The sequence below is a fragment of the Salvia splendens genome, chromosome 15 (assembly GCF_004379255.2).
Source record: "Salvia splendens isolate huo1 chromosome 15, SspV2, whole genome shotgun sequence".
Lineage (NCBI taxonomy): Eukaryota > Viridiplantae > Streptophyta > Magnoliopsida > Lamiales > Lamiaceae > Salvia > Salvia splendens.
In genome coordinates, this window is record NC_056046.1 from 1,971,543 (window position 1) to 2,241,643 (window position 270,101).

The following is a 270,101-nucleotide window of genomic DNA, read 5'->3' on the forward strand; positions in this document are numbered from 1 at the left end:
ACGGAAATACTAGGAAACTCACGAGACAACGTAGGCAATTCCGAACTTTTCAGCACACGAAGCCTCTTCACCGCTGAGATGAACATGCTATGAATAACAAAACATTCAAGAATATATCCAAGTAAGCATTTGAATCCTACTAGAAAAAACATACTACCAAATAGATATTTGGAATGTAACCACAAACATTCATTTTGAAATGCAATCTATGTTCCAAGAGTCAAATGTATTACTACCAAACTGTTTTAGGCAATAACTTCAAAGTTGAGAGCACACTTGTCTAATTTCAAACGCATTAAAGAACTCAAACCAAAGCACAACTAATTCAAACTACATTAAAAGCCAAATGGAAAACATTACTCCTCTTATATAGCAAGTCTGCATTCCTTCATGCTATATAAAAATATAAAATCAAGCCGAATATAAGAGGAACAAACACAATAACATTATTCATGGATGCAAAGATGCTTACTGCCAAGGAACATCCCCAACAAGCATCCTGTCGCCTTCATGATCCTCATACAAGAGGGTATATTCCCCGCTCCCATCCAATAACCCTCCGATCATCTCTCCTCCTTCGCCCTCATCCGTGATCCCACCACCGCAAGATTTCTTCTGCGCTGTAAATACATAAAACAACACAAGAATCAGACACTATCCATTCGAGCTTTGCCTGAGGCAACACAGACAAGTTTGGCAAAATTTGATTTGAGGGATACCTGCAAGAAGGCCTCTGAAGAGCTCATCAACTGCATATGACAGCTTCTCATAGCTGTGGTATGCCTTGAGGTCAATTTTCCTCCCAATGGGGATTCCATCCATGTTGATCTTCACAAAAGGAGTTCTTGAACCGTTTTCGACCGAATTCGAAACCTTGCTCGGAGCAACATCTGGTGAGTCTGAAGCTGGCTTTGAGGCAATATTTTTTCTGAATGATCGAATTGGAGGCCACCCCACCACTGAAGCAGGAGCAGTTCTATTTTTTGCATCATTAGTAAAAGGATAGAGTTAATACAAGATTCTTAAATAACTGAATTAAAAGATCATGAGATATAATTGCCAAGAATCTTGAGAATTGGCAAGGGTTTGAGCCTTTCACAGAAAGGGAAATCACAATAAATGAAGGTAAAACAAAAATTGCCAAATGCAAGGACCACAAAATAAACATGAACAAATAAATGCAGGGACAGATAAAAGAGAAAGGTAGAGAATATACTCTTTCACAAAAGGCAAAAAAAAACAGTAGAAATAGGCAAAAGGGAAAGGGGCACCTTTTCTGAGCAGTTTTGTGCACAGCTGTATTTGCTGCTGAAAATGCCTTCTTTTCTGCTGCAGTCTGCTCTGCTGCTGCCCTATTGCTACAGGACTGAGGGGATTCCTTGCTGACAGCAACCTGTCCCTGACCATGTTGAAGATGGAGATATGAAGGATGGAGGTGGTGCTGCTGCCATGGAGATGGAGGCTTCAAGACTGTATTTTGAGGACAAGGGCTTGCTGGAAAGTAGCCTAGAGAGAGGAGTCTATCCCTCTCCCTCTCTCCACAAGTGGCGGTGCTACTTTCTTTGATGGTCCATTCTCCCCCCGGTGGACCAAGCCTCAGCTCAAGCTTTCTCTCCACTGAGATTCCATGGCTTCTTTCATCTCCCCTTTTTGTTGCCCATTTCGGAATCAAATCCAGCAACTGAGGACACCCTTCATCTTCCCTTGAATAATCCCCCATCAAGAAAGAGATGTGTATGGCTATGTGAGAAGCTATGCAAACAAGAACACGATAAAGATCGAAGCTTTAAAGGGAATGGAGAGAAGGGAGTCTCCAAAGGTTAAACTTATGAGAGCCCACAAGCTATCTTCTTCGAAGAGAGGAGAATTGTGGTTGCGGACAAGAAGTAACCTTTTTGAAGAAAAGATTAATGATGGAAAAGAAATGAAGCGGAAAGAGATGTAATATAGAATTATGCAGCACACTTTTGAGCGTGCTCAGTGTTGGGTCGTGATACCGCCGATCTCACACACGCACGAACGAGGAAATAAAGCACGCAAACGATATAACGTGGTTCGGTGATAATCCACCTACGTCCACGGAGAAGATGACCGGAATCTTATTGATGGAACTCTCAATACAAGAACTTCACACTCACAATCTATCACTCTAAGCAAACGCTAGCTAGTGCAAGAATTCTCTTCTAATTGTGTGTGTAATCTGTGTTCTGCGTCTCTCACTACTGAGCTCTATCGAGCTATTTATACAAGATGCAATCAAGAAATAAAATCCAACTAACTCTATTTCCCAAAGTTAGTTATAACCGCTGCTCGGCTAAAACCGAACTGCCATTCTTGGTTAGCAACCGAACTGCATTTCTCGGCTATCAACCGAACTGCCATTTTTGGTTAGCAACCGAACTGCATTTCTCGGCTATCAACCGAACTGCCTTTCTCGGTTATCTTAAAAGCCGAGCTTTATTTCTTGATCTCTTCTCGGAGCTGCCGAGGCTCCACCACTCGATCACAACCGGACTCAAAGCCGAGCTTCATTTCCGAGCTCAGAAGCCGAGCTCCAGTAGTTTGCATGGACACACTTTCACAAATCTCCACCTTGTCCTTGCAAAACTCCATCAATATCTGGATTCCCTTCTCAATCCTTGTTACAAGCTTCAACACTCCACAATCTCAACCAACTTCAAACAATGTTTGAATTTCGAAGTTGGCAGAGATTTTGTCAACATGTCTGATGCATTTTCTTCGGTAGGAACTTTCACCACATTGATCTTTCCACTTTGAATCTCATCTCTGATGAAGTGTCTCCTCACATCTATATGCTTCGACCTCTCATGGAACATTTGATGTTTTGCTAAACATATAGCCGAGTTGCTGTCACAGTTAATCTTCACTGCTCCCAGCTTCATTCCTAAATCTTCCAAGATTCCTTGCAACCATTTTCCTTCCTTTGCAGCCTCAGTCAGAGAAATATACTCAGCTTCGGTTGTGGACAGTGCAACCACAGACTGCAAATTTGATTTCCAGCTGATTGCTGTGCCATATAGTGTGAAGATGTAACCACTCTGAGACTTTCTGTTGTCTAAGTTAGCCGCATAATCCGAGTCACAGAATCCTTCTAGGACTTCCCTCTCCTCAGACCAAACTCCACCACCAAACTTCAAGCCAACCATGACAGACCCTTTCAGATATTTCAGAATCCACTTTAGTGCTGCCCAGTGATCCCTACCTGGATCAGCCATATATCTGCTTGCAACGCTTATGGCATGAGCCACATCCGGCCTTGTACATATCATCAAGTACATCACACTTCCCACTATATTTGCATAGGGTATCCTGCTCATCTCTTCTCTATCTTCAGCTGTCTTTGGCATCTGTTCTTTACTGAGTTTGAAGCAGCTAGCCAATGGAGTGGATACTGACTTTTCACTCCTTACCTGGTATTTTTCTACCACCTTTCTGATATAATCAGCCTGAACCAATTTCAGTTCTTTCTTCTTTCTGTTCCTGACAATATCCATACCCAAGATTCTCTTGGCTTCCCCAAGATCTTTCATATCAAATCTCTGCTTCAACTCCTCCTTGACAGACAGCAGCTCACTTTTGCTTGATCCTGCCAGCAGAATATCATCCACATACAGCAGTAGATAGGCCAGTATTAGATTTCCACTTCTCTTGACATACACGCAGCTATCAAAACTGGATCTCTCAAATGCCATCAATTCCATCTGCTCATGAAACTTCTTGTTCCACTGCCGGCTGCTTTGCTTGAGCCCATATAGGCTTTTCTTTAACAAGCAAACTTTCTTTTCTTCTCCCGGCTTCTCAAAACCCTTAGGCTGCATCATATAGATCGTTTCCTCTAGATCTCCATGCAAAAATGCTGTCTTCACATCAAGTTGATGCAGCTCCCAGTTGAAATGAGCAGTCATGGCCAATAAGATCCGAATGGAAGTGTGCTTCACCACTGGAGAGAACACCTCTGTGTAGTCAATACCCTCTACTTGTGTGAATCCTCTAGCAACCAGCCTTGCCTTAAACCGTATGCTTTCAACTTCCCCCACCTCTACTTTCTTCTTAAACAGCCATTTGCAACTGATCAGCTTCTGAGTCCCTGGATCAGTCACCAAAATCCAAGTCCCATTTTTCAGCAAGGACTCTATTTCTTCTTCCATGGCCTTGATCCATTTCTGACTTTCCTTGCAACTCATGGCTTCTTCATAGGTTGAGGGTTCTGAAAACATGAGTACTTCTGCTACACATAGAGCAAAGAAGCTCATGTCATAATCTGAGAATCTGCTAGGTAGGCCTGCATTTCTTCTTGGATTTCTTCTGGCCCTTTGAGCTGCAGCAGCCTGCTGCACTGGTGACTCCTGCTCACCTGTGTTCTGAGTATGTTGAGAGCTAGTTGCTCCACCTTCTTCTTGATTTCCTGTGATCACAACATCCTCATCAGTGTCTGTTCCAGCAGATTCTCCACCAAACTCAAGGTTTTGCATTTCAGAGCTACTGCCACCACCAGAGGGCTTCCCATCATCTTTAAATGGCATCTCCTCTTCATTGAATGTCACATCTCTGCTCACAATGATATTTCTGCCTTCTCTATCCAAATTCCACAATCTGTATCCTTTTACCCCATCTTGGTATCCCAACAACACACATTTCTTTGCCCTTGGCTCCAATTTACTCTGCTTAATGTGTGCATAAGCAGCACACCCAAACACCTTCAAGGCTGAGTAATCACCTAGGCTTCCATACCATCTTTGATCTGGGGTCTCATTGGATATAGCAGATGATGGACACTTATTGATCAGATTAGCTGCAGTAGAGACAGCCTCTGCCCAGAATCTCTTTGGCATTCCAGAGTAGAATAGCATGCACCTCACCCTTTCTAGCAATGTCCTATTCATTCTTTCTGCCAGCCCGTTCTGTTGAGGATTTCTTGGCACGGTCCTATGCCTTCTTATCCCTTTCACCTTACAGAAACTATCAAACTCCGCAGACAGAAACTCCATGCCATTATCAGTCCTTAGATATTTAAGCACTGAGCCCTTTTCATTCTCATATCTAGCATGCCATTCTCTAAATTTTTCAAAAGCTTGGGACTTCTCTCTTAGAATGTAAATCCACACTTTTCTTGAGTAATCATCTATGATGGAGATGAAATACTTACCTCCACCTATGGATTCAGTTTGGGATGGCCCCCACAAGTCACTGTGGGCATACACAAATGGGGCTGATGAAGTGTGTTTCCCACCAGAAAATGGCAGCTTCTTTGCCTTTCCTAGAATGCAAGATTCACATTTCTTTAGGCTGTCTGATGCACTTAACTTCATCACTCCTTGTTTAGCCAGCTCTCTTATGCCTTTCTCACCCACATGTCCAAGCCTGGCATGCCATAGATGCAGGTCTTCTGTCTGGGCAAGATTCACAGCATCAACCACGGTTTCACCCAGCAAATAGTATAGGCTGTTCTTTCTCTGGGCCTCCATCACAATTCTGGTGCCTTTTGTTACTGTGAGGATCCCATCACCAGAGTTGAATCTGCACCCTTTTGACTCTAGCATTCCAAGAGATATTAAATTTCTCTTGATTTGAGGAATGAATCTGACTTCTGTGAGAGTCTTCATACTCCCATCCTTCATCCTCAATCTGATGTTCCCAATGCCCTTGACATTGCACACTTGATCATTTCCTAGCATCACTGATCCTTCCCAAGCTGATAATTCTTGGAACCAAGATTTGTGTGAGCAAATGTGGAAGGAGCACCCTGAATCCATGATCCAGCATTCTTCAATCTTGGCCCCTGAGTGGATATTCAAAGCTTCATTATCTTCAACATCCTGAGCCAGATCAGCAGTCTCTATGTTCCCAGCCTTTTCTTGCTCTTGTTTCCTCTTCCAAGCAAAACAATGCTTCTTTAAATGGCCCGGTTTCTTACAGTAGTGACAGCTTCTCTTCTCCTTCCATACTCCACCTTCTTCCTTCTTCTGGAACTTCTTCTTGGAACCCCTTTTATTCTGATTATTTTTCACATGCAGACTCTCAGCTACTGGATCAGTTTGTTTGTTATTAGCCTTCTGCGATTCCTTCATCTTCAATGCAGAATGAATCTCTTCATAGGTGACCTTGGTTTCTCTTCCAAGAAGCACTGCATCCTTGAAGTGCTCATAACTTTTAGGCAGGGAATTGAGCAACATCAATGCCTTATCCTCATCTTTAATGACCTCATCGATATTCTCAAGATCATCTATGCATTTCCCAAACTCCTCGAGCTGTTCAGAAATGCTCTTCCCATCTGAAAACTTGAAAGCAAGAAGCCTTTGCTTCAAATGTAACCGGTTCGCCAGAGACTTGGTCATGTACAATGACTCAAGTTTCCCCCATACTCCTGCAGCCGTCTCCTCCTTGGAAACTTCCCTTAGCACCCTGTCCGTGAGGTTCAAGATCAGGGTGCTATAAGCCTTATACTGCATATCTTGAAGCCTTTGCTTCTCCTTTTCATCAGCATCAGGTTTGCCTTCTTTAGCGTCACCTTCATTCTTCAAGATATCCCATAGGCCTTGCTGCATCAAGATGGCCTTCATCTTCAGCCTCCACAGCCCAAAATCGTTTCTCCCGGTGAACTTTTCCACCTCGAACTTGGCTGTAGACATTTCTCAAAACGAGCGGTGGGCAATCGCCAAGATCAGCTTATACAACGGAACCTCTAGACACGAACTCACCCAGAAACCAATCAATCGGCAAATCGTGGAAGTCTTCCCACAGACGGCGCCACTTGTTGGGTCGTGATACCGCCGATCTCACACACGCACGAACGAGGAAATAAAGCACGCAAACGATATAACGTGGTTCGGTGATAATCCACCTACGTCCACGGAGAAGATGACCGGAATCTTATTGATGGAACTCTCAATACAAGAACTTCACACTCACAATCTATCACTCTAAGCAAACGCTAGCTAGTGCAAGAATTCTCTTCTAATTGTGTGTGTAATCTGTGTTCTGCGTCTCTCACTACTGAGCTCTATCGAGCTATTTATACAAGATGCAATCAAGAAATAAAATCCAACTAACTCTATTTCCCAAAGTTAGTTATAACCGCTGCTCGGCTAAAACCGAACTGCCATTCTTGGTTAGCAACCGAACTGCATTTCTCGGCTATCAACCGAACTGCCATTTTTGGTTAGCAACCGAACTGCATTTCTCGGCTATCAACCGAACTGCCTTTCTCGGTTATCTTAAAAGCCGAGCTTTATTTCTTGATCTCTTCTCGGAGCTGCCGAGGCTCCACCACTCGATCACAACCGGACTCAAAGCCGAGCTTCATTTCCGAGCTCAGAAGCCGAGCTCCAGTAGTTTGCATGGACACACTTTCACACTCAGTTTCAGCAATAGTGGGCTTTTTTTTCAATCATCACATCACCAATATTTTCTCTCTCTTGAAATCTTTTTACAATAATAAAAGGAGAGAGATATCGTACAAAGCAGAGAGATTCCCTCCTCTTAAAGCAGTCTCCAAAACTGGAAACGGAATTACCACAAAATACACGCAACCAACTAGGTCACACACACTACAACAATGTCTCTGATGCATTTAGCAAGCGAAAGCGTGCTGATTTTCACCTCTTTCTTCAATACTATAATGACAAAATTCCTTTACTTTACTTAATCAAGACTGCAACTTTATTATAAAACCATTCAAGATTAATGGATTGGATGCATAATTGTGGTAAATTAAACAAAGCCCTCTTAATTTTGTGGTAAAAAGTTGAGATCTTTAACATAAACAGATAGCCCTCGTGATTTCTTGGAACTCACTTCTCAAGAGAGAGAGAGAGAGAAGGGGATTTGCATGATCAATATTTGCAGGCAGAGCAATAAAAACATGCAGATCCTATGATCTTGTCTGCTAGCTACTCCGTCCACAGCCCACTAGAGCTATGATACGATGTGGCCACGGGCTACGGTATGGGCTAAAATAGTCAACCACTGAATTACAGCATCTTTTTTATCCAACGCTTGTTAAGTGAAGATGATACTTCATCATTGATTTTTTTTTACTGTACTATTGTTTGAGGGGAAACTACTAAGTTGAATTGTTGATTTTATCTTTTAGATATATATATAGTACTATTTCGCACAATTTAAGTGTGATTTTGTTTAACAATCTTGCTATTTAATAATGAATAAAATATATTGGTAATGTATTTATGCAAATAAGAATTGCAGCAAGTTTATAATATTTTGTATTTTCTTATTAGTTTGTCAGCTTTGTCATATTTGTAGCCTCTCTGTAACTGAAAATTGCCATTAAGCTCAAAAATTGAAACATAGTAAAAAATTGTTAGTAGTAAAGAAATGCAAAAGCAGCTCAAATATGACTATCCGTGCTAATAAAATATTCAAAGACTAATTTCATAATTCACTCTTGCATAAATTTCCGCTTAACTATATTATGAATCCGTATCATTCATAATTTCGTTTTTTAAAGAGGATCAACAATGGTTCCTCACCTATCTCTCTATATCATTTATAGTTAGTTCCATAAATTATGCATATTTAATGGCATTCTATGTTTTATTCTCCGTATCATGCATTATGAGTGCATGTATCATACTCCATATCATATAGTATTTGTGTTATACTCCATATCATATAGTATTTGTGTTTAACCAAATTTATGATTGATAGCAATGCATTGGTAATATCAAAAACTATTTTTAGTCCAATATAGGTAGGCTTGTTTGATTATTGTTCCCCTAAAGTCAAGCTTACTTGCACCCTATTTATACTGTCCACCACATTATAAAAACAACAAAACATTGCCCAAATTTTACTATCTCCCAAGATTCAAGTTCCATAGTTTCTAAACTTTCTACTAGTTGTAATAAGGAAGAAAGTCAAGAAACTATTAATTTGCACGTGTGGGTTGTTTAAAATTTCAAATAACTAATTTGTTGACCGAAAATTATGTGTTAGTACTACTGTCTACTAAACCATCTATGCCAAATTCAATAACGTGTCACATGTAGATTGAAAATAAGTGTTTCGAAAATACATCAAATTGTTGAGTATATTCTTACTTGATCTAACTTATAATATCGCTAATTTGAATGAGTTCTATAATAATGACAATTCGATATCTCAAGTTACAATGTATGATGAGTATAGTCGTAAAGATGATTATTAAGAATTCTGACAAAATCCTAGATGATTAATAAGAGTAATTTCAGTTTGAATCTTTAATCAACAAAATATTTGGTTCAATAGTAATGTAGTAAATTTAAAATAATTATAGGATAATATAGTCACTGAAATAAGTCTTAAAAATCTAATTTGAAAAAATAAAAACATTGAAATAGACAAAATGTAATTTTGAAGACTAGAGCACGTACAACTAGGGCTGGAGAAAAATACCGAAATACCGGCCTTATCGTACCGAAAAAATATCGAAAATACCGAATTTTTGGTATACCGTGACTTTCGGTACGGTATGATACCTTACCGAAAAATTTTGGTAAGGTAACGGTATGAATTTTCAAATACCGCGGTATACCGCTGCATACCGAAATTCGGTAATACCGTAAATTAAGGTATATACCCTAAACTAAGGTATATACCACAAAAATATAAACACAATTATATATAAAATATATTTTTTATATTTTTAAATTATAAAATCTATTGTGAAATATAAATATAATTATGAATAAATTATATTTAATTTTTTTTTAAAATTATAAAATATAAATAATATTCTAAAAACTCTAATTTTATATTTTAATTGATGTTGAAAGTCAAGTATACCGAACTTCGGTATGGTATACCGAAAATGAGGTACGGTATCGGTATGGAAATTCGTCATACCGAAAATAAGGTATACCGAAGTTCGGTATACCGAAAACTTTGGTAAGGTAAAGGTATGATTTTTTCGCATACCATATTTACGGTATGGTATACGGTATGGTGGTTTCGGTAAGGTATACCGTACCTACCCACCCCTACGTACAACCAAGTGTAAAATGACATGTACAATGGTGCATGTTGCAACCGCCGTGTTCATATGGGATAAAATTGTAGCCGTTCTCAATATATTTCAAACATATTTTCTTTCAAATTCTACGTTAATTTTCTTCTATTTTTTGGGGGAAAAAAAATTCAAAATTCAACCGACACATTTAGCTTAAAGCCAATTCAAGTCGATTGTAGTATATTTAAGTGGTTTCGTCTACCACCCAACAGTATATTGTAAGCGAAGGGTGTCCATTACTATAATTTAGAGTAGCCATAGGGAGGACCCGGTTGGTGGATAAGTCACTTTTGTTTGTCCACAAGTCCACAACCATATTTATTTGGACACTTTTTATTTTTTAATTGCTTGTATATTTTAATTCAATGTGAATAAATGTTATCGGAAATAAAACAAATTGGAAAATGAATTTAAAAAAAATCAAATTTGGACCCAAATATTCGTTGTAATTATAGATATGGGAAAATTATATAACAAACATTTTATAAAAACAATATAAAAACACTGACACCGTCTACTCGGTGGCGTCATCAGAATCTGCCGCTTGTTCTCCATCTTCCACGCTGCCGTCGTCTCCGCACCATGTTCTCAAAACAATAATATAGAGAGTGAAAAATGGATAGAGTGTGAAATTGGGGGTGAAAATGAAGTGCGATTGAGTATTTATTAAAAACAAATGAAAAAAAAATTATTCGAAGTGTCCACCGCTGTGGTCGTCCTCACCAACCGCGTCCAGGTCGACTAGTCGTCCGCCTCTTGTCAGCGGCCGCCGTGTCCCCCTATTGTGGTTACTCTTACTCCCTCTCCCGCCAACAATAGAGTCATTTTTCTATTTTATGAAGTTTCAAGTTAATTAAGTCATTTTTATTTTTAGCAAAAAATAATTCTTTTTTTTTATTATTATCTTTTCATCTCTCTTACTTTACTCTATTTTACTTTTTCTACTGTCCATTTAACACAATATTCATAAACTTCGTGCCGATAAGAAATGCTTCTATTAACCAAGAACGGATGGAAGAGAGTATAAAACAATAAAAATATGTACTGTATAAACTTCATGAATACTCAAACTTTCGTAAATGTGTGGTAGCAGTAAAAGACAAAAATTAATAAGTATAATTGATAATTAGAGTGTAATTAGTAGTAGAAAGTTAATTACTTGTACAAACAACGTAGACGGATGGCGTAAGCATTGGCACATGTTAGTCTAGCTGCTGGGTTTGGACTAACGAGGTCGGCTGCCAGTTTGGATACTCAGAGACGCCACCCTATCCTCTCTGGTGGTCCCCCCTCTCTCCGATCTCCACGTGTCTTACACTTTTAATTCAAGGCCACGTGGAATCACACACGCCGCCGCTATTATTACGAACTGTTCAGGTGCGTTTCTTATGCTACTCGCGGCAGCTGCGTGTGAGGGGCTACGTTGAAAATGGACTCTAGTATTTTTCATATTTTACTCTATACTCTCTCCGTCCACGAAAAATATAGCACATTTGTCATTTTTTTATTATCCACAAAATATATGACACATTCAAAAAGGGAAAGTTTCAACAACTTCTTTCTTACTTTTTTTCTATTCTCTGTTACTAATAATATGAACCCCGCATTCCACTAACACTACTTCTCTCTTACTATTTTCGCTTCTCTCTTAGTTTATCAATTTTATATTAAAACTCGTGTCATTCACAAAGTTCCATATTTTTCATAGAAGGAGGGAGTATGATAATTGTAAATAAAAGAAGTATCATAAATATTTTGGTATGGCTTACAAGATACTCCCTCCGTCCACCATTAGAAGTCCAATTTCTTAGCGCCACGGGTTTTAAGAAATGTTAAGAAATTAAAAGTGAGTGGAGTAGGAGTCTCATTTGTATATGTTTTAAATGAAATGTGAGTGGAATGAGTTACTTGAAAGTGAGATCCTATTACCATTTATGAAAAAGTGAACCGGGACTCCTATTCACGGACAGAGGGAGTATCATATATTCATAATTAAATTATTTGATTTGTACAAATAACTTAGAGCATTTGTAACCGACCGAGTAATCGATCGATCGACATCTATTGCATGAGAAACGACGTGCTGCCCAACATGATTAGCGGTCAGATCAGCAGTCAATCCGCATCTATTGCGACATAAACATTGCGACATAAACTTCTTTCATTCTCTCTCAACTATAAATTTTCTCACTCTACTAATAGAATAAATTCCAATAACAACTCCCCGAACACTTGCGAGTCTTCATTCCCTAGAGGCTAAAATAGTTTTCTTAATTCTACTTTTTAGAATTATGCTTTTTAATTAAGATTTTAATCATGGAGAATGGAGTCATATGTTCTTCAAACTGATAATTTCCATTTAAGGTAACATTTAATGTTTAACTCTACAGTAAAAAATGAAAATAAAAAGGTTCACAAAAAATTAAGAATACGCGAGGCTCACTCGCGGCGACAGTTGGTATCTCCGCGTCACATCACGATTGCATTAAGTTCCAAAATTGGTAATAAAAATGTCTGAAGAGATCTCAGCCGTTGGAGATAATCGGACGGTGGGTGGTGAAGGAGGGGCGAGTGGGGGGCAGCTCGTGATTTGGGCGTCAAATCAAAAGCGCAATTTGTGAGGTGGCGAGAGTCGTTGGGCAATGAGTGCGACTTTTACTGTTTTCCGGATTGGAATTCATACACGCCGCACTTAGAAAAGAAATTAAGTCGCTATCTTATCTCACATTCTTAGCTGGGAAAATTAGTTTTTATAGTAATTTATTTATGCTTTTTACACATTTTTCGGCAATTTATTATGCCCTCACATTTTTTCCAGTAATTATTTTTGGGATAGTATCACATAGTGATTAGTTTTACTAATTTATAAATCTTCGTCTCGGCTTCTAGACAATTTTAAAATAATTTATTCTCGAATTACGGAACAAATTTTTATAGTGTGGTTAATCGATCATGCCCCACGTAGTCTTCTTTTAAATGATTACTAATTGTTTCTCTTTTTTGTAAAACTAATCCCTTTATCTTTTTGTTTCCCAATCACATTATAAATTTCAATTGCCCCGTCGAGTTTGATAAAGACTAAGAAAAAGGGTCTTTATATTCGGAGATATACATATGTCAAACATGTTAAAGGAGTAGTTGTTAGTTGTTACCTTTAACATTGGTGGGCATGTTTTTTTTTTTTTTACAATTTTAAAATTTATTTTGCTTAATATTTTATCAAGATGTCTAGCTTAAGAGCATCTCCAATAAGCACGGACGTCAAATAGCCATCAAATAGCCTTCACACTGCCACACATCATCAGCACTACAATTCTCCTGCCACATCAGCTTGCCACATCAACTGGACATCAAATAGCCCTCACATAGCCTTCACACTACCTATCCACATCACTAATAACAATTATATAATTTAATTTACACTTGTATCAACATACGGAATTTAATTTACGAGACAAATACAGAAAATTAGAATAATAATATTAAAATTTATAAAGTACATTACTTTTAAAAAAAATACAATAATATAAAAAAGTACAAAAATTAAAAAAGTACATTAATTTAAAAAAGTAAAACAAAATCACTCATCGCCGCCGTCCTCGTCTCCGTCGTCGCCCAGCGCTTCTTCACTCATCTACAATTCTCAACGCGCGTATATATAGTGTTTTCGAAAAATAAAATAAAAAAATTTAAATCGACGCCGGTTTGGCGCCGATCCGGGACGCACAATGGCGCCCGTGAGGATCGGCGTCGGAACCGGCGTCAGCGCGGGAATCGGCATGGCGACGCCGATTTTGACGCCGATTTCGCCCACGCCGGTTCCAATGGTTCGGCGTCAAACCGGCGTGGGCGAAAAATCGGCGTCGCGGTGGTGACGCCGGTTATTGGAGATGCTCTTAGTGGTGAATTTAAGGTACCAACAAACTTTGTTTAACTAAAGTTACTAGGTTCAAATAAATAGATCATATAATTAATTAAATATTTAGTCCACACTTTCGTGCGACTACACATTATTTGGCTAAATTATCAGTTGATGATTAACAATTAAATGATTAATTTTCCTTAGTTTCTGTTAAGAGAAAACGATGAAGTTTCCCATAAAAAGATAAAGGTGTTGATAAGATCAAAGGTTGATGTTTTCTCAAATGATATGATGATTCTTAAATGTTACTAATATAATATAGAACCAAGTATAATAGCATGGTGCATTGCATCTAAAAAGGTTCCCGGCGATGAGAGTAAATATAAAATAATCAAAAAGTAAAAAGTGTTTTCTCAACTTATTTTATTTTACGGTTATGATTTAGGGGTTTATGAAGTGGGATTAGATTTGGTTGTGATAATGACTACACATCTTTTAATATTTAAATAGATATATTGACATAGTCTCTTTTCATGCGTACATGACTCATCACAATCGGTTTTATTCGTTATAAAGAATTGATTTAACTTTAATAATCTCTCTAATTTGCTAACACTATAATCATAATATGCCACATAATAAAGGGGGTTAAACTTAACCCCGCCAACCTAATGATTCTTCAATTTTCCCATGTAGAGTAGTTACTACTATTAATGTAGATGGTTTATTTTTATAGATATTACTAAAATGACAAAAATAGTCAATTTTTTAATGTACAATATGGAATAACATAAAATAGCCTATTTTTGAGGGAGTATGAAATAACATGGTATTAAAATGAATAGATGAATGGATAGTATGGGGTCCAATTCCATTTGAAAAACGTGGAGGATTTAATCTAGACATGTTGGGGAATTGTATGGCTACTAAATTTCTATTTTAAAAATTATAGAAAAGAATTAATGCTTCACATAAATAAAGCAAGTTTTCTCATGATCTCAACCACCCACAAGAAGGCATTTTTTTTAATGAAATACTGTTTATTAAATTATGTATCAAAAAGTTAGCTCCCCATATTCCCCTCAATTATGACTTAAAGTTAGGTTTATGGACTTTCTTGCAAAAGAAAAAGTGGTTCTAATTTATAGGATTTAATTTTGTTGCAAGTCAAGTAGTTTATGCAGCTAGTGCCCCCACTTATTCTATGTTTTACTTAAATAACAAGTAATTCGAATTAATCAAATATTTGCAAGCGACTTATGTAATTGCAATTAGACATAATACTAATAAATTTAAATATAATTAGTCTAGTAAAGTTTCATATTTCTTTTGTTTATAAGAGTGAGGTTATGAAAATGTGTACAAACACTGAAATGGATTAGACTTAAATTGGGCCTTAGATTAAGAAATCATAGATAACAGACAAAGTCAATGAATTAAATTGGGCTACATCAGCCCATGGAAAACGTCTAATGTCCATATAATACTAAACTTAGCCCAACTTCGATTTAATTTATAAATGCGACGATTTAACGTTTTATTAATTCAATATCTTATGGGGTATTCGGTTTGCAAGATTGTATCACAGATTAAATATGTAGTGCGTTTGGTTCATTATATTCAATCCCACAATTCAATCATAGATGGATAACCATGAGATAATTAGTCATAGCTATAACTTACCAAGCAAACATGAATCACAATAGTTAATAAATGACTATCTTCTAGCAAGCGATTGATTGTCATCTTGTTAATTATAACAAAATCAAGCACGATCAAATACACGACATTTACATCATTAGACGTTTATATTTACTTGTCCTTTCAAAACAAATATTCTGAGTAAGAACCTTGATTTTTGATGTGTAAGGTTGAGCATAGGATCCAATGATTATCGACTATTTCAGAAATCGAATCATATTATTGATCAGTTAATTTTTCTTGAAAATCTAAAGAGCTCACAATCCCAATATTTTGCATGCCTCCAAATGTATTAATTTCACGAATGGGGAATATAGTATTAATTTAGGAATCTTGCTTTGTAGTTTGTAGCCTGTCAATGGGGAATTAAACATTTAATTAGTGACTGCCAAAATTTGTAGTATAATAAATGTATCAGTCCGTGCGAATAAGAGGAGACTAGTTGTCATTACTATGAATTAATAAGAAATTAAGACTAATAATGTCTCATTTCCCTACCATTATTTAAAAGATCATATAAGTATAAATACTTACAAACCCATTTCTGATAAAAAAAATAAAAATAAAAATACATGAGCTTTTGAATTTTTTGGTGATACTTTTCTAATGGTATATAGGTGATGTGTAATTCCAAATTTCAATCTAACAAAATATACTACTACTATAGAGTTTTGCAAAAATGACTTTCGAGTTATTTAGACTACTTTCAGTGACTAAAACATAACGTGGTGAATAAAATTGCAAAGCCACCATCCAAAAAATTCTAACGATATATCTAGAATTTTTATCGAACTCGGGAGTTATTGGCCAACAAAAGTTAAAATACGCTAAATTTTAAAAGAAAATAAAATTCATTATCTTTTTGACCAAAATAACAATATTATTAAAAAACAAAAAAAACACATACAACAATCTATGTATTTACAAGCGATTAAGCTTATTTTCATTAGTATACAAAAATTGCAAACTCTCAAATATAACTATTGCATTAATAATTTTTTAAAACTTTACAATATAAAACAAAAATTACTAAAATACCCTATTTTTCAAAATTTTGAAAAAAATTTAGTATTTTAGTTTTCCGATAGAAATATTCATTTATGTAAATATTTTTCTTTCTTACTTTATCATTTATGGGCACCACCATTATTTTTCTTTTTTTCTTTTATTTTATTAATTATACATCAAAACTGATAATATCTTTAAATAATCTAATTTCTATGGGACGGATAAAATATCTTCAAATGCACTACAGGATATTAATTAAATACCCCATCAGCTTCATTACACTGTTTTGTTGTGATATAATTCTTGGAAGTATTGAAATTAGTTTTTGTAATATAAGTATATTTATTTGAAGTAGGAAGTGTAGCAGTTATTATTTGGGCCCACGCCCTATCGTTATTGGTTGTGCCCAGTGCACGTGCAGGCCCACCACGCAGATATTGTCCAAATTTACTCTACGGTGAAAAATAAGACATCATTTGTTACAATTGTATACATACGTAATCAAATGCTTCCTATTCCTATCATATTACTATTACTATTATTCTACACTTCTCTTCTTTTTTTATTGATAAATATAATTTTTTTATTGACCAAGTAATAAGTATTTTAATGATAAATATATTTTTTTGATTGACCAACTCTTATTACTCTATTTCAATTCATCAAACAATTTAGTAATTTTCAAATTTTAATTTTACAACTAGTAAACATGATCTTATTAACAAGTTTTACCAAAAATATAGAAAGATCCATTAAAATTCATGAAATTCAATCTTTATATAGACTATATTTTGTAAGAATAATACTCTTGATTTACATTTTTTTTCAATTACTCCCTCCGTCCCAATTAAGTTGAGTCGTATTCCTCTTTGGAATGTCCCAACTAAATTGAGTCATTTCCCTTTTTAATAAAAAAATAAAACATTCAATCAATCTTACTTTATTCCACTATCTACTTTACTCACTCTTTATCTTTCGTACTTTATTCCTCTCTTTTACTTTTGAACACAATTTCTTAATCTCCGTGCTCAAATGATTTGTCTCAACTTAGCTGGGACGGAGAGAGTATTATTCTTTAAACTGTATTATAGGTATCAAGAAAAACATGATTAATTGAATTAATTTGAGAACTACGCAATTAATTAATGAATAAGTCATATTTGAAATTTTATGTCATCCTTTAACCAAGGTAACATTGAAAATTCTATGATAAAGGTTTGTAAAAATCATGTGTATATCACAGTAAAGTCAACGCCGTGAGGAATATTTATAACGATAAAAGCGCGGCAATTATGTGGGGCCCATCCACAACTGTCCAATGTCAAGTGTGTTATTTTCCCTTCCAATGCCAGCCAAAATACCAACTAATTTAAATTATTCAGTTAAAACTAATAAATATAACTATTCATGTTAGCATATTCCCCACAAATAAAATATTTTCACAAAATAATGATTTTTATCCGGAATTTCCCACTTTTTTTTTTTGTATATCTACGCAAAAGGGCAACTATATATTCCATACTTCACATGGTCCAGTTGTCTACATCTTTTTTTTCTTGGACTAACAATGACAATTATCCAAAGTAAACGAAATATATCATTATACTACATTATTAGTTTATTAGAATGTAAATGCAGAATTTAATTATTTTGACTCATGTCTTTGAGTACTTTTGGTGATTGTTAGCACTAATTTGAGATAAATACAAGAATATGTTATATCTTCATATCTCCTTCTAAAAAGAAGATTTTTTTTGTACTAGAATTATTTTAAGTTTTAAATTAGTAGAAAATAAAAAAACAGGTCACATTGAAATAAACTAATCATTATAGTATTCAGGTCCAGTTAATAAATAGTTCATTAAAGTATGAATGCAAGCATAGATCATGCTTAATTAAACAGTGATTTAATTTAATTTAATTCTACACAGCTAAGTAAATCCACCTGGAATAATCATCATCAAATCAAAGTCCAATGATAATATATTAAATTTATTTGACAGATTAATCAAAAAGTGAAATTATCTTTCCATTAAAACAAACAATCTCAAGGTTACTTGTTCACTACAAAAAATATTAAAGAAAGTAGTTCAGCAAAGACTAATATAATATCCTCTCTCACTCGTGGCAGTCACTTTCTCTCTTTTTACACTTTCTTGCTGTTGCAGTTATCAGTCAGTAATCACTTTGCCCCTTATTTTCAGCCCAAAAAACAAACAAAAACCCAAAACAGGGGAAATTGCTAAGCTCACACCTCCTGTCTCCTTCCTCTTTCTCTCACTCCCTCTATCAAATCATCATTCTCCATTCATAATCTTATCGCTGGATGCCATTTTGTTGTAGCTGTCATTTGTAGCTGACAAAATTCAGCCAAGATTCGATTTTGGTGCCCAATTCCACTCAAAAGATCCCATCTTTTTTGTTGGGCATTCATTAAGATTTGGATATCTGCCGCAGAAGCAAATGGGTCGTCACAAAGCTTCAATCTTGATTGTTTTTCTTCATCTACTACTCCTCAAAATTAAAGCTTTTGCTGCAGCAGAGAATTATCCATCCCCTTTAAATTGCACAGACACAACTCGCTTATGCACATCGTTTCTAGCCTTCAAGCCCACGCCGCAGCAGACGCTGCCAGTGATTCTGAGCATGTTTGATGTGTTGCAAGAAGATGTAACCGTGGAAGGAAATGGGAGGGACTACGTTTTCATCAAAAAGAACTGTTCTTGCGCTTTGGGGCTGCGTAAGTACTTGAGCAACACAACTTTTACGGTGAGAAAGAATAACGGCTCTGTTTATGGTCTAGTGAGGGAATCCTATGATGGGTTGGCCTATTTTCCCTCGAATATCACTAGGGCGGCGAGGACAGGCTCTGTGGTGTCGCTGAGGCTGATGTGTGGCTGCTCGAGTGGGCTGTGGAATTATCTGATGAGCTATGTGATGCAAGAGGGGGATAGTGTGGAGTCTCTGGCTAGCAGATTTGGAGTTAGTATGGATAGTATTGAGAGTGTTAATGAGATTGCTAATCCTGATAATGTCACTGTTGGAGCTCTCTATTACATACCCCTGAATTCTGGTATGTTTTTGGAGTTTCTTGCTGTTTTAGTGAAATCATTGGTGTTTTGTGTTTTGGTGGATTCTTGTTTTGAGTGGCACTTGGTGTTATTGATGTTTGTTTATGTATTGTTCTCAGCAGACAACAGTTAGGTTTGTAAAGTTTCTGAACTTAGTATGTTAAAAGAAGAAAGATTATGTTTTTTGTCGAGATTGAAGTGAGATTTATGTTGCTTTTGTGTGATTGATGATGAAGTCGAGTGTAGGCTTGTCAATTGGAGCAAAAAAGGTTTGGTGGTGTGGTTTGGTATGCTATCTAGGTAGATTAAATTAGGTTAAATTTCTAGTTCAATACGAAGGTCATGAAGTTACACGATGTCGTCTGAAAGGAGCAATGATTTGCTTTCTGATTCTAATTTTAGAGTTGGATTGAGGTATGATTCTTGACTTTGATTTGGGCCACTGAGATTTGGGTGGTGCTATCAAATTAAGACTTGAAATGCTGTTGCTAGCTGGTTCGTAGGAGCTAATAGAGTGATTGATGGTCTATATCGTACTGTGCAAATCTCGAACTATGCACTTGAGAAGGTCCTCCTCGAATGACTGTGATAGTGATACCAATTTTTATGATCTGGTAGTCCGCTGTCAGCTATATGGACAATTATGAGGGAGTGAGCACTAACTCGAATAACAAGTTTCGTGGAACTGACTTTCCATTCTGACTTTGATTACAACCACATTTCAGTTCCTGGTGAACCTTATCCTGTAAAGAATGACACTACCGCGGCTCCTGCTCCAGCTCCATCTGTTGATGACATTGTAGGTATGTAACTTTCCTCTGCAGATGTGCTCAACATTTTTGATAGCTTCAGTAACGTACGTGATTTGCAATCTCGTCGATTTAAATTATCTAAAAGACTGAACGCATATCTCATAAATGTATAGTCTAATGTTCATGGCAGGAGATCAGGTGAACAAAAAGAGTCACATACCTTATTGGTGGATCATTGGAAGTCTGGCTGTTGGTTTGGCTCTTATTATCGTGGTGGTGCTTCTTTTCGTCTGCTTGAGATCATCGGGCTGTTGCAGGGGAACCCAAGGAAGCCAAGCAAAAGACTCGGATGGGAAGAGCTCTCACAAATTTCAGATTCTGCGAAACACAAGTTTCTGCTGTGCTTCAGGAAGGCCGGTATGTGGCAAATCCGGAGACTTCCAGCGGCCTAATGGGGAATCTAGCAATCGGCATATGAACATCCCCACAGGTATAAACATCAGACCTTCCGAATTTAAGTCACGTTTCGGGATGCAACTGTGTCAATATGAATTGTATGACTAATTGCTGACTACTATTTCACTTGAATTAGCATAACTCCTTAACTAATCCTCATGAGCAAACTGTTGCTACGCTTCTTTAATAGTTTCGACTTGTAATAATCGAATTCTCAGCTAGGAAGTGATGTTTATGGCATAAATGAAACCCAACTATCAGATAATGAAGCTTTGTGTATGTGGTGCTTGCTTTCTCCAGTTATAGGAACCGATGTATTTGAGGTGGAGAAGCCGTTAGTTTTCACGTACGAAGATATTCTGTCTGCAACAGACGGCTTTTCTGAATCTAATCTCCTGGGACATGGAACATACGGCTCCGTGTATTATGGCCTACTAAAGCAGGACCAGGTCTGCTACGCTTTCGAGTTTGCTAATGATGATATCGAACATCTGATAAATTTCATGAACAGAGTAAACATGCTTGAAATTTCAGGAAGTTGCTGTTAAAAAGATGACTGCTACGAAGACGAAAGAATTCATGGCAGAGATGAAAGTTCTATGCAAAGTTCATCATACAAATTTGGTAATTCTGATCACTGTTCTCTGTCCTGCCTTTCCAAGATAAACGTAATGTTCTTCGAAAAAGGTAGTTGACTGTTTATTTTTTCTATTTCCAAAGGTAGAATTAATCGGTTACACAGCTAGCGGTGAAGATCTCTTTCTCATATACGAATATGCTCAAAAGGGTTCACTTAAAAGTCACCTGCACGACCCTCAAAACAAAGGTGAGCTTCTTTAAAAATGTGTGTATCGTATATTGTTGATCCCTTTTTCGCGATCGTAAGGGAGATCACTGTAAAAATGCACTTTGGTTCTCTCATTTGATGTTAAAATGTTTATTCGTGATTTTCGATAGGCCATACATCACTATCGTGGATAATGAGACTGCAAATAGCACTCGATGCTGCTAGAGGCCTGGAGTACATACACGAGCACACTAAACCTCACTATGTGCATCGTGATATCAAAACAAGCAATATTTTACTCGATGGGAGCTTTAGAGCAAAGGTTCTTCACCTATTCTGCATCAAGCGTATGCTTGCTGATAGCCAGCGCGTTCTGTTATTTCAGCTGATTGATTTTACTCGTTGTAGATATCAGATTTCGGATTGGCCAAGCTCGTTGCAACAGCAAATGATGGGGAAGAGTCCGTCACCAGAGTTGTCGGAACATATGGCTATCTAGCTCCCGAGTAAGTAGCAATGCCACATAAGTATTCGCGTTTCCCTCTATTTCTAGACGATGATTTCACTCTCTGGCTCGTATAGGTACATGAGGGATGGCCTCGCAACGACTAAAAGCGATGTTTATGCGTTCGGTGTGGTGCTCTTCGAGATGGTGTCCGGAAAGGAGGCCATGACAAGGAGTGCTGAGAGGCGCTCGTTAGTATCCATTGTAAGTCGCTTTGTCCACACAAAAAAATTGTCATATTTGCTCAAGTTTCTCTGATTTCGCGCGCTGAAATCTCAGATGGTGGCAGCGATGAGGAACTCGCCCGACTCCATGACCATGGCAAGCCTGAAGGATCATGTCGATCCTAACTTCATGGATCTGTATCCGCACGACTGTCTTTTCAAGGTAGGTTTACGTTGCGTGCTAGGTTTCTGACGTGATTATGAACATGTTTTGAGCAACTTGTGTTAATTACTGTCCAGTTGGCGATTTTGGCGAAGCAATGCGTTGAAGAGGACCCCATTTTGAGGCCGGACATGAAGCAGGTGGTGATATCGCTTTCGCAGATACTGTTGTCCTCGGTCGAGTGGGAAGCGACTCTTGCCGGCAACAGCCAGGTGTTCAGTGGTCTGGTTCAAGGAAGATAGAAAGTGTATCAACAACTGCAAAAACTGCCAGTTTTGGTGTCTGTCTAAAGATGATCAATTCATCTGTGTTTACTGTGGAGTTTTGTGTGTATAGAAGCATAGATTTATTTTTAGTGTGTGTTGAGGTTACTTCTATTATTTTTTTCGTCACTTGCTATATAGTGGAGTACTAGTAAGTACTAACTTATTTTTTGGATAGATCTGTGAGAGTTTGAAGCTATGTATGCACTCAAGGCTTCCTTCATTCTTGAAGAAAACTCTTATTGCTGGTACATTTGTATTACAATAGTAGGAATTTACAAAACATAAAATAAAATACTACTCCATGATAGGGACTCAATTCCTACCTCAGTTGGGGTATATAGACTAAATGAGCCCTCCCTTCTAACATGCTAGTTTTTCGTGCTGAGTTCCCCTGTTTGGTATGGATTGATTGATTGAATGAATACAAGAGCTACTTGTAGAGTGAGGCTAATATCCTACGTGGTGGGGTGAATGGTTTTCGAGAGTGAAGAACTGCAAGATTATCAACCAGTAATATGTCCCCTTTCTGCCACGTAACATAAATGCTTTCTTCTTCCATGATTTTCAGACAGTCATGGATTACATTTTCCGGCAAAGGGCTTCCGTCGCCAAAGCTCACCCCCATCTTCTCGGAATCGTTGCGGTCGCCCCCCTCCGCGGTGTAAGCAGCCGCCATGGAGTTGAACCATGTCTTGCGCGGCCTTGTTTCGTCCCATTTGATGCCCGGGGCGGGCCCCATTATCATCTTCACGCCTTTCTCCGTCCATTCCAGCTTCGTGTTTAACTTTGCTGCCCTGTTAGAAATGGTATGGGATTTTCTGTTACATTTTACGTGTTCGAGATTATAGTACTAAGTTGTTTTGTGAGCAGGGGCAGAACAAATGTTGAACTCTTTCTTCTTTTGTGCTTAAAAAATAATGGAATTCCAAATTAATAAAGGAGAATAGATTCATTCTAATTGAGGGAGTGACGCATAATGATTGTGCGTCGTTCTTAATGATACGCACAACCCTTATGCGTCGTTCTTTAACGACGCACAATGATTATGCGTCGCTTAACGACGCATAATGGTTATGCGTCATTAAAGAACGACGCATAATGGTTATGCGTCGTTAAGGCGGCTTTTAACGCCCTCCAGGCAGACGCAGCTCACAGAACGACCTTTCACACACTTTCATTTCCTCTCTCGGCGATTTCCGGCGTTTTCAGGCGATTTCCGGCGATTTCTCCATAAGATCCGGTAATTTGTTAATCAATTTAGCTACATTCATCATTATTCATGTTTATTGTGCTTTCATTTGTTAGTTTTACCCAATTTATACAAATTAGGGCTTGTATGAAAAATGTCCCTAATTGTCGTTGTTTTAAATGTTTTTTATGCAGAAATCATGCAAGTATTTGTGAGTTTGTATTGGGGTGGTAGAGTAGTTCAACTACCACATATGAGTATTGGTTATGAACCACCTCGTCCGAGGAGCTCCATCATATTAAATTCAGGTGTTTCCTATTTTGAATTGGTAGCAATGATCTGTGATGCGATGAGAATAGATATGAACCAACACACAATTGAATTATTATGGAGACAATGTATAGTCTTTGCTTCCGGTATGGGTTATACATGTTCTGTGATTTGCAATGATGACAGTGTGATGTTTATGTTCAACAATGCTCAAAATTCAAGTGGGTGTATTGAATTATTTGTTGAGTATTCACCGGTGAGGAGTGCAGAAATCCCACCAGTTGTTGATTATGGTATTGAATCATTTGCGAGGTTTGAACAAATGAGTTTTGACTGTGGTATTGGATCATCTGCGAGGGTGGACCAAATGAGCTTGGATCATAGTATGAATGAGCAGAGAGATGTTGTAGATGTTGTAGATGTTGTTGATGTTGGTGTTGGATTGAATGATGAGGTAGATGTTGCAGATGATCTTGATGAACCAAGGCCACTATCTGAGACAGAGCCAGACCCCGATCTCAGTGATGGTGATGGTGATGGTGCTGATGATGACGGTGGTAGTTCTGATGATGAGATAGTACCATGTAAACCTGTTATGCAAGGTGAACAACCACTTCCGGAATACAATCCTAGTGGGTTTAGTCACGGCCAGTGAAAACACTCCCGTCTGCTCTCAAACCCCACAGGCTTTGCACATCCTGTAAGGTTACAATAACCTCACCAACTGGAAGGTGGAAACAGTGTGTCTCAGGCCTCCAGCGCTCGATCAAGGCAATTATTAGCTCATTGTCCATCCTCATCGGCCTTCCACATTGAACAACGCCTCTGAACCCCCATACATCAAGCCAATACATCACATTTTCATGTATTGGCAATGCCCAAACCTTACTCTCCGTCCTACGAACTCTCAACACATTTGTTGTGCCATTCGCCAACAAATAGGCTGAAATGTGTTCGTTCTGATGAAACAATAGTGATGGATCCTCAGGTCCATAACATAATTGTTGTTCGGAACTTGCAGATGCCATCTACTTCAAAACATTCACCCAAGATTCAATTTTTTTCATAACACCTCAACAATCTAACTAAATTGCAACTTAGGTGTGCAATATATGCATATGAAATACCCAAATTACATAAAATCGCCCACCAAAAGGGGCACAATTACAAAACTTAATCAATTGCTTCAATTGCTCCTACCCATTCAATGATATGCATATTAAATACCCAAATTACGGAAAATCGACCAACAAATCCAACAATTTCATCATAAACCCTAATTTTGCTAAATTAAATCCATATGAAATACACAAATTACGGATATTCGACCAAAAATTCCATCAATTTCATCATAACCCATAATTTCATCATAATCCCTAATTATATGCAACAAAACAACAAAAATATACCAAAAATCCATCAATTTAATCAAAAACCCTACTTTTACTAAATTACGGAAAATCTGCCCAAATTAAACATTAAAGGATGCATTTAGCCAAATTGAAGAATAATTACCGTAATATGGTTGCAAAATGGTGGAAAATCACCGGATTTTGCTCGGATACGTCGGAAATCGCCCGATTTAGTCGCTTGGTTCTGCCTTCTGCCTTTCGTTTCTGGCTGGTTCTGCCTTCTGCCCGATTTAAAACTCAACGAACGACGCATAACAAATATGCGTCGCTAATTAACGACGCATAAGAGTTATGCGTCGATAATGAAAGACGCACAATGGTTATGCGTCACTAACTAACGACGCATAAGCATTTTGCATCGATAAAGAAAGACGCATAAGAGTTATGCGTCTTTAACAAAAAGACGCACAATGGTTATGCGTCACTAATTAACGACGCATAAGAGTTATGCGTCATTAGCTAACGACGCATAACCATTATGCATCTTTCTGTTAGTGACGCATAACCATTATGCGTCACTCCCTGAGGTGGAATACAAGTAATGCTCTTCATTAGAATGGAATTCAACTAATGACCTTTACCAAAAAAGAATTGATCCAACAAATGTTCTTCTCTATCAGGTTGTGCGACTATTTTATGATAAGCTAGGAGTAAGATAGAAAATGAAAAGAAAAATTTTAATCATAATTTTTGGATAACTTCCGGTCAATCTTATAATTTTTTAAAAAAATAACTAATTAAATTATAAATTTTATACATTTCTCAATTGTCTCATTTTATTGAAGAAAATTGTACATTTTAGTTGACTTTAATTAATATTTATTGTAGATAAATAGATTCTATATAAAATTAATTAATATCTTACTAACTCCTAGTCTACTTAATTGTTGAATTAATTAATCTCTGACTAACTCCTAATCTACTTATTGTAGTTGATTGTGGCTTTACTTAAGCTCCGATTGAAAATTTTCATTTCTATATATATTGAATACTATGATTTATTTATCCGCATACAATTATATAATGTATTTTTGGATTATTTGTATGTAAATGCACTATTTTCGATCCTTTCTTATTTTTCTACCATTTTTAAAGAAATTAATACATAAAAGCTTGACAATTTTTAATGGATAAATAAATAAGATTTGCTTTTAACAAGAATCTAACTGAGATTGAAATATTAAAGATTAGCTTTGAAGCTTAGTTATATGCTATTTGCGCATTAAAACAAACATCGTTTAACATTTAGTATGTATTTATATATTAAAAGCACATGTCCAAAAACTCAGAATATTGAAAGTTTGTGAATTTATGTACAACTAATTTTTATTATTCATATTATGACAGTGCTAATTTAAGTTGAGCAAAAATATAGTATGTATGAAAGCTGAAATTGGAAAATGAAGCAATTGGAAATGATGCTAATCTTAGGGTGTAATATACCTTTGTTGAGCCACAATCTTATCTTCAGTGTGAAACATAGATTTCCAGCCACGGCCAAGGGCAGATGAATTATCGTCTTCTTCATCCGCGAATATTGTATATATCAATCCCAATTTCTCTAATTTTTCGACGAAATCTGGGTATTTTTCTTTCATTTTTTCGTACACAATATGGCTTAGAAGTATTGGAGTTTCTCCCCCGAAAGCCGCTTCTTCTTCGCAGAAGAAAAACAATTTTCGAGGATACGACGACACCTGGAAAATAACCACGTACACACCCTTCATCAGTATATATTGTAGAAAAAATAAATAAAGAAATGAATGATGCAGTTCCAACAGACGACATAAATTGAAAAAGTCAAAGTCTTGGAATGGCTTGAACTGCATCAGCTAAGACTTTGACTTTTTCAGTTTCTTATGAAACTGAATCAATTATAGCAAAGAGGACATATGATCACATGGGACATTTCATGATGGAAATGGATTTTCCGGTGAGGTGGGGCGTCGTTCGCCGTGTAAACCCGTCTGACTACTTTAGTCCTAGTGGAGGGGCCGCCGACATATGGCAGCTCCTCATAGCCGAAGGCTTCAACGACGTCGTTGAAGTCGGCAGCTGTGGCTGTAGCATCGAAGCCACGAAATAGAATGGCGCATTGTCTCTGCAGAAGAGACTCCAGCAGACTCTTCTGCTCCTTGACAGCTGCCGGCAAAGTACATGTCCGCATTGCCGGAGATAATACGGCCGGAAAAGTTATTCCGCCGTATTTTCTCTGAAATGGGGTTTCTACTGTAGTGAATTTTGCGGCCATGTTTTTCTTTTCCTTGAGTTTTGCCCCACTGTATTCACAAGCTCAACCAATTTTTCGACACCTTTAAATTTGGTAGCCAAAATAGAAATCCTATGATTTAGGATTTTATATTTTTTTTTCATGTGGTTTAAAAAGTCACACGACCAGCAGCCAAATAATCATGATGATGTGCCAAAAAGTTGGCCATATGAAATTTACTAGTACATGTTTTTGTCAATATTCATTTATTAAGTTAGATTTAAACATGTGTCTTGTATAAGAAAATGCTGATAGAAAATAGGTTGAAAAAATGTAATAGAAAACAGGTTAGAAAAAATTAATGAAATGTGAATCCTACTTTTATATATTAATTTTATAATAAAACATGAGTGATAATAAGTTAGTGGAATATGAGATCCACTACTAAAAATGATAAAAGTGAAAGTATGACAAATTTTTAAGAACGGACGAAAATAGAAATAAGTGACAAATTTTCAAGGACGAATGGAGTATTAGGCTTAAAAATTAAGAGCATCCGCATCGGTGCTATTAGCTAAGAGTAGGAGCTCTTGCCGACGGCACGGCCATGCTCTTAGCTAAGAGCACCGTCGTGCCAAAGAGCAGCATGGTGGGCTCTGATTCGCCAACGGAATTTTCGTTGGAATTTTCTTCTTTTTTTAAAAAAATAAAAAATAATCCCAAAAGTTAAATACAAATATTTTTGGATTCCCAAAAATATAGTTGTTTTATTACCATATTTGCTTTTATTTTATTTTATTTAATTTTTTAATCCCAAAATCATCTGTAAATACACACATTCATCATCCATTTTTTACATCAAATTATCTCTCACTCATACCTTTCTCATATTTTTTCATACAACTCACCTACATCTTCCTCTCTCACTCAAACACTCTAAATTCAAAAATGGATCTTAATCAAATACATTTGGGCGAAATTCGGCCACGAGTAGTGAGTTTTTTAATTTTATGAATTTAATTATGTAATTTTTAATTTTTTGGATTTTAATTATGTAATTTTTAATTTTTTAGTAATTTGTAATAGTATTTCGGGTATTTTTAATGCATTTTAATATTATGGAAATGTTTTTAGTAATTGAAGTATTTAAATTGAATAATAGAATGGTGTGACCCTTGAACATGCTCTTGCGGAAGAGCATGAATGTGGGAGTTGTGCTCTTGCGGAAGAGCAGAAAGTAAAAAATGAAAAAAAGTGGATCCGTGCCCACATCCATGCTCTTTGGCAAGAGCATGAATGTGGATGCTCTAATACGATGCCAGCCCCACCAGTTTTAATAAATGTAAAGAAAAATGGGTTGAATAAGTTAGTGGAAGATAAGTCTACTTATATACTCCCTCCGTCCCCTAATAGGAGTCGCTCTTTGACCGGGCACGAGTTTTAAGAAATGTAGAGAAAAGTTGGTTGAAAAAGTTAGTGGAATGTGAGACCCACATTTTTATATGAGTTTTATAATAAAATGTGAGTGGAGTGAGTTAGTGGAATGTGGGGCCTACTACCATTTATGGTAAAAATGAAGAGTGACTCTTAATGGGGGACGACCCAAAATAGAAATTAGCGACTCTTATTCGGGGACGGAGGGAGTACTATAATATTATACTAAAATGTGAGTGAAATAAGTTTGTGGAATATGAGGCTACAACCATTTATGATAAAAGTGAAATACGATTCTTAATGGGAGACAGACGGAAATGATAAAATAAGACTCTTATTGAGAGATAGAAGGAGTAAATTTTAGTGGACGGACCAAAATGATAAAAGTCAACTATTTTTTTTAGAAGGCGGAAGTTTGTTACCAATTGATTGAAGATGCATGAGCTAGTTGCATAGTGCAGCTAAAATCCTACGTGGAGGGGTGAATGGTTTCCTCGAGTGAAGAACTACAAGATTATCAATCATCAAAAGGTCCCCTTTCTTCCATGGAATATCAATGCTTTCCTCTTCCATGATTTTCATACAATCATGCATTATACTTTCCGGCAAAGGGTTTCCGTCGCCAAAACTCACTCCCGTCTTCTTGGGATCGTTCCGGTCGCCCCCCTCCGCCATTTAAGCAGCTACAATGGAGTTGAACCATATCTTGCGATGCGGCCTTGTTTCATCCCGTTTGATTCCCGGGATGGGCCCCACTGTCATTTTCACTCCTTTCTCCGTCCATTTCAGAATTACCTTTAGCTTTGCTGCCCCTTATGAAATTGTACGACATTTTCTGTTACATTTTACGTACTACTCTTTCCGTTTCCAAATAGTATGAGCATTTTATTTGAAATGAATGGGTCTTACCTAATTAGAGAGAAGAGTTTTTAAAATTAGAAAGTTCATACTTTTCAGGGACAGAGTAGAGTGGGCAGTATCTATTGGTTATTTCATTAGTGTGTCCCGATTTAGAGGTTAATAGTAGGTTATTAACTTATGAGTACGAAATAATTGAGCCCAATTGGCTTATTGATGGGCCGAATAACTGTAGGCCCAATTAGTTTCAGGTCCAACCACTTCCTATAAAAGGCACAATTTTACAATAATGATTATTCATTCTATAAGATTATCTGTTTGATAAGAAAGAAAGGCGGAACATGAGAAGATATGTAAAACAAGATAAGAAATAATGGCTTAATGTCAAAATATGCAGAGATAAGAATTTTTCGTTGTTGTTTGATAGAAAAGAAATCATCTAAATTTTGTTGTAGTATTAAGTAACATTGGCTTAACTTGACAAATTGGCATAAACATGGTTAAAGTTATAATTTTGGCAAGATTGAGGCGGACCCTTGTCTTTTGTAGGACTTTGAGTTAAGCTTAAATATGATATCAAACAATTAGAAATGTCCACATATAATTGTCTATCTTGATATTACTATGTTATCAAAGTACAGATTTAGCTAGGACAAACCTTTGTTGAGTGGTTCGAAACATAGATTTCCAGCCACGACCGACGGCAGATGAATTATCGTCCTCTCCCTCTAAAAATCTTGTGTATATCAATCCCAATTCCTCAACTTTTTCAACAAAATCCAGGAATTTCTCTTTCATCCTCTCATATACAATATGGCTTAGAAGTATTGCCGTTTCTCCCCCGGAAGCCGCTTCTTCTTCGCAGAAGAAAAACAATTTCCGAGGGTACAACGGCAGCTGCAACAGCCACGTACACTTTTCTTCAATACGAAAAAGTAGTCTTAACAGTAGTCGACACAAGTTTCACCGAGAAATTTACCATAAACAGATATATACGGAGTAATAATTTTGGTTAACAAACCACATTGAAAAAACATGACTATTTTTTATAGACGAAATTGGAATTAATATAGTGGAAAAAGAAAAACAAGTTAATTAGAGTAAGGATATAGTACGATCACATGTGCTATTTCATGATGGAAGTGGATTTTCCGGTGAGACGGGGAGTCGTTGGCCGTGATAAAGTGTCCGACTACTTTAGTCCGGGGAGTGGGGCCGCCGACATACGGCAGCTCCTCGTAGCCGAAGGCTTCAACGACGTCGTTGAAGTCAGCGGCTGTAGAATCGAAGCCACGCAATAGAATGGCGCCGTGTCTCTGCAGGAGAGACTCGAGCAAACTCTTCTCCTTCTTGACGGCTGCCGGCATTCCCGGAGATAATACCGCCGGAAAAGTTTCTCCGGTGAATTTTCTCTGAAATGGGGTTTTCACTCTAGTGAATAAGTATTTTGCAGCCATCTGTTTTATTTCCTTTGAGTTTTGGCTCACTTATTTCAAAAATATATATATATATAGCTCGATGCCTCCATCAATTTTTGTGGCTCATTTATTTTTGAATTCTTATATTCCAGCCGGCAACTTAATAAATTATACTCCTAATAATGTGCTAAAATCGATCAGGTTAGACTTGAAAAAATGAATCTACTATCACTATGTACTGTTTTTTGTTGATATTGAACGAGTTAGATTAGTGTCTAAGCCAAAATAATATAATACGAGTTGTTGCCAGAACCCGCGGATCAAGATGGTGCATAGGTCGGCTGAACCAACCCAATATTTTAAAATGTTTTTTTATGCGGAGTAAATTTTAGGATTTTCTTTATTTTAGCAACAACCACCATAAAAAAAATTCGACCATCTAAACGCCTCGTACCATCGATGCATTTGATGTATTAGCAAGAATCGATTGTATTATTGTAACTCCCTAAAACTTATTTTCTGTTATATTTTACTTATTGATTATTGGTTACTGTATTTATTATTGATGGGCCGAATAAATGAAGCCCAATTTGGCTTAGAGCGTCCACAACGGTGGACGGACGGCGTCCGTCCGTCCGTGCCGCTGGCAAGGACGAGCTCCGCCGCCACTGCGCTCTTGCTGCTGGCACGGACGTGCTCGCACGTCCGTGCCAGCGGCAAGAGCACGAGGCGTCGACGTGGCATGCTCTGATTGACGCGTTGATTTATCATTTTTTTATTATTATTTTTTAAAAATCGAAAAAATCTGAAAATTTCAAAATTAATAAAAAAAATATTTTCCCACTTCCTAATAAAATATATCCATTTTTTCCACACTTTTAATTTATTTTTTTCATTATTTTTACCCCAAAATTCATACTTTCATCTATAAATAGTCTCATTTCAAACACAAAAAAATGACACTATACAAAACAACTCTCTCAATCTCAAATTTTAGGATTTTAATTATGTAATTTTTAATTTTTAGGAGTCTAATTATGTAATTTTTAATTTGTAGTATTTTAATTATGTAATTTTTAATTTTTAGGATTTTAATTATGTCGTTTTTATTTTATTTGTCATTTGTAATATTATTTAGGTTTTTTTAATGAATTTTAATATTATGGAAATGTTTTTGTTTAATTGAATTTTGCTCGTCCTTGCGGAAGAGCACAACTGTAGGTGTTGTGCTCTTGCCAGAGAACAGACAGAAAAAGTTGGTCCGGGCCCACAACCTTGCTCGCTGGCAAGAGCACGATTGTGGATGCTCTTATTGATGGACCGAATATATATAAATAATAATAAAAAAAAGACATGCATCATTATTTGCGTTTAATTCAGTAAATGGTGCGTAAGCAAAGCCCATCGAAGAAGAAAGAGTGTTTTGGGCCGAATGCCCCCGCCATCTTCAACCGCCGATAACGCCTATTTTCGGTAGATTTCTCTAGTGATTTCTTCAATCTGCATCTTCCAACTACAGAGAGGTTTCTAACTGCGGTATGTGTGAATGTAAAATGTGATTATGATGGATTTAATTATAATGTTAGCATTCCAATTGTTATTTCTTCTATCTGTCACAAATTAGACGGTTTTGTTTTTCTAGAATTGTGCTGATGAATTGGTCATAAATCTCATTTTGCTGGCTGATTCACTTTGTGCTTGATGGCAAAAACAAATGAACTGAAGATGAATTAGCAGGAGACGAATATTGTTCCTTTTAATTTCTTCTGTGTATCTGTTTTACGTGATGCAGTTGATTGTGAATCAGAGCTTGTCTTATCACTCTGTTGTTCTTCAGATTTACAATTCAGATTTAAAATAGCTTCATCTGCCACTCACAAGTACTTTAGTTAAGCCTTAAACTCGTCCCATCCCATTTGTTCTGGTGTATCTGTTTCTAGTTGTTTAGTTTCAATGAAAGGTTGTCTCTGTTTACTCATTGGTTTGAGTGAGCTGATATGCTTTGAATAATAAATTTATTAGATCCATCCAGCTATTTTAAGTTTTAGAGTCTGATATTGAAGGGGGGTTGATTTCATCAGCATTTTTGTTTGATGAAAGCTGGAGATATCTGCCTCGATTATTCTACTATTGTAAAAAGAAAAAGTTGTCATTCCTGGTTAAAGAATCTTGTTTTAGTGGAAAAGGCTGGCTGAATTAATTGGCATAAATGAGTAAGTGCATATTGCCAAGCTATATATGAAGTAGTCGTGTTTTAATGGTTGGCGACACAAGATATGACTTTCCGATTCTTATATAATACGCCTAGCCTTGTGCGTTCCAAATTGAAATAAGGAATTTAGGGTTTTTCGCCGCCACTGCTGCCATTCCATTTACATAGCAGCAGAAGAGGTAAACTCCCCCCCCCCTATGTTTTTCTTTCCATTACAATTAGTTTGTTTGATATTCGTATCGAAATAACTGGTCATCTATTTTATGGTTTCTTCTTTTGGATAGAAGCTTGGAATCGGAGATTTTATTCACTTCTTTTGGATAGATCTATGCAATATTAATGTGTATCAAATTTTCATGTTTTGGTTATCCGTTTAGTGCCTTTCAAATAATCTCCTATCTATGTATTCATGATGGATATTGTCTTGTTTAGATCTTGCTAGCATGATGTTGAGTCAAGGATTGTCTGTGTCTTGAACTTAATTTATGGTTTGGGAAGTTTATTTGACTGTAACGAAAGAAGCAGAACCAGGCTCATTGAATCAGACACTTGCTTGGATGTTAGACTTGCCAAATTAAAAGATTGATTTGCGTCGAGTGTGTTGGTTTGTGCGTGCTTGTTAAAATGTATGAAGTCTATTTATAGATGAAGTTTATAGGTAGTAATAATTATTTAAATGTTTGGGTTCAAAATACGCTCTGCATTTTTTTTTGCCAAAATCTTTCAAAGAAGAGAATCGATCTTTATTGATAGTATTAAGGAAGACGGTTACAATAAACATAGTATCAAACGACGTAAGATAGATGGGAGGTTAGTAATTAACCTCCGAAGATGAAAAAAGCAAAGGTGATCGATGATGCAGCACACATGTAGACTTGAGATTATTCGACTTTAAAGTCGAAGTTGTAACAACTGACTCCCTCGTATATACCATCAGTCAGATCATAATATGTAATTTCACCGGTGGTGGAGCTTTGATCTTCTTGACTGTAACTGTAAGGGACATTGCAAGTGCCCCTTGTCCCAACATAATGAACTTTAACCGTACTGTTTGCCGGCACAGGAACCGAGCCCTGAGCCGTAACACTAGTTGTAGTGGTTGTGGTGGTGTCCCACTCAAACGACCCGCTTATCTCAAAAGAAACTTCAATCTTATCCTCGGCTATGAAGGGCACCTCTGTTTCGATGCTGGCGGTCACCCCTGCTTTCAGCGAAAACCCGCGGCTAAAAGTATAAGATTTCTGGTCTTGATATGTGATCTGCACACTCATGGTATCCACTTGATCCTTGGTGTTGGTGAGGGTAGTAGTGCCAGCCAAAAAAGGAGTCTCGCCATATATCCTCGCGTCCTCCATCCGATAAATCACGTCGTAGATCTTCCTGTACATCACCAGCTCCTGCACTTGGAATTTTGCTGATGTCTGGATAGAGTCGGCCAGGGCAGCTAGACAGTCGCTCACATTTGCGTCTGTTTTAGGTATGCAGAAGCTGTTGTTCACTTTGCTTTGAAGGGCTATGGTGTTTTCGTCGATTTTAATCGGCCAGAACATGGTGGTATCCGCACTCTTCGGATCGTCATTAAAATCTCCGTAAACCCAATCACCATCATAAGAAGCCACAAACCAGAACTTGCCAAAATAATCAGAATTTAGCCGCACGTGTCCGTCGGGCATCAGTGTCACGGTGTGGCCCGATAATTTGTCGGTTGCATCGTTCGATCCCAACTGTAGGCGCGCACCAAATAGTTGGATGGCTTTGAGGTACATCCCGTTGTCTCCTTTCAGGGCTATATGCTTAGGCATCTTAACCAACGCATCCCAATCCGTCATCCCAAAATTCCCGAAGCCATAGTCTTTGCTGAGGCACAGATTGTTGGGAGCGTAGGTGGACTGCACGGACAAGCCGGACTGGACGTGAGTGAACTTCACATGACCCGATGTCACGCTCGGCTCAAAGAGTGTGCAAAACGGGTCTGTCGTGTCCTCTACTGGCTGGTTTGATACCGCGACGAGGTTGTAATTGTCTTTGGATCTTTGCCAGTATTTGTTGTTGTAAGTAAATCGGAGGTGAACGTAGTTGTTGTTCACTGTTACTTTCTCGACTGCGATCTTCACGAGAGGGCTGAACACGCTGTCGCCTCCGTAACCAAGGTAACCGTTGTCCTGGCAGCATGCATATGGGTTTGAAACACCTTCTGGGATGAGGAGCACTATGGAGGGGGGGATTGTCATGTTTCTCCAACTTCACTACAATTTTAATGAGATTAGCATCGATAATGTACAATCAAATTAACTTCAATGAAACCATATATACAAACAATATGGACTATTTGAGAGTTGACTTACCAAAGTAGAAATGCCAAAGCTTAATTTGTGTGTAGGTGTGTGTTTGTAGAAATGTATGCATTGCACTCCATTTATAGATAAAAGTTTAGGATGAGGCCTACAACCATTTATTAGACTGATACTCTTTTTCCTTCATGGTGTTTTTTCACCATGGAGGTTTTAATGAGATCGTGATCATTCTGTGGTCTCCAAGGTTTGGGTTTTGTTTCATTTGGCTTTTTTTTTTAAATTGTGTAAATAATATACTCCTAATTAGTAAAGCTGATTGGCGACTCAAAACTCTATACCTTCTCTCTCAAACTCTGCATACATGGAGTAAAGCTCGATTGCTTAAATATAGATATTAAATGATCCATTTCTGCTTCGTGTTGAAAAAGAAAGAAGAATGAAGAAAATAGGTAAATGGAAGAAAAGAAACTAATCATAGAGAAGAAACGCACTTCAAACAAATTAACTAACAACTTCACTAAACGCTGAAAGTTGAGTTAGCGATACACTAACATCTCTTTAATACTATATTTAGCGTGTGTGCACTCAACAATTTGTCAATAAACAAGTAACTAAAAATAAAATAGAATTAACCTTTCAATTTCTATTAATATTAATACAATAATATGTAAATAAATTGGATGGTTCAAATTTAAAATATAAAATAATTCTTGATTGTAAAATTTACTTATAATTTAATCGAAATAGATCTATGATCCATTTTAATTTATAAATTACTACACATATATTAACAATCATAAAATATTTTGATACTATATTAAATCATTCAGCAGGATTCATCAAATATCATTCTTAATTAATTTAAAATTTGTATGCTGATAATAATTAGTTGGTTTTAAGTTTATGTTTGATAAATAATTAATATTTTTTATTTTAGTATATGCATGTACTCCCTCCGTCTACGAAAAATATGACACATTGTGAATGACATGTGTTTTAATGTAGAATTGATAAAGTAAGAGAAAAGGAAAAAAAAGTATGAGAGAAGTAGTGTTAGAGGGATGTGGGGTTCATATTATTGGTTGAGAGAAGGGAAAAAAGTAGGAGAGAAGTAGTGTTAGTGAAATGTGGGGTCCATATAATTAGTAAGAGAGAAGGGAAAAAATTAAGAGAGAAGTTGAAAACTTTCCTTTTTTTGAGCATCCACAGTGGTTATAGCCCAGCCATAGCCTAGCCACAAACTCCTCCTGCCACATCATCAATACTAAAAATCATCCTGCCACATCAGAAATAGCCCAGCCATAGCCTAGTCATATCATAAATAGCCCAGCCACATCAATAGCCACATCACTAATAACATAATATACGGAATTTAATTTACGAGACATATAATGGAAACATTAATAATACTATTTTAATTTTAAAAAAAATACAATAAATTAAAAAAAGTACAAAAATTGTAAAAAAGTACATTAATAAAAAAATTACATTAAAAAAAAAGTACATTACTTAAAAAAAATTCACTCGCCGGCTCCCTCGCCTCCGTCGTCGCCGTCGCCACTGTCACCGCCGCCTCCGTCGCCACCGCCACCGCCGCCTCCGCTGCCGCCTCCACGCAGATCGTCATTCATGCTCTCGAGCAATGTGAAGAGAAATCTCTTCTCCTGGGAGTCCGTCGCCGCACGCCATTCGGCTAACGTCTTCACCATCATCTGGCGCGTTTGTTGACGCGCGAAGTACTTGAGATCCTCTGTAGACTGGCGGTCAAAGGGGGATGCCGACTGGACCTCCTGGGAACCCCCGGCGACCCCCCTCGCCTTTCGTTGCGCCCGCTTTTGCCCAGCGGGGCGAGGTCGGCGGCCGAACGAACAAGGGTTGGGGAGCACCTGTTCTGTCTCGGGGAGGTCGTGGGAACCACCGCTGCTGCCGCTGAAATCCCCGGTAAAGTTCAATCGTTGCTTCTTCGGCCAGCCAGCGTCGACACCTACTCGGAATTTCTCGGAGTCGTTCAGCACAAGATAGCAGTTCCAGTAGGTGAAGTCCTTATACAACCCGGGCTGGGGGAAGGCTTTCTCCGCTATCCTCCTGCAGTCGTCCTCCGTTTGGCCACTACTCTGCATGCGGAGGGCGTTGGCGTACAAACCCGAAAATCGGGAGACGGCAGCCCTGATTCGGTTCCACGCCTTCCGGCAATCCTCCCCGTTGTGTGGCCTCCCCTCCGGGCAAAATCGCTGGTAGGCTGCTGCTACCTTGCCCCACACGTTGACGATCCTCTGGTTATTAGAAACAAGAGGATCGTCGCAAACACTCACCCACGCCTTTGACAGCGCAACGTTCTCCTCGTCCGTCCACCTTCTCCGTACCGTGGGGTCATACCCACCCGGCTGCGACGACTCCCCGACCTTCTTTCCCTTGCCCTTCTTCTTTGGGGCGCCACTACCCTGCACTGCTCCCCCGTTTGAACGGGAGTTTCCGGAACTCCGAGACTATCAAACCTCAAATCCGACAACGAAAAATCTCTGTGAATACTTTTTCTAATAATGTCATTTTCATCAATAATGATAATTTTTGGTTGGTTGAGGGGACTACCTCAAGATAAGAATGTTGATAAGAATTGGTGGGCTCCTTTGTTCATTCCTCCCAACTCAAACATTATCACTATGATTATCGTTATTAGAATAGTTTTAATTGCCTCAGTTTAATTCTCAAAAAGCAACGATCATCCGGCCCGGCGTGTGAGGCCACCGTGCTGTCGTTGTCCACGTCAGCAGTCACACAGCTGCCAAAGAATGCCTTAATTTCCAAGTAGCTCCAAAGATTGGCTAGGGTTTTGAAATGGGATGGAAATTGGGGAGACGCAGCGGTAGAGAGATTAAGAGTTAATACATTTGGAGCGAATTGATTGCTAGAGAAGATGGGAGGTCGTGGGTATATGCTTAAATCTCGCACATACCGTTTTGGGGAGTTTTTAAGTATATAAATTTACTAATTCAACCCCATAATGCACAAAATCCACCAAATAATGAACCAACAGGATTATATCTATGCTTCTAATCCGGATCATCCATCCATCTAATCTAACGCTCCAAATGGAGAAGGAACTTAAATCTAAGGGGATAAAAGGAGATTAACACTACCCTATATATATATATATATATATATAGAGAGAGAGATATATATATGTCTCCACTACAGTTTCGATTTTAGATAGAGACAACAACGTCTCCAATAATTCAGGCCAATTAACTAGAAAATGGTACTCCATATTGCTAGATTTTGTTTTGGTAGTAAGTACCTTTTAAAAGATTAATTTAGTAAAATAAATCTTTAAATCATTGATTAGTTATTATTTTCCGGCAACACCTGAAACTAGGCTTTCCTGGCAGTCGGGTGGTCGGCCGCCCCTCGCGCCACCCAGATTTGCCACTCTTATTATTGGTCTCACAGTGGGACAAATTAATTATTCTAATATATTAATTATCACAAAAATAGAAATTGTGATAATATAAAACATTTTGATTAATCTTTATTTCAAAAATTTAATTTACAAATAATATATATCACAAAGATATTTTACTTTAATTCTCTGTGAATACTTTTTCTAATAATGTCATTTTCATCAATAATGATAATTTTTGGTTGGTTGAGGGGACTACCTCAAGATAAGAATGTTGATAAGAATTGGTTGGCTCCTTTGTTCATTCCTCCCAACTCAAACATTATCACTATTATTATCGTTATTAGAATAGTTTTAATTGGCTGAGTTTAATTCTCAAAAAGCAACGATCATCCGGCCGGCCCGGCGTGTGAGGCCGCCACCGTGCTGTCGTTGTCCACGTCAGCAGTCACACAGCTGCCAAAGAATGCCTTAATTTCCAAGTAGCTCCAAAGATTGGCTTCTCACCAATCTTTGTATAAATTGAACACTATTAGTATTAACACAATACCAATCAAATAATCGCCGCCACATTGGATTCCATTGCAAAAAGTTACATTTTGTCTTGGTTCGCCGTAAGTAATTTATGCGTACAACTTTTTGTTGTTTTTATCGAAAAGCACGTGTTTTTAATAAAGCCAACCAAGATGCAATTATATTATTGTTATTATTATTATTTTTTCTGCAAATAAATTTAATAAAACAACATATTTATGAGAGGTACGTTTTCATTGTTTTAGCATTAACCTTTAACCAGCTGGCAAACAATGCCTTAATTACAAATTTCCAAGTAGCTCCAAATTTAATCGCCCAAACATTTTGACAATTATTGGCTTCTCACCAATCTTTGTATCCAAAGCAGCGAGCCTGGTGAAGTCAGATTCATTAGTATATGCATGTATTATAAATGAAGAACCATTAGGAATAAAAAATTACATTATATTAACTTTAATGTATGTAGCTCTTGTTTTTAACCTGATTTGCTTGGCTAGTTTGAAATAATAAAGTTTATGATTAGTGTCATAAATTTATAATCCAATCAAATTCCACTTCGATTAGTCCATAATTTGAGTAAAGTAACTTTGGCTCCTTTGTTCATTCCTCCCAACTCAAACATTATCACTATTATTATCGTTATTAGAATAGCTTTAATTGGCTCAGTTTAATTGTCAAAAAGCAACGATCGTCCGGCCCGGCGTACCCTGCATCCCGGGCTGCATCCCCGGCTGCCACTCTGGCATCATCTGCATCCCGACTGCCCACCCCGGCATCATCTGCATCCCGGGTTGCATCCCCGGTACCCCTGCCCGCCCTGCATCCCCTGCCCGCCCGGCATCGCCTGCCCGCCCTGCATCCCGGCATACTACCCCCGGCTGCCATCCCGGGCTTCATCTGCTGCCAAGGGTACATGTTGTAGTACCCGGCCATCGGACCCCATCCACCTCCCACGGGTACCGTGGGAGTTTGAGACCCGCTCGTTACTGGAGTAGACTCGTTGTTGTTCTCCATTTTGAAAATTTTTAAATAAAAGTGCTGCCCGATCGCCCGCCTACAACGGCGGCCAGCCGATCGGCGAGCGCTAAAAAATCGGCGTGCGCTCGCTGTTACGATCCCCCTATATCTTAGGATTCCCCAAATATTTAGTTATCTTTTTATTCATTTGAATGAAGAAATAATATTCCCACATTACTTGTGCAATACTCCTTATCAAACCTTGAAGACTGCCGACGGAGGAAGTTCTCCGCGCCAGCCACGAATTGAGCCGCCGACCCCAACGTTCGGGGCGCCGGATTGGTGTGTTGCGAGTGTAATCGCAGGATTTCTTTGTTAAGAGAACGTTGGGGTCGGCGGCTCAATTCGTGGCTGGCGCGGAGAACTTCCTCCGTCGGCAGTCTTCAAGGTTTGATAAGGAGTATTGCACAAGTAATGTGGGAATATTATTTCTTCATTCAAATGAATAAAAAGATAACTAAATATTTGGGGAATCCTAAGATATAGGGGGATCGTAACAACTCCCCCACGGTTAAAATCCACCTTGTCCTCAAGGTGGGAACCACGGACCCACGAGCAAAGTCGACGATAACACAAGCATTGAAACGTCACCTCCTGGATCGAATGCGACTTGGAACAAGATCACCATCATTTCTACGCCGTCTCTCTCCTCTCTCGCCTTCGTCTTCACAAAATCATCCTTGATGGCTGGGACTTGGAGGAGGCTCCGGATCATGCACCGGCTCCTGACGCCGGCATCATTCCTACGCCCCCCAAACTGCTTGTCCTCCATGAATCGCTGCACAAGGACTCTTACCAGCTGGAACTCCGCAGCAGTGAGGTTGTAGGAACGCCTCTCATCACCATCTACTCTATCATCTTCATAATCATCATCAGAGTCCAAACACTTATGCTGTGAACAATTATCAACACATGATGAAGATGAATCAGTCACTCCCACCACATCCCAAAGCAAGTCCGAATCATCACTCATCTTCACAGAATGGCATTCCATCTTTGTGAACTCATCATCATCAAAAGTAGCCTTATCATGATTATTATCATCTACTAGAGATGATTTTGAATCATCAGCCTCTTCAAGAAAACTACCCATCCAGTTCGAGGAATCATTTTTTTCCTGATGAGCATCTGATTCTTGATCCAGGCTTGAAGAATGGCAGCCGGGAATCAATTCGATTTCATAGCAAAATTCTTCATCCACCATCTTTTCTTCAAACCCCATGATTTCAGGGCGCCAAGGTTGTGTGCTCAGGCGTGGGCTGCGCTGCTGCCGGAAGTGATCGGTTTGTCGCCTGGGTGTATCCCAACGACTAGGCAGACACTGTGGTGGCTGATCATAATCCGAGTATCCTTGCGATGCACGGTGAGGCGGTGGTTCCCAACAAGAGGGCTGCCATGACCGTGGTGGGTCGTAGGGCTGGAAGCTCGGTATTGGTCGGTTACCGGGAGGATCCCAACCGGAGGGGCGGTTGATGGGGGGGTCCCACGATGTAGGCTGTCGGTACCCCCGAAAACCCCTATCAAACTCCGTTGTGACGCGAGCTGCTGGTCTATCCCAGCTCGTGCGAGGCCACGAAGCAGTGTGCGCGCGATATGGAATCGTGCCAGAGCCAGGCTGTGCGAGCCCTACCTCTCGCCTGTTTAAATCACGACCCGTGCCCCTACGCCGGCGGACATCCCCACAACGGACACGCCTACCGTGATTGAAAACTGGGGGGCAGTCCTCGTCGGTCGGCCAGACGTCTCCCTGGGAACGATACCCATCGACGTCCCCGTCGTCCGAAAAATAGGGTTGATCCGGTTTGGGAAGGCGTGTGGCCTTCAACCTATCAACCCTTCTATCCCTCGCATCCAATTTAAATTCCAATTGATCAAATCTTGCCATAATTTTGTCCAGCGCTGACAAAGTAGGTACGAGCGCCCCCGATCCATTGCGCAGCGCGCTGCTTGACTCCGGGTCGTCTCGTCGTATCCGCTGCCATCCGTCACCGAGGTAGCCACTCGCCGTGAAGCGTCGGGGCTGATCGGCCATGGTTGAGCTCTGGATGAAAGCACTAGTTGTTAAGAGCACAATTCTCTTAACAAAGAAATCCTGCGATTACACTCGCAACACACCAATCCGGCGCCCCGAACGTTGGGGTCGGCGGCTCAATTCGTGGCTGGCGCGGAGAACTTCCTCCGTCGGCAGTCTTCAAGGTTTGATAAGGAGTATTGCACAAGTAATGTGGGAATATTATTTCTTCATTCAAATGAATAAAAAGATAACTAAATATTTGGGGAATCCTAAGATATAGGGGGATCGTAACAACTAGTTGATACGAGTATTAGGATTAGTATTAATTAGTTTAGATATATTAGGATTTGCATATCTTTTCTTATATTTGTTTCTTGTTCCCTAAGCTAGTATTCTAGTATTATAAATAGGGCTAGGTTGTTATCGTTTTATTCATTCAATCAATATATGAAATTATCATTCTTTTGGCTCAATTGAGTAGCAAACAAGAAACATCTCCTAAGGTTGCCGACGAGGCTGATCTCGCGCTCAACCGCCCCTTTTTGCCGTCCAAGTCACGACCCAACGTTGGGCGCTCGACAACGACGACATCTCGTTTCTTGATTTTGTGTGGAAATCGACGTTAAGGATTTAGGTCCTTACCAACTGGTGCTTTCATCCAGAGCTCATCCTCCGTCTTCGTTCATCCTTAACCCAAATCTCAGCAATCAAAAAAAAGAAGAAGATATATTCTTCACCAAAAAAAAGGTACCACCGATCACCTCCCACTGCCGAGCTTCACCGCCGCCGTTATGCGGACTCACCAACAATATCAGCCCCCGCACCAGATACACCCTATTATTGCAAAACTCGATCGCCTATTGGACATGATGGAATATCGTCTGGACGCAGCAGAGCGGCGCATTGACAACCGCCGTCCGCCCACTCAGCCTGAGCCAAAACCACCCTACGTCTTACGCCGCTTGGATCCACCTGATCGTCGCCCACGGACGGGATACTCGCCCATCGGGTACCGCGATTGCGCGCAGGATGCGCGCCCTCGACGCCGCGGTGGCTATGCCGAGAGGGGCCACCTATTTGATCATGGGGATCAACGAATCCAATTAGGGTTCGATCGCCACCCGATTCACGCAATGCGGCCACACCGCCCGACGTGCTGGGACCCACCAACGCAGCAGCAGGACCACAGTTACCCATCCTTAGATCACCGGCCCCGACGCGCGGAGACGTGCTGGGGCCGGCCTCACCATCGGGAGGAGGTGCGAGCACCGCGAGGCCATTCTGCCTGCCACCAGCCCCACTACTTGAGCCTTCCACCGCGGGACATGTACGGTCAGCCCGCGCGGGTGACCAATCAGACCTCGTACCAGCCTTTGCGCTCGCCTACCTGTTGGGACCAGTCTGGATTGCACAAGCAGCAGGGATACCCGACAGACGACGGCGAAGATGAGCTTGGTGATTTTGAGGACTCTGTATTAGAGACAGCAACAAAGGAGACCAAGGATAGTGATGCCGACAATTCGGATACAGAATCTGTATTAAATGTTGTCATTCGATTGCCTAGTGAGAATCATGGATCTAGGGAAGGTAGAGATGGCAGACCCGAAGACCAACGAGTTTCATCGTTAGACGATGCAGATGAGGACGCTTCCATTGAGGAAGGGCCAAAGGTCATCGCCTCATTCCCGGTTGTTCAATTGCAATCAAAATCTATTGTTGAGAATTGTTGGGGAAAGAAAGAAGATGGTGCTTACACAGGTTCCCGCATAATTGTTGGTGTCTATGTGGATGTCAGTGTCAGTGATGTTACAAGCATGAAGCCTCGATTACCATCGCTCGACGCCGATGCAAGGTTAATTCCTCTACGAAATAACACGCCGTGTTTGAGCATTCATGAATGTGTGGCAGAACTTTCCATTGTAGCGTTGAATTTGGACGACCACATTAGTCTACATTTATTGATTTTTTATGGAGGTGATAAAGGGAGACATTCAGCGGTTCGATACACTTTTGATCCAGGAGGAGACGCCTCGCCAAGCTTTTGCTTTCAACTCTTGTCCTTGGTTCGTGGTTCCCACCTTGAGGACAAGGTGGATTTTAACCGTGGGGGAGTTGATACGAGTATTAGGATTAGTATTAATTAGTTTAGATATATTAGGATTTGCATATCTTTTCTTATATTTGTTTCTTGTTCCCTAAGCTAGTATTCTAGTATTATAAATAGGGCTAGGTTGTTATCGTTTTATTCATTCAATCAATATATGAAATTATCATTCTTTTGGCTCAATTGAGTAGCAAACAAGAAACATCTCCTAAGGTTGCCGACGAGGCTGATCTCGCGCTCAACCGCCCCTTTTTGCCGTCCAAGTCACGACCCAACGTTGGGCGCTCGACAACGACGACATCTCGTTTCTTGATTTTGTGTGGAAATCGACGTTAAGGATTTAGGTCCTTAACACTCGCCTACAGAATAATAAATTGAATAGAGTGTCATATGCATATGAATATGAAATGGTTTGTTTTTAAATTATGTTATATATTGTTTCTGATTATATGTATTGTATAAAAATATGCTTGATGTTTGTATCATGTGAGATTAAAGGTGGAAATTTATATATACTGAGTTGTGGCTCATATAAACCACTAAATTTTTCAGGAATAAGATAGCAGTAAAGTTTTGACTGACGTGGGTCATAGGAACTCCACGTGTTATCAGGTTCGGCGGCTGACGCATATTGGCAACATTCTCCTCCTCATCATTTTGCATGTAGATAAATGTATAGTATATAGAGTGGTGAGAGGGTTCCACTACTTTACAGGATATTTTGAAATATGTATCGGATAAGTGTTTGCTTGAACTTATATAATATGAGTGTTTAATGAATTAGACATGTGTATTGATTGCTTTTATGTTAAGGGATTTATTTATTAAAAGAGTATACGTCAGAGGGGTTGAGGTGTGACAAGCCGGACTGGACGTGAGTGAACTTCACATGACCCGATGTCACGCTTGGCTCAAAGAGTGTGCAAAACGGGTCTGTCGTGTCCTCTACTGGCTGGTTTGATACCGCGACGAGGTTGTAATATTCTTTGGATCTTAGCCAGTATTTGTTGTTGTAAGTAAATCGGAGGTGAACGTAGTTTTTGTTCACTGTTGCTTTCTCGACTGCGATCTTCACGAGAGGGCTGAACACGCTGTCGCCTCCGTAACCAAGGTAACCGTTGTCCTGGCAGCATGCATATGGGTGGTTTGAAGTACCACTTGGGACGAGGAGCACTATGGAGTGGGGGGTTGTCATGTTTCTCCAACTTCACTACAATTTTAATGAGATTAATGTACAATCAAACTAACTTCAATGAAAGCATATATGCAAACAATATGGACTATTTGAGAGTTGACTTACCGAAGTAGAAATGCCAAAGCTTAATTTGTGTGTGTTTGTAGAAATGTATGCAGTCCATTTATAGATAAAAGTTTAGGATGTGACGTTTCTACTATTTAGCGGTTTGGTTTAAACCTGTGTTTTAAGACATAATATTTGGTTGGATGGTTTTCCCATCATTAGAATTTAGATGCGTGCTCTCCTTGGATTACTTTCTCCCTAATTTTCATCTAATATTTTCTATCACAACCAATAAGTTTGTTAGTGACATAGTAATTACTTACTTGTACTACTAATACTAGTGGTCTGTGTTGTGAATCCTCCCAATACTATTCTGAAATATATGTAGATTAACTAGAAGAAAAAATCATACTCCCAGTCTCAGTACTACTATCAAATATCAATGTACAAAATTGCTTGTTTTGTTTATTTGTATTCCTTCACTAAATTCTTATAGCCAAAAAAAGAGAGAAATAAACTATAAACCCTACAATTTCAGAAAATGGCAAAGAAGAACCAAAAATCACAGATACTTGTTGCTTGTAATGTAGTCACCAACAGTCAAGAACACATGTTCCCCCAACACCACAGTCACCGGAGGCAGATCTTCGATGCAACCGACCCTCGTCTTGCCCATCCCATGTTGGAATTCCGCTATGGTGATCCCTCATCAACAAGTAGGCCAGCAATCCCTGCACCTGCTTGGTGTTCCCATCGAACAATGCAGCGACACCGTCCAAGTTCAACACGAGCGCTGGCCTTGCTAGTGTGATCGCGAAGGACAGGTTCGATATCCCATGGTAGCTCTCTTCAGCATGGGGAGGAAGCAAAGAATGTGGCAGCAATGACGACCCGAGCGCCCCTCTGATGTAAGCATCCTGCGAATCAAGGATTTCCCGACAAGTTGTTTCGTCCTCGTCCAATGACCTGAAGAACACCTCCACCATGTCAGTGGGTTCTAGTGCACCTTTCTTCCGCAGCTTCTGGACCCGGTTCACAATCTCACGAGCAACTCCGGCTTCATACAGAGACTCGTCACTGCGCAAGTCCAACACCACCAAGACATCGCCATCTCCTTTAGCATCCACTTCCTCAGCCTTTGCATTAAACTCTCTAGTTATCTTGACATCACTGAGCTTTATAACATGTGTGTTGATAGTGAACTCTCCTGTTTCTTCAAACTTCAAGATATCGTCTGTTGACATCGCCTTCACTGCCTTCGCAACCTCCCCCATCGATTTCCCAAGCCTTCTCCCCAGCACCCCAAAATCAGGCTCTGCACGCAGCGTGGCGTACTTGAGTGTGTCGTTACATGGCACCAAAGACTTCACGTTGAGCTCCTCGAGCACGTGTGAATGGAGCCATGGATTTACATGCTGTGAGAAGGACATAGTAAAGAGTCGAAAGGGCAACTCTGCAATCTTCTTCCCCAGTCCGACCTTTCAGCCTCTTCCGATTAAATCGAACATACGTATTTGTTAAGTCGTTAAGAAACTCCACGAGACGAGGAACCATAGTGTAGAGCCTATAACCATCCATTTCTTCACGTACGAAATGTACTAAGCTCCGTGTAGCCGAATTGATCCACTGGTCCAGCACAATCGAGGAGTTCTGAAGGACGGAATGATTGAGTGGTGCAAACGGCGCAAGCCCCTCGACTTCAAGGCGTTTAGCATTCCGCACAAGGAACCTATAAGCATTATACCATGGTAGGAACACATCTTTGACCACACCATACACCCCTTCCTTCTTAAAACGCAGCGGCTCAGCACGAACAACTGGAGAGTTTATCATGTAGAGCGCAACGCATCAGCTCCATACTCATCGATCACTTCAGATGGCGGAGGATAGTTTTTCAGCCTCTTACTCATCTTCTTCCCATCCTCAGCCAGCACAAGCCCATTACAAATGAGGTTTTTGAAAGCAGGCTTTCCGAAAAGTGCAGTCGAGAGAACCATGAGAGTGTAGAACCATCCACGAGTTTGATCTAGACCCTCGGCCACAAAATCTCCAGGAAAATTGTTCTCAAACAGTTCCACATTCTCAAATGGATAGTGCATATGAGCGTAAGGCATGGATCCGCTCTCAAACCAACAATCGAATACATCCTCCACTCGTTTAAGAACACCACCACCCCGCTCCGAAGGGATAGTAATATGATCAATCTTATGACGATGCAAGTCAGTGACCTTCTCACCAGAAAGTTTTTCCAGTTTCTCAATGGAATCCACCACAACAATCTCGTCACCGGCTTCATTGCTCCACACAGGAAGAGGAGTGCCCCAAAACCTACTCCAGCTGACTGCCCAGTCCCTAGCGTTCTCAAGCCAGTTGTGGAAACGTTTCTCCTTCACAAACTTTGGCACCCATTCAGTCTTTTCGGTATTCTCCAGCAACAGCTGCTTAATCTTTTCCACGGCCAAGAACCAGCTTGGCACGGCTCTGTAGATGTGAGGAGAGTCTGATTTAGGGTTTAGGGTTTAGCTATGTGTATACCTTCCACTTTTCACTAGTCTCCCCTTCTCTTTTACAGCCTGAATGATGTCTTTATCTGTGTCTTTATCTTCCTTCTTCACTTTCTGGAACAATTCTACTTTTGTTCCAGAGAATTAATGGAATTCCATTTTAATGAAGGAAATTAGATTTATTCCGATTGGGGGAGTGACGCACAAGGGTTATGCGTCGTTATTATTGAACGACGCACAACCCTTATGCGTCGTTGGGTAACGACGCACAAGGATTATGCGTCGTTAAAAGACGCATACGGGTTATGCGTCTTACCCTAATGACGCATAACCCTTATGCGTCACACTGGTAAGCATTCTCGCCTGTCACCTTGGTGACCAGGGTTCGATCCCCGGCAACGGCGTATTTTTTTAAGTGATTAGTATTTGATAAAAATGAGTTATTCTAAACATTTGTTTTTGGCAAATAGATATTACTCTTATAAAAGAATTAATTAAAGAAGTTAAGAATAAATGCCCAATCTAATTGGTCCCCCAAAACGAATACATGTACATTGACAAATTAATTTATACTTCTATTATCTATGACCACTGTTTATTTTATTTTATATATTAAGTTTATTTTTGAATATCTTAAAAATTACTATTGTTTATGTCGTTAATGGTATAATAACATAAAAATCAAAACTTTATTCACTTATAGATTACGCTTATATAAAATACATGGCATAATATTATATAATATTAATTAAATAATCCAAGTCTTTATGTTATAAGAAAATAAAATAATGCTTATTATAAAATAATTTCCAAAAGTTCTTGCTGCAATATTGATTAATGAATGTTCTACCCACTATTATAATAAAATAAAATAATGCTTATTATAATAGCGGTGACTATACTCTAATAAACAATAGTAAAAATGAGTCATTGCCAGGGATCGAACCTGGGTCACCCGGATGACAGGCGGGAATGCTTACCAGTGTGACGCATAAGGGTTATGCGTCATTAGGGTAAGACGCGTAACCCTTATGCGTCTTTTAACGACGCATAATCCTTGTGCGTCGTTACCCAACGACGCATAAGGGTTGTGCGTCGTTCAATAATAACGACGCATAACCCTTGTGCGTCACTCCCCCAATCGGAATAAATTTAATCTCCTTCATTAAAATGGAATTTCATTAATTCTCTAGAACAAAAGTAGAATTGTCTCGAAAGTGACAATTCTGGCCACGAAACTCAACAATTCTATCTGTGAAACATCCATCATCATCTACAGCCACAACCAGTTCTTTCCCCTTCTCCTTGCTGAATATGCCATTGTCAAGACAGACAAGGTAATCATCTTCCCCAAACGCAGGAGCGCAGTGAACAATACCAGTACCGCTCACATAACTATCTGCCATGACTTTAAACGCAAAACCAGAGTGGTCCTTGAAGTAATCGAACAAAGGGACGCACTTCTTCCCCACGAGAGAAGCACCACTAAACTTATCCAAGATTTCATACGTATCGACATTCTTAGTTGCCACACTCTTCTTAGCCTTTTCGATAGGAAGTTCTGATAATCTAGATTCAGCAACCACAAAGACTTTCCCGAAAGATTACTAGGCAGCGTCCACGGCGTCGTTGTCCACGCAACGAAGGAAGCACCATCAGCATCATTAACCACAGGAAAAGCCACCATTATTTCTGGATCAGAAACCTCCTTATAGTTTAAATTAGCTTCAAAATTAGATAAAGGAGTTTTACAACCTATACTATATGGTGTGACCTGCATAAAACAACATTTATCCAAAATCAGCAACAATTACACATCAATTTTGAATTTGAATACCAATAGAAACAGAGAAGTACCTTGAATCCTTTGTAAACAAGTCCTTTCTGATGCAACTGCGCAAATCCCCACCACACACTCTACATGTATTTCAAATCCATGGTTTTATAATCATTCTTAAAATCGATCCACCTTCCCATTCTCACCAAAGTCTTCTCCCATTCGACGACGTATCTCTGCACAATGCCGCGGTACTCTTCATTGTAAATCGCGATTCCCTTCTCAATCACATCTTTTTTGCTCTTAATCCCCAATTTCTGATCGATTTCATGCTCGACGGGCAGCCCGTGGCAATCCCAGCCGAATCTTCGGGTGACGTGATGCCCCGTCATCGACTGATAGCGCGTGACGATGTCCTTGATCGTTCCGGCGAGAATGTGGCCGTAGCGGGGGAGGCCGGTGGCGAAAGGCGGGCCGTCGTAGAAGATGTATTCCTTGCAATTTTTGGTGCGGTCAAGCTGGGTTTAAAAGGCGCTGATTTCTTCCCACCATGAGAGGATCTTCTCTTCCTGAGAGGGGAATGAGAAGTCCTTTCCCTCGCAGACGTCCTCCATTGATACTCGATCGCCGTCTAGGGCTTTGGATTGGGGATTTAGTCACTCATAAAAATCAGTATTTAAAAAAAATGAAATTACAAATAAACTCACAAATATAAATTCTTATACTAAAAAAAAGAAAAAAGAAATGGACTCAAATTCGGCTCCTTGTACAATAATTCCACTAGGACAAAGACTCTATACTCATAAAAATCAGTATTTTGTACGGTCATAAACTGCAGCAAACGCAAAACTACTTAATTTGTGTATTTTCTATAATTAAAAATCACGAAATAGGAAAGCGAATCAATCGCAGAGAATATTGAGGTATATTTTATAAACTACTGCAATAATTTTATATAATTAATTCCTATATCTCTGGAATTCATAATAATAAAAACTTTGGATGTTTTAAAAGAACGAAAAGTGGGAGGGAGTCTAAACAAAATCAAATAAAATAAATAAACTGTTGGGTGTAAATGAATTAATGAGGAAAAAATTTAAATCAATCAAATTCCAAGGCATTTCTTTTAATTATTTCAAAATTTCAAGTAATGAATTATAATCATGGAAATTGTGGTTATAAAGGTTGAAATAAAAGAACAATATTTTTTTATCGTATGAAAGATGCAATGAACGATTTCTTATAATTATTTCATCAAATTCCAAAGCCAAAAATAATATTATTGGGAAATTACACATGCATGTAAAATATTTGGAAACATTATTTTATCTAAATATTTTATTCAAATACTTGAAATTCATCAAATATTTAAACAAAAATATTTCATCCAATGGACGCAACTGAAGTTGCCTATCCGATTCCAAAAGGCCCGGCCCATTAACATATTTTTCGGAAAGGTCCTCACCAATAAATGATCTTGAGCGCAGTGGGAAAACTTTTAAAAGAAAGGAAAAGGCCCACAAAAAAGCCCAACAAGTAAAAAAATTAAAATAGAGCTAAATAGATTGTGTTTCCTATTCATAAGGTTATGATGATTAGTTTCTTAATTATTCAACTTTAATCTCGTATGTTATGAGATTGTGTTTGTATTGGCTGATTAACTAGATTGTTCATAGTAGTGATCAAATCTATAATGTAAAGAGCGAAAATATATAAGAAGAGAGTGCACAATTCAATCACAATAAAACAGTAAATCAAGCTCCCTATTCTTACACACGTGCTCCTAAGTCTCGGCTTCAATCATCTGGCTCAGCTTCTCGTTCTCTTCCTTTAGCCTGTCAATGTCATCCTCTCTGATGAGCTCAGGCAACCACTCTGCTTGCTCTTGCTTTCGTCACCAGATCCCCGCACTAAATGTTAATGATCAACATTATGTAATCGGACTTGAATCCATGTGTTGCTCTGCAGCCAGAACCTCTCGTAGTAATCGGACTTTATCACGACGTGGCCGTCCTCCATCGGAAAAACCTCGTACCCGGAAGCCACTTCGTCCCGGTCGGAGGAATTGAAGCGGAAGTATCTTGTTAAGAACCTAAATTCCTAACGAACCGATAAAACGGAAAATAACCTGATAAAGAGAATCCGGCACCCGTGAGGGTCGGCGGGGATAAGGATCTGGGCGGCTGTGCGCGGGTTCCAACCCGTCGGGCAACGGCTACAGATCAGATATACGTTTCCTGCTGTGCGCGGAGAGATTCCGTCGAGCAGCAGTTAGCGTAAGGAATTAGGGATTCAAAGAATCACACATGGACTTGGCCAAAATAATATATTCATTGAATGATTAAAATGATAACAAGCTCTCCTATTTATAATACTAGAATACTACTACCCTAACAACTTATTAAATAAGAAAACAAAGATATGGTGAAAAAAAAGATAACTAAATAATTGGGATTTCCTAAGATATGGGATTCGTAACATATCTGTAGTATATGGGGAGGCCGGTGAGGAAGGTGAGTGTGTAGAGCTTTGAGGAAGCAACCATTGTAGACCGCCTGCGGCATACATAAGACTCTCCTTTATTCATGTTGATCGCGATCACGATGTTCACTTGCCATGTTTCTTCGACCTCTTTTGCCCCAAACATAACAATGGAATACAATTATTTCAAATAATGTAGATTAGTAGATTACATAACATAACTATAAGACTTGAAAATAAAGGGTGGGGAAAGAAGATTACCTGAAGGATTGTAGTAAGTAGTAGTATCTTTCTTCGACTCTAGCTCGATGAGTTTTCTTCAAAAGAATCACCTCTATTTATAGATAAAGTTTATGGCACTGCAACCAAATGAATTCGTTCCCATGCATTGTGTTTTTACTATAAAATCATGTATTCCAAAGACTATTTAATTATTTTCTATGAATTATTGGGAGCCCCTTGTCAATCCACCTCACGACGCCTAATCAACCTTAAAAAGACAAATGAAAAGAATAAGTTCCCACTAATTTAAAGGATGATATTTTATGGAGTCACGAGATCCAAGTTTATTACTCCACATTACTACTACTTTTAATTACAAAACAGGTTTTCATTTTTCTATTATCTTGTAAAGCATCATCATTTTTTAATAGATTTACTTTTTTATACATTTTTATTTTTAACGTATTTATGATATCAAATGCCTTTAATTTTTTCATGTAAAGTGTTTTTAATATTATTCTAATGTTATTTTGTTTTTATCATTTCTAATTTATTTTGTTAAGCATTTTAATTCTTTTTATCTTTTGTATTTCTAATGTATATATTAAACAACTGAAACGTTGTTTAAATAAGTCAAAAGATGATTTCTCATTATGCAATATTATAAATTTATGAATTTCTAGCCTTTAATTTTTTCATGTAAAGTGTTTTTAATATTATTCTAATGTTATTTTGTTTTTATCATTTCTAATTTATTTTGTTAAGCATTTTAATTCTTTTTATCTTTTGTATTTCTAATGTATATATTAAACAACTGAAACGTTGTTTAAATAAGTCAAAAGATGATTTCTCATTATGCAATATTATAAATTTATGAATTTCTATTTTCGACTATGGAAATTATTCAAATAAAAACACTGGAACGTAATTCGTTTTCATATACAATAGGGTTTTTTTTAACAAAATAATAAAAGATTTATTAAATTTTATAATTTCATATTAATATAATTATTTATCACACCCTGAAAAGCTTCCCCCCACTTATTACAGCCAAATAAATTCATTTCGTCCATGCATTGTGTTTGTTCTAAAGTTTACGTGGTTTTTTCTCTTAAAGAATGTTTAATTATTTTCAGCGAACTTACTACAGCCAAATAAATTCGTTTCCATGCATTGTGATTGTTCTAAAGTTTACGTGAATATTTAATTATTTTCATTGAATTATTAGAAGCATCTATTCAATCAACCTCACGACACCTAAGCAACCTTAAAAAGATAAGTTCCCACTACCAAAGTATGAAAACATGGAATCTTCTGAGGATATGTGCATTTAAAATAATATAAAAATTAATATTTCTTTTATTCTATAAAAATAAAAATATTTTTAATTTTGAAATGTCCTACAAAAATATCCCCTTCTATTTTTAGTAACTTCTTTCTCTCTAATAAAGCGGGCCTCATTATTATTCGCTACTAATAATACTATAATTACTTTTTCTTTCCATCACTCTCTTACCTTACCAATTGTACATTAATTCCGGTGTCATCCTAAATGTCCATATTTTTGTGGGACGAATGAAGTAATATATAAGGTAGTGATAAAATGCAAACTCTAAATAACCGTTAGAAAAATGTCAACAGATGACAACAGATGCGCAATGTTTGTAGAATTGTCATAACTTTTTCTACAGAACACCGATTGAGACATTGAAGATACCCAAGGGAAACCCTTTCAAAGATTAAGAGAATGATTTGCATTAAGGAATGATTGGACTTCAAAATTTCAGCAAAATTGGCTCGAACTAAGGTTGTTGCAATTCCTGTAGGGTCCAGACTTCAATTTTGCTATTTTATGCCTTTTTCTAAGTCTTTCCTTGTAATATAGAAATATATGTAATTATGAATATAATATATATAATTGACATTCAAAACGAGGCAAATACATTTATTAAAAATATGCAAACCGTGTTTACTAGCTAGTCATTTTTTATTGAGCTAAGAACCGAACATTGAATTTTCTCTTTGTTTTATATTCATGTAGGTGGGTGTCAGGTCAATGTTTTGATTGTGCCATGGGACTAAGACTAACTATAGTTACTTAGAAAAGCAGTAGTGCAATTTTAAACGAGAAAAGAAAAGAGTAAAACTAGATAATACTAATTTAAGCGCATTACTATGAATATGATAATAAAGTTAATTTCGCCAAAGTCTAAAGTGAGGAATCAATAGTCTAGAAAATAAATATTCCCTCCATTCTGTAAAAATAAGCTAATTAGAGATGATGCTGTACAAATTAGTAAAGTAAGAGAGAATAAAAAAATACTCCATTAACATAATATAATGGATAATAGAACTTATAAATAATAAAGTAAAAGAGAAAAAGAATTTATTGTAATAAATGGATATAGATTATTTTGTAGGGAACGTAAAAAAAAGAAATTGTCTATTTATATAAAATGGAGGGAGTAATAAATTATAAGCCCAGCTTGCCCAAGATTATTGTTGTGATGCCATGTGTGTGGTTTGCACACAAGAAATATATTTCCTATGTTTATAAAATAATAAGCATTGTGAAGCCCAACTTCATGTTTTATGTTATCCATTTTGTGGCTTGCCATAATCTCCTATCTCTGTATTCATGTGTGATGTTGTCTTGTTTAGATCTTGCTATCTTGTTGTCGTGTCGAGGATTGTCTGTGTTGAACTTAATTTATGGTTTTGTAAGTTTATTTGACTGTAACGAAGCCAACTTAGTCGAATTCATGTCTGATTTATCTTGTATAGTTCGTGCAATCGTGCTTGCACAAAAAGGCCAACTTAGTTCACAATTTATGCACAATATACGCCGTCTAATGTGTTTTTTCAGTTGAAATCTGTCACTGTATTATTATTGCCTCAGTCCTTGCATCAGATTCGGTAAGTATTTAAGCCATGTTAGATTGTTGAGATTCTGACCTTGAAATTTAACCTTTTAGGCCGTTACTTGAAAAATGAAACAAGCAAAACTGGAAGAAGGAAGTGGGGTCGATCACTTTGCTCGCATCCCAGAGGAACTACTGATAGAAATCCATGGGTTCCATCCTAAAACCAATTGGTTATAAGAGGAGTGGCCCATGTGATTTATATACTAGTTTCAGTTTGTGTTAAGGGTGTTTCCCTTAACAAGCACCGGCGGCAAGTTTCGCTCGGCGGTGGAGATAAATTTCCGGCGGCCAACAGGCTCGGCGGACGATGGCGGAGTTTCTGTGCGCGGGAGTCGTTCCCGTCGGGCAGATAACTCGGCGGCTGATAGAATACTCCGGCGTCCAATTAGGATCGGCGGAGGGAATCCAAAATTAGGATTGGAAAACACACGTTATCTTTGGTGGAGAAAATATTTCATTAATTGATTAAATGAATAAAAAAGATAACAGTCTATCCTATTTATAATGCTACTGATTTAATGAACAAGAAAACAAAGATATAGAAAAAGATATGCTAAATCCCTATAATATCTAAACTAAATAATAATAATAGGGGTTCGTATCAACTCCCCCACGGTTAAAATCCACCTTTCCTCAAGGTGGGAACCACGAAGTAAAAAGGAGAGTTGAAAGCAGAAGCTTCGGCGAGGCAACTCCTCCTGGATCAAACACACACCGAACAGATGAACGTTTCCCTTTTTCACTTCCATAAAAAATTAACAAAGGAGACCCAACTTTGTCGGAAAAATTCCTTGCCAAATCGAAAAGCTTGTCCACGCCTTCCAGAATGCCCAAGCATGGCATGTCATTACTCGGAGGGATCAACCTTGCATCTTTGTCGAACGATGTTGATCGATGATTCATACTTGGAATATCACCGACATTCAAATACACATTGACACAAGCAATTACGGGCAAATCGGTATAAACACCATCTCCTTTCTTGCCCCAACAATTTCCAACAACATTTTTGGATGACACTTGAACAACATTGAGTGAGGCGATTATCTTCTCCATTTCACCAATAGAACCATCCTCCTCTTTATCTTCTAGCAATGTCTCCTCCTTTTCACCAATCTTCTCATCATATACACCAACGAGCACTTGCGGTGGCTCATTGTCGTTCTTGACAATCCCTTTGTTCTTGAGGAACTCTCCAGGGGACTCGTTGTTTGGAACATCAGGAGGAGTGCCATCATTGTGAACATCGGTAATGTCATTGGGAACCTCATCACCGAATACTATCGTGGGGGTATTATCAGTTTTCTCTTCGGCTAAATTCTCATCTTGAATGTTCTCCTCAAACGACCCGTTCAAACTGGCGAGCAAAGCGGCTTGCTCTAACCTATAAATACGTAATTTCTCGTTGTAATCGTCTAAGGCCGCTTGTTGGACAGGAGTGAGTGATCGAACCATGAGATTGGGAGTATTGGGTAGACCACACTGCTTCCCCGAATCAATAAACTTGCTGGACTGTTGTGGCTGATGCGTGACGCCGGACCGTGGCGGGGCAACGGCAGTCAACGGAGCTGTGCCGTGACCCAGAAATCGGTCGGACTGCGGTGACCGGTATGTAGGCTGCTCGGCGCGGCCATTATGAAGATGTTGGTGTCGCCTTGGATACTTCTCAATCTTCTCGAAGCGACGATCTGTGGCGTCTCTCCAAGCATCGAATTTGTCCAATCTGTCCAAAACGCGATCTAGTTTACTGGGAACGGGTTCCTGCATGTACTTGGGTGGCGGCTGATCATACACCGAGACCTCGTTGAAGGGGCGTTGCCTTGGTGTCTCTCGATAGACAAGTGGGTCCCAACAGGTAGGTCGGCGCTTGGGCGGTGATGGCGAGTACATATCTAGCTCGTAGGATGAAGAATGCTGATATGCAGTTGTCCGACGGGTCCATGGTGGGTCCCAGCAAGTGGGCTGTCTCCGACGGGTCCAGGATGGGTCCCAGCAAGTGGGCTGTCGGGTGTGGCAGGGGTGAAACGGCTGCACAGGTTGAGGGAAATTGTATTTACGATGGCAATAGCCGGCGTAGTCGTATGACATGTCGACGGACTGAATCGTGGTTGTGGTAGAAATGGTGGTGATGATCGTCTGACTTCGACGCGGCACGCGGGAATCCTTCCCGTCGGGCGTTGCAGAAGTAGAGTTGTCCGGCGGCTAGAGCTCGGCGGACAGGCGGGACTCGGCAACCAAAGCAGTTGCTGTGCGCGGAATGTTTTCCGTCTGGCAGCGGTGTAGCTTCGGTTCGAGATGGTGGGAGGGTGAGATCACGATGAAAGCACCAGTTGTTAAGGGTGTTTCCCTTAACAAGCACCGGCGGCGAGTTTCGCTCGGCGGTGGAGATAAATTTCCGGTGGCCAACAGGCTCGGCGGACGATGGCGGAGTTTCTGTGCGCGGGAGTCGTTCCCGTCGGGCAGATAACTCGGCGGCTGATAGAATACTCCGGCGTCCAATTAGGATCGGCGGAGGGAATCCAAAATTAGGATTGGAAAACACACGTTATCTTTGGTGGAGAAAATATTTCATTAATTGATTGAATGAATAAAAAAGATAATAGTCTATCCTATTTATAATGCTACTGACTTAATGAACAAGAAAACAAAGATATAGAAAAAGATATGCTAAATCCCTATAATATCTAAACTAAATAATAATAATAGGGGTTCGTATCAGTTTGGGACAGTTATATGTTTTTTTAGTTTCAATTGCCAATTGCCAACACCTGGGACAGTTATATGTTATTTTTTTAGTTTCAATTGCCAACACCCTCCCTCAGACCCTTGGAGGGGTTGGACTTTTTTTTTCTGATCGATTGGATAATTGGCCCAATTTTTTTTCGATCGGTTGGACCACTGGCCCAAATTTTAAGCCCAAATATACTGTTGGGTTATTTTTTAGTTTCAATTGACAACACCCTCCTTAAAACCCTTGGAGGGGTTGGACTTTTTTTCTGATCGGGTTGGACTTTTTTTTCTGATCGATTGGACAATTGGCCCAAATTTTTTTCGATCGGTTGGACCACTGGCCCAAATTTTAAGCCCAAATATATTGTTGGGTCAGTCATTTTTGGGTTTTTTTCTGATCGATTGGATAATTGGCCCAAATTTTTTTCGATCGGGTGGACCACTGGCCCAAATTTTAAGCCCAAATATACTGTTGCGTCTGTCATTTTTGGGTTTTAGCCCAGATATACTGCTGGGTCAGTTAAATTTGACCCACAGTCGGCGACCCGCTCTGATACCATGATATAAATCAATGAGTTCCATTCTAAAACCAATTGGTTATAAGAGGAGAGGCCCATGAGACTTATATAGTGAATTAAGCTCTTTGTGTACACCGATGTGAGATATTATTATATTCATTTTATGTTTAAATTTCATTTTATGTTTCAATTGCCAACAACTCGTTGATATTAAGCCGGTTTGAAGACCTAAAGCATCTGTGTGGATACTCCCTTGTCTCGAAGCGTTTTGCTTCGGCTATTTATGATTTGAAATCGGTTCATTCGACTCTTCCTAGTACTACACACTCTATTGAATCAACTGATGAAATCTGTGAACTTGTCCCTAAGCTGGCAGGCTGTCATCACCGATTAAGGAGTTGGGCTTCTTCTCATCGATCTTTATTGATAGTATTAAGGAAGACGGTTACAATAAACATAGTATCAAACGAACAGCACGTAAGATACATGGGAGGTTAGTAATTAACCTCCGAAGATGAAAAAAGCAAAGGTGATCGATGATGCAGCACACATGTAGACTTGAGATTATTCGACTTTAAAGTCGAAGTTGTAACAACTGACTCCCTCGTATATACCATCAGTCAGATCATAATATGTAATTTCACCGGTGGTGGAGCTTTGATCTTCTTGACTGTAACTGTAAGGGACATTGCAAGTGCCCCTTGTCCCAACATAATGAACTTTAACCGTACTGTTTGCCGGCACAGGAACCGAGCCCTGAGCCGTAACAGTAGTTGTAGTGGTTGTGGTGGTGTCCCACTGAAACGACCCGCTTATCTCAAAAGAAACTTGAATCTTATCCTCGGCTACGAAGGGCACCCCTGTTTTGATGGTGGCGGACACCCCAGCTTTCAGCGAAAACCCGCGGCTAAAAGTATAAGATTTCTGGTCTTGATATGTGATCTGCACACTCATGGTATCCACTTGATCCTTGGTGTTGGTGAGGGTAGTAGTGCCAGCCAAAAAAGGAGTCTCGCCATATATCCTCGCGTCCTCCATCCGATAAATCACGTTGTAGATCTTCCTGTTCATCACCAGCTCCTGCACTTGCATTCTCGACGATGTCTGGATGTAGTCAGCCCGTGCAGCTAGACAGTCGCTCACATTTGCGTCTGAGTAACGTATGCAAAAGTCGTTGTTGGCCGTGCTTCGAAGCGCTATGGTGTTGTCGTCGATTTTAATCGGCTGGAAGATAGTGGTAGAAACAAATTTCGGATCATCATTAAAATCGCCGTACACCCAACCGGAATCAGAAGCAGCCATAAACCAGAACTTGCCAAAATAATCCGAATGTAGCCGCACGTGTCCGTCGGGCATCAGTGTCACAGTGTGGGCCGATAATTTATCGGTTTCATCGTTCGATCCGAACTGTACGCGCGCGCCATATCTTTCGATAGCTTTGAGGTACATCCCGTTGTCTCCTTTCAGGGCTATATGCTTAGGCATCTTAACCAACGCATCCCAATCCGTCATCCCAAAACTCCCGTAGCCATAGTCTTTGCTGAGGCCCAGATTGTTGGGAGCGTAGCTGGACTGCACGGACAAGCCGGACTGGACGTGGGTGAACTTCACATGACCCGATGTCACGCTCGGCTCAAAGAGTGTGCAAAACGGGTCTGTCGTGTCCTCTACTGGCTGGTTTGATACCGCGACGAGGTTGTAATTGTCTTTGGATCTTTGCCAGTATTTGTTGTTGTAAGTAAATCGGAGGTGAACGTAGTTGTTGTTCACTGTTGCTTTCTCGACTGCGATCTTCACGAGAGGGTTGAACACGCTATCGCCTCCGTAACCAAGGTAACCGTTGTCCTGGCAGCATGCATATGGGTTTGAAGTACCACTTGGGACGAGGAGCACTATGGAGTGGGGGGTTGTCATGTTTCTCCAACTTCACTACAATTTTAGTGAGATTAGCATCGATAATGTACAATCAAATTAACTTCAATGAAACCATATATACAAACAATATGGACTATTTGAGAGTTGACTTACCAAAGTAGAAATGCCAAAGCTTAATTTGTGTGTGTTTGTAGAAATGTATGCAGTCCATTTATAGATAAAAGTTTAGGATGTGACGTTTCTACTATTTAGCGGTTTGGTTTAAACCTGTGTTTTAAGACTTAATTTTTGGTTGGATGGTTTTCCATTAATGTTTGGTGTAAACCTGTGTTTTAAGACATAATATTTGGTTGGATGGTTTTCCATTAATGTTTGGTGTAAACCTGTGTTTTAAGACATAATATTTGGTTGGATGGTTTTCCCATCATTAGAATTTAGATGCGTGCTCTCCTTGGATTACTTTCTCCCTAATTTTCATATAATATTTTCTATCACAACCAATAAGTTTGTTAGTGACAGTGTAATTACTTACTTGTACTAATACTAGTGTGAATCCTCCCAGTACTATTCTGAAATATATGTAGATTAACTAGAAGAAAAAATCATACTCCCAGTCCCAGTACTACTATCAAATATCAATGTACAAAATTGCTTGTTTTGTTTATTTGTATTCCCTCACTAAATTCTTATAGCCAAAAAAAGAGATAAATAAACTACAATTTCAGAAAATGACAAAGAAGAACCAAAAATCACACATACTTCTTGCTTGTAATGTAGTCACCAACAGTCAAGAACACATGTTCCCCCAACACCACACCACAGTCACCGGAGGCAGATCTTCGATGCAACCGACCCTCGTCTTGCCCTTCCCATGTTGGAGCTATGGCGATCCCTCATCAACAAGTAGGCCAGCAATCCCTGCACCCGCTTGGTGTTCCCATCGAACAATGCAGCGACACCGTCCAAGTTCAACACGAGCGCTGGCCTTGCTAGTGTGATCGCGAAGGACAGGTTCAATATCCCATGGTAGCTCTCTTCAGCATGGGGAGGAAGCAAAGAATGTGGCAGCAATGACGACCCGAGCGCCCCTCTGATGTAAGCATCCTGCGAATCAAGGATTTCCCGACAAGTTGTTTCGTCCTCGTCCAATGACCTGAAGAAAACCTCCACCAGGTCAGTGGGTTCTAGTGCACCTTTCTTCCGCAGCTTCTGGACCCGGTTCACAATCTCACGAGCAACTCCGGCTTCATACAGAGACTCGTCACTGCGCAAGTCCAACACCACCAAGACATCGCCATCTCCTTTAGCATCCACTTCCTCAGCCTTTGCATTAAACTCTCTAGTTATCTTGACATCACTGAGCTTTAAAACATGTGTGTTGATAGTGAACTCTCCTGTTTCTTCAAACTTCAAGATATCGTCTGTTGACATCGCCTTCACTGCCTTCGCAACCTCCCCCATCGATTTCCCAAGCCTTCTCCCCAGCACCCCAAAATCAGGCTCTGCACGCAGCGTGGCGTACTTGAGTGTGTCGTTACATGGCACCAAAGATTTCACGTTGAGCTCCTCGAGCACGTGTGAATGGAGCCATGGATTTACATGCTGTGAGAAGGACATAGTAAAGAGTCGAAAGGGCAACTCTGCAATCTTCTTCCCCAGTCCGACCTTTCAGCCTCTTCCGATTAAATCGAACATACGTATTTGTTAAGTCGTTAAGAAACTCCACGAGACGAGGAACCACAGTGTAGAGCCTATAACCATCCATTTCTTCACGTACGAAATGTACTAAGCTCCGTGTAGCCGAATTGATCCACTGGTCCAGCACAATCGAGGAGTTCTGAAGGACGGAATGATTGAGTGGTGCAAACGGCGCAAGCCCCTCGACTTCAAGGCGTTTAGCATTCCGCACAAGGAACCTATAAGCATTATACCATGGTAGGAACACATCTTTGACCACACCATACACCCCTTCCTTCTTAAAACGCAGCGGCTCAGCACGAACAACTGGAGAGTTTATCATGTAGAGCGCAACGCATCAGCTCCATACTCATCGATCACTTCAGATGGCGGAGGATAGTTTTTCAGCCTCTTACTCATCTTCTTCCCATCCTCAGCCAGCACAAGCCCATTACAAATGAGGTTTTTGAAAGCAGGCTTTCCGAAAAGTGCAGTCGAGAGAACCATGAGAGTGTAGAAACCATCCACGAGTTTGATCTAGACCCTCGGCCACAAAATCTCCAGGAAAATTGTTCTCAAACAGTTCCACATTCTCAAATGGATAGTGCATATGAGCGTAAGGCATGGATCCGCTCTCAAACCAACAATCGAATACATCCTCCACTCGTTTAAGAACACCACCACCCCGCTCCGAAGGGATAGTAATATGATCAATCTTATGACGATGCAAGTCAGTGACCTTCTCACCAGAAAGTTTTTCCAGTTTCTCAATGGAATCCACCACAACAATCTCGTCACCGGCTTCATTGCTCCACACAGGAAGAGGAGTGCCCCAAAACCTACTCCGGCTGACTGCCCAGTCCCTAGCGTTCTCAAGCCAGTTGTGGAAACGTTTCTCCTTCACAAACTTTGGCACCCATTCAGTCTTTTCGGTATTCTCCAGCAAACAGCTGCTTAATCTTTTCCACGGCCAAGAACCAGCTTGGCACGGCTCTGTAGATGTGAGGAGAGTCTGATTTAGGGTTTAGGGTTTAGCTATGTGTATACCTTCCACTTTTCACTAGTCTCCCCTTCTCTTTTACAGCCTGAATGATGTCTTTATCCGTGTCTTTATCTTCCTCCTTCACTTTCTTCACTTTCTGGCCACGAAACTCAACAATTCTTTCTGTGAAACATCCATCATCATCTACAGCCACAACCAGTTCTTTCCCCTTCTCCTTGCTGAATATGCCATTGTCAAGACAGACAAGGTAATCATCTTCCCCAAACGCAGGAGCGCAGTGAACAATACCAGTACCGCTCACATAACTATCTGCCATGACTTTAAACGCAAAACCAGAGTGGTCCTTGAAGTAATCGAACAAAGGGACGCACTTCTTCCCCACGAGAGAAGCACCACTAAACTTATCCAAGATTTCATACGTATCGACATTCTTAGTTGCCACACTCTTCTTAGCCTTTTCGATAGGAAGTTCTGATAATCTAGATTCAGCAACCACAAAGACTTTCCCGAAAGATTACTAGGCAGCGTCCACGGCGTCGTTGTCCACACAACGAAGGAAGCACCATCAGCATCATCAACCACAGGAAAAGCCACCATTATTTCTGGATCAGAAACCTCCTTATAGTTTAAATTAGCTTCAAAATTAGATAAAGGAGTTTTACAACCAATACTATATGGTGTGACCTGCATAAAACAACATTTATCCAAAATCAGCAACAATTACACATCAATTTTGAATTTGAATACCAATAGAAACAGAGAAGTACCTTGAATCCTTTGTAAACAAGTCCTTTCTGATACAACTGCGCAAATCCCCACCACACACTCTACATGTATTTCAAATCCATGGTCATTCTTAAAATCGATCCACCTTCCCATTCTCACCACAGTCTTCTCCCATTCGGCGACGTATCTCTGCAAAATGCCGCGGTACTCTTCATTGTAATTCGCGATTCCCTTCTCAATCACATCTTTTTTGCTCTTAATCCCCAATTTCTGATCGATTTCATGCTCGACGGGCAGCCCGTGGCAATCCCAGCCGAATCTTCGGGTGACGTGATGCCCCGTCATCGACTGATAGCGCGTGACGATGTCCTTGATCGTTCCGGCGAGAATGTGGCCGTAGCGGGGGAGGCCGGTGGCGAAAGGCGGGCCGTCGTAGAAGATGTATTCCTTGCAATTTTTGGTGCGGTCAAGCTGGGTTTAAAAGGCGCTGATTTCTTCCCACCATGAGAGGATCTTCTCTTCCTGAGAGGGGAATGAGAAGTCCTTTCCCTCGCAGACATCCTCCATTGATACTCGATCGCCGTCTAGGGCTTTGGATTGGGGATTTAGTCACTCATAAAAATCAGTATTTTAAAAAAAATGAAATTACAAATAAACTCACAAATATAAATTCTTATACTTAAAAAAAAGAAAAAGGAAATAGGCTCGAACTCGGCTCTTTGTACAATAATTTCTAAGGTCCTTGCCACTGGGACAAAGAGTCTATACTCATGAAAATCAGTATTTTGTACGGTCATAAACTGCAGCAAACGCAAAACTACTTAATTTGTGTATTTTCTATAATTAAAAATCACGAAATACGAAAGCGAATCAATCGCAGAGAATATTGAGGTATATTTTATAAACTACTGCAATAATTTTATATAATTAATTCCTATATCTCTGGAATGCATAACAATAAAAACTTTGGATGTTTTAAAAGAACGAAAAGTGGGAGGGAGTCTAAACAAAATCAAATAAAATAAATAAACTGTTGGGTGTAAATGAATTAATGAGGAAAAAATTTAAATCAATCAAATTCAAAGGCATTTCTTTTAATTATTTCAAAATTTCAAGTAATGAATTATAATCATGGAAATTGTGGTTATAAAGGTTGAAATAAAAGAACAATATTTTTTTATCGTATGAAAGATGCAATGAACGATTTCTTATAATTATTTCATCAAATTCCAAAGCCAAAAATAATATTATTGGGAAATTACACATGCATGTAAAATATTTGGAAACATTATTTTATATAAATATTTTATCCAAATACTTGAAATTCATCAAATATTTAAACAAAAATATTTCATCCAATGGACGCAACCGAAGTTGCCTATCCGATTCCAAAAGGCCCGGCCCATTAACATATTTTTCGGAAAGGTCCTCACCAATAAATGATCTTGAGCGCAGTGGGAAAACTTTTAAAGAAAGGAAAAGGCCCACAAAAAAAGCCCAACAAGTAAAAAAATTAAAATAGAGCTAAATAGATTGTGTTTCCTATTCATAAGGTTATGATGATTAGTTTCTTAATTATTCAACTTTAATCTCGTATGTTATGAGATTGTGTTTGTATTGGCTGATTAACTAGATTGTTCATAGTAGTGATCAAATCTATAATGTAAAGAGCGAAAATATATAAGAAGAGAGTGCACAATTCAATCACAATAAAACAGTAAATCAAGCTCCCTATTCTTACACACGTGCTCCTAAGTCTCGGCTTCAATCATCTGGCTCAGCTTCTCGTTCTCTTCCTTTAGCCTGTCAATGTCATCCTCTCTGATGAGCTCAGGCAACCACTCTGCTTGCTCTTGCTTTCGTCACCAGATCCCCGCACTAAATGTTAATGATCAACATTATGTAATCGGACTTGAATCCATGTGTTGCTCTGCAGCCAGAACCTCTCGTAGTAATCGGACTTTATCACGACGTGGCCGTCCTCCATCGGAAAAACCTCGTACCCGGAAGCCACTTCGTCCCGGTCGGAGGAATTGAAGCGGAAGTATCTTGTTAAGAACCTAAATTCCTAACGAACCGATAAAACGGAAAATAACCTGATAAAGAGAATCCGGCACCCGTGAGGGTCGGCGGGGATAAGGATCTGGGCGGCTGTGCGCGGGTTCCAACCCGTCGGGCAACGGCTACAGATCAGATATACGTTTCCTGCTGTGCGCGGAGAGATTCCGTCGAGCAGCAGTTAGCGTAAGGAATTAGGGATTCAAAGAATCACACATGGACTTGGCCAAAATAATATTGTATTCATTGAATGATTAAAATGATAACAAGCTCTCCTATTTATAATACTAGAATACTACTACCCTAACAACTTATTAAATAAGAAAACAAAGATATGGTGAAAAAAAAGATAACTAAATAATTGGGATTTCCTAAGATATGGGATTCGTAACATATCTGTAGTATATGGGGAGGCCGGTGAGGAAGGTGAGTGTGTAGAGCTTTGAGGAAGCAACCATTGTAGACCGCCTGCGGCATACATAAGACTCTCCTTTATTCATGTTGATCGCGATCACGATGTTCACTTGCCATGTTTCTTCGACCTCTTTTGCCCCAAACATAACAATGGAATACAATTATTTCAAATAATGTAGATTAGTAGATTACATAACATAACTATAAGACTTGAAAATAAAGGGTGGGGAAAGAAGATTACCTGAAGGATTGTAGTAAGTAGTAGTATCTTTCTTCGACTCTAGCTCGATGAGTTTTCTTCAAAAGAATCACCTCTATTTATAGATAAAGTTTATGGCACTGCAACCAAATGAATTCGTTCCCATGCATTGTGTTTTTACTATAAAATCATGTATTCCAAAGACTATTTAATTATTTTCTATGAATTATTGGGAGCCCCTTGTCAATCCACCTCACGACGCCTAATCAACCTTAAAAAGACAAATGAAAAGAATAAGTTCCCACTAATTTAAAGGATGATATTTTATGGAGTCACGAGATCCAAGTTTATTACTCCACATTACTACTACTTTTAATTACAAAACAGGTTTTCATTTTTCTATTATCTTGTAAAGCATCATCATTTTTTAATAGATTTACTTTTTTATACATTTTTATTTTTAACGTATTTATGATATCAAATGCCTTTAATTTTTTCATGTAAAGTGTTTTTAATATTATTCTAATGTTATTTTGTTTTTATCATTTCTAATTTATTTTGTTAAGCATTTTAATTCTTTTTATCTTTTGTATTTCTAATGTATATATTAAACAACTGAAACGTTGTTTAAATAAGTCAAAAGATGATTTCTCATTATGCAATATTATAAATTTATGAATTTCTAGCCTTTAATTTTTTCATGTAAAGTGTTTTTAATATTATTCTAATGTTATTTTGTTTTTATCATTTCTAATTTATTTTGTTAAGCATTTTAATTCTTTTTATCTTTTGTATTTCTAATGTATATATTAAACAACTGAAACGTTGTTTAAATAAGTCAAAAGATGATTTCTCATTATGCAATATTATAAATTTATGAATTTCTATTTTCGACTATGGAAATTATTCAAATAAAAACACTGGAACGTAATTCGTTTTCATATACAATAGGGTTTTTTTTAACAAAATAATAAAAGATTTATTAAATTTTATAATTTCATATTAATATAATTATTTATCACACCCTGAAAAGCTTCCCCCCACTTATTACAGCCAAATAAATTCATTTCGTCCATGCATTGTGTTTGTTCTAAAGTTTACGTGGTTTTTTCTCTTAAAGAATGTTTAATTATTTTCAGCGAACTTACTACAGCCAAATAAATTCGTTTCCATGCATTGTGATTGTTCTAAAGTTTACGTGAATATTTAATTATTTTCATTGAATTATTAGAAGCATCTATTCAATCAACCTCACGACACCTAAGCAACCTTAAAAAGATAAGTTCCCACTACCAAAGTATGAAAACATGGAATCTTCTGAGGATATGTGCATTTAAAATAATATAAAAATTAATATTTCTTTTATTCTATAAAAATAAAAATATTTTTAATTTTGAAATGTCCTACAAAAATATCCCCTTCTATTTTTAGTAACTTCTTTCTCTCTAATAAAGCGGGCCTCATTATTATTCGCTACTAATAATACTATAATTACTTTTTCTTTCCATCACTCTCTTACCTTACCAATTGTACATTAATTCCGGTGTCATCCTAAATGTCCATATTTTTGTGGGACGAATGAAGTAATATATAAGGTAGTGATAAAATGCAAACTCTAAATAACCGTTAGAAAAATGTCAACAGATGACAACAGATGCGCAATGTTTGTAGAATTGTCATAACTTTTTCTACAGAACACCGATTGAGACATTGAAGATACCCAAGGGAAACCCTTTCAAAGATTAAGAGAATGATTTGCATTAAGGAATGATTGGACTTCAAAATTTCAGCAAAATTGGCTCGAACTAAGGTTGTTGCAATTCCTGTAGGGTCCAGACTTCAATTTTGCTATTTTATGCCTTTTTCTAAGTCTTTCCTTGTAATATAGAAATATATGTAATTATGAATATAATATATATAATTGACATTCAAAACGAGGCAAATACATTTATTAAAAATATGCAAACCGTGTTTACTAGCTAGTCATTTTTTATTGAGCTAAGAACCGAACATTGAATTTTCTCTTTGTTTTATATTCATGTAGGTGGGTGTCAGGTCAATGTTTTGATTGTGCCATGGGACTAAGACTAACTATAGTTACTTAGAAAAGCAGTAGTGCAATTTTAAACGAGAAAAGAAAAGAGTAAAACTAGATAATACTAATTTAAGCGCATTACTATGAATATGATAATAAAGTTAATTTCGCCAAAGTCTAAAGTGAGGAATCAATAGTCTAGAAAATAAATATTCCCTCCATTCTGTAAAAATAAGCTAATTAGAGATGATGCTGTACAAATTAGTAAAGTAAGAGAGAATAAAAAAATACTCCATTAACATAATATAATGGATAATAGAACTTATAAATAATAAAGTAAAAGAGAAAAAGAATTTATTGTAATAAATGGATATAGATTATTTTGTAGGGAACGTAAAAAAAAGAAATTGTCTATTTATATAAAATGGAGGGAGTAATAAATTATAAGCCCAGCTTGCCCAAGATTATTGTTGTGATGCCATGTGTGTGGTTTGCACACAAGAAATATATTTCCTATGTTTATAAAATAATAAGCATTGTGAAGCCCAACTTCATGTTTTATGTTATCCATTTTGTGGCTTGCCATAATCTCCTATCTCTGTATTCATGTGTGATGTTGTCTTGTTTAGATCTTGCTATCTTGTTGTCGTGTCGAGGATTGTCTGTGTTGAACTTAATTTATGGTTTTGTAAGTTTATTTGACTGTAACGAAGCCAACTTAGTCGAATTCATGTCTGATTTATCTTGTATAGTTCGTGCAATCGTGCTTGCACAAAAAGGCCAACTTAGTTCACAATTTATGCACAATATACGCCGTCTAATGTGTTTTTTCAGTTGAAATCTGTCACTGTATTATTATTGCCTCAGTCCTTGCATCAGATTCGGTAAGTATTTAAGCCATGTTAGATTGTTGAGATTCTGACCTTGAAATTTAACCTTTTAGGCCGTTACTTGAAAAATGAAACAAGCAAAACTGGAAGAAGGAAGTGGGGTCGATCACTTTGCTCGCATCCCAGAGGAACTACTGATAGAAATCCATGGGTTCCATCCTAAAACCAATTGGTTATAAGAGGAGTGGCCCATGTGATTTATATACTAGTTTCAGTTTGTGTTAAGGGTGTTTCCCTTAACAAGCACCGGCGGCAAGTTTCGCTCGGCGGTGGAGATAAATTTCCGGCGGCCAACAGGCTCGGCGGACGATGGCGGAGTTTCTGTGCGCGGGAGTCGTTCCCGTCGGGCAGATAACTCGGCGGCTGATAGAATACTCCGGCGTCCAATTAGGATCGGCGGAGGGAATCCAAAATTAGGATTGGAAAACACACGTTATCTTTGGTGGAGAAAATATTTCATTAATTGATTAAATGAATAAAAAAGATAACAGTCTATCCTATTTATAATGCTACTGATTTAATGAACAAGAAAACAAAGATATAGAAAAAGATATGCTAAATCCCTATAATATCTAAACTAAATAATAATAATAGGGGTTCGTATCAACTCCCCCACGGTTAAAATCCACCTTGTCCTCAAGGTGGGAACCACGAAGTAAAAAGGAGAGTTGAAAGCAGAAGCTTCGGCGAGGCAACTCCTCCTGGATCAAACACACACCGAACAGATGAACGTTTCCCTTTTTCACTTCCATAAAAAATTAACAAAGGAGACCCAACTTTGTCGGAAAAATTCCTTGCCAAATCGAAAAGCTTGTCCACGCCTTCCAGAATGCCCAAGCATGGCATGTCATTACTCGGAGGGATCAACCTTGCATCTTTGTCGAACGATGTTGATCGATGATTCATACTTGGAATATCACCGACATTCAAATACACATTGACACAAGCAATTACGGGCAAATCGGTATAAACACCATCTCCTTTCTTGCCCCAACAATTTCCAACAACATTTTTGGATGACACTTGAACAACATTGAGTGAGGCGATTATCTTCTCCATTTCACCAATAGAACCATCCTCCTCTTTATCTTCTAGCAATGTCTCCTCCTTTTCACCAATCTTCTCATCATATACACCAACGAGCACTTGCGGTGGCTCATTGTCGTTCTTGACAATCCCTTTGTTCTTGAGGAACTCTCCAGGGGACTCGTTGTTTGGAACATCAGGAGGAGTGCCATCATTGTGAACATCGGTAATGTCATTGGGAACCTCATCACCGAATACTATCGTGGGGGTATTATCAGTTTTCTCTTCGGCTAAATTCTCATCTTGAATGTTCTCCTCAAACGACCCGTTCAAACTGGCGAGCAAAGCGGCTTGCTCTAACCTATAAATACGTAATTTCTCGTTGTAATCGTCTAAGGCCGCTTGTTGGACAGGAGTGAGTGATCGAACCATGAGATTGGGAGTATTGGGTAGACCACACTGCTTCCCCGAATCAATAAACTTGCTGGACTGTTGTGGCTGATGCGTGACGCCGGACCGTGGCGGGGCAACGGCAGTCAACGGAGCTGTGCCGTGACCCAGAAATCGGTCGGACTGCGGTGACCGGTATGTAGGCTGCTCGGCGCGGCCATTATGAAGATGTTGGTGTCGCCTCGGATACTCCTCAAGCTTCTCGAAGAGGTGATCTGTGTCGTCTCTCCAAGCCTCGAATTTGTCCAATCTGTCCAAAACGCGATCTAGTTTACTGGAAACGGGTTCCTGCATGTACTTGGGTGGCGGCTGATCATACACCGAGACCTCGTTGAAGGGGCGTTGCCTTGGTGTCTCTCGATAGACAAGTGGGTCCCAACAGGTAGGTCGGCGCTTGGGCGGTGATGGCGAGTACATATCTAGCTCGTAGGATGAAGAATGCTGATATGCAGTTGTCCGACGGGTCCATGGTGGGTCCCAGCAAGTGGGCTGTCTCCGACGGGTCCAGGATGGGTCCCAGCAAGTGGGCTGTCGGGTGTGGCAGGGGTGAAACGGCTGCACAGGTTGAGGGAAATTGTATTTACGATGGCAATAGCCGGCGTAGTCGTATGACATGTCGACGGACTGAATCGTGGTTGTGGTAGAAATGGTGGTGATGATCGTCTGACTTCGACGCGGCACGCGGGAATCCTTCCCGTCGGGCGTTGCAGAAGTAGAGTTGTCCGGCGGCTAGAGCTCGGCGGACATGCGAGACTCGACAACCAAAGCAGTTGCTGTGCGCGGAATGTTTTCCGTCGGGCAGCGGTGTAGCTTCGGTTCGAGATGGTGGGAGGGTGAGATCTCCCAATGAAAGCACCAGTTGTTAAGGGTGTTTCCCTTAACAAGCATCGGCGGCGGAGATAAATTTTCGGCGGCCAACAGGCTCGGCGGACGATGGTAGAGTTTCTGTGCGCGGGAGTCGCTCCCGTCGGGCAGATAACTTGGCGGCTAATAGAATACTCCGGCGTTCAATTAGGATCGGCGGAGGAAATCCAAAATTAGGATTGGAAAACACACGATATCTTTGGTGGGAAAATATTTCATTAATTGATTGAATGAATAAAAAAGATAACAGTCTATCCTATTTATAATGCTACTGACTTAATGAACAAGAAAACAAAGATATAGAAAAAGATATGCTAAATCCCTATAATATCTAAACTAAATAATAATAATAGGGGTTCGTATCAGTTTGGGACAGTTATATGTTTTTTTAGTTTCAATTGCCAATTGCCAACACCTGGGACAGTTATATGTTATTTTTTTAGTTTCAATTGCCAACACCCTCCCTCAGACCCTTGGAGGGGTTGGACTTTTTTTTTCTGATCGATTGGATAATTGGCCCAATTTTTTTTCGATCGGTTGGACCACTGGCCCAAATTTTAAGCCCAAATATACTGTTGGGTTATTTTTTAGTTTCAATTGACAACACCCTCCTTAAAACCCTTGGAGGGGTTGGACTTTTTTTCTGATCGGGTTGGACTTTTTTTTCTGATCGATTGGACAATTGGCCCAAATTTTTTTCGATCGGTTGGACCACTGGCCCAAATTTTAAGCCCAAATATATTGTTGGGTCAGTCATTTTTGGGTTTTTTTCTGATCGATTGGATAATTGGCCCAAATTTTTTTCGATCGGGTGGACCACTGGCCCAAATTTTAAGCCCAAATATACTGTTGCGTCTGTCATTTTTGGGTTTTAGCCCAGATATACTGCTGGGTCAGTTAAATTTGACCCACAGTCGGCGACCCGCTCTGATACCATGATATAAATCAATGAGTTCCATTCTAAAACCAATTGGTTATAAGAGGAGAGGCCCATGAGACTTATATAGTGAATTAAGCTCTTTGTGTACACCGATGTGAGATATTATTATATTCATTTTATGTTTAAATTTCATTTTATGTTTCAATTGCCAACAACTCGTTGATATTAAGCCGGTTTGAAGACCTAAAGCATCTGTGTGGATACTCCCTTGTCTCGAAGCGTTTTGCTTCGGCTATTTATGATTTGAAATCGGTTCATTCGACTCTTCCTAGTACTACACACTCTATTGAATCAACTGATGAAATCTGTGAACTTGTCCCTAAGCTGGCAGGCTGTCATCACCGATTAAGGAGTTGGGCTTCTTCTCATCGATCTTTATTGATAGTATTAAGGAAGACGGTTACAATAAACATAGTATCAAACGAACAGCACGTAAGATACATGGGAGGTTAGTAATTAACCTCCGAAGATGAAAAAAGCAAAGGTGATCGATGATGCAGCACACATGTAGACTTGAGATTATTCGACTTTAAAGTCGAAGTTGTAACAACTGACTCCCTCGTATATACCATCAGTCAGATCATAATATGTAATTTCACCGGTGGTGGAGCTTTGATCTTCTTGACTGTAACTGTAAGGGACATTGCAAGTGCCCCTTGTCCCAACATAATGAACTTTAACCGTACTGTTTGCCGGCACAGGAACCGAGCCCTGAGCCGTAACAGTAGTTGTAGTGGTTGTGGTGGTGTCCCACTGAAACGACCCGCTTATCTCAAAAGAAACTTGAATCTTATCCTCGGCTACGAAGGGCACCCCTGTTTTGATGGTGGCGGACACCCCAGCTTTCAGCGAAAACCCGCGGCTAAAAGTATAAGATTTCTGGTCTTGATATGTGATCTGCACACTCATGGTATCCACTTGATCCTTGGTGTTGGTGAGGGTAGTAGTGCCAGCCAAAAAAGGAGTCTCGCCATATATCCTCGCGTCCTCCATCCGATAAATCACGTTGTAGATCTTCCTGTTCATCACCAGCTCCTGCACTTGCATTCTCGACGATGTCTGGATGTAGTCAGCCCGTGCAGCTAGACAGTCGCTCACATTTGCGTCTGAGTAACGTATGCAAAAGTCGTTGTTGGCCGTGCTTCGAAGCGCTATGGTGTTGTCGTCGATTTTAATCGGCTGGAAGATAGTGGTAGAAACAAATTTCGGATCATCATTAAAATCGCCGTACACCCAACCGGAATCAGAAGCAGCCATAAACCAGAACTTGCCAAAATAATCCGAATGTAGCCGCACGTGTCCGTCGGGCATCAGTGTCACAGTGTGGGCCGATAATTTATCGGTTTCATCGTTCGATCCGAACTGTACGCGCGCGCCATATCTTTCGATAGCTTTGAGGTACATCCCGTTGTCTCCTTTCAGGGCTATATGCTTAGGCATCTTAACCAACGCATCCCAATCCGTCATCCCAAAACTCCCGTAGCCATAGTCTTTGCTGAGGCCCAGATTGTTGGGAGCGTAGCTGGACTGCACGGACAAGCCGGACTGGACGTGGGTGAACTTCACATGACCCGATGTCACGCTCGGCTCAAAGAGTGTGCAAAACGGGTCTGTCGTGTCCTCTACTGGCTGGTTTGATACCGCGACGAGGTTGTAATTGTCTTTGGATCTTTGCCAGTATTTGTTGTTGTAAGTAAATCGGAGGTGAACGTAGTTGTTGTTCACTGTTGCTTTCTCGACTGCGATCTTCACGAGAGGGTTGAACACGCTATCGCCTCCGTAACCAAGGTAACCGTTGTCCTGGCAGCATGCATATGGGTTTGAAGTACCACTTGGGACGAGGAGCACTATGGAGTGGGGGGTTGTCATGTTTCTCCAACTTCACTACAATTTTAGTGAGATTAGCATCGATAATGTACAATCAAATTAACTTCAATGAAACCATATATACAAACAATATGGACTATTTGAGAGTTGACTTACCAAAGTAGAAATGCCAAAGCTTAATTTGTGTGTGTTTGTAGAAATGTATGCAGTCCATTTATAGATAAAAGTTTAGGATGTGACGTTTCTACTATTTAGCGGTTTGGTTTAAACCTGTGTTTTAAGACTTAATTTTTGGTTGGATGGTTTTCCATTAATGTTTGGTGTAAACCTGTGTTTTAAGACATAATATTTGGTTGGATGGTTTTCCATTAATGTTTGGTGTAAACCTGTGTTTTAAGACATAATATTTGGTTGGATGGTTTTCCCATCATTAGAATTTAGATGCGTGCTCTCCTTGGATTACTTTCTCCCTAATTTTCATATAATATTTTCTATCACAACCAATAAGTTTGTTAGTGACAGTGTAATTACTTACTTGTACTAATACTAGTGTGAATCCTCCCAGTACTATTCTGAAATATATGTAGATTAACTAGAAGAAAAAATCATACTCCCAGTCCCAGTACTACTATCAAATATCAATGTACAAAATTGCTTGTTTTGTTTATTTGTATTCCCTCACTAAATTCTTATAGCCAAAAAAAGAGATAAATAAACTACAATTTCAGAAAATGACAAAGAAGAACCAAAAATCACACATACTTCTTGCTTGTAATGTAGTCACCAACAGTCAAGAACACATGTTCCCCCAACACCACACCACAGTCACCGGAGGCAGATCTTCGATGCAACCGACCCTCGTCTTGCCCTTCCCATGTTGGAGCTATGGCGATCCCTCATCAACAAGTAGGCCAGCAATCCCTGCACCCGCTTGGTGTTCCCATCGAACAATGCAGCGACACCGTCCAAGTTCAACACGAGCGCTGGCCTTGCTAGTGTGATCGCGAAGGACAGGTTCAATATCCCATGGTAGCTCTCTTCAGCATGGGGAGGAAGCAAAGAATGTGGCAGCAATGACGACCCGAGCGCCCCTCTGATGTAAGCATCCTGCGAATCAAGGATTTCCCGACAAGTTGTTTCGTCCTCGTCCAATGACCTGAAGAAAACCTCCACCAGGTCAGTGGGTTCTAGTGCACCTTTCTTCCGCAGCTTCTGGACCCGGTTCACAATCTCACGAGCAACTCCGGCTTCATACAGAGACTCGTCACTGCGCAAGTCCAACACCACCAAGACATCGCCATCTCCTTTAGCATCCACTTCCTCAGCCTTTGCATTAAACTCTCTAGTTATCTTGACATCACTGAGCTTTAAAACATGTGTGTTGATAGTGAACTCTCCTGTTTCTTCAAACTTCAAGATATCGTCTGTTGACATCGCCTTCACTGCCTTCGCAACCTCCCCCATCGATTTCCCAAGCCTTCTCCCCAGCACCCCAAAATCAGGCTCTGCACGCAGCGTGGCGTACTTGAGTGTGTCGTTACATGGCACCAAAGATTTCACGTTGAGCTCCTCGAGCACGTGTGAATGGAGCCATGGATTTACATGCTGTGAGAAGGACATAGTAAAGAGTCGAAAGGGCAACTCTGCAATCTTCTTCCCCAGTCCGACCTTTCAGCCTCTTCCGATTAAATCGAACATACGTATTTGTTAAGTCGTTAAGAAACTCCACGAGACGAGGAACCACAGTGTAGAGCCTATAACCATCCATTTCTTCACGTACGAAATGTACTAAGCTCCGTGTAGCCGAATTGATCCACTGGTCCAGCACAATCGAGGAGTTCTGAAGGACGGAATGATTGAGTGGTGCAAACGGCGCAAGCCCCTCGACTTCAAGGCGTTTAGCATTCCGCACAAGGAACCTATAAGCATTATACCATGGTAGGAACACATCTTTGACCACACCATACACCCCTTCCTTCTTAAAACGCAGCGGCTCAGCACGAACAACTGGAGAGTTTATCATGTAGAGCGCAACGCATCAGCTCCATACTCATCGATCACTTCAGATGGCGGAGGATAGTTTTTCAGCCTCTTACTCATCTTCTTCCCATCCTCAGCCAGCACAAGCCCATTACAAATGAGGTTTTTGAAAGCAGGCTTTCCGAAAAGTGCAGTCGAGAGAACCATGAGAGTGTAGAAACCATCCACGAGTTTGATCTAGACCCTCGGCCACAAAATCTCCAGGAAAATTGTTCTCAAACAGTTCCACATTCTCAAATGGATAGTGCATATGAGCGTAAGGCATGGATCCGCTCTCAAACCAACAATCGAATACATCCTCCACTCGTTTAAGAACACCACCACCCCGCTCCGAAGGGATAGTAATATGATCAATCTTATGACGATGCAAGTCAGTGACCTTCTCACCAGAAAGTTTTTCCAGTTTCTCAATGGAATCCACCACAACAATCTCGTCACCGGCTTCATTGCTCCACACAGGAAGAGGAGTGCCCCAAAACCTACTCCGGCTGACTGCCCAGTCCCTAGCGTTCTCAAGCCAGTTGTGGAAACGTTTCTCCTTCACAAACTTTGGCACCCATTCAGTCTTTTCGGTATTCTCCAGCAAACAGCTGCTTAATCTTTTCCACGGCCAAGAACCAGCTTGGCACGGCTCTGTAGATGTGAGGAGAGTCTGATTTAGGGTTTAGGGTTTAGCTATGTGTATACCTTCCACTTTTCACTAGTCTCCCCTTCTCTTTTACAGCCTGAATGATGTCTTTATCCGTGTCTTTATCTTCCTCCTTCACTTTCTTCACTTTCTGGCCACGAAACTCAACAATTCTTTCTGTGAAACATCCATCATCATCTACAGCCACAACCAGTTCTTTCCCCTTCTCCTTGCTGAATATGCCATTGTCAAGACAGACAAGGTAATCATCTTCCCCAAACGCAGGAGCGCAGTGAACAATACCAGTACCGCTCACATAACTATCTGCCATGACTTTAAACGCAAAACCAGAGTGGTCCTTGAAGTAATCGAACAAAGGGACGCACTTCTTCCCCACGAGAGAAGCACCACTAAACTTATCCAAGATTTCATACGTATCGACATTCTTAGTTGCCACACTCTTCTTAGCCTTTTCGATAGGAAGTTCTGATAATCTAGATTCAGCAACCACAAAGACTTTCCCGAAAGATTACTAGGCAGCGTCCACGGCGTCGTTGTCCACACAACGAAGGAAGCACCATCAGCATCATCAACCACAGGAAAAGCCACCATTATTTCTGGATCAGAAACCTCCTTATAGTTTAAATTAGCTTCAAAATTAGATAAAGGAGTTTTACAACCAATACTATATGGTGTGACCTGCATAAAACAACATTTATCCAAAATCAGCAACAATTACACATCAATTTTGAATTTGAATACCAATAGAAACAGAGAAGTACCTTGAATCCTTTGTAAACAAGTCCTTTCTGATACAACTGCGCAAATCCCCACCACACACTCTACATGTATTTCAAATCCATGGTCATTCTTAAAATCGATCCACCTTCCCATTCTCACCACAGTCTTCTCCCATTCGGCGACGTATCTCTGCAAAATGCCGCGGTACTCTTCATTGTAATTCGCGATTCCCTTCTCAATCACATCTTTTTTGCTCTTAATCCCCAATTTCTGATCGATTTCATGCTCGACGGGCAGCCCGTGGCAATCCCAGCCGAATCTTCGGGTGACGTGATGCCCCGTCATCGACTGATAGCGCGTGACGATGTCCTTGATCGTTCCGGCGAGAATGTGGCCGTAGCGGGGGAGGCCGGTGGCGAAAGGCGGGCCGTCGTAGAAGATGTATTCCTTGCAATTTTTGGTGCGGTCAAGCTGGGTTTAAAAGGCGCTGATTTCTTCCCACCATGAGAGGATCTTCTCTTCCTGAGAGGGGAATGAGAAGTCCTTTCCCTCGCAGACATCCTCCATTGATACTCGATCGCCGTCTAGGGCTTTGGATTGGGGATTTAGTCACTCATAAAAATCAGTATTTTAAAAAAAATGAAATTACAAATAAACTCACAAATATAAATTCTTATACTTAAAAAAAAGAAAAAGGAAATAGGCTCGAACTCGGCTCTTTGTACAATAATTTCTAAGGTCCTTGCCACTGGGACAAAGAGTCTATACTCATGAAAATCAGTATTTTGTACGGTCATAAACTGCAGCAAACGCAAAACTACTTAATTTGTGTATTTTCTATAATTAAAAATCACGAAATACGAAAGCGAATCAATCGCAGAGAATATTGAGGTATATTTTATAAACTACTGCAATAATTTTATATAATTAATTCCTATATCTCTGGAATGCATAACAATAAAAACTTTGGATGTTTTAAAAGAACGAAAAGTGGGAGGGAGTCTAAACAAAATCAAATAAAATAAATAAACTGTTGGGTGTAAATGAATTAATGAGGAAAAAATTTAAATCAATCAAATTCAAAGGCATTTCTTTTAATTATTTCAAAATTTCAAGTAATGAATTATAATCATGGAAATTGTGGTTATAAAGGTTGAAATAAAAGAACAATATTTTTTTATCGTATGAAAGATGCAATGAACGATTTCTTATAATTATTTCATCAAATTCCAAAGCCAAAAATAATATTATTGGGAAATTACACATGCATGTAAAATATTTGGAAACATTATTTTATATAAATATTTTATCCAAATACTTGAAATTCATCAAATATTTAAACAAAAATATTTCATCCAATGGACGCAACCGAAGTTGCCTATCCGATTCCAAAAGGCCCGGCCCATTAACATATTTTTCGGAAAGGTCCTCACCAATAAATGATCTTGAGCGCAGTGGGAAAACTTTTAAAGAAAGGAAAAGGCCCACAAAAAAAGCCCAACAAGTAAAAAAATTAAAATAGAGCTAAATAGATTGTGTTTCCTATTCATAAGGTTATGATGATTAGTTTCTTAATTATTCAACTTTAATCTCGTATGTTATGAGATTGTGTTTGTATTGGCTGATTAACTAGATTGTTCATAGTAGTGATCAAATCTATAATGTAAAGAGCGAAAATATATAAGAAGAGAGTGCACAATTCAATCACAATAAAACAGTAAATCAAGCTCCCTATTCTTACACACGTGCTCCTAAGTCTCGGCTTCAATCATCTGGCTCAGCTTCTCGTTCTCTTCCTTTAGCCTGTCAATGTCATCCTCTCTGATGAGCTCAGGCAACCACCCTGCTTGCTCTTGCTTTCGTCACCAGATCCCCGCACTAAATGTTAATGATCAACATTATGTAATCGGACTTGAATCCAGGTGTTGCTCTGCAGCCAGAACCTCTCGTAGTAATCGGACTTTATCACGACGTGGCCGTCCTCCATCGGAAAAACCTCGTACCCGGAAGCCACTTCGTCCCGGTCGGAGGAATTGAAGCGGAAGTATCTTGTTAAGAACCTAAATTCCTAACTAACCGATAAAACGGAAAATAACCTGATAAAGAGAATCCGGCACCCGTGAGGGTCGGCGGGGATAAGGATCTGGGCGGCTGTGCGCGGGTTCCAACCCGTCGGGCAAGGGCTACAGATCAGATATACGTTTCCGGCTGTGCACGGAGAGATTCCGTCGAGCAGCAGGTAGCGTAAGGAATTAGGGATTCAAAGAATCACACATGGACTTGGCCAAAATAATATATTCATTGAATGATTAAAATGATAACAAGCTCTCCTATTTAAATAAGAAAACAAAGATATGGTGGAAAAAAAAGATAACTAAATAATTGGGATTTCCTAAGATATGAGATTCGTAACATATCTATAGTCTATGGGGAGGCCGGTGAGGAAGGTGAGTGTGTAGAGCTTTGAGGAAGCAACCATTGTAGACCGCCATGTTTCTCCGACCTTTTTTGCCCCAAACATAACAATGGAATAATTACATAACATAACTATAAGACTTGAAAATAAAGGATGAGGAGAGAAGATTACCTGAAGGATTGTAGTAAGTATTAGTATCTTTCTTCGACTCTAGCTCGATGAGTTTTCTTCAAAAAAATTACCTCTATTTATAGATAAAGTTTATGGCACTGCAACCAAATGATTTCGTTCCCATGCATTGTGTTTTTACTATAAGGTAGTAAAATTGGTAAGGTAAGAGAGTGATGGAAAGAAAAAGTAATTATAGTATTATTAGTAGCGAATAATAATGGAATAATTACATAACATAACTATAAGACTTGAAAATAAAGGATGAGGAGAGAAGATTACCTGAAGGATTGTAGTAAGTATTAGTATCTTTCTTCGACTCTAGCTCGATGAGTTTTCTTCAAAAAAATTACCTCTATTTATAGATAAAGTTTATGGCACTGCAACCAAATGATTTCGTTCCCATGCATTGTGTTTTTACTATAAGGTAGTAAAATTGGTAAGGTAAGAGAGTGATGGAAAGAAAAAGTAATTATAGTATTATTAGTAGCGAATAATAATGGAATAATTACATAACATAACTATAAGACTTGAAAATAAAGGATGAGGAGAGAAGATTACCTGAAGGATTGTAGTAAGTATTAGTATCTTTCTTCGACTCTAGCTCGATGAGTTTTCTTCAAAAGAATCACCTCTATTATAGATAAAGTTTATGGCACTGCAACCAAATGAATTCGTTCCCATGCATTGTGTTTTTACTATAAAATCACGTGGTTTTTTATTCCAAAGAATATTTAATTATTTTCTATGAATTATTGGGAGCCCCTTGTCAATCCACCTCACGACGCCTAATCAACCTTAAAAAGACAAATGAAAAGAATAAGTTCCCACTAATTTAAAGGATGATATTTTATGGAGTCACGAGATCCAAGTTTATTACTCCACATTACTACTACTTTTAATTACAAAACAGGTTTTCATTTTTCTATTATCTTGTAAAGCATCATCATTTTTTAATAGATTTACTTTTTTATACATTTTTATTTTTAACGTATTTATGATATCAAATGCCTTTAATTTTTTCATGTAAAGTGTTTTTAATATTATTCTAATGTTATTTTGTTTTTATCATTTCTAATTTATTTTGTTAAGCATTTTAATTCTTTTTATCTTTTGTATTTCTAATGTATATATTAAACAACTGAAACGTTCTTTAAATAAGTCAAAAGATGATTTCTCATTATGCAATATTATAAATTTATGAATTTCTAGCCTTTAATTTTTTCATGTAAAGTGTTTTTAATACTTATTCTAATGTTATTTTGTTTTTATCATTTCTAATTTATTTTGTTAAGCATTTTAATTCTTTTTATCTTTTGTATTTCTAATGTATATATTAAACAACTGAAACGTTGTTTAAATAAGTCAAAAGATGATTTCTCATTATGCAATATTATAAATTTATGAATTTCTATTTTCGACTATGGAAATTATTCAAATAAAAACACTGGAACGTAATTCGTTTTCATATACAATAAGGTTTTTTAACAAAATAATAAAAGATTTATTAAATTTTATAATTTCATATTAATATAATTATTTATCCCACCCTGAAAAGCTTCCCCCCACTTATTACAGCCAAATAAATTCGTTTCGTCCATGCATTGTGTTTGTTCTAAAGTTTACGTGGTTTTTTCTCTTAAAGAATGTTTAATTATTTTCAGTGAACTTACTACAGCCAAATAAATTCGTTTCCATGCATTGTGATTGTTCTAAAGTTTACGTGAATATTTAATTATTTTCATTGAATTATTAGAAGCATCTATTCAATCAACCTCACGACACCTAAGCAACCTTAAAAAGATAAGTTCCCACTACCAAAGTATGAAAACATGGAATCTTCTGAGGATATGTGCATTTAAAATAATATAAAAATTAATATTTCTTTTATTCTATAAAAATAAAAATATTTTTAATTTTGAAATGTCCTACAAAAATATCCCCTTCTATTTTTAGTAACTTCTTTCTCTCTAATAAAGCGGGCCTCATTATTATTCGCTACTAATAATACTATAATTACTTTTTCTTTCCATCACTCTCTTACCTTACCAATTGTACATTAATTCCGGTGTCATCCTAAATGTCCATATTTTTGTGGGACGAATGAAGTAGTATATAAGGTAGTGATAAAATGCAAACTCTAAATAACCGTTAGAAAAATGTCAACAGATGACAACAGATGCGCAATGTTTGTAGAATTGTCATAACTTTTTCTACAGAACACCGATTGAGACATTGAAGATACCCAAGGGAAACCCTTTCAAAGATTAAGAGAATGATTTGCATTAAGGAATGATTAGACTTCAAAATTTCAGCAAAATTGGCTCGAACTAAGGTTGTTGCACATCCTGTAGGGTCCAGACTTCAATTTTGCTATTTTATGCCTTTTTCTAAGTCTTTCCTTGTAATATAGAAATATATGTAATTATGAATATAATATATATAATTGACATTCAAAACGAGGCAAATACATTTATTAAAAATATGCAAACCGTGTTTACTAGCTAGTCATTTTTTATTGAGCTAAGAACCGAACATTGAATTTTCTCTTTGTTTTATATTCATGTAGGTGGGTGTCAGGTCAATGTTTTGATTGTGCCATGGGACTAAGACTAACTATAGTTACTTAGAAAAGCAGTAGTGCAATTTTAAACGAGAAAAGAAAAGAGTAAAACTAGATAATACTAATTTAAGCGCATTACTATGAATATGATAATAAAGTTAATTTCGCCAAAGTCTAAAGTGAGGAATCAATAGTCTAGAAAATAAATATTCCCTCCATTCCGTAAAAATAAGCTAATTAGAGATGATACTGTACAAATTAGTAAAGTAATGGAGAATAAAAAAATACTCCAGTTAACATAATATAATGGATAATAGAACTTATAAATAATAAAGTAAAAGAGAAAAAGAATTTATTGTAATAAATGGATATAGATGATTTTGTAGGGAACGTAAAAAAAAAAGAAATTGTCTATTTATATAAAATGGAGGGAGTAATAAATTATAAGCCCAGCTTGCCCAAGATTATTTTTGTGATGCCATGTGTGTGGTTTGCACACAAGAAATATATTTCCTATGTTTATAAAATAATAAGCATTGTGAAGCCCAGCTTCATGTTTTATGTTATCCATTTTGTGGCTTGCCATAATCTCCTATCTCTGTATTCATGTGTGATGTTGTCTTGTTTAGATCTTGCTATCATGTTGTCGTGTCGAGGATTGTCTGTGTTGAACTTAGATTATGGTTTGGGAAGTTTATTTGACTGTAACGAAACGAAGCCAACTTAGTCGAATTCATGTCTGATTTATCTTGTATAGTTCGTGCAATCGTGCTTGCACAAAAAGGCCAACTTAATTAGTTCACAATTTATGCACAATATACGCCGTCTAATGTGTTTTTTCAGTTGAAATCTGTCACTGTATTATTATTGCCTCAGTCCTTGCATCAGACTGGGTAAGTATTTAAGCCATGTTAGATTGTTGAGATTTTGACCTTGAAATTTAACCTTTTAGGCCGTTACTTGAAAAATGAAACAAGCAAAACTGGAAGAAGGAAATGGGGTCGATCACTTTGCTCGCATCCCAGAGGAACTACTCTCGTTGATATTAAGCCGGTTTGAAGACCTACAGCATCTGCGTGGATGTCTCGAAGCGTTTTGCTTCGGCTATTTATGATTTGAAATCGGTTCATTCGACTCTTCCTAGTACTACACACTCTATTGAATCAACTGATGAAATCTGTGAACTTGTCCCTAAGCTGGCAGGCTGTCATCACCGATTAAGGAGTTGGGCTTCTTCTCATCGATCTTTATTGATAGTATTAAGGAAGACGGTTACAATAAACATAGTATCAAACGAACAGCACGTAAGATACATGGGAGGTTAGTAATTAACCTCCGAAGATGAAAAAGCAAAGGTGATCGATGATGCAGCACACATGTAGACGTCTGGTGTTGAGATTATTCGACTTTAAAGTCGAAGTTGTAACAACTGACTCCCTCGTATATACCGTCAGTCTGATCATCATATGTAATATCACCGGTGGTGGAGCTTTGATCTTGTTGAGTGTAACTGTAAGGGACATTGCAAGTGCCCCTTGTTCCAACATAATGAACTTTAACCGTACTGTTTGCCGGCACAGGAACCGAGCCCTGAGCCGTAACACTAGTTGTAGTGGTTGTGGTGGTGTCCCACTCAAACGACCCGCTTATCTCAAAAGAAACTTGAATCTTATCCTCGGCTACGAAGGGCACCCCTGTTTTGATGGTGGCGGACACCCCAGCTTTCAGCGAAAACCCGCGGCTAAAAGTATAAGATTTCTGGTCTTGATATGTGATCTGCACACTCATGGTATCCACTTGATCCTTGGTGTTGGTGAGGGTAGTAGTGCCAGCCAAAAAAGGAGTCTCGCCATATATCCTCGCGTCCTCCATCCGATAAATCACGTTGTAGATCTTCCTGTTCATCACCAGCTCCTGCACTTGCATTCTCGACGATGTCTGGATGTAGTCAGCCCGTGCAGCTAGACAGTCGCTCACATTTGCGTCTGAGTAACGTATGCAAAAGTCGTTGTTGGCCGTGCTTCGAAGCGCTATGGTGTTGTCGTCGATTTTAATCGGCTGGAAGATAGTGGTAGAAACAAATTTCGGATCATCATTAAAATCGCCGTACACCCAACCGGAATCAGAAGCAGCCATAAACCAGAACTTGCCAAAATAATCCGAATGTAGCCGCACGTGTCCGTCGGGCATCAGTGTCACAGTGTGGGCCGATAATTTATCGGTTTCATCGTTCGATCCGAACTGTACGCGCGCGCCATATCTTTCGATAGCTTTGAGGTACATCCCGTTGTCTCCTTTCAGGGCTATATGCTTAGGCATCTTAACCAACGCATCCCAATCCGTCATCCCAAAACTCCCGTAGCCATAGTCTTTGCTGAGGCCCAGATTGTTGGGAGCGTAGCTGGACTGCACGGACAAGCCGGACTGGACGTGGGTGAACTTCACATGACCCGATGTCACGGTCGGCTCAAAGAGTGTGCAAAACGGGTCTGTCGTGTCCTCTACTGGCTGGTTTGATACCGCGACGAGGTTGTAATTGTCTTTGGATCTTTGCCAGTATTTGTTGTTGTAAGTAAATCGGAGGTGAACGTAGTTGTTGTTCACTGTTGCTTTCTCGACTGCGATCTTCACGAGAGGGTTGAACACGCTATCGCCTCCGTAACCAAGGTAACCGTTGTCCTGGCAGCATGCATATGGGTTTGAAGTACCACTTGGGACGAGGAGCACTATGGAGTGGGGGGTTGCCATGTTTCTCCAACTTCACTACAATTTTAGTGAGATTAGCATCGATAATGTACAATCAAATTAACTTCAATGAAACCATATATACAAACAATATGGACTATTTGAGAGTTGACTTACCAAAGTAGAAATGCCAAAGCTTAATTTGTGTGTAGGTGTGTGTTTGTAGAAATGTATGCATTGCACTCCATTTATAGATAAAAGTTTAGGATGTGACGTTTCTACTATTTAGCGGTTTGGTTTAAACCTGTGTTTTAAGACTTAATTTTTGGTTGGATGGTTTTCCATTAATGTTTGGTGTAAACCTGTGTTTTAAGACATAATATTTGGTTGGATGGTTTTCCCATCATTAGAATTTAGATGCGTGCTCTCCTTGGATTACTTTCTCCCTAATTTTCATCTAATATTTTCTATCACAACCAATAAGTTTGTTAGTGACAGTGTAATTACTTACTTGTACTAATACTAGTGTGAATCCTCCCAGTACTATTCTGAAATATATGTAGATTAACTAGAAGAAAAAATCATACTCCCAGTCCCAGTACTACTATCAAATATCAATGTACAAAATTGCTTGTTTTGTTTATTTGTATTCCCTCACTAAATTCTTATAGCCAAAAAAAGAGATAAATAAACTATAAACCCTACAATTTCAGAAAATGACAAAGAAGAACCAAAAATCACACATACTTGTTGCTTGTAATGTAGTCACCAACAGTCAAGAACACATGTTCCCCCAACACCACACCACAGTCACCGGAGGCAGATCTTCAATGCAACCGACCCTCGTCTTGCCCTTCCCATGTTGGAATTCCGCCTTCAAGCTATGGCGATCCCTCATCAACATGTAGGCCAGCAATCCCGGCACGAGCTTGGTGTTCCCATCGAACAATGCAGCGCACCGTCCAAGTTCAACACGAGCGCTGGCCCCTTGCTAGTGTGATCGCAAAGGACAGGTTCGATATCCCATGGTAGCTCTCTTCAGCATGGTGAGGAAGCAAAGAATGTGGCAGCAATGACGACCCGAGTGCCCCTGTTACAGACTCAATTCCCACATCGGTTGTGAGAACAACTGATGTGGGGTATATAGACTAAATGGGCTCTCTCTCCTAACAGGCTAGTCTTTTGGGATGGGTTCTCCTGTTTGGTCTGTATTAATTGGTGCTTTTATTGAGAGCCCAAACGGCTCGGAGTGGTGGCCGGGCAAAAAATCCGTCGTGACCAACGAGAACTCGGAGTGGTGGCCTGGCAAAGAACCAGCCGTGACCAACGAGGACGTTGGCGGTGGCCCACGGAGTGGTGGCCTGGCAAAGAACCAGCCGTGACCAACGAGGACGTTGGCCCTTAAAGGAGGGTCGAATGTTACGGACTCAATTCTCACATCGGTTGTGAGAACAACTGATGTGGTCCATATAGACTAAATAGGCTCTCTCTCCTAACAGGCTAGTCTTTTGGGATGGGTTCTCCTGTTTAGTCTGTATCAGCCCCTCTGATGTAAGCATCCTGCGAATCAAGGATTTCCCGACAAGTTGTTTCGTCCTCGTCCAATGACCTGAAGAACACCTCCACCATGTCAGTGGGTTCTAGTGCAGCTTTCTTCCGCAGCTTCTCTATGTTGTTTCGAGCTATGGTCGAGTTGTGTTGTTTTCCCCTTTCTTCTCCGCTTCTTAATCTTCCCCTAGTCGTGATCAACCGTGTTTTATATCCTTAGAAAATACGGGCGTGACAACTATAAAATAATACTCTCCGTTCCATAGTAGTGGAAGCATTTCTTTCTAGCATGGAGGTTAATAAAAATGTGCGTAATGTATTAAATAAAAAGGTAATAAAGTATGAGAGAGGAAAAAAGTAGAGAGAAAAAAGTAGGAGAGAAGGAAAAATAACTTAAAAGAAATGTATTGATTTTTACTAAAAAGGGAAATGACTCCACTACTATGGAGTCTTTTACTAAAAAAGGAAAACGTACCAAAATGACAAAATGACTCTACTACTACGGAACGGAAAGATTAGTTATTTGGATCGCTATTGATTTGGCTTTGTCCAAGGTTGTATAAAATTAATAATCATTCGATCACGATTAATTTGGCTTTGTCCATTCAATTTTTGTTACTTCCTTTCATACGTCATTATTTATCATTAGTTTCTTTGTTTTCGTCCATCAATATTTATCATATTGATTTTTACTACTTTTAATAAATTTTACTCGCATTCCATTAGCTCATTTCAACTCTCATTTTAGTATAAAATTAATTAATATATAATGCAAAATTCATAATTTATTAACTTATTCTAATTTACACTCACTTTTTATTACATTTCTTAAAATTTAAAGCGACTCAACTTATGACAATCAATGACGACTCAACTTATGACAATCAATGACATTAGGAGAGAGTGTTCATTTATGTGATGTGTTAATCCAAAGCACATGGCATAATAAATTAGTGAAAGGAGGGGTTTTACCTAACTTTGACTTATGATTGGCGAAAAAATATAGTTAAAGTTAGTGAATGGTGAGGCTCATATTATTATTAGTGTTTAATGAGTTATAATGGTGGATCCTAATAATATAGTGTAAATAAAATGATGCATATGGATAATGAGTTGAAGACAATTTTTCATAAATGTAAAGCCCATATTTTTATGTAATGGAAGAAAATGTAAAATGCATATATCTTTAGGCGGTGGAAGTATACAAATCGGACTGGGCCAGATTTGTTGATTAAATTGGTCTGGCCGTGAATGTGTCTTTGATTGGGCCTTGATAGTGAAAAACTCATCAGTTCTTCACTCTCTTTTTTTGTTTTTCTGCTTTCCTATTGGGCCTTCGTTTGCAGCCCATTATTTTTGGGTTTCTCTTTCTTTTTAAATCCATTTCATAATGGGCCGATTGTTCCTGCTTCTATTCTTCATTTAAGTTTCTTCTAAATTGGATGAATTAGAAGCTTTATTGCCAATTTTATCTATCTTGCTCATAGATATTAAAATTCCCATTTTTTAATTTAAACATATTCTACAAAAAATAAACCACATAATGTGAAAAGATAAATAAAAAGTTGAGAAAATCATATTTTTTCCAAAGTCAAAATATTATCATCACTGATCAGAGAGAGACCTTCTCTTATTGCATCTGAGAAGGTTTTTGGTGAGTTTTAGACTAAGCTATGATAAACCACACCAATTACATTGAAGCCTATATATATATATATATAACATAAATCTATCATTACTTTGAGCGACAAGCTTTCTCAACAGGCCCAATTTGTCTCGCAAACTGCACACAATTAACGAATAATCACTTCATTAGTGAGTCACTAAAACACAGATACACATGTGGGTGTGTGAAACTGTGAAATAGAATTCCTCTTATTGTAAAAAGAACACAAAAGGGGACCTGAAAATAGACTTCTACTTTCTTTTTCAGAGTGGCATATTCCTTCTTCAATTGCTGGAAAGTTCTCTTGCAACTGCAAAAACAACAAATAATTGATCAATCACAATTTAGGATCATCAGTTGCCATATATTCTCATTATCTCATATGAAATTGTGTAGTTTAATTTGACAATTTTCTTATATGCAAAGATATACTCCCTCCGTGTTAAAAATAGACACAATGTAGTGCTACTCGAGTTTTAATAAAAGTGATCAGCGTATTGTTAGTGAAAAACTGGTCTAGGCAATTAACGTAACAATAAATAAAAATATATTGTAAAGCGATAAAGCGATAACTACACAGTAGAAAGATATAGTATAAGTAATAGGTTGATATATTAAGAGTAATATTTTAAGGCTGTGTCCGTAAATAAAAAGAAATTTATTTTCATGGCCCCGAATAAATGGAATTTAAATGTAAATATAGCAAAATTATTACCCATCAGCATTTCCAACTCTGCAGTGCTCTTTAAACTGTGTACATTCACTTTTCACCCTTTTAGCTCCAATGCTGTAAAATCACATGTACGGAAAAGGTTATTATCACCCCCAAAAAAAAGAGAGAATATTCCCCACAGGACTGTAAATTCTTGAAGAATCTATGGATTAATGGTTATAAGGAGTAACTTTTTTTATTTAATTTTACACATTAAATTTTGTCATATATATACCTTGAACTACTGCCCTTAAATTGATGCATCAAGCACTCCAGCTTCGAAAAATCCAGAGGACTCTTCTCCCTAACAATTTAAATGAATTAATAAGCAAGAAATTATGATAACCTTATACTACTTCAAAGTGTGACTATGAAAAACTCACAAGGCTTGCTCAATATTTTGGATAAGTCGAGCCGAATCGCGGTAGTACAACGTCACAACTTCTTCGACGAAATTCGGATTGGCGTCATCTTGTAGCTCTTCAAGCTGAATAAATTGTTCATCCAGATATCCCTGCAAAAATATTTAATTAAAAGCAAACACAATTTCAAAATCAAGATTTAGAAAATAAAAAGAAATTTCCTTCTCTTTTTTGCATCAAATACACTTAAGAATATATGTGAAAAGTGATGTTTTAAGACATGTATCCACTTTCATGGATGTGAACATTATTCAAAGTAGTTTTGATTGGACCTTACAAAATTACAATGAAATGCAGCTAATTAGTGAAAGATAGAAATTACCTGATCAAAAAGGGTTTGCTTCATGTTAGCTAGCTGTCTCTGCATGATTCTTGGCTGCAAAAATTTGAACCTAGAGAGAGAATTGATGGTAGAGAGATAGAAATTAGTGGTGTGCTATGGATATGGGATTGGAATGAGGTTAGCATTTGAAGGCTTTATATAGGTGTTGGGACAAAGGGAGTTTGGATGTTGGCCACGTATATACCTTAATTAAATTATTTAATATTTTTCCCAATGGTGCCAAAAATACATATTCGATTATAGTACATGTAGCTAATGTTAGTAGGATTTGCCATCAAATCATGTAAATTGTTTAACATTTTCTTTCATCTTTGGAACCCATATTTTGAAGTTAAGTTTCTTTGTTTTTTTTATTTCTCATGCAACTTGATTTTCAATAACGTTGATTTAGTAAGGGCTGAAGATAATTTTTAATAATTTCTAAAAATTCGACAATATCGAAAACCAAGGCAAGGAAAAAGAGAAAGTTTTACCTTAGTAAATTTAAAAAAGGAAAATCTATAATAAGAAACATAAACCCTAAATTTTTTGATACATTTGGGCAATCATTTTAAATAATTTGCTACACGAGTACACAAACAAAATTGTCCGTACATTTATGCATGAACGAACAAATGGACAACAATAATAACATCGATATAGTTTTGTAAAAGTGAATAGTTTTTGTCTCTTGCTATATACTAACAAAATGGACACATTCCACTTACTATTTGATGCGACATTAATTTCCTTTTCTAAGTGTATTTTAAAAGTGAATAGTATAGGAAGATGGTAGGAAGATGACACCTATTTATGATATGATATGGAATCAGAATTATGATGACAAAACCCTACTTTTTCCATCTTCATCAATCACTAATTAAAGTTATTGGCGCAAAACTAAAATACGATTCTGTCTGAAAAGTGTCAGCTAGCAAGCATTTCACTAGATTTTTACATTCGGAACATAGAATAATATTGATAACATATTAAGGCACACATATCTTAATTTGGATCTCTTTGCATTATCATTTTCTTGTAATTGTTTTCTAATTAAATTAGATGAATTAATTAAATATCAAATTTAGATTAAAATTTATGAGACACATAATTGTAATTCTTAAAATCAGTTGGTGATAAGTGAAGTAGCTCATGACCTCAAACGCCTTCAAAGTGTATTGGACTTTTTTTTTATGATCGGGTTGGATCGGCCCTTAAAGTCTCATATCACATTCGATGACCTAATCCGATACTTCAATAGATGTTCATGAGGTTATAAACTACGAACTAATTGGTGATTAGTAGAGTAAGTAGTTCATAAGACTTATACAATGATTTAAAAATCAAATATTGAAATAGTCTAAATTAAGAAATCCAATTATTTTGTCTACTAGTATGATCGTTGGTAACCAATAGAGACATGATGAGTAATAATATATGGCTCCTAATTCATCGAACAAAAAAAGGACAGCTACTTTAGTAAGAATTTTAATATCCATTAAGCATCAAAAGTTATGCGTAATGACTGTTTTAAAAAAATTAATGCGTTTCTAGATTCAAAAGTGATAGGACATTAAATTTGAATTGTGTCATATCCAAACATATAATATTATATCTTGGAGTATGTTATTTGTCCATTCTCTAGCATAATAGAAAAGAATTGATCCAAAAAATAAAACCAAAAGTTTGTGCCACCAAAAAAAAGCATGCTTATAATATAACTGCATTATGATTCTTTCATAGAATTTACTGTTAAAGGAAAAAATAGCATAAAACTCTCAAATCACCAAAAATGCACTTATTGAAGAAGGGACGGATCACTAAATTCTGCCGAACTAATAAATAATTATTAGAATGATCCAACTTGTTGTGTGGCAAATCATATTCCATAAATACTAAAAATAGCACATTTTATTCAAGTTTCCATGTACTAGGATGCTTTTATCATATTGCAAGAAATACTCCATATTAAGTACTAGAGTTACATGTTAATTATTTGTGTGCAATAGCATGTTAACTACACAGGACGAGAAACCACAACGGATATTAAAACCAAGTATGACTGTCTCAGACCAAAAACATTGGTGTGATTCGAACATGATATCTTTTGCCACAAAAATATTCAATGGACCCCAAAGTGACCAAATATGATGATTGATTATAGGTAATTGTTGTTGCAACCTAGATATTTTTACAAAAATTTGCTTCTATCATTTGATATATGCTTAAATCGTATTATTTCCACTAAAGAAATAAGCTTTTAATTGGTAAGGTATATAAGTGGGAGTGGGTGGAGGGGAATAGATTACATATGCCAATAAGGAAGTATCAACTTAGTAGCCATAAAAGGAAATGAAAAAAGTTAAATATTAAAATATAATTTTAATTTATTAATGATGATTGACAGATGATCTCTTTCAATTTTGATGGCCCATTTACAAATCCATGTCTTGTTTCTACGTTCTTCCATTCCCCTTTCTACAATAATTCCAGCAAAAAAAAAAACTTTTTCTAAATTACACAAAATGCTTATGTGTTGCAGAAGAGATTCCATCTTTATTCCTCTGCCACGAGAAAGCAAATGGATAGCTTTTTAATTCGACATACATCCCTCTTTTCTAAATATATATTGTTTTAATTTTATAAAAGTTACTCTTTTAATTGAGGAATTAAAAAATGGTAAGTTATTGGAAAAACATAAAATATGTTTAACCGAAAAAACCATGAAGATTGATTTCAAGACGAAAAAATCTAGTCACCCACGCATAATATACTATTGATGCTTCTCAATCATATCAGATGCCTACAATTTTACCAAACATCATAATTTTTCCTGATGATTTTTTAAATTGCGGGACATACCATAACTTTACCGAACTTCATAATTTTTTAGACAATTTAGTAGGATCTAAACACTAAAATTTTATTAAAAACTAAAAGGTAATATTAGGAGGTAGTATCCAATGTAGGATAAAGTTTTCGTAGGTAAGGCTTGAGAATATATATGGATCCCATATTATTAGTAATGCTATAGTACCTCCTACTTTTACAATAGTTAATTCGTGCCAACACTATATCCGTCAATAAATAATTATATCCACAATAATATGATGAATATCATTAATTATTATTTATTTCACATCTGATTCTTGTGTGTAAAAAGCAGCCAGAAAAAGCAAGCAGCTGTGATTCTGTTTTGCTATCGCCATCTCCAACCAATCTTGATGATGAGAATCCCACCTTCCACACACCAATGCATCATCAAAAATCTCGACGTCGGTTCAATGAATTTCAACAATAGATGAATGTCAAAAAATCTCAACTTCAAACTCATGCAAAAATATAATAAGGGTTAATCATGGTTTATATTCCAACTTTTTATACTGTTTTCAAATATATCTCAATCTTTATAAATTAATTTACGGCATTAAATCCATCACTAGACTCAATTTTTGGCATCAAATCGATTGCATATCATGCAGAAGGTTAATTTGCGTGTATATATCGAATTTATACTTAATATTATGTGTATATCATCAATGTGATGCCAGAAATTGAATGCATTGATAGATTTGATAAAAGTTTGAAAGATTAGATCTAAAATTAATATTTTTCAAAAGTTAAGATAGATTTGAAAACATTCTAAAAAGTTGGGATATAACTGTAATTAACCCCAAAAATAATTAGAATGAAGGAATCGATGATTTAGTGATAGTAATGATACACTTTAAAGTATAAGTATAATTAATATATTTATATATATATATATATATATATATATATTTATAATGAGAATTTGACGACAAAAACAATATTAAAAGTGGTGGTAAAAAAAGAAAAAGAAAAAGAAAAAGCTGGCTAGAAAATGTCAAATTCGAAAATAAGTATAAATTCCTTTGAGAAAATAGAAATAGTTTCTATTTTCCCTAGAGAAACAACTCTTATCAAGTGTTGGTGAAAGCAAACAAAAAATATAAAAGTTATGTTTGACATGCATGTCCTAATATTAATTCATTCGTATGCATTTTTGAAAAATTCAATTATTTTAATCGATGGTATGAGACTTTTATGAATAATTGATAAATCAAAAAGTTATGTTTCGATTATGTTCTGTTGATGTTATTTTCTCGTGATTATTTGTTGATTGTTTTGAGAGGTCTTTTTGCTGTTACTTCATTTGTTCTTTTACTTTTCTTATGTTCGGGCATAAATAGTTCTTTGTATGTGTGCCTTCGACATTCTTTACTGTTGTGTCATGTTTAATTTATTGTTTTTTTTTACAATTAAACCTTTAGCTCGTCAAATATATATATATGGCTCTAAGCATTTTTAGTTACATAAAAATAAGAAAATTATATGTGTGGAGTATTAATTTTAACAAGAAAGCTAGATTTCAACAACATCAATAGAATAAAGTTGAAGCACAACCTTTCCTTGTATGTCTCACCAAATTCCAATAACCAGTCATTAGCCACACATATTTTCTGAAATCAATTTCCTAAATGAGTACTTGATTTATTTGTGATATTTAATTATTTGAAAGGACAATACTCAATGAAGAATGTGGTACGTGATAGAGAATAATCCAATAATTTGTCCTTTAAACGAATCGATGCAATGCAATCATATAAACTGTGGCTTTAAAGGTTGCTTTCTTGTGAACCTTTTTACAAATACATGTATTCTTATTTCAGTTGGAGCGAATTTATTCTCTCAATTTTTACACAAACTCTTTCTGTAAAACAGTACTCACAAACTTTGGAACTTCTCTCCTTAGTCCCTTGGTTGGTGAGTGTAGTTTCGCCATGTGTTTTGTGACTGTTGTTTGGAACTTCTCATTCGAGTTGGAATTGTTGTCAAACCCTTAGGAGGGCAGAGAACGACGCGGAACCCTACTAGGGTTTCATCCAATATTTGGAGGGGTTTAAGAGGAAGGAAAGGAAAGGAAAGACAAGTTAGAAGAGAGAGAAACATAAATATATTAATTTTTCCTATTATAATATGGCAAGAATTTAAATAGGGGAGTAGAAACCCTATGCAGTTTGACTGTCTTTGATAATCCGAGAAAAAATCGACAAATTAACTCGAAAGAGGTGCTTATAATGCGCTCGATTGGATTACATTAATTGGATAAAAACAAACTAAATAAGATATGTGAATCAAGTGTGATCACGGAAACATGTGGGAGTTGGACAAGAGGGTGGCGGTCGGGGTTGTTGAAGGACCTGTTGTGGAGTTGTGGGTGGGATGGTGGGCCAAGTATTATGGTGTTCGTATCACCCTTCTATCTAGTATACGAGGTTGATAGAGAACGACATCTTGCATGTTCATTTACTTTTATTTTCTTGTGTTCGTCCACTATTGTTCTTGTGCAATGGTTTTAGATAGACCGTTTGTTTTTTGACATGTGTTAATTTTGTCAATTTTTTTGTTACTCCCCCGTTCCACGGTCGTTGATTCATTTAATTTTCTGCACGCATTCTGAAAAAATATAGTAATAAATAGTTAAAGTAGAGAAATAGTAAATTAAGAAAAAGAACAATATAAAGAAGAATCTTCTCTATATTATCGTACCGCTATTCTTATGCTCACCATCTTTTTGGTTTGTTTGTATTAATTGTAACACATCATGTAAAACGAAATTAAGATACTTTAAATTGTAGTAGTAAAATTATTTGGTTCAAATGCCTCAACTAATGCTAGGATTTAAATTACCCAGCTGGGATGGGCCGAAATAGAGCCCAGCTCATAACATGGGCTTTCAACCAGGTTCAGATCCAACTGGGCCAGGACCATATGGGTTGGGCTAGAGAGCCTCAATATGAGCTTTTAATTGGGCTAATGTACTTGATGAACCATCTAAAAGTTAAAATAACATCTAGAATAGAGTATATTCATTCTAATTAAAATTTTATTTAAATTGTACTTAAGAATGAATAAAATTTAAATTCAATTAGTTAGTGAGAAATTGTCATCAAAATCAATTCATCATTAAAAATTAAACAACTTCACCTAAACAAGAAAATATAAACAACCATGAATAAAATTTCAACCTTGACTTAGCATAGACTTTTAAAAAAATACTATAAAGAAAAGTGAATGGAAAATTAGTGAAATGTAGATTTTACTCTAATGTAATAAAACTGAAAAAAAACTAAGTTAGTGAAATGTGCGATCAATTTACCAAAATAGTAAAAAATGAAATGAAACATTTAAAAATAGATATTTTCAAAAAAGCAATATAAGACATTTAAAGAAGGATGGATGGAATATCATATTTCTCATTAGTTAGAAATTAGACGACAAACTTATCAAACTTAGTTTGGGTTATCATCCATAATATTGCCGAATATTTTATTTAACTCTAATATTTCTTGTAGTACTAGTAACCCACCAATACTTGAATTTCTCGAGAAATGATCTTATCCATCCAAATATCGAATATTTTCGAAGTGTAAGATATATGCTTTTACTATGTTACCCAATAAAGCTTAATTAAAACACTACTAGAAAAGTCAACAGATATATGTTTTTGTAGCATTTTCATCATTTATAGCACTTGATGACAAAATATCTGTAATGATAGATCAAGTGTAATAATATATCATCTCTTATTAACTAAAACCCACATGATAAACAGTGTATAGTGTCATTTCAAAGTGACATAAAATAATATTTAGGACTACACTAATATACTACAATTAATCATTTTCGCAATGCATAGCCATACATATTTTTAGTTACAATTTTCACCTACAAATTTCAGTAATTTACATATTCATCCTTGATATAATAATAAATTTATATTTTTTTCATTTAAATGTTTAAATTTATCCAAACTAGAAACATCATAAGACTCTTCCGAATAAAAAAAAGTCTTGGATTCAATATTGAACAGGAAAATACAATATCGGACATAAAACTTTATATCTTCAGTTTGAATATCTAATTGTGTACTCCATTTATTCATTAAAAATAGTCATTTGGTTAACTTAAACAAAATTATAAGTATTGTGAATGAAATTGTACTGTACGTGAGTGGATAAAATGAGTAGAAAATGAGCATATTAAAATGATAACAAAAATACCTATTTTTTGTTGATGAAGTAAAGAAATAATCGAGATCTCAAATATTCTTCTCAATCTAGTGGATATGATGATGGCTGATATACAACTTATTGGTGAAATATTTTTGTTTACCATTAAATATCTTTCAAGCATTTTATCGAACAGCTTTCGGGTACCAACATCTAACTTTCAAGCATTTCAGCAAACAGTTTCAAGACCAACATCAGATAGAGTTAGAGATGCAAATGCAATGCCTTGATTAATGCTACCTCCGTCCTGCAATAGAAATTTCATTTTTTTATTTCGATCCTTCCACCAATCGGAATTCTATTCCACTTTTACTATAAATTCAAGTATGTCTTCACATTCATTAACTTATTTCACTCACTTCCACTAACTTTTTTCACTCACGTTTAATTATAAAATTAAAATACAAAAGTAAATCTATATACCACTAACTATTTCAACTCATACTTTTTAAACCTCATGTCGAAAACATGAGACTCCTTATCGTGGGGATGGAGGGACTAGTAATTTATTTGGTTACTAGTCGACTAATGTGGCCTTGAAGAGCTAAACTCATTTATAAAAGAGTCGACTAATTTCCACAAAGAAATCCACCAACAAGCTCGAAGCAAAACACACACAAAAATGAATTCTACTTTTCAATGTCCTTTAATTTTTGTATACCAACAATTATCCAATTATATTATTGCATTCATTGTTGGGTTTCGGTTCATAAACAATCAACCTTCGCTTTTCAATTTCGCCATTGTTTCTATTAATAGTGTTGTTTCTCATTTACTTTCTAAGTACATGTTTGTTATCACCGTTTGTTATTCTGCATACTTTCGCAAGTAATAATCAAATTTCCTTGAAGCATTTCATCGAACAGGTTTTGTGTATGATCGATTGAAATTGAAGTTGAAGTAGCTGGATCTGTTGCTTGAAAATGAAAGGTGTTGTTACCCACCGAGAGAGATTTTAGGTTTAGGGATATGTTGGATTATATATATTCTAGTTGTGAAGTATTTAGTTGATTACAAAAGTATAGCACTTCCATAATAGTATCACTCAAATCTCTCTCTTAAGTATTTCATCGAACAGTTTTTGTGTATGATCAATTAAAGTTGAAGTAGCTGGATTTGTTACTTTCAAAATGGCAAAATTAGCATCGTTTTTTTGGATGAAGGAAGTATTGTAGAGGGAATTATCAATTTATAATTGATTTCAATTGATTATAATTATTATTTTAGACAAATACATCGAACCTATAAACTGTTCGATAAAATGCGTCAAAGAGATGTGAGTATTTTATCAAATGACAATGTCCAACACGGATACACAAGAAATTAATGTGTTTGGGTCCTTATTGGATCGTCCTGTTATAAATTCAATAATTCTTTTACAAAATTATACTTAATTTTATTCTTTAAATTCGGTAACTTCTTTCCCCAACCCTCTTTGATAGGCCTTAACCACTGATTAATAAATATAGTAACTTTGGTCTATTATAATAAATATAGTAAGTGATCAATTAGCTATTATTGTCTTTTGGTATACAATTATATTCTTGACAATTAAGGATTTCTTGTAAAAATATTATAAATAAATAGCTCTATAATCCGAAATATGGCCGGCTTAATATATACTCCACATTTGGTGATATAATAATTAATTAAAAATGGAACCACAGAACTTGTACAAATCTTTATTTTGAAATCCAAGTAATATAATGGTGCATCCTAGATTAGATCCAAGAAAACAATCTTAACTTCAATTATATCAGTTTCAGCATTCTACATGTTAAATTCAAACACGTAGTTCTAGTGTCTGCACCAATAGCTTTGTTAGAAGAAAAAATCGAGCAGAAAATATTATGAATAAAAAAAATACTTAGCAGTTGGATGTGACCAATTGAAGGCTTTCCTCCATCACTTCAGCGGTAGTTATGATATTTGGGGCTGTACATACAGCTTTCTGCATATTCTACTAGATTTTGCGGTTGAGGTAGTCGAGTCGCGAGCCCTGTGCAACGAGATCAAGACAAAATATCAGACCATAATGAAAATGCATACACATTACATTACATTACACATCTAGGATAAGGATATGGATATAATACCGAGTTCGTATGCTTTAGCTGCTACTTTGGCTGCTATTTGAGCTGATATCTTTCTAATGTTTGCAAATGGTGGATATAAGAGTCCCTTTTCGAGGTTCTCTTGGCTAACCTGTGCTGCTAATGCTTCCGCTGTTTCATAACCACAAATTACCATTGTGGTTGATTGAATCTACAACCGGCTCTACGATAATTAATGTGTTTGTGTTTTCAATTTTCATGGCGTGCAGATGATAAATGTGAAGAACTTACAAGCAGCGAGAAGCATGTCGTCATGGACGCGAATTGCTCCAGAAATTAGCAAACCGAGGCCAAATCCAGGAAAGATGTAAGCGTTGTTTGACTAAACCATGAAATGGTGATGAAGTTAGTGCTAAGAAAAACTGTGTTCTTTGACAGAGGGGTGTGTTTAGACTCTACCTGGCCGGAAGCATAAAGTTTGTCATTGTATTCGACTGGGGCAAAGGGGCTGCCACTCGCAAAAATGGCTCGGCCCTGAACCATGATAACGATAGAAGAAGTCAAGATTAGCACGAGAGGAAGAATAATCGCTTGAAACACCAGAACTAAACAAATACAGATTTGAAGCAGGCAGGAAGTTACCTCACTCCACATGTAAGCTTCCTCAGCAGTGCATTCAGACTGCGACGTTGGGTTGGAGAGCGCGAGAATAACAGGTTTCTGAAACAAGCTATCGGAGTAAGGCATGTGTCCACATCTCTAACGCATATCAACAGCTGTAAATACCTCATTATACGATGCCATGGCCTGAACGACTTCTTTTGTAAACGTTCGTCCTGCTCCCGATGATCCTATTAGTACTGTTGGTTTGATAGCCTGTCATAGCAAGGCAGATAAGAAGCCACATTTTTGCATTGAGAGAGCTCATATTTTGTGTGCTCACACGCAACTACAGATAAAATATGTCGGGGCTTTTTACCTTCACAGCGTCTAACAAATTATTGACAGGTTCATGTTCATGAGCCCAGGGCCGCTTAAAATGTTGAAGTGAATCGATACGAGAACGGACAATCAGCCCCTACAACACCAAATCACGTCAATGAGACCAGAGGTGGAAATCAAAGACTCAGAGGAAGAGCAAAGAGAAATTATTAGATGGTCTATACTTTGGAGTCCACGAGCCAAATCTTTCTACGAGCCTCTTCCAATGGGGCACCAGTCTGTGTGTGTGTGTGTGTGAGAGAGAGAGAGAGAGAGAGAGATTAAGCAAAGAAGAAACAATCATTCAATTCAGAAAAAAGGTATCCTTTCATTGACCTGTTTTGATATCTGAAGAGCTATGAGATCTGCTATACCAGTACCAGCCTGCATAATGAGGAAAAACACAACACCTCCTATCAAACTAAGAACAAAGACATCCAATAACAGAAAACAGGTACATAATCATTTATTCTAATTCAGAGAAAAACAATACAAAACAGAATGCTGAGATCAGATAAAAAATACCTCTCCAGCTCCAAGGAATAAGAATGAGTGGTCAGCCAAGGTTCCCCCAACTAGCTTAAGTGCTGCCATCAACCCTGCAAGGACCACTGATGCTGTACCCTGATGTAAACATAAAAGCACAACTACTAACTTAATAACATGCCGGTAAGAGAAAAACCACATGTAGGGAATGAAAGAAAAATTACCTGAATATCATCGTTGAAAACGAGATGCGTAGATCCATACTTCGCAAGGAGATCAAAAGCATTGTGATTTGCAAAGTCTTCAAACTGCACAATCACCGTAGGGAGAAATGTCAGATTACATCAGTGGAAAAAAATATTCAAAATATTACAAACTGAATGATGACTAGAAACAAATATTCAAAGTACACAAACCTGAATGATGACTTTCTCTCCGTAAATCTGCTTCACTGCACACATGAACTCATGCAGAAGCTCAGCATACTCCTGATCGAGATGAACATTTAAGTAAAGTTAGGGAGAACTGGCTGCCTTCAATGCCTAACAATGAGACAGCATCTCTTGCTAGTTGCTATGTAACCAATCACTAACCTGGCCTGTTGCTCTTTTTCTTCTAAGTCCAATATAGAACTCATCATTGAGCAACTGCTCATTATTTGTGCCCACATCAATTGTCACGGGCAAGCACTGAGATAAATTTTTGAAAAAACACAATAATCAATTTACCGTCAATACTGAATAGCAAAAAAAAAACAAGCACAGTAATGAAATTATTACTTATCAGTAATCACCTTTACGTGTTTCATGTTTGGGATTATGAAAAAAGTAACTACCCAAGCAGCAAACAGACTCAGCAGAAGTCATGGTCATGTGCATACTTTGCAACCAGAACTTAATGGATAAAAAGTGGTACCATAAGGAAGAGTGCATCTTAATTTCATCCACTAAGCAGTAAATGACATATATTTCAGGCCACTAAGACTTTGCTATATCAACCAATATGCACGGAAAATGAGATAATTGGAACAAAAGGAATATTTGTTTGGATCTGTCCTCTTAAGGAAACGGTAAAAGCATTAAGGGATACTACCTCAGAAGGGTGGATGCCACCAAGAGCCGTATACAATGAGAGCTTTCCTACAGGTATCCCCATTCCCTGAGGAGATCAATAGTGTCATAAAGTAAGATACTAAGAAGAGTGTAAGATGACTCATGTTTGTGATGAAAACCACTTGGGAAAATCAAAACGGTGAGCGAGAAGCAAGGAAAAAGAAACCATCCTTTTACCTGGCACCCGAGGTCTCCTAGTCCCAAAATTCGCTCACCATCTGTCACTACAATCACTTGAATTTTCTTCTCCGGCCAGTTCTTCAATACATCGAGTATCCGTCCCCTGCAAAGTACTACCCAGCATAAGTTTAAGATGTTGAAAGAGAAACTCCAGCAAGAAGGATCGATTGTACTAGTAGGACATAACATACTTTTCTTTTAGGCTGATGAAAAGACCCTGCGGCTGCCTGAAAATGCTCCCATATTTTTGGCAGGCTTCACCTACAGTTGGAGTATAGACAACTGGGAGCAGCTCCTCAACATTGTCAATGAGCAGCTTGTAAAACAGTCGTTCATTTCTCTCCTAAAAGATGAGAATGAGAAAGAAGAACAAGCATGTCAGATAACGGCCATATGGAACATAAACAAAAACAGGCACTGTTCTTCGACAAATTAATGTTTTTTATTGTGCATTTGAATAGCTAAATTACACCGCATGAATTACATATTTAATCACCTGAAGATCCATCATGGCCATGTACCTTTGCAACGGTACTTGGTACTGGCGAATGCTGTGCATCATTTTCTTAACCTTCTCAGCAGAAAGGCACAAACAGTTTAGAGAAGTCGTGCAAAGAAAGGAAATAGCAAGAGGCTTTAATCAGACAATAGGGAGTAAGTATGATGTCAACCTGAAGATCTTGGCTTATGACCACCGGAGGCAGTAGACCGCGTAAAAAGTGCCCATCTCTCTCTTTCTCATTGAAGGAAAGGCCTTTATTGTAGCGGGGATCCCGCAACAGCGGATATCCACTGTAAACGAAAAAAGGAACACAGATATATAAGAAAACATTGAAGAATTCCAAAAATGATAAATAATTCCAATTTCTCCTTCTATTTTATTGTGAAGATATGGAAACTCAAGTAAAATTAATTGAGATGGCTACTAATCCACCATCACCTCATTCCTATTAATATGGAAATTGGGTATAATCAGCTAATCAAGCATTGATATTCAAAATGGACAGTGATCATTATCTAAGAAAACCACAAAACACCAGTGAGCCAAGATGTTAACAAAGCAAGAAATACACAAGATAAAGTGCAGTAACACAAATTGTACAAAATCGAATTTTACAAATTAATCAAGAAAATGATACTACTAGTATTCACTCTGATCAAACCATCTTTGTTACCATTAAACATAACATGATAACAATATACTATCAATAATGCCAAAACTCCTGAAACCACTAGAAAGACAGATTGATTCATCACCTGGCAACGGTGACAGCCCACGGCGTGACGTTCTGATCCGCCGAGACGTCATCCTCCCCGTAGAAATCTTCCACGCCGGATTTCGAGTCTTTCTCAGTCACCGGTGATGGAGCTGCTGGAGCATTCTCTCTCACCACATTCAATTTGTTCTCCATCAAAACGACATTTCCATCTCCCTGGCTGCGATTCGAGCTCGCAGCAGCCGCCGCCACCACCAACGGAGCTCCGATCTTTCTCCGCGTCAAGATCTTCGAAACGCCGTAAACAGAAATACTCTGCACAAGATCAAACCAAACAAATTTTCAAATCCTCAGATTTCAATAAGAAATTAAAAACAGGCATTGGTACTTTTTCTATTTCTCCAGCTATATAGGTCAAAGAAAAACAAATGTTCAGAAACTTATAGGAGATATTGATTTTGCAATCTGGATCGGAAGAAAACACAATTACGAAAACGAACGCCGCAGCGATCGTGAGGCGGTGAAGTGAAACGTAAACAGCTAAGAAACACGAAATGGAGAAAAAAAGCTGGAAGATTAATCAATGAACAAGAGTAAATTGGTAGAGAATTTACCGGAGAGGAGCTTCCGTTCAATGAAAACATTGTATCTGGAGATTTTGGCGAAACAAAGGTGTGCTGTGTTCAGCAGAGTAAACAGGAGAGAGAAAGGAGGCGAAGGAAAGAAAGACATTTTGGTGAGGTTTGCTCTCTTTTTATAGCTCTCCCTCTTCGGCTTCAATTTTTTACATTCTTCTACCAATTTTTTTTAGTATAACAGATATTACTAAATTACTTATTATAAAAATGATAACAAAATTATTGAAGGTTGAATAAAAATGAATAAATAAGATAATTTTTTGGGGAAAATTCAAATAAATAGTAGTATTAGTACAACTACTACTTTTGTTTCTTTCTAAATCTCGGTACATGTATATTTCATTTCCTTGGATCACGCTATGTTTATATTGATGAAATTTTAGTATTTTATTTTAGAAAAAAAAACACGACATATTAAGTTTTAGTTCAAACGGACAGCGATGATCTAGTTATTTAGATAAAATACTATACATGACTTTTATTCATTAGATCCGTAATATTTTCTTCAAACTGTTAATCAGAATTTAATTAAATATATTTACTATTTTAATAGCTATGATCTTATCTGTAATGAATTAAAATTTGACAATATTATGATAGCCAAAATATAACAGGAACTGTATAGCGGTGTATTTATTTGTTGCATATTAGTTAGTCTCAAAGTTCATAATTATAATTACACAAGTTTATTAAATATATAAAAGAATGTGATGCACTTAATTAAATACTATTCCCTTCATCCCTATATTAGAAATGTTTTATTTTGAACATTATTTTGGAAAAATGATTAAAATGATGAGAGTATAAAGTAAGAGGTGGAATAACAATAATAATCTAGAAAGTACTCTTCTATATATTTTTTTTTATATATTCTCTTTCCACTTTAACTACTCATTTCCTATGTCCAGAAATATAAACTTTTAAAATCAAATGATTTTTAACTAAAATTGGTAAAGTAAAAGAAAAATAAAAAGAAAATGTGCTAGTGAAAAATTAGTCTCATCTCGTCAGAGATAAAAAAATTCTAAAATAGAAAGTTTCCATATTTAAGAGCATTTCCATTCGCGCTCTTGCCAACGAGCACGGATGTGGGCTCAGACCCACTTTTACTCCCTCCTCTTAGGCAAGAGCACAACACTCACATCCGTGCTCTTCCACAAGGACATGCTCAAGAGTCCCATCATTTATTATTTAATTTAAATAAAAACATTTCCACAATATTAAAATGCATTAAAAATAATCGGAATAATATTAAAAATTACATAATTTAAATCCTAAAAATAAAAAATTACATAATTAAATTCATAAAATAAAAAAACCACTACTCGTGGCCGAATTTCACCCAAATGGATTATGAATGTGTGTATTTATAGATGATTTTGAGATTAAATTTTTTTAAAAAAATTTCAAAAAAAAAATTCAAAAAAATGGTAATAAAATCTGTATATTTTTTGGAATCCGATTTTTTTAAATTTTTGGTATTATTTTCGATTTTTTTTTAAAAAAAAAGAAAATGTCAACGGCCAATAGAAACGTGTCACATCGCCCTGCTCAGCGGCACGAACGTGCTTTATGTATCGAGGAGAGCCGTGCCAGTGGCAAGAGCGCAGCGGCGGACAGGGGTGTTCCGTGCCGCTGATACGGACGGACGGACGTGCCACTACGGATACTCTAAGAGACAGAGTCTTACATGTGGATGACACATATATTAATAAGAAATTGGTAAAGTAAAAGAGACAAACAGAAAAAATAAGTAAAATAAGAACGATAGATAGAAGCGGAAAAAATGAGTAAAATATGAAAGTAAAAATTTCTAAAAACTGCACTATTTTTAATAGATATCCCAAAATAATAAAATATTACTACTACTTTTTATAGACGGATTGAATATTTATCATTTTTTTAATGAAAAGCCTCTACGATAGAAAAATTGGAAGTGTTTACTACTATTTCATCAGAAAACAAAAATGGTATGCTAGTACTTATTTAAATAATATTTTTATTTAGCATATTCTTCCTGTGCCTTCACGGCATCCACAATGGGGCGCTCGAAGGCGCGTCCGATGCGTGCCATCATCTTCGGGCGCGCCATCGGGCACCAGTGTGGGTGCCCAGACGATGTGACGCCCTATGCTTCGTCCATGGTAGAAGCGCGCCTGATAGGCCATCGTCCGTGCCATCGGGCGCCATTGTGGGCGACGCGGACGATGACACACGTTTTTGTTTTTTTAATGCTTAAATTCGAAAAAATTGTTTAAATACCCCTACTCCACCTTCATTTGTAACATTTCATTTCACGATTCCACTCTCAAAACTCACATTTACTACGAAATGGATTCAAGTTACACTAATCCGATGTTTGGTGGTGATGCCCGTTGGCCGGGTACAGAACCCGACGAATATCGCTCGTTCGAAGCCAACACGCAGTACGATCCCGAATTCAGTACGGATTCGCTTGTTGCAGACGCACAAGGCCCTCGAGAAGTGCACGGACCCCGCCAAAGCCGAATACCTCCGGGGGTTGATCGATGAGCTGCGCCGAAAGTTGGGAATTTCGTAGATTAGCCAACGTGAATCGTGTAACTTTTGTTAATTAATGTAGTCTTCGCCGGTTTTTATTTAATCGTTGTGTTTTTTAATTAGTTTGCATTATATATTTGAAAACATTTAAATTAATTAACTAAACAATAGTAAAACCTATAGGGCGCCCCACTGCAGGTGGAAGGATAGGAGGATAAAAAAATGATGTGACGGTGTATAAGGCGCGACTTAGGGTGCCTTATTGGTAATGTCCTCACGCCCTCTTGCGTGCTTTTGAATAGTAGTTCCCAACTACTATTTCAGACGCTTACATTGAATTCTAATTAATTAATTTTTTTGAAATACTAACGTGGAACAACCTGTGTCATGTAGATCTTATAAGTATTTTTAAAGTAGTCAATTTTATGGGACAGAGCAATACTATTAAATTTGATGCTGTGTCATTTCCTCTGAATAAAATACTAGCTACTAATAAAAATAAACCAAAACGAATATCAAATATACTTGAGTTAAACTATTTTTGAAAGAACATAGTATAACTAAACTAATTTACTCTTGCTTTGTTCTAATCACCAAAATAATTTTATACTCTATTTCCATTATTAATGTACTGAGTTTGGACTTTGTCCGATTAATCTTGCCACACTAAAATTTTCTCAAAATAAAACAAAATTAAGAGCATATCCTAATTTGAAGGCAATAAATACGTTATAAATAGTCCAGCAACAGTTTGGTGGGCGGGTATGCCGATGTAGGAGTAATAAAATAGCTAAATAATTTTCGAATTTTCAAATGAAAATGTGAAAGTATAAATTTTGGCTACTTTTTTGTCTTTATTTATTTTAAATTTGCATCTATTTATTACTCCACAAGTTTTGGGGCAAATGATCACAACGTAACCACCAAAATCCACATAATATATAAACGAGTGAGTTAAAGAATAATTAAATAATGGTAGCCTTAAAAAAACGAAAATGTGGTTGTAGCTGTTTTTGGTTAGGTTTATTTTATATTGTTGGGGGAGGGGTCTGCTTATTAAATTTGAGACGTAATGTTACAATTGTCCTACTTTCATTCGTACCATTAATTAAATAATTTTGACTTATGACGAGATTTGGTGAGAAAGAAAAAATGTTGTTGAGAAAATAAATCAAAAACTCCTTTTTAAGTCTCATTTTTTATGTGAAATGCATTGGAATCAAGCGGCATTCATAAATTTTGACCATGCCAATTGCAGAAGGCAATTATAATCATAGAATGATTTTGTAATATAGTACTAGTATTATGCTTAGACTAATTAATTGCTAAATCGGTTCAATTTTGTGTGTGTGTTATTATTTTATAGTATTAATTTGTTGGTGTGGGGACATAAAAATATGTCACACGCCACTAATAAGATGCACCGGTCGAGATAACACCATTTTGAAAAGTATTAAAAGCATTTTCGATAGGTAACTATTCTACCCATTTTCTTCACGCATTAGGTGTAGCATCTCTATATAGATTTGAAAATTATTTACACACAATATATCACTTTAGAATTTATTATTCTCATTCGTCCACACGAAAAATATGGAGTATGTACTAAGATTTTAAAGAGTTTAAATTGTCAAAAATAAAATAAAATTAAGAGTCTAAATTGCCAAAAAAAAATCGGGAAGTTTAGTTAAATGCTAGTCCATCTCACAATATTGAAAACCTAATAAAAAAATCATGATACTTGGATTTGTTCTTTATTGTCTCATAGTAAACAGGTTTGTACGTTTTAAGTTGATAAAATATCAAAATTATGGGTGTCATATAGAAAATTGTGAATTTTAGTAAATAAGACATGTTTTTAAAGTTGAATTAGACAGTTAGCATAATTATGGGTCTTGTTATGTTGAAAAGTTGCATATTTTTTGTGGACAACCAATATAGCCCAAAATGCACAATTCTCGGAGTGACTAAACCCACCATTAATCGATAATTTGGATTTTGATAATAATGGATGTTTAGTTTGCTGATCATTGAGCCCATTTTTGTAAAGCCCAATATTATTATATTACAAGTGGTCCAGTCCAATAGGTTGAGGTTCTACATTCTTCAAAAAATACTCCTCCATCTAAGTGTGGCTTCCATGAAAAAAGCCTGGATTGAAATATAAAAATATGTTGGATCAAATGATTGATTAATGCCATCTAAGAAAAAAAAATCTTGGAGTAAAATCTATATTCCAAATACGAGTGCTACATAGATGTCACGAGGATACAAAGATCTCTCTTCTACTCCCTTAGTCCGCGAAAAGGAGTCCCGTTTTTCTTATATGCCGAGACAAATGGGTATGAATTTGGGCGAAGTAAAGATGGTAGGGATTTGCAACTTCATGGATATGTTTGTTCATCTTTCTCTCTGCTTAGAGGATGTGTGAGTCTTACCTAGTAGAATTCATCTTGTAGAAATTACTAGAAAAGGGATAAGTTTTTACTATCTTTTTTATAATATCACTGTTGAATCTAACTTGAGCACAATAAAATCAAAAGCTATATAGCAAGCTGGCACCTGTACTATCTCAACCTCAAGAAATAATTAGCAGCACAATTTGTAGATCTGTAAAGCAAAAAAATCGAACTCACACAAATAAAAATAAAGCAAATTTAAATAAAAAATAAAAAAAGTAACCTAATGAAAAAAAATAAAAATAAAACATGCTTGATTATTCTCCAAATGTAGCTCAAAATCCAAACATCCCATCATTGCTGCCTCCTTTCCCCTTTTAATTTTCCATCTTTATTATACACCAAATCTTTGATGCCAAAGAAATTTAGATTTTAGATCAATACTTACTAGAAAAAAAAAAATCAAGATGGCAGCAACGCCGGAGCCGTCGCAGCGGATCAACGCCGTGGATTTCAGAGCTCCTCCGCCCTCTCCGGTGGCGCCGGGAAGGCAGTCGCCTTTCGCAAACGACGACGTTTTGACCGAATACCTACAGCAGTCTCTCAAAGTCCCCGACCTGGTTCTTCCGGACCGGGTTTTCCCCCGCCAGAAATCGGCCCAAAACCCGCCAAGAATCGATTTTGAGAAGCTGGGCTCGATTGAAAACGAAATGGGATTCAGAATCTGTGATTTGATCGCGCAGATTGGGTGTTTGGAACTGTTCAACCATGGGATTTCGCCGGATTTGATGGGGCTGGTCTTGTTTCTGGCCGGCGGGATCTTTCAGATCCCGCCGGAGAGGAAGAAGGCAGCGGGGAGGTCGCCGGAGAGGCGGTATGGGTTTGAGGAGATCCACGGCGAGGAGGAGATCAAAGATCAAAATGAAGAATTTTTGTGGTGCGATGAAGAAGCTATGAAACTGGAAATGGAGGGAATTTGGCCGTTTGGATTTTCAAATTTTAGGTAAAAAATTGATATTTTTAATTTTATTTTTGCAAAAAAAACTTATGGATTGATTTGAGGTTAATTCATTTTGAAAAACCATGATATTTGATATGATTTCAATTTTCATTTGTATTATGAATTATTGCAATATGAAATGTTTTTTTTCTTTTTATTTATGCCAGAACTGACACATTCCGCATATTAATGATGTTGCTATATGAGTAATAAGCCATTCGGAAAAGAATTTGGTTTATCGATTTTGCAAATTGAAATTTGATTTGATATCTCCTACGACCTACGTGTGTATTATACCAATTATGCATAAAATTCGTGTAGTCCATTACTTAAACTATTTGCGTCTCTCACTTATCATTATCAAAAACTAAAATAAGGTCAAAATTCATAGAGTAGTAAATTTTTTGTAGTTTTTCGTGACTAATAAAAATATGATTATATATGCACTTTGCAGCCAAGAAATGAGGAAGCTGTCGAAGCAAATGGAAGAAGTGGGTAGAAGAGTTATGCTTTTTCTGCAGCAACATAGTTCGAAGAAGTTATTGCCGGAAAATGGGTCGCCGGAAGAGCAAGAACTCGCCGGAAAAGTATGCTATATACAGAAACATGGCCAGAAAACGGGCGGCGAGCAATCGGAGAATTCACTGAGATATGATGTGATAAGAATGCTGATAAAGGGCTCTGAATTTTCTCATGCTTTGAGTTTGCATGTGTGGAGTGGAACTACTGATTTCCATGTTTACTCCAAGAAAGGTTGGGTTTCATTTTCTCCGGCTAGAAATTCGATCGTCGTCACCGTTGGAGACAAATTGCAGGTAATTTTCGTAATTCTTGCATCGTTATTTAAATGGATAATGGTCTTTTAAATCACGGCAAACTGTCAAATTCTTGTCTGTCTACAAGATATCAAAACAAAATACTAATAATTTACGAACTTAATATTTTATTCTATTGTCACAAAGATCGACCTATAAAATAATGTCTTTTTGATACCAAACAAAATTATTTTATTAGAATTTCATAATTGAATAGTATATTATTTCCAACTTAATAGAACTAAGTAAAATTTAGTGATTCAAATGTCTAGTTTCCTAATTTAAAATAGAAAGTTTCATATAATAACTTTAATTGCATCATACCCATACCCAAAATAACAAGTAAGATCCATGTATAATTTTTATAAAATTAACCAAAATAAATGCATTTAAATGAATAAATAAATATGATTACACAATACACACGAATGTTCTAAGAGTCGATTATAGTCATAATTACCCCAAAAATTGGGCCATTTCATGATCGACAAACAAACACATGCAATATAGAATGATGTAAATGGATTGTCATGATAGTGTCTTAATATCTTGCACTAGTATTGATTATAATTAAATGCAATGGAAGCTTTATTAGGTGTGTGGGGTGGTTTAAAATAAAATAATGTTATAAAAAAGTCGTATATAAAATGTGATTTGGGGGCCATCAAACACCTTTTAAATATAGTCAATAAAGAAAAAGAAAAAAGAAGACAATAATATAAAGAAAAAGGAATGGTAAGTTGCATAAAGATGTCTAGTGCTTTTCTATGACATTCTATTCACTCTCTTCCTGAAAACTAAACCTAATGTAATGTGGAACGAATTTTACTAGTATTATTTATACCTTACAAGTGAAATGCTAAAAAGTGGTGGATCACTGAGAAACAATCTCATAATTGGTAAGAGACTCATTTTATGAGCACATCAAAATGCTAAAAACTAGTACTTATATCTTTTGTCGAAGAAAATACTGTGTCTTTTGTATCTCGGTTATGTTTGCATGCCACATGACTCTTCCACACGTGCAACTAATATAAACACATAAGTATGTCCCAAGTTAAAGTGATGTGTCACTTGTTATTGAGACATTTCAAGTTATGCGACACATTTTTTTTATTGGCAAAATTTTATTGTTATTTTATTTCTTATTTTATTTTCTCAAGCCTCTTAGGTTATTCTATTTTATACTCCTTTCTAATTAACTTACTAATTATGACCTTTTTAATTATCATGCCAAAACGAAATGCACACTTAAGTCTGGATATATGGATAAGTATATTTTTGTGTTTAACAATCCTAATTGTTTTAAATTTAAAACTTTTTGCAGGGGTGGAGTGGTGGACAATACAAGCATGTTATAGGAAGGCCAGTCTTCAAAGGTGAAAATGAAAAGTCCAATATTTCAATGGCATTTCTATTTTCACCTCCAATATTCATAAACTCAATCAAAGAGGATGAGGATTTTACCATTTCTATCTCCCAACAATTCATTTTGTGTGTATTACTAATTCTTATATACCGATTTTTAATTTCTATTTACCACCTTTTTATATAGAATTCAAATAATAATAGGCCCCTCGAGTCCATAAAGAGTGGGCCATTTTTAACTTGATTGGGCTGTATAGTCATGATCTTTGTTAGGCCCAGACCAAGATCTTCTATTTATTTCTTTTCTTTTTTCTGAGTAATTTTGAGTTTTGAGTTAGACTTGATTTAATTATTCACTACAGGTTGTGGAGTACTTATTTTTTTTATTGTTACTGAGTTGATTGTATTTTGAGTATTCATATTATGGTAATATGATAATATCAAGTGGGATCTTCTCTTCCCAAAAATAAGTTGGATATTCTAATATTTAATTTTTAGAATCAATAAATAATATGTGTACGAAGCAGTCAAGTCAAACTAAGATAATATCTCATTTGATTTATGTATTGACACTATATATATACTCCTACTTCATTTCTGCAACATAGAATATTGCTTCCACCAAATAAATTACACATATCTATAGACTATATTGATAAATAAAATAATAGTAATGTATGAAATATGTAAACGAATAAGATGCGAAAGATGACTTATCCGAATCATTTTATTCTACTTTTATATTAATTTTTTTTTAAATTATATTCTACTTTTATGTTAAAAATCTTTACTTTCACCAAACAAAATGATAAAAATAGAAATAAAAATAAAAATAAAGCCAACAAAAGATGCATAAAATCCGGTGATTGAGAAAATGAAGTAAGATTCATTAATTATACATTAATCTAGAAGATCAGGAAAATCAAACTGCCCAACAACTCACATAATTGTACCAATCTCTCACTGTAGAGAACGCCCTTCTCTCTGCCAAAACCTCTTTTCACACACAAATCAATGAGGCATTAAATTCAAGAATCTGTGTGTGTGAGTGACTGACTGACTGAGGCACTGACTCAGTAAGAACACACACACACAAACACACACAGAGATAGAAATGGAAGATGAAGATAATTCACCTGAGTTCACATTAGCAGAGGTGATTTTTGCTGTTTCTTGATGCTCAAATGTGGAATATTTCTTCTTCTTGAGCTCTGTCTTATTCTTGAAGTTAGTATTTGTAAAAATCTCACCTTTAGCTGTTTAAGATGTCCAAACACTATTTTTGATGGCCCCTTCTCATTTTTCTGTTGTTTTATCCGAATATAATCCTATGCATGCTGACACATCAACAATCAAGATCATTTCCTTCAAATGAATTTGCCTTTTTCTTATTTTTATGGCCTTTTTACTTTGTGGGGTTTTGGAAAAATGAGTTCTTGCAATGTAATTCATCAGCTATTTGGGTACTGTAGTTGGATTTTGGCTACTGTCCAAGATAATTACTATATGTGAACTGGTGTTGCAATCCTTTGGTTGAAGTTTTAATAATGAGGAAAGGCATTGCCTTTGCAACTAATAATTGATTTACAATTTGTTCCTTGTGATTGGAAGATAATAAGATAATGAACTTTGGCAAATTGTGGGAAAATTTATGATCTTTTGCTGCTGAAATGAGTTTGAGATGTTTGGTTTGACTGCCTGTGAGCAGATAATCCAAATGGAGAACTTATTTAAGGAAATGAGAGACAAGACGACCGAAGAAGAGTTCTGTCGGGAGCTTTCCATTAAATTCAAGTGAGCACTTTGTTACATTTTGGTATACTAACTTACTGATGGATTTGTGACTTAATAAGGAACTTGTTTAACTTTTGGGTTGGTTGGTTTTCCATTCTTGCCTATGTTTCTTATGCAGTGGTTCGATTCACCGTGCTGAAAAGCCGCCTGTTAAATGGGAACAGGTCCTTCTTTGGAGCTTTTTGTGTGTATAACTCATAGTTTGTATCTATTCATTGTTTTGAACTTGTGTTGCTGTTGGTGTTTCTTGTATTGCAGGTGCAAAGTTGGTTCCGCGATAAGCAAACAAACGCAGCAACTGTAGTTGTTCCGTTTAAACCCAAGAAAGGTTCAAAGACTGCTATATTAAAAAAGAGGACTAAAGGTTGCTCTTTATGTTCCTTCACAGGATGTTAATTATGTTCATTCATACAAAATGTAAAACAAAGCTCTTGTGATCTCGTTAAATATGCAATCGTCTCGTTTGATCTTGGACTGGTGGAACTGAAAACTAGAAGTAGAGTGATTCTTATAGAAGCTATGTGAGACTTCCTAGTTAGCTAATGGGCTCGATGAAAGCACTCTCGTAAAATTTCATTTATGACAGGTTAGAGATAATGAATTGTGCAAATTTACGCAGTGCCAACAATTACTGCAAGTGAAGCAGCTGTCGAGCTCCAAACCTTGATTTTCGAAGCTAAATCAGCTAAGGATTCTGCTTGGTGAGCATTCAATCTATGTTGTACGTGCATTGATATCGTATGTCAAAATAAGTCTATGCTCAGACAATTAACATGATTTATTAGCCGTACAATCTCACTTTCTCGATTCATAGGTTTGATGTTGCTTCCTTCCTGGGCTACAGAGTCGTGAACGCGGGGGTGAACTTGGGGGATCTAGTAAGATACTCCCTTTTTTCTTCCGTTTCCTTCCTTCCAATCGCTATCTTTTTGTTCTTCTTCCATGTGTAAATCTCATGAAAACTCGTTGATCATATTCGGGCAACTGACACTGTTGATGCAAGTAGTGTGTCTTGAACTCTATATTTCAAATCTACGACAGCTTGTTCGTGTGAGATTTTCTGGCTTCGGGAAAGATGAAGACGAATGGGTGAGCGTTCATAAGGCAGTACGCGAGCGCTCAATCCCTTTGGAACACTCTGAATGCGACAAAGTCAGTGTCGGTGATCTCGTTCTTTGCTTCAGGGTACCACCTCATTTCTATACTATTCTTGTTGTTCTGTTTTTCAAAGATGTATAATGGCAAAGTCTTCTTCTTTTCGGTGACTTGATAATTATCAGGAAGGCGAGGATCATGCACTCTACTGTGACGCGCGTGTAGTGGAAATCGAGAGGATGGTGCACGACAGTAGCAGATGCACGTGCCTTTTCGCAGTTCATTGGGAGCACGACGGTCTTGAGGTGTAAAGGGTTCCTAGAAAAAATGTTTCATGTTAAAATAGTGAAAATTCTGGAAATATTGTGCATTTTTGGGTTGAGATCCTAATATTTTCATTTATGTTGATTGCAGGGGAAGATTACAGCTGAGAAACTGTGTTACAGGCCGACGAAACCGGCTGCTAAAGACGGTGGGGATCTTAAGCTGGTGCCATTGCAGCCCGGCGGAGCACAGAGCTTGCTGCAGCTGTTCTGAGGGTGACTAATCGAGTTATGCGTGCTGTTGGCTTATCGACTACGTATTCTGATCGATTGAATAATTTTAAATTGGTTCATAGTCGATTAAATTATGAAATTTGGTCCGTGTAATAAGGTTTGAAAACGGAATATTAAATCACTAAGTTTCAATTTTTCTCAATTGTCTCGAAAACCTACGTCCTTTTGCTATGCTCAAAACAATTTTTTTTGTTTCATTAAAATAAGTTTGTTTGTTTTTTTTAACTTTCTTATTTTAGTTGAACAATGTTATATTAATGTCACCAAAAAATGTCAATTTTGTATACTAATAACACAATTGAGAAAATTAGAAACAATCTGATTTAAAATATTGGTTCATAACTTATGTAACTGATCAAAATTAGACCAAATTTTGTTACTACTATTTAATTGGCTATTATACCTTTTAGCTTTGATCCTTCGAATTCTCAATCTCTCTCTCTCTCTCTCTCTCACACACACACACACACAAACAGAGTTGTGAACATGAAGAAAATAATGAATTTCCAACAAGTATGGATGTCCATATAGAGCAATACAAACTGGTCTGTCAGAAATAGAATAAACATAAAAGAGGACAAGACACATTTGAGGAAAGATAACAGAAGAAAAGCCACCTTTTTTATGCAGATGAAACCACCAAAACAAGATCCTAACACTACCTTCTGTACCGATCCTACAACTACTAGTACGCTTGGTTTCGCCGGAAAACTACTCGGACACCACCTTTACCCTCCTGTATGTGATTCGGATGTTCAAGTCCTCACACCTTCTAAGAAACTGTACGCCCATAGCAAACTGAGGCAATGTACAGATTTTTCGCCCATTTTTCCTGTAATGGATCGATTCAATAACATGTACACGATCGATGTGGGGGTGTATTATCTCAAAGACGAACACAAAATGAAGGCGGACCAACCTTGGAATGTGTGGTTGGAAACGTGGATGTACGCAGTGTCTCCTGTGTTTCATCCACCGGCTTTCTTCTAGGCACACTCAGGACAAAAGCAGCCTGGTCGGAAGTTGCTGCTGTTGCAGTTATACGGTATCCATTTTCCCAACGTTGGTGGATGCCCTCACTTGGATAGAGAAAATCAAGCTCCACAACCTGTTGGATTCCAGTGATGTAATTAGGAAACGCCACAAACTAAATATGGGGGCAGATGGGTAAAGTGTTTCTGGGCTGCGAGAAAACCTGGTTCGAAAATCCAGCACCACGAGACATAACCACAGCCCATCTAGTCCCAGATGTAGCCATGGAGGTTACGCAAAAACCTTCCTTCCACTTTTTGTTTATCCATTTGAATGGAAATGATTCGCTAACTTTGTAGGATTGCTGTGAATACGGTGTCCCTGAATTCGATTTATGTATCTGAATGAACATGTAAAACTTTATAGCAGAAAACTAAACATTTAAACTCAGACTAAAAGTTCACCTTTCGACATAACAACTAAGGAACTACCGTCTGAAGCTCCTGCGACTGCACTGATGTAGAAATTCTTTTCCCATCGTTCCATTATCCATTCCTGTAAGCAGAATAAATTAGTGTTATCGTGCCAACAGCTTAATATAGAATCGAACAGAACGCACAAAAAAGAGTGCAACAAGCAATAAATAAACAGTGCGTAAACGACAAGCATGTACCTTGTGAAGAAAGAAAGGCGACAGTTCATATACTTGAGCTTTGAAGCCGGTACCAGCATCCATTACCAATGCCCACAAATTATGGCAAGATGCTACGCAACTGATGAATAAGCCATCTTCCGTCCCCTTATCAATGTGCTGGGAAAGCCTCACATCCATCACATTATAGTGATATCTTCAATACAAACAAAATAAACAATAATTTTGGATTTAACAAAAGAGCCCACATCCAGTTAACTGCAAATCATTAACATGCAAACTAACTGGTGAATTACATTCTAAAGGAAATCACAACATACAAGAGAAGAACTCGGTGCATATATTGATAGAATCCAAGTGCAGTACTAGGAAACAAATACCTTTGCTTCATAGGTCTACGAGCATTATAGATGCTAACCCACTGTGTTGCAGGCATCCCCATTCGTACTTTCTTTTTAGGCTGTTCATCTTCCTCATCTTCAAAAGTTAGTCTGCCTCTCTTGTAACCAACCTGATAAATAAGCTTAATTTCCAACAAAGACAAAGAGGAATTAGACAATAGACATGCAGCCGAACAAAGCTATATAAAGCGACTCAAGAGATATATTCAGTGAGGCATAAAGTAAGAGATAATAGGCACCTTCTGAGCACCCTCAGTTTTAATAGGTCTGATATCTGGATTTGGTCCAACTATGCCATCAAAGAGAGAGATACATTTTGCATAATTAGGTTCCTCATCAAACTTCAAATCTACCACATATTCCATAAACGATTTGAAAGGCTGAGGACAGAAGCAGCAAAGTGACTCTGGTGATGTTGCCATTTTCTTCTTGCAAACAAGAAATCCTTTGTTTTCACCCTATTGTAAAGCAGAACCATGTCAGAGGGGTAAAAAGAATGTTGACATAAGTAATTGTCTGGTCTGGAGAGCACAATTTAAACTTTGAACACCATAAGGTAAACAAAAGAAGACCTGGTATCCTTGCCAAGGAAGACGTCCTCGCAGAAGGAAGACAAGTGTGTAAGCAAGAGATTCTAAATCATCTCTCCGACTACCCGTTCTACCTAAATGAGCATGAACACCGGCATATCGAACAGTACCCCTGAAACTCATATTTAAACTCTAAAGATCAGGAAAACCAAGGTGAGAAATTTGCAAGCAGAGAATTATAGAGATGTCCTTAAAAACTCAATGTGATCCATGCATGTACCTGAAAACATCCGGCCGCTGATCATATTGAACATGCAGTCCCGTATTGCCATCTCTCCATCTAGCAGCTGATGCAAGTTGCTCTTAGCAACGAAATATACCCAAAAATATATATATTTTTCATCAAGGATCAAGACATTTACCTAAACCGAGATCAACCAGGAACAACTTCTTTTCATCAGGACTTCCTACAGCACCAAGCAAGAAGTTCTCAGGCTTCACATCCCCATGAACGTACCTGCCAAATATAAGTAAAGTAATAATTAGTAAGTTGGAGTCCGGAATCAGAAGCGACTAGCGAGTACCCTGCCATTTCTCCACTACTAGTTTCCCTCACCACATAAGAAATATCAAACTATTTATACACGTCCTATGATAGCCATGGAAATTTAGCCATCATCTATCTACAGACAGCATAAGTACATAAATACAGTTATATGCATCTCAAAACAAACATGATCAGCGAGCATCGTGGAAACACAGATGCATGGCAACGTTATATAATAAATAACCAAACATGCAAAACACAATTTTTTATAAGCAGCCAAAGAAAGTAAATTAACAACAGAGAAACCACATTTGCACATGGAGATGAAGTTGAAGCCTCACCCTCTTGAGTGCATTTTCTCCAATATAGAAATTGATTCTATAGCAATGCAAGCCACCATATCAACCGACATACTGCAATTTGACGAATTACAAGTTCGATAAGATGAAAAAATTTAGGATAACCAAAACGTAGAAAACCCAATGAACATACTAACGTTCGAGAATTATTATTCCAAATATCCCACAGGCTTGGTCCAAGCATATCCATGACCTGTCCAGCCCAAAGTTACAATTAAATGTAAAGAAACTATGAGGAAAGGTAAATTAAAAAAAGGACCATATATACCATATGCTTACCATAACATAATAGTCACCTTGTCGGCCTTTGTAGTGGACTCGTGGAACACCGTAGCTTCCTCCTAAAGTACTATTAATGATGCAGTACAAAAGATAAGAAAAGAGATACATCAACCATCTAATTGACCCAGAAAAAACATAAATGCTTACTTGTAAACTTGCCACTCAGGAGGTGGACCATAATTGCATCCTTTACTGTTGCGATGTTCAAATTTTACGGCCACCTATGGTGATCAAGAATTTTAGAGTAAGAAAACATTTGGTCAATTATAATTTAACACAAATAAAATGCGCGCATATGTACCTCTACGGCTCCAGGACCCGTCCTTTCATTAATGTTACCACCAGTGATACGGCGACCAACAAACACTTGTCCGAAGCCTCCCTTGCCCAGCTTTTTTTCTAGTCTGTATGTTGGTGAACCACCAACCTGAACCTACATAATTCACATGCAAACGGCTGACATATTACTACACCAATGCTTTTTGATCCTTAACAGTTAAGGGTCATATCAATGTCTTCAATTATCAAATAAAATTGGCCATAATAGTCAACCAGCATAGACTGAAAGCAGGGAAAACTCATGCATTTATAAAAATATTGGTTCCGCTAGATGGCTTTGCATCATCTGAATACTGTACTCCACTATCAATGCCTATAGTATATATCTTTCATGTTCAGGTTTTATCAATCAGATGGTGCTTCGTCCCCAATAGTTTACTTCTAATAAATGCCTCTAATGGCAACCTTTCAAGATTCCAGTATTGTCCATGATATCGTGAAAAACTAAGATAACCAAATCCATCATCATTCACCAGCAAGTTTCACAAGAATCCATTGGTTAAACAGAAGAGTCCAATAGAAGCTAGTGAATTTTTTGACAAGGTTTATGTGAAGTGTGAGCATCACTGGTGAACTCCAAAGTGCAAAAATGTTTCCATCTGTCTCATAAAATCAGATACATAAATGGCGACATCAGACATTAACAAGTGCCCAAAACGCATTAAACATTTTCAGATAGCCGACGCAATCTTCAATTTCCTCGGCCATTAAAAAGCTTCAAACTTTAAGTTAAAACCAACAATCTATGATATCAAATACATCCATGCACAAACCATCATCATCTATTCATCTTCTTCCCATAGTGCAGCTAGCAAGAAAAACCAATGTGGACTCGACAAAATATTAAAAATTCTCACCTTCTCAGGGAAAGGAGGGGAAGCAAAATCATCTTCAGGCATATTCAATTTGCCTGGGCTTTTGCCGCCACTATCCATCGGTTTCTCGCCGACCTCCTCCGGAACCTGCTTATCCTCTTCAACCTCCTTGATCTCAGGCGCTGCTGCCTCTTCCACTGCAGCGACTATTTTTTCTTCAACGGGTGCCGCAACCACCGCCGCCGCGGCCGCTGTCCTCCTCCTTGTACGCGTAGCTATCGCCGCGTTATCCACAAAGTAGCCTGCCATTAGCCGCTGGTGCGCTCCGCTATGGTCTCGTTGGATGGTCCGACGACGAGTAATCTCACGAGGGATTGCAGCCGCGCGCGCAGCATCCTCCTCCTCGACTTGGTTCTGCACCTCTTGAATCACCTCTTGAATCAGAGAATTCCAAGCTTCATTCCACAAATCCTTCCACAAATTATTCATTTTTAATATCAATGGAATCCACAAATTTTAGTGAGAGAAAGTTTGAGGGAAGAGTTGAAATGATGTGAAAATATTGAGGAGTATGAGGTGTATTTATAGATAAATTAAATTGAATTTAAAAAAAAAACAAAAAAAACTTTCGTCCGCCCCTAACCGGCGCGCCGCTGCCCGCCGCACTATAGGCCGGCGCGCCTATAGGCGCGGCGAGGCACGCCCGGCGCGTCCTCGACCCCTTCCCACCGAAGCATGTTCCGCCCCACTTTTTTTTGTCCGCTACTGGGCGGACGCCCCCACCCACTATAGTCAGGCACGGCTTAGCCGCGCCGCCCTATAGTGGATTTATTCCCCTGATTCCGATTATTACCGGCGTTGTTAATCGGCCGTTGCGGGTCCAGCTGCTGCTTCCCTCTCCGGCCTCTGCCACGCAGCACCGGCATTGTTCATCCTCCAATTCGCATCACCCCTTCACTGAAATGAATTCACACACGTCTCAATTCTGGCGCGAAATGTATGTGTGGCGCGTACATATTGCTTCACTGTCCAGTCCACCGAAATTAGGATTGAATCATCTACTGTAGCAAACAATAAAGAAGCAATACATACCAGGAATCAATCGGGATTGAATTCCAGAAACAAAGCGGTGATCGTCGCAATGCACTGAGAAAAAAAGGAGAGCTGAACAGCTGCTCGGCCTCGATCGCTAGGGTTTTGAAACAGAATGCGAAAATTTAGGGATCTAAAAATGAGAAAGTGATTGGATTTCAAAGAAGAGACAGAATCGGAAACAATAGTAGTCGATTTTGCTTTCGCGGAGAGAAGGGAATGCAATGCGAGTGTAATAATAATTAAAATTTTATTATATAAAACCTGACCGTCGATTCAACAAAACAACGGCTAGGATTGAGTCCTCAAATTGTTTTGAAGGGGAGATTTATGGAGAAACATGGAAAGACGAAAACACCCTCTGTGTTTAGTTTATCTGCCACGAAAGAGAGGATGAATAAGGAAGACTGACCTATATTTGGAATTGTTCAATCTAGGCCGTCCACCTGTATCTTTCTGCCGGACCCGCCCCGATTAAAATGGGAGTACTAGTTTTGGACTTGAATTTTGTGGTGGAATACGGGTTGGGCCGTTGGGCTGAATTTATCCTTTTAAATGTCCACATTCAATTTTAAATACGTTTGAATAATTTTTTACCAAAACTTGGATAACAGTTTTTTAGTACTCTCTGTTTTTATTACTCCCTCTTCATCCACCATTTAATATCTCAATTTTTTTCCGTATGTCCATCAAATGTCTCATTTCATTTTTACTATTTTTATTAAATGAACCTCAGAGCATGCGCAGCGGTGGCGTCCGTCGCCACCGCCGTCCGCGCCGCTGGCACGGACGCCATCCGCCGCCGCTGCTCTCGCGCCGCTGGCACGGCGCTGCTCGATGTATCGAGCACGTCCGTGCCAGCGGACGCACACGTGGCGGCACGGGATTGGGCAACGGCGTAGCCGTTGCATTCAAACTTTTTTTAAAAAAAAATCGGTATTTAATTATAAATAATGCTAAAAAATAAAAAAAAAATATTTTCCAAATCCCAAAAATATGGCCGTTTTTTCTGAATTTTTTTTATTTTTTTTTATTTTTTCCCTAAATCATCTATAAATACACACATTCATCACTCATTTATCACATCAATTCATCTCTCATTCATCTCTCATTCATAATTCCTATACAAACTATCAACACATTCAATTTTCACTCAAAACATCAAATGGATTTCACTCATCTCATGGCGGAAGCGGAGCGCGAAGAACAAGAATACTACGAACAACATCGTGCCGCTTACGAAGCATATGTCGCGGCGAATACCCCGCTCAACGCACTAGATCAAATCGCCGCTACATCCATCGTGACCGGGAGGGAGCCCACGAAAGGCTCGTTGCCGACTACTTTGCCGACCATCCGCGGTTTCCGGCAGATTACTTCAGGCGCCGTTTTCGCATGTCAAAGCGCTTGTTCATGCGAATTGTCAACACATTGTCCGCACGTGTTGAATACTTTCAAACAGGTGTAGATGCAGCCGGCGGGCAAAGTATCACGGCGTTGCAGAAGTTTATGTGTGCCATCCGACAACTCGCTACTGGGCAAACGGCCGACATCTTCGACGAGTATTTGCATATCGGTGAGTCCACTGGAATCCTTTGTTTAAAGAATTTTTGCGAGGGCGTTCGTTCTGCTTTTGGGGATGAATTCCTTCGGGCACCCACCACCGATGATTGCCAACGGTTGCTTCGTCTTCACGAATCAGTCCATGGCTTTCCCGGAATGCTTGGCAGCATTGACTGCATGCATTGGAGGTGGAAGAATTGCCCGACTGCTTGGAGGGGGCAACACTTAAGCGGTCACAAAGGCGGCGGCCCAACACTTATCCTTGAGGCGGTAGCCGACTATCGCCTATGGATTTGGCATGCATATTTCGGCGTTGCCGGATCCAACAACGACTTGAACGTGCTCTATTCTTCACCACTCTTCAATGATGTGATTAATGGTGTAGCACCGGCGATCGACTTCACCATCAACGGAAATACATACCGCATGGGTTACTATCTCGCCGATGGTATCTACCCAAGGTGGTCGACGTTCGTGAAGACGCTCCACAACCCGCACGACCCGAGACGGGTTATTTTTGCGCAGCGTCAAGAGTCAGCGCGGAAGGACGTCGAAAGAGCCTTCGGGGTCCTTCAAGCTCGATTCAACATTGTGAAGGCCCCGGCTCGGCTGTGGTACGTGAATAATATCGCCGACATCATGTTCACGTGTATTATATTACACAGCATGATTATAGCCGACGAGGGCGGAGGGCGGCTAGCTTCTACGATGAGGACGAAGCCGGAAGCTCAACAGCGAGGTCTCCCCCACGCCGAGGCGAGCATACGACGGTTGGCCAGAGGGTCGAGACAAGACACACAATGCGCGATACTCGAATCCACAATCAACTACAAGAAGACCTAATCAACCACATGTGGGCGAAATTCGGCAACGAGTAGTGGTTTTTTTAATTTTTAGGATTTTAATTATGTAATTTTTAATTTTTAGGATTTTAATTATGTAATTTTTCATTTTTAGGATTTTAATTATGTAATGTTTAATTTTATTTGTCATTTGTAATATTTATTGTGGTTTTTAAATGAATTTTAATATTATGGAAATGTTATTGTTTAATTGAATTTTAAATTAATTGTGCTCGTCCTTGCGGAAGAGCACAGTTGTGGGTGTTGTGCTCTTGCCAGAGAGCAGGCATGAATAGTACTGCCCGGGCCCACAACCGTGCCGCTGGCAAGAGCACGGTTTTGGATGCTCTCATATTTCATTAACTCGGAACACTTACATTTTATTATAAAACCAATATCTAACATATTTCACTAACTTATTCTATTCACTTTCTTTTTACAAAATCAAACAATTTCTTAAAATCTGAGTTTGAAACCAAAGAGGATTGCTATATGCAATATTTATTTGACATAACAATGTGGAATACTCTCTTCTATCTCATAAAAATAAACTTCTTTTGTTATTTTAGTCTATTTCATAAGTAGTAATTTTTTTTTCTCTCTCTAATGAAGTGGGCCTCGATCTCTATTAACAACATTTCAAATTTTTTATAGATCTCATATACTTTATTAGTTATTCATCAAAACTCATGTCATTTTAAGATGTAATATGATATATCATCGTCACCATCTCAAGCCAAATAATATCAAACTAAGAACTCTACTAGTAGTCGGAGTCTAGAGTTCCATTCAATACAAGAGTTTTCATCGTATTTATCACAATCAATCTCTTATTAGCAAATCATGGGGAGAATTCTAAAGATAAAAACTCAATTAAACTCTTATTCATTTAAGGAACCTCTTCTCTAGCACAAAGTAAAACAAATACAAAATTCTATAAATAGAACTTTTGTAAACCAATTCAATGGAGTCCACAAATAATAAACAAAATAGAATACATAAATGAGAAGAGATATTGTTAAAACTACGAAATGAAAAATATTTGTTAGCAATCACGAAATAAATGGAAAACAAAACTCAAGCCTACCTGGGATTCCGGTGGCATCATGTGGGCCAGGGGGATACCATTGAGATTTTTAGTGGCAGTGTTTCCGGTGGTTCATGAATTGGGTGCAACATTTTATTTGATGTTGATTCATTTTTACATGCTTCTGATTGGAGTATGGTTTATGATTTCCCAATTAAGAAATTTTACTTTTTAAAAAATATTAATTTACTCTAATTATAGTAATACGATCTAGATTTGTAAAACATTTGCCGATGATCCAATCAATTACTATTACATTTTCTACAATAGAAAATCCCCCACCTAATATTCTTGATCAACCAGAGAGAGCGTTTTCTCTACTTATTTTGTGTTTCTTGATGTTTTTGTGACAAAATGAGACACGTAGCTATAGGTATGATAATAATGGAATAAGATATTTGAATGGATATACAATGTGCTTATTCTATTCATTGAGAGATGCAGGGGTTGGCAGCGGAAGCGTGCGAGAGATCCGATCACATAAATTTGATCTATTTAGCATATTATTTAGACAAATTCTATTCGCGTAATTATCACATGTATCATGCTCATAATTTGAATTAAAACATGCTTTAGCAAATAAAATCTCTAAAACATGCTCACTACGGAATTAGCCAATTTACCTTGTTGATTCAATCAAGAATCGATGATGGCTTGCTCCGTCTCCACGTGAAGATCTTCAGTACTCGACCTCTGATCTTCTGACTGGTGTCCCGGACTGTATGCTGATAGTTGTGTGGGAAAATCTCACCAGAATACTAGGACTCGAATAACGAAGACATAACTCAGCTCATGGAGGGAGCAATTTTCGAATTCTCTCTCTATCTAGAGGGGGATGAAAATTCTTGCTTTTACAATTATGTTTTCTGTCTCCTTTATTTTTCCATTTATAAAGTCACATATTGGGGCCAGTCAGGGATCTAAGGAAAAATTTGGACATGGCATCACCCAATTAGCTTTTTACTAATTAAATTAAACCCACAATTTAATATAAGCTTATATTGGAATACTACAAGCAGCCACTACAGAAGTAATATTGCACTGCCTTTCCAAATCCGAAATTACAAGTATTCCGGGTTTCCTTTTATTTGTTTAATTCATTTCCCGCGCTTAAGATAGAAACATCCATTAATTAATTAATGTCTGCTATGGACTTAATTAATTAACATATTTTATTCTCCAAGAGTGGACTTAGCAAGAAACTCTTATTTATTATTCATAGAGTAATTAAACACTAACTAGCTAGGTTCCGAATAATAAAACCTCGTTTCGAGCTCCTCTTGTGGATGTTATCAAATAGCAATCCTAGCACCGCTAGACAATGATCACCACTACCCAATATACCTGGATCGTTGGGTGACGAAAAACCTGTACCTTTGGTAAGTCAAAGTAGTAGATACTCAATATCGTATGCTCAATGCTAATGTACATTGATTAAGAAATTAATTATCAAAACCTCGTCTTTCAGTAGATAGCATAAAGACTTGTCTTGTTGTTAGATCCATTCAGTGCTATACCACACCAGCGTCATCATATTTCAATAAGGCTTAGAAATAATCGGACTGACATTGCAACCTTTCACGATAGGTAGTTTAGGTCTATCTGGGTTGTGAAATTCTTATTTTTCTTTGTTCAGAACTGACCGCGTACCTTAAATTGAGCGCAGCCCACAACCGGTCTACTAGAACAAAGACTTAGACTTATGTTATGTCCGCTTATACATTTAAATATGCAATAAACATTCATTAAATGCAAAACATAACAACATTATGATAAAAATAATCTGTTGCATTCATTGGAAAATAATTATTAGAGTTTTACAGTATTCAATCACTTGAAAGGTGATTTCTAGTATACTGTAGTGTGTGAATGTGATGGCATAAGAGAATAAGAGAAGAGGTGGAGTTGTGACTGCATGCGAAGTGAAGTTCAACTCAAAAATGTGGATAGTCAGCTCGGAAGGAGTCCGGCAGCTCGGAAGGAGTCCGGCAGCTCGGAAGGAGTCCGGCAGCTCGGAAGGAGTCCGGTTATCCACGTCAGCTCGGAAGGAGTCCGTTTGAAGTAAGGATCAGGAGTAACAGCACGAGTTTGTTACTAGAGAATCCAACCTCTCTATGATTCTGTTGTAACCATTCACATATAAAAGCAGTCGACGCACACACACATACAAGTTAGTTAGCTCAATCATTTTTCTCATTCTTGTTGTATTCATCAAGAGCTTCTTGCGGTTTTGCTCATTGAATAATCAAGAGATAGCAGATAGATTGAGAGATTGTAATCTTGAGAGTGGAGTGAATAAAGATCCATTTTGTTGTCCGTGGACGTAGATCATCTTTGATCGAACCACGTAAATCCTTGGTGTGTTTTAGTCCATCGCGTTATTGTTGTGTTTGTCGAGCTTCAAACCGTAACAACTGGCGCCGTCTGTGGGAAGCGGAGCGATGGCGACGACGAAATTGGAAACCGAGAAATTCACCGGGCGCAACGACTTCGGGTTATGGCGCATCAAGATGAAGGCCGTCCTTGTGCAGCAGGGTCTGGCGGAGGCGCTGAAGCCTATCGATAAAGATGCTGCAGTGGTGGAAGAGGATCCGAAAGCTGCGATCAAAAGGCAGGAGATGCTTGATCGCGCGCATAGCGCAATTATTCTCTGCTTGGGGGATAAGGTTTTGCGCGAGGTGGCCAAGGAGAAGACTGCCGCTGATGTGTGGTCTAAATTGGAGAACTTGTACATGACGAAATCTTTGGCAAATCGGCTGTTCATGAAGCAGAAACTATACTCCTATCGATTTCTTGAAGAAAGGGGCGTAGAGGAGCAGCTGGAGGAATTCAACAAGGCCATTGATGACCTTGAAAATATTGATGTGAGTTTAGTTGATGAAGATAAAGCTATTCTCCTTCTTAATGCTTTGCCAAAGTCTTTTGATCATTTGAAGGATGCGATGTTGTATGGCCGGGAGAAAACCATCACTCTTGATGAAGTGCAATCGGTTTTGAGAGCCAAACAATTGCAGAAATCCACCATCAAATCCACCACTGATCATTCAGCAGAAGCCTTGAATGTCAGATTCAAAGGCAAGAAGCCCATGCAGAAAACCAAGAATGCAAAGGCTAAGTATCAGGGGAGTAAAGATCCTCAGAAAAGGGAAACTAGGGAATGTTTCTACTGCAAAAAGCCGGGACACTTAAAGAAAAATTGTCATTCCTGGAAGAAGAAGGTTGCTGAGGAGCAGAATGGTGCAAACGAGGCAGATATTGCTGAAGATCTGGAAATGCCTCAGATAATGAATGTAGTTGAGCAAGACATTGGCAACTCTTGGATTATGGACTCGGGATGCAGTTTTCATATGAGTCCTCACAAGTCGTGGTTCTTGAATCTAACCAAGAGTGATGGCACCGTTCTACTAGGCAACAACCAAATCTGCCAAGTGAAGGGAATAGGAGACATCAAGATCCGAAATGAAGATGGCTCCTCTCTGATTCTTACTCAGGTAAGGTATATACCTGAGGTTAAAAGAAATCTGGTGTCCCTTGGTGTTCTTGAAGCAAAGGGGTGTGTGTTCATGTCAAAAGCTGGGGAGATGATAGTGTCCAAAGGAGGCAAGGAATTGTTGAAGGCAACAAGAATCAACACCCTCTATTATTTGCTTGGTGAGACTGAAGTCAGTTCACAGGTAAATGCTGCTACTAGCTGTGACTTGGATTTATGGCATAGGAGGCTCGGGCATGTCTCAGAAAAGGGCCTGAAAGAGCTCATCAAAAGGGGATTGATAAGATCTGGAACTCAGCAGAATCTGACAAGCTGTGAGGATTGTGCATTAGGAAAGAGCAAGAAGCTTCCATATCAGAAAGGTATTCATACTTCTTCCTCTCCACTTGATTATGCACATTCAGATTTGTGGGGGCCTTCACCTACTGTTTCTGAGGGAGGAGGGAGGTATTTTATGTCAATTATAGATGACTATTCAAGAAGAGTTTGGATATACATCTTGAAAGAAAAATCTCAAGCTTTTCTAAAATTCAAAGTTTGGTGCTCTGAAGTTGAATTGGAAAAGGGCAGATCCCTCAAGTGTTTGAGAACTGATAATGGATTAGAGTTTCTTTCGAATGAGTTTCAGAGTTATTGTGCTCAAAAGGGCATTAGAAGACACAGAACAGTGCCTAACAATCCCCAACAAAATGGCACTGCTGAGAGGATGAATAGAACATTATTGGAGAGAGTTAGGTGCATGATTCTTGGCTCGGGTGTTCCTAAGAGATTCTGGGGAGAGGCAGTGACAACAGCAGCAGTCTTGATCAACAAATGCCCCAGCTCAGCTATTGATTTTGATACCCCGGATTACAGATGGTATGGCAGGGACAGCAGCTACTGCCAGCTTAGGAGTTTTGGGTGTGCTGCATATGCACACATAAAGCAAAGCAAGCTTGAAGCTAGGGCCTTAAGGTGCATTATGTTGGGGTATCAGCCTGGTGTGAAGGGCTATAGGCTATGGTCCATTGAGCCCGGGAATCACAAATTGGTGATAAGTAGAGATGTCAAGTTTGATGAAGGCAAGATGCCATTCTCTGAGATTAAGCAACCTGCAGCAGGTATCTCTGATTATGGTGGTACTTCGACTGAGGTGGAGCTGGGCAGAATGCATGGTAATGATGATGATCAGTCACAAGAAGGAGCAGAGGAGCCAGCTCCAGTAGCTGCTGAGGGTCCTATTCCAGAAAATAATGAAGAGCCAGCTCCAGTAGCTCAAAATCTTGATAACTATTTGCTTGCAAGAGATAGGCCAAGGAGAGTACAGAAGCTACCTACAAGATACAACCAAGCTGATATGATATACTATGCTTTGTGTGTTGCTGAAGAGATAGAGTATTCAGAGCCACTGACCTATGCAGAAGCCATCAAGTGCAAGGAGAAAGAAGCATGGAAGAAGGCCATGATTGATGAAATAAAATCCTTGTTGAAGAATGGAACATGGATCCTTGTAAAGAGATCTGATCTGCAAAAGCCCATTGGATGTAAATGGATTTTCAAAAGAAAGGTGGAGGTCACTGGAATTGAGAAGCTTAGATACAAAGCAAGGCTCGTAGCTAAAGGGTACTCACAAAAGGAAGGCATAGACTTCAATGAAGTCTTCTCTCCGGTGGTAAAGCATGCTTCTATCAGAATCTTGATGGCTCTCACAGCACAACTCGACTGGGAATTACACCAAATGGATGTAAAAACAGCTTTCTTACATGGGAGCCTTGAGGAGAAGATTTACATGCTTCAACCAGAGGGTTTCATAGCTCCGGGTGATGAGGATAAGGTGTGTCTCCTCAAAAGGAGTCTATATGGTCTGAAGCAGTCAAGTCGACAGTGGTATCTCAAATTTGATGAAGAGATGCACAAGCTGGGATTTATAAAGTCCAAGTTTGATGGATGTGTGTACATCAGATACATGAATCAGGGAGCTGTGGCATGGTTATTGCTGTATGTAGATGACATGCTCATAGCTAGCCCTGATATCAAGGAAGTAGACTGCATAAAGAGGCAACTCAGCTCAGTGTTTGAGATGAAGGATCTTGGTTGTGCCCAAAGAATCCTTGGCATTGACATTGTCAGGGATAGGAAGTCTAAGAGGCTGTGGCTGATGCAAGGAGATTATCTTGGGAGGATGTTGAAGAAGTATCAGATGCATGAGTCGAAAGGTGTCTCAACTCCTCTGAGCCAGCAGTTCAAGCTCTCTGGAAACCAAGCACCTAAGGATGATCAAGAGAAGAAGCAAATGGACATGATCCCATACTCAAACATTGTGGGCAGCCTCATGTACACTATGGTGTGTACTAGGCCGGACATAGCTCAAGCAATGAGTGTAGTTAGCAGGTATATGAGCAATCCGGGCAGAAGCCACTGGCAGGCTGTGAAATGGCTGATGAGATATGCTAAACAATCTCAGGGCATTGGCATTGTGTATGGAGGAGTGGATGATGTGGGATCCGAGCCCTTGGTGGGATTTTGTGACTCAGATTATGCTGCTAATCTGGATAATAGAAAATCACAATCCGGTTATATCTTCACTCTATTTGGTTCAGCCATCTCTTGGAAGTCTGGATTGCAGTCAGTGGTGGCCCTCTCCACCACAGAGGCCGAGTACATTTCACTCACAGAAGCAGTTAAGGAGTGTAAATGGCTAAAGGGGATCCTTGAGGATTTCGGTGTGAAGCAGAAGGCTGTGGAGATCAACTGTGACAGCAGTGGTGCTTTGTGCCTTGCAAAGCATCAAGTATTCCATGAAAGAAGCAAGCACATTGACGTGCGTATGCATTTTGTCAGAGACGAAGTTGACAAGGGAGAAGTTAAAGTGGTGAAGATCAGCACAGACCACAACCCAGCCGACATGCTCACAAAACCATTACCAACTGCCAAGTTCAACTATTGTCAGGAGTTGGTAAATATGGTTGAGAAATGAATGCAAGGAAAGGTTGACAGCAAAGTGTTTCTATGCTTCACATTCAAGGTGGAGATTTGTAGTGTGTGAATGTGATGGCATAAGAGAATAAGAGAAGAGGTGGAGTTGTGACTGCATGCGAAGTGAAGTTCAACTCAAAAATGTGGATAGTCAGCTCGGAAGGAGTCCGGCAGCTCGGAAGGAGTCCGGCAGCTCGGAAGGAGTCCGGCAGCTCGGAAGGAGTCCGGCAGCTCGGAAGGAGTCCGGTTATCCACGTCAGCTCGGAAGGAGTCCGTTTGAAGTAAGGATCAGGAGTAACAGCACGAGTTTGTTACTAGAGAATCCAACCTCTCTATGATTCTGTTGTAACCATTCACATATAAAAGCAGTCGACGCACACACACATACAAGTTAGTTAGCTCAATCATTTTTCTCATTCTTGTTGTATTCATCAAGAGCTTCTTGCGGTTTTGCTCATTGAATAATCAAGAGATAGCAGATAGATTGAGAGATTGTAATCTTGAGAGTGGAGTGAATAAAGATCCATTTTGTTGTCCGTGGACGTAGATCATCTTTGATCGAACCACGTAAATCCTTGGTGTGTTTTAGTCCATCGCGTTATTGTTGTGTTTGTCGAGCTTCAAACCGTAACATATACAAATCCTAACAATAGAGAGATCAATGATTCGATCTTAAATCATTCATTAACTTCTCCTAGCTAGATTTTTTAGACTCCCAAACAGTACAATTAACTAGGGATGTGATACTAATTTTCAATATATAACTAACACCAAGTAGCTATTAGATTTGAACATCTAGTGGTTGAAATAATGCAAAGTGGATTATAATTTAAGTTTAAAAAATTATTAAATACTAGTAAACAAATAAATGTTATTGAAATTTGTAATTTCACAAAAATCATAAAAATCAAAGTTAGATATGTTATTTTATCCATTTATTTGAAGTTATAGAGAAAACGAACAAATCAAGTTTTGATTTTTATATTTTTTATGAAGTTGAGAATTTTAATAACAATTTAAAATATATTAGAATCAAACTAAATACTAATTAGGTAACATATCATTTAATTTCCCTATAAATCTAAATTCTACACAAATGATAAAGTTTGGCTATAAGTTTCCGATAAGTTTATGGTGACGCGGGTATGAATCAAACCCTAATAATCGTTTTAATTTATTTCTTTAATCCCTCAATTTCAATCCTCTATATAGTACTATAGCATAATCATATTAGCCGTACTTGATCATTAACATTTACTACTAAACATTACTTGATCATTAAATGGCGATCTGGTGGTGACGAAAGCACGAGCAATCGGAGCGGGTGCGTGAGCTGATCCGAGAGGAGGCCGGGCTGAGACGGATGATTGAGGAGCACTTCGAACTTGAAGTCCGACAATAATGTGCAGAGGACTCGGATGGATTTATTAAGTATAGTCGTTATTGGTTCTTTATCATTCAGTTTTGATGTTAGCAAGTCTTTTACTTATCTTTCTGTTAGGTGCTTAATTTCGCCATTTCCTACCTTGATTTACTGTTTCATTCAATTCCATGCTCATCCTGGAATATTTATGTAAAAGGGGATTTCTTTTTTGTATATATATATATGAGTGTCTATTATTTATTTTGTAATGAAAACTGTGTTATGTATAAATAAATTGTGTGGTAACGGCATAAAACTGAGTCCCTCCTAATGTACTCTTCCGTGAAAGCAAATATAGATATAAAAAAGGAACCTGCGGTCAAACAGAAAAGATTTGAGCGTATATAAATTCACATTTTAATTTATTCATATATTTTAAATTAGCCAATATCGAAATTTAGTGTTTTAGTTAAAAACTAGTAAAAAATTAACTTAATAGTTATACAAGTGCTCCCTCCGTTCTGCGGTAGTGGAAGTGTTTCTTTTCGCCACGCGATATAAGAAAAATTGTATTAAGTGAGTTGAACACAAAAAGACTAAAGTAGGAAATGAAAATGGTAAAGAGATGAAGAAAAAATAAAGTAAGAGAGAGTAAAGTAGGTGAAAAGAAATGTCACTTTTAATAAAAAAATGAAATGACTCCACTACCATGGAACGTATCAAAATGACAAAATGACTCCACTACTATGGAATGAATAGAGTAGTACAATATTGTGTATCTGGATGGAGACAATGGATGTCAATCCCATCGAAACCCACGGGTTGGCCCGAATAACCCGATAAAATTATAGGGTTGGGGCTATATTTTTGCAACCCGAATATAAAACGAGTTCTAAGTTTTAATTAAACAAAAATTGGAACTAAGCATTGATTATTATTTTTTTGGCCTGATTAGCCCGAAATCCGAAGGATTAGAGTTAGAGTCGAAAAATTATAACCCGAAAAAAATCACAACCCGAATAGCCTGCATCGAATAACCCGACAACTCGAGCGGTCAATCCGATTGACATCCCTTCACAAGTTTTTACCTCGAATATAAAAATATACCTAGTTCAAATATTGAAGATGGTCATTATTTAATAAATCTTTCGTTTTGAAAGTATCATATTGTAGTTGATTGGATATGACCGATTCTTGAGAAATGAAAATATCTGTGGCTTTATTCCCAATATATTGTAATTGCATAAATAGCTGGCAGTAATATAGAATCCAAAGTTTCAAACTAATCTTCATACGTTTGTTATGTCTATTGATAATTAATTAGAAATATGATAATGATACTACTCCGTACTAAACAAAAAATATTATAATTCTGAGTTTCACGTGTCCCATGTAGAGGGAATCTTAAATTTTCAATTATTGTTCTTATTTGGTCGGTCACATGAATTTAATAGCATGAGAGATTCATAGGATGCGATTCATGAGAAAGAATAAAATGTACTACTACAGTATTTTATTTGAGACAAAAGATCATGCACACAAATTAACTACTAGTTTGGTATTCGGGTAAAATAATAAAAGTAAATTAATAAATTAACTAGTTTGGTAATTCAATTCAAGAGATATAGTTGACGGTAAAATTGTGCTTTATCATGCAAGCCATCTACAATACACAATGAAGAAGACGGTAAAAGGATGCCATTCTTTCAATTGAGTTGAAACAGGGTATAAATTAAGCCCTAATTTTGTTAAGAGCATCACTTTTATTTTATTCTTTGATTTCTTTCTTTAACCATTCAATCTCCAAGCTATTCGGTTTGCAAAATTATATCTAGAGCTATTCGGTTTGAATCTCACCGCTTAACTCATGGATATGAATAATCTAGGATTAAGTTGTGAGATTATTTAGTAGAAGATGATTGACTATGACAAATTATCATAGTCATGGGATTCAATCTCATAATACAAATTTAATCATGAGATATAATTTTGCAAAAGTAAATATCTCACTTATAATGGAACAACCTAAAAAGAAATAGGTCTCACTTATAGTACGACGGAGCAAGTAGTTATCATTCTGTTGTTTCCTAGCTTCATATACATAATACACTAGGCATGTGTGTATGAATAGAAAAGTTGATTCACTATTTTATTGAAGAGTAAAGGCCAAAATTGGTCCTGCACATATGGTTATTTTACGTTTTTTGTCCTAAACATTATCTTTTGGATTTTTTGGTCCTGAACATATGAAAATTTGATCAATTTGGTCCTAGACTAATTGTTCCGTTAAAAAATCCATACATTACTTCACTCCACATTCAAAATACATACCTTACTGCCAAGAAATTCAAACATTACTAAATCCATTTATGCCAAATAAAGCTTTTACATCATGATTCCACTCCACATTTATGCCAAAATACATACATTACTTCAACTAATCAGTTAGGATTTAAGAGTAAATGCCAAAATTGGTCTTGAACATATGGTCATTTTACGTTAACCGTTAGTTTTTAACGGAACAGTTAGTCCAGGACCAAAATGATCAAATTTTCATATGTTCAGGACCAAAAAATCCAAAAGATAATGTTTATGACCAAAAACGTAAAATGATCATATGTTCAGGACTAATTTTGGCCTTTACTCTTTATTGAATCAATATATATAATTGAATTATGCATTCTCTTCTTATATAGTTTCACTCTTTACAATATAGATTTGAACAATCATTTAATCATTCAATATATATAATTGAATCAATATACATAATATCACTACTTTGATCAGCCAGTACAAACACAATCGCATAACATACGAGATTAGAGTTGAATAATTAAGAAACTAATTGTCCATATTGAATTTGACCTAAAACATGTATATGAGCCCGTCTAGCTCAGTTGGTAGAGCGCAAGGCTCTTAACCTTGTGGTCGTGGGTTCGAGCCCCACGGTGGGCGCATTTATTTTAATTTATTTTTACTTGTTGGGCCTTATTTGTGGGCTAGTAACATTATAATTGTTGGGCTTTATCTGTGGGTTTGTTTTGTTATTTGCATGGGCCTCAATGAAAAAAATAATACACCTCCGTGACAAATATTTTAGACAAATAAAATTATACTGTAATAAAATAAAATATTTTTAGACAAATTAAATTAGAGAATAAAGAGAAACAAATAAAGCCCATTTTGAAAGAGAAAAAAAATAGAATAAAGTCATCGGGTGGAGTGTCGGGCACTGTGCATACACGAATCATTTACTTAAAACGACAAATTTAAAATTTAAAATATCATTAGATTTGTTGCAAATGAGTTATAGATTACCAAGTACACTAAAAACTGTCGCATCCAGGTAAAGTAAGTACTCCAGAAAAAATTAAATAGATAAAATTAAGGTACAATTGGAAGTGAGTGTGGGACTTAAGTTTAAAGCTAACTAATAAAATGAAGACTTCTTTTTATCAGCTTTAGTAAAGCAAAAAAATTTAGAAAGCAAGACTAGCCAAGTGTATCTATAGTACTATAGTAGTATAATATACAATTAATATTGTAATTTAGGTCTTGAAAGTTTTCATGATTGAGTATAGATTATATATATTTGTGTATATTTAAAGTATTTAAATATTAGCAATATTTTAATACAGAACTAAGATCAAATCTCAATCGTTGGATTGAGAAAATGGACGAGTGGCTAATTAGTTTTTTTTACGCATATTCTTAGTTATACAATTTGGATTGACTGATTAAATTTATTTTTGATTTGAAACAACTTTAATATTGATTCAAATACAAACTTTAATTTGCAGATCTTAGCAGACAATGAGATGTACTTTAACATATTGCTATTGCAGATATGGATCAATTATATAACTTTACAAATTCCTACGAGTTGAAATTATAAAGGTGCCAGACTTTTGAATTAATGTCTATGATAAGTGAATAAATTAAAATTAACAATTCTCAATTATATCCTAATTAGTGGATATAAAGGATTGATATTTAAAGTACTTTCCGTATGTTCAGTTAATTAGGATAATTAGTTTTTGGATATACTTGGATTTGGATTTAATTTGGAGCATTCAATTTTAATTTAATTTTCATTGTTCGACATCATAAAAAATCTTTTCTAGTTCCAAATTCTCTTAATTTTTCAATTTGAATTTTATATCTATAAAATAATATTTGGAAGGATATTGCTTCCCAATGGATTTAATGGCATTTTGGTTTGCAACCGCAAATTAGATTGTTCAATTAATCTTGACACTCATTTATATAATGTGGGTTACCATTTCAATAAAACCTGAAATTTCATTAATTATTTTAATGATTCTATGAACACTACTTGGACTATGCTCTAGTATTTTATTCACAAGAAGATAGTAATTAGGATTCGATGCTAAGTTTTGGACCAAAATTTTAAAATTTTCGTATATTTAGGATTATAAATGGATCCTTAAATAGAAAGAATTCAATAATTGAGCACTAACCCTCACCAGTGCACTACCTTTTTCTTACTTTTATTTGGGTCACTTTTCATGGACGTTGCTTTGGTAGTTTGCTTAAAGTCGCTTTAATCTAATTAAATTGATCACGACCTAATTACTAAAATTTGCACGCCACTAAGCACACAACTGTAATTATTTGAAAAAATATTACGTACATAATTCTGTGTTAAAAATTTTGGAACTGGAACTGATCGTACGAACCACAAAATCGATTTCGGTTCGACCCATTTCTAGCTATCGGCTTCAATTCCAAAGTCGAAATTGTCGGATCGGTGCCAAACTTAATCAGCACTTTCAATTTAACCATAATATAGTGCATGGTGTAATTATTTTCATTTTCATATTGATTTAAATTGATAAGAGGGTTTTTTTTCTCAAAATTCTTAGTTAATTCTAAAATATACATACACGCAACCAATTGAGAAAAGAGATGGTATAATAGTACTATTATTTAAAAAATAGTACTAAGAAATAAAATGGTTGAGTTTGAATTGGACGAAAGGGTTAGTTCAAAAGGGCAAAATCTTTTTATACTTGCACCTATATCCAACTACTTTATGGTATACTACTACTATATTTTAGATCACATTTTCTACGTGTGTAAAATGAATACGGAATTTTAGTTCATCCCAAATAACTCACATTTGCTATGTGTGTAAAATGAATAAGGAATTTTAGTAATTAATTAAATTTTATAATGTAGCCAATTGGGACTTAGCAAGTCATACCTTCGACAAAGTACACACGGACTCAGTTGAAAAAAAATCGAATTTAATTGATACTATATGGTATGTTAAAAGACGAAGATACTTGGGTAGAATCTTCATAAATATTATTAAAAAGTTAAGGTCTTATTTGATAATAATGGAGGTAACATTGCTTCATGGGTCCAAACCAATGAACAAGTTTATAATAAACGTGTAAATGAAAACAAAATTGAAAAGAAGAGTTTGCTTTCTCAAAAGATGTCTTAGTGAAAGTGGGGAAAAGTTTGCAAAGCAGCTCCAAGAAATTGGTAAAAAAAATGGCAAATTCAAAAGGCGACAAGTGTCAAATCCAAATGTCACACACCTAAATTATTGGCGTTTATTTCCTCTATTTTCGTCCTATTTTTCCATATACTATAAAGTTTTAATTTGGGAAAATTATCTGTCCAACTGAAAATGAAGTCACGAAGCAGCTGAAGCCCATGCAAAATGTGCTTTACAAAAATAAATTCCCTCCATCCATGAACAAATGTCACATTATAAAGAAAAATAGCTAAAAAAATTATTAAAACGTAAGGTCTATTTATTATTAATTTATAAAATATAAATGAAATGAATTAATAAAATATGATGTCAATTCAAAAAATAGTATTAAAAATCCCAAAATTTGTAATAAGCGATAGTTAATGGTGAAAGGAGTAAGTATTTGCAACTGGGAAATCGGTTTTAATAGAGAAAATAAAATAAAAGCTAATCATAAACACTACTAGAAAAATTGTTTCTCACTACACTTTTTTTATCACACTTTATAAAAAGTGCCAGCATAGATGTACTATCTACACACTAGCTTTTCACTGCACTTTATAATATATTGTTACTGCACTTCAACATAAAAAGTGCCATCATAGATGTACTATCTACGCACTACCTCTTACTACAGGTACCCGGTGCTGCACTTCATCAAGTGCCATTATAGATGAAGTGTCAGCACAGTAATTTTCTAGTGACAATTTTAAGTGTCATTACAAGCCAATTTTCTAGTAGTGAAATAAAATACTATTTTATACTAATGCACGAACATGTTATAACATCATCACAAATTTACAATTAATTTTGCAGTGTTTGGAAATTTTGATAGACAAAAGAAATTTGTGAAAATTAGATTAAGTTTGTGTGTGAAGGTTGTAAAGTAGTCAGTTCATGTGATCGAGATTCTTTATTACAGCGGTTATATTTATCTTTACTCTTTTGCTAATTAGAATAGTTTTGCTAATCATTCAACCACTCAAGGATTTTACTTTAAAAATTTATACAAATTGTGAGAAAAATCATGAAATATAGTCAATTCTGATTTATCTTTGAATTTTAAAATTAAAATCAGTTGGAAAAACCATTCGCTAATCCAAACTTCATAATTTAACAAAATTTCATAGATGCCTAAAAAGATATTATATATCATTCATCTTATGATTTAATTTATAAACCAGGCTTAGAATTTTCTTAAAATCAGTAATAAAATAGGAGTGTAATTAACAAACAAAAGAGGCAGCTAGGCAAGAGATGAAGAGATCCACTTTACCTTAGTGGAATCAAGACAGGTCAGTGATTTTTGCCTTTCTCATATCCCACTAGTTAAAGCTCATTTTTTCCATAACCAGAATTTTATGCATATTCACGCAGCCACAACTTTAAAGTTATTTATTTTATTTAGAATCTAATTTAAATCTACTTTTGCTTTTTCGAACTAAATTCTTTCCACTAATCAATCTTCTCTAGTATCATAGTTTTGGAGTAAGAGATATTTATTGTCCATAAACTAAAATTAAATTCCGGTCTTGTACAAGTTGTAGTACTATGCAAATATTCATGTGACGTAAATAAAATGTACAATATCAGTAAAGATGAGTAGGTAGGATTCTCCTCCATCTCTCCAAACATTTGCTAAATTTTTCTCCAACTAAAATGCTTTTTTCCTTTCACATTTTACAATAGTAAATACTCATTTCTAGTCCGGTCAAGGTTTCCGTCAGCAGACCCAATGATTAATGTTGTCGATGATTTGTAAGATCCTCAAAAGGTGGAATAAACGGATTTTTAAGATTCCCTAAGACACCCAAGTGATTAATTTCAGTTCTGGTGTGGCTACGATTTTCATCAGCAGACCCAATAATTAATTGTTTCCGTGAATCTTTGAAAGGTGGAACAGTTGACCAAAGGATTTAAGGTCGGGCAATTAATTTTGTTTTCTCCATTTTTCATAACCAAAAAAACAATACTCCACTTTTTGTTTTCATTTTTATCCCAATACTTTCCCATTATTGCATGTATAACACCATGCACGAAATCTTAAAAATCAATAAACACAAACCCTAATTAAAATCCCAAATCAAGAGAAGGGCGACCGCGATTTGGAGCTCTGCCGCTTCAAATCACTGTAAAACTTCCCAATAAACCTCTCCGCCGCCTCATCGACGTGGTGATTGTCCTCGCCGGCGTCGCACAGGGGGAAAGGCGAGTCCGTTATCCGCAGCTGCCGCACCATCGGGCTCGGCCCGAACCCAGGCAGCGCGGGCGACGCGGCGGCGCTGCTGAACACCTCGAGCGCCTCCGCCAGCATCTCGGCGTCGATCTGCGGCGGCTTGCCGCGGTGGAAGGAGGGGAAGGTGAAGGCCGGGCTGCTGCTGCAGCTGAACTCGTACTCGTTTATCGGATCCCGGCGGCGGGCGGCGGCGGCGGTGTCCGCGGCGGCGTGGTGGAAAATCAGGTTGTGGATGGCGGCTTTTCCGGCGATTTTGCCGCGCTTCAGCATCGTGCTGAGATCGGATAATAGCTTGGCTTTGGAGATGCCTTTTCTCAGCATGAAGTAGAGAACTCGGACTACGCTCCAGAATTTTTTTGCTATGATTGGCATATTTTGCTCCATTTTTTTTTATTTTTAGAGATGATTGTTTGGTTGATTTTTTTCGTGTGAAGAATGGTATTTAAAGGGGATTTGGAGAGAGAAAGTATGCTTTAGTGAGTTGTACGTTTAGGAATTAATAATTGGAGCTCCTGTGATTTGGAATTTGTTAGGTATTAATATTATTGGAGTATTTGAAAAATAAAAGAGGATATAGGACGTTACGTACGATCATGCGTTTCATGTTTCTTTGAAATACTCACATGTATACACTCTTTAATCTTCTACTTTTTCAATTTTTGAGCTAATAATGGTTGTACTTTAATATACTCGGGTGGTGTTTGGTTTTGATGGATTAGAAGATTGTGTCTTAATTATGAATTGTTCAGTTAGACAGATATGGTAGTTATTCTCGGATAATGCTACTAAAGATTAGTTTTCACCTATGACAGAATTAGTCTTGGCGGGTGATAATATCTGGTAAATTTAATTTCAAACAATTTTTAGATAGTTTAATCTTGAGTAACTACTGAATATACGTGTAAAAGAAAGAAAAATAAGAGGCTATTTTCTTGTAATTAAGCATGAGTAATCTATAAAATGAAGTTTTGGGGATTCTTAACCCACAAGAGAATGTTTACATCCTTGAAGAAAACATGGGGAAATAAGAGCCTCTCCATTATCCATAAAATCAAGCATGTGTGCTAATTTATTTGCTTTTACGCTCTAATTATGAATGCTTAAATAAGCTCTAGGCCTACTCTCTCACTTTGTATTCTTTTTGAAGCATTCAAAATACTTTTCCAACTTCGCATTTGTGTTTCTCGAATTAGGGTATATTATTGGTTGGAAATGCTTTTAACCAGACTCTTCAACTTGAATTTTGCGAGTACAAAGCTGTTTTAGTTCAAGTAGTTGGAGATGGAAAAAGAGATATTTATTAATGGAAAAAAGTGGGAGTTTAGGCCACGAATTTGATGTTTCATTAGCTGTATATGCAAAAAGGCTTTCTTGAATTGAATAAAATGTCGGCTTGGACTAAACTTTCTTGATTAATTAGCACATTTGGAATTTCAAACAATGAGTTAATCATATGGCAAATCCGAAGAATATCCAAAGAAAATTACAAACATATGATTTATTAGCTGTAAAGCTCGATGAAGTTTTGTAATTTCATAAGTGAATAATAGTACATCGATTAACCATTAATATAGAATAGGCTAAAATGTGTATCAATCGTTAAGTAGACAATTAGATATATAGTCAAAATTATTATTTGTGATTATTTTAAGTAAGTTCTAACAATTAAAAAACACAATTCTAATATTTGTAAGTAACCGAAATAATCATTCATTCATTCATTCAACAAAAATAGACATCTCACATATATAAGCCATATATCGATCTTAAATTTCTAAGGTAGGGACGATGTAATAAAATAGATAAATATTGGAAATAATATAAGTGGAGCTATTTCATAGTAACCCTAAATCCAATGATTGATGCTGCCACGGAACACTTTCCTTTTCCTTACCAAAATAGGTTAGTGGGATTTTGGTATTTTGCCAAGTGAAAATAGTAGTAGTAACTTTTTCTATTTATTTATATTCCAAATAAAGTTAAAAACCAGAGAGAGAGGAACTTGTTTGCTTCAAAAGAAACCTATGAAAGTGAGATAATTTATTCTTTATATTCACCATTAACAACACTTTTTTAGAGTGGATCCTTTTCCATTGAATTCTTTCATATTTTTTTAATTTAAATAATACTAAAACGTAATATACATTCTACAAATCATTTTTGAGTTTTTATTTTTCTTCTTCTTTGTTTCTTAACACCCTTCACAGTATTAACAATAAGCATATGTATGCCAGTGAAAATAAGTTAGATATATCTATCATGTTTGTTTTTCTACTTAACTATTAAAAAAACAATAGATTTCACAATGCACGATCAATAATGTTGCTTGAATATGCAATAGTACTAGTAAAGAAATAAAATATTCACATAATAGTCCTTTTCAAATTTTCCTGTATATTTCTCTTCTTTTTTGTAGGTCAAATGGGATGTGACCATATAACTAACACAAATCGACACGTTGTTTGAGTTGCAATTTGGAATGCATCAAAGCTATGAAAATTTGAATAAAAATTAAAATAAGAAGAAACGTGCAAGTAAATAAAGTTGAAAAAGGCTAAAATTAAGAAAGTGACTGAGCCGGCCACTTTAACAAAGTAACTACAACAATTCCCATATTTCTTACTATCAAATACTATACATAATATTTTCATCTAATCATTCTACAAAATCATATAGCCATGTAATAATAACAGTTACACATTAATTTGATTTGGGTATCATTCGTCAATTGCATTAAATAACATGATTTAGCAACAACAAAATGTGGATGTTATTATGTATAGAGTTTTTATTGAGTTGTGAACTTATGGAGGCCTATGAAACTATAACTAAATTTTAGCAACAACAAAATGTGGATGTTATTATGCATAGAGTTTTTATGGAGTTGTGAACTTATGGAGGCCTATGAAACTATAATTAAATTTTCCCAATCGTAGACAGCCTATAGATATCCAACTAACTTAGCCAAACAATAATTAGGTGAAATTATTGTACTTCCTCATCAGCCCAAGGTACAACCCCTCTCCCTATAAATACACCCCTCACATCCCTCCACTTGCTCAAACAAAATAAATTCCTCTCCATATCAACAAAAACTCTCCAAATCAAAATCCCCACCACCAATCAAATTCAAACACCAAAACATTTCCAAATTCAAGAATCAAGAAATGGAGCAAAATCTACCAATCATTGCCAAGAAATTTTGGAGCATAGTAAAAGTGGCATATTTCATGTTGAGAAAAGGCATATCAAAATCCAACCTATTATCCGATCTCAACATGATGATGAAGCGCGGCAAGATCGCCGGAAAAGCCGCAATGCACAACCTCCTCTTCAACCACCACCACCACCACTGCTGCAGCCGCGGCAGCGGCCTAGAGCCGCAGCACTCGTACTCGGCCGCACAGGCCGAGTACGAGTTCAGCTGCAGCAGAAGCCCGGCTTTCCGGCTGCCGTTCCACCTCGGCAAGAGGAAGACCAGCAGCCTGAGGCGGCCGAGCGAGGGAGAGCTGTGGGCGGAGGCGGTGGAGATGGCGAGCAGCGTGGCGTCGTCGCCGGCGCTGCCCGGGTTCAGGAGGGCGGCGGCAGTGAGGGTAACGGACTCGCCGTTTCCGGTGAGGGAGATCGAAGAAGACCATCGCGTTGATGAAGCGGCGGAGAAGTTCATCACCAAGTTTTATAGGGATTTGAAGAAGCAAAATGCGTTTGCTTCTTGATTTTATTTTTTTATTTTATGGAAAAAATGGAAGCATATTGCAATTTTATGTGATTATGCAAGGAGAATATTGAAGAAAGATGTATTTAGAAATATTGTAGGTTTGTTTTGGTCAAGGAATGTATAAGGAAATGTAATTTAGCTATACACTATAAAGGAATAAAATAATTTTATACTTGTATATATAGTTAAACTTTTGCTAAATTCTGATTTTGAAATTAATCGATTTTAGTACTATTACTTATTTATGTGACACTATCATAAACTGATCAAATTTTTGTTTTATAGTTTCCATAGCAAGTAATAATGGTTTGTGCAACGAAAATATACAATGTATTTATGGTTTCATTTCCTATAGTCTGAAAAATTGGGTATGGCCTTAAATGAATTAAAACACTTGGTACGCCACCAATAAATCAGATGTTCGAGTCACGAAACCGTTATTGATTCTCTTTAAAGATCCATATACGAGCATCATAAAATCAAAACAAGAAACATGTGAAAAAACAGAGAGGTTTAATGTTCAAAGGAGGTCTAATATTTACTAAAAGAAGTAAGGTTCCAAACCAGTCATCATTCATAAACAACTGCATCAACCCCAAAAAGGAAAAAGTAGTATCTAAGCAAAATACAAACATCAATTGTCCTGTAATAGAAACAAAACATGATCAAGACAACATAGTTACTGGTGCTGTTAATCATTCAAACGTACATATCCAGCTACTTCAAACAAACGACCAGTTCACGAACATAAAGCAGATGCAATGAGCATTTTCATCGTCGTTCAGGACTTTCCACGCGATAGCTCTCTCATACGAGACGGGCCTGCCCATGCTCGACAAACAGATGCCTCCCGGAAGAGTGGCGAAACCCTGTTGTTTAAAACATGTTTTTAAGGTTTCTGTGTCAAAAAAGGGCGTCATTGGTAACAAGTGTTTGGTTGCTCACCTGATTCATTATCTGTGGGAACTCGGAGCAGATGCTCTTGCGCCCATGATCATCGAATATCTTCTCCAGAGAGATGTCTTGAAGCGCAACGAGGGTCGTCTCCAGCATGTCTACGCCAGCCTGGTTTGCAAACGTGAAATCCGACGCTGCCTTCAGAAGCATTGCAAAAAAACATACCCTCTTTTCGTCACAAAAAACTGTCGTTTCCGACAATTAACACTAATAGATATGAGTGTCGTAAAGTACCTTCATAGAGCAGCACATAATGGCATCCGAATGGTGCCACAGCTCCTTAAGGATAGAATCGTTCCCTCCGCCACTCGATTTGAGAAGCTCGACACCCATAAAGCTCCTAGAAAGAAACAAATTCATTAACTGGATAAACAACAATGCTCAACTTTACCTTCCCACTAGAATAACTTGATGTATAAAGTGTGAAGTGAAGTTTACCTATAGCTTTGGCAGATCCAACGAGCGAGGGTATGTGCTTCGGGAGTACCAAGTGGTGAGCGAAGAGGACCGACACCAGAGGGAGACAGAGCTAATGCGACACGTTGTACTGATGATATAATGCTGCGAACATATTGGCGGGCCATGCATGCCACGCTATCTTGCATATGGCTTTCAAACACGAATTGGAAGGCGATTGTCATGACAGACCTTGCAGCGCCACTGTTACTAGAGAGGCCGTTGGGTGGTTTGTTCCCTGCTGCCCCAGTTTCCAGAGCAGAAGCAAGGTCCAGTGTTCGATTTGGACTGCCAGCTTCCTAAATCAAATCAATCCAACAATAACAAATCTATCAATGAAAATTAAACAGATTAGAAACTCATCTGTACATTCACTTAGAGGGCAAGAAACGACGAAAGCAGCAACTGAAAACTGACCTTGCCCGAATCAAGGGGAATGATGCGAAAACCAGACGGCAGCAGTGTAGCGTCATCAGCGAAAGAGGCATCAATAGGGGCAAATATGAGTTCAGAACATGTGCCCACTGCATTCTCATCCATTCCACAACAGAGCTGCCAAACATTAACATGATTAATTACTTCTTTCAGCCCAAAGAGTGCATGATGCCATGACCGAAATCATGTTCTCTATTCCCATTTTAAAAGCAAGAACGAAACATACCTGTAAGAGCAATACATCCCTAGGCATCATCGCGTCTTCAGCAGTATGGGAAATACCTTCGAGTTTAATCACCTCCAGCAGCTATTAAGCAACAGGATATATCGAGTTAAAACGAGATGAAGGTAGTGTAGCATTAAACGAAAAGACAATTATATACACTTGCCTCTTCATGCTCAATAGTCTGAGCCAAAGGAAGCATAACTTGGCCACCGTAATTACCAACTCGAGGACCTAAGAAAGTACAAGGACCAATTTTAACGGCAGCAGCTGAGTAGGCATCGATGTTGGTGTCCGCCCATTCTGATCTATGCTCTCGCAAAAACCGTAGCAGTATTGGAGGAGGCACATTCTAGACCCGAAAAATAAAGAATACCTTATTAAGCTTACAGCCCATGCACAAACACGAATGCTCATTAATCAACCACTTTATATGAAAATCTCAACTCTTGAGGATAATAATAGTAGGTCGACAACGCCAAATCTTACTGACCTGTAAAAGCATAGAGGCTTTGGCACACAGGATCGAACTGCAAATGGAGTTATATCCACTTGTGGGAGAGATATTCAACCCCATCAATTTTTCTGGATTAGAGTTGACAAGAATGGTGATATCATCCACGCCATCGTTGCCTATCAACGACCACCCCTCATCACCAAACCCATTAAGAGCCTCATTGAATCCCCTGTATAAATAATCAAATCGGTTACGGAACAGAATGCAGACACCAGATGGAGGAAAGGAGAGAATATCTTACCTACTCAGCCTGTGGCTAAGAGCTCGTAGAGCTGCTGGCCTTCTGCCCCAGTTGTTCACACTGGACTGTGAAATGTCGAGAGCTATCTGCCTAAGATGGCGCACAGCCTACATTTAGAGACAAAAGAAAGAAAAGAAGGGAACGATCATTCACAGCACGGAATAAGCTTTCTTTTTTGTCAAAATGTTTTAGTGAGTTGAGAATGAAGCTGGGATATTACAGCAGTTGTTATCCTTTGAGCGAGCACTGTCGATGATTCATAGAGTGGACGCAACACCTCAGGAACACTCAATGCCTGATGAATGAGTGGCAATACCAAAAACGAACAGTGTGTTACAGAAGCTAGTCGTTTTCCAGAAAAGCTGGCCCATAGATAAATGTTTTTCGACAATAGTCCCAAAAAAACATGTGCCACACGTATCAATGCTCTACAATACACTTATAAAACAGATTTACGATGAATAAACCACTCCACAAAGTAAAATGAACAAAAGATCGAAACTGGTGTTGGGTGTTAGACATGTCAAATACAATTACCTCCAAATTCATGTGATCTACGATGTGGATGATCGAGCCTCCTCCTTCACAAGGTCTGATTAGGTAACCACTAGGCAACATCTCGGCTCTGACAAAGTTCTGAACAGGGGGCATGCTCGGACCATTTTGGGTGTTGCTGAGTGACCTCTCACAGACCTGAGCACACATTGTGAAACCAAAGGAATGCAACACTTTTAATTTAATCAATTTCCAGGATATAAAAACCGTAAACTAGGTGTAAAAGAATTTCAAAGTTGACATACCACCAAACTGCCATCATCCATGACCGAGGTAAAGCGCAGCAACCAAAAGTCACGGCCAGGCGCCAGAGTAGTTGGCGCATATATCTAAATTTTCAAAATTATATGCCCATGAGTAACATACAGAAACAAGGTAATAACCAAAATGACCGATTCATACATATAAAACTCTACCTGCATGTACAAAAGTTCTATGGTTCCACCATTGGCAGTAGGCAGCACGTTTACCACATCCACGGCTCGACAATCGCGGAACCATGAAGGTCGATCCTTCAGGATCTCCACGACCTGCCATATGAATTGGGGAAAAGGCAACACTCTTAAACCTTAAGTAAGATGACACCTAGGAAAAAAAGGAAAAGCGTAGATACTAGATAGTTTTACTTACTCTGGTGGGTTCTAGACCAACCAGACCGCAAGCTCGTGCTGCCACACCAGGGCAACCATGAGAAATAGCAACGATTCCAATGGAATCCGGACCAGGCTAACAAATATTTACACAAACATTTAGTCGGAGTGCTAATTCAAATTTGCAGAAAGCAAAAACGTTAAGCTAATGAAACAGATTATATCAATCCACAAGTTCATAGAACACGAGTTATTGCAGATACTTAAGTTTGAGAGGACTTGAATACCTTCATTCCAGGCATTTGGACCCACTCAACAGCAGTTCCAGTAGCCTTTGAAAGAAACTCTGCTAAAGTTTCTTCTGCAATGGACAAAAGTCTAGGAAAAATACAAATGACAATAAAACTCGGTGAGACACCAGAATAACACACATAGAGAAAGTTCATTGGACCATACACTAAAAAAAAACCCAACTAACCCTGCAGGACTTGCATCCCTTGGCGGATGCTGAGGCGTCAAGTGGTGCTTTTGACCACCACTCGTCACCACTGATTCACAGCTCGTGTCTTTAGTAGAAAGTGGATTCTGCAAACCACATAATTAACACTGTCAATTTACCAAGGCCTCTATTTCATATTGCACAAGATTGGACTAAATTTATTGAGTTAAAACTACACTTTTATGAAACTAAGAATGGTGAGGTCAGTTGCAAGATTCTCACATTCGGTGTATGCTGACGAAAGTAACTGTTCTCATACACCAAATGCGATACTTGTTTCTGCAACCTATCATTCTCCTCCATCAGCAGCTTGTTCATCGCTGTCAGCTTCCTATTTACACCTTGAAGCCTTGATGCTTCTTTTCTTTGCTTCTCTCTGCATCTGTACTCGAAGAAAGACCAGATCAAGATTTTACCTCACAAACGCAACAAACATCATTTAGAAGGAACACTCATGCTTCACATGCTTCTCTAGAGATTCCAATACAGTTAACATAACCAGTCAATTATAGTGCGAAAAGGCATCAGCAAGAACAATCTGCACAAATACCTTCTGTTCTGGAACCAAACTTTGATCTGCTTAGGCTCAATGTGGGATAAAATGGGGCACTCACGAATGAGCTGCTGGCGGCGAATGGAGCTCGGCTTTGGACAATCGTGGTATAGCCTCTCGAGGGCTTCAACCTGCTCGGGCGTATAACGCACATACTTGCCATTATCCATGGCTGCAGCTGCAGCCGCGGCCGCGTCCACAGCTGCCTTGCTACTCTCTTTGCAGGACATTGCCATCTTCAACTACAAACTCAAGTACTACAAATGAAGAATCAATCCTTATCCCCCAATCCCTAATTAAACAGCTTAAATACTCCAGTCTTTCTGCAAGAGCCCTTTTCTCCAACAGAATCAAAAGATACTAAAACTCGCTTAGCTAATAAACAACTATCCTACACCAAACAGTAGAATTAAAAGTGGAGAATATTCCTAACCTGATTCTGCCTATGAAAAATTCTGGAGATATAAAATCTAACTGATCAAGAAACTTAGTGCATAGCAAACAAAAAGACAGCAGAAACCGTAACGGTGACTAAATCCCCCTTGTTACAAAATCAAGAAACACTTATTCTTATCTTCATTTCTTGAATCCACCAAACGTTCCTCCAATCCCACCAATTATCCTTCATAATAACTGATTCAATAGCCCGACAGCAATCCTATTTCACGCAAAGATTGAAGCTTTGAGACTCCCAACACATGTAAGCACACCACAGATAACAACATCCCATAGCTGTTTCCAAGATTTCTAAAATTCAAATCTTTTTCAACACCACAGATAACAACATCCCATAAGCATACATGTATGCATTCAAATATGGATCGATGGGGGTTTGAAATGAAAGCTGAAAATGAGTTGTTGGTGAAGAAAAACAGAAGGGATAAAAGGAGAGAGGCCAGATAGTGCTTGGTGGAGCCTTTATTATTTTCCTGGCTTTGTTTTTTTTTTAATGTGTTGTTTTTTCCATTGGGCAGTTTGCTTTTTACTCCTAGTTATTGTTATCCAATCTCTGCCATTAGATTCTCTCTGATACTGTGCAAGCAGGCATAGTCTGGATTCGGAATATTTAATGAATGGCAATTGCACAAACATTACCCCATCAACTCAATTTCCATCAATTTTACAATTTACAGATGCATAAAAATTAATTCTTTAATAGTAAAATCTTGAAGTTCTCTTTTTTTTATTTTCACAAAAACTGCAAACACACAGAGAATTAAGGAAACTAGTTGTATTGATCACAAATTTGGGGAGTGGTAAAAATGTGTGGTTGGAGGTGGCATAAATGGGAAGCTGGGGAGCAAGAAAAATATTTAAAGGGATGGGAGAGAGAAAACATCATGATGAGGATCTGCATGCGCCTCCTTGATTCTACTTCTCTGCTCACTTTTAATGGCTTGGATCCCTGCTGTGTTGCCCTCCACAACAGGCTGCTGTTCCATACAGCATAATATTTAATTCATGAATTATAAAATTAAAATATTATTTTTATTTATTATATAATATTATGCTGTATGGAACAGCAGCCCCTGCTGTGGAGGGCAGCACAGCAGGGGATCCAACCCCCACTTTTAATACCCTTTTTACAGTTGTACTTTATTAGGGTTGTTTTCTAGGAAAATTAGTGTATATTAATAGCATACGAAATGTGATTTGTGAGTTTTATTTTTTATGTAATTGAAATAATAATTGTATTAAAAAAAAGAGAGAATAAAGTAAGTATGACCATACAAATTAAGTGTGTCAGAATATTGTTCTAGAGCAATAATACAACTATAGGCATGCCAGAACAGGTTTTATAATCTGAATGTGAATTCTTCTAGCCTAGTATTTTAAAATTTCTAGTGATGGGGTACGGACTAAACAAGCCCAACAGCAGTGACGGCCCATCAGCCCAAAGCCCAAGGAAGAGTATCAGTTCGGCATTACCAAAGAGTTCGGCCCCAGCCTACAGCTCGGTAAAAGCCGACCAGTCAAGCTCTACTCTCAGATCGGCTAAAGCTGCTCGGCAATAGTTCAGCAGTTCGGTCTCAGTATTCGACCGAACTGGAAGATAGTCAACTCATGCAGGATCACATGCAGGATAGTGGACCAAGTACAGAGATAGTGGACTCATGCAGGATCTCATGCAAGATAGTGGACCCATGCAGGATCTCCATGACCTCCACGACATCCACAACCATCATTAGTGGTGATGCAAGCCACGATCTTAGTTCAATGTATAAATAGAACTTAGATCAGATAGAAAAGGGTTAAGTTCTAAAGAAGTTCTCTAGAGATGAAATATCAAATAGCAAGTCTGTATTGTAAGCTGTAGAAAACAGATCAAGCAATACAACTCTGCCCTCTTTTCTTCCCGTGGACGTAGATTTACCTCAGTAAATCGAACCACGTAAATCTCTGTGTCGTGATCTGTATTTTCCTGCATTCATCACCATCAAAAATTCGCCAAACCATCACTGGCGCCGTCTGTGGGAAACAGAGAACCAAATTTGTGATAAAGCGAATTTTTGACCCTTTTTCCACCCCAAAAAAATGCATACCAGATCACATACTACCCGTAATACCGTTCGTGAAAACCATGAGGAAGCTAGTCCAGCCCGCAGGTCCGGAAAACAGCCTCGGGAGACATCTACTTCCAGTTTTCACGATGAAGGAACAAGCCGCTCAAAAGGTCCACACACCGAGTCTTCCCAGCAGCCCAATTTGAACGAGGCTGTCAAGTTGTTTTTGGCCGAGAAGCAGGAAGAGTTCTTAATTTTCCTGCAAAAGGGCCAAAAGCCGGAGACGAAAACGGTGGATTCTCCCTCCTCTTCCAGACATGAAAGTCACTACCGCAGTAGTGCCGTGTCTTCCAGGAAGAAGAATCCTCAACCCCGACATGTTCCTGTTCCTCCTCGGTACCGGAATCACAGGAGAACTCCATCTCCTCCATACCGAAAAGATGTCGGGTTCGCCATGTACGGAGCATTGAAGACTCCGTTCTCGGACGATATCACCCGAACTCCCTTGCCACAGAACTACCGAACTCCGTCGATGACTTATGACGGGTTAGTGGATCCTCATGATTTCTTGGGACGTTATCAGTATAATATGGCGAACCAAGGTCTCAATGAGGTTCACATGTGTAAGCTGTTTCCCGAGCTGCTTATCGGGAACGCAAGAAGGTGGTTCGATAGCCTCCCCCAAGGCAGCATTAGATCTTACCGAGATCTAATGGATGCTTTCCACAGGAGGTTCTTTCAGAAAGCGGAAGCCCGAATCACTTCGGCTCAGCTGCTTTCTACACGTCAAGGTCGCGACGAAAAGATCAGCGACTTTATGACGAGGTTCCACAAGGAATGCCTACAAGTAGATTATTTCAATGATCTACTTGTCATTTCGGCATTCCAAAATGGAATCCTGCCCGGAGCTCTCTACAGAAAGCTCGTGGAATGCAGTCCGCAAACAGCTCAAGAGATGTGGGACATTGCGGACCAGTTTTCTCGTGCCGATGAGGCAGACCGTCGAAAACGGTCTTTAGACAGCTCATCTAGAGAAGACAAAAAGAAGCCCGATCATAGCGATCAGAGGCTTCCTCGCCGAACTCCTTCCCCACTAAAGGAGGGATAGCGGTCATCCGAGGTGATCAAAAAAGAGCAAGAGTGTTTGCAGATTGCGCTTAAAAGTGCCGAGCAATCAGATCGGCACCATCAAGCATAGCAATCACAACAGCCGGAGTCAGAGGCAGGCGAAATGACCGAAGTCACACCGGAGCCGAACTCGATGGTGTACGGCACTGAAGCCGTGATTCCGGTTGAGAACGGCATACCCAGTCCCCGAACTCTTAATTTCTCGGCAGAACTGAATGAGGACGGACTGAGAGCCGAACTAGATCTGGCCGAAGAAAGAAGAGAATTGGCCTGCATAAAAGCAGCCAAGTACAAGGAGCAAGTAGCCCGGTATTATAACCAAAGGGTGAAAAAGCTGCAATTTCAAGTGGGAGATCTCGTCTTGAGAAACAACGAAGTAAGCCGAGCAGAAAAGCTGGGCGAACTCGAACCCACATGGGAAGGTCCATATCGGGTGTCAGAAGTCCTCGGCAAAGGGTCTTACAAATTGACTCACGTGTCAGGAGCACAAGTACCCCGAACATGGTACGTTTCCAACCTCAAAAAGTTCTATTTGTAAGAGACAGTCCGGTCTGTCAGTCTTGTGTCTAGTTCGGTCCTAAGGCTATGTGCGTTTTTGTCTCTATGTGCTTTTTATTTGTCTAGGTGTGTTTTGTCTATGTGCGTGTCGTCTCTTACAAATGTTGCTGAGGTATCTTGTTCTTCGAAGGCTGATCCCCTTTTTAGAACATATATAAGCCTACGATTGTGAGTCCAAGCTTCTAAAGAGGATACAAGACCACAATTCGGCTTAAGAAACAAGCAGTTCGTCTGAAACGAACTGCAACAATAAGCCAACGATTGTGAGTCCAAGCTTCTAAGGAGGATACAAGACCACAATTCAGCTTAAAAAATAAGCAGTTCGTCTGAAACGAACTGCAACAATAAGCCAACGATTGTGAGTCCAAGCTTCTAAGGAGGATACAAGACCACAATTCGGCTTAAGAAACAAGCAGTTCGTCTGAAACGAACTGCAACAAAGGGAAAGTCCGATCCACGCGATAAAACTCGCCGAATTAGGACAAGGGAAAGTCCGATCCAAGCGATAAAACTCGCCAAATTAGGACACAAGCTTAGTCCGGTCAAAGAAGTTTACTTCATAAAGACCAAAGACGAGTCCGGTCAAAGAAGTTTATTTCATAAAGACCGAGAATCAAGTCCGGTCAAAGAAGTTTACTTCATAAGACCGAGGACAAGTACGATGAAATTATTTCGCTGAGCTGTTAATACGCAGTGTTAGAAGCGAAATGAAAATTTCATTTATTAAATCTTGTTCGGCATACAACTCCGCTACCCTACAAAATGGCGTTACGCTATTACAAAGGACTATTCTACTGTCCAGGGTTGCTAAAGTTGAGCCATCTATTCACAAAATCCTCGTGAAGCCGAGTTCGGGCGTTCCGGGCAGCTGAAGAATAAGCAGGTCGACGAGGTGCTCTAATCGACCTACCGCCTCTTCCCTGAGCCCGGGAAGCTCTAGCACCTCGGCGGCGAAGAGTCTCTTCACGAAGCATTTGTTGATCTTGCTCACTCATAATCACAGCTCCTCTACGAACTTCAGTCCGTCCTTGTCTTGACGTTTCCGGTTGCTCCTGAGTCCGTTCTCGTCTTGACGTTTCCGGCTGTTCCTGAGTTCGTTGCTGACTTGGAGTAGGGTTTTGAGCAAGTGAATCAGGGGTTTGAGCTGGATTGCGACCATCTGTTGGCGGGAAATGCCTAAGGAATCTCTCGATTGAGGGACGCCGGGAAAGAATGATGTCGTACCGAGAAGCCCAGCGCCGCAATGATGTCACGACTTGTTGGCAAGCCGAGCTCTCCAGCGCATTGTTCCTCCGGAGTACGTGATATTCCTCCCACAGTTCGTCAACTCGTTCCTGAACTTCAGAGATGGTCATTCCCCCGCGCCTGCAGATGAAATCCTCATACGCAGTCCTCTCAGCGACGGCGGTATTCAGCTCGGCCTCCAGATCTTTCTTTTCGGACTCTAAGTCCTTATTGTCGGCCTCCAGCTTCACTAAACAAGCCAAGAGTTCGTCATTCTTCATCTGGTCAGCTATGGCTCTTTTCTCAGCTTCGTCTAAAGCCGAAGAGTACAGCCGCTTCCAGTGAAGTACCTCCAGCTCCTTAAGAGTTCAGAATATAGAGCAGCTATGTCAGTTCGGCATTTCAGATTACTGAGCAGGTAGTAAACCACAACAGGAGTAAAAGAGAGTACGAAAGGCTATACGAAGACACAAGAGCAGAAAGAAGAATTTTTTCATTCATAAGAAAAAAAATTTTCTACACAAGGGCTTCAAGGCCGTTTTACAAGAAGGAAGAAACTAAACTAAGAGAAGGGAGACGAAATCATACTCCGCCAGCTTCGTCTCCGCCTTCTCGGTGAGGTTCAGCTTCCTTCTCCTTGTCTGCCTCAGCTTCAGCCTCGGCCTCCCTGCTCTCCCCAGCCTGCTCGGCGCCACCGTAGCCGATCTGCTGCGCCTCCTGCTCGGCCTGCTCATCGCCGGTCTGCCGCTCATGCTGCTCGGTCTCATCCTCTCCATGGAAAATTGGAGCGGGTGAAACTGACCCTATGGAGGCAAAGATAGCCTCCATGTTCTCATCGCGGTCAGCTCGGCAACTACGAACTTGGTCTGCAGAAAGCAGGACCGAGGACGAAGCAAGCTCCTCAAGCACCGGCAGACTCTGAAGCCGAGCTGCTATCTCTCGGCCGTACAGCGGCAGGATGACTTCGGGACCCTGCTCGGCTTTATCGGTCATCAGTTTCAGCAGATCACCGACAAAGGCTGAAAATTGGTTGCTCAGAAAGAGTTTCTCCGCGAAAGCACGGAGAGCCTCTCCTTGGGCAACCACGGCGGCAGCATCCCTCCGTTTCGTCTGCTCTCGCTGGATGACGAGCTGGTTTTTGGCAAACTGAGCTTCATCCTGGGCCGAAATCCTAGCAGCTCTGGCTTTCTCAAAGTTTGCCTCAGCCTGCTCGGCCCGGTGACAAGCAGCCGCCAACTTCCTCTGCATCTCAGCATAGTCGTTGGACGCTTTGGAGAGTTCAACGGCGACGAGCTTGGAGAGCATATCGTTCCTCTGAAAATGGAAAAAGCTAAAAGTCAACAGAGGGGCCACAAAAAATACAGGAAAAAAGCAAGGCCAGAAAATCAAGAAGAGAATTCACCTCGGCGAAGTCCGTGGGCCATAAAAAGGGCTCACAGATATGTTCCGAAGGAGGCGCCAAGACCACGTCTTTCTCTGGCGCTCTTGGGGGCTTCTGGGTCTTCCCCTTCCTACTTGCCGAAGTCGACTCCGGCTTCTTTGGATCCGAAGAGGTCTTTTGCCTCTTCGGATTCTTCTCGGCATCAGGCGCCGAGCTGGTAGCCTTCTCTTTCTCCGGCTCCTTAAGCTCGGAGGATTTGCGGCTAATCTTATTCAGCATGTACACTGCCAAAAAGCAAGAAAACAAGGTTAGTTTTCGTCGTCAAAGCAGTAATGCATAAAAAAGAAATCCTCACCCTCAGCCTCTTCGTCCGAAGACGAGGAGTCGAACAAGAAGTCGCCCTTGACGAGCTCAGACTCCGAGTACTGCTTCCTAATCATGGGAATCTTATTGAGCTCGGCCTCGAGCTCGTCCAACGGTTCTACCCGAGGGTGAGGAATAACGGACTTCGGCCCTCTCCAGGAAAAGTCCGAAGCCGAAGTCCTATTATAAAAAAAGAAGCGATTTTGCCATTTCGGCCATTTGGTTTTACAAAAGGCTCTAAAGGGCTGTAAAGGGATCAAGTAAAACCAAGATCCCTTCCTCTTAAACTGGAAGAAATTAAGGATTGCCCTCAGAGACAGATCCTTGTCTAGCCTACGCAGTTCGGCAGCAAAGGCCGATAAGTGCCTCCAAGAGTTCGGAGTCACCTGACCTAAAGGGAGTTGAAAAAAATCTAGCAGCTCTACAAAGGCAGGGGGAAGAGGGAAACGAAGCCCGCATTCCAAGCCGGCTTCATAAACGGTGGCGTAACCCTCCGGAGGCGAGTCAGCCCTATGAAGGTCGTCGGGAATCGCAACCTTTCCCCCAGGAAAAAAATATTTTTCGTGTAAGGATATCACAGTATCCTTACTCAAGATGCTGTGAAAATACTCTACGGTCTTCTCCCCGGATTCTTTCCGGCTAGAAGACCCCTTACCCCCTTTCCTACCACTACCTGACTCAGAAGACGAAGAAGAAGACATAGTTCTTACTCTTTGAAAGTCTGAAGAAATTCTGAAGAAATTCTTGAAAGCGGAAGAAAATTTTTTCGCAAAAGAGAGAGAATGCAGAAGAAGCAATAGCAAAAGTGTTCAACTGATGAAGAAAGGACGTATTTATCAGATTCGGAGAAGATTTCAAAATCATCGCACCGTTTCGAATCCCACATTTTCAGGATTCAACGGCCGGATTTTACTGTCGCATTTAATGCAGTCACGCGCAAGGCACGTCCCCTAACGTCAGCCTCCCCCGCACCTTTATCCAGAATGCCGAAGTGACTCGCTTCGCCGAAGTGATTCACTTCGCTTTTCGGGGGGGGGTAGTGATGGGGTACGGACTAAACAAGCCCAACAGCAGTGACGGCCCATCAGCCCAAAGCCCAAGGAAGAGTATCAGTTCGGCATTACCAAAGAGTTCGGCCCCAGCCTACAGCTCGGTAAAAGCCGACCAGTCAAGCTCTACTCTCAGATCGGCTAAAGCTGCTCGGCAATAGTTCAGCAGTTCGGTCTCAGTATTCGACCGAACTGGAAGATAGTCAACTCATGCAGGATCACATGCAGGATAGTGGACCAAGTACAGAGATAGTGGACTCATGCAGGATCTCATGCAAGATAGTGGACCCATGCAGGATCTCCATGACCTCCACGACATCCACAACCATCATTAGTGGTGATGCAAGCCACGATCTTAGTTCAATGTATAAATAGAACTTAGATCAGATAGAAAAGGGTTAAGTTCTAAAGAAGTTCTCTAGAGATGAAATATCAAATAGCAAGTCTGTATTGTAAGCTGTAGAAAACAGATCAAGCAATACAACTCTGCCCTCTTTTCTTCCCGTGGACGTAGATTTACCTCAGTAAATCGAACCACGTAAATCTCTGTGTCGTGATCTGTATTTTCCTGCATTCATCACCATCAAAAATTCGCCAAACCATCATACCTGTTGCTTCTCTTTCCACGAAGATTAATTGTTATGAATGCAGACAGGAAATGAACCAGGGAAGTTTAGGCAAGTTGATGAGATTATGTATATTCAAGGATTCGCCAGATATCAATCTCAGTCATTCGTTGCAGAGAAGGCTATGACAGTTGTTTGTGATCTTAAAGGTACCCTGTTATTAGCTACTCCCTCCGTCCCAAAAGAACATGCACTATTTCCTTCTTCGTCCGCCCTCAAATAATATGAACATTCAATTTCCTTCTTCGTCCGCCCTCAAATAATATGAACTTTCAATTTTGGAAACTACATTCTCTCTAACGAAGTGAGACTCATTCTCCACTAATAATCCTTAAAAAAAATTCTTTATCTATCTCTCTCTTACTTTACCAATAATGCATTAAAATCCGTGTTAAATCCAAAGTTCATACTCTTTGGGGACGGAGGGAGTATTTTGTTTGAGAGTCGCTTACACGTTGCGTATGTTTGTTACAGACTCAATTCCCACATCGGTATTGAGAACAACTGATGTGGGGTATATAGACTAAATGGGCTCTCTCTCCTAACAGGCTAGTCTTTTGGGATGAGTTCTCCTGTTTGGTCTATATCAATTGGTGCTTTCATTGAGAGCCCAAACGGCTTGAAGTGGTGGTCGGGCAACGAACTTGCCGTGACAACGAGTGCGTTTGAGACCGCTCAGAGTGGTGACCCACGGAGTGGTGGCCGGGCAAAGAATCCGTCGTGACCCACGTGGCCATGACCAACGAGAACTCGGAGTGGTGGCCTGACAAAGAACCATTCGTGACCAACGTGGCCGTGACCAACGAGGACGTTGGCCCTTAAAGGAGGGTCGAATGTTACAGACTCAGTTCCCACATCGGTTGTGAGAACAACTGATGTGTGGTATATAGACTAAATGAGCTCTATCTCTTAACAGGAGGACGTTGGCCCTTAAAGGAGGGTCGAATGTTACGGACTCAGTTCCTATATCGGTTGTGAGAACAACTGATGTGTGGTATGTAGATTAAATGAGCTCTCTTTCTTAACAGGCTAGTCTTTTGGGATGAGTTATCATGTTTGGTTTATATCAATGTTGAACACAACCAATGGCTTTTTTATGTGTTTGATTTTTTCTATAAATGATCAAAGCCAAAACACTTCAATCAAAGAAGTGTCGTGTAGATTTCATTGCAAAAGTGGATTAGATGGTCATGTATGTATATCTTAGAAAAAATAGTAGTATAAATAGATTTTTTCCTTTTAGGCCTAAAGAACAAACAAATAAAATCACCAAGAATGAAGTGAAATTTGGGGGAAGTTTTTTGCAAAAAAAAAAGATGTTAAATTAAGGGGAATCTCCTTTAGAGAATCTTGCCTTTAATGAACTTTAGTTAAAAACTTAAATTTTCAAATCTTAGAGAAAATTATAGTAAAATATAATTTTTTTTCTTTTAGACCCAAGATTTATTTAAAGAAAATCATCAAGAAAAAGTGAAGTTGGGATAATATTTGCCCCAAAAAGAAGAAAAGATGTTAAAATAAAAAGGGAATTCGGGGGATGGTACTTTTTATCGTGGGAAGGATGTGATTCTATAATAATACCCCAAATAGACAGGAAGTGCAATATCAAATACATATCAAAAGGAAAAGAATCATGTAGTTGATTGGTTCGCTAAAGATAATCTTAGTTTTTTTTCTTTTGTTTCAATTTCCACCTAGAGAGGTAGTTAAACTGCTTTTAGCATATGTTATTGGTGTTTCTTTTTCAAGATTTGTTAGACATTCGTAATTTAATTTAAATGGCAATAGCCCTCTTCAGCACAAAAAAAATAATAATTCAAATTCAAATTATAAAATTAGAAAATTTTCGTAGAATGAATTTTTTTATTTAGTTTGACAATTGCAGTTAATTAATTATTTAAACTATAAGAATGGTAAAATAAAAGAGTCTACTTATTATAGCACTACAAGTGATAAAATAGCACAATAAAAAAAAATTAGCACAATAAATAAAAATTATCCATGACTATAAAACTGTGCCAAGAGTGAGAGACCAAGGCTACGAAATTTAGGAATTAATTCTGACGACGAGCTGAAAGCCTGAAACTACTACTGCTGCGAAGACGCATTTCGTCGAACATTTCCAGAGCACAAAACTTGTTGCTTTCCTTCGTTTGAGCTAGCAAAGATGGACATCGATCTCGACTATCTCGACGATGGCCCGAATCAAGCCCCAGCCCGTGCTTCTCGCTACGCGCCTAAGGGCGCTAAATCCCACCCCGATTCCAAACCCAAGCCAAAAACGGAACCGCCATCGGTGTCACAGCCGGCGTCCAAGAACGAAGAAGTCGATGTCAAGCCCGAGATAGAGCCCGAACACGACAACGATGCAGCTGCGATGTACATTGACCCCAGCGAAAAGAAATTGGAGGTGGCAGGTGAATCAGTGGATACTGAATTAGCGGAGGTTGAAGTTGAGCAGGGAGAGGTAGATGAAGTTGTTCGAGAAATCGATGTCTATTTTTCTCCTTCGGTTGATGAGCAAACTCGGGTAAGTAGCCATAATTGATCTTCTTCTTGTTGAATTTCATTTATTTAGGCACATTGTTTTTTCACTGTTCTTTTTAGTTTGCTGATGAATTTCTTTCATTGTTTCTAACGATGGTGCAATCTCGATTTTTTTCTTTAGTTATATCTGTTTCAATTTCCACTCAGGCAGCTATGGCGGCCATATGAATTAGATGAGAGATGCGAAGAGGTATGCACAAATTTTTATATGCAAATGGTTACAGAATTGGTGACGTTTGTAATATTGTCAAAAACTATGAAGTATTTCAGGTGAGAGTGAAGCAAACAAGTAGTAGCGAAGTGGAAATTGATTTAACCATTGATGTTGGCTCCGAAAATTATGACAATGATGCTGATCCCCGATTGAAGATCAAGAAACAGGTTTTCTTTTTTATGTTCCAATTGACAAAAAGTTTGTTATATCTTTCTTGAAGAAGTCATGTTTGCATTATATCCTTATATTTCCTCTCTTGCTAGACTCTTGTACCATCATGGAAGCCACCTCAAACCAATGGATACACAATTGGTGTTCTTACTCGAAATAAGGTACTACATCCTTTCACGTCCCTTCGATTTAATGGATACGCAATTGGTGTTCTTACTGAAAGAGTTGTTCATTTATATTTTTTCTCTTGTGCAGTTACACTTGAATCCTATTCATGCTGCTGTACAATTTAGACCATCGATGCGCCATCTTAGTGAGACGGAATCTAAAAAGAAGACTGTCGTGTCGAAGAAAGTTAACGATGTGGTGAAGATAGAAGAACAGCAGGAAGCGAAAGCTTCTGGGATGTCAAGAAAACAGGTTAGATTACACATCTTTTCGGCATCTCTTTTTTTGTCTCTCCTTATATTTCTCTGCTGAAGTCATATAGTTACAATAGTTGATGAGAGGTTTTCTAATCATCTTATTTTCGGTTTCTAAGTATTTTTCCCTGTTTAGTTAACATGACAGAACGCTTATTGTTGTTTTATTATTTGTATTCCTAGATTTCCTCTGTCACATTAACTTCATACTGTGATTTTAGTTACCCACTGAATCGATACTTATTGCAGAAAGCTCCAGGGGAGGCCAAGGATAGTGTAGAAGAGGTATTCAATTGTTCACTTCCATTCTCTATAACGATATAAAACTAGCATCATTACAGAACGGTCTGCACATCATGATGCTATAATTCTATAGTTTGTGGCAAGGGAATGCCGAAGAAGTCCAACGTTTTAGAACTCTTTATGCCTACTTTAATCATTGTTATTTGTTTCCTTGTCAGAGCTGGATTCCGCTCAAGTACCACAGCGTGAATAGTGGCATATCAGAAGGACATCTTCAAAAAATGATAGCACGACAAGGCCCAGAGGTTTCATTTTCCATGAGCTCGTATGTACATGTACCCATTTTTCAGAATGTTTAGTTGATGCCTCTTAGGTTAATATATTCACAATTTCACCATTTCTGATTTCTTTGTTTGAAGGGGTGATTATCTGAATAGCTTGTGCCCTGGCTCTTCTGGTGACAGTTTGAGTTCCAAAGTTCCTCTAAGAAGGTAGGAAAATTGTTTGAGCCTTTTTGTTTCTGTTTCTGTTTTAAGAAGGTGAAAGCTATAATATGCTGATTTTCAGTTGTTGCCCAACTACAGTGCATTCTTGTGCTAATCATATTACATATCTTTGAACTCTATACAGTCCATTTTCGTTGTAGAGCTTTTGGCGCCTAAAAAATTCTTTTTATATCTATGGTCTTCTGCACATTTACTTATTTTGCTTGTCAAGAGCTATTTTACTAGCAAACTAAACATTTCCTATTTTACATGGTTGTTTTGTCTCCCTAGTCCCTACAAACATAAATAAATAAGCTTCTAATATTAAGTGTGGATGAGAAATGAAAAATATTCTGATGAAGCCAATTTGAGTCAAATGGGTGAAGGGGGTGACATGGTGTTTAATTTGTGAATACTGTTATCTTTGAAATTTTTTTGTTTTCACTCTCATGCATACCTTTTGCTGCATTGGATGACAAATCGTCAATTATTAATCGTGTAAGATGCTTCATTGCATTTTGTTGCTTCTCCTCATTACTTATTCAGCATTTCTTGTCCAACACTCACCCCGACTATGACTTTATTGCAATATTTAGTCCAGTGTTTCCATGTTTCTATTGCTGACATGCACTTCATCTAAGTTGTTAGGATACCTAAGTTGCAAAAAGTCAGATTTATCTCCTGTTCCTGAGTAGATTTAGGGAACCTGTACATGTGATGCTTGTGTTCATCTTATATTGTGATGTTGTTGCAGGTCCTTGCTGGAAAAACCACTAAAAGAACGGTTTGAAACTTGGCTTCTTGAGGTCTGGGACCAATTACCTTTATATTGAGATTGTACACAGCAGTTTTTTATTGTTATCTTCTTGTTATGCACATGTAGACAATTTCTTTTTTCATCAAACAAGTCTTGTACTACTTGTTTGCCACTTTGACAGCCATAATCATATTTTGAAGTTTTTGTTATCTGGCACTAGCTAGATTACATAATTATCCTTTTCCAGTCCCTCTTTTAAATAAAAAAGATTGAAAGATCCTTCTTCCGTCCATTTTATCGTATTTTCTTCCTTCAATGTCTCCTTCTTGGAATCTGTTCCATATTTCTTGCCATCAATTGATTTTGTGAAATTTCTGGAACAGGGCCCTCCACTTCACAGATTTGATACCCTTATGCACGTAGCTCCAGATCAGCCCATCGAAGAAGTATTAGCAGTCTTGCAAGAACTTGCTGTGTTAGTTCAAGGACTTTGGGTTCCCAGAACGACGTTGTATGCAGAATTTAAAGAGGGAGTTAATGGTTTAGCCAGGAATATTGTTCTTCTTCTATTTAGCAAGGATGTGATAATTAAGGATGATCAAATACATAATAGATTGCCTGCACTGGCTAAAGCAATGAATCAAGTCCTGCCTAAATTTGCGACAAGGAGACCTACCTTTAGAGACTGGAAACTTAAAGAGCTTCCAGATTCTAATTTCATAAAACTCTATCCTGCCATTGTAAAGAAACAACAAGAAAATTGGGAAACCTTGGAGAAAAATATTGATGCACGTGCTCCTGGAGGAAAGAATGGGCCTGTTGTGAAGCCCTCTGACTCTAGTACTCAGGCAAACCCTGTAGAACCAAAAGGTTCCATTAAACCAGCTGCAGGGATGTCAAGTGGATCAACACCAAGAAATGTGATGTCAGAAGAAGATCGTAAGGCTACAAGGAATGCCCTTCTGAAAATTTTTAAAATTAACAAGACTTGCAGGTTAGTCAGATAATGTGTTTCCGATGTAATCTGGTGTTCTATTTCTATTTGGGTTTCTCATGTATGCTTTTAGGCTGATAGCACTTGTTTTCTTCCACAAAAGTTTGTGTTGTAATATAGTACTCCCTCTGTCTCATAGTAGATGTCACACTTTTCTTTTTAGTTTGTCCCAAAAAAATGTCATAAAAGTTCCCTCTCACATTAATATAAATATACTATTTTCTCTTTCCACTTAACATACAAAACAACATCTCATAAAATCACGTGCCAATCCCCAAGTGTGCCATCTACTATGGGACGGAGGGAGTAAAAAAATGAAAAGGAAAATGTCTGGATTTTAGCTGCCATCACCCGTTCTACTTAAGTCGTCATTGATATTGAGTTGAACATAGATTCCATAATGAGTGGTAGGGGTATATCCTAAATAATATGTTTGTTACACCTTTGTCATTAAGTTAGTCTTGATTCTTGAATTCTGAGATATTGCTAAATTTCCTGTAATTTGATATTGCAACAATACTGTGATTGTTAACCACAATGAAGCCCAGAAGTAGTATTCTCTTTCTTTGTGTTGTTGTATCCATTTTCTGTATATTGATCAAGAGTGCTTTATCCTGAATTTATTTTGATTTAATGAAGGAAAAATTGTACTTTACGCTTTTGTAGTTTTGAACAAATCAGCCAGCGGTTAAGGGAAATGGCAATTGACAATAGGATGCGGTCAAAAGGATCTGCAAAAGAGTCTGAGACTGCTGCAAACAGCATTGTTGCTTCTCCACATGAGCTTCGGGAAATCATCAGTGAAGTAGCTGTTAACATTCATGGCATCTGTGTTCCAAAATCATCACCAGATCATCCAGAATATGATGATCTCAGGTCATTCCTGCTCTAGCTCTTTGCACCTCAAACCTTTCTACTTGTTTCTTGACCATATAATTTTCATGTATACATCAATGCATGGTACTTTTGTCTGCAGGAAAGTTGTCATTGATCTTTTTCTTGCTAAAGGACCAGATGGAAAACTTAGAAAGGCTCACATAATTGAGGCTGCAAATATGAAACTTAAAGATGTGAGTGAGACTGCGTATAAAAAGGTGATTAGTGAGCTTTAATGACTTATGATTATTACATAATGAATATCTAATATTACAAAATAATTGCAAAAAATTGCCGCTGGGAATTTTTTACTTCAGATTCCCACTCTGTATAATCTTCCATGCTTTCTGCAGGTCTTGCAGGAATTGTGTGTGTCTCAAGGCTCCGAGTGGGTCGTGAGGAACAATATTCCGGCAACTAGATGACCCATGTATCTAGCTTAATTTTTGCCTTGTATTTCTGAGATTCTTTGCTGTACCTGCTTCTTATCCTTACTGTGTATCATTTTGTTGTTTGTGACTCTAGTTTGTGGAAACCCGGAGATCTCTACCGGGACGCAGTTCGTTCTGATCGATACACACAAGACTGGAAAAGGGTGCTTGTAAACGTGTGTAGAGATTTGGTTAAACAAGGGATTAGCTGTACAGTTGAAGAAGATATTAGTTTGTTTGTTGCAAATGGTTATAACAACAGTAGACTGGTAGAGTAAAGAGATTAGTTTTTGTCTGTTGCAAATGTTTAGAACAACAGTAGAATTTGACAGTTGGATCATTTGTTGTATTGATTTGAATAGTTAATAGCAATACATAACATTTTCCTAATTCCTATGTTGCCAAACTAAATATATGCACTTAGTTTAACATTCTAATTACATGAATTGCACACACACAGATTCCTAAAATTTAATACGTGGGTAGTGATACAAATGCAAACGCATACTATACAAACTCTAAACTTTTCAACACAATATCAACACAACTTCAATGCAATGTCAACACAGTGTAAATTTTCAAGATTTTGGTGTCAACACGGCATCAATTTTTAACATTGTGTTGACATTTTTTGTTGCTATTATTTTATCATCTGTTGATATTTTCTAACTGTCCCGGTCATAGTTTGGAGTTTTTACAATATTTAGAGTTTGCACTCCAAACTTTTCAACACAATATCAGCACAACTTCAATACAATGTCAACACAGTGTAAATTTTCAAGATTTTGATGTCAACACGGCATCAACCGTTGACATTATGTTGACATTTTTTGTTGGTATTATTTTATCATCTTTTGATATTTTCTAACTGTCCAGATCATAGTTTGAAGTTTGTACAATATTTAGAGTTTGCATTTGATCACATTTATATGTAATGTAATGTAGATCCATTGCACTTCAATTGCATATAAGAAATCTTTTACGTACTAGTTTATTTAATGATAATCAATGTTTTATTCTGCAATACTATTATAGACACGATTACTACTCCCTCCATCCCATAATAAAAGTCACATTTTACTATTTCTCTGTCCCACAATAAGAGTCACATTTCACTTTTATTATAAATGGGAAGTAGGTCTCACATTCCACTAACTCACTTCACTCACATTCTATTATAAAATGAATATAATATATTGTACATCATATTTCACTAACTTTTTCAACCTATTATTATTTACATTTCTTAAAATCCGTGCTCACATCAAATATGACTCTTATTATAGGAGAGAGGGAGCAGTATGTTATTTATATCATGTTAGTATTGTCATATTGAAGGTATTTACTGATCACTATGTTGAAGTTTATTCTTGAATTGTCTAAATAACAATGATTATTATTATTATTATTTTATAATGAATAGTTTGAAAAATTTTATTAATTAATCCCTAAGATTTTTCAAATTAAGTAAAAACTGGTAGCACATACAAAAAGAAATGAAAAAAAGAAATTATAGAAATATTATAACGACGTCGTTTCAGCGGATTGCATCATATAAAACGGAATTAAAAAATCCCAGTTTTTCAGTCAGAGCTCCTTCTATTCCACAGCAATAGGTCAGTGCCAATCTGCTCTCTGTTTCTAATCGGTTTTCATTTTCTGAATTTCATGCTTGTTTGGCATTATGCACTCCTCTTTGTTGGAATAGTCCTTCTTGATCTCGTCATCCGTTTGTGATTTCGTGATTGATCTACTTTTTTAATTCAGCAATCGGAGAATGACAGTCGAAATTATTTCGATGAAATTGATTTGATTATGCATTCTATTTTGAGTCTTCTCGTCTTCTTACATTCCGATCTGCGATTTTTGTTTTATCCTGGGATTCAAGGCTTAAGAAGCTGTTGCCGACTCGAAAATTTGACAGAATTCTTGTTTTGGTGCGAATTCGAAATAGGCAAATCCGCTAATGCATATTTGTATTTGCTCTTCATAATTGTCAATTTTTATGTGTATGGTCTTTGTTTGATGTTACTTCTTGCCAATGCTTGTTCCCAATCGAAATAAAATATGTGACTGATATATGCACAGAGTTTATTTTTGTTCTTTTGTTTTGTTGGACGGTAGACAATGAGAGGTGCAAAATTGGAATTAGTAAATCCTAAACATGAAATACTGATCATGATTGTTCACGAGATGACGAGATTACTTACTAATGTTGAGGGTAGACAAGATAAGTAATAATTTAGAGCTCTGTAAAGCTAACCGTGAAATTCTGTTATCGAGAAATCATAGTTGCGCACAATGTTATTCTCATTAGGCTGAAGTCGTTGAATTTGAATGTGTGATATCTTCTTATTTGCATCTGATGTGCTGTGTACCTAATCTCCGCTCTGATTCTCATTAGTTCTACATGTAATGCACAACTCATTTGTAAACGAGCCATGTTATGACCTTCTGCACTTGATTTATAGCTCTCTGTTAGATATCCTGTGCTTATCCATTTTTGGCTAATATTTCTACATTTTTGGGCATCATTAAGATTAAAATTGGATTCATAATATGACCTTTTCTTTCTACATTTTCCCATTCTTTATTTGGAGGCAACAGTTAAGAACGTTTATATCCATATTGCTTTTAATGTAATTGGGGTTATTTTTGTAAATTGGGGTTGTTGGCGTCAGGTTAACTGCAGTGAAGTCCTTTCGCGGGAGGCTAAAGCAGTTGGTAGGATATTGAATAGTTGTGGAATTTGTATTTTGTGTTTGTTAGGAAACTAAAGATGCCTGGACAAAAGATTGAAACTGGTCACCAAGATGTTGTTCACGATGTGGCAATGGATTATTATGGTAAACGTCTTGCTACAGCATCTTCAGACAACACTATCAAAATCATTGGAGTTAGCAACTCAGGATCTCAGCATCTTGCAACTCTAACTGGTCATCAAGGACCCGCGTGGCAAGCATCATGGGCCCATCCTAAGTTTGGTTCGCTCCTTGCTTCCTGTTCTTATGATGGAAAGGTTATACTCTGGAAGGAGGTCAATCAAAATGAATGGACCCAGGCTCATGTTTTTGACGATCATAAAGCCTCTGTCAATTCTATTGCATGGGCTCCTCATGAACTGGGCCTTTGTCTTGCCTGTGGATCCTCAGATGGAAACATCTCAGTCTTTACTGCAAGATCAGACGGTGGATGGGATAAATCTCGAATTGAACAGGCTCATCCCGTTGGTGTCACCTCTGTCTCCTGGGCCCCTTCAACGGCTCCTGGTGCTCTTGTGGGTTCTGGTCTACTCGGTGCTGTTCGGAAGTTAGCATCCGGTGGCTGTGACAACACAGTGAAAGTGTGGAAGCTCGACAATGGAATTTGGAGGATGGACTGCTTCCCTGCTCTCCATATGCATACTGATTGGGTCAGGGATGTCGCCTGGGCTCCAAATTTGGGACTTCCAAAGTCGACCATTGCAAGCGCTTCTCAAGATGGAAAAGTTATAATATGGATTGCGGCCAAGGAAGGTGATCAATGGGAAGGAAAAGTTCTACATGATTTCGGAGCTCCCGTTTGGAAGGTGTCTTGGTCACTCACCGGGAACATCCTTGCTGTGGCTGATGGTCAAAACAATGTGACGCTGTGGAAGGAAGCGGTAGACGGAGAATGGCAGAAGGTGACAGCAGTTGAGTAATAAATCTTGGTGATCTTCTCATATAATTTCCAGATACACACGACCTCTTGAGACTGTTTTGCTCTCCTACTGTTATGGTACAGTTTAATTTTCATTAACATGTTTGATATGAATCTGATAACATGCCATCGAGTGGAAAAATATACTACTCCCTACGTCCCATAGTAGATGTCACACTTTCCTTTTTAATTTATCCCATAAAAGATGTCACATTTCCTCTTTTGGAAAAAGTTTCTTCTCACATCAATTATAAAATTATATTTTCTCTCACCACTTAACACACAAAATAACATCTCCTAAAATCTCGTGTCATCTCTCAAGTGTGACATCTACTATGGGACGGAGGGAGGAGGGAGGAGGGAGTATAATAGTAACTTTATAAGTATACATATATGTTTGATTCATGGGCAAAATAATAATGTTTGATTGTTATGTGATAGAATGATTCATTTTAAAAGTATACATATATGTATAGCCTAAGTGGTGTGGAGTTCAAAATTTGAACATTATATGAAATAAAAGTCTCATGCCCACACGAGTTGACATTAATAACTAGGAGTAGTTCTCATATTTTATTTCCCAATTTTGCTTCTTTTAAAATCTCTCAACAATTACTCTTTTATGTGGATGCCTTAAATAACTTTTTTCATTCACCCCCCTTGAATAATAGTATTATATTAAATCGATACCATATTATCACAATCTATTAAAATGATAACAATAAAGTTAAAAAATCCCAAATACTCCACACGAGGAGCCACTCATCATTATAATATCTATAATTATGAATAAACCTATAATTTTCAAGAAAATAATCACAATAACCTACAATTAGGCCACCCATTAAGGAGAGAGGCACGTGAAGAGATCACCAGCCACGTGACTTCCCTACACGTGCGAACACGTTTCCTCTACAATTGCCGCTGGGTTGACGCACGTGTGGGAAGCATCGAAGAAGACGCTCTAACTCATTAACACAGCCACCCCAAAAATATCATACTACAAATCTAATTACTACAATAATACAAATATAATACAATAAAATAAAAGGTCCATTTACACTACAGAAATGCTGAAATGGAATTCGAATTTTCCAGCTATTGGAATTTTGACCACCGCTAGAACAAGAATGGCGTACCACTAAGTATGCTTAGAGTACTACAAACTATACATACAACCTTCTTGTACGTATATCTCTTGTAGTAGTATTAAAAAAATCGACTTATTAAAAAGTTTATCACATGCTGGCTGACAACACTGCTCATCTTTGTCACGTGCTTGGTTGGACCCCATGAACTACTCTTTATAAAATTAAGTAAATATATCAAAGTGGATTAGTAAGTAATTAGGAAAATATAATAGTATATGATTGCTAGCAAAAAGTTAAAGAAGAAAAATAGAGTGTTGACAAACAATTGCCAACTGATTATAGGATTAGCTGTAATTAGTTAAATCAGAGTTTATCCATCTGTCGACAGTAAAGAAGTTAATATTGGGATTTGCACTAATCATTTAGGCTTAATTGCTAGAGCTTAAATTTTAAATAGATAGAATGGGAGAGAGAAAATAAAAGCCAATACAGTTTGCATGATACATTTTGTTTCTATATGACAGTACTATATATGTAGATTCTTCATATATAACATGGCGCTAATATGCAGTATTTAATTAGTTGTAAGTGACTAAGTGATTAGTAGTAGTTTTTCGGACAAGAGAGTTTTTTTATGTAATTGTATAGATGGAAAAAAAGTTCATATAACTATATGACCCTTCTTAAAGTAAGAACGTGATAATTGATTGCATTGATATGCACAATGTATGTCTATTGTGAATTTGCAACGTAACTTATATTTACGGTATAAAGAATTTATATGTGCGATAAGTAGGGTAAATCTTCATCGTGATCCATTTTGGCATCAACAATAAATATTTTTGTTCTGTAATAAATTCGAAAAGAAGTTTAGTAATCATTATATCTTCAAAAACATTTCATATATTTATTAGCACAATGAATTGCCAAATTTCATACGTATGCATGCACCAATCAGTATAGTACATTAGTACTACATCCAATTCGAACAATCACCAAATTAATTACTATTATGCATTTCATTGAACAACTTAATTTGAAGATTTATAATTTCTTCACTATGATTTGGGTATTCCTGCATTTATGATTTGAAGATTGTAACGATTCATTATCGTATCAATTCCACCTTTGTTGTAAAGGGTCTAAAACATAACAAAAATAACGCATGTGGCTTAAATTGGCCTAAGAGCATGCGTAACGCTTGGGGCCGGGCCGCAAATTGCGAGTCCCGGCCCGTCCCATGCATTACACGGAAGTGCGGCACGGCTCAGGACCGTCCCGGTGACGCGTGACCGGCCTGGGGAGCGTCCCGCGTCCCGGCCCGGGACGGGGTTGCACGGAGACGGGCCGCAAGTCCCGCGTCCCGGCCCAGCGTTACACGGTCTTCGGGCCGGGACGCAAATCCAATTTTGTTTTTTTTTTAAATTCGATGTCTATAAATACGAGCTTGCGTTCCATCCATTTCAATCTCGCGTTCCATTTCAATACTCTATTATACCCTTTGTATTTTCGGCGTCAATGGATTGGTTCAACAGCGATCAACGTGAGATGGAGGAGTTCGTTAACTCGAACAATTGGTACATACCGTCATCGCAACCATCGCAGACACAGCCTAGTCCGGGAGTCGGTAGCAACGGCGACATTACATCGCCGGTCAACACCGACGAGTTCGAGGTCAGTGAGATGGAGCCCGCTCAAGAGCGGGGAAAGGAGAAGGTCGGGGAGGAGGATGGGCCGAAGAAGTACACTCCGCCCGAGACAATGTGGCTTGCGAGGAACTACATCGACGTCTCCGAGGATCCTATCATCGGCAACCAGCAGACCGGCAAGGCTTTTTGGGAGCGGATTGCGCAGAAATATAACGCTGGCCGTCCGGAAGGGTCGAGCGAGCGTAGCTACGTGAAGCTGCGCAAGCATTGGGGCCGGGTCCAGGCGGATATGAGCAAGTGGAACGGAAAGTGGGCCAACGTAGTCCGTATGTGGCCGAGCGGGCACAGCGAGGCGGACCTCGTCGAAAAGGCAAAGGAAGCGTTCTTCACTGACGGGAAGAAGACCTTCAAGTACTTCGAAGTTTGGAAGCTCGTCGAGAAGAGCCCGAAGTACACCAGCGGTGCTGAGCCAGCGGCAACTGGGGCGGCGAAGAGAACCAAAGTTTCCGCCTCCGGAAACTACTCTTCGAGCGAAGGAGGTCCGGCGATCGACCTCAACGTGACGGACGACGATGTCTTCTACTCCTCTCCTAGCATTCAGAGCCGCCCGACAGGAACAAAGGCGGCCAAGAGGAAAGCAAAGGGGAAGGCAGCTGCGAGCAACTCCGCTATGGTGCCACCGCCGACCAATCCGTCTCTGGATAAGATGTCCGACACTTTGTCGGAGATGAATATTACATGGCGGATGAGCCAGCTGACGGAGTTGACAGCGAGGGATACATCGAAGATGTCGGACGAGGAGCTCGAGTTGCACCGTGAGATGATCGCCTACCTTCGCGCCCAAATGAAGAAGTAGTAGTCGTGGCCCGGGTTTCTTGTATTTTAAATTTGCTTCGTCTAGTAATGTAATGTTAATTTCGAATGAACAATGCATTTTCCCGGTTTCAATTGTTCAACGAATTGCGTTTTCGAGTTAAATAGGTTGGAGTTGTGAATAGTGTCATTTATTAGTTGCGGCCCGAGTTGCGGCCTGCAGGGTTACAGCAGTAGGGGCCTGGGCCGCAACTGTAGAGGAATGATGACGTGGAGGGGACTTGGGGCCGGAAATGGGGACGGGGTTACTGATGCCCTAATAGTTTGGCCCTATTGCTACATTAGACCAAACGAAAAGTTATCTTTCCACTGCTGATGTTTTTTTTAATTAATTTGAATGAAACAACACTAACTATTGATACATGATTTCAGTGAGTGCAATAAATGAGACGTGATCGACTTCAAATCCATGATTGAACCTTTGATTAATTAGCAACATACAACTACAAGTGTTAAAATTGTACTAATTGGGAAATGAAATAATTGCATATCAAGTAAAGCTGAAAATTTTAACCAACTCCACTCAAAGCATAGTAAAGATTCAAGTAACAATCTTCCAAATCCTTTGACACGTGGGGCCATCATAGCCGTCGTAAGATTATCCGAGCTGTATCCGTTGTGCCTAAACGTGGGTTAATCTGAGTTTATTTGTGTGTTTGGTAGTTATGTTACCAAACACAGTAGCCCGTGTTTGTATCCGGCCCGCACAAAGCTCACTGAAAATCTTATGTTTTAATCATATTTGTAACTACCCAAAATCCTATGTTATTTATCATGGAATCCTAGTTAATTTAGCAAAATACAATTTTACCCATCAAAATTTCTAATCCATCAATTTTACTTAGTTGTTGTATTGAAAGACGTCATTTTCCTATTAAATCATGTTATGATTTTTGTTGATGTCAATTTGTTGTTCTCACTTTATTTACATTATATTATATTATACGTATAATTACGTACTACTTGAAGGAAATTATTTTTGTTTTAAACAAAAATAAACGATTTTATTCAATCCACAAACGCTTTAAACTTCAAAAAATTTGAACGTATAAAATTTGACACTTGATAAAATATTTTCATATAGTATTTGTCCAAAATAATCAGTGATTATTCATAAAATTTGTCCAAAATTATCAATGCTCACAAAAATAGAATACCAAAATAAATATACGTTTTTTGATAAGGAGTTTAGCTTGAAAATATGCTAATTTTTGTAAGGATTTTAGCTTGAAAAGATGCTAATTTTAAACAAAAATATACGATTTTATAGGAATTATTAGGGCAAAATGAGGATAGTTTAGTAATTAACTTAAATTAATGAGGATAATTTTGGCAATCATAGTTTTAATCCTTGCTTGTGACTTATTGTACCAAACACTACAATAAGATAACTCACAATTACCTTAATCTACAAAACACCCAATATATGTAAATTAACTAATCGAAACTATAATTACTATCATAATGGTATCATGTCTAGTCGAAACATGACATAGCTACCAAACGTGTCCACGAGTCCTAACATGTTTAATACATGTTAAAAAGTGAAGTACAAATTGTGGATTAATAAATTAAGTGGGGGTTGTAAAAATTAAAATATAAAATATAGGCCCAAAACACCATTCCCGATGAGAAAATAATTAGAGAGAGAATATACAGCTATAAACTGGAATTAATCGCTATAAACTTGAATTAATCAAGGGTTGAATGATCAAATAAAATTTTGAGGTAAATAAGTTATGATCGTGAATGCGACACTCTTTACTGTTTTATTATTTATAACTGTTAATATATATATATTGGAGTTAATTAGACTTAAATAAAGAGAGCAGTAGTGCATGAACATGGCAATAGTAACATGCAAGTTTGTAATAAATTTTGGCCTTATCAATAAAGCATATAAAGCATGTTTTTTTAAATATTTTTATTCATCAGAAAATGTTTGCTCACATATCATAGGTTTCTGAAAATGAGAATCCCAATGCTAACTCTTTTTTAAAAGGTTATTTCTGAATAGAGAAAAAATATTAATGTAATAGATAATGACTCCCCCAACAATATTATTTATTTTATTACTACTTTATATTCTTTTCCAATGGGTAGAATGACGATAAATAATGTTACTACCCTTTTTTTACTATTATTGGTATAAATTCGAAGCAATTTATGGTTTAGTTATTCTTTGCTTAGATTGATAGCAAGAGTTGGAAAGAATAAAAAATAGGAAAAAGAAACATGAAAATGATAAAATCTAAAAATGTGAAATTACTAAAAAGGAAAGGAAACAGAAGCAACTGACTTTTACAGAATTAGTAAGTGAAGTGACAAATAATGCATTAATCAATAATGAATCTTTTTTTCGGTACACAAAATATAAATTAATAAGAATGTAAAGAGAAACCATAAATTTAAATTCGACCACTGTATTTTCATGTATTTCTGATTGTGCCCATACTTTCACTGATAAAAAACCCACACTTCTCACCTTCACTTTCAAGTTTTCAACACAGACACCATTTCAAAGCTAAATTCTCTCTCTCTTTATCTCCGTTACCTCTCTCTACCGTTACTCCGCTTTTCCCAGAGGGAAACTGTTCGAATTCGTAATTAGAAATGGAGTATTTTGCCGCTGATTATGCTGAATTCTCGTCGGCGGAAAATGGCAATTTCAGCAATGGCGTCCATTTCACGGTGGATGATTTGCTCGATTTTTCAAAGGAGGATGAGACAATGACCGACGCCTTTTTCGAGAGCTTGCCTGGAAATTCCGGCGATTCCTCCACTGTTACCGCCGTCGACAGCTGTAATTCCTCTGTTTCCGGCGGAGGAGACGGTCAATTCAACGGTAATATCAGCTGCCGCAGCTATAATGAACCGCAATTCTCCGGCAACGAGCTCTGCGTTCCGGTAATTTCCCCCTTTTCTAATTTTCAATTCGAATTTTGTATTTTCTTTTTTTTTTTGCTTTACTCTGCATGGAATTCCTTGAAACGTGTGCACCAGTATTGTGTGTGTTTTTTCCTTTTCCTTTTTCTTTTTTAACTCGCCGACAAATTTCCGGCGGCTAATTGTACTGTTGCAAATCGTGGTGAATTTAGGAATTCTTCAATTGAATTTCATATCCGGAAATGAATTAGGGCTAATTTTACTGTTTTTGGTAAAAAAAAAACACAGTATGATGATTTAGCTGAGCTGGAATGGCTATCGAATTTCGTGGAAGAATCATTCTCAACCGACGACCACCGCTTCATCCCCGCCGCCGCCGCCAAAAGCGCGTCACCCGGCACCTCCTCCTCCGCCATCGCCGGCCACTTTCCGCCGCCGTCGGTCTTCCCCTCCGACGTCTCCGTCCCCGGAAAAGCCCGCAGCAAGCGCTCCCGCGCGCCGCCGTGCGACTGGTCCTCCCGCCTCCTCCACCTCGCCGCCCCGCCGCCGGTCAAGCTGGAGCCCTCGGAGACCCCGGCCCGGAAATGCCTCCACTGCGCGTCGGAGAAGACGCCGCAGTGGAGGACGGGCCCGATGGGCCCGAAGACGCTCTGCAACGCGTGCGGCGTCCGGTTCAAGTCGGGCCGGCTCGTGCCCGAGTACCGGCCCGCCGCCAGCCCGACGTTCGTCACGGCCCGGCACTCGAACTCACACCGGAAAGTGATGGAGCTCCGGCGGCAGAAGGACGTGCAGAGGCAGCAGATGATCGGCCACGCCGCCGCGTCGGTATTCAACGGCTGCGATGAGTTCCTCATTCATCACCGGAGCGGCATCAACGGCCAGGATATGAGGCACGTGATCTAGCAACGGAGATTGGAGTGGTGGTCTGTGGTCCCCACCTTGCTAATTTTTAGTCTTAATTAAGTCATAACCTCGAAATTTTAGATATTTGAATTTTTAAAAACAGAAGTTGGAGGGAGAAGGAGATGGTTCCAATTCAATTGTAGAACATGTAATGCATATTTTTGTTCCTAAATTTTGAATTCACACTTTTTTTTTATAATATTAGATTTTTCACAATTTCAGTTTCTATGGTTGGTTGTGTACAAATACAACCATATTAGTGAAGTGTGGTTTGAGATTCCTCTGAAATGAGACATGTAACGAAGCCAATACAAAGGAGGTTTCGAGCTCATATTGATCAAGTATTCAGAATGAGAATCGTTATTTTGGTGCCTGGAGGAACCACACCAATTCATACCGAACTTGGTGGTTAAAGTAAAAAGGGCGAAATTAGGGTTTAGAATTGTTTGTTGAAAAAGTAAAGAGGGTGAATATTTTTGGAAGGATAAGACAAAGTGTGGATGAAGAAATACCGACTTAGAAAGTAGAGTAGGTTGCAATCATATTTCACATTTATTATCATCACTGTGATGACTCGAATCCTCGACCTATTAGTGAGATGCAAATATCTTACCAACAATTTGTCGTAGTTGATGTTAGTTTTCTCTTTGATGAGTAAATAAACTGAAATTTTTAAGATAAATTTGAACTCGAGACCTTCAACATAGTATACAACAACACATGTAGTTAATGGTAATTGTATTCATGGGAATGGGTGTAGAGCATATCTCAAGGAAAGCATGGGACCATTTAGGGGTCTATTTCTTGAAAGTTTGGGAATTTGCACATGGATGCCCCCTTCACCACAATCACTTCTCAATTTCAAGCAATATTTTCATCATAAATGCTTCCAATTATTGCCACCACTCAAAAAGAAAAAGAAACCAACAAATCAAGTAATTCAATCTTCAGTTTTTGATTGCTGCAAGATTGAAGGTTAGTATTTATGGGTTTATTTAAGGCTAACCTTCTCTTGTTTGTCATAAGTTAATTACTGAATAAATCGTTATTGCAGAAACTTTAATTTGATTGCAAGTAAATGAATTTTGCCTAATAAGTTATATGGTTTCCCTTTTTTAGTTTATGTTCATTGTACCTTTCAACTAGTATTACTACTTACTATGGAGTACCTCACAGAAAAAACAAGTATATTTATTATGTTTATGTCCCTTCTAAGATTAGAAGATTATATGTTTACGTTTATATCTATCCTTTATTTACTTTCTTTATTGATTCTAATGTATTTATAAATGATTCTATAGTCATACATTTTTCAGGCGGTGTGGTGGATTGAAAACTACGTAAAGTCAAGATGATGAATGCAATAAATTTTGGATATATGTAATTAAAAATTCATTTCTGTGGACATGACAAATTAAAGGGTGGCGTTTGAACACATATTTTCTAAATTAAAGAACTTTCTCTACCCCAAGATTTGCACTTTTCTTGGTTCTCACATCCCCCATGCCATTTTCTTTGGCTTTGAGAAAAAGAATGCTTCAAACTAAAAGATAAAAAATATTAAAAACATGAAAAAGAGTGATTTTTTTTCATTTTCTTCGAGATTTTTATCCCCATGTGTTACTCCCAACAAGTATGGGCAACAGCCCTCCAACCTTCTCCCGCCACGTCAGCACATACACTATAAATATTAATTGTAATTAATTCATTGGATTAATCTTCTCGCTACATTTAATACTAGTATTAACAAAGTAAACGTTAACATTGATTTCAGTGATTAATTAAAGTAATTACTTAGAAGAGTAATTAAGAAAGAATCGAAGAACATCGTGTGGTGTACGATGTATAGGGCATGGAAGTGCGTCCACAATCAAACGTGGGAACATTTCGAGATACATATTTAAGAATATTAGTAGCATTAAATATTTTGCTTAGGTATTTGATGATATTTGTTTCTTTTCTTGCTTGATTAAAATTATTGATTGAGCTAAGGTGTGATTTGAAGTAACATTGGGCCAAATCATTGCTAGACATTTGCCTACAGTGGGGCCCGTTATGTCCACCTTGGAAAATAGTAAATTCGAAATATTATTTAAATTAGGACTATTGAAATGAAACTGAATACTCCCCCGCCCCTCTGAATAAAATAAAATAAATTGATTGAAAAAGTTACTAGTAAATTACAAATTCTCTTTGTTATATTAGTATAACATTCGTATATGATAATATGAGAAATAGTCATATTTTCATGTGCGTAGATAATTTACTAATATAATCATTTTTCAGTCGGTTAATCTTTCGATAAACTCAATAGAATATAAAGTGGTGCTATCAATTTGCTTCAATTTAATGTACTTATGAGATAACTTCTCATTCCGGATAAGGCAAGGGAAATGAGTTGGGTTTTTCGAGGTTTTTATAGTTGGTTGTATATCAATAAGTATCATTAAGTTTGTATACTTTTTTTTGCAATGAAGTTTAATTAATTATTGGCAATATGGCATCTTAATAGGCTTCAAAATTTAGTTACACACGAGGACCCCATCACAATTATGGTTCTACATTTTCTAGTGGTTGAATTTGTTAAATAAAAGGCCAAATTAAATTAGTGTAAATCAAAGTAAGGGCTCAATATTTATAAATATATAGAGATGGAAGGACCAATATATTTTATAAGTAAATAAAATTAAACTTTACTCATGGTGGGTGAGCTATACTTAAGTTCACAACATTCACATACATATGAGTTAAAGAGTCAATATACACTTCCCTTGGTTGGAGCTTAATATATTGATTCTTCAATGATAATACATTTATTTATTGAAATAATGCTTTTTTTATGATAGTGACATATATATTGTCCTAAACTCAATGAAATCAAACACATCACACATAATTCCAAGTGGACATCTAAGTCCAAAGCAATCTATCTATTTCACTATATATCTTTGCCTTTCCAACACACATTGTGCCACTAGTTGAACTAGCCATTTCTAATCTTTAGAAACTAATGTACTTGCAAGTACAATGTATGTGAACCCAAATGAGTACAATACATATGCATACAACAAACTCATATCTATACATGCAATTGTAGATAATGTTTGTATGGGGGGTGGGGTGGTGGTATAGAGAGACATGCATGTGGAGTGGGGGAAGGGAAGCACATGGAGTTATGTGTGAAGTATGATGGTTGTGATAATATATCCAAATGGAATGGCAGTGTGTCTATGTCTGTCTAGGGATCTTTCCATGTTATTTGCTATTATTCTTGCCTCCACCTTCATACCTCTCACACTTACTTCCATCAATTCATTTTTTTATCCCTTGTGAATTAATTAGTTTAGGAGGTGTCAAAGATGTCCAATCTTTTTAAATAGTTTGACAGTTAGGAATATACAATGAAGGAACAATTGACATGGTTTTGTGGAACTAATTATATTTAATCATGGGTTGAATGGTAGGAAAATACTCAAATTTGTGGAAAAATATGAGCTAGCACTATCATCTTGGTGGTTGACCAAACTATATAAATAAACCAAATAATTTGGAGGATCTTTACAAGCTCTAACTGTTTGTCGGCTATATGTGACAAGATATTTGCCGCTAAATAATTTTTTTACTTTTATCATTTTTCGTAGATGATGGAATATTATTTGGCTCCAACCTATTATAATGTGGAGATATGTGTGAGAGTGCACACTAATAAAACTAGGGTCCTTGAACAAAGTAAAAGATCATATTAAACTGTGGGCAAATTAAGTGGAATGTCATTATTTAAAAGAGGGAACATCATTTTTTGTCCACGAACTTTGCCAAAGTATCATTTTAGGTCCGTGAACTTTGAAAATATCATTTTAGGTCCGTGAACTTTAAGTTAGTATCATTTGAGGTACTTTTTACTATTTCCAAGTTTTTTGGATGAAAATACCCTCAATACCTTAAAGTGTATATATTTTTAATAAATTTATCATATACTCATATTTTTTTATAAATATCTTTACAATATATTTTTGACAAATTTTCTAAATATAATTTGACCTTAAATATTATCACTTAATTTTGTGACATGCAAGTAAAATTGCTTCTTCAATTTTTATATTAATTATTTTTAAAAATTGAATAAAGAACTTTCTTTAATAATAAAAAATTGAATAAAGATCTTTTTATAAATATCTTTACAATATATTTTTGACAAATTTTCTAAATATAATTTGACCTTCAATATTATCATTTAATTTTGTGAGAAAAGATCTTTATTCAATTTTTTATTATTAAAGAAAGTTCTTTATTCAATTCTTAAAAATAAGTAATATAAAAATTGAAGAAGCAATTTTACTTGCATGTCACAAAATTAAGTGATAATATTTAAGGTCAAATTATATTTAGAAAATTTGTCAAAAATATATTGTAAATATATTTATAAAAAATTATGAGTATATGATAAATTTATTTAAAATATATACACTTTAAGGTATTGAGGGTATTTTCGTCCAAAAAACTTGAAAATAGTAAAATGTACCTCAAATGATACTAACTCAAAGTTCACGGACCTAAAATGATATTTTCAAAGTTCACGGACCTAAAATGATACTTTGGCAAAGTTCGTGGACCAAAAATGATGTTACCTCTATTTAAAAAGTCTACTTAGTTAAGCATATTGACATGGCCTATTTGGCCATATATATTATGAAGATAATTACTACTACTATAGTCGTGCTTGTCATGTTTTGGAACGTTTGGGCCAATACAAGAAGCTTGGTTACCCCTTTAGATAGTAATTATAGTAGTTCATAATATAGAATTAGCAAACATACATGTGGTTGGTTGGTGTCAACACATTTAGCTAAATATTTTAAATAAAATTTACATCGTGTAATTCACATTATATCTCAAGAGGAGGAGGCGATAGCATCGGAGAGGAGGTGCGGTTGCGGGGGCGAGGGGGAAGGAGAGAAGGCTAGTGGGGATACACGCACCAGAGTCTTTGTCTTGTACTCCATATAGAAATAAATATAATTTATAAGTTACGATTGATTTTCAACCAGGCTATATTCACTATTAAGAAAATATGGTTAGTAATACTTGATTGCAATCAATCATATAATCAAATTGGTTATACTTGATTATCAATTACTGCAGTTTTATTTGGTTAAAGAAAAGTTGGTTTTATTTTAATACTAATTCAAAACAAACATGTAGGAGTATTTCAAATCGAATTCAGTCTTTCAAATTTTCAAATTCATGACACCTTTTGTGACAAATTAAAATAAGTATTACCAAAATGAGCCATAAACTTATTTATTTCACTTCAATATTTTCGCATATATCCAAAATTTCAATAACGGTTATAAATATAATGATGCAAATACGAAATTACCCTCAAATTATGCTAAATTACCCTCAAATATAATTATGCTAAACTCGTTAGATTTCAAAAATTTGGGCGTGGAGCGACGCGTTCCTCTATAAAAATATGAAAAAATAATTTAAAATAAAATTAGGGTTTATCATATCTTCGCACTGTTGTCTGTTCACTGCTTTTTGAGGGAAATCTTCCTTAAAACCCTCCAAATTTAAATTCCTGTCACTAATTTTTGCCGTTGCAACAATCAGGTAATCGATTCTTTGTTCAATTCATTTTTGATATCGTGTTATTGCTTATTCACGTAATGTGTTCGATTGGATGATAGTACTACATTTCTGGAAATTTGAAATGGTGCTGGGTTTCAAGTTTCTGGCTTTCCGTTTGCTAATTTTTACTCTATGAGATGTTAGCTTCAATTGATTTGGCTCTATTTCAGCTCACATGTTATGTTTGTGCATTATCATATTTTTAGGTAGATTTCATGGAGCGTGGATTAGTGATTTTTTTTCTTGATGAATTATGTTATAGCTCCTTATGTGCGCGATGTGGATGGAAATTATTGATTATATTTAGCTTCTGCAATAATCTAATCGGTATAGAGATTCATGGTACGGTGAAATGGTATAAGAATCAGTTGAAGAGATTAATTTTGTGATACTGGACTTAGTCACTGTGATTTTGTCTCATTCATGTAAAACAAATGATCACAGGGTTGTAATTGATATTTTGTTCAATGATTCGATCATATTGGGCTCCTTATGATTTTATGAATGTTGCTTATGCAGGGAGGCACATAGACAAAATGAGTTCAAGTGTCCGCAGAACCCCCAGATCTGGGAGGCAGTCCCTGTTGTTTCAAGATTTAGCAACGCCCTCATCTCGACGGTCTGGGGGAAATTTTACAACTCCTGGACAGGCGGCTGCTGTTTCAGCACTGTGGCATGAAAATTTCTCCAACTCTGATCTTCCTCCTCCTCCCATTTTCACCCTTGAAGACCGCTTTGATTTTACTCCAGAGTCAGGGATCTCTGACTACCCAATGTCAGCAGAAGTAAAATCTGATCCTAGAACCCCTGGACAAAGTTTCGGCAGGGATCTTTCAACTCCTAAGAGCAAGCCGGATGCGAGCACTTCATATGGTGGAGCTAGCAAGCAGTCACAGCAGCAGAGCCCTATGGTTAGTTCAAACTGGTGGTCACCTGCCATGACTGGAGGTAGTGCCGAGATAGATGATAAAGGGAAAGGTTCACCTGTTGATGGTGTGGTTCAATCTGGTGCGTTGATAACACTGCCACCACCTAGGGAAGTCGCAAGGCCTGAAGTGCAGAAAAGTCTTGTACCAGTTGCGAATATGAATGGGAACATGAATGAGGAGGAATGGGTCACTGTCTACGGGTATGGTTTGATCCTTTATTTGTTTGTGTACCATTTTGTGAATTTTAAAGTGGAAATTATGCTAGACTGATAACTGGTTAGGTGCTGAAGAACCTCTATACGATAAGAATGGTTTACTGTTTTTGTTCTGATAGTTACTTATATCTTGCCGTTGCACAACTAAATTAGTTTAGTCATGCACATTTCCCCCCCTGACATAAAGTTCATATATCTTAATTACTTGCTGTTTCTACTGTGACACAATTTGTTTCTTGTAATTGTAGTCATTTCCCCACTTGCTGTCATGTTTCTTTGTCGACTGTTCTAATAAATACTATCTATAAGAATCTTCCCGTTTCTAATACACAATGCAATGGAAATTTGAGCATTTAGGAATACATTTAAGAAGCTCTTTTTAGTACACTATCAATTGCATCAACTTGTTTGTCCCATGTTCAACTTTGGGTTATGGTTGCATTCAGAATAGAATACCTTTTCATTTATGATCTCATAGAGATCAAACATAAAGTATCCTACCACTTTTCTTCTAGAGTTTTGATGTTAATCTCGAACTTCATATCCAGGTTTTTACCCGCTGATACAAATCTTATATTGCGGGAGTTTGAAAAATGTGGGGTGATTTTGAAACATGTTCCTGGCCCACGTGATGCTAATTGGATGCACATTTTGTATCAGGTTCTTTCCTACTTCCACATAACTGATATGCTTATTTATATATTTACTTCATTATTTTTCGTGCGATTCATGAGAGAATGCCATGATGTTTTGCTTATCATACATCCATTTGTTGGAACTGAATAAATAGTTTCTCAGGTTTCAATGAACTACTAGACTTGCCTACTTTCACTGTGATTAAATGGCATAGTAAATTGTTGTTGTAGAATCGGTTAGATGCTCAACGAGCCCTCAGCAAAAATGGAACGGAAGTAAATGGAGTTCTCATCATTGGAGTGAAGCCCGTGGATCCAAGGCAGAGCCAAGCACTAAATGAGAAACTCAACAATCAAGGATTCATGACATTACCGCCGGCCCCTTCCAATAGAAACGTGGAGTCGAATGGTTTCAAAGTCTCTCCATACCCATACTATCTGCAGAATGGCAGTTCAAATGCTAAGCAATCTTCTGGAACCATGGCCACTCCTGCAAAATCAATGGTGTCGAAAATTGCGGATTTGATGTTTGGTGTCTAGTTTATAATGCAATCACCTTACCAACATCTATACAGATAACAGATTCAGCCCATCTTGGTTCTTTTTAGAGAATGGAAAGATGTGACTATGCGCGCCAACCTCCTCTGGATACAACCAAGTAGTCAAGTCCCTTAATACTATCACATTGTTTAATTTTTTTAAATTTTAAATTCTTATTTTTATTACAGTATTTTAAATTTATGAATCATGCATACTAATAATCATAATAAATTTTAATGTAATTTTTAAAAACTGTGAATTTTATTTTATGTTGTAGTGTTTTGATATTATTATTATTATTATTTAATTAATAAATTGTTTACTTTAATTTAAAATCGATATAATTTGAGAGCATTAATAATATTCTCATATTTCAAAACTTATAGTAATAACAAATCCATCGTAAATAAAAAAATTGGATTCTCAAAAAATATGGAGTATTCCGTAGCAAATTATTCTGGAAATTTAAGCTACTATAATTCATAGTATCTGTCAACCAATTAAATGAAAGGAAAGCTGGTCTTCCGAGTTTTGAGCTTGTCAAATCTGAAAACAAGCTCATCTCACTCCAACAATGGTTGATGCGATGGAGGTTAAGAAAATATAATAAACGAAAAAGAAAAGAAGCAATAAAACAAAGTGTCATCGATCACAGGCCACACTGAGCAGTGAGCACTATAGGTTCACGCCTTCACGGGCAGCAGTCAAAATCCATTTGACCCCTCCACCCCCTCTCACCACCCGCCACGTGTCAATTCCTTCACTCTATAAACACTCTCTCTCCCCTTCCCACTCCAACAAACTACACAAATCAATCCACCAATTCATTCATTCCAAAAACAATGAAAAAAGTGCCGGAGGTGACCGTCCAGCTGCCGGAGACGAAGACAGCCGCCGAGAACGTCGGCCACCGGAAAAGTGACGTCATGCACGGCGCGATCCGGCTTGTCTGCCTGCTGACGAGCGTGACGGCGCTGGCGGTGATGACGACGGCCAAGCAGGCCTCCAGCATCTCCCTCTACGGCTTCAGCTTGCCGCTCTACTCCAAGTGGTCCTTTGCCGACTCCTTCGAGTAAGTCTACTACTTCCACAGAATAAATTAATAAGAAAAAAATATATTTCTATTTTTAGAAATATTTCATCAATATTTTCTATATGCTCCTACTTTTTTTAAATACTCCCTATTTTCTTGAAATAATACTGTATCTCTTTTTGCTATTTTAAGTTGCTATTTCTTGAAATAATACTGTAATGGTTAATAAGAAAAAATATATTTCTATTTTTAAAAATATTACACTTTGAACGATTGTGGTATAAGAGTAAAACGATTAATATTAAGTATTATTTGGCTTTGTTTATTTTGAGTAGCTATTACTCATTGTAATGGAGACAAATTCAGTTAGTTTTTGCTTGATTCGCGCAATATTTTGAATAAAAACAAGGGCCCGTGAACCACCAACTAGTTCAAATATTTTGTTTGGACTTATATTCACCAATCTTATTACATCAGTTTTAATAAAAATTAGCAATGTACTGCATACTTATGTTACTATAAATGGTAAATGAGTTTATGTATTGATGTAATATACCTAGAGATTGATTGTAGTATAAACGAAAATGGACTATTTTTCAAGGACAACGGGAGTGAGTGTAATAACAATGTTTGTGGCACAATATATATATATAGGTATCTTGTTGGTGTATCGGCAGCTGTGGCCGTTCATTCCTTGCTCCAATTGCTCATCAATGTCACTCGGATGCTTCGTAAATCTCCTCTAATTCCTTCTAGAAATCATGCATGGCTCATTTTTGCCGGTGACCAGGTATTTACCTAGCCCGAAACCTTTTGTAAAACGGGTCAAGATTTCGAGATACTCTTAGAATCTTGATTCATCTAGCCGTCTTACACAAATAACCCTAAAATGCAAGATATCACATTTGAATACGAATTATATTTTGTTGCAGATATTTGCATACATGGCTATGAGCGCAGGATCAGCAGCATCGGGTGTGACAAGCTTGAACCGGACGGGTATCCACCATTCAGACTTGCCGAATTTCTGCAAGCCATTGCAAGTTTTCTGTGACCGGGTGGCGGTCTCCATAGCCTTCACGTTTTTCACGTGCTTCTTGCTCGCCGTTTCTGTGGTCCTCGACGTAGTTCGCCTCTCTAACTGCTAAATTAACCTGCAATAATTCGGATTTTGCAGTTGCCGTATGATGATAGTGATGTACTTTTCGATGATCTAAAATGTCTTATTAATTTGGATTCTCCATCTTATCTATCTGTCTATCTATCTCCCAATCTAGCTTCATTTGATTTAATAACGTGCTAGTTGAGATATTGAATCTTGATGCTTCATGATATCTATTTAAGATTCTTAGTTCGGTAACATGCCTATGTTTAGTTAGGTACTTATTTAATAGTACAATCTAGACCACCAATCATGTTCACGTGCACTAGTCTTAATTACTAGTACTTCATTTCATGGTAATTTGAATCACCAATTCATTCGTCCTTCGTTATTTTGAGTTACTTCAATCATGGAGTAAAATGAAGTGTTCACAGACTTCACTTACCCTATAATCTCTCACGAATGTCTACTAAAATTCGTATTACTATAATTTAATATACACATTATTTTGTGCTCCTACTAAAGAAGTACTAGTAGTTTTTTAATTTATTCAGATAAATATAAAATAATTCAAAATCAATAGCACATCTTAGATCATGAATTCACACAATTTTCTGTGCTGAATAAGAAGCCGACCAATAAAAAGGTAGCCCATTTGAGAAGATGTGGAAATTTTTGAAAACTGATGTTTTGATTCCAATTTTTCATTTTTAGAAAACAAATTTTCAAATGTTAAACTATTACATTTAACATTTTCATTGGCTCCGGTGGTCCATGAAATCACAACTTCCACCACTACACAAAACCACCAGTAACCGCCGTGCTCCACCACCTCCCTCTCCTATTTCAGAAAATCTCAACCACTACTATTATTACACCACGCCTAAACTCCACAGATTAACATTAACCTCTGCAAAATTTTGTTTCAACAAATTGATCAAAAAATGGCTCCTCCTATGGTTTCCTGCTTCTCCACTCTGCTCCTACTAATCATCTCCGTCGCGGCGGACGAGTTCAAGGTCGGTGGCGACGAGGGCTGGCGTGAGCCCACTGTCGCCAACGAGACCGACATGTACAAAAAGTGGGCCGAAACCTTGAGATTCCATGTCCAAGATTCCCTACGTAAGTAGATGCTACATCTGGTGAAATATATCGAATTATGCATTATTTATTCTACCTTTTATATCCTACAATGCTACTTCTAATCTTATATGGAAAAATTAAGGTTTTGTTTACAAGAATGATTCGGTTATGGTGGTGGAGAAATCGGGATACTACCACTGCAACTCAAGCAAGCCGGCCTCGGTTTTCAAGGACGGGAACACGGTGATCGATCTGGAGCGACCCGGGCCGGCGTATTTCGCGAGTGGAGATCCGGGTCACTGCAAGAACGGGCAGAGGTTGCTCGTGGAGGTCGTAACGCTGCACCCGATTTCCGGGTCGTCGCCCCCCACACCGTCCCCATCTGGAGCTGTGGGGTCTACATCGGTTGTGGCTCAACTGGTTTTGCTTTATCTTCTTGTTGTTGCTGCTTCTAGGCATGTTTAAGTTGGTATTAATCTGGTGAATTAGTGTTTTTGGAAAGTATGTTTATTTAACTTGTTTGTTGTAATTGTGTTTTGAATATTTGATGTGTGTTTTTTCGTTATTGATGGTTTTGTGCTATTTGAGTTTGTTTTAATTGTCTTATTACTATTATCTGTCTATATAGTTTCACAAAAAATGGATTTGAAGTTATATACTGTAAATTAGGCATACTCAGCATGAAATTCGATGTTTTAAGTCATAAATTCTCAAATGATTAAACAAACATTATTAGCATGACTATAAAGTCGTATCAATATATGCAAAATCATAATAAACAAAAAACTGAAAAAAATAAATAAGAAAATAAGAGCATGCTAATGTTTTTCATTCTTCTTTAAAGAAATGCTAAAACTCTCATTCAAAAGCATTGAGATATTTTATTTTGCATTTTCTTTAGGAAAATCCTCTGTTTATAAAAATGCAGTAGATGAAGAATTCTTCGCCAAAATTTCTTAATAAAGATGAAATTGAGAACAAAAAACTCAAATTTCTGGAAATCAAAACATGATATAAGCTACAAACACAGCAGACAAATCCTAAAATGGAAAAAGAGCAAATTACCGAGATTCAGAAAACTCATTCGATGAATTCGCCTCTTCAATCTTCTTTCTCCTATTCAACTCTTCTTCGTACTTCTTCAATCTCTCCTCCCACATCTCCTACGCAAACACAAATTGATGCAATTTCAACACAGATATACCAGAACTACTGATGGATCGAGAGCGAGGAGAATCGGAAACGTAAGAAACAAACCTTGTACTTGAGCTCAGCGCGGTGCATAAAATAGAATCCGGCAATTCCACCGACTATAGTGCCTGAGATAATCCTAAAATAGCCCCATATCGAAGCATTCATCGCCTCCTTCTCCGATCGGACAAAGCAGATCTACAATTTTCCGAAGGTGCGTGAAAGAAGAGCTGAGAAATCGAATGGATTAACAAATCTCGCCGGGAACCCGCGGCGGAGACGCCGAATTTGTGCACGAAATCGCGATGAGAAATAGGGATACGACTGTGATTCGACTGAATGTTTGATTTTTCTGTGGTTTTTTTTGGTTACATTGAAATTGGGCCTTTCTTAATGGGCTTAAGTTATACATAAATAATACTGGGCCTTTATAAATAGCCCATTAGTTAGAGTAAAAAACAGTTTAATGCTATCATAAATGGAAAAAAAAACCTTCATCGATTATGCATAGTTTTTTAACGATAAATTATGTACAAGTGTGGCACGAAATTTAATTCGATTGGGTATATTTTCATAGGCGACGAATATTATAGTATAATGAAGAAATGAGGATTGACTATAAATCAATCAGAGAATTTGTCCTATTAATCTAGAAATTCTATGACTAATTAGACTAACTAGGAGATTTATTGGACATCACAACTAGAAAGTTAAAAAAAGAGAGAGAGAGAGAATGATTCTAAATAAGAAATAGTTGCTTGTGTATTGAGTCTTTTCAAGAAATCATGATTATTATAATTAATTGGTTATCTTAATGATAATTACACTTTAACTAATGGACGTGAGCTACTTTATTGATAGTCTTTTAATACATTTGACAAGAAAACTAATCACCCAAATAGATTAGTGAAATAACAATTTTTCTTTCTTTCTTCTCTTATTTTTATGAAACAATTTATTATACAGATGGCACTATTGAAAACAACTAAAATTTAATTTAATACTTAGCAGGCATTATTATGAAACTAATCAATTTTTTCGTATTAATTACTATTATCTTATTTTATAAATCACATATATAGAGATTAGAGAGCAATTCATATTGAGTGTGAAACTCTTATTGAGGGTTGAACCATAAACATCTTAGTTAAGAGCCTAATTAATAAATAAACTAGTATATTGGACAAATTAAATTTCATATAAACTCTTCGTGGCCTATAAAGACAATATTGTACATATGCACTAATGTATATAACCTATACATAGAGTAGACCAATTACAACATTTTCATATTTTGATACATAAAGTAGTGTATTGATTGATTAAAATGTCATGTACGAGCGTTACATCATATACCAACTAATTTCCATATTTAATTTAACAGAATGAGTGACGCATGCATGCATGCATGCAAAAAAATCTTAATCAGTTTTCATTCCAGAAATGGTGTTAGATTAGAATTGTCAATTTTGAGCGACAACGATGATTAGATCTTTTGGAAAATGAAAATTATTATTTATAATTCGATATTTGAGTTAGGTCAAAAATATCTCAATCTTGAATTAATTTCAAAAGTTTACTTAATTCCCTCAAGTCAATTTCTTGAACCATCGGCCGAATTGTCGTATTAATACTACTACTATCTATTGAACTTTGAGCTTGTATCCAATTTCTTGCAATTATAGTATTTTTATTTAAATCAAAACTGGCGTGATAAATTAATGTATCAAAATAACGTCTTTTATTAATAAAACATAACATATAATGAAAAAAAAGTTCTACTTTTTGCCGTATATATATAATCAGTCTAAAACATTACTTAATGTTTTATTTTAATTGCGCGTGTGTTGAGGGGTCATCAATTGATTTTTTTTTTAACTACCAAATCAAATTAGAGGACTAATTTATAAACCTGATTGTTTAACAAATCAAAATAATGATACAAAAGATTATAAGCATATCATGAGCTGTTATTCAGCAATTATGACAAATAATTTGACAGCTTATTAAACTTCAACTATAATACGACTTTTTCTAATCATTTTGCTACCACATGTATATATAAATATTTTTCGTTTTATGATTTAGATGGGTATAATTTATTAAAAATATTAAAATAATTTTATGTTGTCGGTTAGTCAAACAACATGAATTGAAAATAATTTGTGTTGCTCGTGGATGCAAAAAGTTAGGAGTCTAGATTGTTACAATTCAATAACTTGCAAATCCTTGCAATTAGAAATGACTAACTAAGTTATCACCAAACTAATGGTAAATTGAATTGTCATTAGCCACAGTTATTGGTTGGATATTTAATTAGGTATTAGAATTTTAATGATTGGTCAAAAGTAAAATGGCCATATATGCATTACTTCATCCGTGTTTGGTTGGTGGTGTAAATTAGGGGTTAATACTTAATAGTGTTCCATTTAATTAATTGATGCTTAATTAAAGCGTTTAACCTTAATTTTCTACATACCCTTCAAAATTAAATAACAATTGGTTATGCTTTGTATAGTTGCAACTTCTTCATGAACTGGTTTGGAGCGATTTATTAATAAATCAATTTTATCATCAAATATATATTTAAATAACTGATTTATTCTTACGTATTTTAATAGGTCAACGCAAAGATTTTTTCATGCAAATAAAATTGTTGAAATCCCAATATATATCCCACATGATACGATGTATCTCCAGTCTGGAATTATTTATTAGAACGTGATTCAGGTTTGGACTTTTGTCCTATTAAATAAAGTCAATTTAATATTTTTGTGTTTATTGAGGATTGGAAATATTTTATTTTATGTCAATACATTGACATTCCTCAACTTGACGAGCAAAAATTCCATGGTCCATTTATACCAAGTTGGCATAATGAGTTGGTGTACCTCACCAATAGCTCATTGACAAATGTAAATAAAAAAAGTTTCATATGCCACATCAATTAAACACCAAATCAATAAAAATAATTGCACAAAATAGACATGTATTAATCATGGAAAGTTAGATTATACTACTACTCTTACATATGGAATTTATCATCACAAAATATTAGAATAGGCGTGTAATATATATGCATATTGACCTTTTAATGTAATACTACTTAATATTTCACACATAAAAAATTAATCATAGTATTACATTATTTTTCATGCCAAGAAAAATAGTATTTATAGTATTTTTCATAGTATTTACACATAAAAAATTAATCCTCCGCCGTCTCCTCCTCGCCGCCGACGGCGTGTGTGATCGGTAATATCATACCTTCCGACCACGACCTCGCCACTGACGCTGATGTTACGGCTTTTCCTCCTCCATTTGCCCCGATTTCGTCTTCGCCGCTGTTTGTGAGTGGTGGACCGATGCTACCCACCGGAGAGTCGGTGAAGGCAACTCGATCCCCTCCTACTACGGCTGCTGTTGCTCTCCCACTACCTCCGCCGCCGTTGTTCCAATTTGAACCCCCCCCGGTTCTGTCGAGCCTTTTTCATCTCCTCCCACCACTCCGGGAATCCATGGAGGTGAAAACACGATTCTTTTGTGTGTTTCTTCCCCTCACAGTGCATGCACACCATTTTGCTTTTGTCCTCTTCCCGTCGGTAGGTTTTGGAAGGCGGTGGAGGCGGCGGATTTTGTGAGGTAGGGTTTCGGTTTCGGTCGAATACTCCTAGTCCGACGCCGATTCCCGGATCCTCCGATGTTGGGTTTATCAGTCTCTCGTTGACGTACTCGCGCCTGACCATTCCGTAAGCCTTCCTTGCGGTTGGTATTGGATCCAGGTTTAGGATCTCTCTTTTAATCTTGTCGTACCGGTCATCCAATGCCATACAAACTGGTATAATCTGTGTCGTTGTATGTGTTGGTTTTACTTGTCAATGCTGGATGGTGTATCCATGGGGTTTGGATCTCGGGTGTCGATGGAGATCCACAAATCCTGGAGTTTCTGCCATAAGTTTTCTAATGACATATTCCCCTGTTTCAGGCTGTAGGCTTGCCTGTGTAGATCGGAGATTTGGAACTGGTCCGCGCCGCTCCCGTACGTAGTGGCCAGACTCTCCCATAAGTCGTGAGTCGTTGAGTATTGGGATACCTCATTTACGAGGCTGGCGTCAATATTTCCGATGATGCAATTAAAGCAGCAGTCATCTCGTTGCTGCCATCGGGTGTATGTCGGGTCAGTCGGTAGTGGTGGGTCTGGAACTCCAGAGATGTGAGAGGCCAGCCCTTTTCCACCGATGGCCCGTCTCATCAGTTTCGCCCATAGGGGATAGTTATCCCCATCGAGCTTGGTGGCGATGTGTACTTCGCCTAATGATTCTGGATGGGATGAAGGCTCCTGGTTTGATGATTTTTGAGACCCATTCAGTCTCAAGAATTCAACAAATTGCTCTGCTAAGAGGGTTATTGATTGATTGTTGGATGGGGTTTCTGACATTTGGTTGGTTGTTTGTTTTGCAATCTTAAAAGGTCGGGAAAGGTACCGAGACTGTGATGATACTTTTCTGAGTCTCGATCCCGGGATAAACCTGCTCTGATACCATCTTAAAGATGGTGATCGAGAGAGGTGAAATTTGCAGGATGCATAATGACGAAAAGAATAAGAGAAGAAGATTGATAATGGTTTTATTTCTTTGATGTATTGCATAGTGATTTACAGCCTTAGTTATATAGGCATAGCTTATATCTAACTATGGAAATACAATTAGTATGTAATCAATTATGTATCAAACACGAGATTTATGAAATCATGAAATTATTCTGCAATCTTCTATTCTTGAAAAGTATATCTTCTAATATGTTTTGACATTAATAAGAGTATTGTAGAAGTGTCTATATCACCAATAATGTTGACAAATAAATGAAATGTTTACGTGGCGGCAATTGGGAGAACCGTCATGGCCATAATAATCATCCATCATTAGTCCTACTCCTACAAGTGTTATCTTCAAAAAAAATAGACATCTTAGAAATGACAGTTCTTTATTTATATCTTTACCACTAACCTTTTCTTTTGTTGTTTAATTATCTAGCTCTTCCAAAAGGGCCCTCATTAATAAATTAAAAAAACTAACAGTAATTGTCTGTGAATCGAGGGATCTAGCTGTCAAGTTTAACTTCCAAAATTTCTAGTAATTGGTTGAATTTTCTATGAAATTCGACTACAATAATGCGGTAGTGATATTAATAATTAATTAAAGGAAAAGATGTCGATCATACGAGGATAATAAATAAACAATATTATCTACGTGATCCATTTAAGTAAGAATTTTCTGAAACGACAAAAAGTAATTTCTATTTAGCATATATTCAAATATAATTATGACTATTTAGAATGCCTTTCTAATTAAACTCACTGCAAATAAAATAAACTACATCAAAGAAAATATCCTAACAGAGAACTATTTATGCCAATAATGTTGTGAAAGTGCATCACTCTCTAAAAGTTAAAATGTTTATGTACGATGTTCAAATGATTATAGACTACTAAATTAATTAATTAATTAATTAATTAATTCGTGTTAAAGGACAGGTAATTACTGGTTCAGCCATCATATCCTTTATTTTCCAACTTCAAAAGAAGTTCCCAAATTTGTATAATTAAAAATCATTAATATTAACATTTTGCATATGAATCTTGTTAAATCAATTTTTTCCCCTAAACATGAGCTCCCAATTACAATTAAGCTAAAAAAAGTAAGACTACTAACTATTTCTTTTTTTTGCATTTTTACGCCATATTAAGCAAAAATATACACTAAAAAAAACTATGTAAACCAACCAAGCAAATACGTAATAATTATTTATTAAAAACAGAGAAAAAGAGGTATACACTCATATAGACAAAATGAGTAAATGACCAAGTAAATATTAATCCACTCGAAACTAGAAAAATTAAGTAAAGTAATGAAAAAGATCGAAAAATGAGTAATATAAACAATATAGAAATTTTGATAGTAGTAGTAATAAAAAACAAGACTGTACAAGTACCAAAGCATAAGGCACACCTACTAAATTTAGCAAGTCCACTTGAGATTCTCATAGCTGACTGAGATCAAACTCCGGCCGCCGCCGCCGCCGCCGCCAATTTCGTCGTAGAAGTACTCATAAAAACTCCTATCCAACTCCCACCACGGCGGTTGCAGCCACCTCTCCTCCGAGTCAACCACCGCCAACTCGCCCCCCGACTCGGTCGACTCGTAGCTTCCCTCCAAACTCGGCAACTCAATGATCTCCCCAAGCTCCTCCGAGTCCGACCCCTCGCCGCCGGCGGATGTCACCGTCGACGACGACGGCGAGGGCAATGCGCCGCCGAGGTCCTCCATTGCCGCCGCCTTCGCTGCAGCGGCCTGGACGTCGCGGGGCGAGAGCGAGTCGGGCCGCGGCAGCGACTCAGTGAGCTGGGGGAAGTTGAGGATCGCCGAGTCGCCCTTGATGCACGCGGCCGCCACGTCGTGGGCCCGCGCCGCCATCTCCGCCGTGGGGTAAGTCCCGAGCCAAATGCGGGACTTCTTCCGCGGCTGGCGGATTTCGGAGACCCATTTCCCCCAGCTCCGCATTCTCACCCCTCTGTAAATCGGGTGCTTGTTTCCGCTCTTCTTCTTGCTCTTGGCTGACTCGTGAGTCGACTCGGCCCGCTCAGCCATTTTGTTTTTTTATTTATTTTTTATTTTGATAGGGTGGGAATATTCTTGATCACATGTAGTTGTGAGGAAGGAAGAAATTTATATAGTGACGAAAAATAAAAAAGAGTGTTAGTTCAGGTGTGATTAAGCGTCTAGATTTGGGACAAATTTGGGAAACATGATTGAAAAACAAACAAATTAGAGAGACAAAGAAAAAATTTAAGTGTACGTTGGAATGTGAAAACGATGGGCCAAAGCACTTAATTTTGAGAAAAATTGTAGGTTGCACGCACACACATATGGAGAGAGAGAGAGATCAAAGTGTGACATCTTAATTACATCACACATTTGCCATTTTAAATATTTCACGAGTTTATTTATAATGATTTATTACTTAAATTGAAATATTTTGATGTATGCAATTTCTACACTCTGACCAATCAATTTGTTCCATATATTAACTGCACGCGGCAAGTTTTGCTCTTTTTTATTGAAATTGTCTTTTTGTTCAATTTGCCAAATATTACTACATGTTATTCTTATGATTGCTGGTTGCGCATAACAAGACAATGACAAATACATACCACCATATCCCATATATATTTATTGCAAGTGTATCCAAAAATTTGATAAGAGTAAAATTATTTGATAGTAGGGCTAACAAGAAAAATTCTCACTACGCTATTTATAACATGTGTGAAGTATTTTTCATCGTCATCATTCAAATTAATTCTGGTTCACAAATAGAGGAAAACGCGACTTAAAGATTGAACTTTATCTCAAAAATGAATAATTAGTTACATGTTTATGAGAACTAATTTGTGCAGTTAAATAGTAGTACTAGATTGGACTAATATTATGTGAAAGAAATAAATCATCCTCGCTTGGTAGGGCGGTATTTTAAAATCAGATTAATGGTCATTGAAAATAAAATAAAATAAATCAAATACTAGTACTTTTTTTTAACCACTATGAGAAAATGAAAATTATAGATAGTGGAGTATGTAGAATATGGCCGTTGAGGAGTCAATTTATGCAATAACACCACAATTGTCTGTATATATGTTATTCAAATTCCTCGTGTTTGAATAAGGTTTATTTCTCCCCCAATTTGTTTCTTGAATTGACACTTTTTAGCTCCTTCTATGCGTTTTTTCTACTTTCCAATCCAAATACTCTTTAGACCGTTTGAGAAAAGACTGAAAATAGTATATTAGTAGTAATATTCTTGGATTGAATGCATTTTGTCATTTTCGAATTACTGGAATTAAACTGTTTCTATTGTACTTTTTTCATTGGTTACATTATATATATGGCTTATATCAATTATGTGTATTTATTCAATAATTAGATACCTATATAGTTATAGTTAGCATATCACCATTTATTATATTTCAGCCGGCAGAGTAAGAAGGTGAACCACATAATATAAAATTCTTATACAGAAAAACAGTGCAATCAATTTTAAGACAAAAGTATATTCTCAACTCTCGACTATAAAGACAATCAACATTGACACTAATTCTCTGTTTTTGAAACAATTGTTCACTTTGGTCGAACATTTATCATCCTCTAGATTGTTGTGTTTAGGAGATTGAAAGTTTCAAGCACCACCTTCTGTGTTAAGGATGAAGTTCCTTAACTCGTAGATTTTGCGTCGAACGTCGCGGGAGCTTTTGCCCGTCGATCAATCTGGCGTCAAAATTATGATTTGTGCGTTTTGCACGTTTGAAAGGAAAGAGAGTAAGAGAAAATAAAATAGAATGATAATTGATATTTCTTGAATGATAGAACTAAAGAACAATGTCCACTATTTATAATAGTGGATACTAACTTAATGAGCAAGACAAAAGATATGAAAAAGATATGAAAATCCATAATTAACTAACTAAATAATAATATAATAATAATAATAGCTGTATCAACTCCCCCACGGTTGAAATCCACCTTGTCCTCAAGGTGGGCACCATGAAGCAACGATGAGTGTCGAGGAATCCTCCTGGGTCAAACATACACCGAATAGTTGAGCGTCTCCCTGCAGCAATGCGTCCATGAATGCTCAAGCATAAAGTGTCATTTTGCGGAGGAATCAACCGGGCATCGGCGTCGAGCGATGTTGATCGATGATTCATACTTGCGACAACCCTTACATGAGATGAATCACTCAATAATTTCAGCGATGCGTTGTCCACAATGGAACTACCCAAACCAATCTGGACTTGGGGAATCTTGAATTGAGAAGCATTCAATTGTCGCGTGCACTGAATCTTGATGCAACCGTGAACCGGTTTCTCTTTACGTGCGGAATCCGGACTGGACTTCTCTATCTTCTCAACCTTTTCAAGTCCACCAAAACCAACAGAAGAAACGGGAATCATCTTGGCAGAATCAGCAAAGCCTTCCTCAACTCGATCACAATCAGGAATCAACGTCGACGGTGGCGGCGACAGATCGAGGGCGATATTGGGAAGCAGCGCAAAGGGTGGTGGTGATGTACTCGACTGCTGCGGCGGAGCCAATGAGTCGTAGGGGACTAAACCCGAGGGCCCCGGCGAAGCCTTGCTATTTCCTGATGGAGGAAGGTGCTGAACGAGGTCCCCAAACCTGAAAATTTGGGAGCCGTAGGGCTGCGCGGGTTCAGGCAGCTCGGGAGGAAGCATGTTGTCGATGCGTCGTTCGGCTGCAACAAGGAGAGACTCCATCCTGTAGCACGCTTCCAACAATTGTTGAAGTTGTGCGAGAGTCGGATGTGCAGTGGTGGTGGCTGGACAAGGTGGCTGCGGCGCGGGCTGATTCCATCCTGAGTTATGGTTGGGGGGCAGCGGATGATCGTATGCTGAGACCTCGTAGAAGGGGCGTTGTCCCGGTGTCTCCCAGTAGGCAGGTGGATCCCAGCTAGTGGGTTGTCTGAGAGAGGTGTGGTGTGGTTGCTGAGGCGGTTGATAAGGCTGAGAGTATCCCTGCTGCGTGCACAACCGTGGCGGGTCCCAACAAGAGGGCGGTGGTGGTGAGTACAAATCGGGCTCGTAGGACGATGGTTGCCGATACGCAGTTTCCTGGCGCAGCCATGGCGGGTCCCAGGAAGTGGGTTGACGGACTTGGTAGGGATGGTGTTGTGGGTGGAGTCTCCCATCTCTGATCGGATGGAGCAGGGGTTGAGATACAGGCTGACATGGGTGGCAATCCGCCTGCCGAAGTTGATATCTGGTGTAGCTGTACGACATGTCAGCGATTCGGAGGAAGAGATCACGATGAAAGCACCAATTGTTAAGGATGAAGTTCCTTAACTCGTAGATTTTGCGTCGAACGTCGCGGGAGCTTTTGCCCGTCGATCAATCTGGCGTCAAAATTATGATTTGTGCGTTTTGCACGTTTGAAAGGAAAGAGAGTAAGAGAAAATAAAATAGAATGATAATTGATATTTCTTGAATGATAGAACTAAATAACAATGTCCACTATTTATAATAGTGGATACTAACTTAATGAGCAAGACAAAAGATATGAAAAAGATATGAAAATCCATAATTAACTAACTAAATAATTATAATAATAATAATAATAGCTGTATCATTCTGAGTGTGTGTGTGTATCCTCTTATCGGGATTGTGATTGACGGCCAAAGGCTCGGTGATCTAAGGTTTCATCGCGGGATTCTTCCCGTCGAGCAAAGAGTGATATAGACACGATTAGGTTTCTTGCGAAAAGAGAATATCAACCAAATTCATACTAATAGGTATAAGTGTATAATAAGAAAATTTAATCTCCACAACAACTTTTTCCTCCACCATTATTATTTAATAGTATTGCAAAATACAAAATTCGATCACCTTACATGTTTTTTAACTATCCAAACTATGTGTCTGTGTGTAAAGGGGTCCAGTTCAATATTTGAATCTATAATAATCAATTTTCATTAAAATTGTGACTACTGCATTATTGGTTGAAGTAGTACCTTCACACACTCGCTTTAAATGGATGTACTTTATCTTATTGTAAGCCGCGTGTCTTTTTCGAAAGTAACATCCATAAACAGTATAAAACCTATTTTCCATTAATTTTCCTTCTCACTCTTAAAATAGTTAACATGTTTTATCGAACTCATGGACTGACGATAGAGTCGGTCGATCCTCGATATCACTTGGACATCTCCTTAGCACATCAAGATCTGATTATTTATCAAACTTTTGACATTTTTTAGTATTAAGGAAAACCTTGGATATAAAATGCAATTTATATAAAATGTTGGTGTTTTTGTTTGAGTTTGTATATTTCTCAATATTGGTTGTGAATACTTATGCCTCATATATAATGCTTATAAAATTTACCAACAATATGATTGTATTCGCATTGTTCTTTGATTAATATACATCATTATGATGATGGAACATTATCATAAACTATAAAATACTATGTTTTATGAAACTAAGAACTCTTTTCTTTAGCTTATCATTCACGGATAAAACCTAAATTATACCAAAAAAAATCTTTATTTTTCAGCATTTTCATTTATTTTCATACATTGGGCCTTGTATAGTGATTGGGCTTATATTCAACAACAGATTTGTTGGGCTTAGTGATGACAAAGATTCTTTCCTCATTCAATTCCAGTGGCTCAACCAAATTGAACGAGTAGAGAAAGAGGGCTTTTCGACGAAGATTCTTCACCTAAGAAACAATCGAGATTTTAACAAATGAGTGCAGGTAATTGACGATTCACATTGGGGTTTATCTGAAATTGTAATTTTTTTCTGTTAATGTTTGAACAAAAGTTGTTACCCTAACTTTGTATAGACCTCAAAAGAATTGTCTATTGTCAATGTGGAACTAGCAAAAGATTGATTTTTTTCTCTTTTTTGTTAAATTGTTATTGTTTTGATGATTCCCTTTTGGTAGTAAGGATGATTTCTAGGTTGATCTAATCCAAAAAAAAAATGAAACTTGCATAGATTGTTATGTTATTTTATCAGTTTCATAATTAGATATGGATGAACTCAATTGGGAAATGTTGATGCTCTGAAAAAAAGGAAGCTTTTTGATGCCGAAGTGATGGAATTATCGATTATCGATGTTTGTTGTTGTAGGAGGAGCATTTGGTGGAAACAGAGGAGCAAGACCAGTGCCACCAGAAAAGGGTGTTTTCCCCTTGGATCATATGCATTTATGTGATCTGGTACATGTGTAGAATTGTGTAAGCTGTTTTAGGCTTGATTAATTTGAAGAAGCTTTGTTAACTATGGTTTGAGGTTGATTGGTGTAGGAAAAGAAAGACTATATCAACTGTCTCAAGTTTGAGGGCCATAAATCTGAAAAATGCAGACACTTCTCCAAGAAGTATCTCGAGTGTCGTATGGAGAAGTAAGTGTGATATCACTAGGCGAGGCATCTGTATGTCGTTGTGCTTGCTTGTGTGTCGGGAATTAAGTAGCTGATTGGTCACTGTATTAGGCCTATCGAGTTGCACTAAAGTAGAATAATATGAAATCTTGTTATGGTATCCTAGTTTATACCACACTGATAATAGTAGGATTTAGAGATCATTGTTTATCTTGACTTTTGGATGTATACATTCTGCAGGAATTTGATGGCAAAGCAAGATATGTCAGAGCTTGGATTTCGGAAAGTAGATGAATTGCAAGCTCCCTCTCTGGAAGGTTAAATGAAGAGCAAATTGTGAAAGTCGGCGCCTTCCATCTACATTGGACTCGGAGCACATCAAGTAAATGTTAGCGACCCTCTATATTGTTAATTTTAGATATGATTTTGGTGGGAAATAGGTTATACGAGGATATGTAAAGATTGTCTGTTTAACATTAATTTGATTGTTTTGCCTGGCAATCTTTGGATGAAGAAGACATTCACTTTGTTTTAGTTCGTTCAAGTAACTAATTCGTTACATCGTTTTCTTTCTTTGGTCTTTAGATTTCGTGATTTAGAATTCTCAGATGACTAAATTACTATATCCTTTCCTCCATGGTGAAAGTGAAAGGGGATATGATTCTTGGGAAAATCTCAAACGAGAACTTTTTTATCGTGAGAACATTTTCAGCTCTTGGATTGACGTTGTAGATTCTCCGTCTTCATTTTCTCGAACGCACAATGATTATTGATTAGACTTATTATTATTTTTATTTTTCATAATTTGATTTTTTGTGCTTGCAAAAAAATAATGGTTATTTTTTATATTATCAGTATTTATTTACTACTACTATAATTTGCTCTTAGAGAGACTGACTTTGACTCAGGCCGGCTTGGTTACTGTTTAATTTATTTTAATTTTTAAATACAATAAATTTTATGCACTAAAATAATTCCAGCAATTTTTGTTCTTGGAACTCATAGTAATACAGAACTCCCATAAATGTTTACTTTCATAGGTTACTGTCTTTTTAGTATTATTAAAAAAACTCAAAGATGCATATTTTTGCCCAAAGATGTGATTGAAAAAAGTACTATGAGAAAGTAAAATAAGTGAATTGCAAAGGGGGAATTCATGAGATTATTGAGAGTCTGAGGATCATAGAAAATAAATCCATGGAAGCATTCCACAAATTAAAGCAATTAACATATCAATTTCATCAAGAAAAAAATGGATTTTCGACATTCAAACCAATTCAACAAATAAAAAAACAAAAGGAAAATGAGTCCACTTTCCTTTTATTCCAAAGGGATTGTGCAAATTGGTTCTCAAACAAATCGGAAATCATTCTAACAAATTTACATACTTAATTAGAAGTCGCTAGAAAGTGGTGCATGGTCATCGTGCATGAACACGTTGTTGTAGACCATCCCGGCTAGGCCGCCGCCGATGAGTGGCCCGATCCAGTAGATCCAGTTCCCATCGTAGTCACCGCTCGCCACAGCCGGGCCGAAGGACCTGGCCGGGTTCATGGATCCGCCTGAGAACGGGCCCGCTGCCAAAATGTTGGCCCCCACAATGAACCCAATCGCAATTGGTGCAACTGTGCCCACTGAGCCCTTCTTGGGATCGACCGCAGTGGCGTACACAGTGTACACCAATGCGAATGTGATGATTATCTCCATCACGAGTCCCTGGAAGACTGCGACTCCAGCACCCAATCCGTGAGTCGGGATCTCCTGCACCATTTTTTTGAATTTGGATTATAAAATGTGTTAGTTGTACAATCAAAGTCTAGCCTCTCATCTACTATTAGCTAGTACTACATTGTAAGGGTCCAAAACTGAAATCACATGGAATAAGGGCAAAATTGGAATTTCAAATTATGTGATCTAGGGTTATAAAAATGAATTACTTGGTGAAATTAGACTTACATAACCGCCGGTAACGATAGAGAGCACAAAACAAGCGATAATTGAGCCCAAGAGCTGAGCGATCCAATAGAATATTCCGGTGAGGACGGTGATATGGCCGCCGACGGCCAATCCAAAGGTGACGGCGGGGTTGACGTGGCCGCCGGAGATGTTCGCTCCGACCGAAACTGCGACGAAGAGAGCGAATGCGTGCGCAATCGCGATCGCCACCAGCCCCGCCGGGTTGAGAGCGGCGGCCGAAGTCAAGCTGTCTATTTTAAAAACGTCAAATCACCAAATCGGAATCAGAATCTTACATGGGCTTGCATGCATGGTTCTAGCTATAGGCAGTGGCGCGTCACGAATTTAAATATTCAATATTTTTGTATAAATTATTATACAAAAGTCCATAACATCAACAAAATATACCATATGAAATTCTTTTCTTAATATTTTGAATACGATATATATATACAGTGCCATCAAAGATAAATTTTGTCTTTACCAAAATAAATAAATTTTGTGTCCGCCCCTAATTCTAGGGTTTAATTGACTAATTCACGTAACCAAAACAATGCACATGTATATATCTAGAGAGAAAATGGAGGTGTGATAATACTAACTGAAAGCAATGGCGGAACCGACGCCTGCGAAGACGAAGAGCATGGTGGAGATGAACTCAGCGACGTACGCCTTAATTGAGGCGAAGCTGAACGAGTCATCGAATCGGCCGAAAGCGATTCCCGGCATTTTTATCCTATGAAGAAGAATGAGGAGAAAAGAGTGAAGAGAGAATGAAATAATGGGATGTTTTTGAGGTGCAAAAGACACTTTCTATGCCACATTTATAAACTAAGAATTCCACTTTCTGTTTATTTTGAGGTCTGGATTTGTAATTAATAAATAATTAATTACTCCATAATTTTTAATTCAGTTTGATGATGAGTGAGTAGTTGTCTCACATGCTAATTATTTAAAATGATATCATAAGTGTGACTATGACTTGGTCAAATTTTATATTTTACTTCATTCTGTAATTTAGTTGCAGTATCTCACGATTTAACAGCAATATTCTCAATTGAATTTAATTTAGATATTTCAGTTATTAATAGTTGCCATTTGTAATTATATTAAAAATTGTCAGAGATGAATAGTCTCCATCACTTGGTTTAAGGATCACAGACACATAAGTGCATTCTCCGCCCCATATTTCACAATTCACATCCCATGATTAAAGCAATTTCAAAACAAAACTTTAAGCATTTTCGAATCTTACAAGTAAAATCATGAAAAAAGTCTAAATATATTAGCAAAAATACTAACTCCTCATGATTAAATTTTTTATTCAACTTAACCTTTTCCAAGTTCATGAGCTAAAATAAATGAATAAAAGGGGAAATTGGTGCCATGACCTACTTTGAGCCACATAGTGCGCCGACCAGCAAAACAAACCTATGCTTTTTTGTTGGTTTCATTTCCACTTATATTTATATTAGCAAAATAAATGTATGTGGATTATGATATTAATATTGGCGTGGATTACGGTATTTAAGTGACCGAATTAAGAAATGCTACTATTAAATGGAGATAAGGTATGAGTTTTAATTTCATAATTACTTTTTCTTTTCAACAAAAAAAGTTCTATTTTATTCTTTAAAAATTATTCCATGGAATTGGAATATCATGATAAATAAAAACGACATTTCGATATCCAAATGAAATGAGGTGCATTATGCATAGCATAATTATGAAAAAGATGATGAGGGAAATGATTGCTGACGGCTCTTGCTAAACACGATGTCAAAATGGTCAGTGTAAAATTAATTGTGACAAATTATAATTATAACACTAATAAACTAATTTAACTTAAAGACTACATATGCTACACTTAGTTGTGATCTATTGCTAATTTTTCTTAAATTGCTAATTCATCAACTCAGTATATTAAAAATGATCCATTGCTAACTTTTCTTAAATTGCTAACTCATCAACTCAGTATATTAAAAATGTCAAGATTGTAGATGAACAATATGTACTTGAATGAGTAGTTTTTACTAATTCAGGAGTATAGGTGTTGTGTTGCTTTTGGGACGAGGGGAAAAAATGAACATTTTACAACAAGATACAGTGAGAGTGTTGAAGTATCAAAGATAAAGAAAGGTACCTTCAGATTTTTCCTATCATACCCAACGACCAAGCCAGCATGAACAAACGCATCCTTGATGGCATCTAAGAACGTTCAGAAAAGCCAAAAGCAATCAATCAAGTAATCTAAAGTCTAAACATAATAAAACGTCACTAAAGTGGCGAATATTTGGAGTCAAAGTAAGACAAGAAACAGATGATATGGATACCGTAAGCACGCAAAAGTGGTTCATCGCCACCAATTACTTCTACAGGAGCGTAAACAACAATGGCCTTGGCCTCAGAGCCTTTAATGCATTTCTACAAGATATATGGAATCAAAAGTTAATTGAGAAACCAGACAACAGTTATGGAGTACTATTTAATATAGTCACCAACCAACAAATGTGTTTGTGATTGAATTGAAGGTTTAATGAAGATGAAACCTTACCAGTCCCTTAAGTATGATCAAAAGTGGCCGGTTTTCTAAAGTATCCTTTACTATTGATGAGGCACTCTAAGAGGCAGAAAAAACACACTGTGAATATACAAAACAGTGGGTCAAATCAGTTGGTTAGAAAGATTTCACCTGCATAACCTCTGTAGCTGCTTTAACCTGCTCCTCATTCGATAACTTTAGCATGAGAACAGTTAGGTGAATGGATTCTAGTTTAGCAAATATGGACTCCTCAATTCCTGATGCATGTAAAAGATGATCTGATAATGTGGAAGAATACATACAGGATGAAACGATTGAAGCATTCTGAGTAGGCTCGTGCAGTTTCGATAATTTCCACCTCAAAAGGCAAAAAAGTACTGAATTAAACCAAGCTCCAACCTCTTGCTTTTCTCTTTTTATACGGGGAGGGTGCTAGGAGTTAATAATTCTCAATCAATAGATAAAATAATCATTTTACCATCAGCTGCCATTTCACGTAGTATTGTTTCTTTAAAATTGGCAAGTTTGTCAAGTAGTCCAGGATAAATAGCCAAAGGAAGTGATACAAAGTGGGTAAAATTAGGTTGTTGACTATTAACAGCCTGTTGAAGGAAAAAAAATGTTAGCTACTTACCTTAATGTCAATGCAAAATTGTGGCAGAATCCTAGTAGAGCAAAATACAATGAACCTGGGGTACGCTTGGATTGTAAATTTGTTGTTGCATTGGCGCAGCCAGTGGATTATACATAACTGACTGCTGCGCAGCAAACGAAGGTCCAGCCTATACAATCATAATAAGCCCAAAATGGATCAGTATGAGTTGAATTTAATAAGAAAGTGCAGGCGTATGATGATCAAGATGACAAAGAAAAAGTGGTTTCGGTCTCTGTAAACCGAAGATACTAAGGCTATAACTGGTAGCCCTGTACCCATAGATACTTCTTCCCAATTTCTTTTATAATGAAAACATACATAAACATACATTGACCAATAAGCTCATTTTCTATTTCCTCTCCTAAAATACATTCTTAAAGCACTCAAAAGCCATCCTTATTATCTAAAAAATCTTGCAGTTATTGAATCTTTTGATACAGAGTTTCTTTAGTTTATGCAATCTCCTTGTAATTTTGACATTATGGTAGATAATATAACTTCTTGCTGTTGAGCGACATGCAACTGAAGGGCTGATAAATATTGAATGAAAAGAAGTAGCATCCACTAGTTATTATACATGTGTTTGGCAGCTAAGGTAAGCTCGATTCATAGAAATATTCTAGACCATCTAAAAAGGATAAAAAGGCAGTAGCGATAGAGATGTGTGCACTCACCCTGACACTAGATGGTATGCCATGCATATGTGTCGCATTAGCCATAGGTGGATGATGTAAAGAATTATCTGCAATAGGGAAAGACGGCCTAGATCTCTGAAATGGGGTGAAGATCTTATCATTTGGATCCAATTTAAACTCCTGAAACAATACGAAGAAGACGAGCAAGAGAGTTAGCAAAAGACAAATAATGACACGAAATATAATCAAAGTTTCCAATCATGTAGTTCACCTTGGCATATGGATTAAGTGTTGACATCATTGAAGGCAGCGAAGCAACAGATGGACTAGGATCAGATACACGGCCAGCGGAAGTAGAAGTACCTCCGCGATCAGAAGTGGATGATGCAGAGCTACTGGTCCGGGACGCTTGCACTTCAAACGTTATGGATTAAATGCAGTAGCATTGGCAGATCACATCCTCCACCAAATAATCAACACATACAGAATCAAGTATACATTCCAAAAACAGTCCACTTCAATTGATTACTTACTCAAATCGATAAATATTCGTACAGAATTCAGATCGTCATGCATCATCTACGGTACACACACATACAGTCATACAGATACAATATACTACTACAATCATTCCAATCAAGCTACAATTCAATTCTGTGACGGTGAATAACTACTTTTATTTAATGAAATCAAATAATCGAAACAGAAAAGCCACAAAAATGTTACCCTGCTCTATATGTTTGCCTGACATTTTGCAGATTATTCCGATCATTCACATTTCCACTACCGCTTCCAGCATCCATATTCAACTCACAGCTAAAACAATGCCAAAACTTAGGCTTTTATCACATATTTTTCACAAAGTAAATCACTAATAGTAAGATAATGCAATTGATTCATGATTAAGCCGCAATTAACGAACCTGGAATTCCAGCAAGGGCTTCGATTTTGCGAAGTGTTTGCAGACTTGCAGTGTAACGAGTAGAATTTTCAGTCTGATAGAATATTAAAAGAGAATATTTTTCTAAATATAAAATCGAATAAGATCATAGGAATAATAGGATATGATTAATTAATTTTTAGTATACCTTAATTTCTTAACAAGCTATCATTTCCCGACTACTGGCGGCGGCGGTAAATTTATACTCCATTTTCTTTCCTTTTTTTGGGATAAAATAATTAATCAAGGTCATCATTGCACTTATACTGGCCCATCTTGCCATCACATTAGTTAAATATAGACTAAAGTTTAAATTTGATCATTTACATTTACTTAAAAAAAAACTTTTTATTTTTTACATTAAGTTTGTTATCTTTTTTATATTTTAGTCTAAAATGAACATTTTCTGTTAAATTTAATGATCAAACGTGATTTGACTAAATAAGTGACTTAATTATAAATCTAACTAGTATTAACACTCGTGCTATGCATGTGCATAAGATTTCAAATAATAAATACAAAATATAATGAATATATAAAATTAAGAATTCAAAGCAACGTGAAGATTTACAAAAGCATAAATGTATTTAGCTTGTCATATTCTAAATGAAGAATTTACTACTCTCTAATGCATGAAATATTTCAAATTCGGCAAGCGATTTTACAGTACACTTTTGATTTATGATCTAAGTGGAGTAAAAATAATAAAATTAATGATAAAGAGAATACGTGTGACTAATGATTAAATAATATCAGTTAATTAGAATAAGGTATACAAATAAAGAAAATATGTGTAAGTATATGAAATGCATATATTAGTGATTGTTTTTAATTTAGATTGAAAATACTGAATGACTTGGATGATATGAGATTTTTAAATAAGTTTAAGATAATTTTTAAAACTTTTTAAATATTTTTTCCCGTATTGCAAAAATGAGTATCGTGAGCAATAATAATAAGCTTAAGATATTTTATTTATCAAACTTCATTAATATACATAAACATAATATTTTGAGAAGCATTAAAAAAGAAAGAGAAATTAGAGTTATGACAATAATATCTTATCTCATAAAAAATCAAAATCAAATTAATTATAACTATGAGACAAAAGAATCGGAAATGAATAAAGATGAGAAAGAATTGAAAACTAAATATGACAACAAAAGATGTAACTAAAAAAAGGAAAAGTAAAGGACATTTTACAAATTGATATACTATGGGTTTTGATGACTTAACACAACTTATGATGCATGACCAAAGACTAAATAAGTATATCTAATAGTAGAATAAATCAAATTCAACTAAACTAAATATGTATACTATCTTGAATAATTGATTTGAGTCTTTTTTGTGTTATTTTAAATGAAAGGAAGATGATTACGAAGTATTTTTAAAAGATTATATTAATAAAATAATCACTTTTTGTAACCACTTTATAACATGTTAGCATTAGTCTTAATTTACATACAGATTATTCGGTTTTAATACTTCATAAAGTATTAACGCATAATTTTTTTTTAAATGACGATGTATTTTGTCCCTTCCAATAAATGTTTACTAGTACGTGATATTGTTGGATTGCGTAATGTTGGAGGAGCACAATTTTGTTATATCAAGTGTGAATTGTAATCCATCATCTTCTTTCTTTCTTTATTATTTTTTTCATTTATAGTTTTTGTAACCCATAATATATAGTTTATATTAAAAGACTCAATCCAACATTCAGACGTATCCACTTGGAATAACCATTATATAATTTCTTAACTCATAGTAACTAAATATTCTTGCATACAAAATAAAATTATATAACAACCATTATTTAATTTCTTAACTCATAATAACTAAATATTCTTGCATACAAAATAAAAGTATATTAAAAATGGAGTATTATTGTATCATAAGAAATACTGTTCCAAGAGAAACAATCATAATCAAGAAACCTATATTATAGTATTAATTAAAAAGATATCAAATAGTATAAAATTATATACTATTATAATTTAAACTTTAAATTCTATAATACATTAAAAATCCAAATTAAAATCTAAATGGTATACATATATTAGTAAAAAAACTTTCAAACTCTTCATTTTATTTAATGTTTTCAAGAGTTCTAATTTAAAACTTATGTTTTGGTCATTTGTTCAAACATTCACAAATGGACAGATCGAAAGATTATACATCCCATCGAAAGATCTTACCTTTGTCCCTCGCTGGAATGGGCATCAGAGTTGTGAATGTAAATATTGTATTTGCATTAAGAATAGTATTCATCATACACTTCACAATTTATACAAGGATTTTCTAAACTAAACAAGGAAAAAGATAAATCAAGGATTGATACAATCATTTGATAGAAGGCTATTAATAATACAATTAGAGACTTAAATCATTGCATTATTTTATGCTATCAAGAGTAATCGCTGGACTCCGAGCAGCTAAGAAACGACCTTATGAGATAATGCAGTCTCAGAATCACTACTACATGTTTCACAGGAGTGGTCGCCGGATTCCGGCAAATTACCTCCGCGAGATCAGCCTGCAATCAGAGATATTAGTTCACATGAAGTCTTAAATGTCGCCTTAATTAATGGTACAACTATTTATGCATATTTCAAAACTTCTTTGAGAAGTGTTGCGGCAGCAATGCATTTGTCCAATAGCTTTTGCCTTTTCATCCCCCAATAGTTTTTGTTTCTTTTTATGATTTTTATTTTATTTTTCAGATATGTATTAATAATTGATGATTAGTTAATTAATTAATCTCAACTAATAGATAACTTTTCCGCCAAAAAAGGGTATAAAAGTTATTTCGCCCAACTGACACTTTAGATTAGAATAGATTAACCTATTAACCTAACTAGTTCAATATTAAAATTTATAAAAAAAATTTTTTACTTAAATCAAAATATATTACTAATATTCATAAAATATTTTAATACACATTACAAAATTATTAAAATTTATAAAATATTTGTTTACCTACAATAAAAATAAAATTGAATTAAAATTTATAAAATATTAACAAATTTAATTTTTATTATAGGTAAAAAATATAGGTAAAATATTTTATAAATTTTAATTTAATTTAATTTTTATAAAATAGTTTATAAATTGTAAGTTAATTTTTATTATAGGTAAAAAATATTTTATGAATTTTAATATCAAATTCATTAGGTTAATCTAGCTAATTAGATTCATAACTAAGTCACTAATTTGGTAATCACATTTTAAGTTTAACGAAAAATGTTAACTTTGGACCAAAACATATTGTTTGGAACCAAAAGGTAACATATTTAATGTAAATGGCCAAAAAGTTTTTTTTAGTACAAATGTAAAGGACCAAATTTGGACTTTAGTCTTAAAAATAACATACAGTATCAGGTTTTTGGTTGCTTATAACGAACTTGTTTCAACATTATCAGAGAGTGAATTGAGCTAAATATTTTACTCGAGATTAATTTTGTCCAAATATAAAAAGTCAAAAGCCTCGAAATTCATAAACTAGGACTAATTTTAGTGCCCGCAGGGGCAACGCAGTTGGCAACGGAGGGGCAGATCTTGCTGCAATAAGACTAATTTTAGATGTTATTATCTTGAGATTAAGTACCAACCTCATCAACCGAATCGAATAATATTCATAAGACTTAGGGGTTGTTCGGTTTGCAAGATTGTATCTCGTGATTAAATATGTAGTGTATTTGGTTCATGAGATTGAATCCGACAACTCAATACTAGATGGATAATCATATGATAATTAGTCATAGTAGTCAATCATCTCCCACTAAAATAATCTCACAACCTAATCCTATAATATATCTTGGTTTTATTTTATCTAAAAAATTGAACACCACCTTAATAAATTAGATAAGATTTAGTATATTTAGGTGACACTTGATTCTTTAGACAAAATAATAGTGAGATACGAAAAAATATCCAAAAAAGACTTTAAGAATTTTCAAATCTAACAAGTTATAATTATGAAATAAGGGGTGTGTTATATTGCTAACTAACCTTAAATTGCTAACTACAACTAACTAAATGGCAGGCATTAGATTTTTAAATCAAGGGTCAAGATCATTCAACTCCGAGTATCAATACATTGAACGAAAAATGTCAATTAGGGTATTTATGTCAATTAACAACAAATTAATTCTAACTAAATTTTTAAAAATATCTCAAAACTTAAAATGCATATAACTATCTCGATTTAAATTATTTTTTCACACAACATATATCAAATTAAAGATAATTTTATAAGGATTCTAAAGAGAGCCTACATGCATATGTTTCGATGTTAAATTTTGATAATATTTTTGTAAATTTTCACAAATTTCGTCAACAGCTTTATGTCAATATAACTAACATAATATGTCAACTTAATACATGTAAAATGTCAATATAAAATTGTGTTGAGATATTCAAAACATGGTGTTGATATGTTTGATTCACTATGTTAGCATTTTAATCTAAAACCCTAAATTTAGAGTTGTTACACATGACATTTTATAGACCATTAGAAAAAAAATTATAGACCTTAGATCTTTAAAATCTTATGGTATTAAATTAGTTGTAGTTATGAGTTAGCAATTGATCACACCCCCATGAAATAATGTCTAAATATATTACTCCCTCAGCACACAAAAAATAATCTCATTTCTAAATAAGGAAAATTTCTCTCATATTTTACCCACTTTTTCCGTCAATCTCTCTTTACTTAACTATTTTTTCCCTTCTCTCTTGCTTTACCTATTTCTCATTAAAACTCGTGTCGTTCACAAATATGACTATTTTTTATGGACGGAGGTAGTATATAAAGACCACATTTCGTGGTCTTATAATTGCTATGAAATATCGCTACAGACACACAGCAGCAAATTGTAGAGGGATATCAGGCTACATATTTATTCACGAGGTGAATCACTGGAAATTCAAACAGATAAAGTTGCAGTACAAACTATGGTCAATTTTCTTGGTAATAGTAAAATCTCAAAGGTGAATGGATCAATCTTTTTGCACGTTTTCTGGAAAAGGAATTGAAGCACAGCAATGGTAGTAGCCATTCTCATCGAATGCAAACCTTTGAGAAAGATGAGCTTCGCTTATACAATACTCGCCCCATTCCTCGTTACCATACAGATCAAAAATTCCTCTTGCATCAAACGGGTCCACCCTTGCACTTCTCGTCTTCCTGAGAGCCAAAGAAAAGGATCAAAGTAAAACAGATGTCAAAGATTCAACCCATATTCATAGAGGACATAAATACAGAAGCTGCACCTTTTCCTGTGACGCGCATTCATAAGGGTGGCATGCAACTGCATCAAAGGAGAAGATTATAGGTGAACAATGAAAATTATGTACTTGAATGATAGTAACATATATGCAGAAAGAGTATTTAAAGTACTGTGAAAAATGTGTCAAAGATAAAGGTACCTTCAGCTGTCCGGCATCATTCCCAACGACCAAGCCAGCATCAACAAATGCATCGGTGATGACTTCTAAGAAGTCTCAGGAAAGCCAAAAACAATAAATCAAGTAATCTAAAGTCTAAACATAATAAAAAGTCACTAAAGAGGTGAATATTTTGAGTCCAAGTAAGACGAGAAACAGATGATATGGATACTGCAAGCACGCAAAAGTCGTCCCTCGCCACCAATTTCTTTTACAGGTGCATAAAGAACAAACGCCTTGGCCTTAGAGCCTCTCATGCAGTCCTGCAAGATATATGGAATAACAAATTAATGGAGAAACCAGACCACAGTGACTACTCTAAAAAGGATATTTATAAAAAACCAACAAATGAGTTTGTGATTGAGTTCATTTATATGTATCCGTAGTCTGGGCAAAAAACATTATAATGCAAAGATACAGCCACCGCTAATACTAAGCTGCATATTACGTTTTCGATGAACTCAATATTTCTCATGAGGCACGTCCTACATATGGTTTCAGAGATGAGAGATCTATAAAACAATGGTCCATAGTCCATACATAACATAATAAGTTCTAATGAAGATGATACCTTACCAGTCCCTTAAGTCTAATCGAAAGTGGCCGGTTCTCTAAAGCATCCATTACTTTTGATGAAACGCTCTAGAAGGCAGAAAAAGAACACTTGTGAACATACGAAACTGTGGGTCAAATCAGTTGGTTAGAAAAATTTACCTGCAAAACCTCTGTAGCTGATTTAACCCGCTCCTTATTCCATAACTTCAGCATGAGAACAGTTAGGTGAAAGGTTGTTGGTTTAATAAATATGGACTTCTCAATTCCTGAGTCTGCATGTAAAAGATGATCTGATAATCTGGAAGAAGACATACAGGTCGAAACTATTGAAGCATTCAAAGTAGACTCATGCAGATTCGATAAACTCCACCACAAAATGAAAAAAAATAGAATTAAACCAAGCTCCAACCTCTTGCTTCTCTCTTTTTATATGGGGAGGGTGCTAAGAGTTAATAATTCTCAATGAACAGATTAAATAATCACTTTTACCTATCATTTTAGAAGAACTGGTAGCCTTTGACTCTTTGGCAGGGTAACTGACAAGAGGAATGTTCGTTATATTTACTCTGACATGTGTATCAGCACCAACAGCTTTGACTTCAGCAACTAAAGGTGTTTCAGTTGGGTGCTGGGTGTCGTTTTTGTTTGCTTCCATTTCAGCAGAAAACTTAGGAGCTGTAGAATGATTTTCGTTGTCCGTATTTTTATCTTTATCATCAACTGTTTTTCCAAGTATAGTTTCTTGAAAATTGACAAGTTTGTCAAGTAGTCCCGGATAAATAGCCAAAGGAAGTGAGACAAAGTGGGAATAGTCAAGTTCCCGACTATTAACAGCCTGTTGAAGAAAAAAAACACATGTTAGTAAGCAACTTAGCTAAATGTTAATGCAAAAGTTCAACTCCATCCAGGACATGAACATAGTGTTTGATTTATCTCAAAACCTCATCAATTACACAAATTAAAAAAAAAACACCCATATTTTTGGAAATAATGAACTAACTAGCAGATGATTTATGCTTGATAAGAAGTTGAGCCATTCAACCTTGTCAATAATAGCTTGTATCATCTCAGATGCTTGAGTAATACTTTTAGCGGAGTTGCCTTCAAGGACTGCAATGGTACACTAATCAGACATCAAATGAAGGGGATAAGACAGGGTTAGCTATTCCGTACATCATTCACACTAATTGATCACTAAAATATCATGATGAATCAAGAATCAAGTCTTAAAATAGAAAATCTTTGAACAAAAATTCAGTTATTGAGGTATGAAAAGCTAGGATATAGAGGTAGAAAGAAAACAAGACAGCAATCAGAACACGGAGGATAAGGATATGAAGATAAAAAAAAGGAATACAAACATGAAACTAAACTTAGAGCACTAGAGAAAGCTCATTATATTCTTTGCAGAGATTCTTCTGATGAACTTTGAAACAGAAATGAGCAAAACATTTCAGAAACAATAGACTCACGGATTGAATCTTCTTTTCTAGATGATGGAAATAAAATTTTAACTCCAGTCTCGACCTCAATTTTCTTCTGAGTGTCTCCCCTGTCCAGATTGTAAAATAAAAATAATTACTATGCTATTATTGATACAAGCCTCAACGTGCAGTGCCCTACCCCTTCCCTTTTATGAACCGCATTAAGGACGCTCCTATCTGCAAAAATACAGAAGATCAGCTGAAAGCCTGAAAGGGAATACCCAATAGAGGACCTAAGGATACACCAGGTTAATGAAAGTCCTCACATCCATAGATAGTGAATGTTTCTTAGCAGATGTTGAGTTTTCATCCAGTGATTTATCACTCTTTCCACCTTCAGCTATTGAGACAGTCGAAGAAGTAATATTACACACTTCTTCCCCTCGATTTTGTGCCATCACCTTCTCACCATCATCTAAAAGCATATGTAAATTTTCACATCCTCCATTACATAACACATTTAGAATCAAGTAGCCATTCCAAAAAACAGTCCCCTTCAACTGATTACTTACTCGAATCGATAACAATACATGTACAGATTTTTCAAATCGCCATACATCATCTATGGCACACACGTAGAGATACAATATACTAAAAATCATTCCGATCAAGCTACAATTCAATTCTGTAACCGCAAATAACTACTTTTATTTAAGAAATAAATGATCGAAATAGAAAAAAAAAAAGCAAAAGCCACAAAAATATTACCCTCAGAGCGATCAGGCTGAGTAGACACTGCTCTCCATGTTTGCCTGACATTTTGTCGATTTTTCCGATCATTCACGTTTCCCCTACCACTTCTAGCATCCATATTCAACTCACAGCTAAAACTATGCCAAAACTTAGTCTTCTGTCACATATTTCCACATAGTGAATTACTAATATTAAGATAATGCAATGAATTCAAAGATAATGCCGCAACTATCAAACCTTAAAATTCAGCAAGGTCTTCGATTTTGCAGAAGTGTTTGCAGTTTCACGAACTAGAAAGTTCAGTCTGCGATAGCATATTGACATAAAATATTTATCTAAATATAAAATCAGATAAGATCATAACTGATTAATTAATTACTGTACCTCAACAGAGACCTACAACTACAAGCTATCATTTCTCGACTACCGGCGCGGCGTCGGCGGTAAATATCCTTTTGGGATTAATTAATTAATCAAGCTCACTATTGGGCTTATACAAGCCCATTTGGTCATCTGATTTATGTTGGGCCTATTGAGGCACAGTATAATGTGGAGTATTTATAAAAGAAGAAGGTGAATATTCGGTTGCTCAAAATTAATTTGTTTCGATATTGTTGAGATTGAATCTGAGTCATAAAATTTTACATGAAATTAATTTTGTTACAAAATAATGAGACACTTTAATAATGTGTAATTGAGTTGGAATATTTTGATTTATTAGTTTCAGCTCGTCACTCTCATTTTTTTAGTAGTAGTAGTATTTTCTTTCGTTTTTATTTTGTGCTAAAATAAAGTGCGTAGAGAAATGAAGCACAACGTAACATCAACCTATGTCCGAACTACAACAGGCCACCTTAACCGTATATACAATCTAAATCAAAACGAAAAAAATAAAAAAAAAAACAATTAGTATACCCTAATTAAATTAAATTCAAACAAAATTAGCTGACCTAATAGCCAAGCTTAAGTTAATTCAAAATAATCACGAGCATTTGTCGCCGAATCATGAATTCGTGCAGCGGAATTCCTAACCCTCCACACCTTGAGCACGCCGTCAAGGCTCCCCGTGCACACGGTGCATCCCTCCTCCCATGTCTCGTCAGAGTGACGGCCAGGGAAGGCGGCGACGCACCTCACGGGGGGCCGCGGTGCCCCTGCAGCACCGTGACGCACGAGTGGGACCCGTCCGCCTCCCTGGCCCAGACCCGACTAGTCGAGTCTGCAGACCCAGTGACCACATAGGTCCCCGCGCTGGCCAGGCACTTGACGGCGTGTGTGTGCCCGGGCAGCGCCCCGCCGTACTGCAGCTGGCCGGAGAAACACCCCTTCAGCCAGTAGTGCACGTATCCGTCGGTGCAGCCGGCGTAGAGAACTCCCCCGTCGGCCGCGAGTGCCAGGGTCTTGGCGGGGGAGTGCTTGGTCGGGAGCGTCACCGTGAGGGAGTGGGAGCGGGGCCCGCCGCAGAGGCCGCGGCGCCACCTCCTCACGGTGGCGTCGTCGGAGGCGGTGTAGAGGACGCCGTCGGCCGTGGCGAGAGCGTTGATGGGCTCGAGGTGGGTGATAGACCCTTGGTTTATCGGACTAGAGCACCAATAATTTATAGGGAAACGACGAACAAGATAAGAACAAAATAAACCCTAGTTGAGGTGCTAGGGGGCGATTTCCGCCAGAACCGGGAATGAGAACAAGTAATTAACTTTATTTCTCAATGTTTCAAAATGCTAGAGAATTCTATAATTTATAGAATTCTAAACCCTAAACATATCTTGATAATCAAGAAAGACAATTAAAATAAAAGATTACAAAAGATATGGAATATAACTAACTAAAATAAAAGATACTAAATCAAATAAAATAAAAGATACTGGAGATGATTTTTTGCGAGATTCACTAAATCGAGGACCCTATCAACTCTTCCGCCGTTGAAAACCACCTTGCCCTCAAGGTGGGTCATGAATTAAGAGCACGAGTGTCTCGTCCAAGGTGAAAGTGCTCTCAAAATCTCCAAGGTCAAAAATACGAACTCCTTTCATCGCACCAAAGTAGGACACTAATTCTCTTCCGTAATAGCTATCATTGTACCCAATAAGGATCTCCTTCCAACCGAATTGCTTGACAATTGTTGCATCAACGAAGTAACCATCCACAATCGTCTCTGGATAATCATCGACAACGCTCTCTGATCCATCCTTTGTGCTAGCCACCTCTCTCACCAATGCATCAACTCCTTTAAGAGCTACTAACTTCCTTATAAAACCACGATAATCACTCCAATAAGAACATGAGTGACTCCTTGCTCTTGGGTCTCGGCCAGAACAAGACAAGGATACTTCGTGACCCAATCTGGACTTGCGTGCATATCCGACGGAGTTCACAGCTGACTCGCGGCTTTTGCGCGTGTTTGGAGCAGCGACAGCGGCTGAAGTTACTCGCAACAGTGACCGCTTGTTCGTGACAGCAGTGCTGATCCGTGACAGCAGTGAGTCCACGGCAGAAGCATTAGCAGCACGGCTGGAGCAGGTCGTTCGGTCAGGCGGCACTTTCAAACCTCTTTCCCTTGTATCATCTAAAGTAATGCTTAGCAGTTCAAAATGTTGGTTTCCTAGAGCAGCTGCTGCATCGTCCTTTCCATAATCAATTTCATGAAACCTCTTGTTACATCCCGCCTCCATAGTCTTGTAAACTATCAAATCCTCAAGATTCGGTGGAATAGAGGATGCGTAAGCATGCTTCCTGTACTCCCCCATATTCTGTCGAGCCATCTTTTCATCAAGAACAATGCTAGAGTCCAATATGCAATATGCACCTACATAAACTGGTTCACTCGTAGCAGTCTTTGAATTCTCAACAATATAGGGGATCCCAAGATTGACCTGATCAAATACACAAGAACTTGCCTCCTCAAAGAAGGCCGAAGCAAATACCTCCTCGGTAATAGTTTCCGAATTCTCATAGCAATTTATTGTATCAAAACCAATTCCATTAGAAATAATATTGTTGGTCGATTCCATAGTTGGAGGCTGATCAACCAACTGATCATCATCAACAACATGTGAAACCTCATCCTCTAATTTGGGAGCAAAGTGGGTAGTCTCCACACCTACGTTATATGCTTCCCAAATCGTATCACACGAGACATCATCAACGCTGCAGAAAGTTGGCGCTGCATCAGTTATTGAAGAATCCAACGTGACTTCTTTCGGTGCATCAACAATAGGCTCAGATTGATGGACATCGTCCACCATATGTGAATCACCCTCAAGTAACTCCGGAGTAAAACGATGATAGACCGCCACCAAGAAATCCTCCCACGAACCATCAATGTCAGTTTTTTTATAATTATGAAACCAATCGGTCGCCGGCGGATCGAACAAGTATTTCGTGAGATATAGACGATCATCGAGCGGAGTGTAGTCGTGGTTGTAATACTCTTGGACCTTACAGATCCAATCTAGGGCATTCTCTCCATCGAAACGTGGTGCTTTGAGGCGTGGCATGGAATAAGACTTGAAACCCATCGGTTCCTGAGTTACCGACGGAGGGGGCGACCAACGCTGCGGAGGTGAACCCTCGGCAAGGCTTTCCCGCACCTCCACGGTATGCTGCCCGAACTTGGCTAGAAATTCGCCATGAGCAACAACTAGACGGCGTAAGTCCATGAGAATCTCGAGAGCATGTTGTTGTGATTCCATAGTTCGTGCAGAATCTGGCGTAAGTGTGACTTGGATAGAATGGTGGGTTGTGCGTGTGAGGGAATTGAAAAATAGAATTTGAGGGAGAGCGGTTTTGATGAGAAAAAGAAAAGGCGTCTGGTTGGAAAAAAAATAGAGAATTTGATGTGATGGAGGAAGAGTAAACAATGGAAGCACCAATTGATAGACCCTTGGTCTATCGGACTAGAGCACCAATAATTTATAGGGAAACGACGAACAAGATAAGAACAAAATAAACCCTAGTTGAGGTGCTAGGGGGCGATTTCCGCCAGAACCGGGAATGAGAACAAGTAATTAACTTTATTTCTCAATGTTTCAAAATGCTAGAGAATTCTATAATTTATAGAATTCTAAACCCTAAACATATCTTGATAATCAAGAAAGACAATTAAAATAAAAGATTACAAAAGATATGGAATATAACTAACTAAAATAAAAGATACTAAATCAAATAAAATAAAAGATACTGGAGATGATTTTTTGCGAGATTCACTAAATCGAGGACCCTATCAGTGGGCCTGGATCGTCTCGATGCATTTGAAATCGGAGATTCTCCACACTTTGACGGTTTTGTCTAGCGACGCCGAGTACAAAATTTCGTCGCTGGTATTTATTGCTAGCGACGAAATTGGGCCTAGATGCTTTGACTGTAGATAATTATGTGTATCAATTATTAGAGCTAAAAATTGAGGAATTTTATTAGTTAAAATAATTTTTCTCTTACAATTGTATATATGTCGACATGTCGTCAATGAATGTGAGATTCAATTTAATTATTAATGGTGTTCATTCATTGAAAATAATCATATGCATGCGATCGCCTCAAATAATTTTGTCACGTTTATTTAGTAATTAATGGTACCAGAGCTAATTAAAAACCAAATTAATTAGTTAAGGAAAACTTACGGTCTTATCATGGCCGGGCCGGCGATATATCCCCGGAGAAAACTCCCAGGCGTGGGGACGGTGGCGATCCGCACGTGCTTGACGGCCCCTTCCCACGTGCGGCGCCAAACCCTAATTTTGCAATCGGCGTAGGCGGCGTAGACTCTATCGTTGGAGACCTGCAGCGCTACCACCATGTATGCTTTAGCCTTGAGGTGGCCGCACTCGGTGAACTCCGGCATCTTCCATACGCGGACGGCGTTGGCCTGCGAGCCGGTGTATATGAGGCCGTTGGCGGCGGCGATGCAGAGGATCTGACCGTCCTTTTTGAGCACGGAGGAGATGCAGCGGTGGGATGCGGCGTTGGCGTCGTGCTTGGGGGATGTGAAGGAGAGGCGGGGGGTGGAAGACTGGGAGTGGTGGTGGAGGGAGGCGGAGCTGAGACGGGGAGGGAGGGAGAGGGTGGGGTCAGAGCGCGGTGCCTCTTTTGAGGAGGCGCTGCGCGGGAATTTTAGGGTTTGGCCTCTCATGTGGATTGGACGGAAAATGAATTGAAGAAACCGTCTCCATTTTAGGGTTAGGCGATACTGTTTTAATTTACAGTAGTATTGGAGATCAATAGGTAAGCTCAATCCTATACAATTATGCACTAAAATTAAGCACAAACAGTAGATTTAATAATGCCGACATAGTATTCTTCAATTGATCCCTTTTATGATATATACCGATTTACTTAATAAAAAAATTACGAGTAATAGATTCGGGAAGTCCAAAAGAATATATTTCTATATGAAGGCAAAAATATGCTCAAACGATTCAATTACTACATGATAGGATATGGAGTAGTATAATAAAAACAAATTGCTTCTACAGTTCTACGTTCTTAAATTTTCGTAAGTCATAGTTTCGCATATCACCTTCAAAATTTGCATATAAAATACTGAAATATTAATGTGATGTGTTTTGGGACAAGCTATTGATTTGTTCTGATTTTCCAACCAAAATATTGGTGCTAACCTAGTGTGACACTGTCATACTTCAGTCACAATGATATCATATTGTAGGCAATAAAACGACATTGAATTATACTTCTACAAAACTAAATAACTTCATTTGTTCTCTTAGTACTAAGAATCAATGAGATATAATGAAGAAAATGAGAAACTAAATGGAAGAGAGCACGGCAAATAGAATTATTTGATTTAATTAGTAAGTATAATAGTAGAATAATATTGTGTCGCTACCTATAATGCGGTATCGGTCATTTTCATTGATATCCAATAGTGTTGTGTAAGTGAGTCATCAATTCATGTTACCAGGAAATATTAATTGTAAAATCAGAACAAATCAATAGTGTGATGATTTATGATCATACTTTAAAGTTTGGGATTTCAAAATTAATAATATCCTTAAAAATAAATATAAACATTTTCTAGATTTTGACTATCCAATTCTTTTATTTCTACAATTAATATGTAAAGGTATTAGTATTAGATATTTTACGTCATGAATTTTGCCAGAAATAGATAAATTAGGTATGTTTATTTAATAGATGAATAATGAGTAATGACGTGGTCTAGAATATACTCCATCAAATGTGTATATTCTGCTATAACTAAAAACTGTATTATTGGTGCAGTCATTAATAAAAACGTGTGGAAGATCAATAATCCAAATGTATAAACAACTCAGAACTAATTAGCACCACCAATATATGAGAATTAATTTTGATTTGATGTAGCGTAAGCTATAACTAACAACACTCGTACGAAATTAGATAAATTATGGAGGAGAATTTATATATATTTATGAGACATATATGATCATGATTTCCACCTTATGATGTAGGTTTTCGGCAGAGGTAAAATCATTAATTTTCTTTTACGTACCGTTCGACCATTACAAGAATTACGAGCTTTTGCGAGCACTTCTTTGTTCGGTAAATAAATAAAATTGTTCAGAAATGAGTTTTTGGCGAGTGCTTACTGAGCAAAGGTTAGTCGGTAATCAGCTTCTAATGGTATATATTCCGAATATATATATTCCTGAAGCCCTGATAAATTTAAAATTGTGACAACTATCATTAGTATGATATACAAAAATCATCCCTAACATATATAGGAACTTCTATAATACTCCTATAATCTAATTTATGAATGCTGATTAAATAGTAGTCAAATTTATTTTTCAATTGAGTATGGTTCTATTAAAATTTTTTTTGGATAGATAACTAGAATTCTGCATCTTCCATCATATTGCATTTGTATATTCAAAATTACAATATGTAGTTTGAAGATTATATAAATTTTTATCACTAATGAGGGCCCAACTTAGGGGTAAATACATTTCTCATACATAATGTTTCACCTTTGTTTTATATTAGTACAAAAAGTTTGAAGTTTACATAAATCATACACAAAGTTTCATACGTGTTTCAATTTAGTACATTCTGTTATATGTGTTTAAACCCCGTTAACTATTTGTCTATGTGAAGTACAAATGTTTCATCGTTGTTTCATATTGGTACAAAAAAATTTATGATTGTTTCGAAATTGTACAAAAAGTGTCACCATTGTTTTATGGTTTGTGCACCACATAAGTAAAAAGTTAATGCCGTTTAAACACATATAACGGAATGTACTATATTTAAACACGTATGAAATTTTTTTATGCTTTATGTAAACTTCAAACTTTTTGCACTAATATGAAATAAAGGCAAAACATTTTGTATCAGTTATGTATTTACCCTCCAACTTAAGTTAGTATAATATCATTTGTACTAAATTTATTAGTCAAGAAGATTAGTACTTATTTGGTTACTAGTGACATTCTATAAAATTCGAGGGAAAATACACTAACTAGTGATTTAGTGCGATAAAATTTTCGCTTTGCCGCTTAATTACGGTATTGACGATATTAATTTGGCATAAAAGTCAACTCCATTTAAAAGGGGGGCAGTTTCGTAGTTTCTAAAAGTTGAAGGGTGAAAATGAGATTATCCATAAATCAATCATCTTCTTCAATAAAATCACAGAGCATCCGAGTGGAAGTGTCCAACTGCAGCGGCATGGCGCACACACAAAGCACGCAGTGAGCGTGAAATGACTACGGCGAACACAATGCTCGAGAGAGCCCTCTCCATACGGCGGTCGCCTCACGCCACGGACGACGCTTCCTGCCTCGACGATGGCGCCGGCGACGAGTCCAAGACCCGCAAGCACATATCAATCGCGATGCGGGCCTCCAATTTCCTCACCCGAACCGGATATATATGGCCCGTTCTCATCATCGTCCTGCTGATCGTGATTATCCTCTCCGTCATCATCAATTCGCGCGATTTGGTCTGCATCTCGGCTTCCACCTCCGATCACCTCTCGCGGTTGATATTTTTCGGGTTCGATGCGCTGGAATCGGATTTCGGATCCTAGGTGTTCCTTGGTGTAAGTTGCTATCTCTTGAGCATCGAATGGCGGTTCAGAAACCGAATGTTCACTGACCTATTTCCAAATCTTAATTGTGGTGATAGGAAAAATAATTCTATGTTTTTAGCAGTTATTGGCTGTAGAAACTGCACGGCATTATCTTTGGGCGTCTTACACTTGGTGGATTATGTTTATGTGAGTTTTTATAGAGTAGATTTGCGTAAGTGTATGAGGGCTTGTATTTGTGTTGATTGGATGGATAATCACCTAGTCTTATTGATAAACTTATGCTTTATGTTTTTGGAAGACAGATCTCAGAATCTGGCAATCGTAATATTCTTTGTTTGTTGTGAAAGCTTATACATTTTTTTATGTATTTGTGATTTGGGGATTTTATTAGATACCATGTCTTATTATAGTTAGAAAAGTTGTTAAAGCAGTCCTAGTGTTTAATTAGTTAATTCTTTTGATATTTATGTTCTTTTTAAATTTAGATGGGACTGTTATTGACAAAATTGTATGGTAGAAGAGTTTAAAATATCCTCATTTTCCTTTAGGAATGATCTTGTCTTGCTGATATCTAAAATTGTGATATTAGAGATGTACTCATATAATAGTTCTCCTTGTCAAAAGGCAGATCGAAACATGGAAAAAATGTAGAATGGACATCCAAGGATTTGCTGAATGGACTTGAAGAGTTCATACCAATGTATGAAACCCGGCCAATTAAAAAGAATATGTACGGAATGGGTTTCGACCACAGTTTCGGACTTTGGTTTGTCACGAGATGGTTGAAGCCAGACTTAATGATTGAGAGTGGTGCTTTTAAAGGGCATTCAACTTGGGTTTTGAGCCAAGCAATGCCAGATATACCCATTCTGTCAATTTCACCTCGTCATCCTCAGAAGTACCTTAAGAAGGGACCTGCTTATGTTGATGGAAATTGCACATATTTTGCTGGAAAAGAATTTGTAGATTTTGGAAGCATGGATTGGGGAAAATTGATGAGAAAATATGGGATCAAAGACCGCACTCAGGTTCTCATTTTTTTTGATGACCACCAAAATGAACTGAAGAGGTAAGATGTAGTACTAGTAGTCCCTTAACAGCATGGTTATTGTGAAAGTTAGAATTGCGTAGCGGCAATCAAAAGATCAGCCATATCAATTCTAGTAACTCTTTCTATTTTATGCAACTCGTTGATGAGCAGATTAAAGCAAGCACTGAAAGCTGGTGTCAAGCATCTAATTTTTTATGACAATTATGATACTGGAACTGGAGACCATTACTCACTCAGACAGATATGCGATCAATTTTATATAAGAGGTATGTTTTCTTTCTCTTACAGCTTAATGATCTTGACCAAAGCTTATGCCTTTATTCTAGTGAGCTGGCTTTTCCGTTAATTGACAAAGAAATAAGGTAGGTATAAAGCCTTTCTAGATCAGGATAGGACTTTGATAGAGTATCAGCGAATCTCAAGTTATTAATATTGACTTCGCAAGTTTATCTACTATGCCATACCTTCCACTGTGGCTGAATACTTTGATGTAATTACTATTCTTTAATGCAGCATCTATATAATTGTTTTTAATGGTGTTGCAGAGCCAGTACCAATATATGATAATACCTTTTTGTCCTGCCATTGTGAAAACTGACACTAGGAATTCGAATATAAAAAAAAAGTTTATATAGATTGACTGTTTCTCAAAAACAAAAGAGATTGACCTATAAAAAGTTCACTCCATTCGATCCTAATTCTGACTACCTCCTGGGATGCGTAGTTTTAGTTAATTGAGCAATGGTGCCACAGCAGCAAAAGTGCAAAACAAATGTGGCGGCTGTATCTTATTTACTGTTCATGCTATTTGCCTAATGCGGAGTAATATTTTTGTCTTCTATTCTTTTGAACCAAGGTTCAGTGATAGTTCTGTTGGCACGACTTTTGCTCTGTTACATGAATGTTTAATGCAAGTTTTATCTGTTTCACCCCACATTTTTATGTGGAGAAATTGTGAAGTTATACATGTGAGCAAAAATGTACTTAAAGGAATAATGGGTGATGACAGCTAAATGTCCGTTTGCATTTTGTAACTGGCTGAGTTTTTGTTCAATTGCCTATTTTTGATGATCAGTTAGATCTTCCTATCAAACACGTGCTTTTTAGCTTATGAGTTGTCCATGCTATTGCAGGTGGTGGGCATAGCTGCTTCAAAGAAAGTGATGAAGCTAGAATAAGATTCCGGAGGAGGAAATTCTGGGAGAAAGCAGTTGACACAGAGGAGCTATGCGGGCCAGGAGAGACGTGGTGGGGCGTGAGGGGGCAGATGCTCGATGATTTCAACCACAGCAACAGGGCAATTACATACGGTGAGCATTTCAAAAATAGCAGATTTGTTGAGTCAGTTCTGGATGTTTACTGGGAGCTACCCCCAGTGGCTGGCCCTTCACTTACGCATCAGACTAGATATGACCCAGCACGAACTACCACCCCTATTGTAGAAGACGGTAGACACAGTTTGTTCCGGAAGCTCGGCTTGTCACAGCTCGATCCCTCTGTATTTAATGGATACACACAAATGGTATATGTTCAGGTATCTAAACCTGAATCATAATCTCTTGGACACAGTAGGTTTTCTGCAGTTGTAACTTTGAAATTGTTAATATCCATCACCATTTTCCCCACCCTTTTATGAGTACTTCCAAAATCATTTGGTGCTAGGTGTTTGTTTCTCGTACTGATAGTATCGAAAGTGTAATTTTGTGCTCGTCTCTCGTTCATCGGAATTACCATTATTGCCCATGAACCTCACTCATCACTTTTGCTTTCATTAATCTTCTAGTTTTGAGATAGGTATCTATGCTTTCATGTGGTAGGTTATAAATGTAATTTAGCCCTTATTTGAATGAAATTTTGTCTTTGAATGAATATGATCCGACCAAAAGTAGGTCTAATATTTCCAGTCGGATACGGCAGCTGAAGAAATTATTAGTTCTAAAGAAAAGGGTCCCATTTTTTACCTAGAGGGTGAAATTTTCACTACTCGACGACATTAGTACAATTCTTGTCGGAATTTAGATGGGAGAATCACAATCACAAATAGTGATTATATTGAATTTATCTTAGTTAAGCAACTTAAAAGATGGGAATCAGTGAGATCAACACTTCGAATTTATGAAGACTTAATTTACATACAATTTTAGAAAAAGACACAAGTGGTACACATTAGTGGCAAAATATTTGGAATGGTCTCCAATTTAGTCTTAGTACTTCATTACACGACTCACTACAAATCTACTAATAAGGTTAGAGCATCTCCAATGGTCGGCGTCACCACCGGAGCGCCGATTTTTCGCCCACGCCGGTTTGACGCCGAACCATTGGAACCGGCGTGGGCGAAATCGGCGTCAAAATCGGCGTCGCCATGCCGATTCCCGCGCTGACGCCGGTTCCCACGCCGATCCTCACGGGCGCCATTGTGGCTCCCGGATCGGCGCCAAACCGGCGTCGGATTTAAATATTTTTTTTTTTTTTCGCAAAACACAATATATACGCGCGTTGAACCTCATTTTCATTCGCACCACTTGTTTTAACGAGTACTCTCTCTCTACCTTACTTTCTGTACAAGATCAATAACGAGCAATGGAGAACAACTACGAAGGTACTCCAGTTAATCCCGGGGGATGGTCTCAGACTCCCCCGGCTCCCGGTGTAGGGTCTCAGACGCCCCCGACTCCCGGGGCAGGGTCCCATACTTCCCCGGCTCCTGGGGGAGGTGGTTGGCCTCCAATGAGCGGGTACTACAACGTGTACCCGTGGCAGCAGATGATTCCGGGGTGGGCACCCGGCATGCAGCCCCCTATGCAGATGATGCCGGGGTGGGCACCCGGCATGCAGCCACCGGCGCAGCAGATGATGCCACCGGCGCAACATATGATTCCACAGTCGCAGGCGACGCACGGGGGGGACAACGCCTATCGGCCGACTTTTGATTTTTCCACCGGTTCTTCGCACACATCGACCCCAACGGATGCACAGTATTCGGAGACCTTCTCCTTAGCGGACTTGGGTTTTGATATTAACGACGTTTCTGAAACTCTCATTCAAAGCCAGGGAGTAGGGCGGGGTAAGAAGAAGGGCAAGGCGAAGAAGGTCGGCGAGTCGTCGCAGCCCCGCGCCGAAATCCGGGGCCGGAGGAAGTGGACGGACGCGGAGAACGTTGCGGTTGCCAAGGCGTGGGTGAGTGTTTGCGACGATCCTCTCGTTTCAAACAACCAGAGGATCGTCAACTTGTGGGCGAAGATAGCTGCAGCCTACAGGGCATTTTGCCCTGAAGGGAGACCGTGCACCGGGGAGGAGGTCCGGAAGTGCTGGGACCGAATCAGGGCTGGCGTCTCTCGATTTTCGGGTTTGTACGCCAACGCCCTCCGCATGCAGACCAGTGGCCAAACAGAGGAAGACTGCAGGAGGATTGCGGAAAGAGCCTACCCCGATCCGGATAAGAAGTACTATGAGTTCACCTACTGGAACTGCTACGTTGTGCTCAACGAGTCGGAGAAATTCCGGGCAGGCGTCGACGCTGGCTGGCCGAAGAGGCAGAGACTGAACTATACCGGAGATTATAGCGGCAGCAGCGGTGGTTCGTCAGACCTCCCCGAGACGGCCCAGGAGGTCCCGACTCCTCGGTCGTTCGGTCGCCGACCTCGCCCGGTTGGGCAAAGGCGGGCGCAGCAGGTTGCGAGGGGGGGCACACCGAGTTCCCAGGATGTCCATTCGGCATCCCCCCTCGGCAGGTCTACCGAGGAGCTCAAATTCTTCGCGCGCCAACAAACGCGCGCTCAAATGGTGAAGACCTTAGCCGACTTCCAAGCGGCGGTGGACCCCGAGGTGAAGGATTTTCTTCGCGTATTGCTCCAGAGCCAGCGTGAAGAACTGGAGGCGATGAGGAGGGACACCGGCGGGAATAGCCGCGGCGTAGATGGCGACGGAGGCGGCGGCGACGGCAGTGAAGAAGCGTTGGGCGACGACGGAGACGAGGACGGCGGCGATGAGTGATTTTGTTTTACTTTTTTAAATTAATGTACTTTTTACTTTTTGTAATTTTTTTAAATTGTTGTACTTTTTTTAAAAGTAATGTACTTTTTAAATTTTAATATTATTATTCGAATTTTCCGTATTTGTCTCGTAAATTAAATTATGTATGTTGATACAATTGTAAATTAAATTATATAATTGTTATTAGTGATGTGGATAGGTAGTGTGAAGGCTATTTGATGGCTATTTGATGTCCAGTTGATGTGGCAAGCTGATGTGGCAGGAGAATTGTAGTGCTGATGATGTGGCAGTGTGAAGGCTATTTGACGGCTATTTGACGTCCGCCAGCATTGGAGATGCTCTTAAAGAGGTAAAAAAGATAGAAAACCCTCAGAAATTCCGATATTTTCAGTTTTTCCTCATTGCTCTCTGCCCTAATTCTGACTCTTGGACTTCTGCATGGTTCTTGGAGCTGCACAATGAGAGAAAATCAATATATGCATATGCTGATCAAATATGTGTTCTGCTTTCGATGGCCATACCTAACCCGATTGCATCAGAGCCCTTCATGATCCTCAGCCTCCTGCACGAATCCGTGAACATCCTGCAATCGGAACCCAACATAAACATTTTAGCCAAACATGATTACAGACATTGTTCTTATTGTGCCCATGTGTTAGCAATGAACAGAGTGTTTGAAGAAGGAAATTGGGACTCACTCCCACGGAACATCACCAACGAGCATCCAATCACCATCCTTATCCTCATAAGTCAGCACGTATTCAGAGCCGTGGAGAAGATCCATCAAGTGACTCTCGCTGAGATGTTCCTTCGCTGCTAACCCCTGCCCACATTGTCCTGTAAAAACACGTCTAACTATTAGCAAATGACAAAGAACGGTGTGTGCTCGTTCTATACACACCATACCTATGGTGAAACAGCTAAACATATTCTCAAGGGCAGACGAAATCTCCGCATAGCTGCAGTAAGTTTTGAGATTGATCTTCCTCAGGTAAGGAGCACCATCCATGCTGACCTTAACGTATAGGCAGCCCGAACCCGACTTCCCAGCAACATCGTCCTTCTTGGGTGTGTTTGTGGCTAGGGTGTTCTTTCGAAAAGATCGAATTGGTGGCCATCCTACTACTTGTGCCCTATTATACATAAATTAAAAGGCATCACTTTAACTGTTCAAGAACATAGATATATTCCATTATGAGGCAGGAGAATCTGATTTCTTGAAATAAATTCTCCATATCCAAAACATATATACATCTGAAATCCAATCAAAGCCCAAAAACTAGATCAAATTATGCTCAAGGGCATCCACAGAAATACAAACAACACATATTTTCCAAAGCAAAAATTCCAATATTCTTTTTTCCAGACATTCATCAGCTACAAGAGAACAAAACCAAACCTTATCATGGCCCCAAACAGTTAAATCACCATCCACACATTTCCACATTAAAATATCTCAAAATATTAAATAAATCAAGCAATAAATTAATTCATAAAAAAAACAATTTCTGAGCTCCAAAATTGAAGAACAAGAGACATGCATGATGATGAAAATGAACTCACTTTGAAGCAGGGGCAGTGATGGAGGCTTCATTCTTCCTCTCCTCAACAGCCTTCACAGCAGGAATCTCCTCCTTCAAATTGGGACCACCGTTTCCCCCTAAATCAGCCGCGGATCCGCCGTGAATCGACAATCCCCATTTCCCAGCTCCATTTATAGCATCGGAAAATCCCCTCTTCGCACCGGAGACGAAGTTTTTCACGCACATGCTCTCGTCCTTCAATTCCTTTCCAAAGAGGGAAACCCCAATTCCGATTCCGCCCTTCCTCTCCGGCGCTTCCGACCCCGGCAACCCCAGCCGCAGCTCCGTCTCTTTGAGGTTGAAAACACCAACTTTCTCGGCATTCAAGGAAGGAGTCACCCCCTCCGCCGCCGCTGCCATTTTATAGGATAATTTCTCCGACTGTAGAGGCTCCGATAGCCCTATGTAGTCGTGCTCTTGAGGTATAGACATCAACAGAAATTCTCAAATTTTCGAGCGAGTAACAAAAGTAATGTGGAATTTAGGCGAACAAGTGATTCAGAGAGTGAGCTAGAGAGAGATGGAGTTGTAGAAAGAGAGAGAGAGAATTGTTTGTTTGGTAGGGAGAGAGGTCTGGTTTTTGTTGAAGCAGAAAAGAAGCTTCTTCGGCCTTTCTGTAGCCTTTTCGATTTTTTTTTTCAAATTTAATCATGGATCATAAATGTTTTGTGGGAATAAAATAATTTGTTTTACTACTACTAATAGTACTGTCTTTGAGCATTTACTCCACCCATGCATTTCTTTGAACTATACCTATATTCTGAAAATTAAAATTCTCATTTATCTCCACCCTTACTATTTTTGTACACTAAATTTGTATGCACCTTTTACTATTTTTGTCCACTAAATCTACACTTAAGGAGTTAATTATTTTTTATATTTAACTTTTAACTTGGTTAGCTAGTTGGATTAACTCGAACGCTTAAGATTATAAATAAAAATTTTAATCCAATAAAATACTCCCTCCGTCCCTAAAAAATAGATAGCACAAGTTTTAATATATAATTAGTAAAGTGAGAACGAGATAGAAAGAAAAATGATTGAAGTATGTTGATGGAAAATAAGACTCACCTCATAAAAAAAGAAAAAAAATTCTTAAATAAAATTAATTTATATTTAACTAACATCTTAAAATGAAAAAATGTGGTCTATTTTTAAAGGATGTGTATCATATTAATGGAATAAGAATATAAGAATTAGTAAAGGATTAAGAAAGTAAATAATGTGTATTGCAACCTTTTTCCAATCCGGTAAAATACTAAACTCACCCGACAACCCCACCATAGTCCTTTTTTTTCTGATCATTATCATTATATTTCTCATTAAATTTAAATTAGTCTAATTTAAAGCTAAACCTGCGGCGGGGAGAATAGCGGGAAAATGCCAAACCGCACGGCTTCAAACGATAGAGAAAGCAGAGGGTAAAAGCAGATAGCGATTAATCGGTAAATACAATTCCATCTATATATTAATTTGGCAAAACAATGGCCCTGCCAAAAATATATTCGAATCTGAGCAGAATCTTTGCAAAATGTGTTGCTGTAAGATTTTCATGAGATTCGAGCACCCAGCGACAAACATTCCCTTCCCTAGTTTCACCACCTTAATTTTCATCCAATCCAAATCATTTATTTTTTCAATTTTCTTATAATGTTTTTTCTCGAATGTAATTTGTCTGAAAATTCTGAAGTTTGTTCGAGTTTTGGTCTTTCCTGCATCTTTAAAAATCAATTGGAAAATTCATGAAATTTCTACTCATTCTCAATGCTCCAATGGCAAAATATACGAAAATGATCTTTTCCAATTAAACCTAATACTTTTGCCATATCATAATTAAAAATCAATTCAAATTTTAAGACTTTTCACAATTTTTTTAAAATTGTTGGATTAACCAAAATTTAACCAAACTTATTTTTTTTATAATTTTTTCTTTTTTTAATAATATTTGTAGTAGTAACTATTTAACTTTTGTGCTTTGTAAATTATGTGATCTGAAATTATTGATAATCTTTAATAGTAAAAGAAATTGAGGGAATATTTATTATTTTGGGGGAGTACACGTACGATATAGAATTGATTTATGAAAAAATAAAAAAATAAAAACAGCATAAATATTTGGGGAGACAGTATTGAAGAAGACAGCAGCTGTTGGAATCGAAACCCTAAAAATAATTTTCGCAACTGCAAAAGGCTGACACGAAAGCTCAAACCAGTATAGAACAATCAACACCACACCCACCTGCCCCACTTCCATTTTTTATTTATATTTATACATTTATTACTATAATAAACACCAACAGATTAATATGTCAGCCTCTTTTTGTGTCCACCATACCTAAATCTTTGCAAATCCCTTGTCATTTAATTTCTCTCTCTCTCTCTCCCTTAAATTAAATTAAACTAAACATACAAATATAATTTGTTTTTTTGTGGAAGCTTTATTTTGGATTTGTAGTAACTATAAAATTACTATTGTCAAGAAGAAGATCTCAGGGCATTAGCAATGGGGCGCCCTAAGGCGCGCCCTAAGGCGCGCCCTATGGCGCGCCACGTCAGCAGTTTTATCCTCCTACCTCCTCACCTGCAGTGGGGCGCCCTAAGACGCGCCTTAAGGCGCGCCCTATGGCGCGCCACATCATCATTTTTTTAATATTTATTACAAAACTCATACGAATTTAACAAAATTAATACATTAAAATACGAATTTCAAAAACTTCATTTCATTGAATAAAAATTAATACATTACAATGCGAATTAAAAAAACGCGAACTCAACAACGGCGGTTGCGAGCCCACACTTCTTCGATCATGTCGTTCATGAGCTGCGCATGATCCTGTTGGTTGCGCATTGAGGCCTGTCTAGATAGAACCTCGTTGAAGCCTAACGGTAACCCTCTATCGGGTGGCTCGGTCGACGCGCCGGCCAAACTAGATGCACGATCATCTTCATTCCAATCGGTGATGCTTCCGCCTTCATTCTCGACTATCATGTTGTGCATGATTATGCACGCATATATGACATCGGCGATGACATCCTTGAACCAGAAACGAGCCGGCCCTTTCACAATTGCCCACCGTGATTGGAGCACGCCGAATGTCCGCTCGACATCCTTCCTCGCCGACTCCTGCTTTTGCGCAAATAAAACCCTCTTCTCACCAATTGGGCAGCTAACCGTCTTCACAAAAACAGGCCACCGTGGATAGATGCCATCGGCCAAGTAGTACCCCATATGGTATTGGCGTCTGTTGGCAGTGAACTCGATGGCCGGGCCGTTGCCATTACATTGATCGGTGAAGAGGGTGGACGAGTTGAGGACGTTAATGTCGTTGTTCGACCCGGCTACGCCGAAGTAAGCATGCCAGATCCATAGCCGATGGTCAGCGACGGCTTCGAGGACCATCGTCGGGTGGCTGCCCTTGTATCCACTTGTGAACTGGCCTCTCCACGCCGTCGGACAATTCTTCCACTGCCAGTGCATACAGTCGATGCTCCCGAGCATCCCAGGAAACCCGTGCGCCGTCTCGTGCATCTGCATCAGACCCTGGCAATCAGTGGCAGTCGGCTTGCGCAAATATGTGTCGCCATAAGCCTCTACTATCCCCCGGCAAAAGCGCTTCAGACAATCGCGGCCTGTAGAATCCCCGCAGTGGAGGTACTCGTCGAAAAGGTCCGCCGTGGTGCCATAGGCCAACTGACGGAGTGCAACCGTGCACTTTTGCAATGGTGTAAGGCCGGGTTTGCCGATGCCGTCCTCCCGAAACGTGAAGAATTCATCACGTGAAGACAATGTCCGAACAATGCTGAGAAACAGGTACCGCGACATTCTAAATCGGCGCCGAAAAACAGCCGGGCCCCATCGCGGTTGATCGGCAAAGTAGTCTTCAACCAGACGTGTGTGAGCTTCCGCGTGGTCGCGTCGGATATACGACCTATGTCGAATAGGTCTATGGACTTGCTCAGAGGCCGCTGCCGCTGCCGCCTGGCGCTGCATCAACGCATAGCAATGCGTCATCGCCGTTTCAACGACTGCATTTAATGCTATATCTATGCTATTACTGGACTCATCAGAGGAACTAGAACTATTGGTGTCGTCGCCGGGATTCATATTGGTTGGATTTGTGAGAGAGAATATGTAGAGGTATGCACAAATGAATGACAAACGCTCTTTAAATAGAAAACCAAACCGCGTGCCATCGTCCGCGACCTATCGTCCGTGTACGCCACAATGGGGAGGACGATGGCGCGGACGATGCCTATCGTCCGCGGCCATCGTCCGTGTACGCCACAATGGGGAGGACGATGGCGCGGACGATAGGCATCGGGCGCGCCATCCTCCGCGCCCTTAGTATCGGCCGCGACGATCGTCCGCGACCTATCGTCCGTATCCGCAATGGGCGCGGACGATCGATGGCGCGGACGATGCGCGCCATCGGGCGTGCCATCGTCCGCCCATTGCGGATGGCCTCAAAAATGTATACTGTCCTCTTTAGTAGAAATAGATAGACTTTCCTTATTTAAATAAAATTTGGACATGTAAAAAAAAGTTTCATGTCGATGGACTTTCCTTATTATATATGCACACCCTGCTTTGCTTTAAAGCATGGGAATCAAACAAAAAAAATATATTTTGCTTTTGGAGTTATGCATTAAAAATATCTTGGGTTTTGTTTTTTTTTTCAAGTAATTCACTAATTAAAGTTCGGTCTACTAATGTGAAGTTATATACTCCATTGATAATATTACAATAAAATAGTATGTAAACAAAGTTTAATGCCTCGACTGAACTAAATGAAAATTTTAGAGAAACAATATATAAAAGTTTATAGGTTATTTTATAATAAAATTATGAATTTCGGTCAAATTTTGGTATGTCCCGCAACTTTGAAATCAACTATATAAATCATGAATTTTAATATTTTTCTTAATTTTCTTACAAGATCTAATTTGTGCGTTGTCCTCGTTGATTTTTTTCGAATGTTACATTAGAAATAATTTCACTCAAATTAGACTTCAAGTAAAATTCGAGAGATTAAAATACATGGTTTTACGGCTGATTCAAAGATGCAAAATGGAACAAAATTTGACTAAAAATTAATAGAGTAATTTTTTTGGGAGGTATTGTTTTATCACTTTATGGTATTACTCCGAATCCACGAGCTTGGATACGATTATATATTTCACTTTACTAAACACAATCCAATATTCTCTATAATAAAAATATGAATTCTAACTATCATAATTTATCCCAACATTTAAAAAAGAAAAGGAATACTTCCATCTCCGTAACAAAAAAAAAAACTAACTTTATCCACCAAATAATTATTTAGAAAGCCAATTTTGAATTTTCCGAATCCCAAATTTCCAAAATTTCCTAAAATTTTAACCAAACACACACATATCCTCTTACATTTACTCATATCAAACTTCTATCACATATCGTGGTTTTTGGATTTAAGTTCAGTATATATAAATAGAATCAAATACTCAATTCATTTAAAAAAAATTTATTTACTCATCCAAAAAAGGGAAAAAAATAAAATGCTTAATTTTGGGACATTGTTACATAGCCTTAGCTTAGGAGTAAGTTTTAGGATTTTTTTTAATATCGAAAAATCTTGGACAATATCAGGTTAATATCGAGCAATCAAATAAATGCAGTTAACCATAACAAAATAAATTTACTGTTCCTAAGAGCATCCTTAACGCGCGGGGCCGGGCCGCAATGAGCGAGTCCCGGCCCGTGCGTGGCGTTGGAGGGGAGAAAGTTCCGGCCAAGGTCCCGGGGTCCGGCCTGGCCAGCGTTAAGTGTTCCCGGGCTGCAACGAACGCGTCCCGGCCCAGCGTTAGATACTCTTCGGGCCGGGCCGCAAGTCCCCAAAAATGTAATTTTTTTTTTCGAATTTTTGTCTATAAATACTGAACATTTGGCTACCATTCTTCCGCACTTTACCCTTTTCAATCCTCTTGTATTCTCATATTTTCGGCTTCTATGAAGTGGTTTAACAGCGATGAACGTCAGATGAACGAGTTCGTCAACGCCAACAATTGGTACTTGCCGCCATCACCCCCATCGCATACGACGCCTAGTCCGGGGGTGGCTAGCAACATCGACATAACATCGTCAGTTAGCACTGATGAGTACGAGATCAGTGATATGGAGCCCGCTGAAGGGAGGGGCAAGGGCAAGGTTGCGGATGATGATGGGCCGAAGAAGTGTAGTCCGCACGAGACATTGTGGCTAGCCAAGAATTTCGTCGACGTCTCCGAGGATCCTATCATCGGCAACCAGCAGAGCGACAAGGTGTTCTGGCAGCGGATTGAGGAGAAGTACAACGCTGGTCGTCCTAGAGGGTCGTTCGAGCGTAGCTACGTGAAGCTGCGCAAGTATTGGAGTCGGGTCCAGAAGGAGATGAACAAGTGGAATGGCAAGTGGACCAACATAATCCGGATGTGGCCGAGCGGGCATAGCGAGATGGACCTCGTGGAGAAGGCCAAGGCGAAGTTCTTCGCTGACGGGAAGAAGCACTTCAAGTACTTCGACGTTTGGAAGATTGTCGAGAAGAGCCCGAAGTACACCGGTGGGGCTGAACCGACGGCAAGTGGGGCGCCGAAGAGAACCAAAGTTTCCGTCCCCGGAAACTACTGAACAATGTATTTTCCCGGTTTGAGTTGTTTAACGTATTGCATTTACGAGTAAAAATAGGTTGAAGTTGTGAATAGTGTAATTTATTAGTTGTGGCCCGAGTTGAGGCCTGCAGAGTTAGAGCAGTTGTGGCATGTGACTCAAATTTAGAGGAATGATAACGTGGAGGGGAATTGAAGCCTGAATCTGAGCTAGGGTTAAGGATGCTCTAAATCCTAATAATTATAGATCAGACAAAAGATTTAAGTAGAGGAAGGCAGTTTCCACTTTTTGTCTCTGCAAACCATAATTTTAACAGCAAATTTACGGCCTTTCTAACAGCCCCGTGTTGTTTCTTTTCCAATTTTTACCATGCGTGGTATCTGCTGTCATTATTGGGTAAATCCCAAAAGCAAGCGAGCGTGCGGATGCGATCCGACGGTCCCAGATCACCCGAGTTTGATCTAACCGGTACGATGGATGACACGTCTGCATCAACGATGCTCAGCGGCGTCGTATTGTTGAGTTGACTACGGTCCACGGTTATAATTAAAGTGTTTGACCATACGAAGCTTTTCGGCCATGTTTTAGACATCCTAAACCTGTGGTACGATCCTTGTAATTAAATAATACTATTAGTATTAATCTTTTTTTAATCAAAAATTGAAGATAAAACTGTAATGATCAATGATGATTCGGTAGTACTTATAACGTTAATGAAATTAGTCATATTTGAATAGATATTAAGTTTTTTTCATGAATTAACTCCGTTTTTTTTGGGTGACGACCCTTTATTAAATCAGATTATCCACCTATAATTAATATCCATGGCAATGTGCATGCAACTTCACTTTTCCTAATTTACAAATTCTATTTTTCCTTGTCTCCTCTATATAAAAGTGGATAATTCTCCCTCCTTATAAGGTCTTTTAAAGGAGTGAGTGATCCATTTCTAAGACTCCAATTATGCATTATATTTAAATTGTTTGTTTATCTATTTATTTTACACTGAGTAAATGTTACCCAATACGTACCTCACTACCAACCATGCGGTAACCATCATCGTAAAAAAGTACAAGAGATATAGTAGAAAGCAATTCCAAAAATATTTCTCTTAACTATATAAGGTGTGACAAAAGAAGATGGAGAAGAATAGTTGGGGGCAAAAACTTAAGGAAATGAATGATTTTAACCTTATCGTTTGTGACCCACAAAATGAGTGGAATTGACAAATGACAAGACAATATTAGGTGCACTTTTTAATACTATGATTTTTATTGAAAGTGTTTTAATACGTGTTTAAGGCACGCGTCGATATTTTATGAATTCACAAAACATTAGTACTTTAATTATCATCAACCACGTTTCTTCACATTTTTGGAAAAAATAAGAGTTAATTTATTTGAGAGGATTTATCCATAAACAAAAGAAAGGGAATAACTTGCTCAAATGGGAGGTTAAATATTACTCGTACTAGTAATTAATTATAATGGTTATAATAGATGAAGTTGGACGTTTTGAAGATTCTGTGTAAAACGAATTTCATATAGGTGTATTTTCTGTAAAGATGATGTGAAGAAATTGAGTGTTCTAAATACTAGTATGATTAAAATAACAGTCATATTTTCAGAAAAAAATATGTAGATCCAAATAATTTCAACCAATATTGCATCAATGCAAAATGTAAATTATTCACCCGTCTGATAAAATGAGTCGTCTAAGTACCTGAAAATTAACAATTCCTCTCGTGTTTAAGGAAATGAATTAGGAATTAAGAAAGGATATTATAAATTGCTGTGTATAAATTCTGAAGAGTTTTTTTAGTACAATATCTATATATATAAACGAACTTGGATATAGAATTAAGTTTCCAAAATGATACTATTAATCTCAGTTCAAGTATTTAGAAGAAATCTAATAGAAAAAAAATTCAAGATTGTGATGATGTGAAAATTGAGAATAATTTTGAAAATAATATCTTTTGAAGTAGGAGTGGAATGAGCACTAAATAAGAGGAATATGGAATAATCGGCGTTTTTTCTAATATTAAAGAGTCAACTAATTCACATTTGACATTTTCAACAATTTATTGAGATAGTGTAGTTGCAAGTTGATACCTTTTTTATAAGAATTCGATTTTTTTAATATGTATTTTTTTTAATTTTAGTGGTTGAGGGTGCAATAGTTCAAATTTCATTATGAAATTATGCAAGAAAAATAATTATACTTCAGTTTCAAAGAAAATAAGGAAAATAAAGAGTTTTGCCAGGATATGACTTTTCCAGTTTCCTCGTCCCCTTTAATAAACTAGAAATAGGAAATTTTAAATATCTTTAAACGAAAATCATTACTAAAATGTAAAATATATGAATATTTACAAGTTGATAACTATTTAGTTAATCTTGAATGGTAAATTTAGAAAACATAATTCGTGGGTCAGACGTGGTAAAAAAAATTATTCTCGATATTCAAAGGCAGAAGTAAGACGTTGTTGCCAATAGATGAAGGACGAAACAAAAGTTGGAATGGAATTACCGTACCATGTGATTTGTGACGACTCTCATGAGTTAAGAAACAATATGCTCTTAGAATAGTGAGAGAGATTGAAACAATATTTGAAACATATATAGGTTAAGAAAATTAATAAGGCATGGTTAAACAAATGATCAAATATGTTAAACAACTTGATTTTCCTTTAATAATCAAATATATAGAGATGTGATATTAGATATTTAGTTTACAATTTCAACATAAGGTCCACATGTCCGAGTGGTTAGACCCGAAATCTGTTGGGCTTTGCCTGCGCAGGTTCGAATCCTGCTGTCGACGATTGCTTTTTAAGAATTATATCAAATTATAATTTATTAATTTTATTATAATTTTTATAGAATCACATGCTTCAGTCTTCACCTTTGTAAGAAAATGAGGAGGGAGAGAGAATAATTTTGGATAGCAATATGTTTTATGAGGCTTAATTTGGGCCTTCCCAATGACACCGCAGCCCATTTATATGCTTATATGGTTTGAATCGGCCCATTATTAACAGCACATAGAATTATTACTATTCCTCATTAAGGAAAAGATATATGAACTGAAATTCATTATTTAAAGTATATGGATCATTGGAATGTATTTGATTTAAAAAAAGGTTTTGTGTAAGATCTCATCAATTTTGAACTTACATCAAGATGAGAAGGTTTCATAGAGTGTGCATAATATAGCATGAGGCTAAGTAATTCTAGATTACTATAACACAATTATGTCTACGTATAAACTTAATTCTGAAAATATGAAGTTTACATCTAGTGTTTGAGATGACATGACATATAATTTTTTTTTTTCTTGAATGGACTAGTATTAAACTCGTGACACATTAATAATTACCATTTGTCCCTTACCAATTAGGAATCGAGGTATGTGGTTTGCCTAAACCAACTAAATTTAATAGCACCTATGTATATTGAGTAGATAGCTATATTCTTTTAATGAATTCTAGGTAAGGTATAAACAACATCAATAAAGTCGATCTAGCAATAGGCTACATACCGATAATTCTTTAATTTATATTGCAGAAACCATCTTATTTTAGAAATGATGAACCAATTAAAAAGTAGATGGGCTTAAGAAAAGACGTGACAAACTGGATTGACTTCTATTGTTGCTAGACTATACGACGAGTACATGTTCTTTGTTGTTCACTGTCATGTGTTTTGCTACTTTGTTTGTTTGTTTTGTTGTTTATGTGTTTGGCTTTGTTTTGTTTTGGTTGAATTTTTATTTTTAGAATAGTTGATAGTATTTTGTTTAAACTTTGCTCGTGTGGGTTTGAACCATTTTATTTCATCAAAAAATTGTATGTCTCTTCATAATGATTAGAGTTTGCTAATAGGATAATAATTGAGCAAAAAGTGCAACATAACGTTATAACTTATAAGGTTAATCCCAATTCAAAAAATTAACGAATTTCAAGCACCGTTAAAGAATTTATGTCCCTTCATAATGATTCGAGTTTGTTATACATTTTTTTGTTGTAAAGCGAGAAGAAAAGGTTCCCTTCCGAACTTCCTTGACCCCAAATTTTATGAGTAAACATTTATAATAGGAGTATTTATTTTTCAAAGATAGGGATCCAATGAAAGAGGCCCACGCTCCAATTAATTTAATTTTTGATTAGGACAATTATTTTTGAAAAAAAACTAAAGTTCTTGTCTAATCTCACTAAAAAGTTTAGCTAGTAAAAGTATTAACCAAAAGTCGATCTAGCAACAATTATGTACCAAATAAATAGGTATTTTATGTTGATAGTGAAAACCTCGAGAAATACTTCCTGGAGCGGTCATTTAGGTATAAAGTTTGGGTGTTGGGTCAATTCATTTTTATTATATTTTTTTCTTTTTGGATATGATTATTGGTCTTATTATTATAATCCTTTCTACTTTGGTGCGCACGGTAGACCTAATTTAATCTATAGTTGTGGTATATAATTGAGCTACACATGTTGATATTACAATTAAAATTTTTACATTTGATGAATTTCATTCGAATCCTTCTAATTTACTAATTATTTATAACTTGAAAACATTTATGCATCAAATAATACAACCAAATAAATAAAATATTGATATCTTCTCAATTAAACATATCGAAATTTATCTTGTCAAGCAAAATATATATTTTGTATTTTAATTATATCATTAATATCCATAAATATATATAGTGACACACTATATCTATACACTCACGAGATAAAAAATACATGATACTCTTATATTCAAATAGAGATTGCTAGTGCAAATTTTATTATAATTCTATACCAAACAACTCATATCAAGTAGACAAGTGTAGATGGCCCTAATTAAAAATTTATAAAATAATCTTCCAATCCTTTCACAAATAAATATGCCTTACATATAAAAAGCAACACAGTAGATTACCAACAACTTTTTTTGTACTTATTTAAATATATAAGCTCAACTAGAAAATGACGGCCACCAACATAGAAAAATATAAAGCCAAGCTTTTCTTCAATTTGCTCCAAAGCTAATCTTAATCCATTATGAAAATTCAAAATAATTATGATTTGTTTTTCTTAACTTCTTAAGTAGTCTTAATAATTAAGTAAAAAGGTATTGTTAACTCCCGTTTCTTACGCCGCACATACACGCTTATAGGGTAAAAAGTCTAATTAAGCTTATATTTATAGTGCTAACAAAACATGTGGTTTCACTCCAAATTTATTATGACAAAAGTATATTATCATAAAAGTAAAATAAAAAAGTATATTATACCATTCTTTCTTAAAATAAAAAAGTAGATATAATTTCATTAATTCCTTATTTCCCCTAGTTAGCGATATTACCAAAAACGTAGTTTCGTATAAAAAATAAATTAAGTGCCCGAAATTCATAATCTTTTATTCAATTATAGAATATTTTGTCATTTATAACAACATAAAGCAATGGTAATTAAGTATCGCTATCAAATGAGCCAAGCTGCTTATCATTATAAAGAAAGAAACAGACAATTATAGATATCCAACCTAATAACCCTAGCTAAGTAATCCCACCCTCCCTAGAACAACCTAGCTTTTAAATTCATTCCCTAAACAACATTAATTACTCAATTTCAACTTACAAATACAATGTATTTTTACTAATATTGTTATGAAAAAATAGGTGAAAATAGATAATAACAATAATTAGCTAGTGAGAGTTATAGACTGCCCCGATCTAAGGAAGTCACAACCAATTTGTTTTCTGGCCTGAAAACACTCAGCATCACCTTTCTTTTGTCGGATTATATATTTTTTAAAATAAAGCTAAAGCAAGAATAATAAAATGGTCATTAATTTCAATGAAAAAAAGGACATACAAAGAGGTGGGGTTAATTAATTAACCCCACAAGTATAAAATACTCTATTTCTTGATAGTGAAATGGTGGTTTTCTTCTACTTCCACTTCTGGGAAACCAAACTCAGTTTTGAAAGGTGCACAAAATTAGGAAATAGGACAAAGTTTTGATATATTTATATCCAATTTAGAGAGAGAGAGAGGGGAAGAGGTTGTTAAAGTTTTGATTTTGGATTTTGGAGAGTTAACAAATGATGGCTGGAAACCATAATTGGTGGAGCATGAATGGCATGCATCCACAGCTTTCTTCTCAACTCATCTATGGCGCTTCCAATTCCCCCAATAATCCTTCTCCTCCCGATCTTCACCACCCGACCCCGGACTTCCCGGTTAGGTCATGGAGCCAGCTGCTTCTGTAATAACCTTTTTTTTCCCTCTCTCTTTGTGTAAATTTTTTAGCCCTAATTTTGCTGGTCATGTGTATATGAAGTGGCGGAGGATTGGGGGCGGGCGAAGAGGAGAGGTTCGGAGCGAGTCTGTTTCAGCAGCAGAAGAAGATTGAGAATTGGGAAGATCAAGTCTTGAATATGAACCCTTCTTTTTCAAGAAATGATGTGAAGCCACAGATATATGATCAAGATCAGTTTCAAGCCAATAGTGGTTGGCCACGTCAGCACCCAGTTTCCTCACCAACCTCCTGTGTAACCACCTTGAGCTTCTCCGCCTCCGCGGAGAGGAAGAAGCAGCAGCAGCAGCAGCACAACCAGGAGCATTCATCTGAGGTGAGAAGAGACTAATTTAATTAACCCTTTTTAAAAAATGTAAAAATTTATTGGAGAAAAGAGTACAGGGAGGGAGATGGGAGAGAAAGGTGAAAAATGAGAATCATTTCTTAGGATGATAATTGATGTTTAATAAAGTCTCATTATTACTCTATGGAATTAGGAATTTTTTTTGAAAAAAAAGGTGATTTGATGTGTTCAAATTAACTGGATTAGTAGTAATCTTTCCATTTAACTGATTGTTGAATTTATAATCAATTTAAGAAATTTTGTGTGAATTTTTCTTTGTGAAAAAGTGCAATAGCACGAGTACAGGTGGGGTATCTAAGAAGGCTAGGGTTCAACAGTCTTCAGCCCAACCAGCTTTGAAGGTGAGGAATCTCTCTTTTTCTCTTTTTGATGCCTTCTTTCTATCTATAATATTTATTTTATTTTTTTGCAGTTCTTGAGAATCTTAGACATAAATTTATGGGCTTAACTGCATGAGCATCAATTTGTTTATTTTATTATAATAATAATGGCATTGATGCAGGTGAGAAAGGAGAAGTTAGGGGATAGAATAACAGCTCTTCACCAACTTGTTTCTCCATTTGGGAAGGTAAATTTATTTCTCTAAATCTTACCATTTTTACATACATAATCAGTTCAATTGTTGTATTCACTGCTATATTTAACATATAATTTCCGTTTAATTAATTTACGCAACATCCTTTTTCCACATGATTTCAAGAATTGAGAATCTTTAACTATGTACATTTATAAGCTGATTAACATAAAAGTCATTAAAGTAAAACTATTTTATATCATGATTAATCAGTAAAACATCATGTATAGAGAAAAGGGGGGGGGGGGAGAGAGAGAGAGAGGCTCCTCTTGTTTGCTTTATGATATGAACTGAGCTTGTGTTTTTTTTTGAGATTAAAGAAAAGTTTCAAAGTGTTGTGGTATGTTTCTCTTTTGCAGACTGACACTGCTTCAGTCTTGTCAGAAGCCATTGGTTACATTAGATTCCTTCAGGGTCAAATTGAGGTAATCTACTCTTCCCTTTCCTCTTGCAAAACCAATTCTGTATATTTTCAAAAACATTTTACTCCATTATTTCATATCCCATATTCAAGAAAAGCAGAAAATCCATTTTTCTCTAATTGCTAGGAAATTAAGCTCAATGACACTACAACTAGGTCAAAAATCACTATTAATAGTAGTTGCTACTTGCTATCAATGTATTTTTTTTTTTGCGTCGGTCCCTGATTGAAGATCTCTCTAGTAGAGAATTTCTGATGAAGACATTTCAATGAATTATCTATTTATAACAGGAGAAAAAAACCCTAATAAACATACTTCAAAATATAACTAGAATTCTTTCCAATCTAACCAAAATATCCAATTTTAATCATATCTATATAAGCCAAAGAAATAGTAATGACTAGTAATTTTCATGTGCAGGCACTAAGCTCCCCATACATGCGCAATGCAGCAGGAAACACAGTACACCACCAACATTCTGTAAATAAGTACCCATATACACATGTGCATTTTCTTACACATTTTCCCATGCACGACCAAGATTTTTTGCACACTATTGGGAAATGTGACATCAATTTTTTATTAAAAAAACATTTTGATCAAGAAAAAATAATGAATTTTATTTTGGCAGCTGGTTCAAGAAAGGAATTCTTTGTTTCCCGAAGAGCCTTCTCAGGTATTTATGCCACCTTTATTGGATCTATCACCTCCTAAAAAGAGGCTTTAATTGGTAAAGTGAATTTATTAAGCAAAGTGCTTCGTGTAAAGAAAACATGCATTTTCTCTGCTTTATCTCAAAGTACTAATTAATTTTACTTGTTTTGAATTTCTTTGTAAATTTCGATACCAAGAAAGTGAGATGATGAAAGTTACAAAGATGGGCATTTCGCATTTCTTTTATTTTTTATTTCGTGGTTCACATTATTTATTTGTTTAATGTTTTGTAACAGTTCTTGAATGATAGTATTTCTATGGAAGGAAGAGGAGCTTCTGATCAGGTAAACTTGTCACAGTATTTATTTATTTTTCATTATTTTAGGGGAAAAATAATAATAAAATAGTAAGTACTAATGATAATACTACTAAACTGACTGAAAGAATACAATTCATTTTTAGTGATATTCTTTTGGTTTAAAATGGGAGATATTAATTATTGGTAGTGTGGTGTTACTTTATTTTCAGATACAGTAGCTAAAGAAACTAAATTTTCAATCAGATCATAAGAGGCAGTTTTGAAACTAGCAATTTGCGGAATGATTAATCTTTTGGAAGTAATAGAAAATTATGGATAATTTTCAATAAGAAAGATTTTTATTATTAAAGATTGTGTAAATTTATGGAGTCTTTCCTTAAAAGTTTCAGTTTGTAGGAAATTCATGGAGAGTTCATTACCATTTTTGGAAATCTGTAACAAATTATCAATTAATTGAATGAATAACTCACACGCATGCATTTGTGATCATATGACTAACAAAATTACCATATGCATGCACATTTTTGCTATACATCTCATGGGTTTTATATACTATATATAAAAGACTAATGCGATATGATTTGAATTAGTAATTCTTTTAATTGATATAGTACTATAAAGTTTCAAAAAATAAAATAAATAAACTAGTGTCAAAACAATTAAAATAAACACTAGTGAACAGGATACTTGATCAATTATAATATATATACTCCATATGAACTTGGTAACATACTTGATAAATTTTATACTCATAAGTTTATACTCTTGCAATTGTGAGTTAGACTACGTATTTAATTTATTTCTCAATTTTGAAAGTACATGTGCTAGAAAACAATCACATTATACTAATTATTTATCTTATCTAAAAATAAACAAAATTAATGTTCAGGATTCACAAGGTCGATCTGATTTGAGGAGTAGAGGGCTTTGCTTAGTTCCGATTTCATGCACTCAACACGTGGGAAATGAGAACGGTGCCGATTACTGGGCTCCAGCTGCGTTCGGGGGAGGCTTTTGATTTTTCAGTGAACTCTGCCGCCGTCTGCCAGCTGTAACATCAGAAGCAGTCATTCTCCAAAAACTAAGGCTGACTGCTTATGATGCTATATGTTTATATTATGTGCATGTAAACTCATCAATAGGGGAAAATTAACAAAAAATGGATTAAATATGTTTTCGAAATCCTCTCTGTAATTAACCTAAATAATATGCTATTGTATGCATGCATGCATGTTGCTTATTTATGATGTTAGCATTTTAATATATTTCGTGATTTCAAGAATATATTTTTCTATCTTTTCATTTGTCTTGTGCACTAGTTTATATATTGTTTCATTTATCGTGCACAAAAAAGTAATAATTTCAATATTTTTTAAAACAGTGTTAATCATTTCAAAATTATGTTTCATGAAAAAACATTACTTCAGAATGTGTTTTTGAAAATATATTTGAATTGCCGCATGCATATCTAGCAAATAGCTAGTATAATCAAATCATAGCTAAACTAGTAATTATCTGATTATTTAATGGTAATAGAATAAAAGGATTTCATATCTCAAATCTTGAGATAATGATTGTTGCACATCAACATTTGTCTGATCTGCTAATCTACTATTGATAACACAACTATAATGTTTGTATAGTTCTAAATAATAAGTAGTGGCAAAAATAATTGCAATAATTGATTTACGCGTTCAATTTCAGAATATAAGGCCATTCGCAACGCTGACTCTTAACCGTCTCATCTCTTAACTATTCATGGGCCCCACTGTACTTTTCACTCCATCTCTTAACTAAGAGACGACACATGCAACCCCCATCTCTTAATCATCTCATCCCTTAACTATTCATTCAATTTCATTTTTTATTTTATTTCCAACAAATTCAATTAATAAAAACACACTTCATTAAATAAAATAAAATAAAATAAAATTACAACTTAAAATTCTAAAAAAAATAAAAAAATACATAATTAAAATCCTAAAAATTAAAAATACATAATTTAATTTCTTCCGCGCACTCTACTGGTTGCCAACGTTTGCCCACAACAATTTAAATTTGGGAGAAGAATAAAAGAGATGATTTGAGATGAAAATTGGAGAGGAAAGAGAGATGATTTGAGAAGAATAAATGTGTGTTTGTGTGTGTAATGATAATGAAAGAGGAGTATCTATAGAATAAAAAAAGAAAAAAAATAACCGTTGAACGGTTATATTTTAATTTTTTAATTTTTTTTAAATCAATTTTTTTTAAAAAATGATTTATTGCGTCAACGTGACGACGCCCACTCGCGGGCCGGTGAGAGGGTGTCACGCCTAGCGCCAGCGCGCGCCACGTGGCGCTGGCGCGTGGCAAGCTGGCGCGCCAGGCGTCTCAAAGGGACGAGCATCTCGACGAGACAGGGACGAGACGGGACGCTGCAACGCGTCTCTTAACCGTCTCGTCTCAGAGAGAAGAGATAAGAGAGTGAATACATTACATTTACACGTTTCTAACTAATATTTTTCTCTATATGTAGTGTTCATAAAATAAATTGGACGATACAGAGAAGATTAACATGGCCCCTGCGCAAGGATGACAAGCATAAATCGAGAAATGGTCCAACTAAGATTAAAATACCAACGGATATTTATTTAAATTAAAAATATGCAGATGTAAGCACCTTTCCTCCACCACCATCATATACTTCAGATTTAAAATTAATATTTTTCTTTAACTAATAAAATTATAAAATCGAAAATTAATGTTTTATGTTATTAGCATTCTTCTTAAATTTCGCTATTAACAATATGACATACTATATTGAAATGAAATAGTGTAAAATGGAAGACTAACAACTCTCATACTAACAAGATAGTGTATAAATTGAGCATATTTATAAAAAAGATAAATTTTCAAATAAATCGTGAAAGATGATCAAATTGAGGATGTTAATATCATTGCGTATTTCTTTGAAAATAAGACCGATGAGATAGTTCTGAAATTTACAAACTTTGTGATTTATAATTAAGTTTTTAAAAATTTTGAATGGATCGAAATTTGACAATTTTTCGTGATTTGTATGATAATTTACCTATACAGAAATCAGTAAAAACGTCTCACAACTTTTCCCTCGTATGCGAGCAGCCCGTCCGGCCTAATTTCTTCTTCACAACGAGTCTCCCGTTGGTACAAACACCAACGAGACGGGCGAAAACCATCACACCAATTGCGGAGCGACACACATAAAATTAATGGAGTGACAGCAATGACATTGTGAAGTTATACCTTTGTTCCTAACTCATATCTACAAGGATGAAGTATAGAACTCTTACATGGAGTACTTGCTTCTAATTTGTCTGCTTTAGGCTCCACCAATCTCTGCATACCAAAAAAAAATATTGTAGTGTAACCAAAATTTAGGATTTTTTTGTAATACACGTGGGAGCAATACCACCATTGAAATATTCGATGAATATGAATTTGGAATAGAAATTTAGTACTACTATAAGTATCTTGTTTGCGTGACATGATATTCGATGTATGCACAAAATGAATATTAACGTATTCCGTTGAAAATTGCTACTAGTAAATTAATAACAAGATAATATTAGAACTATGAGTCTCAATCATTGGATTAATTTGAAATAGTATATGTATTTAAATGGAAGAATTTTTTTATCTTCTTATTATGAATTTTGTTGTTTACTTTTGATTCACTAACTTCACGACTACAATATATTTGAAATATAATGTGTACACGTTTGGTTTGATATTAACCCAAAGCTCAACTTTTGAGACACGATTCCATGTCCTATTTAACTTAAACTGAAAATTGCAGTAATGTGAATTTACAATAATAACAACAATTGACTAATTTTAATCCGATTTTTTAATCAAATAAAATGCCACATTTTAATTAATTTAGGGAGCGAAAATGATCAAAAGTGCCAAAATTCTTTTGTACAAATATTAGTAGTATGTTATAGTCTCATCCACTAACAAGAACCTGCCAAAAATTTTAAACCTTTTTTCTGTCGGAAGCATGACGTCATAAATCCATCACCTCCACAATATCATTAAAAATAACTTTAGAATTTCCCTTTGGACAATCCACTTGTTTTCCACTTGCAAAAGGGTATTCTTTCAATTTATTTTATTTTAAAGTGTACATATGTATATACAGTATTTTAACTAGGTTTAGTTAGTTGGGGTGGGGGATATGTGGCTAAGACAAAGGTCAACACAATCATCAATTCATCAAGTACTAAACTAACATACAAGATGGGCTGTCTGTTTTTGCTTTTCAAAAGGGCTTTAATCTTTCCTCATTTTTATATTTTCAATTTTTGTTGTTTTTGAAAAAAGAGAGAGTGACATCAATGGTTGATTGAGTTGGATAAAGGGTAATAATTTGTCACTTTACTTAATTTCTCTTTGGGGTTGAGCAGCAATTACACCCCAGCCATTGGATAATTGGATTCCATTAATCAACTTTGCTTCCAAGAGCCTATTTCCCATTAATCTTTTGTTATAATTTAGGGGTCCAAATACACTGCATCACTATTGGACTTTTATAATTGATTATTGATGAAAAACTGAAGATATACATAATTTTCATTGATGAAAGTAAATGGGAAGCTCCTCCATGACTTTTCAATAAATTTGTGAAATAAGACACCCATGTCAAGATTCTACCATTGGAGTGATATTCTGATAATAAATTAATACTACAAATTTTTTTAAAAAAATCAGGATAAAATTGACAAATTGAAAAAATTAGAATATAAATTGAATGAAATAATTTTCAAAGATTAAAGATAAATTTTAAAGATTGAGATAAAACTGATAAAACTACAACGAAACTTCAATATCTTTCACTATTATTAATATAGACTGATACTATAAATTTTTATAGACTAACAATAATTACAAATGAAAAATGTGTTTCGTCTAATATAATGGGTATTAAGCTAGTTTAGATATTCGAACATGCCCATTCTAGCCAATTATAGCCCAAACAAAATACATTTATATGAAGCCTATTTAACTCTTCTGAATAATAAAAACTTACAGATTTAATGTTTCAACACCCCGTAACAAATACTCCCTCCGTCCTCGAAGAATATGCACTTCGGGTTCGGCACGAGTTTTAATATAAAATTGGTAAAGTAAAAGAGAGGAGAAAAAAAGTAATTAAAGTATTGTTAGTGGAGAATGAGTCCTACCTTATTAGAGAGAAAAAACTTATCAAAATTAAAAAGTGCATATTCTTATGAGACGGAAGGAGTATTTATTTCAGTTGCTACACTTTTCTAAAATCAAGTTTGCAACAGAATGAAAAGTTCGACACTCTCGATTCATCGAGGAAGCCATTTTCCCCACCAACGAGTAGAAGGTGGCGTCAGAAGCTCAAGCATCGACGCCTTCTCCTTTGGAGTCAATGGGACTCCTCGGACGAGGTCTAGAGCCATGATATGCACATTATTCTTTCGCCTGTATCTCTTGAATGCCCATATCAACACCGCGCCACCAGTAAGTGTAAGCTGTTTTCAGATTTTGCATAATCGACAACATTAGGGAGGTAACTGGGGAGACGAACGTAAATTACAGAGCAAGTTAAGTGTGCGTCATGCTACTAACCGGTGCCAGCCATATAGCCGCTGTTTGTATATCAAATTTTGGTGTATAAAGCACTGTCTCTCCAAAATCTTCCTCCAGCTTCTTGTAGATCTCTTTGTCATTTTTACCAGACCGAATCTCATCTCGTATTAACTTACACAAACAGAGATGCAAGAGATATCAAGATCAATGTCCACAAACAAATGTATACACATTACAAAAGCCTAAAGGTTGAACCTTGTCAATTAAATGTGTTCCAAATTTGTCAGTTCCACCAAATTCAAGTCATATATCGAATTACTGTGTTTATCCGAGTGATCTACAGATGATGAAAACTTCTCTTTTAGGGGTAATTCATCAAATTTGTTTAGATCTAAAATAATAATATACCCCTCATATGATCCCTATATACATATAAATCGACCAACTTTAAATTTTAGTCATCCAGCGAAATTTAGACCAACAGCCTTTAACAGAGATGAAGCTCCAGATAAAACGTAGTAAAAATTTTCCCATCTCACAATAACATCTTAGAGAACAAGAAGCAAAAGCATGGTATGCACAGAAAAAATCAAATAACAGGCACCTTGTGGAGGAGAATGGCGATGTCAGCTTGCAAGTCTTCAATAGATTGACTACCACATTCAGTGCACCGCACGTTGTGGTTTATATTTCTGGCCCGTGCTTCAACCACTCAATCCTGTCTCACATCATCCCCATTCTCCATGAACTTTTCACCTCAATAGAACTGCTCTGTGATATGAATAAACAAAGAACACAAGTGTTTCAGCTATGCCTAAAGCCACCATTCAAAACAATGTATTCTAAAGTACAGATGCAACCATAACGAAATCAGAGCTATTGTGATGTACACACAATCAAGCTGAGGTGAGGACAGAAAAGCCATCTTTCTCGACCTTCTACTACAGCTCCAAGCCTAATAGTGAATATTGATATGATCCTCCTATCCCCTCCCCTAACCCTAAACCCCCAAACTAACACCCAGTCAGAAAATACAAGATTTCTCCATTTCCCTAGTTCGTATAAACTTTTTCTACGACTCTTTCGCTATTCAAGATACTGGCAAAGGCTAGGCATCAATCTTCAGACCAGATATCAAAGGCTAACGTATGAAATTTCTAAATTTCTACTGGCAAAGAGTTGAATTTCCAGTTCATTAAATAATGAGAAAAAATACAAGTGAGTATTCAATTCAAATGGAGGCCATTCTAGGTCGAATGCTTCAAAACTGAAACATGAATATGAAAAAAAAAGTTCTTTTCGATTGAATTTCAGATTCCATACCAATAGAACTGCTCTGTGATATGAATAAACAAAGAACACAAGTGTTTCAGCTATGCCTAAAGCCACCATTCAAAACAATGTATTCTAAAGTACAGATGCAACCATAACGAAATCAGAGCTATTGTGATGTACACACAATCAAGCTGAGGTGAGGACAGAAAAGCCATCTTTCTCGACCTTCTACTACAGCTCCAAGCCTAATAGTGAATATTGATATGATCCTCCTATCCCCTCCCCTAACCCTAAACCCCCAAACTAACACCCAGTCAGAAAATACAAGATTTCTCCATTTCCCTAGTTCGTATAAACTTTTTCTACGACTCTTTCGCTATTCAAGATACTGGCAAAGGCTAGGCATCAATCTTCAGACCAGATATCAAAGGCTAACGTATGAAATTTCTAAATTTCTACTGGCAAAGAGTTGAATTTCCAGTTCATTAAATAATGAGAAAAAATACAAGTGAGTATTCAATTCAAATGGAGGCCATTCTAGGTCGAATGCTTCAAAACTGAAACATGAATATGAAAAAAAAAGTTCTTTTCGATTGAATTTCAGATTCCATACCAATAGAACTGCTCTGTGATATGAATAAACAAAGAACACAAGTGTTTCAGCTATGCCTAAAGCCACCATTCAAAACAATGTATTCTAAAGTACAGATGCAACCATAACGAAATCAGAGCTATTGTGATGTACACACAATCAAGCTGAGGTGAGGACAGAAAAGCCATCTTTCTCGACCTTCTACTACAGCTCCAAGCCTAATAGTGAATATTGATATGATCCTCCTATCCCCTCCCCTAACCCTAAACCCCCAAACTAACACCCAGTCAGAAAATACAAGATTTCTCCATTTCCCTAGTTCGTATAAACTTTTTCTACGACTCTTTCGCTATTCAAGATACTGGCAAAGGCTAGGCATCAATCTTCAGACCAGATATCAAAGGCTAACGTATGAAATTTCTAAATTTCTACTGGCAAAGAGTTGAATTTCCAGTTCATTAAATAATGAGAAAAAATACAAGTGAGTATTCAATTCAAATGGAGGCCATTCTAGGTCGAATGCTTCAAAACTGAAACATGAATATGAAAAAAAAAGTTCTTTTCGATTGAATTTCAGATTCCATACCAAGCTAAACCAGCCAACCAAAATTACCTATACGCCTACAAAACATTCTCCAATTTGTCGTTCTTTCACAACAGAAAATCTTATTCCATAACATAAAAAATTCCAATTTCCTTTTAGGCCATCTCCAACCGATACTGTCTTAGCAAAATCATCAATAGAAATTCCAATAAGTCTAAAGAGATTAAGGCAGAAGATATCATGAAAAACCAAGCGAGTAACTCCCCAAAAATGGTGGGGAGAAAGATGGGAAGCATAGGTAGATAGAGAATTTGAGATACAGAAAAATACCTTTGATCTCTTCCCAAATTGATACTGAGAAATTGTGAGCTGAAGAATTAGATTGAGAGGGTTTAAGAATGGGGTTATACATTTATTCATTGGTTCTCAATTCTAAATCGCGGTTACGGCAACACGCTTTTTAATGTGTGGAATTAATAAGATTTTTAATTGATTTGTATTTTGCTTTTTATATGAAACTGAAAAATACATTTGGATAAATAATTTTCTGCTAGAGGTTTTGGTATTGGAAATATATGATCACATGCTTGATTGTTCTGTTACATCCCTCATTCACTCAAAATCTGAAAGATTTTCCATAATTAATTATGCATTTCATTTCTTCATGCGACGAACTAATGACTTCATTGCCAAAATAATATTTTTTTCAAAAAAATATGTGCACATTTCAACCAAATATTTTTTATAAATAGTGTGTTAAACATTCTTGCAATTCCAGCATCACATATTCTTTCAATTGCACTTCAACAAGACAAAAAAAACCATGCCTTGTTACCACAAATCCATGTCTACATTTATCGGCTCTCTTCTATTTTATTCCCTCTGCTTGACATTGACATGCTCAGTTGAATCCTTCGGCGGCATCACCCTCGACTTCTTCCACCGCGACTCGCGCCATTCGCCTTCGTACGACCCTTCCAGCACGCGTTTCCAACGCCTAAGACACGCGTTCGACCGCTCCTTGTCAAGAAAATCCTGGTTGGCGGCGGCATTGCATTCAACATCCACGAAGGCCTTAGTCGGTCCGATCAGCCGTGTGGGGTACGAGTACCTGATGAAGATCAAGGTTGGGACGCCCCCCGTCGAGCAGCTAGCCATCACTGACACGGGAAGCGACCTAACATGGATCCAATGCAAATCCTGCATACACTGCTACAACCAAACTCTAAAACTCTTCGATCCATCTCACTCATTGTCTTACCGGCCGGTCTCGTGCGGGTCCCACCATTGCACCGCATCATCCGGATCGTGCGGAAGCAAAAACACCTGCCAATACGAGTTCCACGCCGCAGACAGTTCATACAGCTATGGCGAACTTGCAACGGAAACCCTAACCTTCGACGGAGGAGTGTCCTTCCCTAACTTGGACATCGGCTGCGGTCGCGAGAACGGCTATCCTATAAGCATCAGTACCACGTCGGGGATCGTCGGCCTTGGGGCCGGCTCGACCTCCATCATAAACCGGCTCGAGACTCCAATGCCACTAGCAAGATCAGCTTTGGCAACAACGCCGTCGTGGCCAGGCCTAAAGTCGTCTCCACCCCATTACTAAGGAACTCAGCAGACACATTCCACTACCTCATATTGGAAGGACTCAGCGTTGGGAGAGAGAGGGTGTGAATGTGGACTCCTCCAACGAGGGAAACACCATCATCGACTCAGCGACGACACTGTCATTCGTCCCTGATGAGATGTACAACAGGGTGGAGGCGGCACTAAAGGACGCGGTCAAGGGAGAGCGCGTAGAGGATCCGCAAAAGGAGTTCGGGTTGTGCTATAAGAAGGGGGGTGGGTTCAGGTCACCACCACCTATCACAGCTCATTTCAAGAACGCAGACGTGGTTTTGGCACAAGAGAGCAATTTTCTTGAGGTGGAGGAAGGGATTGTTTGTTTCACACTGATGCCGTCGCATCTTGAGAATTTTGCTATCTTTGGGAATCTGCATCAGATGGATTACCAGATTGGGTTTGATCTTGAAAAGAGACAAGTCAACTTTCTGCCTACAGATTGCTCCAACTCACAATGAACCACTATGGTTTATCATGCTCAATAAAGTGCTTCTATATATGGGTTTTTATTTGTAGTATCTAGTATATGTTTCATTAATTGTTGTGGTTTTACTAATATTAGCACTATTGTGCAAGCAGCTCAATAAGATCGTGGGAAACTCAATTAGCTCTTACAACATAGTATAAGAAATTAATAATTGAATAAGCAGCTCAACATTATTACTAATGTAGCTGGAAGCTTCCAAAATGCCTCTATTGGCTCCAGAAAATGCCAACAACACAACACTTGCATCTTACTCGCAGAGCCGCTTGCCATACTAAAACTCAGCCACACTCATAGGAGAAGAACGGACACCCAAGGCAGAAAACGAATCCTCAAGTATCTAATCACACACACAGATGAAGTTGAAGATGGTGCTACCAATGTAGGTAAGCGAAAAGCTCTTGCATCAAGATCCCTGACGAGCAACAAACACGAATCATAATTTCGACCAATTTCATCTGAAAGTTTCATTAGAGCTTGAAACTTCCCATAAGTAAATAAATGTTTTCAAGTATGGCAACCAACAGAACACCAGCTCACCTAATGCCACTAATCAACTGGAATGAGTGCCATTTCGATTTCTTGCAACGACTTCCCTTTAGTTTCTATAACATTCTTCTTCACAAAGACTGCCGCCAACAAGCAAAAGGTGGCAAAAATTGTATACAAAATTTGGGGCCCCAGCATGTCCAGCAGATTCAGAAACAATAACCCAACAAAAAAATTGACCACCTGTGCATGACCATGAATGTGTGACCAAAAGAAATTAACCTCCTATAGTGATTTAGTCATACTAACTTATGCTTAGAATAAAGGGAAACGTAGGATAGCATTAGTGTGTGCACTTACCCAATGTACAGACATGCAGACAGCCATTGCCTTAGCCCTAATTCGGCTTGGTAGTATCTCTGATAGGAGCAGACCAGGGACAGGCCCAGCACCTAAAGAGAATGCCAAGACAAACCTGTACCAAAGAAGAAAGTAATCATCAGACGCACACATGAACAATTTTTATCGAAGTAGTCTATGGTTGTTCGATATTTGTCCAAAGTAGATATTGACTGCTCGATACTTTCACATCTAGATTGCGGAATGAATTTTTGGCCAATGAAAGTATAAAACTTATGTGTATGATGAGCTAGCAAGGAATCAGCTTGTTTTAGATACTCACAGCAGCATTCCACCAACAGATAAATATAAATTTTTAGAGGGAGACATAATATCACTTGCAGCAATAACTTGGAAACCAATAGCCACTACCTGAAAACAAAAAATAAAATAAACACCAATCAGAAAATGGGATAGTTGGAGAAGTATCCTATGGTCTTCAAAAATGTAATTTCATAAGAGGCAAAGATGGTGCCAAAGTTTTAGTCACAAGAAGAGGATCCGAGGATGATAATTTTACTTGCCATGCCCAAGAAACTTCCAAGAAGAAGCAGCTTCCTTCCTAATCTATCCATCAGAATCATGGCAACAATAGATCCTGAGAAAGTGATAGCGATGAGGCTATAGTTAAAGGAATAGCCAGAATATATTAGTCACCACTACTTACCTGATAAGTTTACAACTCCTATACATATGTTTCCACTATCAGAAGGCACTCCGGCACTCTTGAAAACAGTTGAAGAAAAAAAGAATACAGCGTTGATGCCAGATAGTTGTTGAAAAGCAAATAGGGCAGATCCGATGAACACCACTGCAAGAAACATCAAAAGACTTTAGCTGTGTGCGATGTGGCTATAATTAGTCCCCTTCCTTATCATTAGTTCGTTAGTCTACTCTTCACTGATGCCGATGTATAAATTATTGAATTCTTTGTATAAATTTTTGTACAATTTACTGTTCTAGGATTTGAACCCAAGATGAACACTGATTTGATATATATATAGAGAGAGAGAGAAGGTATCATGCATATTTACCTTTAAAATGACACCCATAGAGTAACTCTGAAAATTTAACAGAATCTGCCTCATCTGCTCTATTATCTGTTTTTGACAATTCTGCCATTGCAGATTTAACATGTGGTGCTCCAAAAAGCCTCTCGAGTTCCTCTTCAGTTTGAGCAATTCTTCCTCTCTAAGACAATAAATAAAAATCTAACTGAGCAGAGAAAAGAAGAAAAGACAAGCCAAATGACAGTGACACCTCTATAGCACAAGCACAACAAGCAGAACAAGTCAGAATAAGATGTGTGAAAAGTTACAATTTAACTTGAGCCACACAATTAAGCACCCAATTAGGCTGGTTTCAATTTTAGCAGTTACAAATAAATGAAAAACATCTGAAAACCTTGTAAAGCCAATATGGAGACTCTGTACAGAACTCCATCAAAATGGCCAGCAAGGTAGCAGGAATAGTAGATACCCAAAAGCAAACTCTCCACCTGCAACAACCGTTATTAAATGTAAGATGCTAAAAAAATAGGGATGCTGAAAAATCTCCTACACAGCACCGTGGAAATGATATTGCAAGAAACAGATTCCATTTGGCTGCTTTTTTACAACCACTTGAAGTAACAAACTCATGCAGCCTTTTAAGTGGGCAATATGAATGGGGGACATTTTACTAAACTATTACATTCTTATGCCATGCCGCTTACCAGCTTGGGTCATTTTTGGCAGGAATCCCGATGAGTAGAGCTGTCATAAGTCCAAGGCATGTTGCAATCTGGGTGAAACTCCCGTATGTGCCCCTCACATAAGCCGGTGAAACCTGCATAAAATAGATGACATGTACTTGAGGAACGCTCTTCTGAAGATGACAGACAGTATCTAAGTATTTTCTGAAGGCAAGGGTGAGCGTCATAGTCAGTACCTCTGACACATAGAGTGCTGCAACTGGAGGACCAAGACCCATGCCCGTTCCAACAAAGAACCTCCCAAGAAGCATACCCTCCAGGCTACTAGTTGTGGCACTGAGAGTACATTGCATAAAATTCAATTTACAAAGTAGAAATAAAATATAGCACCAGTATACAAGAACTGGAGAAGTCAAAGACAAAAAGATGTCAATTTCCTTAGTTGCTTAAGTTTTTAAAAACTTTTGCTTATACAACATGAGATGGAAAAAATACGATAAAAGAAAGTTTACCTCATGGAAGCACCAATAATCATTGGCAAAGCACATAACTGGAATGCTCTCCTACGACCAATCCCATCAGATATCCAACCACTGAATAAAGAACCAAGAAGTGCACCAGCAAGACATGTACTCACTACCAAACCTGATCAATGTAAGGACTCATCAGAGTAAGATTTCATGAGTATAGCTGATAAAAGTCTCATTTAAGATATAGGAAGTGGGAGCACCTTCAGCCAGAGTACTGCCGCTGAAGCCTAGTTTGACAGAGATACTCTCTAATGTGTCATTTACAACCCTGAATAATGCCCAGTATGTCAACAAATATGAAAAGCTCCAACAACTCTAACCTTATTGCCAAATCTCGGGAGAAAGACTTCAAAGAGATCGCACAAACCCGAGATGATATCCAAATAAGAATGATGAGATAGTTGCCACCAGAATATGTGGCAAAGGACACTTCCATGAAGGATTGCTAGTATGACCACTATGTGAGTAACCTGAAATTCCATGTGAAAAGGGAGTAAAACACTTCCATGCTTTCATCACATAAGAAACTACGTGTTGGCTACTCAATCATCATCAGACTTATGAAGTGAGGATTTCAGAATATCTCTCGTGAAAAAACTATACAAGAATATCGTGTTTTTTTATAAGAAGCTCGTAACAATGTGCTTTCTCTGAAACTACATGTCCTATCTATGCTCTAATCGTAATGATTGATACGCACATTTACAGTAAAGAAGCACTCTGTTCGCACAAAATTAAGACAACAAATAGGCTATTGTGAAACATATGCCAATCACAACTGCTATAATTAAAAATAAGAAGCAGAATTTTGAATGTTTGAACTGGCTTCTTACCTATTAATCCTTCTCTATTATAATCATAGCCATTGAGATGCTCCTTAGACGATGAACGCTTCTGCACCAAGAAGGTTTCGACGTGGCGCCCTCGCATACCTCAGTTCTACTATCGAGACCAAATCGCCCTCTGCTACATAGCATCAATCAAACATTATCAACGACAATCATCTAAAATTGAATCACACCTAATTACCTAACATTTCATAAAACATCGAAGAGAAGTAAAATTTCCACGAATATCAGTTCGAACACTAGCAACTTATTAATACGGCTCAGCAGTGGATCATCTATCTCTTCATAAATCTCGAAATCGAAAACTTGAATCTCACCATCTCACGATTTCACAACTCAAAACAAACTAATGCGAAATCTATTCCATTAAAAAATTGAATAAAAAAATCTCTAACACAATGCATCACACATCCAACCGAAAGCCGATACGAATACGCGTATCTGAATCCATACATTGCATCATATCAACAAATCGGCATGCAGAGTCCGTGTAAATTCCCCATACAAATACGTATTTCGAAAATAATGAGGATTACCTTGCAATGTTCGGCGGCGAAGACAACTGAATTGATCGAAAGTGAGGAAGAAGAAGGTGAAATGTGGGGATAGCTAACGTGCGCCGCGAGCTTGGGGTTTTCACTTTATTGAGTGAGGGAGGGAGGGGAGTGTAGTTTAAGGAAGAAGCACGAGGCCTCTAGAAAGATGCTACGAGTCAGGGAGAGACACCTGTCACTGCTGTTGGAGAGGCTACGCTCTGCTGTTGCCAGATTCGTCTGCATTCTATTATTTGCGACACGTGTGACGATTTGACATCATGATTTTCGGTGCCTTTCTTAGATTTGATTTCAGATTTATATGATTATTCTGCGATTAATTACCGACAAAGTTGTGGTTTATAAAAAGGTGACCATAAATATCCAAATTTTGTATGATAAAAAAAAATTATATTATTAGGAATTTGATATACTAATTATATATTAAAATAATAAATATAGTTAGTGGAAAAATTAAAAAGACTTTTTCATCTTCATTTTCAAATTTTTTTATATTTGAATTGCTTCTTTATTATTTTTCAAATTTAAATTAAAGTATGCATTAACTACATTTTATGGTTCAGAAAAAGTAAAAAAATTATACACAAATCATTAATATATGACCATAATATTATGCATGTTACATGTAGTATATATGCGCCCATATGTTTTAATTAAATGCATAAATAAATTGGTTTTTTTCAAATAAATCAGTTTTTGGTAATACAAAATTTGGTCACATAGATTTATTGTTAATGCGCCTTCACGTAACATACTATTGCGCAATAATATTTAAAAAGTTGGATCGATATACAACATGGTTATGTGCAGCAATGTTTAAAGAATTATCGTAGCTACTATATTCCACTTTAAAAAGAAATAAATATTTATTTTTTAAATTCTCAAAAACGGTTCAATCACTTATTTTTAAGCTTTATGACGATTCAAGCGTTCAACAATTTTTATGTTCGAATTGAATTGGAAAAGCGTAGGTTCGCCAAATAATCGAGCGAACAGAAGCGTGAAAAGGATGTTATTTGTTACTATGAATTTTTTATATTTATGTTTTATTGTATGGTATTTTGGAAAGAATATAATTTCGTAAAAATTGAGGGGTCTCCTACTTCATATTCTAATTAAAAGTTGTTAATCCGGTCAAAATTCACTTAATTATCGTTGACCGTTAATAATTTGACGGCTCCATCCAAAATGGACTAAATTCGGACTGTTGTAATTTGTTCAGGATGCAATAATTCAAAAGATAATGTTTTGGACCAAAATCGTAAAATCGTCATATGTTTATGACATATGGCCATTGGTCTTAAATATATTTCCATTTTCTAAAAGGTGGTAGATTAACGAGTTTGGAAAAATATTTTAAAAATTACTAAGAAAAATAAGTACAAATTCTATTCTGACCCAATAATACAAATGAGTAGCCATATTCGGCCCAATTTATATGGTAGTACTAGGCCCACATATAATTCACAATCTAAAGCTTCAAGCTTTTTCTCCATTTCTCCATTTCGACGATTGTAGTAGTATAATTTTTTCAACTTTTAAATCACAAATTTGTAGATATACGATCATGCCATATACTCCACATAAATTCGCTTGAATTAAAATTTTTGTTCAAGAGATTTGGTCATGAACATGGTCATGGTCATGGATAATGGGTTTTTGAATTAAAATTAATGATGCAAAATTTGATTTATAGTAATAAGTAAATACTCAAAATATTATGAAAAAAAAGTTGGAAGCTCTAGTATGGATAAGCACACAATTTTTTGCAAATTACGAAAATGTGCAAGTATTGTGTTAAAATAATAAATCCGATTAAAGTTGGTGTATGCTGAATAAATTTATGGTATTTGTTAATGGACAACCTCGTGACAACGTGACCTACCTATATCGAACTACTATTAATCCATCCACTAGCATAAAAATCTAAAATCGGATTTATTTCATTATTTTGGATCACATGAATTAATGCACACTATAGTACTCCCTCCTTTTTTACTTTTCTATCTTCTTTTTCATTGGGTAGGGACAGTGACTTCCATAACTCTTGAATATTTATTTTTGTTTTCACAAAAACTACTACTCCTATAAGATTGGATTAAAACTTACAAAACGAGTCAATAATTTGATCCAAATTAAATCTAACATTTTATTGATAATTTTATCTGTATATTTTATGAGTTTTGACCTGTAAAAGGATGTCATGCAAGCCTCCTATCACAATTTTGGTGTGATTTAAATATTTAATTATGTTATATTTTCGAACATTATAAAAACCTCGGATACAGATATTTTATTGAAGGGTATCATTGTTCGAACATTATGTAAAAATTTACTTTGTGTTCTATTATGGATTTGACATATTAATATAAATTGGGCATAAATATTCACATCCAACTACTTGAATTTGAAAGGCCAACTAACATCACCACCACCACACACCAAACACAGCACAAACATGTGTATTTTTATGTGATATATATATGAGCTATCAATTTCATTTTGTTTTGTAGTCTTCATTCAATAAGTCCCCACTATTCATATTTCGTACAATATTCAATTATGTATACGAGACAAACCTATTTAGAGGACCTCGAGTCTTTCTTTAGTAGCAGTAACTAATACTACTCCCTTAGTAACTACTCCCTCCGTTTCGCCATAGTTGAGTCATTTTACCATTTCGGAAAGTTTCTTCATAGTTGAGTCATTTCCATATATGATAACTTTTCTCTCTCTCTTACTTTATTCTCTCTACTTTATTCACTTTATACTTTATTCTCTCTACATTTTCCTCTCTCTTTCTTTTTTTCATTATTTATTTAACACACCCAACATTTCTTTCTAAAACTCCGTACCGAAAAGTTCCGCCTCAACTATGGCGAAACGGAGGGAGTACATGATGTAGTCAATAATTTTCACCTCAAGGTATGGTTTTGCAAGTCTTTATTCTTATATACTTTTATCTTTTTATTCATTAAGTCGTTGCGAAAGAAATAAATAAATACTAATTCAATACATCATATAGATACACTAAATGATAGTACTATTCAAAATTTGGAGTAGTAGTATAACTGATTTTGTTCATTTGGATGCATCAAATAGTTACACTAAATGGTGCAACCTTCTAATTAAGGGCCTTTTCCCATTTCCTAACTTGCCTTTGCTAAGAAAATATATTCATTTTTCTGCTGTTTCACTCTTGTTGATTGTTGTGTCGTGCTTCTCTTCTCGATGATTGTGTCTATAGTGTTCTTGATATGTGAATTTTTTGATATTTTTGTTTTGTTTTTATCATATTTTCCTGTGGTATTGGTAGACTTGTTAATATCTTATGTTATCTTTGATGAAAATATAAAGACTATATTTAATTTTAGTGTTCCATTTGTGCACATGAGGCTCGCACGTTTATTGATTTTGAGTGTTGCTTATTATATAAAAAAAGTCATTTAACTCCCAATTATGTAACTTATAGTATACGCAATTGTGCTTTATGTTTGGTAGTTCGCATTTGCAAATGTACCACTTCACTTAATTTCACCTCTCAAATCATTAATACCTTCAATATTTTAGTTAATTGGCAACTTAATTAGTAGTGTTAAATCCAAATTATACTGTTTTCCGTTTTTATTCTTGCTTTGAAAAGACTCATTTGCACCTTCAATTTATTAGATAATGAATCTAGTGATTCTTTAATTTGATTATTTAAAACTTAAAAAACTCCTCTCTCAATCTCGGATAATATAGAAATATAGCTATAGCATAATCATTTACGAATGTCGGACTTAATTTTTTTTAAAAAGGATGTACCGTACAATACTATAATTTAATTCCTCTGTTAAAATTTTATTTTTATTTGTTATAAATTGCACTGCACCGAGGGTAAGGAAATTTGGCATTAAATTATTTGTGCTTATCCCCACCTAAAAACCTGCCAAAATATTGCTATGCATTTATGTCTTTTAGCAGGTGGATTTCCACAATTAATGTCACAAACATAACTCTAAACATGATTAACAACTGTCGAGTAATACTGGAGAAATTAATGGCAACGAAAAAGACACTTTTTATTTTTATAAAACTTAAAAGATTGAAACATGCCTATTTAATTATTTATTTATTTATGTTAAGTCGTTATTTCAATAGTTCTTCCATGATCCTAGGATCCATTTAAATACTCGTTACTTTTCGTAGTGAAGAGATCCAATCGAAATTTTCCACTCTTATAAATGAAAGCGAAGTTTTTTAATATTTCATACTTATAAAAGTGTAAATTTAATTTTTGGTTAGCAAGTGACACTAATTACTAATAGTAGCGATTAGCAGCTGCGGTAGGTATTTATTTATTTATTATTCTGAAATAGATTTTTATGTTATGTTATATCTATGTTAAAATTGGTGCGTACTTTTCAAAGTCAAGTTCCAATTAATATATTTATCAGTGAGACTTAATTAAGTTGGGACCAAATTCATTTAATTCACTCAAATAATGCACATTGAAAAATATATGCACGTTTAATATATGAAGACAATAGTGCATCGGATATTAAGTCAGTACACTACTACAAATTTGAACCAATTTAATATAATTTCTGATTAATTTAACATGCCCTATTGAAGACATGCCTATTTATTTATTTGTATGAAAAAATAAATGTTTAATTGAAAGTAACCACTATTGCATTACTTTAGCAACATTTAGGACTTTGATTTAGTTTATTTTTTCTCGGTAGGTTCTCTTTAATTTTTCTTGCTATCGGTGATCATCAGATGTCGATTTGAAGAATTTTTAACTTGTATTATTTAAGTATTTTTAGATTTATTGTGTGCTGCAAGATCGATACTTCAGTGAGTCTGATATTATTGAGTGATGTTGGTATTTGCTATTGCTTCTTGGTATTTTGAATCTTTGTTAGCATCTCTATTGTTATCTTAGTGTACTTTTAATATTTTTTTGAATGTGTGCTACTATTTTAGAATATAAGCATTATTTTTTTCCTAAAAAAATCTAGTGAGAAATGCCCCAAATATTGTTTGATAATCAATTAATGCATGGGCGTTGGGCTCAATTACTATTATCATCTGCATCCAAAAAAACAAATCTTGCCAAGGGAAAGCAAGACATGACAGACCAGCAATCAGACCCCTTTATAATTTTATGACCATATTATTATTGTCACTATTATTAAAATACAAGATTTTAATTAGAGATTTTCCTTGTGATTATTTCTATTTTTTGCTTTGCAGAACCGTACAATTTTCTAGAGCAATAATTAATATTTTTATTTAATTGGGGGCACTATGATTGCCTTACTTTAATAACTCACCATTCGTTCATTTTGTGATATCGACTATGATGGGTACCACGTGAAACTCGATCTCTCTTTCCTTTTGTAAATAAATCTCTACTATTATTTACATACGTGTTCTCTTATAATTACTTAAATAATCCAAATCGCTTTGGGAAAAAAAATTATAAATTGCAGTTTACCTAATGTCCTAATCATTAAAGTAAGCATAAACACCTTTTTCAGCACTTGTTAATTTTGTTTTTATATAACTTTATCAAAAGGGATTGTTATATTGCTAACTCAATACTTAATTACTAACTACAATTAAATAATAACCATTAGATATTCAAATCACCTTTTTCAGCACATGTTAATTGTTTTTATATAACTTTATAAAAGGGATTGTTATATTGCTAACTCAATACTTAATTGCTTACTACAATTAAATAATAGTCATTAGATATTCAAATCAAAGACCTAGATCATCAGTCCCGGAATGTCAATACGATCAACAAAAAAGTCAATAAGGTATTAAGGTCAATTTACAACAAATTAGTTGTAACTAACTTTTGAAAAATATCCCATAACTTTAAAACGCATATAACGTTCTCGATTTAAATTATTTTTTCGCACAACATATATCAAATTAAAGATAATTTCATAAGAATTCTAACGAGATCTCACTTGCATATGTTCCGATGTCAAAAATTTCAAAAAAATTCAATTTTTTCGTACAACAACAAATGTGAACATAGTATATCAAACATGTCAATATAATACCGGTAGAATGTCAATATAAGCAATGTGTTAACATTCTCAAAGCATTGTGTTGATATTTTCGAAACACGATATTTACATTTTCATCCAAAACCCTAATTTAGTAGTTTTTTTATCCTTTTCGATTTAATTAATAAAAACAAAAAATTACACGTGGCAAATTTTAGACCATAAGATTTCTAAAATTTTATGGTCTTAAATTAGTTATAGTTAACAATTAAATAATGAGTTAGCAATCGATCTATTCCCCTTTGTCCAATCAGTTAGTTTTAACCAATTATTAGATATATAGTGTGTAACAAGCAATGTGTGGTACATGTAATAAAATAATGACGGTAATACAAATGAGCTCGTGAGACGATACACATATATACACAATTAATTAAAATAAAACAACCCTTATTTTGATTTGTGAGTGAAAAATTCGGCATGCATTGAATATATAAAGTTGTTATACTATTATTCAATACTTTATCGATATTAAAAAATATAAAAAATCGTTGTCTATAAGGTTGAACCTGTATTTCAACATTCATCCATCAAAAAATGCATACGCCATGAATCTTTTTAAATTCAATGGATGAATTATTCTACGATGGGAATAGGTCTCATATGAATCTCTCTATATGTGTGTTGTTTAAACAATTATGTACTGTAACATTTATATATGAATCTCTCTATATATATGCGTAGCGTAAACAATTATGTACAATATAACATTACATATTAATATTGATACAAGGTATTTAAAGTACATAAAATATACCTCAACTAGCCCTCTTACATTTTGGTTCGTCAACAAAAATTAGTTCTCTTCCATTTTGATAAGTTTGTCTTTTAGTAAGGTGGGATTATTTTTCACAAATGATCATACTTTAACTATTTCTATCTTTTTCTTTCTTTTTTATTTTATCAGTTTTGTACTAAATCTCATGTCAGCCATTGTTAAGACCATTTGTAGTGGACCGAGGGATTATTTTTTATATACTTGCAAGGATGAAATATAAATGATATTGAAAGGAAACTAGGAGAGAAGGCTTTCATTTTTGCTATGTATATATTATCAATAACTTTACTCTATGCGTCACATCTCAGTATTTTTTTAAGTTACATATATATATGCCTATGTACATAAATTGCTAGCATATGATGTATATTATATATATTGTTATTATACATCCATATCCATTTGTATAATTGAATACAACAAATACAAAATTATGGAAAAGAGATCTAGATTGTGTTCCCTTCTCCTCACCACATATTTGGTAAATGGATTGCAAAACGTAGTGGAGGTTTCACAATGTTCAAAAAGTTCAATAATACCACTTTATATATGTGGGCTTCCTTGTTGATGTGATTTAGAATTTTGCTCATTTCTAGCTTCAATAAATTCAATTCAATTAATTTCATATCAATATCAATTTCGTGATTTGATGTTAATTAATTCGATATAGTTTGATTTATGTGGAATTCTTGTTTTTGGGTGCCGCCCGGTTTTGATTTGACTCGTGAGTATTAATTATACTCATATTTCTGTTAATTTAGTGTTTTTTAACTTATTATGATTCAATTTTGAGTCAATAATATGATGACTCATTGAAATTCGAAGAAGAATCTTATGGAGCATACAAAATTACATTAAAAACAATTTTAATGAAGATGCTTCAAAAAATAAATATCTCACAAATTTAAAAATATAGTAAACTTCAAACTATATTGCAATGCTGGACTTCAAACTATATCAACATTAAACTTCAAACTTTATCAAAAAATGTTTATTTAAAACAATTAACTATCACTATTATATAGTATAAAAAATATCCTCGTCCATTTAGATATAGATATAAACGTGTGCCATTTGTACTAATTAATGACTTATTGATATAAATGACTTCATATCCATCAATTACAACTCTAGTCGGTGGACAACTTGATTGGGTATGATCTTATATGTCATTATTAAATAATAAAAAAAACTATCTTAGGGAGAATCTAATTAAAAGTTAAATATATAAATAGAGTTCTCCACCAAAATTAATTTTTTGTTTTCATTTAAATAGTATGCCAATATATTCTGACCAAAAATCCTAAAATAGGAAGTAATACCCATTTTGATACAACTTGGAATCATGTACAAATTGAATGAACAAAAGCAATTTCCATGATACCTAACTATCAAATTCTACCACGCATTTCCCACCGCCCATATAACCACACCCACTCCTTAATTATATATTGGATTTCAAAATTTTAGCATAGTTAATTAAATGTACAAATTGAAGAATCAGATATAGAAATTAATTTAGATTCCCATATGGACTGATTTTAATCCCAAAGCAAATTTTTGTTCCTTTTATGTTATGGGTTCCATTTTTTTGTACAATTCTCACATTAACTTTAAAATAATAAGGCAGCATACATTTTAAAGCTTTAATTAATTTCACTACTAATATAAAATTACCAAAATTTGTTGGATTGAATGATTTGAATCTCACGAACCCTTTTTAATTGATAATTAATAAATCCTAATCGAGATATCTTGATTAAGATGTAGTTAATTTACAATTAAAAAAAATCACTAGATTTTGCTAAATCCAAATTAATACTCTAATTAAGTTCGAACTAATTCATAACTAGATGTTATTAA

At 37.1% G+C, this 270,101-nt stretch overlaps 29 protein-coding genes, 1 long non-coding RNA gene, 2 other non-coding genes and 8 pseudogenes across 56 annotated transcripts in view; 17 read left to right on the top strand and 23 right to left on the bottom strand.

Annotated features, from left to right (window-relative positions):
* Positions 1-1,916, bottom strand: part of LOC121769046 (auxin-responsive protein IAA2-like) — a 2,308-nt gene extending 392 nt beyond the window's left edge. The window contains exons 1-4 of one of the 2 annotated variants that reach the window (XM_042165704.1): positions 1,272-1,916; positions 720-976; positions 473-620; positions 23-73 (exon numbers count right to left, since the gene is read on the bottom strand). In XM_042165704.1, the coding sequence (XP_042021638.1) occupies positions 23-73; positions 473-620; positions 720-976; positions 1,272-1,720 (905 nt within the window). In that variant the 5' untranslated portion in view covers positions 1,721-1,916. Of the gene's footprint in view, positions 1-22; positions 88-472; positions 621-719; positions 977-1,271 lie in introns of both variants that reach the window. The other variant, XM_042165703.1, reaches the window with a different exon arrangement.
* Positions 1,917-18,770: 16,854 nt separating this feature from the next.
* On the top strand, positions 18,771-23,070 carry LOC121768511 (lysM domain receptor-like kinase 3). Its single transcript, XM_042165043.1, has 11 exons — positions 18,771-19,671; positions 20,395-20,472; positions 20,612-20,911; positions 21,178-21,326; positions 21,412-21,501; positions 21,598-21,703; positions 21,835-21,986; positions 22,073-22,170; positions 22,247-22,373; positions 22,449-22,556; positions 22,634-23,070. Exons 1-11 carry the CDS (start codon positions 19,062-19,064, stop codon positions 22,796-22,798), a joined length of 1,983 nt encoding a protein of 660 aa, XP_042020977.1. The 5' UTR covers positions 18,771-19,061; the 3' UTR covers positions 22,799-23,070.
* A 117-nt stretch (positions 23,071-23,187) lies between these two features.
* LOC121768512 (clavaminate synthase-like protein At3g21360) lies at positions 23,188-28,002 on the bottom strand. Of its 5 annotated transcripts, none has more exons than XR_006043385.1 (3): positions 27,594-28,002; positions 25,797-27,390; positions 23,188-23,616 (listed from the first exon to the last, which is right to left on the bottom strand). XR_006043385.1 is itself a non-coding variant. In XM_042165046.1 (3 exons), the coding sequence occupies exons 1-3, from the start codon at positions 27,942-27,944 to the stop codon at positions 26,209-26,211; spliced, it is 612 nt and encodes a 203-aa protein (XP_042020980.1). In that variant the 5' UTR covers positions 27,945-28,002; the 3' UTR covers positions 26,175-26,208. The 5 variants fall into 5 exon arrangements, 2 of the variants coding, with proteins under 2 accessions (XP_042020979.1, XP_042020980.1); XR_006043386.1 differs by lacking the exon at positions 23,188-23,616 and adding an exon at positions 25,011-25,309; XR_006043384.1 differs by lacking the exon at positions 23,188-23,616 and adding an exon at positions 25,011-25,312.
* A 1,778-nt stretch (positions 28,003-29,780) lies between these two features.
* On the bottom strand, positions 29,781-31,561 carry LOC121768614 (annotated as a pseudogene).
* Positions 31,562-32,997: 1,436 nt separating this feature from the next.
* Positions 32,998-33,372, top strand: LOC121769236. Its single transcript, XR_006043522.1, has 2 exons — positions 32,998-33,148; positions 33,255-33,372. It is a non-coding gene; the product is annotated as an uncharacterized LOC121769236 (long non-coding RNA).
* A 1,173-nt stretch (positions 33,373-34,545) lies between these two features.
* On the bottom strand, positions 34,546-46,523 carry LOC121769234. Of its 3 annotated transcripts, none has more exons than XM_042165974.1 (2): positions 46,485-46,523; positions 34,546-36,070 (listed from the first exon to the last, which is right to left on the bottom strand). In XM_042165974.1, the coding sequence occupies exon 2, from the start codon at positions 36,053-36,055 to the stop codon at positions 34,706-34,708; it is 1,350 nt and encodes a 449-aa protein (XP_042021908.1). In that variant the 5' UTR covers positions 36,056-36,070; positions 46,485-46,523; the 3' UTR covers positions 34,546-34,705. The 3 variants fall into 3 exon arrangements, with proteins under 3 accessions (XP_042021908.1, XP_042021909.1, XP_042021907.1); XM_042165975.1 differs by lacking the exon at positions 46,485-46,523 and adding an exon at positions 36,170-36,379 and having other exon boundaries at positions 34,546-36,065; XM_042165973.1 differs by lacking the exon at positions 46,485-46,523 and adding an exon at positions 36,170-36,379.
* A 295-nt stretch (positions 46,524-46,818) lies between these two features.
* Positions 46,819-51,365, bottom strand: LOC121768906 (annotated as a pseudogene).
* An 8,619-nt stretch (positions 51,366-59,984) lies between these two features.
* Positions 59,985-61,639, bottom strand: LOC121769557. The gene is made up of 2 exons (XM_042166404.1): positions 61,609-61,639; positions 59,985-61,509 (listed from the first exon to the last, which is right to left on the bottom strand). Exon 2 carries the CDS (start codon positions 61,492-61,494, stop codon positions 60,145-60,147), a length of 1,350 nt encoding a protein of 449 aa, XP_042022338.1. The 5' UTR covers positions 61,495-61,509; positions 61,609-61,639; the 3' UTR covers positions 59,985-60,144.
* A 360-nt stretch (positions 61,640-61,999) lies between these two features.
* LOC121768957 lies at positions 62,000-65,480 on the bottom strand (annotated as a pseudogene).
* Positions 65,481-74,096: 8,616 nt separating this feature from the next.
* Positions 74,097-75,751, bottom strand: LOC121769545. The gene is made up of 2 exons (XM_042166385.1): positions 75,721-75,751; positions 74,097-75,621 (listed from the first exon to the last, which is right to left on the bottom strand). Exon 2 carries the CDS (start codon positions 75,604-75,606, stop codon positions 74,257-74,259), a length of 1,350 nt encoding a protein of 449 aa, XP_042022319.1. The 5' UTR covers positions 75,607-75,621; positions 75,721-75,751; the 3' UTR covers positions 74,097-74,256.
* A 360-nt stretch (positions 75,752-76,111) lies between these two features.
* On the bottom strand, positions 76,112-79,591 carry LOC121767960 (annotated as a pseudogene).
* A 5,760-nt stretch (positions 79,592-85,351) lies between these two features.
* Positions 85,352-87,000, bottom strand: LOC121767958. Its single transcript, XM_042164298.1, has 2 exons — positions 86,983-87,000; positions 85,352-86,878 (listed from the first exon to the last, which is right to left on the bottom strand). The coding sequence occupies exon 2, from the start codon at positions 86,866-86,868 to the stop codon at positions 85,519-85,521; it is 1,350 nt and encodes a 449-aa protein (XP_042020232.1). The 5' UTR covers positions 86,869-86,878; positions 86,983-87,000; the 3' UTR covers positions 85,352-85,518.
* A 2,918-nt stretch (positions 87,001-89,918) lies between these two features.
* LOC121767959 (histidine-containing phosphotransfer protein 4-like) lies at positions 89,919-91,623 on the bottom strand. Its single transcript, XM_042164299.1, has 6 exons — positions 91,476-91,623; positions 91,115-91,245; positions 90,967-91,035; positions 90,735-90,806; positions 90,257-90,329; positions 89,919-90,136 (listed from the first exon to the last, which is right to left on the bottom strand). The coding sequence occupies exons 1-6, from the start codon at positions 91,518-91,520 to the stop codon at positions 90,089-90,091; spliced, it is 438 nt and encodes a 145-aa protein (XP_042020233.1). The 5' UTR covers positions 91,521-91,623; the 3' UTR covers positions 89,919-90,088.
* An 8,670-nt stretch (positions 91,624-100,293) lies between these two features.
* On the bottom strand, positions 100,294-105,347 carry LOC121768419 (NADP-dependent malic enzyme, chloroplastic-like). Of its 2 annotated transcripts, XM_042164923.1 has the most exons (20): positions 105,217-105,347; positions 104,643-104,917; positions 104,057-104,177; positions 103,882-103,956; positions 103,577-103,728; positions 103,383-103,488; positions 103,186-103,251; positions 102,687-102,782; positions 102,510-102,581; positions 102,318-102,401; positions 102,133-102,231; positions 101,944-101,991; positions 101,793-101,846; positions 101,606-101,704; positions 101,413-101,502; positions 101,269-101,346; positions 101,086-101,160; positions 100,918-101,008; positions 100,669-100,797; positions 100,294-100,571 (listed from the first exon to the last, which is right to left on the bottom strand). In XM_042164923.1, the coding sequence occupies exons 1-20, from the start codon at positions 105,244-105,246 to the stop codon at positions 100,483-100,485; spliced, it is 1,929 nt and encodes a 642-aa protein (XP_042020857.1). In that variant the 5' UTR covers positions 105,247-105,347; the 3' UTR covers positions 100,294-100,482. The 2 variants fall into 2 exon arrangements, with proteins under 2 accessions (XP_042020857.1, XP_042020858.1); XM_042164924.1 differs by lacking the exon at positions 100,294-100,571 and having other exon boundaries at positions 100,697-100,837.
* A 5,154-nt stretch (positions 105,348-110,501) lies between these two features.
* Positions 110,502-113,809, top strand: LOC121766608 (leucoanthocyanidin dioxygenase-like). Its single transcript, XM_042162892.1, has 3 exons — positions 110,502-111,162; positions 111,614-111,974; positions 113,302-113,809. The coding sequence occupies exons 1-3, from the start codon at positions 110,627-110,629 to the stop codon at positions 113,527-113,529; spliced, it is 1,125 nt and encodes a 374-aa protein (XP_042018826.1). The 5' UTR covers positions 110,502-110,626; the 3' UTR covers positions 113,530-113,809.
* A 445-nt stretch (positions 113,810-114,254) lies between these two features.
* On the top strand, positions 114,255-116,930 carry LOC121769355 (protein SAWADEE HOMEODOMAIN HOMOLOG 1-like). Its single transcript, XM_042166134.1, has 9 exons — positions 114,255-114,498; positions 115,051-115,136; positions 115,255-115,300; positions 115,395-115,500; positions 115,756-115,837; positions 115,951-116,014; positions 116,178-116,321; positions 116,417-116,536; positions 116,646-116,930. Exons 1-9 carry the CDS (start codon positions 114,457-114,459, stop codon positions 116,766-116,768), a joined length of 813 nt encoding a protein of 270 aa, XP_042022068.1. The 5' UTR covers positions 114,255-114,456; the 3' UTR covers positions 116,769-116,930.
* Positions 116,931-117,269: 339 nt separating this feature from the next.
* On the bottom strand, positions 117,270-123,011 carry LOC121768936 (casein kinase 1-like protein HD16). 3 transcript variants are annotated; one of them, XM_042165549.1, is made up of 18 exons: positions 122,778-123,011; positions 122,539-122,642; positions 121,728-122,140; positions 120,833-120,964; positions 120,679-120,752; positions 120,529-120,598; positions 120,387-120,442; positions 120,232-120,303; positions 119,766-119,860; positions 119,624-119,690; positions 119,386-119,515; positions 119,053-119,271; positions 118,793-118,935; positions 118,434-118,608; positions 118,225-118,315; positions 117,984-118,141; positions 117,708-117,896; positions 117,270-117,620 (listed from the first exon to the last, which is right to left on the bottom strand). In XM_042165549.1, exons 2-18 carry the CDS (start codon positions 122,609-122,611, stop codon positions 117,561-117,563), a joined length of 2,217 nt encoding a protein of 738 aa, XP_042021483.1. In that variant the 5' UTR covers positions 122,612-122,642; positions 122,778-123,011; the 3' UTR covers positions 117,270-117,560. The 3 variants fall into 3 exon arrangements, with proteins under 3 accessions (XP_042021483.1, XP_042021482.1, XP_042021484.1); XM_042165548.1 differs by having other exon boundaries at positions 122,539-122,710; XM_042165550.1 differs by lacking the exon at positions 122,778-123,011 and having other exon boundaries at positions 121,728-122,156; positions 122,539-122,659.
* Positions 123,012-136,959: 13,948 nt separating this feature from the next.
* On the top strand, positions 136,960-137,032 carry TRNAK-CUU. The gene has a single exon. It is a non-coding gene; the product is annotated as a tRNA-Lys (tRNA).
* Positions 137,033-141,157: 4,125 nt separating this feature from the next.
* On the bottom strand, positions 141,158-142,247 carry LOC121767585. The gene has a single exon (XM_042163887.1). The coding sequence runs from the start codon at positions 142,204-142,206 to the stop codon at positions 141,670-141,672; it is 537 nt and encodes a 178-aa protein (XP_042019821.1). The 5' UTR covers positions 142,207-142,247; the 3' UTR covers positions 141,158-141,669.
* Positions 142,248-144,989: 2,742 nt separating this feature from the next.
* LOC121768616 lies at positions 144,990-145,538 on the top strand. Its single transcript, XM_042165143.1, has one exon. The coding sequence runs from the start codon at positions 144,990-144,992 to the stop codon at positions 145,536-145,538; it is 549 nt and encodes a 182-aa protein (XP_042021077.1).
* Positions 145,539-146,052: 514 nt separating this feature from the next.
* On the bottom strand, positions 146,053-151,512 carry LOC121768803 (homeobox-leucine zipper protein ATHB-15-like). Of its 2 annotated transcripts, none has more exons than XM_042165359.1 (18): positions 150,564-151,512; positions 150,236-150,395; positions 149,993-150,099; positions 149,802-149,892; positions 149,555-149,650; positions 149,341-149,454; positions 149,170-149,253; positions 148,907-149,062; positions 148,590-148,664; positions 148,370-148,476; positions 148,105-148,297; positions 147,778-147,963; positions 147,615-147,695; positions 147,371-147,505; positions 146,936-147,252; positions 146,732-146,837; positions 146,486-146,605; positions 146,053-146,409 (listed from the first exon to the last, which is right to left on the bottom strand). In XM_042165359.1, the coding sequence occupies exons 1-18, from the start codon at positions 150,800-150,802 to the stop codon at positions 146,263-146,265; spliced, it is 2,514 nt and encodes an 837-aa protein (XP_042021293.1). In that variant the 5' UTR covers positions 150,803-151,512; the 3' UTR covers positions 146,053-146,262. The 2 variants fall into 2 exon arrangements, with proteins under 2 accessions (XP_042021293.1, XP_042021292.1); XM_042165358.1 differs by having other exon boundaries at positions 146,486-146,635; positions 150,564-151,511.
* A 9,920-nt stretch (positions 151,513-161,432) lies between these two features.
* Positions 161,433-166,929, top strand: LOC121767114 (DNA-directed RNA polymerase III subunit RPC5-like). Of its 3 annotated transcripts, none has more exons than XM_042163305.1 (14): positions 161,433-161,929; positions 162,068-162,136; positions 162,217-162,327; positions 162,424-162,492; positions 162,587-162,751; positions 163,003-163,038; positions 163,215-163,321; positions 163,416-163,487; positions 164,236-164,287; positions 164,622-165,232; positions 165,899-166,108; positions 166,209-166,326; positions 166,462-166,538; positions 166,634-166,929. In XM_042163305.1, exons 1-13 carry the CDS (start codon positions 161,567-161,569, stop codon positions 166,531-166,533), a joined length of 2,055 nt encoding a protein of 684 aa, XP_042019239.1. In that variant the 5' UTR covers positions 161,433-161,566; the 3' UTR covers positions 166,534-166,538; positions 166,634-166,929. The 3 variants fall into 3 exon arrangements, with proteins under 3 accessions (XP_042019239.1, XP_042019240.1, XP_042019241.1); XM_042163306.1 differs by having other exon boundaries at positions 166,209-166,302; XM_042163307.1 differs by having other exon boundaries at positions 161,850-161,929; positions 162,209-162,327.
* A 1,177-nt stretch (positions 166,930-168,106) lies between these two features.
* LOC121767209 (protein transport protein SEC13 homolog B-like) lies at positions 168,107-170,344 on the top strand. Of its 2 annotated transcripts, none has more exons than XM_042163428.1 (2): positions 168,107-168,155; positions 169,221-170,344. In XM_042163428.1, the coding sequence occupies exon 2, from the start codon at positions 169,319-169,321 to the stop codon at positions 170,219-170,221; it is 903 nt and encodes a 300-aa protein (XP_042019362.1). In that variant the 5' UTR covers positions 168,107-168,155; positions 169,221-169,318; the 3' UTR covers positions 170,222-170,344. The 2 variants fall into 2 exon arrangements, with proteins under 2 accessions (XP_042019362.1, XP_042019363.1); XM_042163429.1 differs by having other exon boundaries at positions 168,127-168,155; positions 169,309-170,344.
* Positions 170,345-176,321: 5,977 nt separating this feature from the next.
* Positions 176,322-177,838, top strand: LOC121766370 (GATA transcription factor 4-like). The gene is made up of 2 exons (XM_042162654.1): positions 176,322-176,740; positions 177,008-177,838. Exons 1-2 carry the CDS (start codon positions 176,447-176,449, stop codon positions 177,620-177,622), a joined length of 909 nt encoding a protein of 302 aa, XP_042018588.1. The 5' UTR covers positions 176,322-176,446; the 3' UTR covers positions 177,623-177,838.
* Positions 177,839-183,082: 5,244 nt separating this feature from the next.
* Positions 183,083-185,827, top strand: LOC121767147 (nuclear pore complex protein NUP35-like). The gene is made up of 4 exons (XM_042163351.1): positions 183,083-183,238; positions 183,776-184,385; positions 184,949-185,060; positions 185,267-185,827. Exons 2-4 carry the CDS (start codon positions 183,793-183,795, stop codon positions 185,573-185,575), a joined length of 1,014 nt encoding a protein of 337 aa, XP_042019285.1. The 5' UTR covers positions 183,083-183,238; positions 183,776-183,792; the 3' UTR covers positions 185,576-185,827.
* Positions 185,828-186,346: 519 nt separating this feature from the next.
* LOC121767118 (CASP-like protein 3A1) lies at positions 186,347-187,856 on the top strand. The gene is made up of 3 exons (XM_042163312.1): positions 186,347-186,647; positions 187,263-187,398; positions 187,541-187,856. The coding sequence occupies exons 1-3, from the start codon at positions 186,418-186,420 to the stop codon at positions 187,754-187,756; spliced, it is 582 nt and encodes a 193-aa protein (XP_042019246.1). The 5' UTR covers positions 186,347-186,417; the 3' UTR covers positions 187,757-187,856.
* Positions 187,618-190,355, bottom strand: LOC121767119. Of its 2 annotated transcripts, none has more exons than XR_006043040.1 (3): positions 190,051-190,344; positions 189,859-189,956; positions 187,618-187,762 (listed from the first exon to the last, which is right to left on the bottom strand). XR_006043040.1 is itself a non-coding variant. In XM_042163313.1 (3 exons), the coding sequence occupies exons 1-3, from the start codon at positions 190,150-190,152 to the stop codon at positions 188,648-188,650; spliced, it is 381 nt and encodes a 126-aa protein (XP_042019247.1). In that variant the 5' UTR covers positions 190,153-190,355; the 3' UTR covers positions 187,995-188,647. The 2 variants fall into 2 exon arrangements, 1 of the variants encoding a protein (XP_042019247.1); XM_042163313.1 differs by lacking the exon at positions 187,618-187,762 and adding an exon at positions 187,995-188,828 and having other exon boundaries at positions 190,051-190,355.
* Positions 190,356-195,774: 5,419 nt separating this feature from the next.
* Positions 195,775-196,865, bottom strand: LOC121767632 (ethylene-responsive transcription factor TINY-like). Its single transcript, XM_042163957.1, has one exon. It carries the CDS (start codon positions 196,629-196,631, stop codon positions 196,002-196,004), a length of 630 nt encoding a protein of 209 aa, XP_042019891.1. The 5' UTR covers positions 196,632-196,865; the 3' UTR covers positions 195,775-196,001.
* Positions 196,866-201,174: 4,309 nt separating this feature from the next.
* LOC121767654 (cytochrome c oxidase assembly protein COX19-like) lies at positions 201,175-202,478 on the top strand. Its single transcript, XM_042163983.1, has 4 exons — positions 201,175-201,311; positions 201,692-201,780; positions 201,868-201,965; positions 202,185-202,478. Exons 1-4 carry the CDS (start codon positions 201,302-201,304, stop codon positions 202,264-202,266), a joined length of 279 nt encoding a protein of 92 aa, XP_042019917.1. The 5' UTR covers positions 201,175-201,301; the 3' UTR covers positions 202,267-202,478.
* Positions 202,479-203,159: 681 nt separating this feature from the next.
* LOC121769083 (aquaporin TIP2-1-like) lies at positions 203,160-208,800 on the bottom strand. 3 transcript variants are annotated; one of them, XM_042165764.1, is made up of 13 exons: positions 208,655-208,800; positions 208,459-208,548; positions 208,004-208,146; positions 207,772-207,912; positions 207,132-207,224; positions 206,921-207,044; positions 206,745-206,800; positions 206,593-206,637; positions 206,455-206,520; positions 206,234-206,324; positions 206,044-206,108; positions 204,503-204,636; positions 204,010-204,151 (listed from the first exon to the last, which is right to left on the bottom strand). In XM_042165764.1, exons 2-12 carry the CDS (start codon positions 208,502-208,504, stop codon positions 204,598-204,600), a joined length of 909 nt encoding a protein of 302 aa, XP_042021698.1. In that variant the 5' UTR covers positions 208,505-208,548; positions 208,655-208,800; the 3' UTR covers positions 204,010-204,151; positions 204,503-204,597. The 3 variants fall into 3 exon arrangements, with proteins under 3 accessions (XP_042021699.1, XP_042021698.1, XP_042021697.1); XM_042165763.1 differs by lacking the exon at positions 206,745-206,800 and having other exon boundaries at positions 206,593-206,699; XM_042165765.1 differs by lacking the exons at positions 206,455-206,520; positions 206,593-206,637; positions 206,745-206,800; ... (4 more) ...; positions 208,459-208,548; positions 208,655-208,800 and adding an exon at positions 203,160-203,705 and having other exon boundaries at positions 203,901-204,151; positions 206,234-206,306.
* Positions 208,801-213,550: 4,750 nt separating this feature from the next.
* On the bottom strand, positions 213,551-217,355 carry LOC121769288. 6 transcript variants are annotated; one of them, XM_042166041.1, is made up of 14 exons: positions 217,240-217,355; positions 217,093-217,159; positions 216,871-217,009; positions 216,429-216,577; positions 216,302-216,339; positions 216,151-216,230; positions 215,721-215,788; positions 215,168-215,513; positions 214,838-214,950; positions 214,700-214,765; positions 214,296-214,386; positions 214,106-214,170; positions 213,950-213,987; positions 213,551-213,863 (listed from the first exon to the last, which is right to left on the bottom strand). In XM_042166041.1, exons 1-14 carry the CDS (start codon positions 217,269-217,271, stop codon positions 213,677-213,679), a joined length of 1,479 nt encoding a protein of 492 aa, XP_042021975.1. In that variant the 5' UTR covers positions 217,272-217,355; the 3' UTR covers positions 213,551-213,676. The 6 variants fall into 6 exon arrangements, with proteins under 6 accessions (XP_042021975.1, XP_042021976.1, XP_042021974.1 ...); XM_042166042.1 differs by having other exon boundaries at positions 214,106-214,167; positions 216,871-217,012; XM_042166040.1 differs by having other exon boundaries at positions 216,871-217,012; positions 217,240-217,353.
* A 463-nt stretch (positions 217,356-217,818) lies between these two features.
* On the bottom strand, positions 217,819-221,983 carry LOC121768061 (annotated as a pseudogene).
* A 2,505-nt stretch (positions 221,984-224,488) lies between these two features.
* Positions 224,489-227,678, top strand: LOC121767893 (annotated as a pseudogene).
* A 2,472-nt stretch (positions 227,679-230,150) lies between these two features.
* Positions 230,151-232,126, bottom strand: LOC121766390 (auxin-responsive protein IAA27-like). The gene is made up of 5 exons (XM_042162681.1): positions 231,495-232,126; positions 230,838-231,064; positions 230,630-230,768; positions 230,453-230,514; positions 230,151-230,382 (listed from the first exon to the last, which is right to left on the bottom strand). The coding sequence occupies exons 1-5, from the start codon at positions 231,944-231,946 to the stop codon at positions 230,345-230,347; spliced, it is 918 nt and encodes a 305-aa protein (XP_042018615.1). The 5' UTR covers positions 231,947-232,126; the 3' UTR covers positions 230,151-230,344.
* A 5,377-nt stretch (positions 232,127-237,503) lies between these two features.
* On the top strand, positions 237,504-238,230 carry LOC121768618 (glutathione S-transferase T3-like). The gene is made up of 2 exons (XM_042165147.1): positions 237,504-238,045; positions 238,218-238,230. Exons 1-2 carry the CDS (start codon positions 237,504-237,506, stop codon positions 238,228-238,230), a joined length of 555 nt encoding a protein of 184 aa, XP_042021081.1.
* A 5,801-nt stretch (positions 238,231-244,031) lies between these two features.
* Positions 244,032-248,050, top strand: LOC121769311 (transcription factor bHLH68-like). 2 transcript variants are annotated; one of them, XM_042166076.1, is made up of 9 exons: positions 244,032-244,400; positions 244,476-244,767; positions 245,064-245,138; positions 245,300-245,365; positions 245,731-245,796; positions 246,214-246,281; positions 246,425-246,469; positions 246,744-246,791; positions 247,656-247,692. In XM_042166076.1, the coding sequence occupies exons 1-8, from the start codon at positions 244,237-244,239 to the stop codon at positions 246,748-246,750; spliced, it is 783 nt and encodes a 260-aa protein (XP_042022010.1). In that variant the 5' UTR covers positions 244,032-244,236; the 3' UTR covers positions 246,751-246,791; positions 247,656-247,692. The 2 variants fall into 2 exon arrangements, with proteins under 2 accessions (XP_042022010.1, XP_042022009.1); XM_042166075.1 differs by having other exon boundaries at positions 244,036-244,400; positions 246,214-246,273; positions 247,656-248,050.
* A 1,221-nt stretch (positions 248,051-249,271) lies between these two features.
* LOC121769620 lies at positions 249,272-249,376 on the top strand. The gene has a single exon (XR_006043640.1). It is a non-coding gene; the product is annotated as a U6 spliceosomal RNA (small nuclear RNA).
* A 2,298-nt stretch (positions 249,377-251,674) lies between these two features.
* On the bottom strand, positions 251,675-255,064 carry LOC121766574 (annotated as a pseudogene).
* A 467-nt stretch (positions 255,065-255,531) lies between these two features.
* Positions 255,532-256,740, top strand: LOC121768097 (annotated as a pseudogene).
* A 178-nt stretch (positions 256,741-256,918) lies between these two features.
* LOC121769289 (probable plastidic glucose transporter 2) lies at positions 256,919-261,525 on the bottom strand. 2 transcript variants are annotated; one of them, XM_042166046.1, is made up of 15 exons: positions 261,369-261,525; positions 260,818-260,947; positions 260,352-260,454; positions 260,185-260,252; positions 259,967-260,099; positions 259,691-259,790; positions 259,476-259,588; positions 259,166-259,259; positions 258,796-258,952; positions 258,429-258,572; positions 258,286-258,359; positions 258,045-258,133; positions 257,723-257,837; positions 257,414-257,605; positions 256,919-257,288 (listed from the first exon to the last, which is right to left on the bottom strand). In XM_042166046.1, exons 2-14 carry the CDS (start codon positions 260,912-260,914, stop codon positions 257,423-257,425), a joined length of 1,470 nt encoding a protein of 489 aa, XP_042021980.1. In that variant the 5' UTR covers positions 260,915-260,947; positions 261,369-261,525; the 3' UTR covers positions 256,919-257,288; positions 257,414-257,422. The 2 variants fall into 2 exon arrangements, with proteins under 2 accessions (XP_042021980.1, XP_042021981.1); XM_042166047.1 differs by having other exon boundaries at positions 260,818-260,950; positions 261,369-261,509.
* Positions 261,526-270,101: the final 8,576 nt, after the last annotated feature.

Bases quoted from the DNA above. Each gene is read 5' to 3' on its own strand.
- LOC121768511 (XM_042165043.1), top strand. From the start codon at position 19,062: ATGGGTCGTCACAAAGCTTCAATCTTGATTGTTTTTCTTCATCTACTA. The intron at 19,672-20,394 runs GTATGTTTTTGG...ACCACATTTCAG, and splicing joins TTACATACCCCTGAATTCTG to TTCCTGGTGAACCTTATCCT. The intron at 22,374-22,448 runs GTAAGTCGCTTT...CTGAAATCTCAG, and splicing joins GGCGCTCGTTAGTATCCATT to ATGGTGGCAGCGATGAGGAA.
- LOC121768512 (XM_042165045.1), bottom strand. From the start codon at position 27,944: ATGGCCGCAAAATTCACTACAGTAGAAACCCCATTTCAGAGAAAATAC. The intron at 27,391-27,593 runs GTGATCATATGT...GTTATTTTCCAG, and splicing joins TCCATCATGAAATGTCCCAT to GTGTCGTCGTATCCTCGAAA.
- LOC121769234 (XM_042165974.1), bottom strand. From the start codon at position 36,055: ATGACAATCCCCCCCTCCATAGTGCTCCTCATCCCAGAAGGTGTTTCA.
- LOC121769557 (XM_042166404.1), bottom strand. From the start codon at position 61,494: ATGACAACCCCCCACTCCATAGTGCTCCTCGTCCCAAGTGGTACTTCA.
- LOC121769545 (XM_042166385.1), bottom strand. From the start codon at position 75,606: ATGACAACCCCCCACTCCATAGTGCTCCTCGTCCCAAGTGGTACTTCA.
- LOC121767958 (XM_042164298.1), bottom strand. From the start codon at position 86,868: ATGGCAACCCCCCACTCCATAGTGCTCCTCGTCCCAAGTGGTACTTCA.
- LOC121767959 (XM_042164299.1), bottom strand. From the start codon at position 91,520: ATGCAGAGACAGCTAGCTAACATGAAGCAAACCCTTTTTGATCAG. The intron at 91,036-91,114 runs GTGAGTTTTTCA...TTAAATTGTTAG, and splicing joins CAAAATATTGAGCAAGCCTT to GGAGAAGAGTCCTCTGGATT. The intron at 90,807-90,966 runs GTATATATATGA...GTGATTTTACAG, and splicing joins TTTAAGGGCAGTAGTTCAAG to CATTGGAGCTAAAAGGGTGA.
- LOC121768419 (XM_042164923.1), bottom strand. From the start codon at position 105,246: ATGTTTTCATTGAACGGAAGCTCCTCTCCG. The intron at 104,918-105,216 runs GTAAATTCTCTA...GATCTTGTGCAG, and splicing joins TGAACGGAAGCTCCTCTCCG to AGTATTTCTGTTTACGGCGT. The intron at 101,992-102,132 runs GTATTTTTTATC...CTCATTATGCAG, and splicing joins TATTCCTTGGAGCTGGAGAG to GCTGGTACTGGTATAGCAGA.
- LOC121766608 (XM_042162892.1), top strand. From the start codon at position 110,627: ATGGCAGCAACGCCGGAGCCGTCGCAGCGGATCAACGCCGTGGATTTC. The intron at 111,163-111,613 runs GTAAAAAATTGA...TGCACTTTGCAG, and splicing joins TTTGGATTTTCAAATTTTAG to CCAAGAAATGAGGAAGCTGT. The intron at 111,975-113,301 runs GTAATTTTCGTA...AACTTTTTGCAG, and splicing joins CCGTTGGAGACAAATTGCAG to GGGTGGAGTGGTGGACAATA.
- LOC121769355 (XM_042166134.1), top strand. From the start codon at position 114,457: ATGGAAGATGAAGATAATTCACCTGAGTTCACATTAGCAGAG. The intron at 116,015-116,177 runs GTAAGATACTCC...AATCTACGACAG, and splicing joins GGGTGAACTTGGGGGATCTA to CTTGTTCGTGTGAGATTTTC. The intron at 116,322-116,416 runs GTACCACCTCAT...GATAATTATCAG, and splicing joins ATCTCGTTCTTTGCTTCAGG to GAAGGCGAGGATCATGCACT.
- LOC121768936 (XM_042165549.1), bottom strand. From the start codon at position 122,611: ATGCCGGTGCTGCGTGGCAGAGGCCGGAGAGGGAAGCAGCAGCTGGAC. The intron at 120,443-120,528 runs GTAAGCATATGG...TGGGCTGGACAG, and splicing joins AAGGTGACTATTATGTTATG to GTCATGGATATGCTTGGACC. The intron at 118,936-119,052 runs GTGCCTATTATC...TTGGAAATTAAG, and splicing joins AAACTGAGGGTGCTCAGAAG to CTTATTTATCAGGTTGGTTA.
- LOC121767585 (XM_042163887.1), bottom strand. From the start codon at position 142,206: ATGGAGCAAAATATGCCAATCATAGCAAAAAAATTCTGGAGCGTAGTC.
- LOC121768616 (XM_042165143.1), top strand. From the start codon at position 144,990: ATGGAGCAAAATCTACCAATCATTGCCAAGAAATTTTGGAGCATAGTA.
- LOC121768803 (XM_042165358.1), bottom strand. From the start codon at position 150,802: ATGGCAATGTCCTGCAAAGAGAGTAGCAAGGCAGCTGTGGACGCGGCC. The intron at 149,893-149,992 runs GTTAGTTGGGTT...TATTTTTCCTAG, and splicing joins AGGGATGCAAGTCCTGCAGG to ACTTTTGTCCATTGCAGAAG. The intron at 146,838-146,935 runs GTAAACTTCACT...GTTTCTTTCTAG, and splicing joins TGGATCTGCCAAAGCTATAG to GAGCTTTATGGGTGTCGAGC.
- LOC121767114 (XM_042163305.1), top strand. From the start codon at position 161,567: ATGGACATCGATCTCGACTATCTCGACGATGGCCCGAATCAAGCCCCA. The intron at 163,488-164,235 runs GTAGGAAAATTG...ATGTTGTTGCAG, and splicing joins TCCAAAGTTCCTCTAAGAAG to GTCCTTGCTGGAAAAACCAC. The intron at 166,327-166,461 runs GTGATTAGTGAG...TGCTTTCTGCAG, and splicing joins GTGAGACTGCGTATAAAAAG to GTCTTGCAGGAATTGTGTGT.
- LOC121767209 (XM_042163428.1), top strand. From the start codon at position 169,319: ATGCCTGGACAAAAGATTGAAACTGGTCACCAAGATGTTGTTCACGAT.
- LOC121766370 (XM_042162654.1), top strand. From the start codon at position 176,447: ATGGAGTATTTTGCCGCTGATTATGCTGAATTCTCGTCGGCGGAAAAT. The intron at 176,741-177,007 runs GTAATTTCCCCC...AAAAAAACACAG, and splicing joins GCAACGAGCTCTGCGTTCCG to TATGATGATTTAGCTGAGCT.
- LOC121767147 (XM_042163351.1), top strand. From the start codon at position 183,793: ATGAGTTCAAGTGTCCGCAGAACCCCCAGATCTGGGAGGCAGTCCCTG. The intron at 184,386-184,948 runs GTATGGTTTGAT...CTTCATATCCAG, and splicing joins GAATGGGTCACTGTCTACGG to GTTTTTACCCGCTGATACAA. The intron at 185,061-185,266 runs GTTCTTTCCTAC...TTGTTGTTGTAG, and splicing joins GGATGCACATTTTGTATCAG to AATCGGTTAGATGCTCAACG.
- LOC121767118 (XM_042163312.1), top strand. From the start codon at position 186,418: ATGAAAAAAGTGCCGGAGGTGACCGTCCAGCTGCCGGAGACGAAGACA. The intron at 186,648-187,262 runs GTAAGTCTACTA...ATATATATATAG, and splicing joins TCCTTTGCCGACTCCTTCGA to GTATCTTGTTGGTGTATCGG. The intron at 187,399-187,540 runs GTATTTACCTAG...ATTTTGTTGCAG, and splicing joins TCATTTTTGCCGGTGACCAG to ATATTTGCATACATGGCTAT.
- LOC121767119 (XM_042163313.1), bottom strand. From the start codon at position 190,152: ATGAATGCTTCGATATGGGGCTATTTTAGGATTATCTCAGGCACTATA. The intron at 189,957-190,050 runs GTTTGTTTCTTA...GTGTTTGCGTAG, and splicing joins GCGCTGAGCTCAAGTACAAG to GAGATGTGGGAGGAGAGATT. The intron at 188,829-189,858 runs GTAATTTGCTCT...CTACTTACGTAG, and splicing joins AATGAGTTTTCTGAATCTCG to GGAATCTTGGACATGGAATC.
- LOC121767632 (XM_042163957.1), bottom strand. From the start codon at position 196,631: ATGGCTGAGCGGGCCGAGTCGACTCACGAGTCAGCCAAGAGCAAGAAG.
- LOC121767654 (XM_042163983.1), top strand. The intron at 201,781-201,867 runs GTACATGTGTAG...TGATTGGTGTAG, and splicing joins ATATGCATTTATGTGATCTG to GAAAAGAAAGACTATATCAA. The intron at 201,966-202,184 runs GTAAGTGTGATA...TACATTCTGCAG, and splicing joins CTCGAGTGTCGTATGGAGAA to GAATTTGATGGCAAAGCAAG.
- LOC121769083 (XM_042165763.1), bottom strand. From the start codon at position 208,504: ATGATCGGAATAATCTGCAAAATGTCAGGCAAACATATAGAGCAGG. The intron at 207,045-207,131 runs GTTCATTGTATT...TTCCTTCAACAG, and splicing joins ACAATCCAAGCGTACCCCAG to GCTGTTAATAGTCAACAACC. The intron at 204,637-206,043 runs GTACCTTTCTTT...TCTTCTTCATAG, and splicing joins ATGATAGGAAAAATCTGAAG to GATAAAAATGCCGGGAATCG.
- LOC121769288 (XM_042166040.1), bottom strand. From the start codon at position 217,271: ATGATAGCTTGTAGTTGTAGGTCTCTGTTGAG. The intron at 214,951-215,167 runs GTAAAAGTGATT...TTTTACATGCAG, and splicing joins CAGTTCTTCTAAAATGATAG to ACTCAGGAATTGAGAAGTCC. The intron at 213,864-213,949 runs GTGCAGCTTCTG...TTTGGCTCTCAG, and splicing joins AATGCGCGTCACAGGAAAAG to GAAGACGAGAAGTGCAAGGG.
- LOC121766390 (XM_042162681.1), bottom strand. From the start codon at position 231,946: ATGTCTATACCTCAAGAGCACGACTACATAGGGCTATCGGAGCCTCTA. The intron at 231,065-231,494 runs GTGAGTTCATTT...TATGTATAATAG, and splicing joins ATCACTGCCCCTGCTTCAAA to GGCACAAGTAGTAGGATGGC. The intron at 230,383-230,452 runs GTATGGCCATCG...CTCATTGTGCAG, and splicing joins CTCTGATGCAATCGGGTTAG to CTCCAAGAACCATGCAGAAG.
- LOC121768618 (XM_042165147.1), top strand. From the start codon at position 237,504: ATGAAGTGGTTTAACAGCGATGAACGTCAGATGAACGAGTTCGTCAAC.
- LOC121769311 (XM_042166075.1), top strand. From the start codon at position 244,237: ATGATGGCTGGAAACCATAATTGGTGGAGCATGAATGGCATGCATCCA. The intron at 244,401-244,475 runs GTAATAACCTTT...GTGTATATGAAG, and splicing joins TCATGGAGCCAGCTGCTTCT to TGGCGGAGGATTGGGGGCGG. The intron at 246,470-246,743 runs GTATTTATGCCA...GTTTTGTAACAG, and splicing joins TTCCCGAAGAGCCTTCTCAG to TTCTTGAATGATAGTATTTC.
- LOC121769289 (XM_042166046.1), bottom strand. From the start codon at position 260,914: ATGCGAGGGCGCCACGTCGAAACCTTCTTGGTGCAGAAGCGTTCATCG. The intron at 260,253-260,351 runs GTTTGTGCGATC...GGCATTATTCAG, and splicing joins TTATTTGGATATCATCTCGG to GGTTGTAAATGACACATTAG. The intron at 258,573-258,795 runs GTAAATATGCAT...TGTTTCTTGCAG, and splicing joins CTATGGGTGTCATTTTAAAG to TGGTGTTCATCGGATCTGCC.